The 234,803-nt window shown below is 33.2% G+C and overlaps 4 protein-coding genes, 3 non-coding genes and 1 pseudogene across 8 annotated transcripts; 4 read left to right on the top strand and 4 right to left on the bottom strand.

Annotated features, from left to right (window-relative positions):
- The first annotated feature begins 16,340 nt into the window (after positions 1–16,340).
- On the top strand, positions 16,341–20,277 carry LOC8270571 (serine carboxypeptidase-like 45). The gene is made up of 10 exons (XM_048377674.1): positions 16,341–16,593; positions 16,663–16,767; positions 16,895–16,990; positions 17,193–17,285; positions 17,360–17,430; positions 17,539–17,889; positions 17,981–18,108; positions 18,991–19,083; positions 19,187–19,304; positions 20,093–20,277. Exons 1-10 carry the CDS (start codon positions 16,341–16,343, stop codon positions 20,231–20,233), a joined length of 1,449 nt encoding a protein of 482 aa, XP_048233631.1. The 3' UTR covers positions 20,234–20,277.
- Positions 20,278–22,964: 2,687 nt separating this feature from the next.
- Positions 22,965–27,101, bottom strand: LOC8270572 (receptor-like kinase TMK4). The gene is made up of 2 exons (XM_002520583.4): positions 24,473–27,101; positions 22,965–23,922 (listed from the first exon to the last, which is right to left on the bottom strand). The coding sequence occupies exons 1-2, from the start codon at positions 26,721–26,723 to the stop codon at positions 23,426–23,428; spliced, it is 2,748 nt and encodes a 915-aa protein (XP_002520629.2). The 5' UTR covers positions 26,724–27,101; the 3' UTR covers positions 22,965–23,425.
- A 15,300-nt stretch (positions 27,102–42,401) lies between these two features.
- LOC125369812 lies at positions 42,402–168,207 on the top strand (annotated as a pseudogene).
- On the top strand, positions 63,269–63,375 carry LOC125369096. Its single transcript, XR_007214589.1, has one exon. It is a non-coding gene; the product is annotated as a small nucleolar RNA R71 (small nucleolar RNA).
- On the bottom strand, positions 121,798–121,904 carry LOC112535123. The gene has a single exon (XR_003079316.1). It is a non-coding gene; the product is annotated as a small nucleolar RNA R71 (small nucleolar RNA).
- A 38,460-nt stretch (positions 168,208–206,667) lies between the features above and the next one.
- LOC8270577 lies at positions 206,668–214,729 on the bottom strand. Of its 2 annotated transcripts, XM_015720116.3 has the most exons (5): positions 214,085–214,727; positions 213,619–213,819; positions 213,235–213,471; positions 207,801–209,876; positions 206,668–207,541 (listed from the first exon to the last, which is right to left on the bottom strand). In XM_015720116.3, the coding sequence occupies exons 1-5, from the start codon at positions 214,119–214,121 to the stop codon at positions 206,865–206,867; spliced, it is 3,228 nt and encodes a 1,075-aa protein (XP_015575602.2). In that variant the 5' UTR covers positions 214,122–214,727; the 3' UTR covers positions 206,668–206,864. The 2 variants fall into 2 exon arrangements, with proteins under 2 accessions (XP_015575602.2, XP_015575603.2); XM_015720117.2 differs by having other exon boundaries at positions 213,235–213,463; positions 213,619–214,729.
- Positions 214,730–219,832: 5,103 nt separating this feature from the next.
- LOC112535508 lies at positions 219,833–219,940 on the bottom strand. The gene has a single exon (XR_003079624.2). It is a non-coding gene; the product is annotated as a small nucleolar RNA R71 (small nucleolar RNA).
- Positions 219,941–219,998: 58 nt separating this feature from the next.
- Positions 219,999–226,229, top strand: LOC125369811. Its single transcript, XM_048373045.1, has 3 exons — positions 219,999–220,174; positions 220,287–221,777; positions 226,208–226,229. The coding sequence occupies exons 1-3, from the start codon at positions 219,999–220,001 to the stop codon at positions 226,227–226,229; spliced, it is 1,689 nt and encodes a 562-aa protein (XP_048229002.1).
- The last annotated feature ends 8,574 nt before the right edge of the window (positions 226,230–234,803 follow it).

The raw sequence follows: 234,803 nt of genomic DNA, 5'->3' as shown, positions 1-234,803 counted from the left end.
CACGAGCTTGAACATCTCCTTCACGGGCGTGAACAACTTGTTCACGATTGGAAAGACTTGTTCACGGTTGGAAATCCATGTTCATGGCTTGGGAACCTTCCCCGTGAATTCTTCTGTGGATTTTTCAAGTTTTAGAGAGGAGACCATTTTTCACAGGCGTGAATTATTTTTCACGGTTGGAAAGATCTCCTTCACTAGTTGGGAACTCTCCTTGTGAACCTTTCTTTGATGTCTTTAGTTCTTTAGAAAGAAATCTTATTTCACGAGCGTGAATATTTCTTTACGGCCATGAATTCTTATTTTCATGGCTGGGAAGCATGTCATGAACACTACTATCCTTTTTACTGTTTGGGGCGAGAATTCTTCATGCCTGGAAAACTGATATTTCACAGCCGCGAGAGAAGTTCACGGGTGTGAATTTGCCCTGTCTTAGAAGAATCAATTTTCTTTCCTTGCACATAAACACTCAAACATAGAATTAGTCATTCTTAATTGTTTATAACCATCAAAATAGGATTAATAACCCTCAAGGTTCAACACGTTAGATTACTAGCAACTAACTTGGTATCAATATCATAAAAAATAATCCCCGGCAACGGCACTAAAAACTTATTGTGAAACTCCCGCAAGTATACAGACCGCACAAAAGAAATAAAGTGAGAGTAGAGTATTGCCCCATGGAGATTGAATCTATAAATACTGAAATTAATTAGCCAACTAATATTTAATAATCAATATTGGATTAAAAGAAATAAGCCTTGATTTTATCACTACTTTAGACTTTTAAACTAAACTCTATCTAATTAAGATAAATGGAGAACTTCAAAATTAAGGATTGCTAGGGCTTTATAGTCTCATTTGAGTTAATGAAATACTCTTAATATATTATGCTTTACCCACTTAAGGTCAATAAGTCAACACTCATCTCTAAGTGTGGAACTCCTACCTTCGATTCCTAAAAGAATTCACTCATTTTCTTGAAGAAAACTCTCACCTATTCACCAAAGAAATACCCACAATCTCAAGGACTTTGAAAGATCAACAAATACATATAGGCTTAAAGGCGATACTAGGGTTAAAAAGCATCTCTACTTAGCAAACCCATAAGGCAAGCATTTCATCAAGCACTTTGTGAGAAAACCTCTCAATTCACAACACAAGCAAGAATACATTCTTATTTGTTGCCTAAACAAAATAGAATACCAAAGATATTAAAAAACTTGAGGATAAACATAAAAAGATTTCAATTTAATTAAACTCAAAGTATAACCAAATATTCACAAAGTTAACCCATAGCCCTAGCAATAATTTAGTTGTTCCTCATCAAAACTGTAATCTCTAAGGGAGAAAACAAAGAATCTAAAGTTATTACAAGCTTATAAGATCACAAATCAAAAAGATTTAACCAAAATAAAGATGTTTATTGAACCATGAGAATTATTAATTCTATTTTGATGATTACAAACAATTAAGAATGACTATTTTTATGTTTGAGTGTTTACGCGCAATGAAGGAAAATTCGTTCTTTTAAAATAGTGCAGATTCACGCCCGTGAACTTTTGTTCATGGCCGTGAAACTTCAGTTTCCAAGTTGTGAGGAAAAGTTTCCAGCCATGAAGAATTCTCAACTCAAACAGCAAAAAGGGCAGTAGCATTCACAACATCCTTCATAGGCGTAAATACGAGGATTCATAGTAGTGAAGAAATGTTCACGCCCGTGTAGAATGTCTTCCTCCCAAAACTTGAAGAAACCATAGAAGAAGCCATGGCCAGCATTCCCAGCCATGAAGATGGAGATTCACGACTGTGAACAAATCTTCCTATATGTGAACAAAAATTTCACACTCATGAAAGATGACAACTCTCCAAAACTTTAAGAAATCACAATAGAGTTTAGAGCTAAAGTTCCCAGCCATGAAGAATTGTTCAGCCTATGACATGTTTCAGTTTTTTAAATCTAAGCGTTGATGCTTCACGGCTGTGAAGAATTCTTCCCACCCATGAAGCTGCATTCATGAAGGTTGTTGAAACAACTATTTTTACATTTAATGAGGGTGCAACGTCTATATTTCACCTAGAAGTATTTAAACTTCATTTCTAATTATTCTATGTCAAGAAAGAGCATTTATTTTGAGCCTCAATTGTGTATTTACTATCAACAACCTTAAATCTTCATCTTTTTCATCTTGTAATAAAGATTCAAGTATGAGTTTGACTATTTAGGTAGTTGAGTATTTAATTCATGTATTCAAAGCTCAAAAGGGGAGATTAAGTATTTAGGTAGGAATTAAAAGCTCTTGTAATTAAGATTGAAAATCTTAGAGGGTTAGAGTGTGAGCCTAGAAAAACACTTAGGTTAGAGTGCGAGCCTTAGCAAAAACACTTAGATTTGTTCTTAACCTTGTAAAAGAACACAAATAGAGTTAGGTTTATAATTCTATTTGATAGTAGAAATCTCAAGAGAATTCTTGAGGAGTGGATATAGGCAATAGTTGGCCGAACCACTATAAATTCTTGATATTGTGAGTTGTACTTGATTTTTCATTTTTGGTTTATCTTATGTTTAGTTTTTAATTTCAACCAATTCATCCCCACTCTTAGTTGCTACTAGAATTTACATTTGATATCAAAGCGTTGGTGTTTTTCATCAAATAACTTAATCATCTTGAAGTAGAGGTCCATGGCAACCACATCAAACCATGATGGAATGGTCAAGCTTTCAATAGGCCTCCCTTCTTTGATAGAACTAACTACCCATATTGGAAGAATCGCATGGAAATAGTCCTTGAGAATGATGGAATTGATCTTTAGGATACTGTAGAAGAAGGTGTGACTCTTCCAACAAAGAAGGAAAATGGTATTAAAATTCTCAAGACTAAGAAAGAATAATCTTTAGAAGAAAGAAAGCTTTACTCAAGGGATAGAAAGGCTATGAACATTCTCTATTATGCTCTATTTAGAGAAGAGTATGGTGGAGTTAAACATTGCCTTTCTGCCAAGGAGATTTGAAACTCATTGGCCAATAAGCATGAAGGAACTACTCAAATTAAGACCAAAAAGACTCAAATTTTGATACATGAGTATGAGATGTTCCAAATAATGCCTAATAAGAAAGTCTTTGAAATGTGTAGCTGACTTATGAGCATCATCAATGCCTTGAAGAAGCTTGGCAAGATATATTAACTTGAGGAGATAAACAATAAAATTTTGAGAGATCTTCTTAGAAAGGAGTGGGAGTCAAAAGTTAACTCAATTGAAGAAGCCAACAATCTTTCCATCCTTTCTATTGACCTCCTTATGGGCAAACTCCTCACTCATGAGATGATCATGACAAATGATCAAAAAGAATTCCCAAGAAAGTCAAGGAAGAGAAGAAGAAGTCAATTGCACTCAAAGCCAAGGAAGTCATCTCAAGTTAAAGTGAAAGTGATTATAGTGAAGACGATGATGAGGATCTTGCTCTCATTTTTAAGAAGCTCAGAAATGTTCTCATGAAGAAAAAGAAATTTGGCAAACCATTCAAGAAGTATGATGACAACAAGAAAGAATCGATCATATGCTTTGGTTGCAACAAATCGAGTCATATCAAAGCGGATTGCCCCAAGCTCAAAAATTATCCCAAGAAGCAAAAGTTTGAGGATGATGATGGCTCTAGTGAGAATGAGGTAGCAAATCTTTGCTTCATAGCAATAAAGGAACCTATAAATAATGAGGTAATTGACTCTAACTCTCCTATTTAGAATGAACTTGTTGAGATATGTGATCTTACCATTCATAAGTATGATCAAATAGTTTTAAAGAAAATATTTTTCAAAGAAAAGTAAATGAGCTTAAAAAGTTAATTGATGATTTGAAAATTGAAATTAGTTCACTTTCTAAATCAAATGAAGATTTAACTACTTCCCTAGAAGAATGCTTGTCTAAAGGGAAGGTGAATCTTGTGGAATATAAGAAGGTAACTAAGCTTAATGAGAATTTGAAAAGGAGCTTTCAAAGATAAACTCTCAAATTGCTAAGTTTTCACAGGATAAAGAGAAATTTGATGATTTAAATGCTTAACTTTAATAAAGTATGGTTTGGGATTTGGACATAGTTCTTCTAGTAAGAACAAAACAATATTTATGAAACCATCTAATGTCTTTACATCATCCTCTAATTCTAGCAAAGGAGCTTCTAGCTCTAGACTTAAAGGAACTCAAGCTCCACCTCTTAAGACCCAATCCAAAAGGGCAAGTGGTCAAGGAAGGCAAAGGCAAAGATTCAAAACTCTAAGACCTCACATCAAAAGAGGAAACATGATCATAAGCATTCAAATGTTAGACTTTTGAGAAATGGGCATGTGCATCAAAATCACGATCATCATCTTATAAATGTCACTTGTTTTTATTATTATATGAATGGACATACAAACTATAAGTGTCCTATAAGAATGAGCCATTTGGGGTATCTATTTAGTAATACATCTAAAACTAACAACAAAAGATCCAAATACATTTGGGTACCTAGAAAGAAGTGAATCTTTATTTTGTAGATGTGCTTGAAGAGTACCACAAGTGAGAATAAATGGTAACTTTTGATAGTGGATGCTCTAGACACATGACAGGAAATTCACATCTCTTCTTACACCTTGAGATGAAAAATGAGGGTAAGGTAATGATGCAAACTTAAAGCCTAAGGAGTCCAGTGGCCAACCAAGTCAATGGGATCGATTTAGAATCCCAAATGATCCAATGTTCATCAAGGGAGGCCCAATTACAAGAGCTAGAGCCAAAAGAATGAAGGAGGCCTTAAATAGGCTTATTCAAGATATTTGGACCAAGGCTAGAATCCACAGGAAAAATTGAGGTTAATCAAGCCCAATGATGTTATTAATTTAATTCAATATGTTGGGACATGATTACTTTAGTTTGGGTCAAAATCTTACTCAAGGGAACAAAATTATGTTTAATGGTGAAAGGATTAATATGTATACATGGTTGACCTTGCTAAATTAACTAGTCAAAAGGTTGAGTGCCTTGTAGCTTTAAATGATGACTTTTGGATATGGCATAGAAGGCTCAAGCATGCTAGCATGGAGCTCATTGGAGACTTGTGCAAAGATTAGCATGTCCTTGGCCTTCCAAAAGTTAAATACAATAAAGACAAGGTGTGTGGAGCATGTCAAATGGGAAAGAAACATAAGAGTTCTTTCAAAGCCAAAAATAACATCCTCTAGACCTCTTCAACTCTTGCATATGGATTTATTTGGATCTTGTAGAGTTGCTAGTTTAAGTGGCATGCATTTGTGATTATAGATTATTATTCTAGATACACTCAGGTAGTCTTTCTTATTCATAAGGATGAAAATTATGAAGTGTTTTTAAGAGTTTCAAAAAGAATTCAAAATAAAAAAGTTTTTAAAATTGCTTCTATTAGAAGTGACCATGGAAAAGAATTTGAAAATGAAAGTTTTAAAATCTTTGTGAACAAACGGGTATTTCTCATAACTTTTTTCCCCTAGGATACCTCAATAAAATGGGATGTTGAAAGAAAGAATAGAATATTGGTAGAGATGGCTCGAACCATGCTGAGTAAGTATAATCTTTCTAAGTACTTTTGGGCTGAAGCCGTTAATACCACTTATTATATTGCAAATCGTGTTTATATTAGACCTATTTTGAGTAAAACTCCTTATGAGCTTTGAAATGATAGAAAACCTAAGATTTCATATCTAAGGGTATTTAGTTGCAAATGCTATATATTAAATACCAAGGATAATTTTAGAAAATTTGATTCAAAAACTGATAAAGGAATATATTTGAGGTATGCCATAATAAGTAAATCCTATAGAGTCTATAGTAAAAGAACTTAAGTTGTTGAAGAGTCTGTGCATGTTATATATGATGAGTCTAATTCACTTGATGTTGATGATGATGGTGTAGGTATGTTAGAGTCAATAATAAATTATCATATCCAATAAGGATCAAAGAGGAGAAATAAGCATGGAGTAGGGCAAGGCTTAGTGTCAATCATCTTTGTCTTTCTGAACAGTTCCTCAATGTACCTAGTTTGTGTCAGATACATTCTTGTGACATCTCTTCTAACTTCGATGCCAAGGAAGTGATGAAGCTCCCCCATATACTTGAGAGCAAATAGTTTGTGCAGTCTCTTAATGAACAATTGTAAGGACTTTGAATTACTCCCTGTAACCAGTATGTCATCTACGTAGATCAACACCATCATGACCTGTTCTTTGTTTCTGTAAAAGAATAATGATGTGTCACATTTGGAGTTTTTAAAATCCCAGGTTGTCAATGTGTTTTTCGGCTCTTCATACCATGCCCTCGAGGCTTACTCCAAGCCACACAAGGCTTTCTTAAGCTTACAAACATAGCTTGGCTTTACCTCATCAATGAATCCACTTGGTTGATGCATATAAACACTCTCTTAAAGATTTCCATTAAAGAACGCATTTTTTATGTCAAGTTGTCTCATAATCCAGCCCTTAGCTACTGCTACTGTAAGAACTATTCGAACATTAGAGGCCTTAACTATAGGGCTGAAAGTCTTAGAGAAATTAATTCCATGTGTTTATGTGAAGCCTTTCGCAACCAACCTGGCTTTACACCTTTGAAAGGTACCATCTTCATTATATTTGATCTTGAAGACCCACTTGTTTCCAACAATGTTATACGTAAGTAAGAAAGGCACTAATTCCCATGTTTTATTTCTCTATAGAGCACTAATCTTTTCCTTCATAGCATCATACCAACACTTTGATTTCATAGCTTTTGCAATAGTGGCTGGTTCAATTGGGACAAAGGTAGTTACAGTTAAAAAGAGGTGGTAATATGATAACTGCTACTTAGGTTTGTACACTCCAACCTTAGATCTTGTTACTATATGATGTTGTTGGTATTGTGGTTAAACAACCTCTTCAGCAATATCACCAATTTCATCATGCTCTATTGTTACATCTTGTTCACCACCTAATCCTCCCTTTTTACTAAATATGACTTTCATGAGAGTTTAAAGGTTGAGTGAAGAAACTTGAGGAGCATACTTGAGAAGAGCTCAAAGAGTGCCTTATAGTACTTGACTAAATAGGAGTCGATGTGGCAGTATGTGGAGTGGAAGGACTCGATGGTGAATGTTTTGGTGGTGAGGTTGTGTTGACTAGCTGAGGGAACCAATTTGGAACTTCAAGCATAGTACTTATTTCACTCATTCTAATGTTGAAAAAGCTATTGTGACAAAGGAACTCATATTCATTGAAGTTAACATGGCGACTAATATAAACTTTGCCAGTAGAACTGACACATTTGTACCCTTTGTGATCAGCACTGAGCCCTAGAAAAACACGTTTAGTGGTGTGGAACTGAAATTTATTATGTTGGTATGGTCGAAGACATGGAAAGTAGGCACAACCAAATGTCTTTAGAGACTTGTAATCTGGTGATTTATGAAACAAAATTTATAAAGGTGTTTTTCCTTTAAGTGTAGGAGTAGGCAGACGGTTTATAAGGTATACAAAGGTTTGAAAGGCTTCATGCCAATATTTTAGAGGGACTTTGGACTTAGCAAGTAGAGTTAATCTTGTCTCTACAATATGCCTATGTTTCCTTTCTGCTCGACCATTCTGAGCATGAGTAAAAGGACATGAGTGTCTAATTGCTATCCCTTCTTGTTTAAGGTAGTTTGTAAAACTCTACTATTCCCCTCCCATGTCTGACTGAATGCACTTAATTTTCTTTTCAAGTTAGTTTTAAATTAGAGTTCTAAACTGAATGAATGCAGATAATCCATCATATTTGTTTTCAGTGAAAAGATCCAAGTGTAACGACTAAAATCATCTATAAAACTGATATAATATCGATAGCCAGACAAAGACAAGAGAGGTGCAGGACCCCATAGGTCTATATGAATCAATTCAAGTGGCTTTAAGGCATGTGAACTAGATAAATTAAATGGCAACATGTGAGATTTTCCATACTAACATGCATCATAGAAGCTTTGTTTTTCATTAACTTGGAATTTTTTATTACAACTTTGCAAGATCTGATTGAGAACTCTAGATGAAGGATGACCTAACCTTCTATGCCAGATTTCCTTTAGGAAAATGAAAGACTACTTACTAATTGAACTACCTGACTGAGTAGCATTACAACTAACTTGATAAGAAAATTTTTGTTGAGGAGGTGGTCCATGGTTGACTTGAGAAATAAGGTTTGATGTGTTTGTGGAGATGTTAAGTTGATACAGGCCATCCTTAAGTCTCCTCTTGAGCACAGGTACTCTTGTTTGCTCGTCCTTCACAGCATAGCCATAAGAATCAAACTCAACATAAATATCATTGTATGTAGTGAGTTGAGAAATGCTAATCAAGTTTTTCTTAATCTTAGGGACATGCAAAACATGTTTCAACAGTAAAGCTTTATTCTGTGTAATGGGCAAAGTTGTATTACCAACATAAGCAATAGATAATTCATTTCCATTTCCAATAGTATGAAGTTGTTTACTAGTATATTCCATTTTCTCACTAATATGAGAGGGATTGCCAGTCACATGAGCACTAGCACCACCGTTTGCATACCATGCTGAATCATTTATAATCTCAGGTCCTGCTACATATGCTAAGTTGGTGTTTCCTACATTGGGCTTATTCTATTCTGGCACATTACCCTGGTATGATTCATCATACCTATAGTAGCATTTAGCAATAGAAACTTGCCACAGACTTGACAAGTTGGCTTGGAGTTGTTTCCTCTACTTCCTCTTCCTCTAAAGCCTCTACCACCTCTATTGCCACTGTATCCTGATGACTAATTATTGTTTTGAGGATAAACCTGTCCTTGGTTCTTGTTTTGATTCCCTTAAAAATTGCTGTGATTCTTGCTTGGTCCACCACAGCTTCCTGAGTTCTTAGCAATGGCAACATTAGCTAAAACTTAGCCTAAGTTGATTGAAAATGCTCCTGCATTGATCAGTTCTAGCCTTTTCTCATAGCTCAATAGCTTAACTTGAAGTTCAACCCAACTGATCTCATCTTTTTCATAGATTTGACAAACCAATGGGTTGTATTCAAGAGAATCTAGCCTCGTTAGAACTTGAGAGACTAAATCCTCCAAAGGCACTGGTTTACTTGTAGGAGCAAGGTTGTCGGCAAGCTTCTTTGCAGTCTTCAAGTATTCAAACATACTCTACCCCCTTTGGAGAACTTTTAAAACTCCCTTTTATAGTAAACCACATTTGATCGTGTCTGCATCCTAAACAACTCTTTAATAAAGTCCTACGGGTCTTTTGCAGTTTCACAACCCATGAGCTCACAGACACATCTGATTCAATCAAGTTATATATCCATCCCAGTAAGATCAGGTCATGAACTACCCAGTCTTCATATTCTGGGTTTCTTTCAAGAATCTCTTCATCCTTTCCTCTATTTGGAGTGATTATAAACTCAGGTGGACACTTTCTAGTCCCTGTAATTTGTCCTTTCATTCTATTACCTTTGATAATAGGGAGAACAAGATTTTTCCATAGCAGATAGTTGTCATGGTTGAGTTTGACAGAGCAATAGGACCCAAAAAGGTTACCTGACGAGGTAACTACCTTCTGGCTCAGGAAAGAACTTGCAGTCACGTCATTGGCGTCTTGAGTGTTGATTGAGCTAGAGCTCTTTTCTTTGCCTGAGCTGTTCCCTAACATTGAAGTTTGTTGATCGACAGCACTGGCCATTATAGCTCTGATACCAAGTGAAAAACTTAAGTAAAACAGAGTTTTCGGAAAGCACACAGCAGCTACTGAGGAAGAAACTTGTTAGGATTTGAAGATCACAAAGAGTGCCTAAGAAGAATCCTAGATATATGGAATAAGTGGATCTGCCAACGTGGACTTTTCTATTGCCTAGTATATTTACTTTTGTTATTTCCTTTTATTAGAGCAGGTAGTATTTCTTAAAAATCCTCTAGTGGACGTTGTAGGATATGGCTGTTAAAGTCATGATCTCTTGTGTCCTAGAAAGTAGGCTAAGTTGTTAATTCCTTTTGTATTTAAACTTGTTGAAGTTAATGGAAAAGGCATGATCAAACAACCAAATAAACTTTGTGGTGCATTCTTACCCTAAAAGAATATTGAATTTTATTGAGCTACCGATTAGGACCTATCATTGGTATCAAAGCTCAGACTACTATGTCAACAAACAAAGAAAGAATCGAGAGAGCAGAAGAAAGAATTGAGCTTTTACAACAAGGGTTTGATTCCATGGAAAGCAGTCTTGGAGAGAGGATGCAAAGACTGGAGTCGACAATCACTAAGCTGTCCAATGTTATATTGGCAGATAAGGGAGCTGAATCGGAGGATCCAATGGGCTCTCCAACGCGAATCAAAAGAGAAGGAGTGAACGACGAGCACAAACCAATGTTTGAGTCTAGACCTGCTAAACTGGAATTTCCCATATTCCAGGGAGATGATCCAACAGTTTGGAACACTAGAGTTGAACAATACTTCGACTTCCAAATGACAACTGAATCCAAGAAATACCTTTGGCGTCTTATCATTTCGAAGGTGAAGCCAATGAATGGTGGCAATGGCTTAAGAGAGCATACAAGAATGAAGGCAAGGTAGTAACATGGGACACACTCGTGGAGGAGTTATGGGCGAGGTTTGGCCGAGCAAAAGGAGAAAATTTTGATGAAGCTTTATCAAAAATAAGGCAGACAGGTTCATTGCGTGATTATCAGAGGCAGTTTGAGCAGTTGGGGAACAGGGTTCACGGATGGACACAAAAGGCTTTGGTAGGGACGTTCATAGGAGGTCTCAAACCTGAGATAGCAGATGCAATCAGATTCTTTAAGCCAAAAACTCTCAAAGATGCCATTGATTATGCAAGGATGAAGGATCAGTAGCTGTAAAAACAACAATGATTCTATAAACCATACAACCAAGTGTCCTACGAGACTCCACCACCTAAGAAAGAGGCAACCACACCAACCAAGCGCCTCACATTTGAAGAAATGCATAAAAGGAGGGCACGAGGCTTATGCTTCAATTGCGATGACAGATTCAATCCAGGCCATCGTTGTCTAACTCCCAGGATCTTGTTATTAGAAGCAGAAGAAACTGAAGTTATGAATAATGAAGATTTGGATCTCCAGAAGAGAATTCCAGAAATTTCATTACATGCGTTATCAGGGTGTTCGGGATACAGAACCATGAGAGTTAAGGTAAGAATTGGATCACACATGTTGAATGTACTCATTGACAGTGGGTCAACACACAATTTCATCAATGATAAAATAGCTCAACTCCTGCACTTACCTATCCAAGCTACACATCCCTTTGGGGTAAAAATTGCCAACGGAAGCAATCTGGAGTGTCGAGGCAGATTTGACAATGTGGAGATCACTATACAAGGTATCCCATTTGCTGTTACTCTTTATGCTTTACCTCTAATGGGTTTGGACATGGTTTTAGGAGTACACTGGTTAGAGCTATTGGGGAAAGTGACATGTGATTGGAAGAAGATGACCATGGATTTTACACGGGATGGTAAACAATTTCAGCTTCGAGGATTGGGCAACCCTCCACTCGATGTGTCTACTACCAAGTCAGTGCTAAAACATTCAAAAAATGGGTGTTCTGTCTATGCCATTAGCATACAAACAACATGTGTGAATGAGGGGTTTGAGGGTGAGCCAATGGCCACTGATATGCATAAATTATTGGAAGCATATGGGGATATTTTTTTAGAACCAAGCAAGCTGCCACCTCAAAGGGAAATTGAGCACAAAATTACTCTTAAGGAAGGCGTCAAGCCCGTCAATATGCGTCCATACAAGTATGCCTATTTTCAAAAATCAGAAATTAAAAAATAAGTTCATGATATGCTACAATTAGGGCTAATTCGTCCTAGTACTAGTCCTTTTTCATCTCCCGTCTTACTAGTTAAAAAAAAGGATGGTTCTTGGCATTTTTGCACCGACTATAAAGCTTTAAATGTTGTTACGGTTAAAGATCGTTTTCCAATTCCCACAATTGATGACATGTTAGATGAGCTCCATGGAGCGTCATATTTTACCAAACTTGATTTATGGGCAGGTTTTCACCAGGTACGGGTACATCCTTTTGATATTGCTAAAACTGCATTTAGAACCCATAATGGCCATTATGAATATCTAGTCATGCCATTTGGCTTATGTAATGCACCTTCAACTTTCCAAGCTCTCATGAATTCAATTTTTTTCCTTATCTAAGAAAATTCATACTTGTCTTCTTTGACGACATTCTTATTTATAGCCCTAATTGGTCTCAGCATATTGAACATGTTCAAAAGGTTTTTGAAATTTTAAGGCATAATGAACTGTATGTGAAACTAAAGAAGTGTACTTTCGGGCAACAAAAAGTTGAGTATCTTGGCCATATTGTCACTTCCCATGGGGTTATGGTGGATGAAACAAAAATCCAATCCATGGTGAAGTGGCCTTGTCTTACTAATGTTTCAGAATTGCGTGGATATTTAGGCCTCATAGGTTACTACAGAAAGTTCGTGCGGAACTATGGCATTATTGCTCGACCGTTGACCAATTTGCTGAAGAAAGGGAAGTTTACATGGAGCCAAGAAGCTAATCAAGCTTTTCTGGAATTAAAAAAGGCAATGACCAGCACCCCCACACATTAGCAATGCCCAATTTTGAACAGCCTTTTACTGTTGAGACGGACGCATCACACGGAGGCATTAGGGCAGTCCTTATGCAGCAATCACAGCCAATCGCTTACATGAGTCGAGCCCTAGGGATTACCAAACAATCTTGGTCTATCTATGCCAAAGAGATGTTGACAATCCTGGAAGCTGTTCGCACATGGCGCCCTTACTTGCTTGGAAGGAAGTTCATTATCCATACAGATCAGCGAGCATTAAAAGTTTTGTTGGAGCAGCGAATGGCAACACCGGAACAGCAAAAGTGGGTGGCAAAATTATTAGGATATGACTATAAAATAAGATACAAGCCTGGGACAGAAAATAAAGCCGCTGATGCACTATCAGGAGTGACCGGAAGTGCGTGCTTGCACAATTTGTCTATACCAATGGCATCTCTATGGGACAGGTTGAAGAAAGAAGTGGAGACAAACCCGTATATGGTAGCTATTACGAAGCGGGAGCATGACAAACCTGGAGAACCATATGTGTGGCGGAATGGCCTAGTTTATTACAAAAATCATGTTGTCATCCCACCTAAGTCTGCAATTGTAGACCTTTTGCTAAAGGAATTCCATGACTCACCTTTGGGGGGGCATTTAGGCACATTGCGAACGTACAAGCGAATGGCATGTTAATTCTATTGGCCATCCATGCATCAAAGCATAAAAAAATACATTGCCTCTTGTGAAACTTGCCAAAGAAATAAAGTTCTTACCCAGCACCCTACCGGCCTATTACAATCTTTACCTATTCCTTGTCAAGTGTGGGAAGAAATTGCCATGGATTTCATTGAAGGCCTACCCCCTTCCCATGGTTACAATACAATTCTAGTGGTCATTGATCGCCTTACCAAATACAGCCACTTCATCCCCATATCCCACCCTTATACAACTAAGGTCATTGCTACGAAGTTCGTTGAGAATGTGGTCAAATCACATGGTCTACCACGTTCAATTGTCAGTGATCGTGATCCCACTTTTACAAGTAAATTATGGCGGGAATTCTTCAATTTGTCCGGCACCAGCCTAAATATGAGCTCTTCTTACCATCCGCAAACCGACGGCCAAACTGAGGTAACAAATTGATGTCTGGAATAGTACCTTAGATGTTTCACTGCTCAATAACCTCGCAAGTGGGCCACCTTCCTTCTATGGGCAGAATATTGGTACAATACTTCTTTTCGTGCTTCCACTAAGATCACGCCATTTCAAGCCTTATACGGACGCTTACCTCCAGGTATACCATCTTATGAACTTGGCTCTTCAAATGTGGATGAGGTTGATCACATGTTAGCCAATCAGGATGCGATTCTTTAGCAACTGAAAGTGAACTTACATAATGCTCAAAATCAGATGAAACAGCAGGCTGATTTAAAGCGCAGAGACATTAAATTCCAACCTGGCGAGTACGTGTTTTTGAAGTTACAGCCCTTTCGCCAAACTTCAGTCTATAAACAAGCTTGTCACAAATTAGCAAGTATTTATTATGGACCGTTCCAGATTGAAGAAAAAATTGGAACTGTCGCATACCGACTCAAGCTGCCTGCAGGATCCCGCATCCACAATGTTTTCCATGTGTCATTGCTCAGGAAATTTATCAGTGATCATATGCCAACTAGTCCAATTACTCCGAAGATGATAGTGGAAGGAGAAATAATGCCCGAGCCTGAAGCAATCATTAAAACGCATTGGAAGGGGAGCGGAACAGCTGCTGTAAAGGAAAGCCTTGTATAATGGAGAGGGTTACCTTTAGAAGAGGCCACTTGGGAAAATACCCGGGAATTACTTGACAGATTTGCTGCTACCAACCTTGAGGACAAGGTTTCTCTTCATGGGGAGGGTAATGTTAGGATTCGAAGATCACAAAGAGTGCCTAAGAATAGATATATGGAATAAGTGGATCTGCCAACGTGGACTTTTCTATTGCCTAGTATATTTTCTTTTGTTATTTCCTTTTATTAGAGCAGGTAGTATTCCCTAAAAATCCTCCAGTAGACGTTGTAGGATATGGCTGTTAAAGTCATGATCTCTTGTGTCCTAGAAAGTAGGCTAAGTTGTTAATTCCTTCTGTATTTAAACTTGTTGAAGTTAATGGAAAAGGCATGATCAAACAACTAAATAAACTTTGTGGCGCATTCTTACCCTAAAAGAATATTGAATTTTATTGAGCTACTGACTGGGACCTATCAAAACTTTAGTATTAATGTTGTGTACAAGAGTGTTGCCCTACAAGCAAACTAATTACAGTGTGATAGCTGTCCAATAATATTACAAAAGAATCGGTATTTGGATCAAGAGCTAAAATGATTAGCAATTACAGCAAGACTATTCATGTCTAGTATATAGGCCCATATACAGTAACAATTGATCAGGCCTTAGCTCAGCCATATGTCTTAACTCAGAGCTTATCTGGTTTGATGCTTTCCCTGCCTATGTGACATCCATTTTAGTCCAGGTTTCATTTCAATGCACCACCTTTATTATAAAAAAAAAAAAAATGAAATTAAAGTTTGATGGAATGGTCATTTAGTAGATGAGATCAAATATTATGGGGCATTAAATTAATTTGTTAAGAGCATTCTTAGGTTGGATGTATATTCTATTTGTAACCGACCGATAAATAATAAATATATATTTATTAATTTTAAATAATTGAGTACATGTCAATATTTTAATATAAAAATATATATATATATATATATATATATATATATATATATATATGTGTGTGTGTGTGTGATTTTACTATTCATTAATGTATATCCGCTATAAATAGAAATCACCAAATTAAATCACCTTTATTTTTATTAAGAGATTAATTGTAAAAAGAGTATAGTCAATCATTGCATTTTATTAATCCCATGCTCCTTAACTTAAAGATGATTGAAGTAAAATACATAAACATCATTATTTAAGTTTATTATTAATTGTCTTAAAAATATTTAAGTTATTTAATAAATAAATTTTGAATTTTAGTATTTAACTGACGGTATATTAGTTAATACTTTTTATTTCATAGATATTACAAAATTAAAAAATTAGTTACACATATATGAAATTATTACCTAGATTCAATACATATATTATAATAAATAGGTTATAAGTGTTTTACATTTTAATATTGAATGATTAACATATATTTTATTATTTAAAACTAATGAATATATATTAATTATCTATCGATTTATCGATAGATGGAAAGATATCCGGGTCTATTACTTTATAGAAAGTAACACTACCAACCGAGGTAATAAAGCTAACAATGAGTCTGCAAGTATATTTGTTGTGGATGCTTTTAGGTGATTTCGTAATGGAGCAAGCTTACGAAAGGAAACACAACTAATTTAGCCGGCAATGATATTATCTTACATCAATTTTGTGCTTGTCCTTTGCCTTCATTCAAGTCTCTTCTGCATCTTTAATTGGTCAATCTTATATGGAAGGGCTTTACAATGTGGCCTTGTTCTCATATTACTATGTTTGACATTCTATATTGTTGCAAATGTTGCATAGTTTGATTTAAATGAATATAATATACTGTGCATCTTTTGTCTTATGATTCAGGTTGATAGCTATAAAATGTCCCATTTGTATGACCCAAAACTAAGCCACTAAAATTTGACACCCTTCATATTCTGTAGCTCTCTCTTGTACTACTGTACACCATGCAAACTCAGTCATGGATTGTAATGGTTGTGATTTGCATAACTTTGATAATAAAATGCAATGCTGCAGTAGGATCATCTTCCAAAGAAGACGATAAAATAGTGAGTTTGCCAAGGCAACCACAAGTAAGTTTCCAGCAATATGCAGGATACATTACCATTGATGAAAAGCAACAGAGAGCACTATTCTATTACTTTGTTGAAGCAGAAACTGATCCTGCGTCAAAGCCTTTAGTTCTCTGGTTAAATGGAGGTATAACCATTTTACTCGAGTCATTGCCATGCCTGTAACAGATATTAATTGAGTGGGATTTTCTTGCAGGACCTGGTTGTTCCTCTCTTGGAGCAGGAGCTTTTTCTGAGCATGGCCCCTTCAGGCCAAGTAGTGGAGAGAGTTTAGTCATAAATGAATATAGTTGGAACAAAGGTGCATACTAGTTAACCAAGAATGCATTTTTTTTTTTTTGTTTGCTTTTTATTTTCATTTTGTTTGTTTTTGGTATAGGATAGAAATAATTAATAGCTAAAAGTTTCACATTTGCTGTGTATTGCAGAAGCAAACATGCTATACTTGGAAACACCCGCAGGAGTTGGTTTCTCTTATTCTGTCAATACATCTTTCTATGATAATGTGAATGACACTATCACAGGTTATGATTCTTCCCATACCAGAGTTAAATGCTTAAACGTTTTCAGATTAACCTACCAGCCTCCCATTTTACATACCAAAAGCCATTATATATACCTTAGGCTCCCCAAGTCAGGCCAGGCACCAGGGCCTAAGCTAAGCCAATTGTTGGATTCTTTCACCGATACTGATACTGGTAAATTTTCTTTTTTTTTTTCCTTTAGCACAAGACAATCTTGTATTTCTGCAGCAGTGGTTCCTCAAATTCCCCGAGTACATGAGCAGAGATTTCTTCATCACTGGTGAAAGCTACGCAGGTATATTTGGATTTCGTAACAAGTACAAAGCTGCACTTTTGCTCAGAGAACTCAATCTCTAAACTCCATTGCAGGTCACTATGTCCCACAACTTGCAAACCTTATACTTCAGTCAGGATTAAAATTTAATTTGAAGGGCATAGCTGTAAGTGCAAATCAGAAACAAGAATTAAATTCTGATGACACCCTTTTTTAATCCTTGCTAGACTAACATTTTCAAATAATATATGAGATTGTTATTTGATTTTTTCAGATAGGAAATCCGCTCTTGGAGTTCAACACAGACTTTAACTCAGAGGGTGACTTTTACTGGTCTCATGGGTTGATATCAGATTACACCTACGTACTTGTCAATACGGCTTGTAACATTTCACAGCTAATGAGAGAGTACATGAGTGGCTCTCTTTCGTCAGGTTGTGAACTTGTAGCTGATCAATTATCAATAGAAATTCCTGACGCAATTGATGACTATGATGTCACTTCTGATGTCTGCCCATCATATTTGCAAGCTGTCACACTACTTAAATCATTTAATCATCCATTGATATCAAAGTTTCAGCTTTCACCATTAGGTGAATCACTTCAAGCAACTTCTGATCAATCTGTAAGATTTCTAGTAATGGACCAATAATTCTCCAAACTCTACTAATAAGTTAGCACCAAACTGACATTGCATTTTGCATGTCTCTTTACAGGAGGAAGCAGCAGAGAATATAGATCTTTGTGTACAAGAAAAGTCTTTTGAATATTTGAACAATAAAGATGTGCAAGATGCTCTTCATGCCAAGCTCGTAGGGATCTCCAATTGGACTTTCTGCAGCCGGTAAATACTAATTCTCTTCTCTCATATATAACTTGATTAATTGTGGGCGGAAAGAAACAGTTTATGCACAGAGAAAATACTTACCAAGCCAATAGAAAAGTGACAATATATTTAGAAATTTTTTTGTCTAGACTTGGTGTATGTCCTCATCTATACATCAAGGCGATAGATGGGCGATAGATGATTAACATATATTCATTAGTATTAAATAATGGAATATGTGTTAATCATTCAATATTAAAATGTAAATCACTCATACATACGTACTGATTTCTTATTTATTGTAGTGTATATATCAAACCTAAATAAGAATTTTTCATTTATTTATTATTATTAAACGACCGAGTATTATGAGTATGTTAAAGGCGGAAAATTCTTATTTAGGCTTGATATGTACACCATAACAAATAGAAGAGTAACACGTGTATGAATACTTTATACTTTGATATTGGATAATTGATACATTTTTCATTATTTAAAACTAATAAATATATGTCAATCATCTATCAGTTTGGTATATAAACAGTGACATACACTAAATCTAAACAAGAATTTTCCATCAAAAGGTATTGCTTATTAATATTAAATCATTTTAAACACTTAAAATACATTATCATTCCCCTACTCATTATAGGGTATATGTTTATAAGAAGTCAAATGCTTATTTAGATTCATCTTTTGGAAATATTTTTCTATTCTAAAATAAATATCTGCTCTAAAAATATATATCAAGTGAATTAAAGAGTGACTTATATTTATTAATATTATCTATTAATATTGAATTACTAAATATTTAAATATAAAATATTCAGAATACTTATACATTACCATAAATTGCTTTATATTTTCATATTCTAGAATAACATATCTGCATCTTTGCAGAGTAATGTATTATGATCGTCGAAACTTTGAGATACCTACCATAGATGTAGTAGGCTCACTGGTTAGTTCTGGCATCAGGGTTCTAGTATACAGGTAAGATCACTATGCTTTATCATCTCTTACTGAAAAAAGAAAAAAAGAAAAATGGCAGCTATAGCATGTAAGACAAGTTTTAACAATGACCTTTGCTTTACAGTGGAGATCAAGATTCAGTCATTCCATTTATTGGGTCAAGAACTTTGGTAAATGGTTTGGCAACGAAGCTGAAACTGAATGCAACCACCACTTACAGTGGTTGGTTAGTAGATAAACAGGTAATTTTGCTATTATCGAATACATTTCAGACACTGAAACTTTATAGAGATTTTTTAAATATGTTTTGAAAATTTAAAAGACATTTTCAATTATTTTTTTATATTTTTATTTATTTATTAAGAAATTTTTTTTAAAAAAAAATATTTTCCATGAAATTGAATATCTTACTTTGAGACACTCTTTTTTAACTTTTTCGGACATGTTTTGCTTTCTATTTATAGATAAATCTTAACTTTTTTTCTATTATATAATTCTTTATTATATTAATATTTTTAATTCCTTAAAATCTAAAAATTTCTATATATTTTTTTCATACATTATTTTTCTCTTGATATATAGTAAATAGCTATTGTAAAAAAAATTAATAAATATTAGCTAGTAATTTAATAGACAAATTGCACAATATAATATTTATTATATGCCAACATGACCAATAATATTAATTGTATTAATTATATCTAATTTGTATCTCTTATAATAATAAAGATAATAATATATTTAAAAATTTAAAATAGTCATTTATTATTTTTATGTTTTAACTTTTTATAAATAATTATTACTCATTCAAATTTTATTTAAAAATATTAACATAACTTCTAAATATTTGATAAATATTATATATATTAATATTTTCCTAACATTTTAATTTTTTATTTTTTATTTCATATTCTCATATTGTGTCATAACAGAGATGTCACACATTAGATAACCCAAATGGTGACTTGATTCTTAAATTCATGACTTTATTTATGTTCATTTGTTTGAGTTACTTTGTTTTCTTTTTGAGGTTGGTGGGTGGACACAAGTTTATGGAGACATCTTGACATATGCTACTATTAGAGGAGGATCTCACATGGCACCTTGGTCATCACCCAAGAGATCACTAGCTTTATTTAAAGCATTTCTATCTGGGAGCCCACTTATCTGATTAAGAACATTGATTTAGTTTCAAGAAATGAATTCCACCCTTCACTCTTGCCCAACAATAATGAATGCCATTTCCTTTCTCTCTTTATGGAATAATGAAGTAGCAAAGTGAGATTTAGAAAGCGATGTTGTTTGGACTCAATTTAGTTTTTAAAAAAAAAAAATTGAATCTTTTATTCAAGATTTTGTAAATATGACTTATTTAAGTTTTTTTTTTAAAAAAATAAGTTGAATACTTTTTGGAAAAAGAATAGATATAAGAAAATAAAAATATATTTTATTTTAAATTCAATTCAGTTATTCAAATTAAAAATAAATATTAACATTTTAGTTCAAAAAAGAATTTAAAATAATATTACCATTATTATGTATTCTTACTGTCTTTTTCTAGTAATAATAGTGAGAGAGGTGACAGTAGTGATAGTAGTGAGTGATGGGATGGTAGAAGTAAGTATAGCTGTGATGAGAGTGACGATGATAAAACTCATTTATTGTTTTAATTAAATTCAAATTATAAAATATTGTTAAAAGTTATTCTTTTAGTTTTCAAGAAAAAGTGTCTTACTCATTTATTTTTTTATTTATTTTTTTATAATAAAATTTATTTGAGTTAAATATATAAAGATTTGAATTAAGATGTTGATAATTTTATAACACAGACCAAGGGATAAAGTTAGTGGCCATTAAACTTTATTTTAATAATGAATTTAAATGTCTAATGCAATTCCTAGACTATTATTCAATTTCTGTTTAAGCAATTCATATGATAACCTTATAGCTAAATGCTTGGATCGGTGAGATTTGAATTATAGAATCCAATTTTAAAGTTACTTGGTAATATTATATTTGGTTGGAATTTATTAATAAATTTATTTTATTTGATAAGAAAAAGATAAAATATAAAATAAAAATAATAAAATTAAAAAATATATTTTGGTGTTATAAAATATTTTAGCTTACTAATATAAAATTTATTTAAAAATTCTATCTATTTTATTTTAGTTATAACTAATTTTATAAAAATTTAATATAAAATTTTAAATTAACTTTCATTTCCTTCAATCAAAATCAAAGTACATAAATTTTAAATTTATAAATATATTTTATAAATTTTAATCAGACACAGTGCAAATTAGAATATCTATTAGAGACTGTCTACAAGTTTAGTTTCTAATAAGTTACATTAATAATTTATATACACACAAGTATGAATATATTATACTAATTGAACAATTATGCAAATCTAAATATGAACAACATTTTTTGTTGATAATAATGGGAACAACATGAGTGATTGGTTGATGAATTATTAAATATATTATACTAATTAAATAAAGAACTATTTGTGTAAATATTTTTATGCCTAGCAAAATATGTTTCATGTTACTTCTTTCTTTTTTAATTTATGGTAGGGAAAAGTGTAATTAGGTGGCATTTGTTGATGCCTAGAAAATTATTGTTAATAATTTTTGTATAGAAAAATTATGTTTTTTCTTTTTTTCTTTTTGGGTTGGGAAAAATATTGAATATAGAAAAAGGAAAACTTTAATATTTAGAGCTAAAAGATTTTGCTTTTTCTTTTGGATTCAGGAATTTATTCTTTTACTTCATGTGAAAAATAATAATTAAAAATAAGAAACATTAATCCTCATGTGCAAAGCACAAACAGTTAATGTAGGTCTCTTTAGTAATCCTTTTTAAAATTATTTTGATAGTTAATTGCATACAAAATAATTTTATAATCGAGAGTTAATATTTTATTATAAAATAATAATATTTATTAAACAGTAAAGCATTAAAATGTAAGAGAAATTAAAATAGAAGGTAATTTTTTTATTATAAAAAGGTATAATTTTAAAAATGTAAAAGCGTTTAATCATAAAATATGTTTTATTATTTTCTGTACTTTTAACGGTTTCCTTGGCAAATCACAAAGTGCTACATGGAAGTTCATTAGTGGGTGGCTTGCTCACAGGCCAGTGGCTCTATTGTGGATGATTGGATTTTTTATTTTTTATTCTTTTTTTTGTAATTGGACTTAACGCACCATATGTTATTGAGTTTGTGTTTCTTTTGTTGGACTTATTGAACTTTGTCCTTGAATGGTTAGAGGATATAATTAGACCAGCTCAAATCATTTGTTATTTCTGGATGCAAGCTAATTATACACCAATAAATTTCTCAATAATTTTCAACTACCATTATACTTGTGGTAGTTATGACAGCTTTAAGATCTCAATCTATGGGTTCTTTGTGCATTCCTCCATAAACAATTCTTTTCAATTAGAAGAAGGAAAAAAAAAAAAAAAGGAAGAAGAAGAAGAATTTAAGAAGAGGGTTTTGACAAAGATCCCTTCAACATGTGCAGCAGTTTGATTTGAGATGGCTTTCAGTTGAAGTCTACCAAACTCGCAATCTATATACCTAATTTAAGTGTGGCTCACCAGTCAAAACACAACAAGCCCTCTCTCTCTCTCTCTCTCTCTCTCTCTCTCTCTCTCTCTTCCAGCTCACATCCATTCCATTTACAACTAATGCCATAATTATCAGAAATGCTTTGCCTTTTCTTGTCCCCAAAGGAACATCTAAAGTCATAGCTGTGTTCTAGTAGCAGTTTGTTTTGGAACATGCTTTTGCAGATTGCATACTTTACTCTGCTTCTCCAGAAGTCAAGTTCTCCAAAAGCAGCTATAGAAAAGAAAAAGATACAAAAGAGTAAAAATGAAAACAGATGAGAATAAACAATGCCAAACTTACCATTCAGAGAATATCAATGCTACTGAGTAATTGAGTAGTATAAAGCAACCAGAGACACAGAGAGCAAAACCTTACTAAAAATCATAATAATGTAATCCAGGAATTATATTACAACACTGTTGCTCTCTTGCCTCTTCCCCCACAGGAAAAAGAATGAAAAAAAAAGTGAAAAATAAAAAAGAAAGAAATTGCCCTTCTGATCCACCATTGCCAAATCAATAGGTTAAGAACAAAGAACCCAATAGAAACAACTTATAGCTCTACTGCTCAGATTCAATCAAATTAAGAATTTAATATCACGCAAGAAATGACAAAATCAATAAATACAGTGAAACCCGTGATATAGTTCTGGAGATTACTGGTGGGTTGGCTGCGCCCCCAATTCTTTACTTTCCCCTTTCCATCTTTCCCAAAGCTTCTTGATCTTCACTTTTTGTCATCGAAGATGAGTTGAATTAAATGATTCCGCAAAGGGCTTCGAGGGAATACTTGATTGCGTTTGAGAGTATGATATATCATAAGAGGAAGTACTTTCATCAGCTTGCCATCTTTGCAAAGCTTGCGGAAGGCTCATATGGAGATCTATGCCACCTTCATCTTCTTGGCTAGTAGGTCTCCATTGCTCCACAAGAGGCCCCAAGACATTTACTGCATGACCCATATCAGGTCTCTGATATGGCTCGGAAGCAGTGCAATGTCCTGCTAACTCAGCCACTCTGTAGATGCTGGCTAACGTCTCTTCATCTGGGTTGAGAGTCTGATCAATTGCCTTTGGGATGTTCTCCTTGTTGATTAGGACCCTGCGGAACCATGTAACTAGATGAGCCCTCTCATCTGGCATGTTGTCTTCCAGAGCTTTTCTTCCGGTTATAATCTCCATTAGAACAACTCCAAAGGCATAAACATCTACCTTGGTGGTCACCCTGCCAGTAGCTGGCAATAAACAAAATAAATCAGAATAAAGAAACCAGCTTCACATCCAAAATTTGAAGTTAACAAAATCCATGTTCCAACTTATCATAAACACTACGAATATGTCAAAATAAATTCATTGAGAATTAATTAAACATTGCAGAGACTGTAATCCACAAGAACATGTGGAGATGCATCAACTGTAATGCTGCTCATAAGAAGTTACGCATACGCATAACCCCAAACCACGATCAAAGAGTATAATGATTCATGCAAGAGACATAATGCCCATGAAGAATAAGAAAACGGGAGAAATAAAGGAAATGAGATGAAAATGGTACCAATAAACCTATAACCATTTTGTAGTGTTACTAGAAGCCTATATGACATTACTATTGTTACCACAAAGTTAATTATGTATTCCAGCATAGAATCCTAGAATTTCCAGGCTTTCCTCGCATTCCGAACTGCTGAAATCTTGCCACAAACAGCAATGGTACATCTCTATATTTCTGTTGCATAACAAGCTTAGGATATGTTTCAGAGAACAAAAAAAACGCAAAACACTTACCAGCATACTCAGGTGCAAGATAGCCAAATGTTCCTGCTAGTCGCGTTTCCACAGAGTACTTCCCATCAGGTGCATTTCTAACCAAACCAAAATCTGCAACTTTGGCTCTCATGTCGTCCCCAAGAAGAATATTTGAAGGTTTTAAATCTCTATGAATAAAACTCTGTTGAGCTAAGCTATGCAGGTACTCAACTCCTCTTGCCACATCCAGGGCAATGGTAACTCTTTGCTTCCATGCAAGGGGAGAATAGCCATGCTCTTGCCACTCAAACAAATGCTGTCCCAGGGTTCCCCGTGGCATGTACTCATAGACCAAGAGTCTTTCATTACCATTGACACAGTAACCTAAAAGAGCAACCAAATGTCTATGCCTAACCTTTGAAAGCACTGCAATCTCTGCCTGAAATTCTTTCATACCTTTAGTTCCCATCACTGAGGATTCCATTCTCTTCACAGCAATCTTAGTCCCATCATGCAACTCCCCTTTATACACCACTCCAAAACCACCTCTTCCTATAATATTGTTCTCACTAAAATTATCCGTAACTTGTCTAAGAACTTCCATTGACACTACAACATTTCCACCCTCAAACATCTTGCGATCACTCTCACCACTGCTCTGGCTATGTAATTCAGTAGGCAATCCATTATACCCATTAGCCCCACTCGGTCCTCCATTCTTCCCCAATGCCTTCTCACTGCCGTCTTTCTCCACATCCCCATACCTTCTGTTCCTTTTCTTATATTTATACAACACAAATGACAAAACAGCAACAAAAACAATAACAGCTATAATGATGCCAGCAATCATACCTCCTGATATCCCACTACGATTTCCTGAACCTGACGAGGATGCGCCCCCACTCGGTACACTGCCATTTGTGTCAGGTGATCCTGGACTGCCAGCAGGGCTTATTGTCGTCCCAAGCAGAAGGTTCCCAGGCGTAGTGATAAATTTTACTGAGCTCGGAAACTTTGGAACTTTCCCAGAGAGGTTATTATTGGAAACATCAAGAACCTGAAGCTGTGTAAGTTTGGTCAAGCTATCAGGAATAGAGCCGGTCAAATTATTATCATTCAGATACAAATTCCTCAAAGAAGTGAGATTAGCAAATGCAGGAGAAATGCTCCCTGAAAAACCTTGCCTGGCTAAATTCACAGTAGTAACTCTTTTCTGTGGATCACAAGTGACAAAATCCCAACCAGAACAAGCGTCATTCCCAGTCCAGTCATCAGAAAGTCTCACTGGATACCCAAAAGCACCAGCAATCTCAAGCATAATAGCCACCTGTGGATCACAAGGTGTCCCAGAACCAGTACAGTAATTATTCTTTCCATCATTAACAACAGTAGTAACGGATGATGGAAAAACAGGTGAAGGACCCTGCAATTTATTATTTGACAAAGAAACATTAACCAAATTCGGAAGGGAAACCAAAGAAGCAGGAACGACTCCAGTAAACTGATTATCTCTAAGCTGCAAATCGAAAATACTATCACATTTCGACAAATCTGGAATCGGACCCGTAAACTGATTCTTCTGTAACCAAACCTGAGACAACTGGGTCATCGAAGAAAGCACATCAATAGTACCAGTTAAACCCATTTGCTGATTATTAACCCACAAATTCTGGATCCCAGAATTGGCCAAAGAAGGTGGCAAAGAACCTGTCAAATTGTTATAACTCAATCTAAGATTCTGCAAACTGGGTAAAGATGCAAAAATATCAGGAATAGAACCAACAATATTAGCTTGGCTAGCTTGTAAAGAATTCAAAGTGGTAGATTCAGCAAGATCAACAGGAAGCTCCCAACGGGCAAGATTGATATTATTACCAATGCTTAAAGATTGCAAACTAGTAAGACCCTTAAAAAACCCAGATGGAATAGATGTGAAATTATTGGTATCAAGAAACAAAGATTGCAAATTCGATAAATTTGCAAGATTTGGAAGATCCCCAGAAAGCTTATTGCCCTGAAGAGAAAGGGTTTTGAGTTGGGTAAGGGTAGAAAGGTCTTCCGGTAAGCTACCAGAAAGATCTTTATTCGAAAGATTAATAACTGTGACTCTATTAGAATTATCACATGTTATACCTTTCCAATCACAGAAACCTGTAGAGGATTTTGTCGACCATGAAGTGGGTAATGGGGTTAAGGAGGTGGCTAAATTGAGTATGACGGCTCCGTCGTCTGCAACGGCGGAGGAGAGGAGGAGGTGGAGAAAAAGGAAGAGAAAAGGATGATGACCCATCAAAATGCTGGTCTTTCTTTCTCTTTTTCCTTTTTTCTTTTTTTGGGTTTTCCTTTTGAATGTGACTTTTTGAATTTGGGGTTTTCTTTTGTGGAAGAGGAATGAATGACAATTGAATAGGGAAACACACAGCTAAGCTAAAGATGATGATGATGATGGTTATGAATGGACAGCTATAGAAGGATTAGGGGTTAGGGAATATTGTGTGTGTTGTGATTTGTTTACAAATTATATTTTGTTTTTTTCTTGTTTTGCTTTTTCAGTTTAATGGAATACAAAAACAATAATTTTCTCTTTTAGTTTATTTTTTGAGAGTTTGGTGGCCAAGATTTACAGTAAATGTAATAACTTTTATCAACATTTCTTTCTTTCTTTCTGTTGTTTCTTTTTGGTATTTGGTATTCTAGCAAACTGTATTTTGTTTTGTTTCTACCATTGCATTTTAAAAAAATTTGTAATGCTGATGGAAACATTTAAAGAAAATTGACAGAGAATCTCAAACATAAAAAAAAAAAAAAAAAAGAAGTTGTTATTTAGTTCATGAAATTAGATTATAATTGTGTATCATATAATTGTTATTATTATAAATTTTATATATAAATTTTTAATATTTTGTAATTATTTATAAAAAATTTAAAATAATAGTAATTTAGAATATTTTTAAGTATTTTCTTAAAAAAGTTGATATTGTAAAATTTTGTTAATTTAATAATATAAAGATTATTTTAAGGTATTTATTAGTTTATTTTTTAATTATATATAAGCTAGTGCTAGAAATGTAATAAATACTACTATTTTTAGAATTAAAAATTATTATATAATAAAATATTAAATTCTTAATTAATATAATAATAATATATTTTTTAAAATTAAAATTATTATTTAATTAGAAAACTATATTAATAATAAAATATAAAAATATAATTAAAATTTTATTTTTGAAACTAAATTATTATTTAATTAAAAATTAAATTACTAATTAATAAATAAATATAAAAATAGCATATAGTTTGAGCATTATTTATCATTTTGGCCATCATTTTTAAAACTAATAAACTATAGTTGGATTAAAAAAACTTATAAGATATAATTATAATAGATTATATAAATATATATTTTAGGAAGGATAAATCTACTCAAGACTATAAGAGTTCAATTTTAATTATTTTGATAAATAGACTTATAACTTCCAATTAAAAGCTAAATGGATCTAAATTTTAACTAAACTTTATGAAATTAATGGCAGCGATGCTCATATAATCTAGGCAAAGTCGATGATGGTAGTGAAATATAGGCAGCAATATTTAATTTTGATTTTTTAATAAAACAGAAAAAGATTTTAATATATAAAAAATAAAATTTTTAACTTTTAATATTAAAATTAATATTATTTAGATTTTATTTTACTTTATTAACTTAAATAATGAATATAATTGATACATTCATAATTTTTTTAAAATTTAAATCTATTTAACTCTTAAATATAAATTTTGAACCCATTTATTAAAATAGTTGAAATTAGTCTTATTTAGTTCTAAACTATAAGTTAAGAGGGTTAAATCCATTTTAGAAATGATGATCAAACTTAAAGATAAATAATAATTTATGGGATAATTACTATATATACTCTGTATTTATTTATATTAAATTATTTATTCTTTGACATTTAAAAATATTTTATTTTTTTATTTTATACTAAAAACTTTTTCATCAAATTTTTTGTTAAACAACCATTAACTACATTTGGTTTTAATTTTTTATAATGCAACAGTGTATCAAAATATATAAAAACTACTGAAGAGTTTACAAGCTTATAAAAGATCATAAACATCAAAGAAATTAATATTTAAATTGATGACGCATTTAAAATATGAATGACACATTTAGTTATTTGGGTTAAAGTATAATAGGACATATTGACATAATATAAATAAGTTACTTATCAATTAACTCTATCAACTATATATTTAAAATTTAAATATTGAATGTGGTAAATTTTGATTATAATATGTCATGAAAATTTCACAGATGATATATTACATTTGTAAAATATAATTATAAATTAATAATAATAATAATAATAATAAATAAATATAGCATAGTTATAATTACAATAAATATGAGATCATAGAAATCTCACGTTATTTAAAAGAAAGATAAAGGAAGACTTCCATCAATCTTTTGTTTAAAAAGTAAATATCTAAATATGGATTATTTTCAAAAAATTAAAAGTTACTTTTAAAATCTTTTTTTAAATTTAATTTATTCAACGAATATACTATCATATCATGTAATTTATATAATAAATATGTTTATATTTGGATTTAAAGTTTCAATATGATAAATTAAACAAATATTCAAATTCACTATCTTTATATTATATATGTCTTCACACAATAATATTAAATATCACGATGCAAATTGCCAACCTAAACAAAATAAAAAGTGCATGATTTTAGTCGTTTGGATTCAAAAAATCATCTTATTTAATATATATATATATATATATATATATATGAAAACTGAAACAAAAGAATAACGTAATAATAGTTTACTATTAGACCTGTTTACGGATTTGGATATTTGCCATCCGTCTAAATTCCTCTGAAATTTTTTTAGTTTGAACACGAATTTTGATTTTAGATATGCCCGCACTGAACCTAAAAAAGCCATATTATTTTTTGATGAATTTAAAAATATTATTTTTTTAAGATCCACCCCACAAATTTAGTCCGATTCAAACATTATAATATAAAATATTTTACATTTTTATTGCGGGTAGGACTTAGTCAAAATTTTAAACTCGCAGAACTAAACTCGTAACTATAGTTAAAAAAAAAAATTTTAATTCGGCCCGAACTCAGTCCGCCTGAAATTTCGACAAGTCTTTTTCCATACATATTTTATAAGTTTACTAGAAAGTGACATTTCTCATTTTCATGTTATTTCTAATTATAAAATATTAATTTTTTGCTAAACATAGAATTTAAGTTTACTAAATAGGTGATTACACATAATTTTTAATTATAATATTAATTGTTTGCCACATATTATTTATAAACAATTAACTATGACATCAAATTTTTATTATTATCTTTAAATAACAAAATTTTATCTGTAGTTTTGCTAAAACTAAATTTAATTTAAACTCATATTTTATTCTAGTTATTTTTCTATTTAAAATATTTTAATTTTGTTTAATATAAATTATCGTTTTCATCAAGTATGTATAATTGGCTTTAGAGTTAAAAGTTATAATGACTTTGAAGTTAAAAGTTATATCATATTAATTTTAATAATATTTCATTTTGTTATTCACAAAAAAAATATTTTCAGTTTAATTTTTTTTTAAAATGTAATTAATTGAGAAAATAAAAAAAAATCATGTTCGTTTTTGAGTTTGACTTTTTTTTTATATAAAGACTTTTAATAGATATATAAAAACTTCATTTAATATAAATTTATTTGATATTAATTGTATTTGTTAAAGTAAATTTTATTCTGCACAAAGCGCGTGCAGTATTGTTTATAATTTATAAGGAGTTGATGTTGCTCAATAATCTTGTGATAGAATAGGAGTCCAGCCTAATAATTGCATGCATGATATGTTACATTCAACATTATAATATAATTAAGATATTAAACAATATTTTATGATTAAACAATAATTAAATATAGCATACTAATTTTTTTATTAGTATATAAATACAATTAGTATAATATATTTATTTCTACTGAAAATATTTTGTAATATCAAAAATTTATTAGAAATTCTTTTCAAAATACTAAATTTTCTTTTAGTATTATTGATTGTATTGTTTGTTAAATTATTATTTGATATATTTTCAGTTATATTTATCTATATTTAAATAATATTTTTCTGAATTACAAAATATCTATAGATTGTTAACTTATTGTTAATTAATTTTACACATAAATTTTAAAATTAATAAAATTAAAATATTGAAATAATAGTAATAATCACACATATATATATACCATAGTAATAATAAAATGTGAGATACTAAATTATTAAATAGTTTTTAAATTTGAACACACTGTTTTATATTAAATAAATTTTTATTTTTATAATGAGTATTTGAGAATGGTTATTTTTAGAATTAATTGTCTAAAAAAATCGAAACACTTATGGTAGTTTACTATTTTAGTCAATTTTTTTAAAATTATCGATTTAACTATAATTTGGTCAATTAAATACAATTTTAGTAAAGTTAAATTAGCAACATAGTAACATCAATGCAATTTAAAAAATAAAAATTTTAAAATTAAGTAACATATATAAATAATATAGTATTATAATTCATCAATTCAGATTTCTTATTTTTTAATTGATGTTTATATTACTATTCGCATTGATTAATTTTAATAAATAATTCAATTAAATTAAAATTATAGTCACTTTATTAAATCATGGCTAAATTAATAATTTTTAAAAATTATTAAAATTATTAAATTTTATTTTTATTATATAATTTACTCATAGTTTACCGTCCAATAAATAAATTAAAAAGAAAAACAAACAAACAAACGATGAGATTGGCTTTGCGATGGGCGGTATCGTGCGCAGCACACTGCAACGTGACATAGAAGAACTGTGTCCTCCGGCACTAAAATTCTCAGGGGCCCACAGTTAACGCGTGGAGCCCACAACGTGAGGATCCGCCGCGTGAATAATAATCGGCCACTCACTAAAAATATATAATTCCAATTAATATAAAAAAAGGGATCGCTTTTATAATAATGATCATCGGTTGTTAATTACTCAATCTGCTCCTAGTTTCACGCCAGGTCATTGGAAGCAAGAATTCAATATTATTATTAAATTATTATTATATTCTTAAACGGAAAAAAAAAAATGGAATTATTAAGAGGATAATAATAGACAAATTAGTTTGGTCAACACAATATATTTTTATTTGAAACAATATGATTAACTCTTCTCTGTGTTGCATTTAAACCAGCATTTCGGCTGACAATGACAATTCTATTACTTAAGCTTTCGTCCTTGGCTATAATAATAATAATAATTATTATTATTATAATCATAAACCACCGCTGGTGGTAGTTCAAGAGCTTAGCTTGTATTTTGCCATATGTTGACACTAGGTGTTTGTTAAATATTTTTAAGCTCAGGCTGGTATTATATAAAATGATTAATATGGGTATAATTTATATTTATATTATATTTTAATTTATAGTATATAAATAAAGAGAATAAAAATTAATAAATCTATTAGTGATGATATTAATAAAAATATTATAAAATATAACTAATTGTTATAAAAAATGTATCAAGTTATTAATTAGAATTTATTTAGCTATTTAATCAATTGCATGCATAATTTGTACTACAAACTATTTTTATATTTATTAAACTACAGGTAATTTTATCTTTTAGAACATTTATTTAAATTCTTTCGATTTTCTTTTATTTGTATAATGTTATTAGAACTATCGAATGGATCAAAAGACTTTGATCAAAACGCTGAAATAATGAATATGCTAATGCTTTTTTCCGAATATAATTATATAGTGCCATTGATGCATCTACAATATCTCATTGCATATAAAATGGATATGAAGGCATTATTTGTGAAATTTTTCATCTTGCCTTTCAAACTTCAAAAGTTCGTTCAATGCAATTTCTAAGAGACGACTGCCACCGATTGAAAATCTCTTTCAACCTCTTTGATTGACTACTATATTAAAATTCGGATAGATGATATCTCACTCTCTTATAAGGTATAATATTTCCTTCTATTTATTGACATCCATCATCTAATGAGCAATTTTTTCCTAAAAAGAAACATGTGAACATCATAAAATAATGTAACTTATATATATATATATATATGATAAAATATAATACAAGTACCTAGTGATGGGGCTTAGGAAGTCTTAATATTTTTTGTGTGGGTAGCATATTAAAAAAGTCGTCCATCATGTTTTCCTGATGGATTTTGATGGAAGATTTAAGTGTCCAGAAGATGCTAACTCTAAGTTTAATAAGCTATATAATCATTTTACTTCTTTTGTGTGTATTAACTTTAATGTTTGTTTGTTATGAAAATAAAAATAGTACAAAAAGAACCGCCAATTTTGTCATAGATCAAGCTCAAACGAATCTCACATTAGGGAATACAGCTTATATGTCAAGATATTCAACAGGTCAGAACGTGTGTGCATCACGAATTAATTTGTAGCCAGTCAGGTATTAAACTATTGCCAATCTTGTAATTAGAGGTGTTTGATAGATAAATTTTGAAGTTGAAGAGGATGGGTGACTAATATGTATAAGTACAAGAGCCTTTATGCCTATATTCTTTCCTTTGTTTTTCATAAGCAAATTGGCTAAATGAATCTTCGTGTATAGATGTTCTACCTATAATATCGTTCTAGTGTTCATCAAAAACTTCTTCTACATTAGCAGCCTGCTCCATAGGAATCACATCATCAACATCCACTTCTTCAAAATTGTAAGGTAAACTTTCAGATGATGGAGCATATGCAAACTCTCATCTAGTCACAATGCCCATAAACATAATTTCATATTTTTCATTAAGTCTTTGTCCAATTTTTTTTTTTCTCCAAATCTTGCAAAACTTGGATTTTCCTAAAACATATGTAAAGAAAAGATAAAAGTAATCCATAAATCAATTTAATCTATTTAATTAGTTAAATTTAAAATAATATATACTTGAATTTTCTCATCCCACCACTCAGCAAGAGCATCAATTGTACTATTAGTAGGATTTCATTCTAATCCAGTTTCCTTTTCTTTTAATTCTTTCCACAACTTCCATTGTTCCTTCATCCAATCCCATTTGTGTTTTAATTGTTATTTAGTGAAGGAAGTATCAATAACTTTAATTTCATTTTCTACCTAAGACCATCCTTCCCAATATATAAATAAAAAAATTAAATTATTTGCTAGTCCATGCAACCCTTCCATTACTTTTATTCTTCCCACTCATATTGCAACCCATAAACGTAATTAAATATTTATATATTAATTTCATCCTAGATTAAGACTTTATTTTATCATTTTTAATAATTTATGAAAAGACAATCTAATTATGTTCAAATAGATAATATAATTTACTAAGTCCCAGTTGTTTGACTGAAAGAAAAGAGACTAATAGTGAGAAATAAATGCCACTTAGCTCAAGGTATACTACCAAATAAAGAAAAAAAAGGAAAAAACAAATGAATATATAAAACAGACTAATATTTTTCAGTTTTAACTAATGTATTTCAATCACATGAATAATAGAACTCTTATGAAAGTATAAGAACATTACAAGTCATTAGATATGTGAGTACATCTAAAGACAGAATTCTGAACCCAATAGAAGTGTGAATATATACAGGTAAAAATGTGAGTTAATATTTGTTGATAATTCTTAATTTATGAAGGAAAGCTAATCATTATTTTGTTAATCATGATAATAAGAAATAAAAATTAAACTCGTGATTGATATAAATTATATAAGCATATACTATAGATAAAAGAATCAGTTGTTTTGAATAAAAATAAAGGAAACATGAAGTATATAATTTAAATAGGATAGCACTAAAATAGGATAGTTGATCCTATCAGTTGTTGTTTGAGTTTGAATCAGCTATCAGCAACTAATACTAAAACTTTATCAAACGAGGGTTGTTCAGCCGTTGGGTATAAATCAGCTAACAACTAACCTAAACAGTTGAACTAAATACTCCCGCTAACTCATATTTTCTAAATATTTTATCTCTCAAAATTCTGTGGTTATTTAATTCGGATGATCATATATTGCAACCTAGGTTTGCAACCCAATTTCTTGGTGAAATCAAAACCTCCTGCTTGAATTAAATTCTCCAGAGTGACAAGTTCAAGATTCCAAAACTTGATCCTTCTATTAATTGTGTGTTACTAGAGAATTGCTCTTTTTTATTCTTCTTAAGAACATTGATATATATACATATATATATAACTTAGTCGCATGAAGTCACTATTAAAAAAGTAAGACTAATCTCTATTTTTCATCTTGTAATTTATTTGCAGGTGAACACCATCCCATATGATAAGAGTTCTATGAAGAGCAGACTTGTGGCATTTTTAAGGAATAAAGTTTAATTTGGCTAGTGACCTTATCGTTTAGGTTTAATTAGTATATAATTTTTAAAATTTATGGATATTTTAATTCAAACTTTTATATATTTGGTTTAAGCTTTTTTTTAGACAAAAATGAGAGAGTTAGTTACACATTCTCTAAAAAAAGAGTGGATATAATAAAGGCCTAATTACCAATTAAATTTGAACTTTGAGGTTCTTAACAATTTTAGCTAGTTAAAGTACTTTGGCATGTGTAACGTAAAGTGCTCAGTAATACATATGATGTGTTTGTGAAAATGCATAAAAGATATTGCTCTCTAATGTTAAAATTATAAAAAAATATTAGTGATTACTAAAATTGTTATATTTTAAAGGTGTATATTTCATGAGTCTGCTTTTTGTCTGTTCATCAAATCGATTGCCATATCAACAGTTATTACTAAATTTTTTAAACTTTTTCATCAGATAGTATAATCAAGAAAATCTAAAAGTATAGGTATTAACTTATAAATTCCAAAAGGGCTAGTTAAAATTGTTAAAAAGTTGAAAGTTCATAATTTAGTTAGCAATTAGGACTGCAATAAAAATATTGATTTTTAAATTAAATTAAAAAATCAAAATTGATATTTTAAATAGAAAAAATCAAATAAGATTGATTATATTAAAAAATAAAATTATTTTTTAAAATTATTATAAATTTTTTAAAGTAATCTTTTATTTATGATAGAGAAAGTGTTAAGCTCGTTTAAAATTATTAAAATAATCTTTTTTAAAATTATTCATTTCATTTCTGGAAAAATACATGAGAGAGAAAGTAAAATAAAAATAATAAAGTTGTAAGAAATATTTTGGTATTATGAAATACAGTAACAAATTAATATAGAATTCATTTGAAAATTCTAGGTAGAATTTAGTTTAGCTATAATTTATTATAAACAAATTTGAATATGTAGAATTCTAAATTAATTTGTACTTCATTGAAAACATATAAACTTTAGATTTGCAAATGAGTTTTAATTTTTTTTTTTATAAATTTCAACCAAAATACGGTGTTAAGCTAGTTTAAATTCATAAGATAAATAATTTTTTATATTAAACTTAGCTCAATGATAAATGAAATATGCTTTAAATAATCAAAGTTTGACTTAACTCGATTCATAGCTCGATTCTGTAGCAGCCCTAATAAACTTTGAACAGAATCTAAAAGTAACAAGAAAGGGAGAAAACTAGTGATCCTTATTCTTCCAAAAAACTCAATAAATTCGGACTCAATTTCTTCTAAAACTTGCAAAATTGTATTTGTGCATGTCCCTGTAGGTGGGCTAACTCATCCTTGGAATCATGGTAAATTTACAACAGAGAATGACCAATTCCTTGCCCAAAACTTTCATTGATATGCAATGGGCTTCAAATGTTGTATTTGGGCTCCAATTTGCTATTAATCACTTCGTATATTTTCCTTTGAGAAAATATGCATTTGTCTTTATATGTGGGACACCAATCTTCTGTTAAATAGGGATGTCAATTTGTACTCTACCCTTAATCACCTGAAACTGAATAATATTTAAGTTGATTGGATAATGAGTATTAAAGTTGATTGGATAATGAGGACGGATAACCATATCCGAAAAGAATATATTGGATATGGGTAAATATGAATACTAAACTATCTTACTTATATCTATATTCATACTCCACTAATTCTTTTTTAAAGTTAGATGCAGAATATTAAAATCTCTCCATCTCATCTTAGGCCAATGTACTACCTCGCTTAACATATTAAATAACAAATTTATTTGGCCTATATGTATATAATCTCTATTATTTATATAAATAAATGTTAGCTTTTGAATTCTATGTATATGCACACTAACTCTTGACTACATTCTTTTATTATTATTATTATTATTATTATTATTATTTATAACTCATACATAAATTATAATAAAAATATTTAAATAAATAATTAAAACATAAATTTTTTAAATTAATAAATATTTATTTATTGATAATTAATAAAATATCTATAGATAAATAAAATAATCTCTATAAAAATAATATTTTTTTAGTCACAATAATATTATCTTATAAAGATTTTATTATATTTTAATGGCTACCTATGAATTATCCATAGGTTACTCGAAACCCTATGGATATGAGCACGAGCTTAATATTTATTACCCAAATAGGTATGAGTAGAATGTGGGTAAATATATCTCCTTTTGGATATAAGTAAGGGTATAATACTATCCTATCCATTGCCATTCCTACTTTTAAAGGTGCATTGAATTGGGATTAAAATATTAGAGTTAATAGTTACATGGATGATAACCTATTAGCAAAACTATTATTAGCAAAACTATTAAGCTCTTATCCTTTTTAATTTTTATTTATGAATAAGGGTGAATGATTAATATGTTAGTGGTTATTTATAGTATATATAATTTTTTTGAAAATATAAATAAAAATATTTATTAATAAATTAAAATCATTTCGATAATTTTTAATGATAAAATTATTTTTTAATTTTTAATCTTCTTTAACCTAAGAGAGGGTTTTAATAAAAAAAAACATCATAACGAAGTTAATTGTTATATATCAAATATAGGGAAGATGGAAAAGATGGCCAATTTTTCAAAACACAACATAGGAAGAGGACATGCTAGTGTGTCCTTCCCGTATGACTAGAGAACTTTTAAGAATGATCTTTAGCTAAGGACGCCCCACAACTGTGTGGTACCCGTGTGGCCAACATGTGGATTATAAAAACACACTATTTAAAGGAACTTTTAGGGTTGTTTTAGGGAGTTTCATCATATGTTCATTTTTAGAGAGAGAAACACTTAAAAACTTCATTTTTCTTTCATTTGTAGGGTTTTGATTGGTATTATTTAAGGAATAATATCATCTCCTTCATTACTTTTCAAGATTGAAGATTGAAGAATTTCATCTTTACTCTTCCATAACTAGTTTGAGATCTTCTTTCCCTAATCTTTACTTCTTTATTGTAATATCTAGGAACTAATTTTCTTGCTATTTGAATTTTGATGAACCCTAATTTATTTTGTATGGATTGATTTAAAGTTAATGCAATTAATCTTTTTCATGAGTTGTTTTGTTCCTTTGATTGCTTAATTATATATTTCAATTAATAAGTCGACGTATTAATTGGAATCTGTTTTCATAAACTAATTAGAAATAAATTTTTATGAATTAATCATTATCTTAAGGATTGAGGATTGATTGGGATACTAGAGATATCTACAAGATCTTTTGGTTCAATAGTTCCTTAATTTTAATACATGACTTAAGTGAGTGGGTTTGAGAAGAGATTCCTCTCCCTCCTCTTAGGAATTAGGGGTTTAATAACTTGAGAAAGGTTTAAACCTAATTTTATGGAATGTTAATTCAACTCTTGATTTGAATTAATTGGTATTTGTTTCATGAAATACTTAACTTATTATGAGGATTCACTACCTAAATAGGCTTTATCCTTGATAAATTTATCAATTATTTTTAAATCTTTAATTTTAAGATTATTTTATTTTTAAATATTATGACACCCAAACAATATTTTGATTGCTAACATTAGTATATGATTGAAAGTAATACTCACAATTAGGTCTTAGTGGAACGATACTTTTATTTATCATTATATTACTTGATAAGATCGGTGCACTTTGCAGTGTGCGGATAGCATGCATCAAATTTTTAGCGTCATTGCTAGGGACTCTTTGCTACTGTGATATTATTAGTAATTTAAAAGCTAGTGATTTAGCATTTTTATTTTTATTGATTTATCTTTGTTGTGTTTGTATTTTCTCTAGGTACTTGAATTTGTGCATGACTCGAGCTAGTTCGACGGAACTATTCGCTTACGAACTAGAGTTGGAAAGAATTTTGAGGAAGCAACAAAGAGAAGAACGAGAATGAGCTTTAGTTAAAACGGTAGCAGAGTTACAGAATTAGAATTAAGAAGGAGAACCAAACCAAGAAGAGGAATAATTAAGAATGACAGTTCCACCTAGAGAGAGAACCATGCAAGAGTATGCACGTCCAACTCTTAATGGGGCTACATTGAGTATTGTGAGATTGAATGTTGCAGCGAAGAACTTCGAGATCAAGCCCAAAATTATTCAGATGGTGTAAAACAATTGCATGTTTGATGGTTTGCCCAATGAGGATCCAAACACCCATTTAGATGAGTTCTTAGAGATTTGCGATATCTTCAAGATTAATGGGATATGGGATGATGCTATTCGATTGAGGCTATTCCCATTCTCATCGAGGGATAAGCTAAAGAAGTGGTTGAAGTCATTTCTAGCTGGGACATTTACAATCTGGAATCAGTTGGCCAAGAAATTCTTGGAGAGATACTTTCCACCTTCTAAGATGACCAAGTTGAGAAATGACATAGTAGGGTTTCTTGAGTAAGAGAATGAGACCTTGTATGATTGCTAGGACCTTTCAAGGATTTACTGAGGAGCTGTCCACAATATGGTTTACTTATATGGCTACAAATTTAGATATTTTTTAATGGACTGAATTACACAAGTAGACAGTCTATCAATGCTGCAGCAGGTGGATCATTGAATAATAAGACTCTTGAGCAAGCTATGGATCTTATTGAAGATATGACAGTTATAAACTATCCATGGAAGAGAGCAAGTTTGAGTCAAAGGGAGTGGAATCCAGGCGGTAGACCCCATGGAGCTGTAAATGCAAAGTTAGAGCCATGAACAAGAAGATGAATGCTTTAACTATGTCTTTAGTTGGAAGACAGGCATAAGTTATAACTTGTGATTGGTGTGGAGGTGGTTATCAAAGTCAAGATTGCCAAAAACAACAATACCTTTGTTAAGCCAGAGCAGGTTGATTATGTGGAAAATGCTTCTAGGCAGCAGAACAATCCTTACAGCAATACTATAACCCGGGGTGGAGAAATTACCTGAATTTCTCTTAGGGAAACCAGAATTAGCAAATACTTCCACCCCCAGGTTTTCAGCAGCAAAACTAGCAGCAGGCTCCTCCTAGAAGGAGTAATCTAGAGGAGAAAATGAAGAAATTTATCTCGGCATCTGAAATAAGTTTTTAGACTACTAAGATTACTCTTAGAAAGCAGCAAGCTTCGATTAAGACTTTGAAGAATCAAATAGGATAGATCACAAAGCTTTTGAGTGAAAGGCCTCAAGAAAGTTTGCCGAGCAATATAAAAGCCAACCTTAAGGAGCAGCTTAAGGTTATCACATTGTGAAGTGGTAAAGAGCTAAAAACAAAGCTGAATGAAGTAGATGAGAAAAATTTACTACGACTGAGAAGGTTGATGATGAACAAAAGGATACAAAGGCTGAAGTATAGGATAAAGTAGAAGCAACACCCAAGCCTACCCCTTTTATAAAGGAATATCAACCCATAATACCCTTTCCAACATGTCTTCAGAAGGACAAATTGGATATACAATTTAGTAAGTTTCTTGAACTCTTTAAACAGTTGCATATTAACATACCTTTTGTAGAAGCTTTATCGCAGATGCCCAAGTATGCTAAGTTCTTAAAGGAACTCCTTTCTAACAAGAGGAAGCTCGAGGAATCATCAATGGTGCAACTTTCAGAAAAGAGCTCAGTGATCATTCAAAGGAGACTACCAAAAAAGCTAAAAGCCCCTAGGGAGTTTTACTATTCGTTGCTTTATTGGTAATTTAAATATTGATAATGCACTTGCTGATTTAGGGGCTAGCGTTAGTGTTATATCTTATAATTTGTTCAAGAAACTAGGGCTGGAAGAAACTAAACCAACACTCTTAAGCATTCAATTGGCTGATTAATCTGTTATATATCCTAGGGGTATCATTGAGGACTTGTTAGTAAAAGTTCAAGAGTTTATTTTTCCTATGGATTTTATAGTTATGGATGTGGATGAAACTGTTGATGTTTCCCTTATGTTAGGAACAGCTAGGGCCATCATTGATGTTCATGATGGTAAGCTTATTCTTAGGGTAGGGGAAGAGCAAGTGACTTTTTAGATCCTTTATGCCATGAAACATCAGCTTGTACTTGATGACATGGATGTTAGTAATGATAGAATTGAGCATGAGACTGTGAATTGTATTTCATCTATTATTGCTAAAGATCCTTTGGACTTATATTTAGTACAGGAATATGAGAAATGTGAGATGCCAAGAGCTTTGGAATAGCTAGCCTAGCTTGAGCCAGCAAGTTTAATGAGAAAGTAGTCATTCGAGCCTATCGAGATATCAAAAGAGGAAAGGATGAAGCCTTCCATTGAAGATCCGCTTTCTTTGGAACACAAGCAGCTTTTAGAGCATTTGGAGTATACCTTTTTTATGGAAGGATCCAAGCTACTAGTAATAATCAGTTCTGCATTACTGGATGACCAAAAGACTAAGCTGTTAGAATTCTTGAAAAGGAGGCGGAGGGCAATAGCTTGGAAAATTGCAGATATAAAGGGAATCAACCCTTCCTTTTGCACACATAAGATTCTTATGAAAGAGGAGTTCAAAACTATGGTGCAACCTTAAAGGCGTCTCAATCCCAATATGAAGAAAGTAGTGAAAAAGGAGGTGATTAAACTTCTTGATGCCGGGATTATCTATCCCATTTCAGACAGTTCCTAGGTAAAACCAGTGTAAGTAGTGCTGAACAAAGGAGGCATGACTCTTCTGGTGAATGAAAATAATGAGCTAATCCCAACAAGAAATATGACAGTAGTGGGTGTGCATTGACTATAGAAAGCTGAATGATGCCACAAGGAAAGATCATTTCCCATTACCATTCATTGATCAAATGCTAGAAAGATTATCAAGGCATGAGTATACTGTTTTCTAGATGGTTTGTCGGGATATTTTCAGATTCTAATAGCCTTTGAGGATCAGGAAAAGACTACGTTCACATGTCCCTATGGAACCTTTATGTATAGAAGAATAACATTCAGAATGTGTAATGCACTAGCCATTTTTCAGAGTGCATGATGCCTATCTTCGGTGACTTGGTTGAGGATATTATGAAAGTTTTCATGGATGACTTTTCTGTCCATGGAAATTTATTTAAAGAATGTCTGGAGTATTTGGAGAAGGTATTGATAAAATGTGAGGAGACCAATTTGGTGCTAAATTAGGAGAAATGTCATTTTATAGTACAAGAAGGCATTGTACCGAGACACAAAATATCTAGTAAAGGAATTCTGAGGTGGATAGAGCCAAGATTGAGACTATTGAGAAACTACCACCTCCCTCATTTGTCAAGGCTATTAGAAGTTTTCTTGGGCATGTAGGTTGTTACCGTAGGTTCATTAAAGACTTCTCTAAAATAGCTAGACCTCTTACTAAACTTTTGGAGAAGAATGTTGACTTTGTATTTAATGAGGAATGTATGGCAGCCTTCACCTCCCTAAAAGCCAAGCTTGTTAATGCCCCAATTATGGTAATGCTGTATTGGAGTCTTCCCTTTGAGCTAATGTATAATGCAAGTGACTTTGCAGTTGGTGCCATTCTTGGTTAGAAGAGAGAAAAGCACTTTCAACCCATCTATTGCACGAGTAAAATAATGACTAAAGCGCAGGTGAACTACACTACTATTGAAAAGGAACTACTTTCAGTTATTTTTGCTTTTGACAAATTTCGATCATACTTGATTTTGTCAAAAGTGATAGTATACACTGACCATTCAGTATTGAGGTATTTGTTCTCTAAAACTGATGTAAAACTAAGATTAATAAGACGGCTTTTCTTTTACAAGAATTTGATTTGGAGATATAAGACAAAAGAGGTGCAGAAAACATGGCAGTTGACCATCTATCACGCCTTGAGAACCCCCATCTAGAGAAGTCACATGAGAGGGACATTAATGATTACTTTTCGGATGAATAGTTGCATACTATAGCAAATTTAGTAGGTAGTTCAAATATTTTAATACCATGGTATATGCTAATTTTGCAAACTATTTAGCTGCAAAGGAACTTCCAAAAGAATATTATTATCAACAATTGAAATATTACTTTTGCAAAGACCATTTTCTATTTAAAATATGTACATACAGGATAATAAGGAGGTGTGTGGTATGGCAAGAAACTATGAGCATTCTTGGTCATTGGCATAGTGAACCAACTAGAAGACATTATGGGAGTAGAACAACTCAAAAAGTCATAGAATTAGGATTTTACTAGCCAACTACTAGCCAACTCTATTTAAGGATAGCCAATCATTTGTGCAAAAATGTGACCGCTGCCAACGCACAGGTAATATCTCGTCTCGTAATGAAATGCCCCAACACGGTGTACTTGAATATGAAATTTTTGATGTGTGGGCATAGATTTCATGAGACCCTTTTCTAGTCCTTTTGGCAACAAATATATATTAGTGGCTGATGGTTGCTATCTATGCAGCTACAATTTAAGGCAGTGTACCTATCGATGCAGTCTAGCACTAATGGCGAGTATCAAGGTCGTATTCCTCGGGAAAGTGAAAGCCCAGAGTTACTCCTTTATTCTCTGTTATATTAGCCTAAAATGAATGATGAATAATTCCTAAATTAACTAATAGCTACTCTAATTGTTATCTAACTACGGTTATTATGGAAGGATTAATTCAAGTTAAGGAATAACCCCTTGGGAATTCTTGTCTCTAGGGAATGGAAACTAAAGATGGAATTGATTGTTTGAATTCAATTTCCATGGGAAAATCTCTATGCAATTAACGCCTTTCTCAAGGATATTAACATCTTAACTTAGATTAATTAGGTTGAAATCTCTTCCTAACCCTAATTATCCAAATTAGCATTCTGTACCATTTAACACTATTAAGAGTTGTTAATTCTCAATCTGGTAGAATGAACACCCTATCTCTAGGCGAATTCAATTCTAGATTGCAAAGGACAATCCAAACCTAAACGTCTCTCTCAAGAACATTCAAATTCCAATAATCATTCAACAAGATATAAAGAATAAATCAATAAGCACTTCCATTACAAACTAATATTGAAAATCAATACATATAATTCAAAAGTTAAGTACAAAAATCCCTAGATAAAGAACCCCAATGGGTTAACAAGTTTAGCTAATCATGTTCATTATCAAAACCCACAAGAATTCAATTACAAAAAATGAGTAAAGGTAGAGAAACCCGAATACACCATTGGATGAGAGTAAACAGCTCCAATTCCTCTTGCCCAATCTTGAATCGATTCTTGTTCCTCTTACTCGAATTGACACCAATCAACGAACCTCGCCCAATCTTCAATCTTTGAAGGTTATCCAATTGAAACCTTGGTCCAAGTCTCCTTTTTCCTTGGTTCCAGCTCAGAAAACCTTTAGAGAGAGAGAGAGAGATGAGTTTGGAACGTCCTAACCCTTCTTTTTCACGTTTCCCTTTTTTCTTTCTTTTAATTAATTTGTCCAGCTGCCGCGAACATGGCCATGTTGATGCCTGTATTGGGAACACGGCCTGGTGTTGATGCCCGTGTTACTCTCTATGGTCGTGCTCCTTAACGCATCTTTTTCCTGTTCTCAAATGCACCTAACACGGCCGTTTTGGTTCCCGTGTTGGGAACACGGCCAGTGTTAAAACCAACACGGCTGTGTTCAGCTTCTTTATGCGCAAACTCAACTTGTTTCGACAACTTTGATGTCCAATTCTGCTCCAATTCTTTCCTTTATCACTCTTTGGCTTCTTTTGGACCTAATGCACACAAACAGACGCATAGGGTGAGTGTTGGGACCAATTCACATCCAAATGTACATAAAATCAGCCTTAAAAACCCCATTGAACGAGCTTTGAATTGTAATGATGCAAGGGTAGTAGTGAAATTCTTAAAAAAGATTTTCTGCAGGTTTGGCATTCCTAAGGCCATTATTAGTGATAGTAGTACACACTTTTGTAATGTTTAGCTAGAAAAGTGTTAAAAAGGGTTGGAGTCACACATAAATTTGCTACCCCTTATCACCCTTAAACTAGTGGTCAAGTAAAAAATACCAATAGAGAGTTGAAAAGGATCCTTGAGAAAATTGTAGAATGATCTAAAAAGGATTGGCCCATTAAACTAGATGATGCTATATGGCCTACAAGACTGCATTCAAAACAGCGCTGGGAATTGCTCCTAATAGATTAGTGTATGAAAAATCTTGTCATCTACCTGTTGAAATTAAGCACAAAGCTTTTTGGGCAATTAAATAAGTTAATCTTGATATAGCTAGTGCAGGTTTGAAGAGAAAATTGCAGATTAATGAATTGGATAAATGGAGGCTGCATGCATATGAGAATTTCCGTCTAACCAAAAAACGCACGAAGAAGTGGCATGATGTTAGGATTAAGCCAAGAAGAGAGTTTTAAGCTGGAGATAAGGTGTTTTATTCAACTCGAGACTTTGGCTTTTTCTTAATAGTTAAAGTCATGTTGGTTAGGCTAATTTGTTGTTAAGAAAATATTTCCATATGGAACAGTTGAGTTAACTCATCATGGAAAGGGTGATTTTAAAGTTAATGGCCATATATTAAAACTGTATTTTGGAGGAAAGCTTGATTTAGGAAAAGAAGTGTTACAACTTCTTGAGTCAATGTGAGTTGACATAGAGTTGTCTAGCTAACATGACATTAAAGAAGCGCTTGGTAGGAGGCAACCTACTATTTTCTTTTTAATGATTTTACTATTATTTTTATTTTTGGTTAATAATGTTTTTATTGTTATTATTTTCTTTTTCTTTTGTTTTGATTAAGGATTTAAGCCCATTCCTTACTCTTATTGGGTTTTAGTTTAGTTTTTCACAGGTTTAAGTCCGTTTTAATTCAATTAAGGCCCATAAAGTTTTAGAGTTTTAGTTAATTAAGATTAAGTTAGTTGTTGTATTAGAGTTGTCTTTCTTTTTCTTTTCTTTGAGGAATAAGAGTTTAGTTTTATCATGAGAGCTAGAATCTTGATATTATTCAAATAAGCACTATCAAACTCAATTAGGACTACAATTCTTAGGAGTTGCTTTATAAATAGGATCTCCTCTATCTTCTCTTAAATGTTTTTCATTCTTCCTCTCTTTATTAACCATGAGCACTCAAGAAAACCAGGTACATGATGTCCATTCTTCACCTTCACCATCACCACCTAAATCTAGGCATAGATCACGATCATGCACACCATGCCCAGATAAACTTATGAAGCGAGATTTTTCCTTACCTCATTCATCATCCCCTAGAAGATGAATACCATTCTATAGGAAAAGGAGGCTATGGATTCCAAGGTTAGAGGAATTTGCTGCCATATTAGCTTATCAAAGAGCATACCCCAAAATCAATGAACCAGTTTACACTTTGGAGGAAATAATGGAGGATGAGTGCCTTGAGAGAGCTTACCAAGAAAGATATCTTTATGAAGATTATACTACGGATGAGGATGTAAATTTTGATGCAAGTATACAGAGTGATCCTAGTGAACCTACTGATTGGGAAGGTAGACGGCATGGGGAGGTGACACGCCTGTGCCTCCCTCCTGTGTAATATCACAAAACCTCCCGAAGCCTTTCTCATATCACACAGGGAGGTAACACGCCCTTGTCCCTTATGTGTGACTCAAACGCTAGAATATGAGAGACGCCACACAGGGAGCCACAAACCCGTGTCTCTTCCCCTGTAGAATTAAAAAACGCACACTATATAAGCCGTTTCTCAATTTTTTCACTCACTACTCATATAACCCTAGCCGCCTATCTCTCTTCTCTCTAATACATCATCATCTTTCTCTCACCTCTTCTTACTTTGCCTCCAAACACCATTTTTCTTCTCAATGCACTCTTCACCCCTTTTCTTTCTCCGTTTCTTTCATTATTTCTTCTTCCTCCCTTCCTCTTCTTCATAATGGGACCCAAGAAATGTGCCTCTAAGAAGCGAACTCCTACCCAAATCCCAACCAAACGTCCTAGGAGTGGAAGTTACTCATCATAAGCCCCTCCTTCGGTTGCCCCATTGGTATCTTTTGACCGAAACCACCCATTCGTGTAATTTACCGACAACGTCTCCCGAGCACGGTTTGAGAATTTGGCCAACAAGATATTTTTCCTAACTCATCACTTCGATTGGGAGTTCACGTGGTCTATTGGTTTTGAAGAGCAACTCAGAGGATGGGTAAACCAATCGACATGGATGAAGTTTTTTGAGATTTCAGAACCAGCTTTTAGAGAGATCACTCTCGAATTCTTGTGTACTCTTCACTTTAAAGTTGGCTCGAGGATTGATCATACGGGTAAGACAGTTAAGTTCTGACTGGGTAGAAAATATTTTGATATATCAGTGAATGAGTTCGCTATTGCAATGGGTATCTACATGGAGAAAGAAGTAGTGCCGATGAATATAGGCATGCGCCTTTCAAGTTCTTCAAAAATCACACTCTAGAAGGGGTTTGGGCAAAGTTTTTAGTGCCGGATGCACCTAGGTATATGACCTCTAAATCTAAGGCTTCCATTTTCAATTCTTTCATACTATGTTTTATGCACTTCTCGTTAACTACCACAATCATGGGTAGAGGGGAGAGCAGAGGACGTTGCACACAATAAGACTTATTTTACTCGATGTGTCTAGAGGAGGGTATTTGGTGCAATGTAGCTTTGAGTCTGTTAGTCTATTTACTAGAGCAAGCTAAGAAATTGGACAAGGAATGTTTATGTGGTGGAATGTACATCACTAGATTAGCTAAGAATTTACAGGTTTTTAATGAATTTTCGGCAATGACACTGGATGGGTTGCCAAAATTGATGGTCTTGAAACCTTGAAGCATATGGACAAGGACAAATGCATTCTACCTAACATACCTCTACCTCTAGATGATTCTCATTTTGACTTGCCAACCGGGCCACTGACATTCACTATCGATGCCCTGGGTGCATCAGCTACTCCACAAGCAGACAGACCATCGTCCTTTCTATGCGTCTGTTTGTGTGCATTAGGTTCAAAAGAAGTCAAAGAATGATAAAGGGAAGAATTGGAGCATAATTGGACGTCAAAGCTGCCGAAACAAGCTAAGTATGCGCATGAGGAAGCTGAACATGGCCGTGTTGATTTCAACACTGTCCGTTTCCCAACACGGTCACCAACACGGCCGTGTTGGGTACATCAAACATCAAAGAAAAGGAAGTTGTTAGGGAGCACTGCCACAGAGAGTAACACGGGCATAAACACCAGCCCGTGTTGGGAACACGGCCGTGTTAGCGGGGAATTAATTAAAAGAAAGAAGAGAGGAAAGAAAGAAGTAGAGCGGGGGAGAATATCCCAAACCCTAATATTTCTCTCTCTAAGGGTTTTCTGAGTTAGAACCAAGGGAAAAGGAGACTTGGATCAAGGTTTCAATCGGATTCCCTTCAAAGATTGAAGATTGGGCAAGGTTCGTTGATTGGTTTTCAAATCAAGCAAGAGGAACAAGAATCGATTCAATTCGAGTAAGAGGAATTGAGACTTTTTACTCTCATCCAAGGGTGTAATCGGGTTTTCTCTACCTTTACTCATTGTTGTAATTGAATTCTTGTGGATTTTAATAATGAACATGATTAGCTAGATTGATTAAATCCATTGGGATTTCTTTATGTTGGCTTAGTATTATATTGTTGGATTGTTTAGGTTAGTTTTATATTCTTCTTGCTTTCAGTATTAATAAGATAATGCATTATTCATGAGACGTTGTGAATTGTGTGTTTAGATTGCTTTGTGTGATTGAGAACTCCATTTGGCAATTGGAATTTTAAATAGCAAGAACTGGTTAATAATCGCTTAGAGATAAGGATAATTAACTAGCCAGATTAAGAATTAACAAAGCTTAATAGAGGCGGATTGAAGCTTAATGCTAATTTAAGAATCAATCGTTAGGAAGAGATTCCAACTTTAGGTTATTAGGTTTAGGAATTCGGTTATCTCTCGAGAGAAACCGAATTCGGTTAAGAATTCATCCACGGGTACCATAATTAGACTCACCAATCCTTTATCTTTTGTTTGATTGCCAACTAGTTTAGGTCCCCTTTGGGTTTGCTTTCTTGTCTTGGTTATTTTAGTTATCAATTACTTTTACATCTCCCTTAGAATTTAGCTTGTAGCTATTAGTTAGTTTAGAAATTATTCATCAGTCATTTTAGGTTAATATAACAAAGAACAAAGGAGTAACTCTGGGCTTTCACTTTCTCGAGGAATACGACCTTGATACTCGCCATTAGTGCTAGATTGCATCGATAGGTACACTGCCTTAGATTGTAGCTAACACAAGTAGCACACATCAATGACGACGATGACGACGATGATGGCATGGCGAGCTAAATGCCAAAATTTTTTTTATTCATTACATATTTTGAACAATTTAATTGCTTTATTTATTTTGGTTCTTATTTTTGTTTTGATTGTGTTTTGCATTAGAACAGTTTTAATTTATGCACAATTTTATTTTCTTGTTCAAAGTCTTTTGTTTGGTTTAATTTTTAGTACTTTTGATTCCATACTTTAGTGTGTTATTATGACCGCCTATTATCTTTATGCTTGACATTGTGTTTAGCATGTGTTAAGAGAACAAGTACCTCAAAGTTTTGAGCTCAGAATTTTGAAATCTACTTTAAACAAGGGAAGCAATTCCTTTCCCGTTGCTTTTTTCAATTTTTATAAACGCATTGAGGACAATGTGTCCAATAAGTGTGAGGGAAGGATTTTTACTGTCTTTTGCCTATCTGTGATTGATTTCCTATAAATTTGTTGAGTTTAATTAATTACTTGTTATGATTTTGTCTCTCTCAAATTTATAGGTTCAAAATAATAAATTTGGTTAGTTGTTTATTGAACTACAATTTAGTTGATTTGACTTTGAATTGTGAATTGAACTTGGTATCCATCCTAGAATTTTGATTCATAGTGTCGCATTATTTTTATATCTTGAAACTTTAGTTATGTTTATGAGCATTAACTTTTTCCAAATTTCTATTAATATTGTTGAGTACACACATTCAATATCCCTTTGTACTCTCTTTTTCTTTTGAAATATAAAGAGAAACAAAATGCTAAGAGTTTTTCGCTCTATTTCGCTATTCTAAAATGGGTTCGAATTGATAGTTATTTGGATTTGTGACTCTAGTTGAGTAACCAAAAGTTGGCATCACAAATGTCTGCACTCGCGTAAAAAGGCTAGAATGACGATATATATAGATTTCTGAAAAATAGAGACATAAGCAATTGCGCTTCATGAGAATTTGTTTTATGCTGAGGGAAAAATATTTATCTATATTTTCTTCGAAATTTTAGGTTATCTGGAAGGAATGCTCGTTCCCCTAACTTTAGATCTCAAGGTTTTAATTTTCTTTGCTTCCTATTATGAGATTGCCTTAGATGTTGGTATTTTGTTTAAGGATCGATTATTGGATAATGATTCTAGGTTGCGATGATATGAATGATTATTCTTGATATTATTTGATATCTATTTGTTAAAGAGAGAGTTTGTCATTGTTTTGATTTTAATTTATTCAATTTGCTTGAGGACAAGTATTTGCTCAAGGGAAAATTCGATAAGTGCTAGAAGAACTTAGTTTTGAGTATTGTGTATCTCGATTTCACCTCAAATTGAGTTTAATTATTTGTTAGAATTTTTTTTAGCCCTTTTTAGGTACTTGGGAAGCTTGCATGACAAGAGGAAGTTTTGGCATCAAAATTCAAGAAAAATTAGCCAAGGAACACTTGTTTATCAAGGAATAGAGTATCACATGGGCACGACATGGGAAGAACATTCCCGTATGAATTGTAAAAATTAGCAAAATAAAGGAGCACAAGACAAGGGAAGCATACGCTTTCTCGTGTGAGATGGAAAAATGGCAGATTGTCCAAAACACGATACGAGAAGAGGACATGTCAGTGTGCCCTTTCCATGTGACTAGAGGATTTTCTCAAGAACGATTTTCAGCTAAGAACGTCACACAACTGTGTGGCGGCCATATGGCCAACGTGTGGATCATAAAAGCATACTATTTAAAAGAATTTTTAGGTTATTTTAGAGAGTTTCATCATATTTTCATTTTCAGAGAGAGAAATACTTAGAAACTTCATTTTCCTTTCGTTTCTAGGGTTTTGATTGGTATTTCTCAAGGAAGAACATCATTTCCTTCATTACTTTCCAAGATTGAAGATTGAAGATTTTCATCCTTACTCTTCTATGACTAGTTTGAGATCTTCTTTCCCTAATCTTTAATGTCTAAGAACTAATTTTCTTGCTATCTAATTTATTTTGTATGGATTGATTCAAAATTAATGCAATTAATCTTTTTTATTAGTTGTTTTGTTCCTTTGATTGCTTAATTATATATTTCAATTGATAAGTCGACATATCGATTTGGATCTGTTTTCATAAACTGATTAGAGAGAACTTTTTATGAATTGATCACATCTTAGGGATTAAGGATTGATTGGAACACTAGAGATAGATCTACAAGATTTTTTGGTTCAATAGTTTCTTAATCTTAATGCATGACCTCTGGTTTGAGAAGTTATTCATTTTCCTCCTCTTACGAATGACGGGTTTAATCACTTGAGAAAAGTTTAAACCTAATTTTGTGGAATGCCAACTCAACTCTTGATTTGAATTAATTGTTATTTGTTTCATGAAATACATAACTTATTAGAGGGATTTACTACCTAAATAAGTTCTATCCTTGATAAGTTTACCAATTATTTTTAAATCTTTATTTTCAAGATTGTTTTATTTTTAAATATTATTATACCCAAACAACATTTTGATTGCTAAAAATTAGTATATAATTGAAGGTAATATTCACAACTAGCTCCCTAGTGGAATGATACTCTTATTCATCATTATATTACTTGATATGATTGCTACACTTTGTTATTTGCGGATAGCTCGCATAAAAAAGGAAGAAAGAAAGGAAGGTAATTTTAATAGTGATTTTAATGGTGAAAAAAAGTTTTAATGGTTACTGTTATTAATGGAGAAGGTGGAGTGCCACTAAGCTGGAAAAGAATGATGAAATGATGGTTAGGTTGGAGAGAAATGACTGCATTTTATTTTTAAAATTTTTTAGAGTTGATATTATGGAGGTAGCAATTACTGTGGTTAACAGTGGGTTGGCTTTGATGGAGTTATCTATCTAATTACTGAAACATATATCTATTGTCAAATTAAATCTGATTTTAATTTTTTCATGATTCTGGAATTAGATTAATAATATGTTTTTGTCTTCTCTTTTTCTCCATTGTCTTAATTTTTTTTTACTGTCTGTAATGAGAAATTTTATGCTGATTATATTTATATTTTATTTTAATATCTTTTTTTATTGAAATTGTCTAATTGTATGCCATGTTATATTTAATCATTGAAATGCCTAACCACATCCACATTTTTCTATTCTTATGGAAAATATCATTGGATGAAATTTCTTACAACACATATGTAAGTAATATGTTGTTTTTAAACTATTAATGAAATCAGAAATTTCGATCATCAATGCCAAATTATTACAAAAAAATGTTATATGCTAATAGAATTTGTAAAGAAAAAATATATTTTTTTTTGAACAATCGGAAATGTTATATTCACTATTGAATAAAGATTCAGGTTCAAATTTGTTTATATACAAGTGAACAGTAACTGAAAGTAAGAAAAAGAAAATGTATAGCTAAGTATACTACTTGGCAGCTGACTTACTAATGTACTCATTAATATAAAGCTAACTGCTAACTGAACTAACAATGTTAGAGAGGAGAAAGAGATGAAAAACACTTTTTTATATCTTTTTCTTGATAATTAAAACACACAACTTACATCATATTAATACTAACACCAAGACTTAACATATAAGACAAAGCTCTTCATGAACCTAACTTTTGGCTTTCTAAATTCATAACCATTATGTAATTACTTCATGAACCTAGACATGAAACCTTTCATATAACAAATGACTCTTAACATTCTAATAGTAAATACTCTAAAGATTAAATAATTTAAGTTTAACCTCCAACACTCCTCCTTAAACTTAAATTTTAGTTATTCCAAGCCTTGCTCTTAATCTTGCAAAATCTTCAAACATTAAAGCCTTAGTGAATATATCAATAACTTGATATTGAGATTTTACATACTTCAGTTCTACTGTCTTCTTGTTAATGCTCTCTTCAATAAAATGGTATCTTGTATCTATGTGCTTGCTCCTATTATGAAAAATAAGATTCTTCCCTAATGCTATGGCTGACTTGTTATCAACAAAAATTTCAGTTGCTTCTTTTTGTGAAACAATCATATCCAACAACTTCCTAACCATGTAGCATGACAAACACACACAGCAGCTGCAACATACTCTGCTTCACCTTCACAAGTTGAAAGAGTTACATTAGATTGTTTTCTTGAACTCTATGTACAGGCAACACCTCCAATATAAAATACAAAACTTGTAGTACTTTTTCGATCATCAACATCTCCTCCCAAATCACTATCGCTATAACTAACCAAACTGAAATATTCAGAAGAAGTGTAAAGCAGTCCATAATCTAAAGTTCCTTTAACATATTTCAAAATTCTTTTGGCAGCTTTCATGTGTGAAATAGTTGGTGCCTCCACATAACAATTAATAAGTCCAACTCCATAAAAAATATCAAGCCTAGAACAAGTTAAGTACCTTAAATTGCCAACAAGCTTTCGATATAAAGTAGGATTCACCTTCTCACCATTATCAAATCTTGATAACTTGACTCCATACTGCACAGGTGTAATGACAGGTTGACAATTCTCCATGTTGAATTCTTTCAATAATTTCTTTGCATAATCATTTTTGTGAAATAAAAATGCTATCATATGATTGCTTCACTTCAATTTCAAGATAATAGGACATGAGGTTAATATCTATTATCTCAAACCCTTCAACCATCTCCTTCTTAAATTCTTCAAACATTGTTGAATTATTTTCTGTAAAGATTAGATCATCAACATACAAGCAAACAATCGGCATATTACCATTTTCATGAGGACACTTTATGAATTATTTCTTTCTAAAGTAATCATCAATACGGTTGTACCATGGCCTTGGTGCTTACTTCAAGCTGCATAAAGCCTTCTTCAACTTCAAGACTTTATTTTCTTGCCCTTAAACAACATAATGCATTGGTTGTTCTACATATACATCATCTTCCAAAGACCATTAAAAAAGGCCGATTTTACATCCATTTAAAAAATTCTCCATTTTCTTAGCAGCTAATGAAATGATCAATCGAATTGTCTCCAAATAAGCAACTGGTGTAAGAACTTCATCGTAGTTAATTCTATGTTGTTGGTTGAATCCTTTTGCAACAAGTCAAGCTTTGAATTTCTCCACCTCTCCATCTGCATCCTTTTTAATTTTATAAATTCATTTCACTCCAATTGCTTGCTTTCCTTATGGAAGGTTTGAAAATTTCCATGTGTCATTCTTCTAAATTGCTTTCATTTTTTTATTTATGGCAAATCTTCACTTTTCATCTTATATTGCTACTTCAAATTTTATAGGCTCTGATTCTATAAAAAGATAATAAAGAGTAGCATCGTTGATCTTATTAGTGTTTGCAGAAATATCATCAGGACTCCTCATCTTAGGAGGTCTCTTAGAGGAAGTTGAAGTATCATGATTATCACGAATAAGTCTTGGAGTTCTGAGAGGTGAAGGAGGATGCTCACTAACTCCTATTTGGTTGGACTCATCATCAAGCAAAGGAAAGAAATTGTAGTCTTCATCTTGATTTTCCTAATTTCAAGAATCATCTTCATCAAACTTGACATCTCGACTAATAATAGTCTTCTTGCTCTTTGGATTATATAGTTTGTAGCCTTTAGACTTTGCATCATACCCAACAAACCTGAGCTTTTCACTTTTATCATCAAATTTAATTCTTGTTTCATCTGGAACATGCACATATACTATACAACTAAAAACTCTTAAATGAAAAAGAGTTGGCTTCTTTCCATTCCATTTCTCCTGTGGTGCAGACTTTTGCAAACTTCTTGTAGGAGACCTGTTGGATAGTTAAACTAAACAAGCTACAGCTCCAACCTAAAATTCTTTAGGCATATGTTTACTCTTCAACATACTTCTTGTCATGTTGAGAATGGTTTAATTCTTTCTCTCCACCATACCATTCTGCTGAGGTGATCTTAAAATTGTTAAGAATCTTCAAATGCCATGAGACTCACAATAATCATTAAATTGCTTTGAAGTGAATTCGCCACTACAATTAGTTCTCAAAGCTTAATTGAATATCCAATTTTCTTCTCTACTATCTTCTTAAAACTTCTTGAACATATCAAGAGTTTTTTACTTCTATTTTAGAAAATACACCCAAGTTTTTTTTATTATAATCATCAATAAACAATAAGAAATATTTATTTTTACCAAAAGAATGTGGATTTATAGGGCCACAGATATCAACATATACCAATTCAAGAGGTTTTGAGGCTCTTGAAAATGACTCATTTGAAAAGTTATTTCTAAATTGTTGCGGATGATCAATGAAAGATAATGCCATAAGCTCCATCACATGATAGTAACAAAATGTCTCATTCATTATCTTCACCTTTAGCACAATAAGCCTTTTCGTTGACACTTGAATTTCTACATTCAAATGCATAATGGCCATATTTTTCACAATTATAACACTGCATATTAGCCTTACATTCTGAGGCGTAAAGTCTATATTTTTTATAATTATAAAATTGTACATCAATTTTTGAATCTCCTCTTTTGGACCAATTACCTTTGCTACATCCTCTTGATGCTTGTTTCTGATTTGAACTCTCATCATTGTTAGAGTTTCTATCAGATCTCCCTCTTCCTCTTCCTCTAAAATTACCATGTACATGACCGCGACCACGACTTCTACCTCTGCCTCTTCCTCTCCAAGAGTCTTCATTCCCATCATCTTCTCTTTTAGAGACAACTTTTAGAGAAGAACTTGAGCTCGTGGTTGCTTCTCAATCATCCTTTCTTCACAAGCTTGCGATGATCCTATCAACTCCTTAATAGTCATGGAGTCTAGATCCTTTAACTCTTCAATGGCAACAACAATATAATTAAGTTTTGAGTCTAGAGACCTCAAAATCTTTTCAACTACTCAAACATCATCTAGCTTTTCATATCTTCTCATTTGATTGACAACAACTAATACTCCGGTGAAGTAGTTTGAAATTGATTCAAAACTTTTCATCTTGAGAGATTCAAACTCCGCTCTCAAGATTTGAAGGCAAACTTTTACCACCTTATAAACTCTTTTAAAGGAATTTTCCAAAATTTCCCATACTTGCTTGGCAGTTGCTACACCCGAAACTTTCTCAAACATTCTTTCATCTCAGTACGAATGAATCAATGTTGCTGTCAACCGATCTCTCTTCTAAGATCTATACAAAGCCTCCCTCTGAGCTTGATTCAAGCCTTCTTCATTCTTTGGTTGTTCAAATCCTTTCATAACATCTTATGCATCTTGTGATACGAGCACAATTTTCATACAAATACACCAATTATCATAATTTTTTTAGGTGACTTTTGGACATTGAAAATGAACCATTCCTCCATTCATCAATATGCAAATTATGTAGAAAATGAAGCAGCCATTAAACTTCATATGTGGCAGTAGCAGCTAAAGCTCTATATTCTGCTTTTCAAGAGGAACGAGAAACAGTCATGTTGCTTGTTGGATTTTCAAGAGGAAATTAAGCTGTCACCTAAGAAAAGACATAACCCAATAACTGATCCTCGAATTTCAAGATGCCTAGTTATAATCTGAGAAGGCCTTGAGTTGCAAAGAAGAAGCGCTGGAGTAGAACAACCCTTGTCCTGTATTCCCTTTTAAATACTCGAGAACTCGATGTAACGATTAAGAAATTAGGGAAGCTGCTCAACTGCAGAGCAAATGTTTGGTCTTGTATTACACAAGTATAAAGAGCTTTCTGGTGGTAAAAAGAGAAAATAAAAGCTTGCCAACCAGTTTCCTACAAGAAGTTATGTGGGTTAAAGGATCTCCAACATTTTTTAATAGTATTTCTGTAGAAACCATAGGAGTAGAAACTGATTTGCAATTTGTAAAATCTGTTTCTTCAAGTAACTCCAATGTGTATTTTCTCTAGCTAAGATTAATGCGTTCTTTGTTTCTAGCAATTTCAAAACAAGAAAATAATAATAATTATAATAATGCTACTACTAATAATAGTAATACTACTAATATAACTATGTAATATTGTTATAAAATTATATTTATTATTGATGGCTCATATTATATGGTGTCAATTGTAAATATTAATATTATAAGTTGATTAAAGACCCTGAATAAAAGTATTAAAAAAATATAAGATAGTTATTAATGGAAATAAACTGCAAGATTACAAAAGTTTATTAAAAATTAAATCACAAACCAATTTTTATTAATAAATGAGACTATAGGATAATTTTTTATAATTATTTCAAAAAAGAAAAAAAGATAACAAGAAATAAATGAAGAAGAAGACTTGGAGCAGAATGTGGAATTACAAAAAAGACTTGAGATTAATTTATATCTTTTAAGTGATGGATTCTGACTTAAATTAATTTATTTTACACTTTTGGTGAGTGATGGATGCTGGCTAGTCCAATTGAAAATTATTTCATCTTTTGATGATACTTTGTGGTAATGGACCTCAATATTTCAATAAATAATAGCACTAAGTTCAATTCTATAATATATTTAATTAAAATTTATAAAATTTATAAAATTCATTTATAAATCTAAGATTTATATGTTTTGATTGCAGTGGAAACTAATACAAAATTTTACATAATTAAATTTTTATATAGATTTGGCCATAGATAAACTAAATTTCAACAAAATAGGTAGAATTTTTAATTAAATTTTACATTAGTAAGTCAATATATTCTATAATATCAAAATATTTTTTTTCAAATTTATTTTATTATTTTTATATTTTTTTAAATAAAATAAATTACTTAATAACTTTTAACTAAATTATAGCAGTAATTATAGTTGTGCTAGCAGGATAAAATTCATTCAGCAAGAGCTTTAGCCCATGAAGTTATTGAGAAATTGTCATGTTTCTTTAGTTTTTTATAATGCAATGTTAAGCTTTAATTAATTGTTTTGCCAAACAAATAAAAAAGAATTAGTAAGAGTTGTCCATTCAGCTTGAAATTCTTCTTTAGTAAAGGGGAATATACCAAACTAAGAATAGGAACTTGTACATTTTCAGTATTCAAATTGTTTTAGAGGAGTGGTACCATCAACAAATCCCATGAAATTTTGATAATCAGAAGAGGTAAAGACTACTAAATGATTTTTGTTGATAAGCTTAAGAGCAAATGAATGATGGAGCTGAAGAAAGAGAATTGAGAATGGTTTTTTAGTTATTAGTGGCTATTAAACCTTCATACTATATAATTTTAATTGTTTTGAAAAGTGTATAATCACTTGTAATTTATTGAAAATAGTACAAATACTATAACTAATTTAGACTAACACTGTAGCTTATTAACACTGAATCTAAATCTATAACTATAATTTTATAAAAAAAATATAAATATTGTTTTCACTGTCAAATTTTATATTAATATCTGATATTTTATTATTTATGTATATGAATAAATATTAGTATATCATTTAAATTTAAAAAGAAAAAAATTAAATATTCATATAATAACATATTAAGAATTTTAAATTAATGAAAATCCAAAAGTTTCAATAAAGTAAAAAATACTAAATAATTAGAATTGTTACTGAAACATCTAGGTCATATTATTTTATTATTCCAGCCCCTCACTATTGGTATTTGAGGATGATTTGATGTCTATTTCCCATGATACAACAGATCAACACAGTTGATAAACACCACAACACAGTACTAGCAAACTTCAAATATATTTGAGCTTTATCACACTTGAAAGCAAAGAAGAGAAGATAGGACGATTTTTCTTTCACATTGAATGAAAGAAATATGAATGATATATATATATATATATATATATGGGATGACTAATGTAGGAAAATGACATTTGACGTATCTTGAGACCTTTGATATATCATGATTAATTATAATTAGTCCATGACCTTTGGCATACCATGATTAATTCATCATTAATCTATGACATTTGGCATATCGTGATTAATTCATCATTAATTCATGATCTTTGATATATCATATGACTTTTAGTATTTCATATGACTTTTTCATATAAACATTCAATGGATAATTAATTTATCATTCACACATAATTTATTTTTAATAGACCCTCCTTAAAATGAGTCATCATATGTCTCACAAAACTTGCCAATTTTTCAACACCCTCTTTTTCTTCATCATTCTTCTTCTTTTTCTTCTTCATCTTCCCCGTCCTCATCCTCATTTTTTCAACCAATTCTACTTTATTATTCATATATGTTTTAATTTTTCCAATTTGACTTTAGTCAACAATTTGAGGCTCTCTATCATCTCTTGCTAAGAGATATCTTATATCTTCAACCTTAATAAAAGAATAATTTGAATTCTCACCCTTAATTAGTCCGAGTAGCTTTTGCCACTACCCACAACAAGAAATATGTAAATATTACCATTAGAAGGAGGAGAAGGACCCATGAAATCTATACCCCAAACATCAAATATTTCACAAATAAAAATGGAAATAAGTGGCATTTGATCTCTATGTCCTAAGTTTCCCGTCTTTTGACAATTTTCGCATGCTTTACAAAATATGTATGAATCACGAAACAAATTGGGCCAAAATAATCCACATTCTAACACCTTACGAGCCGTTCTTTTGGGGCCAAAGTGCCCACCACATGCATATGAATGACAAAATGTTAGAATGGATGCAACTTCATGTTGTGACACACATCTTCTGATGATTTGATTGGAGTAAAATTTCTATAAGTAAGGATCATCCCACATATAATATTTGGCATTACTCTTAATTCGATCATTTTGAGCCCTAGACAAATAATTTGGTAGCGTTCTAGTAACTAAGTATTTAACTATATCGGTAAACCAAGGAATAGAATTATGAATAGAAAAGAGATGCTCATCTGGAAATTCATCCTTCAAAGGTGATGGTTCTTCATTTGTGATTAGGCGACTAAGGTGATCCGCGACCAAATTCTCCGTTCCTTTCTTGTCTTTTATTGTCAAGTTAAACTCTTGTAGTAAGAGTATCCAACGAATAAGCCTTGGTTTTGCATCCTTTTTGGAGAGCAAATACTTGAGAGCTGCATGATCAGAGTAAACAATCATGTTAGTTCTAAGTGAATATGAACGAAATTTCTCTAAAGCAAGAAAAAATGGCTAAAAGTTCTTTTTCCTTTGTTGTGTAGTTGCATTGTGCATTGTCTAGTGATCTTGAGGTGTAGTAAATGACATGTGGAGCTCTTCCTACTCTTTGCCTAAGGACGGCACCCACAACATGGTTGCTAGCATCGTACATGATCTCAAATGGAAGGGTCCAATCCGGTGGTTGAATAATTGGTGTTGAAGTTAGCACATCTTTCAATTTATCGAATGCCTCCTTGCATGACTCATCAAGTACAAAGTCAACATCCTTTTATAATAAGCAACACAACGGTTGAGCTACTTTTGAAAGATCCTTTATAAAATGTCGATAGAATCCTGCATGACCAAGAAAAGAACGAACTTCCCGCACACTAGCGGGGTAAGGCAAGGATTTAATCACATCTATCTTAGATTTATCAATTGTAATTCCTCTAGAAGACACAACATGACCTAGAATAAGACCTTGATCAACCATGAAGTGACACTTTTCATAATTTAAAACTAGGTTTGTCTCTATGCACCGCTTAAGAATTTTAGTAAGGTTAGCCAAACATTCATTAAATGAATAACCATAGACCCTAAAATCATCCATAAAAACTTCTATGATATTCTCTACATAATCTGAAAGTATACTAGCCATACACCTTTGGAAGGTTGCGGGTGCATTACAAAGACCAAACGGCATCCGTCGATATGCAAAAGTCCCAAATGGACAAGTGAAGGTTGTCTTTTCTTAGTCTTCGGATGCCACCGGAACTTGGTGAAAACCTGATTGATCATCAAGACAACAAAAATGAGAACGACCGACTAAACGCTCAAGCATTTGATCAATAAATGGGAAAGGAAAATGATCTTTCCGAGTTGAAGTATTCAATTTTCTATAGTCTATACAAACTCTCCATCCATTTTAAATGCGGGTTGGAACTAACTTACCGTTTGAATTCTCTATAACTGTTATACCCATTTTCTTTAGGACAACTTGAATTGGACTTACCCATTTGCTATCAGAAATTGGATAGATCATACATGCATCGAGAAGTTTCAGAATTTCTTTCTTTATCACTTCCATCATAGGAGGGTTTAGTCGGCATTGGGCTTCTCTAGATGGCTTGCTCTCCTCTTCTAAGAGTATTCTATGCATGCACAAAGAGAGGCTCAATCCTTTGATATCAGCTATAGTCCACCCAATTGCTTCTTTGTACTCTCTAAGTACCCGAATCAACACCTCTTCTTTCAAAGTAGTGAGTTTATCAGATATGATAACCGGAAAGGATTCATTTTCTCCTAAAAATACATACTTTAGATGACTAGGTAGAGCTTTCAATTCTAACTTTGGTGCCTATATAGTAGAAGGAATAAGCTTTTTATGAGAATAAGATAAATCAATATAAGCAACATTATTTCTCACAAGCTTGAGTGCATCCAATGCGAAAATGATTTCTTGTAGAGATGAATCTATCATATAAAGTGCTTCAAGGCGTATAAGCTCTTTTGGATTGAGGTTGTTGGTGAGTGCAACTTGTAGCTTGTCTTCATGTTCCAACTCAAAAGTTTCCTGCGCTAACGTGTCAATCACATCTAAAATAAAAACTAAAGATACATTACTAGGATATCTCATGGCATCATAGATATTAAATTTTATGATCTTATTATCAAATTCCACGCTAAGTGTGCCATCATGTACATCAATTTTTATTTTTGAAGTTTTAAGAAATGTTCTTCCTAACAAAATTGATGTTGAGTTAGGAGAACTATCTTCTTCCATGTCATCAGGTACATAAAAATCTACAGGAAATACCAATTCATTCACTTGCATTAAAACATCCTCTGAGACATCCTCAGGGTACACAACCGACCTATCCGCAAGTTGTATAACAACACCCATTTCTTTTAATTTACCACATTTTAAAGATGCATAAATTGAAAGAGGCATGACATTTATTGAGGCTCCTAAATCATACATCGCCCTCTTAATTTCAATATTGCCTATCTTACAAGGGATAGTAAACGTACATGGATCCTTACACTTAGGAGGTAGCTTTCTTTGAAGAATGGCCGAAACATTCTCACCCACACTTATCTTTTCTATACCTTCTAACTTTTTCTTATTGGTGCACAACACTTTGAGAAATTTAGTATAACGAGGTACTTGCTTAATTGCATCGAGTAAAGGAATATTTACCTCAATTTTGTGAAATGTCTCAAATATCTCGTTTTCCTATTCTTATTTCTTAGATTTAGCAAATCTTTCAGGAAAAGGAGGTTTTGTCACCAATACCTTTTGTTTCTCGATGTTTCGTACTTGAAATTAGTTGGTTTCTTGCGATGAGTCGCCACTTCTTTTTCAATCTCCTCTTCTAAGGCTTGCCCATGCCTTTTTGCATCATCAAATTCTTTCAATTCTTTTCCGCTTTTCAAGGTTATTGCACTAGCATTGTGCCTTGGATTGACAATTGTTTGTGATGGAAATTTACCTTGAGATTCTAATTTGCTCACTGAAGATGCCATTGCCCTATTTTGAGCCTCTAAATTTTGAATACTTGCTCTTGTTTCCTGTTGAAAAACATTTGAATTATTAGCAACTCTTTAATAATATCTTCAAGAGACATACCTTGCTTTACGAAAGTTGATTATTAGAAATTTCTCGATCTTTGATGGAAATTTTGATAAGAGTTTTGGAAATTTTGATTTGTTAATCCATAGCTAAGGTTAGGATGATCCCTATATCCTGGATTGTACGTGTTTGAATAGGGATCATACTTCTTGTTTGGAAATCCTCCAACCATGTTAACTTGCTCATTAGAGTCCTCTTGAAGTATTGGACACATATCGGTTGGATGACTTGGATCAGTACAAATTCCGTAAATTTTGGCTTTTGGTCCATTTCCCAAGGCCAATTGTTGAACAAGAGAGGTTAGTTTAGACAATTGAGTTTCGATAGAATTGCTACTTACCTCATTCACTCTTCTTGGTGTTGAGTCTTGACCGAAGCCATATTGTTGAGCATTGGTAGCCATGATGGAGATTAATTCCCTAGCGGCTTGAGGAGTTTTGTTCACTATGGCGCCTCCATTAGCGGCATCCATCATTTTTCTCTCAATGGGTAACAATCCCTCATAAAAGTATTTGATGAGAAGTTGTTCGGTAATTCCATGTTGAGGGCAACTCGCACACAATTTTTTGAACTGTTCCCAAAATTCATGGAGAGTCTCCACATCTTTTTGCTTGATTCCACATATTTCCCTCCTTATACTTACGGCTCTTGAGGCGGGAAAGAACTTGTCAAGGAATGCTCTTGCCATATCCGTCCATGTGGTGATAGAACCAGACGGCAAATAGAATAGCTAATCCTTAGCTCTATCAGCTAATGAAAATGGAAATACACGCATTTTGATTTGTTCTTCGGATACCCCTTGTGGTCTCATGCTCGAACACACCACATGAAATTCTTTCAAGTGTTTATGAGGATCTTCATTCTCAAGACCATGAAAAGTAGGTAATAAATGTATCAAACCTGATTTTAGCTCAAAGGCTACCTCTAAATCGGGATATTGGTCTACATTTGGTGCCGCCAATTCCCTTAGAGTTCTTCCTTGATTTTTCATGGTTTCTTCTAATTCAAAATCACTTGAAGAATCAACCAAGTCAAAATCTGTTTCCAATTCTGGACGTGTAGAAGGCGAAGAAGATTCTGAATTCTTACGATGTTCTTTAGTCTCATTCCTTATTCTTTTTGCAGTTTTCTCAATCTCAGAAATTCAATTTTTCTTGTATGAGAAGAACGAGACATAAAATAAATAAATATAATTAAGTGACACCAATCCCGGCAACAGTGCCAAAATTTGATGGGTGTCGAATCCAACAAAAATAAATTCCTACTCTTTAAATAAAAACAACTTGTAAATAGTGACAAGTAGGGTCGAATCCACAGAGATTGGTAAGATTTATTTCTTTAACAAAATTCAAATAAAATTAGGAGGGATTTTAAATTTGGAATCAAAACAAATTAAACTAAAAATCAATAAAGAAGCAATAATAAAATTTGAGAAGATAAATCAATATGAGAAAACTCCAACCTAAGGTATAATCTTAGTTTTAATTCATTGAATTGATCATTGATGCAATTATAATTTCCAAATCCATTAATAAATTGGTTATAGTTATTGAGAAGCTCTAACAATCTAATTTCTCCTTAATTTTTCGTTAATCAATGGAAGCCATTTGATTAATTCTCTTATTAAATAAAGAATCCTAGAAAAGCTTCTAAGATTTAATTTACCAATAGCAATGTAATTTAGAGAAACCCAATTCTAGCCAACAAATATATAAGATGAATTCATTTAGACTAGATCATGTATCCACATAACATGTGTATGTTATTCTACCACTAATCATTAGAATAATTAAACAATTACGGATTTAATATTCTAATTTGGTGTAGACTATCTTGATAATTAAGTAATAGGCCTTTTTACATAATCAACAAAAATAGAATTCCTAATAGATATAGAAGATACATGAATATTAATAAATTTAAGAAAATAATAAAGAACAATTAAATTTCACAATTCATATGAATTCAAACCTTAATTAACCTTGAGTTGGAAAGAAAAGAGTTTAGCCACACATAATTATTGTAGAGAAAATAAAACAAAGAAGAAAGCTAAAACAATGAATGAAAAATATTCGTCTAAGAGTTCGTCCTTTCTTAACCCTAAAACTCAAAATATATATCTTCTAATTACCCAAATAGGAAAACTTACCCCATAAGAAATAGTAGAAGTTGTGTCTAAATAGGAATCATTCATTCCTAAATAAACCTTAAGTAATAAGGAGTTTTAGTCAATAAACACTCCCAAAAATGAATTAAAAGACCACATGACAAATAATATCACTTTAGGCTTCTTTCCATAAAATTCAGATTTCTAGAAAACGCCGTGGGCACGCTCTAACTGAAGAGATCTTCTGCCATCTTTTCTCCCTTTTATCCAAAACTCTCCAAAGCATCAATCTTTATGAAAACTCATCCAATATCATCCTTTTAGCTTCATGTTGCATTAAAACAATCCGTCTAACATAAAAATCAATAATCACATTTATGATCCACAATTAAGCACAAATACTCAATCATAACTAAGAAAATATGATAATTAGTATGCATAAAATGCACACTATCAATGATCCGAAATTAAAAACGATCTTATTCGAACCTGACTTAACCCACCCATTTGCCATCTTTAGAAAAGGCTAAAGCTGGATGTCAACATCCATTTTTCGGATTTAGATATGAAGAGAATTATGGAAGGAATTACAAAAAACTCGATGATGAAAGTTACTGCCTTTTTCGAATCTCAAGAGGTCGAGGACGGGTGAATCCTAACTGGGTTTGTGAGTAATTGAATCAAAATAGCTTTTTTAAAATCAATTTGGATCCAATTAATTGAAAAAGTTAAGTTTAAGGGATGAATTGATTTTTTTAAAAAGTTTAAGAATTAAATTATAAGAATTTTATAAACCTTTTAGCCCTTGAGCCAATCGGTTTTATGTAGAGCCGATTGGTTGTACAAGAGCCGGTCTGTGTAGAGCTGATTAGCTATAAAAGAGCCAATTGGTGTAGAACTGATTGGCTGTACAAGAGTCGATCTGTGTAGAGCTGATTGGTTGTACAATAGTCGATCTGTGTAGAGTCGATTGACTGTACATAGTCCCAATCGGCCTATTTCTTGAATTGTGACATTGTTTTATGTGATTAATTGATTTAAAATGCTAAAATACCTTTTAGAAGATATTATCAATAATATTTGAATTTAAATGGATTCTATTTTTTATATTTATCGAACTTAACTTTCGATAAATAAAAAAGATTTTATTTTAATTGTTGGTATTTATTTGATTTCCTAAAGTTTCCTAAATCCTACTACTATAAATATGTAATTAAGTCCTAAATCTAGGGTTAGCAGTTGTTAGCAAGTCTCAGCACCTATTAGCAAGTGTTAGCAATTTTTGAATTTGATTTCTATTAATTTTTGAATTTGATGGATTGAAATGATTAGGGTTACATGTTAAATCTAGATCTTTATGATATTGTATCTCATTATGCAATTAGATCTGTATTTTTAGGGTGACTCCAATTAAGATGATTGTTTTGCGATATTCAAGCCCATAAAATAAAATGTTGTAAAGCCTTGAAAAGCCCTTAGGTTGAAAATCAGAAATGGTTGCCCACGGTGATATTCTGTAATGGGCCAAAAGCGCGAATGAAGAAAAGAATGTATTTTCAAAAGAAAAAGAAGACAAAAGATTCTCTTATCCTGCACCATTATTAAAGAAAAATAAAAAGGAGGACTCCATTATTTCAAAACATCTGCTCCATCTCAGAAAAAGAAAGAAGCCTCCTACTCCATTACCAAAAGCATCCAAAGAACGAATTATTGAAGCTGAAGGCTCAAGACCTTTATAAATAAAGATATTTCAAAGAAGAAGGCAGACTAAAAAACTACAAATAAATCTTGTATTCTTCAATTCTCTGTAATCAGTATGAGATAAGAGTGTTGAGAGTAAGAGAGAAACCTTTCCTCTTGTATTCTACAACTCTACTCTTGTAAGTTCTATTTCTTTCCAAAGCTTTTATTTTCAAAGATTGTATATTTGTTTAATAAATAAACACTCGCTTTCTTTTCTTTACTCTTTGTGCATAAATAGATAACAAGTGTATGCTCTGTGCTTGCCTCATCTGAGGATCCTGCACATCAGAAACTTGTTCTTTATCTATTTTTCTCTATTGGTATTAGAGCCTAAAGGTCCCTCGATAAGGAAGGTTATTTACATCATAGGGGATTTAAACTCGTTTTATTCAATTGCATCATATCTTTGATAAGTAAACCTATTTATTTATGCACAGTAGTAAGACCTGTTTTTGGAGATAAGGGCAGTAAAACTGGTGGCTTGGTTCATGTTTGTTTAAGACAAAGTTATTTTGTTTTGTTTTAAAATGAATTTAGAACCACTTTTCTTTAGATCGTTTTCCTTTTTAAACTCTTCTACCTCTGGCTCCTCAAGATCTAAAAGTTTGGTAAATAGTAAAAAATCACTATTGAAGATTTTACAAAGCATCTTGATGACTGAGAAATATCCAAGATTCAAAAGAAGCAAATTTATGAGTTTTCAAAGTTTTCTATTTTCAAAATAGATTTTACCATCAAAATTGAAGAAAGGGATATCCAAATTTCAAAGCCTTTTGAGTAAATCTATCTTCTAAATCCAAAGACCCTTCAGAAATAAAAAAAAAAATTACAAATACATCTACATAGGTCTTTTATCAAGTATGAAGTTCATCCAATATTAATTTCTTTATTATATTAAAGTGAGATTATTAATTTAGTGGAGTAATAATTAATAATCATTTTTATTTACTCTAAATTTTAATACAATTTAAATCTAAAAATTTAAATATTTTAAAAATATTTATATTTAAAGCAACATTATCAGATTAGCATATAATTTAATTCGGATTTTAATAAAATATAATACATATTTATAGTTAGAAATATTATTTTTTGATAGACATTAGAATTAAACTATATTAAAAATAAATATGTTATTTTAGTTTGGTAAGAAATTAATTTTGGATGATTTTAAACTTGATAAAAAATTTAAGGATCAAATTATAATTTTATTTTTTAATTTAATCCTTAACTGCATTAATTTTGAATGCAGGGGTTAGTAGTTAATTTTTGTAAAAATATAAGGAGAATTTAGTGTAATAAAATCGACCCAAGAGATAATTCATATAAGAGAATAAAAATCATAACGTAAAAAGTAATTAATTATAATTTTAATCACATAAAAAAAAGTTAAGAAAAAAATAATACCAATAAAAGTGCGGGCAGAAAGATAGTAGACAAATTTACTTAAAAGTCCCTATTAATGATTATTTTAAGATAAAGTAATTAAATTATTTATTAATTAAGTAAAAGTATAAGAATATGTAATTAAAATATGTTATTTTCTAGATAAGAATTATTTTAATTAAAAAATAAATATTTACTGTTTGAAGATAAATTCATAATAAGCCAACAAAGTTCATTTAATAGATTTTATCTTTTGGAATAAGAAAATTATCTAATTATGAAAATAGACTATCACTATTTACAATTAAATTTAATAACAATAAATTTTTTTTATTCTAATTCTGTTTAAACTATATTTCCATTTTTGTTAATGTAATGCATATAATAATTATTTCTTATACTGGTTTTTATTATAAAATGGAAATTTAAAGATTATTAAGTTGCCAACATATAAATATATTTTTCTATAAATGGTACAACAATCTATAATATTATAAATGTAATAACTAATAAATTATTGCAAATATATTTTTCTATAAATGGTACAACAATCTGTGATAATTTATTTTACATGAGTTTATATAAAATATTGTCAATACTATAAAGTTATCTTTCTTACTTCAGTACATGAAGTTTTCTTTAACAATATCAAAAACCTAACTATAGTAATTTTTTTTTAAATCAAATTTAATGTTATTGAGTACACATTATTATCTATTTAGATAATTTTTTTTGAAAATGCGTACTAAATAATTATTGTATGATATTCTAATGTAAATATGTATTTTAATGAATTAATGTCAAATTTTATTTAAATTAGTTTACAAAAAATATTTTTAAATAAACAAAATTCTAAAAAATAAAAATTTTACTTTATTTATTTAAGTAAAAGGAACAAGAAGGCAAAAATTAAAAATAAATTTGTCCTAATTCGATAAAAGATATCATTTAAAGTGACTTTGATATTATATTAAAAATAATTAGGATATATAAGACAATTATTTTATCATAGTTTAATAAGTAACTAATTCTGAGTGAATTTGATTGTATAAAAAGTAGTATGATGAAATAGAACTTTTAATTTTCAAATTAATCCATTACTCAATTGATTTTTGACAAAAACAGACAAATGAGGAATTTGGTATAATGAATTGAAAGTAGAGATCCAATAGCAATATATCGAAAAGTAGAGGTAAAAGTATAATACATCAAAATATAAATTAGCATAATTTATGCAATCTGAATAGATAATTTGGTCTTCCTATTTTGTAATATATTTTTTATTTTTTATCATGGCTTGTCTAGAATCCACGACGGAAGCTTTCACAATTCAATTACGGGCTTGACTTCTCTGCCAAAAAATAAATTTAGGGATTTTTCCATAAATATTATAAAAAATAATATTTATTATAAATTTTTTTCCAAAAATACTATACTTTTTTGAAAAATTATTTTAAAAATACGGTGGTATATATTAGTTATTTATTTTTACGAAATGATATATATTATTGATAATTTGGTATATATTTTTATAATTTTTAAGGTATTTATTAGTATATATTTAATATATGTCTGATATATGTTTAGTTACCATTTAATAATATTAATTTAATTATAAATTTATCCATTGGAGAGCTAGTTAAATATACAACTATCATCTAAAACTATTTTTTAATATCTTTTTCATATATTTTAGTATATATTTCGTATATATTTAATAAATAACCAGTGAATTTTTTTTTGTATCTATGATAGTATATGTTTCAATACATATTAGGTATACATTTGATATATAGTTAGTATCTACAACTTATTTCTGAAATTATATTTTGGTATCTATTTAGTACAAATTTAGTATATATATAATATATTTCTAGTATGTAATACTGATATTTGACTTTCTTTTAATAATTAACTCGTATTTGTAATACCTATTTCGCATATTTTAGTACATGTTTAGTATATATATTTTTAGCAAATCAAAATAATAAAGTTACAAATAAGATTTTTTTCTTCTTAAGATTATATGGGAAATAATATATATATATATATATATATATATATATATATATATATATATATATTGGAATTTGTTCATATATGTATATTATATGTATACTATTTCGTATATAATATCAAACCTATAAGTAGCATATCTATTAGAACCATCATTAGAAGAAAAAAAAATATTCAGGATATTCATCAAATATTTTAGCCGCATGTTTAAATATAAATTGGAATTATTTATTTCTCAATATTTTTCAACACTAAAAAGGTGAATTACTATATTTCTTATCAAATTACTAAATCTCAATATTTTAAATACACAATCGATAACAAATTAAAAGGATCCAATACATTTTTAATACTATTAATTAATAAAAAAATACATTTAAAAAAGCAATATCAAATTCAAAAATTAGAATTTAGTTATTCTTTCAGAAACATTTAACATTTTAACAGAAATATTTCTTCTTTTTAATTCAAAAATATTCAAAAGAAAATAGTACACAATAAAGAAAGAAAAAAAAAATTTCCATTTAATTTATTTTAACAAGAAAAGGAAAAAAGAGTTAATTGAAAGGCCGAAAAAGTCTGAAATTGTTCTTTTACTTATTCATCAATTTATACATTAATTACACAACATATAAAAGACAGACTTTTGATGCTACTGTTTATGATAATATAAAGATTGACACTTTTTCTTGTCTCTTTCACTGTTTCTAAAGGTGTATATACTGCTCTATACGTGAGTTTTTAGAATAAATGCATAAATGAAAATAAAGAATGAAAAAAATAAGAAAAAGACATAAAATCACGTAAAAAAGAAATAAAAATGGTTAAAAAAGGTAAAAATGAAATATAAATACAATAGTCACCACCGTAAAAAAGAAGTAAAAATGGTCAAAGAAAGTAAAAATGACCCAATTGATTCAATTAGAGCATGACAAAATCCATTAAATCTCAATGGATTTTAAATTTAAGCCCACTTACCATCCTTTAAACCTAATGGCCTACTTTTTTATGTTAAGTTCTAACTTTAACCTAAAGTCTATATGTCCAATTTCAATTAGGCAATCACATTGCAAATACTTGGTATCCATCAAACAGAAAACAAAAATAAAGTGTAGAAAAGTAAATCTAACTATTATAACCCTCTTATAACTAAGAAATATATAAAAAAAAAACACCTAAAACTAAGTTACAGTATACAAAATAGGTCAAAATACACAGAAACTCAAAAGAACTGATCGGCTGAGGTTACAAAGCCAATCGGCTCAGCTTAGAGCTGATTAGCTTTAGGGTTTTTCCTTGGCTGATTCTTCAATTTTCTTGAAATTCTTATGCCTAGAGCGAATTTTACATACACAGAAGGTCAAAAATCAATTGAAAACACAAAATGATGAAATAAAAGCATGGAAAACAAATTAAATAGACTAAAACAAATAGAAAATAATATAAACATAAAAAGAAAAAAGAAAACTAGCAGAAGATAAGAACACATTGCATGGCAGATTCTAGATTTGAATATATAGCCCTAGAACTTTCATATAATCATATAATGATTCATAGCAGAAGATAAGAACACATTGCATGGTAGATTCTAGATTTGAATATATAGCCCTAGAACTTTCATATAATCATATAATGATTCATAAAAAATATATAAATCATATTGATGTTATTTAAGGATTAAAGAGCATATTGATATAAAATCTCAAAAGCATATTCATGTTACTCAAGGTCATGTCATTGATCATTTTAACCAGAGTACATGTTGGAACCAATTTAACTCCCGTGATCAGTTAGCCTTTTTGTGTTTTCTAACTAATCAAACACTATTCTCCTTTTATTTGGCTCTTACTTTTGCCTAAGATGCCTCTCGATTTTCACCTTAACAAACCACCCTAATTTCTGCTTGGACTGCCCTTTATGGGTTTTCAAACCAACGGGCTTATTCTTTATTCACATCCTCTTTTATATATATATATAATATCTCTTAAGCCTATCTATGTTGACCAGTTGGCTAAACTCATTGCCCTAAATGTTTAATATTGTTGCTTCTTTGACAAAGATCTTCTTAATAAGATATGGGCCTTCCTAACTGGGCTGAAATTTACCCATACTATCCAGATCCATGGGCTTTCCTTCCTTAAGGACTAGATCACCCACTTTCAAAGGTTGAGGCTTGACATGCTTGTCAAACACCCGAGCAATTCTCTGCTGAGAAATTTGTATATGATACATAGCTCTCATCTCGGTCTCATTAATTAAGTTGAGTTGATCATACCGATCTCTTGCCCATTCAGCCTCGGGTGTCTCAGCTTCCATCATTACCCTTAGTGACTTGATCTCCACTTCTACTGGCAGCACTGCCTCCATCCAATAAACTAAGGAATAGGGAGCTCCAATAGGACTCCTTATAGTACTTTGATATCCCCATAAAACATATGGAAACTTCTCTGCCCAATCTTTTGACCTGTCAATTATCTTAGTCAAGATCTTCTTTACACTCATAGTAGATGCCTCAACAGCTCTATTTACTTGAGGTCTATAAGGAGAAGACTTATGGTGTTCAATTTCGTACTTTTCTATCATCTTTTTAAACTATCCTTGGAATTGGACGCCATTATTAGACACTATATGATGTGGTAGCCTGTATCGATAAATTAGTTTTTTCTCGAAAAGGTTTGCCACTTGCTTATCTCTTATCTAGGTAAAAGATTCTGCCTCTAGCCACTTAGATAAGTACGACTGCTACTATAATATATCGATGTCTATTGTATTATTTGATTTTTAAAGATTTTATTTTATTTTATTTTATTAGATATTAATCTGATAAAAGAAAAGATAACGATTTATTTTTAATTTAAATAATTAAGTATTATCTACTTCTTTAGGGTTTTCTAACCTTACTATTATAACTAGAATATGATATCTTAGGTCTAGGGTTAGCTACATTTCATTAAGCACAAATTACTAGCAACCTAGGTGAACTAAGAGACGTTTAGAAAGCAGAGTGAGTTTTAGGAAACAAAAGGAAAAATCACTAAGTACCAATTGAGATTTAGAAACTTTATTTTTGAACAACAGTAGATTTCCCAAACTTAAGCAGCATTGGATTTTTAACCAATATGCAATTCAACCGCCTCATCGTCTCTAGAGACTCGCAAAGCAGCAATCTACAATGACAACCTTAAGGTTCCACCCATCCAACATCATCAATCAACCTTTCCCCTACTATTTTCTTTATGTTTATTTATGATTCTAGAAACATGATTAGGTTTATCTTTAAATGAATAACATGATTCACATGATTAGATTAGGGTTTCTCTTAATTTAACATATTGATTTTATTGGATTTTGAATCTAATAATGTGATCTATCCTAGGTTTTGAATATGATAATATGAGTATGCTGGATTTTGAATTTAATGATTATAAGGATTAGGGTTGTACGATTTATATGTTTTTTATGAATCATTATATGATTATATAGAGGTTCTAGGGTTGTATGTTCAAATCTAGAATTTGCCATGCAATGTGTTTATGATCTTCTTCTAGTCTTTTTTTTTATGTTTATTTTATTTTCTGTGTTTTAGTCCATTTAATTTGTCTTCCATACTTTTATTTTGATTTTTTGTGTGTGTTTATTAATCGATTTTTAACCTTATGTGCATGTAAAATTGGCTAATGGCATGAGAATTTCAAGTAAATTGAAGAATCAGCCAAGGAGAACCCCTTGGAGCCAGTCGGCTCTTCACTGAGCCGATCAGTTCTTCAACCTTTTTATGCCCTAATTCAAGTTTCTGTGTACTTTGACCTATTTTGTACACTGTAACTTAATTTTAGATGTTTTGTTCTTTCACTTTCTTAGTTATAGAAGGGTTGTAACAGTTTGATTTACTTTTCTGCATTTTATTTTTGTTCTCTATTTGAATGCCAAATATTTGCAATGTGATTGCCTAATTAAAACTAGATATATAGACTTTAGGTTAAAATTGGACCTTAACATAAAAAGTAGTCCATTAAGTTACAGGATGGTAAGTGGGCTTAAACTTAAAATCCATATAGAGTTAGTGGGTTTTGCCATGCTTTAATAAAATTAATTGGCCTACATAAGATTTAAGATCATATAACTAAAAAGGATGGAAGTGAATGCATAATTTGTAATTGAGCTAGGCTAAGTAAGCCTTGTACATAATTAATTAATTAAATAGGCTAACAAATCAAATATGGGTTGGTTTAATAAAAATGGGCTAGACTTAAGAGGACCTCACATGCTGTAATGGATGCTTGTAAAATATAAATTATCGCATTTATAGGGAATAGCCTGTTAAATAATAAAATAAAAGACTAAGATACATAAATAAGAAAGTTGGCTTTCAGATCTTTCTCTAAATGTGGCAAAGCTTCCTTATTAAATGTAGTATACCACTCAATTAGTAAAAGTGTCCCGGAGAATTATCCAAATGACGATTCCATCTCTGTGCTAGTCTCTGTGATTAGTTAGTGTGTTCCAATTAGGTTGAAAAGCCTTACAATGTTGTAGTTGCTAGAAACGCTTGGGTGCACACCTGAAACTGCTGCCCATAAAGTCTCCTACAATATTAACAAAATTGGCAAGATGGTGTCTCGCGTAATCAGAGTAAATAGCAAGGTGGTGCCTTCTATCCTACGGGGAAGATGGTGTCTTCCCTATAGGGGATCATTTAATAGTAGTGAACTGGTGCTTCCCGCCTCAACAAGAGTAGCGAGATGGTGTCTCCTACGACTTTAACAAAACCATCAAGATGGTGTCTCTCTAGGAATATTTAAGCAACAAATTGGTGCCTTCTGCTTTGCAGATCTAGAAAATGGAAAGGGCAAGATAATTTTGCCCATAATAAAGATGAATTCTTCAAAAGTATACATACAGGCAAGATGGTGTCTTCCTCGAATAAGTCAAACTTCAGAACCGAAAATCAAGCCAATCAAGTGATATTTAATCATTTTTGTTTTAATTCAAACTCATTCTTTTAAAATTGATTTCTCATGTAAAATCCATTTCTAAAAGAATTCATTTTTCAAATCAGGGAGCAAACTGTTATTACTTAATTTGCTCATCCATTATATAAGCCCAATTATGAGACTAGGATAAATCCGTTGGAGTGAGCTTTGAGGAAAGAAGGAAAAGGCTCTAAAAGACACCAAAGGACACTCGAAGGCCCTATAATAGATTAAAGAAAACCCTAAAACTGTAACCGTGGTATCCTAAAAACCTTGACGAAAGCCTAAAAAACCTAATCTAGACTGCAAAACCCCGAAAGCCTTAAACCGAGACGTCTAGAACCTCAAAACCCTTGAAAAGCCTCATTATGCATATGGACTAACGCCTAGACCACGTGGGTTAAGCTGAGTCCACGTGGACTAAGCCCACATGGACTAAAGGCATAGAATGCAATATCATAGGAATGTGAACCTAGGAGGCATATTTAGGGATGCGTGTCACCATCTCTTCCATTTTCACAAACATAAATATCAATCCTTTACTCTTAAAATAAAGGAGCCAATCAAAGCATAACACCCAAAAACTCTAAAAAAACCTTACTTACCCCATATAAATCCATACTTTTCTTCAAAAGAAACCCTAGAGCCACATTTCATTTTTGAATGTTTAAAAAACAATATAAAGCTACAATCCTCCAGCCTCCATATTTTAAAGAGACAAATCCTAAAATATAAGATTTCTCCTTACCCATTTCCATTAGTCCTTCATCTTAGTCACTCATTACCAAAGGTCACAAAGAACTTCAAGAAACCTTTTTAATCCTCTCATCCTCCTAATACCCATAACCTTCATTTTGGAATCCCATATTCCCTTCAACCCTAGCCTTAAGAAACCTTATCTTGCACTCACTTTTGGTGTAGAAAGTCCCCAAAACAAAAGCTCCAAGCTCTTAGGAGCTTACCCCGTCTAGAGTAACCTTAGGGCACGCGGGCTTTTGCTTAGCCCATATGGGCTAAGGCTTGCCCCACATAAGGTAAGCTCATAAAAGCTTATTGCTTCCTTTTTTATGATAGTTTTGGTTAATATTGGGTCTTAAGAGCTTTTATATATTATATTAATTACTTGATGAACATGTTTAGTTTCTATTTGGTAGTTGGCATGATAAATAAGTTAAAAATGTGATCAATGGCATGATTATGTTTAATTAAATGTTTCGCTTTCAATTTTTCTTCTTTAGGTTAGATTTGGGTATAATCAATTTTCTTTAAATGACTATATCTAAGGTAAATGTGTTTAGTTACATTGCCTTTATTATTTTAATTATTTCACGAGAATTAGACTAACTTCCAATTTTATAAGTATAGGTTTGGTTAGCCAAAATAGGCTTAACCCCCTTTAATGTGGATGGGTTCAATTTTGCTTGGTTATTATGATTATTTTAACACCTTATTGATTGTTGCTTTAAGTTCTTTCGGGATGCTAGTTATTCCCCTCTACATTTTGCTAATCCTTTTTGTACCCTATTAATCCTTCTTTCCCATTTTTTATTTATGTTTCATTTATTGCTTTGATATATCACCTCACATGCTAAAGGTAAACCGAACTTAAGTTGATTGATCACCTTCACATGCTAAAGGTAAACCAAACTTAAGTTGATTTATCATTCTGCATGCTTAGTAAAATAAATCAAATCACCAAAATGAGTTCTCTGCCTTCCGTATTTTGTTCACCTAATTGCTTAAAGATAAAATAAACTTGGCACTCACATGCTTAAATAAAAAGGGTTCTATTTGGTCATCTTGGTATGTAAGATAAAATCTAAGGTGCCAACTTACTTCCTTTAGGTTTAGCGGCACTAATGTTCCTTTCATATAGGTAGATGTATGCTAGGTTAGTAATCTCTCTTCCTCACTTTATGCATGATTAAATAAGATAATAAAATGTTATTATAATAAAATGGTAGCAACGAAGCTAGGTTAGTATGATTAGGGAAACCAAAAGCCTTAGAGTCTAGTGGATGTCGATTGTGTGTTCAGGAATGTTGGGGTGCTAACACCTTCTTAGAATGTACCTAACTTTCTGAATCCAAATCTCTTATTCAGGGAGAGGCAAAGTTAGGTTCTCCATAAGGAAGGAAAACTGCCATCCTTCACCCTTCTCTATTTTTCCTGATTATTTTACCCAACTGGCGACTGCTAGTCTTCTCCAATAATTCGCGGTCACTACGGTGGTCATGATTCCTTGAGACCTCTTCCCAAACAGCTCACTTTCGAGTCAAGCATAGTACAGATGAGACAACCTTCGAAACAGTGACATAGCTGTAGTCACTTAGGGGAGATCTGAAAAAGCCATGCTCATAGGTAATAAGGTCACTTTGGACTCTAATGGATGCTATGTTAATACCCTATTGGATGACAAAGTAGTATTCAAATGAGAAAGAAGTAGCAATACTGACTCAATTGACCTACACAAAGTTGCTAATCAATCCTTCAAGTATTGTGTCTCTATTAGTGATGAATCTTTCCTTTGGCATAGAAGAATTGGACATGCAAGTATGGAACTTCTCAAAAAATTAGCCAAAGAGGAACTAGTCAATGGACTTCTGAAAGTGAAGTTCATCAAGAATAAGTCTTGTGAACCATGTCAAACTGGAAAATAACATCCATCATCATTCAAATCTAAGAACATTGTAAATACTTTTAGACTGTTCTAACTACTACATATGGAAAGTCATATGTATTTGTTATTATTGATGACTATTCTAGATTTATTTATATTAATTTCCTAGCTCATAAGAATGAAGTCTTTCACGTTCTTAAAACTCCTACAAAAATTGTTTAAAATGAAAGAAGTTATTTGAATTTCTCAATTAGAAGTGATCGTGGAAAAGATTTTGAAAATAATCTCTTTGAATCACTTTGTGATGAATTTGGTATTTCAAATAACTTTTCATCTCCAAGGACACTATAATAAAATGGATTTTTAAAGAGGAGAAACAGAACTCTAGTGGAAATGACTATAACAATACTCAATGAGTATAATCTTCCTTCTTACTTTTGGGCGAAAGCCATTAACACTAGTTGTTATGTTACAAATAGAGTTTTTGAAAGGCCAATTTTAATTAAAACATCTTATGAGCAATGGAATGGAAGAAAGCCTAAGAGCATCTCCAATATAATCTTTATATATGTCAAACTCTTTATTTTAAAGAGTAATATCACAAAATGACACTCTAATACACTCTTTATTCTTTAAATATAAAGTAGAGAGTCAATTTGGCTTTCTACATATAGAGCCAAACTTTACTCTCTACTCTATATTTAATAAATGTATTACAAGTTTCAATGCATTTGATTTAATTGATATTTGCAATTCTTATTTTTCTATTGGTAAAAGTTAAAAAGATAAGGAAAGAGAAATTAAAACTATTAATATTTATAGAAATAAAAGCAAGATATATAATAAAATATAAAAATTTTGTTGGACTTAAATACAATGTTTTACTCTTTATATGTGAATATTTTTTAAGATGCTCTTTAACATAAAGAGCACCATTGAGGATGCTCTAAGGTCTCATATTTTAGAATATTTGGATGGAAATACTATATTCTAAAAATCAAGAAAAATCTTTGTAAATTCGACTTCAAAATCTGCAAGGAATCTTCCTAGGATATTTCACATCAAGCAAAGCTTATAGAATCTTTAACAAATATGCACTAGTAGTTGAAAAGTCTATGAATGATGTATTTGATGAGTCAAGCAAGCTTGATCTTAGGAAAGGTATTTGTGCGAATGATCATGTAGGTGCATTTGAAGAGCTTAAAATGATCCTTCAAAAGAGATTAAAGAACTCATTAAGGACAACCAAGAAAGCCAACCAAGTCATGATTCAACTCAAGAAAATTAATCCATTAAGGAATCACAAAGTCTTTCTAAGAAATGGAATTTCAAGACGGATCCTCCACCCACACAAGTCATTGGAGATCTTTCAAAAGGTGTAAGTACTCATTCTAAACTTGTGGCAATGAATAATCTAGCATTTATTTCTCAATTTGAGCTAAGGATCATTGATGAGGCTCTAAATGATAAAAGTTGGGTGATTGCTATGCAAGACGAACTCAACCAATTTAAGAGAAATAAAGTGTGAGAACTTCTTTCTAGATGTAAAGGAACCAAATTATCGAGTGCAAATGGGTATTTGTATTTAGAAACAAGTTTAATAAGTAAGGATCCATCAGAAGGAACAAAGCTAGATTGTTCATAAAAGGTTACAACAAAGAGGAAGGCATTGATTATGATGAAACCTTTGCTCCAGTTGTTAGATTAGAAGCCATTAGAGTTTTTTTATCTTATGCATGTCACATGTACTTTAGATTATTTCAAATGGATGTAAAAAGTGCCATTTTAAATAGTTTCATTGAGGAGGAAGTGTATGTTTAACATCCTTCCGGATTTCAAAGTCATAAATTTTCAAATCATGTGTTTAAACTAACTAAGGCCTTATATGGTTTAAAATTAGCTCTTAGAGCTTGGTATGAAAGACTTAGTTCATTTTTATTGAAAATGGCTTTTCAAAGGGAAAAGTTAACACTACCTTATTTGTAAAAAGACACATGCATGATACTCTCATTGTGCAAATTTATGTTGATGACATGTTTAGTGCTATTGATGAGTTGCTCTGTGATGATTTTTCTAAGTGTATGACTATAAAATTTGAGATGAGCATAATGGGAGAGCTCAAATTCTTTCTTGGTCTCCAAATCAAGCAATATAAGGATGAAATCTTCATCAACCAGTCCAAGTACACAAAGGAACTTTTAAAGAGATTTGAGATGGATGGTTGAAAAGTAGCCAAAACACTTATAAGTATCACAACAAAATTGGACAAAGACTAGAAGGGTAAGCATATGAAATGTAAAGCTCTATAGAGGTATGATCAGTTTACTTTTATGCTTAACTGCCTCTAAATTTGCATGTATAGTGTTTATCTATGCGCCAGATTTTAATCAAATCCGAAAGAGTCATAATTGAATGTGGTCAAAATAATTTTGAAATATTTACATGGTACCTTGCATTTAGGACTTTGATATCCTAGAAATTCATCCTTTGATATTAGTGGATTTTTGAATGTTGATTATTCAGGAAGTCTCCTAGATAAGAAGAGCACTTCCGAAACTTGTCATCTTTTAGGTAAATGCTTAGTTTCATGGTTTAAGGAGAAACAAGTATCGGTTGTTCTCTCCACTACAAAAGTTGAATATGTAATGACTGAATGTTATTGCACTCAAATTCTATAGATGAAGCAGCAACTAAGAGATTATAGGAGAGAGGTTGAACACATTCCCATTAAATGTGATAACACTAGTGCTATAAACTTTTCAAAGAATCCTATTCAACACTCTAAAAGTAAGCATATAGACATAAGACATTATTTTTTACGAGATCATATGTAAAATGGTGATGTTATATTGAAATTCATTGATATAAACAACCAACTTGTCGATATCTTTACAAAACTTATAAATGAGAAAAGATTAAATTTCATTAAGAAAAAGAGCTAGGAATGATTGATGGGAGCATATTAGTTTAACTTTCTTTAAACAATCATTCCTCATGCATAGATATTGTTTTTGCTAAGAATTATTGCTTGAATCTTTATGCCTTGTATGCTTGTGTGCTCTACTTGCTAATATGGTGTAGTTCTATATGTTTCTCTATTAGAATGAATTGAGTGTTGCTATTTGTTTGGCATTTGAATACATAATCTCATTATTCACTTTCATACTCAATAAAGTCAGTGAAAAGTGCTCTTGCACCTTAGAAGCACGCTTGCGCTTTCTAGTCTCCAACAAGTTAAAAACTAACCTCAAAAGCATGCTCTTGATTCTAAAGTGTGCCCACAATTTTGTTTAAAAATAGTCATTATAACACAGTTTTGAATTGCGACCACAAGTGCACCCACATTTTTACATGATAACTGTAAAAATTCATTGCCACATTTTTCAAAACGACTTTTAAGTTAATTCTAGCCATTTTTGACGTTATTCTCCCTCTCCAAAGGCTATGTAAAATATTTTTCAAAGGTATTTATCACTTTTTCTCACATTCACTTTTCACATCTCATAAACTCTTTTTTTTCTTTGAAAAACTCAAACATCTTCTACACTTCTTTATCTACAACCTAATGGGGCCAAGACAGATAGTTGGAAGAGGTTCTTCCTCCTCTTAAACTATGCAAGAAAAGATGAAAGGCATAGATAATGAGGCTAGGATCAAATTTATGACAATAGAGAGGAAGTCCAAGCTACAAGATTTTTTAATGAAATACCCCTTCAAAACCTTGGAATTGATTAAGAGGTGAACTCTCTCCTTGAGAATGTAGGCCTAAAACCATTTCTTCTACCTCAAGCCTTAGATGTAGGTAATGAAAACCTCACCAAAGAGTTGCTCTCCTCAATGGTGATAAACAAAAAGAGAGATGGTGATGAGTATTATGGGATAGAGTTTAAGATGTTTAGGGAAATACACTCTCTTTCTAAGGCTTAAATTTTCTCCATCTTTGGATTTCAAGATAGGAGTCCAATGAGAATGATTGAGAATATTGTTGACATGAGCCTTTCTCCTTCTCAGCTTTGGAGACAAATCTCTACCAAAGACTTCCTTTCCAAAGACCTAAAATCCCTCTCTAATTGGATAATGCATAGGATGGTAGCCTCCAACACTCATGCAAGAGACAATGGTATTTAGAAAGTTCCTCAAAAGGACCCAGTGTTCTTATACACAATGATTCGTGTTAAGAGGATTGTCCCATAAAAATTATTTCTTGATCATCTCTTTCATCTTGGAAATACCCAAACAAGTGTTATTCTTATTTCTTCTTATATCACCAAGATAGCCAAACACCTCTGACTCCACACTCCTCAAAATAAGATCTACCTTGCTCCACCTATTGCTCCTTTTTGCTTAGGTCTTCCCTTCTTTGAACATGTTAGGGTCATTCATTTAAGCCTTAAATGGGAAATAGATAGAGAATTCTTCCTTTTAATTGGAGAATTTATGAGTGATAGGAAGATGGACCATGGAACTTCTAGTGAGCCTACTCCTTCCATTCATGAGGGTGAAGCTTCCTTCTCATTTGAAGAAAAAGTTCTAACAAAGAAGGAGAAATTTGGAACTATCTCCATTACTTGCATATGGATCTTGTCGAAATCCAAAAGTTTCACAAGCTTCCCTCATGTCATATTAAGGATTCGAAAGAGGAAGAGTAAGAGGTAAGAGCACCTCCTACTCATGTTGGTTCTAGTAGTGGTATAAAAGGCAAGACTCTTATGGTGGAAGAAGAAGAAGAAGAAGAAGAAGAAGAAGAAGAATACTAATTTCTCAAAATCTTTTTTTCTTCATCTTTCATTTTTTTCTATTATGCATTGATCCATGTCTTGATCATACATCATTTTATATTTTCTTCTTTCATTATGCAATAAAATTCTTTATGATCATTCTCTCTATTTTAATTGCCTTATCTTTTTAATATCTATTTATTTTGTATTTCTTTCTTTTTTGATTTTTGATTTTGCCAAAGGAGGAGAGATAGTGATAGAAATAATGATAAAGATAATAATGATAAGGAGAGTCAAGAGAAAATTAAACCAAGGAGAGTTTACAAAAATGAGATATTAAGAACTAAGAATTAGATAACAAATTAAAGGGGAGAATATCATCTAAATATACAAATCCCTTTTAAGGACATGTTCCTTAAACTTGAATCCTAGTTAGATTAAGGGGGAGTGCTTATTTTCACCTTTTAACTTGTTTATCAATCACTCAATTGCATTTATACTCGCCCAATTTTATCTTTATAATCAATTCGGTTGTCAAAATCAAAAAGCGAGATTATTAGCCTAAGGGTTAATTGATCTCTATTTTGATTTTAACACACAAATTGATGTTGCTAATTAATCCCTTGAGTGTTTATATAATAATAATTTGAAGGTTCCAAGGATTAGACATCTGTGCCTTATGCTTTTTAAGATTAGTTAATGAAGACCTATAAAGTGCAAGGGCGCCTTGAAAGCGTTAGGGTGCTTTTCAATTTTTCAAGTTGACCATCCACGTGTAAAGACTCCCTAAAAGACCTCTAATCATGTTAAGACACTTGGCAGTCAAACAGTCTTCTCTTTGAGAAGCGTGAGAGGGCCTTTGGAGCTCGAGGGCATTTGTAACTCAATAGAAAGGCAAAATATGGCAGAAGGTTCTACGACCTCAAGCACGAGCATGCTTTTTAGTATAGACAAGCCAAGCATGAGGGTGTTTTGCAAGCACGGGGGTGGCATTCACATTTAATATTGAGTTGGTGATCACTACACCGTTAGTCGATAAAGCAGCATGTTACACCTTTCCTTCTCTTCCATCTCCCTTTGGGTACTTAGTGCCTCCACCAACTAAAATGGCTGGATTCTTAATTCAATTGATAATTTGCCCGATACTGAACTAGCTACCTTCTCTGCTCGGCTTGCTTTCTATACAACAATTATTAGAAAATAATTGAGTTCGGGTTTCAATTTCTAGCATTTAAATTTCAATTTGCCCATGGGCAAAGAGATGGAGATGTGCTCTTAGAAAGGGCCGGCGTGAACGCTGAAGAGAGACCAAAAGTCCGAAGACCATAACGACGCTTTTTAGGCAGAAATGGACTTTTTGCCAAATCACCACCTTTTGTAATAATGATGAATAGGCCATGTGTAACATCTTTTTAGGGGTTGGTATGATTATAAATACCTCTCATAAAGAATAAGACATTAAGTGTGTGGATTCTATAATGCATAAACTTTTATAAATTTATTTTTTAGCTTTTTAAACCTAAATTCTTTGTATAGTGTATTAAGTGATTTTTTTTCATTCAAAAAAACTTCTAAATGGTTATTGTGTCAGCCAGGATCAAAGCACAAGGGATTAGTTGTTGAGTTTCCATTAAAACTCAAGGGTTAAAGGACTAGTGTGAGATTGAAGGGAATAGGTTTAGTGTTAGCTTATTAGAACACCAAGTTGTTGGGTGAGCTTGCTAAAATCCAAGGTCTTGTAATCAAGTTTGATTATAATGGAATACTCAAGTGTGATCTTGAGGAATGCACGTAAGGAGAATTATTCTCGAACTACTATAAATCCTTTGTGTTAATCTCTCGTACACTTTCTCTTATATCATTTCCTTGTTATTGCATTTGTGATCCTTGAGCTTTTCTAGTTTAACTTGATTTTGCGATTTGGAGTCACCAATTCAGCCTTCCTTTCTTAGTTCCAAGGGACAACACCTAGTGGTTTCATTTTCTTATTACTGATTTTGTTGGCCTGCTTGATCTTTGGACCAAGCTATTTTACCGTTTACCACTAGTAAATTATTTATTATTGGAGGCTTTTTGTGTTTTACCAATGCTCCTTCTGCTACTCTTCCTATATTTGTTGTCAAGTATTTGCCCTACTTATGGAGCTGACAATTTAGCCTTCATCAAGTGACTCATATCATTAAATTTATTGCTATAAACCTAGGGAACTTTCCTGCTCTCAACCAAAAAGCACATTTATTTGGATTGAGCTTAAGGTGATGTCTACTAAGGATTACAAAAGCTTCCTCTAAGTCTTTTGCATGTTTTTATGGTTTTTCTAATTTGATGATCATGTCATCAATATAGACTTCAATAGTTTTGCTAATTTGGTCTTCAAACATAGTATTACCATTCTCTAATGTGTTATCCTCATATTTTTCATGTAAAATGACATAACTCTATAGCAATATGTCCATGTGGCAGTGATAAATGATGTTTTTTTATTCGTCTTGCTTGAATATGGATATTTGGTGAAAGCCTTATTCAGTGTCTACTGAGCTACATACTTCATAGCCACTTGTAATATCTATTAGTTGCTTGATGCTCAATAGAGGATAACTATCCTTTGGGTAGCTTTGTTGAGGTCTATGAAGTAAACACATATCCTTCATTTCCTATTGGGCTTATTTACTAGGTCAATGTTTGCTACCCACTTTGGGTACATGACTTTTCTATTGAAGTCTGCCTTTAGTAGCTTGTTCACTTCCTCAGCAATTGCTAGTTTTCTTTTTGGTGGTTTCTCTTCTTTTGCTTCAAAGGCTTGTAGTTTGGATTTATGTTCAACTTGTGAGACATTAGGGTAAGTTCTAATATGGAATTGAGGTGAACATGTTTCTTTGCCTTAGAACAATTTCTTTTGTGTCTTTAGTAACTGATTCTGGTAAGTCTATTTCGATCATTACCTTATTCTCTAGTTCTCCACTAAGTGAAACTTGCAAGAGTTCCCCATGGGATTCTGCTTTTATACCTTTTTATTATATTGCTTGGTCATACTTTCTACTGGTAGTGACTCGCACACATCTTTCAAAGATGTAATGTAATATTCCTTTGCCATCTTCTAATTTCCTTTGACTATAACAACTCCTTGTTATGTAGGCATCCTCATCTTCAAGTAAGTTACACATGTCATTGCTTTTACCTCGTTAAGGAATGGCCACTCTAGGAGTGCGTTATAGGTGAAAAGAATATCAACCACCACGAATTGAGTTCTTATCTTCTTTGTTTGGCCTTTCAGTCTATTGCCTTTTTCTCCTGTCTCTTCCCTCATTCAAGGTTAAGCATGCTAAATCTACTAGCTGAATTGGTTGCCCTTCTAATCCCTGTAAGGGGTAAGGACAATTTTCAAGTCCAAAATTGCTCCTCCTAACTCCTTATAGACTTGAAGAGTGATCAGATTTACCGAACTGCCATGACCCATCAAAATTATTTTTATGCAGAAGTTCTCAATGTACGAAAAGATCATCAATGGGTCTAAATATGGAATTTCTACTCCTCTTGCATCTTCTTTTGTAAATATTATTGTTGGATTAGCCCTTTCAATTTCTATCATGTTTATTCTATTTCTCTGTCTTTGTTATGTATACAGTGTTTCCCTAGATCATTTTGATCTCTCATAATTCTTTTATTTTGAGCTCGCCTTTATCCCTATCTCCATCTTTTCCTCTATCTCTTCTTTGACATTCTTCTTTTCTATCAATCAATTCTTTTAAATTTCCTCTTTGTATCAGTCTTATATCTCCATTTTCAAATCTCTGCAATCTTTTGTGTCGTGTCCATGTTGAACATGGAACTTGTAATATTTATCTTTGTTCTTGCTTTCTGAGCTTTGTTCTATCGTTGGTCTTGACCATTTTATATTTTTCGTGTTCCAATGAATGAACATCAAAATATTTGATCAGGATCTGTTCAAAAGAACATAGTTTGGCTATCCATATTTGTATCTTGATCGATTATCTAATCTTTGATCATATCTACTCACGCTATTATCTTTTCTTGCTCTTCTTGATTGCTTATCTTTGCCCTTGAATTCTCTACTATCTACATCCTTTCTCTTACATGTTCGGTATCCTCACCAAGCCTTATAAAACTCCATGATCTCTCTATGAGTTTTTGATATGTATATGATGGATCAATGGTGAGAGAATCTTTGAACTTTGTCATGTTGGTATTGTCTGTCATGTTATCAGTTATTGTGCATGACTCAATCTTTCTACCTAAATACCTTCTTTATTGAATCTTTCAACATATTCTTTTAAGCTTTCTTTTCTCATTGAATGCACTCTTTTTAGATTACTAGACCTCTTCTTTGGAGGCACATTAGTGATCAACCTTAGTTGGAATGCAAAAGCTAGTTGTTTGAAAACTTGCACTGATTCCTCGGCTATCACTACAAGAAATCACACTTTTGTGATGAATTCTTTTGCCAGGCATTAAGCTTCTTCACAATTTATTAACTAAAGATTACAAAATACATAATCATCAGTGTAACATTTGATTTTGTGACATTTTGTCGCTGTTAATTTTTTATATTGTCACTATATTGTATATATTATGATGAATTAAAAACTTTTGTCACTTTCATTTTTAGAGGTGGAATTTTGCAATAAATATTTGGAGGGAAATCGTTTAATGACAAATTGATAGTAATTGATGAGGATTGTTAGTGTCACAAAATATTTATTTTGATGATGATATCATATTTTGTCAATAATTAGTTGAATAATTTAGTGATATCACTCATTTGTTACGATTGTTCACATTTGGTGACAAAGAATATTGATTCATCACAATTGTATTTGGAGGCAAAATTTAATATAAAACATTTTGGAGGAAATTCTTAAGTTATGAGAATTTTTATTGTCACAAATATAAGTTTAATATGACAGGATAATTTTTCATCATTTATTAGGTGACTAAATAAATGACGAGACTGTTTTGTCATAAATTGTTATATTAAAAGACGTCACAAGTTTATTAGGCAAAAATTAATATAGAATATTTACAAGGTAATAATCTATGAAAACTATTTTTGCTACATAAATTAACTTTACATGATCAGATAAACTTAGGTCTAGTCCTTTTTATTTAATCACATCTCAGGTTTGATTTATTAGTCTATTTTACTACTTAGTCTAAGCTAATTATAAATTATTCTTTGATTCCAGCATTTAAGCCTAAATGGACTACTTTTTATGTAGAGGCTCAATTATATGATTTTAAGTCTAACATGGCCCAATTAATTCATTTAAAATATGACAGAGCCTACTAGGTCTATATTGATTTTTAAAAAACTAGCCCAATTACCATCTGATTAACCTAATGAACTATAATTTTTATGGTGGGTCTAATTTTTAGTCTATGGTCTATGTGTCTAATTTTAATTAAGCAATCACATTACGGCTATTTGGCATATATCAGGCATAAAATAAAAAATAAAAGTGCAGAAAATGAAATCTAGCTATTACAACCCTTCCTACAACTAAAAGAAAAAAAACAAAATACCAAGTACAGTATATAAACATTGCTGAAATACATTCAAACTCAAAAATCAGGGTCAAAATGTGCACAGTAGATTGGTCTAAAGCATAGAGCTTATCAACTTTGGGGCTTCTATGGGTCAATTCTGCGATCTTCCTTCAATTTCTCATGCCCAAGATCGATTTTACATGCACAGAGGGTAGAAAACAATTAAAACATATAAAATAAAAAAAATAATGTAAAAAATATGAAATCTAACGAAGAAAACCTAAAAGCAAGCAAACCCTAGAAATCAACACTGACATTAGGCAAATGTGATATTTTAAGGCAGATTCCAAATTTCAATCTCGCAACCCTAGAAATCTAATTCAATTAGATAGAAATACAAATTAATTATGTTTACCTACTCATTTAACTAATCAGATTGAAAATCCGATAAAATCACATTATCAGATTTAAAACTCTACATGTTTCTATATTATTTTCAAAACACAATAAATCAACAACATGTTATATTAAGAGAAATCTTAATCTAATCATGCAAATCATGTTATTCATTCAAAGATAAACCTAATCATTTTTCTAGAATCATAAATCAACATAAAGAAACCAGTTGGGGAAAAGTTGATTGATGATGTTGGATGTGGGGATACCCTCAAGTTGTCATTGTAAATTATTGAGTCTTAGGAAACAATGAAGCCGTTGAATCGAGGATTTGATGAGAATCTAATTCTGATTGAGATCTAAGAACTTCTGTCATTCTAAATAAGTTATGTAATCCAAGGTTGTTTCTTAGTGACCTCTAAAAGAAACTCTCTTGTATAGCTAATTAATAAATGTCGATCAGTAATTTTAGAGTGTAGCTTAAAGAGTGTAGCTCCCCCTAAACCTAAGGTAACATATTCTATATATAGTAGTAGGGTTAGGAAACCCTAGAGAAATAGATAAGTATTTAATTATTTAAAAATGAAAACTATCGATTATCCTTCTTTTTTATTAGATTAATATCCAATAAAATAAAATAAAATCTTTTACATTCAGATAATTATCACTAAAGATATTTAAAATTCCAATAATTATAAAAAATTACTTCTAGAAACTTATTTTCATCAACTTCAGCGTTTTAAGTCAAAAATATGCATAAAACGGCATCGAATTTCGGAAAATAACCAACCAGCATTATGTAGAGCCGATCGACTCTACACAAAGCCGATTTAGCTCTATGCTAAGCTGACCATCTTTGTATAGAGCCGATTCAACTATACGCGGAGTTGATTGGCTTTATGGCTGAAAAGTTTAGAAAATCTTGCCAATTTGGTCCTTGAACTCGCAAAAACTGCCATTTTACCCGTTAAAGTTAATTTTTTCTGATAATTAAATACAAATTAATCCTAGAGAAGTTATTTGATTCAATTATTCTCAATCTTAACTTGGATCTTTTTATCCTCAATCTCTCGAAACTCGAGAAAGGTAGTAACTTGCATCATAGGATTTTCTGTAATTCCCTCAATATCTGGATCTGGAAAATGGGCGCTGATAGTTGCCCCTGGTTTGTCAAAATTTAGAAGTATTCATGTGATTAAATAAATTGAGACAACTCATAATATCAAGGACATATCAAAATGATATCTTGATAAGCTGTAAAAGCCACGCCTAGTAAACTCGAATTGATATAGGAATTTTGATTTGATGTGGGGACCACGCCCGCTTGAATTTTGAGGACTTTGCTTGCTTTAAAATTTTGAGAACTTCGCCTACTTGAATTTTTAGAAATCCACCTACTTTATTGAAGGACTACGCTTATGATTTAGGAACCACGTCCGTCGATCTTATATTTGTAGAGACCTCTCTCTGGCTACTTTCCACTTCGAGATGCAATTATGTATGCAATTATGTTCCTTCAGGTTGATTTGGTAAACTTTCCCACTTTCGAGTGCAAATTGACTCAATAGATTTTTTTGGAGGCTATATTTATAATTGCTCCATCCAAGGACTAAAGTGTAATTTTGATAGATCTTGGATCAAAATGTCATTTTTTGAAAAATTCCCACCTTGGGATGCAAATTGACTTGTCAGATGTCTTCTAGAGACTTGTATTGGTGACTAGCCCATTTAGGGATTGAAGCGTAATTTCAATAGGTTAAGGACCAAAATTGTATTTTTGCCTTCTTAGGACATATATATATTATATATCCGTTTATAATTCACTTTATCTATTTCTTCTTTACTTTTCTCTCAAACCCCTTTTCGCTCTTTTTTTTTTCTTTCCCATTTCTTGACCAAATTCCATAAAATCAGTCTTGAAATAGCTACCTCTTCTTCTAGATTCTCAGGATGCACCCCAATTGCACTAAGTTGGAAGTCTTCACCGCTGATTTCTTGCCAGAACAACCTTAGGCTTGTCAAATGGGAGGAAATTCCTCTTTTGGCAAAATTAAACAATCACCGGGCATTTTCGGCCATCGAAAAGGTATTTTTCTTGCATAAAATCTTTTTTTTTCTATGAAAAACACATGAATTTTATTTTAGAATATTTATGAAAAAATTTGTGCCCTAACCCATAAAACCAAATGGCTTTGTGTAGTATCGATTCAAATCTATGCTGAGCCGATTGGCTCTCTAAAGTCTAAACCGATCGTGCACAGGCCGAAAACTGATTTTTTAGTTTTTTCTAACAAAAAATAGCGATAAATAAACAATGTACTTACTTGTTTTGGGTCCTTATACATGTGCATTATATTTACTGCATTGTATTTACATACTGGTGCTTGTGCTTTTTCAAAATGATATCGTATCAATTTGGTTCATTGAAATTTTTTACGATGCTCGGAAGTGGTTTGATGAGTTACTGAGCTCTATAAAGGCTAGGATCGACGACACTGGATTCCATCGATTCATGGATACACTTATGTCGCGGGAGGATGAATCATAGTTCAATTTACGCCCTACTTGAAAGGTGGATGGACACCACCCACACCTTCCACACTCCGATTGGTAAGCTGAATTTATCCCCACTTTCCTTTACTACTATTACGAGGATTGACTTCACAACTACGTCCGTACCTTTTGATGATGCGATCCATGATAAGCGCTCCGATGTCTGAGAGCATTATATCATAGATTTACTTAGGTTCTTGTCGGCATGTAAGAACACTCGGTGCTTAGCTTATCAGAGCATTCCACTTTATTACAGGGGCTTTGTGCCTCGAAATGCTTGGGAGGTGGATTAGATGGCTCGAGCCTTTTTGGTGTACTTCTTTAGAACTACTTTGTTTAGTGACTCGGGGAACTTATTAAACTTCCATTACTTGGCCCCTTTGCAGGATTTGGACTAGGACTCCTCTTTCATATAGGGATCTGCGGCTCTTGCCTACCTGTATTATCAGATGGAACATTACGGTCTTTGGGAGCAAAAGGGTTTGCAGTTTCTAGCACACGGTTCACGTGAGTTTTATCCACTCTAACTTTTCTTTTTTATGCTTGCTTGTATTTGTGTAGTAATTATTGACTCTTGATTTATAGGTTTGGGCCTTAAAGCTTGGCCTTTTGGTGGGCTCACAACCTATCAGCATTTATCGAGCCTTCCCACGCTTGAGTTATTGGGGCTTGAGTAGGAGTGTCCCTTTAGAGTGGGCACAGGTCCATATGTATTGCATGTGGATCAATTTCCTAACCTGGGATAAGGTAAAAGACAAAATTTATTAGTTATATCTGTGGTCTACAAGTCTTAGTTACTTACCTTTGCAACTTGCAAATTTGTAGCGACTGGCTGGGAAAGGGTCGTCATTGGGACCTCTACATGCTCTCCGCCATGGACTTCGATCATAGGAGAGTTCTCTTGATTGGCCCCGCTTGTCGAGCCTGGTTTCAGGTTGAGAGGATCCATGGCTGGGAGAGGGGGCCTAGCAAGCGTCGAGTTCCCTTGTCTCCCCATCTTTCTATATTTTGGACTGCTGACCTTGTCGGTGAGGAGCTAGCTAGGAGTTTGGAGGGATTCGACGACTTCGAGGACCTCACCACCTGGTCCCATAGGATAGACTACACCTCTTTCATCCCTTAGCTACTAGGACCCATGCCTCTCAGCAACGACATCATGGCTCAGGTCTGTTCTTGACCTTGCTTAAGTTTTCATTTTCTTCACTTTGCTTAGTTACTAATTTAGTTGTCTTGCCATAGTTCATCCATCATATGCCCCCGGCTCTTAAGCTGACAAAGGGATGGTCTACTCGCCACTTTAAATCTTCACATGTCTCAGGCTCGTCCGTAGGTGCTGCATCTAAGGCACTATGGGCGGTGGTTTCGAGCATGCACCTAAGTGTATTTAGCAACTACAACACTGTAAGGCTTTTCAACCAATTGGGAACATGCTAACTAATTACTAAGATTAGCATGGAGATAGGAGTCGCCAGTTGGGTAATCACCGGGACACTTTTACTAATTAGTGCTGGTTCTCAGATTCCACAAGAAAGCTTACACCATAAAGTTTAGAGATGGATCTAGAAGCTAACGTCCTTATTTGTGTATATTAGTCTTTAAATTTATTGTTTAACAAAATATTCCCTATAAATGCAAGCATTTTATACATAGGTATGCTAAAACAACAGACAATACACCTACACTTGGCCATTTTATTCAAGTCCAACCCATATTTAAGTTATTAATCTAACTTACTAATCAATTATGTATAAGGCCCATCTATTCTAGCCTAATTATGTATTCTCTTTGGGTTCAACCTTTATGCCTAATGGAATACTTGTTATGAGAAGGCCTATACATTGTGATCTCAATCCTAACTAAGTTCAAACATTAACTAAACTTGTCAAAGCCTGCTAGTCTAATTGGATTTTAGGGTTTATGCCCCGTTAAGGTAGATTAGCCTATTAGACTATAAAATTCATATTGCATTAGTTTTTAGCCCTAAGTTTATGTGACCCAATTTTGTTAATCAATCACTTAATCATGTATTGGGTAACATATAATAAATAAAAATAAAGAAAACAGAGTAAAAAGAAAAACTCTAACTATTACAGCCCGCCTATAACTACGATTGCAAAACTAGAAAGACCTAAAACTATACAGAGGCTGAGAATACATCGAGATATGCCAAAAATATAAAATATAGAATCTCCAGCTTGATTAGCCAACCAATTATGCATGAAGAGCTGATAAGCTCAACAAAGAGCCAATTAGCTCTAGAGTCTCAAGGCAAGTTTCCGTTGGTTTTCCTTCGTTCACCAGTACAATCTCACACTCTAGAGCCAACTTTACATGCACATGTGTTAAAAAATTAAATATAATGAGATAAAATGGATAAAAATAATAAAATAAAAGTTATAGAAGCCAAAAAAACCTAAATCACTAAAACTCTAAAATCTTATAAACTAACAAAAGATTATCAAAACAAAAAGAATCAAGTTTTACTCAGGCTTAATTACTTAATTATATTAACAAATAGATCTAAATATTAACCCTATATCATGTTTTTAATCAAATCTAAAACCTTAATTGGCAAAATATCAGATCTAAAAAAATCTAGTTCTTAATACCGTATTGAAAACCCTATATGCATACTAATAAAAACCTAATCTATCATATTTATCAAAAATCAAAACCTTAATCATGCTTCTAAGAACAAATAATATAGTTAATAAGGAATGAGAGAACTGATTTTTATGAATGATGCAGATGTATGGTAGAAGGAATCCTCAGGTTATCACTGTGGATGTTAGATTTGCAAGTCTCGAGCAATAAAGAGGCAGTTGAATCAAAGATTGGGTAGGAATCCAGAGCCAAATCAAAGGGTTTCCATAGATGCTCTTTCTTAAGTGCCTTGTTTCCTAAAAGGACTCTTTCTTAAATGGCTTGGGTCTTCGAGTGTTATCTACGATGGTCAGTGCAATTCCTTTCATTTTCTTTTGATTTTCTCTCTTTTCTTTCTATCCCAGTGTTCTTTTTTCTTGATTTCACTTACGGTTACATCTTAATTCTTAAATAAATAAACTCCTATTTATTTATTTAAGATTTAAATAATTATTGATAAAACAATGATTATTTTCAAGGAAACCTTCTAGAATTCGTATCTAGATGTAAAATCGTCCGAAAAAATGACGTAGAAGAGTCAAAATCCAATCAATTCTTTGAAGAGCCAATTGGCTCTATCATAGAGCCCATCAAGAAGTTTAGAAATTTACAGTTTAGTCCTTGATTTTATAAAAATTATTATTTAGACCCTCAAACTTAATTTTTTCTAGCAATTAGGTCCAAATTGATTTCAAAAAGATAATTTCAATTGGATTAACCTCAATCCTAGCATTGGATTCGTCTATCCTTTACCTCTCGAGACCCGAGAAGGCAGTGACTTTCATCACAGGGCTTTCCGTCTATCCCTTGATATTTGGATCCAGAAAAAGGGTGTTGATAGGCGCCTCCTACAATGATATTAAATGTGGTGCTTAGAACCATTACATTTCTCTCGAACCTAATGGTTTCATACTAGAGTCTTGCTGGTGCTATAGAGCATCGGCTAGCTATGGAGCACTGCCTCTCTTTGGAGTTCACTTCAAGTACTTACGCATATGTAAGTTGCATTCCCTTCTGATACTTTGCATTTTTTCTTTTCCTCAAATGTTAGTAATATATAAATAATCACACAGGTTCTGAGGGATCGGTTCAAGCATGTACATCGGCTGGTTAAAGCTGTGAGGATGCAGTTCTTCATCCTTAGTAAGAATTGGCAAGTAAGAATCAAAATAAATTATAAAATGGAAGATGTATGCATGTATGAGATATAATAACTAATCTCCGTTTGTATTTTCTTTAGGTGGACCATGAGAGTATGCGAAGGTAGGTAAATGATCGACAATCCAGATCGAGGCTAGCAACATAGGATCGACACACTAACGCTTCAGCTATCCATTTTTTAGACCCAGGGGACACTGATTTTGATGAGGAGATGAGAGATTTAGGATAGAGCCTTGACTTCTGATTTTAGTACCATTGCTTGTATTTTTTCTATAGAATTCTGACTTTTCTGAGATATTAAATTCACACTTTTGATGTTTAGATCCATCTCTAATAATATTTTCTTCTTAATATTGTATATTTTGGGTTTGCATATGACCAAGGGTCGAGAAAACGCCAAAAAACACTCAAAATGTTGCAAAATTGCCTAATGATATCACACAACTAATTTAGCTGTGCGCACAGTCGATCAGCTGTATGGTCAGCTAGTTTGGCTCTGTAGTTACAGAGTTAAAAACTAATTTTTAGGCCTTCAAATACGCGTGCACCATCACACTTCACCGTACACGAAAAAGTTAAAAATTCCATGACTCAGGAAAGCGCCAAAGCCCTTAAAACTCTTCTCAAAATCCTCACTAGTGATGAATGGACCAAACTTGGAAAATTTCACCTCCTTCAAAGCTATGCAACACACCAAACTTGATTATGGGTTTCTTCACTCTACTATCAACTTTTGGTACCCAAGAGACCATATTTTCCGATTCAATTGGTAGGATCTATGTCCCATGATTGAAGAGTTCTCTAACATTCTTAGAGGCTCCATGGATTCTACTAATCTGATTGCTTTGCCAAGGCTTGATGATCCTTTTCCTAGAAAATTGGATGAAGGCATTCTGGACACATTTATCCATTGTACTTGCCCCTGGTGGAACATCAAGCATGTCACATTTATGGTGTATGGCGATTGCGTACCCTTAGATTGCGGGCATCCACCTTTTACATACCTGCAAGACTTTGCCATTAATACAGGCAAAAGCAACAGGTTATGGACTTCCCTCGTGAATTCAAAGGCTTCCTATTGAAATAGGATTTCTTGAATAAGATGGAAAGACTCTAGCCCTGTCAAGATATAGAGCGCAATCTTGATTTTGAAGGCGACTTGACCACTGATGACAACTTCAAAGCTTGGGTCGAGCTTCAGATTACTATTTCTTTTGAATTCATGAGGTTCAAGAGGACTTAAGAGCTAGCTATTGAATCTAGAAATGCATATGCAAATGGAAAAAGAAGGAGAAGATAAAAATGCTCTTTTTTTTAGATCTCATTTTTTTTTAGAACTTTAGCTTAGTTTATTCTTTTAATTAGTGTATAGAATAATAAACAGATATATGTATACTCGATAAAGATTCTAAATAATTTATTCATTTAGTAAAGGCCCAAATAGGCACATTCCTGGATTTCTCATGATATAACTTCTGTCACTAACCAGTCTTTTTAGAATTTCTAGCTGATTATTTTCTCTTATTTTTCTAATTTTTACTTGACCAGTCTTTTTAAGGTTTCCCAATCAGCAAGCTTCTTTTTCCTATTATTATTATTATTATTATTATGCATAGTATTTTTTAAGACGATCCATGTTAATTGGCTTAAAGAACTTGTTCCCTTTGAAGTTTGAGATCTTAGCGGCACCATTGGAAAGAATTTTCTTTACTAAGTATAGGCCTTCCCAATTAGGCCTAAACTTCCCTCTTAGGTTGAATGTAGTAGGTCTTGTGTGTTTCAACACCAAGTCACCGATTCTGATTTTTCCTAGTTTTACTTTCTTATTAAACGCCCTAGATATTCGCTTTTGGTACAACTGCAAAGGATAAAGGGCTTTTATTCTCTTTTCATCGATTATAGGCAACTGTTGTCTCTCTACTCAACCCACAGTACTCTAGTATTTCAGCCTCTAACACAACTCTCAAAGATTTCAACTCTAACTCAAATGGCAAGACTGTTTCAGTCCCATAAACTAAAGAGTATGGAGTGTCTTATCAACGTCTGCTTAGTTGTTCAATATCCCTAAAGTGCAAAGGGTAATCGAAATGAATAATCCTTATGTTTTCATACCATCTTTAAGAGTATTTTCTTTAAGTTCTTATTGGCTACTTCCACCATTCCATTCGCTTGAAGTCTATACGGAGAAGACCTGTGACGTTCAGTCTTGTACTCTGCTAAAACGTTTATTGTTTCACCCATGAATTGCACACTGTTATCTATCACAACATGATATGGGACCCCATACCTGTAAATCAGGTTTCTTTCTATAAACCTAGCTATCTGTTTTGCCCATACAGTAGTGAATGACTCAGTCTCAACTCATTTGGAGAAGTAGTCGATTGCCATGACTATATACCTATGACCATTCGGAGGAGGCTTTGTCTCTCCAATGATATTGATTCTCCAAGCTACAAAAGGCCACAGGGATGTCAAATTGTGAAGCTCAATCAGAGGTATGTGACTCAAGTCACTGTATAGTTGAAACTCGCGACATTTCTTTATCAAAGCTATACAATCCTTTTTCCATTGCCAACTAGTAATAACCTTGACGTGTAATGTGAGGCCCGTATACCTCTTTATGCATCTTTTCCATTACAATCTACACTTCCACTTTTGTAACACATCGAAGCTGGACACTTGAAGTTATCCTTCTGCACAATATTCTTTCATGGCTGAGGTAGTTTTTAGCCTGGATCCAAAGTGCATACCTTTTCTTCACAGTTGCTTCCTCAGGATATTCCCTATCTTCTACAATCTTTTTAGATTGCAAAATCAAAGCTTCTCTTCCAGTCCCATTTGGACTTATATTATTCTGTCTCCCTAATAACAAGGCACTCTTGACTTCACAATCACCAATGGCTTCATTGGAAGCTGCGAGGGCTTTTCTCACATTGATGATAGGTTAGCTAATGCATCTGCCATCTGGTCTTCATCCCACGACAAGTGTATGAATGAACACTTAGAGAAGTTGTAGACCAATGCCTTGAGATAGTTGATATATGATTTCAATCTTTCTTCTTTCATATCCTATTCCTTGATGGCTTGTTGAATCGCCAACATGGAGTCCCTATAGACTATCAGATGCTTCGCTCCAGCTTCCACGACTACTTCTAATCCAAATAAACATGCTTCGTACTCTGCCATATTATTTGTCACTTTAAAGTCTAATATTTTGGCCATTGGTAACATTTTTCCTTCTGACATTATCATAACTACTCCTAACCCTGCACCTTTCCATCAAAGTACATCTTCTATTCCTAGATCTTGATTGCCCTTAAAGGATTGTCTCCCTCGATTACATTCTGAGTTAAGAATTCTGCTACAGCCTTACCCTTGACTACCTTCTTAGTATGTAATTGATATTGAACTCTATTAGCAGCACTAACCATCTAGCCAACTTCCTAGTAAGAGACGAAGCTTCGAGTAGATACTTCAGTGGGTCTATTTTTGAAATTGCTTGCACCCTATAAGACTAAAAACAGTGCCTTAATTTCCTCATAGCCCATATCATGGCCAAACACCTCTTTTCCATGAGGTTATACTTTGACTAATAAGGCAACAACTTCTTACTGAGATAATAGACCACATGCTCTACGTGCTTAGACCCACATTATACACCATTGCCCTCATGGCTTCCTCTTCCAAGGCCAAGTACAAAATCAACGGCTTACCATCTTTCGATGGCTTTAATACCGATAGCTTCATTAGATACTTTTTAATATTGTCAAAGGCTTTCTGATAGTGCTCATCCCACATAATGGGTTGGTGTTTCCTCAAAAGCTTGAATATGGGATTACAAACCATTGTGAGCTTGGAAATGAACCTACTGATCTATTACAAACGTCTTAGAAATCCTCTAACCTCTTTCTTTCTCCTTGGTGATGGTATCTCCTAAATAGCCTTTACCTAGTCCAGATCGATCTTTATTCCTTGCTAACTTACTATGTGCCCTATCAGCTTCCCTGATGTTACTCTGAATAAGCTCTTCTTTGGATTGAGCCTCAAGTTATACCTTTCTACTCATCTAAGAACTTATCAAGAGCCTAAAAGTGTCATTTCCTTATTTCAAAATTTACCATCATATCATCCATATACACCTCCACTTCCTTGTGTATCATGTTATGAAACAAGGTATTGGATGCTCTCTAATAAGTTGCCCTATTTTTTAGTCCAAAAAGGCATAACTTTATAGTAGTACACACTCCAATTGGTGATGAATACTGTTTTTAGCTTCTCCACTACTACCATCATGATCTGGTTGTACTTAGAAGAACCATCCTTGAAGGAGTACATCGCACTTGAAGCGGCACTGTCGACTATCACATCTATGTGAGGAAGCGGAAAACCGTCCTTAGGGCATGGCTTATTCAGGTCCTGATAATCTATGCATATCCTTACTTTCCCATCTTTCTTCGGGAGTGGGACGATATTCGCCAATCACTTAGGATAGTTGACTACATCAACAAAATTAGCATTCACCTACTTAGCGACCTCCTCTTGAATTTTCTCTGCTCATTTCGGCCTTAATCTTCTCATCTTCTACTTGACCGGCTTGATGTGTGGATAGGTTGGAATGTGATGCTCTACTATTTTCTTGTCTAACCCTAGCATGTCATCGTAGGACAAAGAAAGTACGTCTTTTCTTTTTTCTATTATTTTTTCCAATTTTATCCTCTCCTCAAGAGTTATATCATAAGTTATCGAGATGTTCCTTAGATTTGCATCTGTGCCTAAATTAAATGAATCAATTTGGATGGATTGAATGTCAAACATACATATGTCATAATTATTAAAACGCACATTACCATCAGGAAAAACATCACAAGTAAGCAAAATTAGAGTTTATATCATTAATCTTAGAAATAAAAGAAACATCATCCTTATAAAGATCGGACATGATTACATCATCATAAAATACATCAATGACATGCTCCTCTATCAGAGCAACTAGCTCCTCCTGATTCAGGTTTTTCGGCAGAGAGATGAACTCTTCCGCCTTCAGCTCCTTTACCTTGGTGGTAACCTTCTCATTGACCTCCTTGATGCTTAATTTGACCATCCTATTGATGATCAAGTTTCTTGAATATCTCAAATCCTGGCACCTCAGTCCTAAATATTATAATAGGTTTGGGCTCCCTAGAGTAGGATTTGTACTCTTGGACAAAGACTTATTTTAGAGTATTACCCTTTATTTTGCCCTTATCTTCATCCTCATGGTAACCCAATTCACATCGAGTTTTATGACCTTTAAAGTCTGAAAACTCTACAATACCCTGCTTGTTCTTTCCCAACCCTATTGCAGGCATGAAATCTATCTTCTTGAACGTGTTTGCTACTTTAGGATCCATGTAGTCCTCGTAAAGAATAGCAACTTGGAATCTAATATAGGCTTCCAGCTCTTTAATAACTTCTTGACAACCTTACCAGCTTTGGCATTGATAGTCACTATTTTGCCATCAAGAGGAAACTTGACCTTCTGATGTACAGTGGAAGGTACTCATCTAGGGCATGAAACCATGGCACCTTCCTAATAACAAAGCAAAAGTTATTAGGATGTCATAGTACAATGAATTCCACCCATGATTCAATAGGACTCGTTTTCACAAGTGCTGAAATCATCCTTTCCACGTCTCTCCTTATTTCGTCATAGGCTCTTATAATCATATTTGTGGCTTCAAGTCTTTTGCAGGCATCTCCAACTTAAGGAGTATGCATGAAGGACATACATTGATGGTTAACACATCATCTACTATCACACATAGGGTCCTCTTCCCTTTGACCTATGCTACCATATATAGAACCTTGTTTTGGTCTCTCCCCTCGAATGGTAAGTATTCATCCGAGAAAGTTATCATCTGTAGTGGTCTTATCAGTTACCATTTTGATAATCTCCTCGGCGGTAGATGTTGTACTAATACTTATACCAGATAAGGCTTGGATTAGAGCCTTTTGTGATTTGATGAGTGCATTAGCAGATCTTAGATGTCGACCATTTTCTTATCTTTCTTTAGCTAATCTAACAACCCATTATCCCCTTTTCTCAGGCGCTTTCTCGACTTGGTTTAGCTCTTGTACCCCTGTGTCTTCACCCTTACCCACTGGTTGTTGTTTGCCTAGATATCTTTTGCCCCAATGTCTTGGACTTCTTCACGTAGATCTTATTTACTCTTTCCAAGCTCTTTTTTTTTTAATCTTGTAATGCTTTTTATTTCATTCTCTAAAAAAGAGATACCTAACTCTCTAGGGTTGCAGTTGGATCAAGAAGGCTGAAAGCTAAGCAGTAAAGCTCACGTTGTCGACCTCTTGTCCGTCAGTGAGTGATTCCTTGTATGTGTAAAGATGGGTAGACCGTCTCATCTCTTTCCTAAAAGTGGTGAATCAAACTTTGATCATATCACGAGAGTGGATTCAGTTAGTTCCATCGGTCATTCTGCGAACCTGACAGCTTGGTTAATAATGAGTCATTGTCAGCAGTAAATGGCGACATTTGGAACATGTGGGTTCACATTATAGGCCAATACTACTAAATATTTATGGTTGTAAGCATTTGGCAAAACTATCATTCAAATACGACAAAACGCCTTTATTAAAGGGTGCTCGATTGCTAACGATATTTTAATTAGCCATGAGATCATGCATCATCTCAAAGTCTAGAACTAGTGGTAAGAAAAATGAAATGGCCTTGAAGCTTCATATGGCAAAGGCCTATGATCATGTAGAATGGGGTTACCTTGAACATATGATGAGGACCCTAGGGTTTAATCTAGTTTGGATTGAATGGATCATGGAGTGTGCAACTTCTATTTCATTTTTCATTAATATTAATGGTTCAATTCAAGGTTATTTCCACCCTACTAGAGGATTACGACAAGGTGATCCTTTGTCTTCGTTCCTCTTTATTCTTTTTATAGAAGGTCTAGCTTACCAATGCAACACAACCTTGGCATCAAGTTTTTGAGATCATCTCCTCTAATCAATAATTTTCTCTTTATGGATGATCTTTCTTTTTTTATCCTACCTCTAGCTATACTGCTAATAATTTGCTTATCATTTTGGAAAAGTATGGCAATGCTAGTGGCCATGTTATAAACTTTAAAAGATTTGCTATGCTCTTCGGTTCAAGTACCCCTGATACTAAGAGAAGGAGCTTGGTAAATCTAGTGAAAGTTCTGCATGTTAGGACTCAAGAAAAGTATTTAGGTTTGCTTGCCATTATTAATAAATCAAAGCCTTTAATGAACTAAAGGTCAGAGTTGTCAACAAGGTAGCGGGTTGGAAAGAAAACCTACTTTTTATGGTAGGAAGGGAAGTTCTTATTATAGCAGTAGCATGTGATATCCCCATTTATTGCATGGGTTGTTTCAACATCCCTATATTCTTACACAAGGAGATCAATAGTATTATCTCTAATTTTTAGTAGGGTTATAAAAAAGATGAAAGGAAAGTTCATTAGTCCTTATGGAAAAATCTTTGCAGAAGCAAGCTCCCATAGGGCATGGGTTTTAAGGACTTGCACAGATTTAATATAGCCATACTTGCCAAGCAATTCTGAAAGATCCCGACTACTCCAAACTCTCTTTTTACCAAAGTACTCAAAGGTAAATACTTCCCATCTTTTGATATTTTAAATGCTCCTCTTAAAGCAAATGCAACTTGGGCATGGAGAAGTATTCTCTCTGCTAAAAGCATTATCTCAAAAGGAGTCAGATGGCAGATTAAGAATGGAAGGTCTATCTCTGTAACAAGGGACCCTGGATACCAAATAGCTTTCCTTTTAAAGCTGTTTTTAATCCGGAATTGAAAGGGGAGGAACTGTTAGTCTCAGACTTCATAAATCAAGAGCTAAACCTCTTGAGTGTTTCTAAAGTAAAGCCTGCCTTTATCAAGTATCAGGCTGACTCTATCCTTCATATTTCCTTATCCTCTACTAATATGCTAGATGAGATCATTTGGAGCTTCTCTAAGTTAAGCTCATACTCTATCAAATCAGGATATTAGGTCTAGTCCTCAGTCTCCGATGCTAGTAATGGTGTGGACTCATCCCAGATTGGCCATGCTAACCCTACCATCCCATGGAAACACCTCTAGAAGCTTAAATTACCAAATAACCTGAAAGTCTTTCTATAGAAGCTTATAACTAGAATCCTCTCGGTTCGTACCCTTCTAGCTACTAGACTTAATAATTTTGTTGGTTGTTCAAGATATGATTTGGATGAATTGCTGAAGCATGTTTTCTTTGAGTGCCAATTTGCAATTTCTGTTTAGAGACTCTCCCTTTTAGGTCTCGACCTTTATTTGCTTGTGGGTAGTAACTCAAATGAATGTTGGTCCTCCATTTTTAGAGATGTTAGTGCTTTGGATATGTCAAGTAAGATTTTTCTAGCAGCTACCTTCATTTTATGGAGACTCTGGAAAAGCAGGAATGAACTAATTTTCAATAACAAGTTATAGACCCCTACAGAAAGCTCTCTGCAAAGTTTAGGAAGTTGAGGCCTTATATGGTTACCTATTCATTATGAACAGTTACATATTCCCATGCTAAGGATTTCTAGACTCCAGGTCTCGAGATGGATGAGGTTAAGGTTAATTTTGATGCTGCCCTATGTAATATCTTGAATTTTATTTTATTCAAATATTACTTTCTAGGGGTATTTCAATGTTTTAATATTTCTGGACCACTAAATAATTTGATACATGTTTAGACGTGTTAAATTATTATTATTTATCTTTATTAATCATATTTGAATAATTATATTTTCTCAAATTATTTTATTTTTTTAATTCATTGTATCTTGAATTTATTTTTGTTCTACTTTGAATTTTATATTGATGTAAATTAACTTAATTTATAGATATATTATTTTATAATGATTTTTAAGTTAAAGATATATTTTGGTAGCCTGAGTCATGGAAGTTAATGAATTACTATTTAATCAGACACAAAATGGAATTTACTTTTTTAAACCCTATAATTCATAAATTTCATATGTATATATATTAATCAGGGGTATTATAGCTTCTTTTTATTCCGGGGGCCTAATGGTAAGTTTGACTGTTGCAAAATATGCAATGAGGCCCATGAGCAATATCTCTCTCCGACAACACGCCTCACTGCCACCGTTGCCACCATTCTCCTCTATTCTTCTCATTCCGACCATCGTTCGACGTCAAACGCCTATTATAGAGCCTCCTCAATGTTGCAAGCTCATCCCCACCATCAGTTCCACCTGAAATTGCTGGAGATCGACAATGCAAGGAGGGAAGAAGCTCGCCTCTCATTGCTGTCGCTAGAACACCCTCATGACGGCATTTTCTAGTCAAACCGAGACCATAATTAGTTTTCTCGCCCTGAAAAACCCATGTCTAGATATTTTCAACCCCCAACGACGCGTTTCGGCCAGTGATCGAAGGTGGACTTCCCTTGCCGGAGATATTCAGTTTTTGGATCGTTTGATGGCCTTATGGTGGTTGTTAGGCGGAAGTAACCATATGTTTGGACCCCCAATGTTTCGATCTACAATTTAGTACCTTCAGATTGAATTTTCTTTGCCGTCAAAATTTTCTGGCGATCAGGCCGGGTGACCTCGGGATGCGTGCCGACGGGCGAAATTCTAATTTGTGCTTCTAAGCGTACGTGTGACCGTATCAAGTTATTTTCCCAGCTCCGTATAGTGAAGCTCGAACCCAAGCTTATTATTTTTTATTTATTTATTTTTGTGTAATTAGTTAGAATTTAGAAAATTATTATCATTAAATCGTAGAAGTTTGTGACTAGTTAAAATTAGACTGATAATTGGAGATTTGATTGAGAGTAATTACAGTTAATCAAGAATTTGAATTTATCGGTCCATTTATCTAAATTAAACAATGTTGTTAGTCGAAATATCAATTTTAAGAGTAATTATTATTTAGTTGTTATTATGGTTAATTACAGTTTGATATTTAATTATCAAGTCGATATGATATTCTTTTTCTTTTTAGAGACTTTAGTTTGGACCAACTAAATAATAACTAGGATTAAAATAATTTTTAACTATTCTGGCAATGCTTATATAATTTATATTTTAATTGAAGCTAAGGTCGATGATGAATTTTACTTGTATAATGATTAATATTAGTGATTCTAGAATTTAATAGGGATTGAAGACTTATAGTTGTTGATCCTATTCTGAGATTTGGGTGAAAATCTGCTAACACCAGCTAGACAAGATTTTAGTAGGAGATAATCCGAAACTTCTCAGAGAGTTTAGATTTAGGAGGATTGTTTTATATAAAAAAAATATAATAATTGTTAACTAATATTTACAGATTCCTAGATCCTTCGTTCTATCTGGCATCTACACCAAGAGCGTGAGCAACGATAGGAGAATGTCATATTTATGAGTTAAAGTCATATAGTCGATTAGCTTTTCAACATCTCATTATGATTATTAATTTAATTATTCTCATCACATTCCCACCATTTTTATTTAATCATTATTATTATTACTAGAACTTTATCATTATCATTATTGATTATTATTATTATTATTTTATTATTATTATCATCATTATTATTGTAAACATTGCATTATTAATTTATGTTCTTTGTAACTAATGTTATTTTATTTTAGTATTTATTGTTGGATTGAATAATATTATAAATGTTTGTGCAACATGTTACTTTAATTTTATTGATGTTAAATTGAAACGTAGTATGGGATGAGACAGTAGTAGAACATGTCATCTGATGGGTTGCATCAGGACCGCGTGCGCACCGTTAAAAATCAAAGACATGTAATAAAGAAATATTCATGATGTGCCCTAGTCAAGCACAACTCTCTAGGCTTAAAGGATTTTGATTTGCCGAAAAAAGGTTCCTAGTCGAGCGTTGCTCTCTAGGCGCCGGCTGTATTGGTACTTAAGTGACCAAACTGGATTTAAGGATCCTGGTCGAGCTTTAATCTCTGAGTGTCAGTCTTATTAGAATAAGAGAGCCGAAAGGCTGATAGAATTGGGGTTTAGAGTTCTACTGAGATATCCGTCCCGTATAGATTAAAATTATATTTTGTAAAATTATAATGACATGTATTTATAATACTTCTGAATTAGATTGTACATCTAATTCTTTCTCATCACCAACACTTTCTTTTGCAAATACTTCCTATACAATTGAATCAATCACATCAATATGGCAAAGAGAATGTACATCATTAGGATATTTCATTATATTAAAAATATTAAATTTAACAATCTCTCCATCAAACTCTACGGAGAGAGTACCCTCATCTACATTAATCTTTCTCTTAGCTGTTTTCATGAATGGTCGTCATAACAAAATCGAAGCTGATTTTAATGAGGAATTACCTTCCATTTCCAAAATGTAAAAGTCGACAGGAAATATGAGCTCATTAGCCTGCATCAAAATATCTTCAATAACTTAAAGGGGATGAATAAAAGAACGATCAGCTAATTGAATCACTACACTATTCTTTTGCAAGTCATTTAGTTTCAACTCTTGATAAATAGAAAGTGGCATGACATTAATGAAAGCTCCTAAATCTAACATGGCTCGCTCAATTTTCGTTTTACCAATAACACAAGTTAATGAAAACATACCTGGATCTTTGCATTTTTCTGGCATATTTTTTTGTAAGATAGCCGACTTATTTTTACTTACCACCAATTTCTCCTTTTCCTTCATCCTTCTTTTGTTTGTGTATAATTCCTTCAAGAATTTTGCATATTTAAAAATTTGCTTGATAATATTCAATAATGAGATATTTATTTCCACCTTCCTAAATGTATCCAAGATCTCATTTTCTTACTCATTTTCTTTTGGCTTAGCCAATCTGCTAGGAAAAGGAGTTAATAGAGTGTGAGATGAAAGAGATAGAAGAGGATCGGATTTTACCCCACGTGATGCTTTAAAGGAAGCTTCTTCTTCTTTTTCCTTGCTCGATTCACTTTTCTTGCATGGAATCGACCCTGAAGGAATCTCTTTTCCACTTCTTAGAGAAATTGCACTAACATTCTCCTTTAGATTTATTTCTAGTTATGAAGGTAGTTTTCCAGAATTTTGAGCCTCCAATTTACTAACCGACATAGCCAATTAAGTAATTTGATTGCCTAAATTCTAAATGTTTGACCTTGTTTCCTGTTGAAATTGAAAAGCACTGTTAGCAAGATTTTTAATAATATCTTCTAAAGACATACCTGAATTTGAAGCTTGAGATGGTCTAATAAAATTCTATGAAGGATACTTTTGTTGTCCTCCTTAGTTTCCATAGCTCAAATTCAGGTGACCTCTCCATCTAGGATTATATTGATTGGAAAAAGAGTCATACTTCCTTTGAGGTTGACCAGTAAACCTGCCTAAAGCATTAGCCTCTTGCATCGAGTCTTGTTGCAATGTTGGGCACATATCAGTGGGATGTCCTTAAAATGAGCATATTCCACAAACTTTTACCATTTGTAATTGTCCTACACCCATTTAATGAACCAAAGCAGTTAAATCAGAAATTTAATTTTCAAGATTTTTAGTGCTTACCTCATTAACTCGCCTAGTAGCTCCATCAGCTCTTGTATCAAATTGCTGAAAATTTTCAGTCATGTTTGAAATCAATTGCTTGGCTTCTTCAAGTTTCTTGTCTACTAAAGCTCCTCCACTTGCTGCATCAATCATACTCCTATCTATTGGCAACAATCCTTCATAGAAGTATTGGATTAAAAGTTGCTTAGAAATTTGGTGATAGGGCAACTAGCACACATTTGCTTGAACATCTCTGATGGTTACTATCTATGCAGCTATAGTGTACCTATCGATGCAGTCTAGCACTAAGGACGAGTATCAAGGTCGTATTTCTCGGAAAAGTGAAAGCCTAGAGTTACTCCTTTATTCTCTGTTCTATTAGCCTAAAATGAATGATGAATAATTCTTAAATTAACTAATAGTTACTCTAATTGTTGTCTAACTATGGCTACTAGGGAAGGATTAATTCAAGTTAAGGAATAACCCCTTAGGAATTCTTGTCTTTAGGGAATGGATTAAACCAACACGGCCATGTTCAGCTTCCTTATGTGCAAACTCGACTTGTTTCGGTAACTTTGACGTCCAATTCTGCTCCAATTCTTCCCTTTATCACTCTTTGGCTTCTTTTGGACCTAATGCATACAAAATACGCATAGGGTGAGTGTTGGGACCAATTCACATCCAAATGTACATAAAATTAGCTTTAAAAACCCCATTTAGATGTGTGTATTTTACGCACATCAAATCACCCCACACTTAGCTCATTGCTTGTCCTCAAGCAATTAACAACTCTCCTCATAAAACTGCAGTTAGCAATTCCTTACAGTTTATGCCCCCCAGTCCACAACAGATAGTATTCAACACATCTCAAAGGATACTCAATCATAAATCAAATTGCAAATCATTAACAGAGAATGAAAATAATATTAATGCATGAATAACTTAAATGACAACTCAACATAAACATCACGAATCAATGCCTCACAGGGATCACTCAAATCGCTCAAAGTGTATATTAGGTGAATAACAAATCCCTCAAAGTAAATGCGCAAGACCTACTCACCATAAGCTTGCTCATAAATCATATCTTCGCTATTGTAAATAAGTAAATACCAAAATCAAAGGGTCTTTACCAAGGTTGTAATGGGGCTAAGGTAAAGATACGGAAATTTGGGAAAGAAGTGTGAAAATGCTGGAATTCAAGCGATAGACAACAATATATACTCAAAGGATTAAATGCCTAATATATGAAAAGAATTTTTTCACTAAAATCCCTACTTCGTACAGTAATGCTCGCAAATGCTCTAAATCCGATAAAGAGATAAATAATTAAAGAATTTTGTTTCTTTTCTTCTTCTCTTTCTTTTTTTAATCATTTTTTTTAATAATAAACTAGCAGCTTATAAGAACTGATGCATACGTACATAATAAAAATATAGTTTGGATCGGAGGAAGCATCTAAAATATCAAAAAGACTTAGTGAATTTATCAACATAGCAACTGGCGTTTTAATCCCACATAAGGATGAGCGAATCACAAAAAGAAATTTCGGCATAAGGGTAAAGGAAAGATAAATATAAAGAATAGTGTAATTGAAGTGTATAGGTGTAGATTATGGAGAAAAGGTTGAGGCTCAAAACTGGCTAACTAATGGAAACATAAAAGGGTAGACTTTTGGCTAAATGTGGTGAGTCCTAAATCGCCCAAATCATCTCATGGTATTCACAATATTCATGTAACTTCAACAAGCATTACAAAGCAAGTTCTAGAAGCAAAGTCAAGTACAATGCACACTCAAACAAGAAATATAAAGAGTATAAGTATAATAAATACTCAACTGGCTCAAACTCTCACTTTGAGGTGTGGTGTTAGGTGCAATTGGTTCGCAACATCATTAATTGAATCATTACTTAAGAAACACATGCATATGACATTATCAACATTCTAAGTTAAAATTTGACAATTCAAAAAATAATTAAATAACACCGGTTTAACCCGGCAGGGTTGATGTGTAAAACACCATCAATTGTTTTCCAAGGACAATGAACAAAATCGAAAAGTAACTACAATTCTATAAATCAAGTCATCAATCAGCTCAAAAATAGCATACTCAAGTGCATAAAGACACAGTGTCCTAACATCCTAACAATAGACAACATCTAGTGATAGCAATTTCAGATATATAAAAAAAAAACATATGAGAGAGTAGGATTATAAGGTTTACCCACAACCACCCCACACTTGAAGAACACACTGTCCTCAGTGTAAAATGTTATGGATACCCCGCATGGAATGCTCAACTAAGAGAACAAAGGTAATACAATCCAAGTGCATGACATGTATGAAAAATAAAGTAAATAAATGCAGAAAAATAAAAAGATCTAGGGGACTGCCCTGATCATCCATCGAGGCTGATGTTGTGGAAATTCAATGCCTCCTCGGTAGAATCTGAAAATAATAAAATAGAGAAATAATCGAACTGAAAATAATAATAATTAAATAAAATATGAAAACTTAAAACCAATAAAATATTTCAAAATGAAAGGGTAGAATATTAAAAATGAAAAATAGAATTTGGGATGCCTCCCAAAAGCGCTTCTTTTTTATGTGATGAGTCTTCTTAGCTGGACTCATGGTGAAAAGCAAACGGTGGGGGTTGATGACCATCCATCCTTCTTCTAAACAAATGGCTTTAAGTATCTGCTTAGAGGACTAATCGTCCAATTCCTCTTTCCGACGGTCAAGCAAGCTGCCAGTATGATGGGCAAAACTCGCTCCTCATATATTTGCACGTAGTCATGATGCTCTAGGGGCTCTTCCAATTTGAAAGCTGGAGTTTCACCAATTGGAAGGATCGACGGTTGGGCAATTTCTTCAGGAATGTCAATGGTTTTCTCCAGTTCTTGGCTTGGTTCACTTGCTAGAAGAAATTCGAGCTCCTCCAAGACTTCTTCATTGGATAACTTGTGCTCATCTTCCATCATCAAAGGGACTTGTGGAAAATCCACTAAAAATTCCTCTTACTGCAACTCAGCATCATCAACTGTACGTTCTTGTTGGTAGTCTTTCGAAGGAATCATGTTTGCCTCTTCCTTTTGTGGTTCTATCTCCATGTTCAATGAGTGGTCCTTCACATAAGCATTATCGTCAAACATAATAGATAAACCAGAAAAATTCTCACCTGAACACAAAGTGACGACGCTCAAATGTTCCTCGGATTCAGTAGCGTTTGATGGAGTTCCCAATTGCTCTTTAGCTAGTAACTTGAAGATCAAGCCTACTTGATGCTCTATGTTCTCAATCGAGGCTTGTTGACCTTCACCCTCTCTGTTTGTTGGAATCTATCCTCAAGACTTGTAAAGAACCTCATCATCAGCTCCTCTAATACTAACTCTTCATCTTGAGTTGAAGGTGTAAGATTAGGCTGCTGATATGGTTGCTGAGATCTTGGTGGTTCTTGGCCATCTAAGCTCCATCCAAAGGGTGAATGAGTGCTCCACTCTTGATTGTAGGTGCTTCCATACGAGTCATTTGGCCAAATAAGAACAATGAATAAAATCACTGCACAATGGATAATCATTACTCAAATGTAAACCACAACAAAATTCACAAAAAATTTGAGATGAAAGGATAGGAGTGAAGAGTTGATCGATAGCCCTGCAAAACAATTCCACTCGAGCTTCTAAAGATGCACGGGTATCCCAATTTGTAACACTCTCTTGGTTCCTGATCCCATTTTCTGACATGTCATACAAAGAGTTTAGCATTGAACCCCCTTATCATCCACTACATGAATCATAACCTCAACTAAATAAATATGTACAAACAAAATAGATATAAATAAAAAAATGGCTAAATTAACAAATAGAAAATTTCACTCTAGTTTTCAAACATTCCCCGGCAATGACGCCAAAAACTTGATGGTTGCTATCTATGCAGCTACAATCTAAGGCAGTGTACCTATCCATGCAGTCTAGCACTAATGGCGAGTATCAAGATCGTATTCCTCGGGAAAGTGAAAGCCCAGAGTTACTCCTTTATTCTTTATTATATTAGCCTAAAATGAATGATGAATAATTCATAAATTAACTAATAGCTACTCTAATTGTTGTCTAACTATGGCTACTAGGGAAGGATTAATTCAAGTTAGGGAATAACCCCTTAGGAATTCTTGTCTCTAGGGAATGGAAACTAAAGATGGAATTGATTGCTTGAATTCAATTTCCATGGGAAAATCTCTACGCAATTAACGCCTTTCTCAAGGACACTAACATCTTAACTTAGATTAATTAGGTTGGAATCTCTTCCTAACCCTAATTATCCAAATTAGCATTATGTACCATTTAACACTATTGAGAGTTGTTAATTCTCAATCCGGTAGAATGAACACCCTATCTCTAGGCGAATTCAATTCTAGATTGCAAAGGACAATCCAAACCTAAACGTCTTTCTCAAGAACATTCAAATTCCAATAATCATTCAACAAGATATGAAGAACAAATCAATAAGCACTTCCATTACAAATCAATATTGAAAATCAATACATATAATTCAAAAGTTAAGTATAAAAATCTGTAGATAAAGAATCCCAATGGGTTAACAAGTTTAGCTAATAATGTTCATTATCAAAACCCACAAGAGTTCAATTATAAAAAATGAGTAAAGGTAGAGAAGCCCGAATACACCATTGGATGAGAGTAAACAACTTCAATTCCTCTTGCCCAATCTTGAATCGATTCTTGTTCCTCTTGCTCGAATTGACACCAATCAATAAACCTCGCCCAATCTTCAATCTTTGGAGGGAATCCAATTGAAACCTTGGTCCAAGTCTCCTTTCTCCTTGGTTCCAGCTCAGAAAACCCTTAGAGAGAGAGATAAATGAGTTTGGGACATCCTAACCCTAGTTTTTTCGTTTCCCTCTTTTGTTTCTTTTAATTAATTCGTCCAACTACCGCGAACATGGCCATGTTGATGCCTGTGTTGGGAACACGGCCAGGTGTTGATGCCCGTGTTGGGAACACGGCCTAGTGTTGATGCCCGTGTTGCTCTCTGTGGTCATGCTCCTTAATGCATGTTTTTTTCTGTTGTCAAATGCACCTAACACGGCCATTTTGGTTCCCGTGTTGAGAACACGGTTAGTATTAAAACCAACACGGCCGTGTTCAGCTTCCTTATGCACAAACTTGACTTATTTCGGCAACTTTGACGTTCAATTCTGCTCCAATTCTTTCCTTTATCACTCTTTGGCTTCTTTTGGACCTAATGCATACAAACAGATGCATAGGGTGAGTGTTGGGACCAATTGATATCCAAATGTACATAAAATCAGCCTTAAAAACCCCATTTAGATGTGTGTATTTTACGCACATCAAATCCTAATACTCATACAATGTTTCTCTAGTGCACTGTGTTATGTCACAAATTTCTTTTCTGACGTTGGCAACTCTTGTTGCAGGGAAACACTTACCTAAGAACAATCTTTTCATCTCATTCCATGTTGTTATTGAATCAAAGGGTAGAAAATAGAGCCAATCTTTTGCTTTATCCTTCAAAGAAAAGGGAAAAGCTCTAAGATTTATTTGCTCTTCGGTCGCACCATGTGGCTTCATTTCGGAGCGTACAATATGGAATTCTTTCAAGTGTTTATGAGGATCTTCACCTGCACATCCATGAAAAGAAGGGAGTAAGTGAATTAAGCCAGATTTTAGTTCAAAATCAACTATAATATTAGAAAATGTAATGCATAAAGGTTGTTGGTTCAAATCCCGCACGGCTAGCTCTTTGAGAGTTATGTTCGCCATATTTTCTGCAACTTCTTGAAAAATAGATGTGTCACCAATAGCCAAATCTATCTCTAATTCCTTTATGAGACAAATTTTTCTTTACCTACTCTCCTTTCTTAATCGACTCGTTGTCTTCTCAATTTCAGGGTTATACTGCAAATCAATAGCCTGAGTAGAACGAGTCATAAATAAATAAATTAAACAATGAGAAACTAAAATAAGCTCCCCGACAACGGCGCCAAATTTTGTACGGGTTGTCGAAGCCCTTCAAAGTAACTTACTAATTTTTCTAAACTAACTTGTAGAAATAGTGAAACCAGGTCGAATTCCAAGGGAACCAATGCGAATAGCTTCTTAAAGTTAAATAATAAAAATAGGGGAGTTTTGAATGTTTGAACCAAAATTATAAATAAACAGAAAATAATGAAGGCTGAATATTAAAGTAAATAAAAATCAATTTTACCAAACTTCCAATTCAATAGTGTAAATTCTATCCAATTGTAATTCTGATCGTAGGCTTAAATATCAATTTTTCTATTCAAGTGCTTAGCCTACTTGGATCAAGTTCTTTAATTAGGCGAAGGGGTGCTCAAGGTTTGATTCATAGGTATCGTGCTAGTCGTGGTGGACCTTCTATTACTTATCTTTATTTCGGCTAAATTTGCACGAATGTCAAGTTAGTCCAAGACATTCTTCATCTATACGAATCGGCATCAGGTTAGTGTATTAATTTCCAAAAGTCTAATATGTTTTTTAGTGCTAATGTGGATGATCAGTTGAGCAACGGTATTTGCAATTGGTGAGGGTTAACCAAACACTTCACTAGGGGAAATATCTTGGTTTGTTGAGCCTTATTGGTCAAGATAAAAGAGAGTTCTTAGTATTTATAAAGGAGAAAGTCTGGCACCATTTTCAGAGTTGCATAGCAAAATTCTGAGTAGGGCGAGAAAGAAATTATGTTACAAACTGTTTTTCAAGCAATGCCTAATCTTACTAAGAATATTTTTCTCTTTCCTAAATCTCTTTATGTAGATCTTGAGCAAACGAAGAATGACTTTTGGTGGAAGGGGAATGGCGCTGGTGGTAAGGGTATTAGGTGGACAAGCTAGGACAACCTCAATGTTTTAAAGAAGAATGGTAGGCTGGGTTTTTAAAAAAATAGGGACTTTAATCTTGCCATGTTAAGTAAGAAAGCTTAGTGTTTCATTCGGTTTCCAAACTTGTTGGTCTCTTGCTTTTTCAAAGAAAAAAACCTTTCTCACGTTAATTTCTTCTATTCTAATCTTGGCAGTAACCTAAGCTTCGTATGGCAAAGTATTTGGTCTACAAAGGATTTCATGGCTGATGGTTGTAGGTATTGGGTTTCTGATGGTGTGAATATTTCAGTATGAAATGATGCGTGGTTGCCATGATTCAAATCCTAGAGTTACTATGGCTGTTCCAAAAGGTTTGGAGGGTATTATAGTCTATGCTCTCATAAAAAAACAGTAGATAATGGGATGAGGATATCTTCTCTAACATTTTTAATGAAAGGGACAGTGATATCATACTATAGCTCCTTCTTAGTAGTAGGCCAGTTCAAGATCAAGTGATTTGGGCTAAGGATCGTAAAGGGTTTTATTTATGAAGAATAGTTAATGGCAAGTACCAGCAGCCCTCTATGTTTAATTGGGACAAAGTTTGGAGCCTAAAGGTACATAGCAAGGTCAATAATTTTTTGTACCAATTTATTATTACAGCATAGAAGAATTCCAATAAGTCGGGAGTGTCCTATTTGTTTCACTGCTAAAGAAACTAATGTCCATTGTCTGACAGAATGTATTGTTGCCCAGCGTTGTTGAAAAAAGCTGCTTTAATTCCTCTATTGGGAGGTATGAGTTGTTTTCTAGATTGATTCTCATGTTTCTATTTCTATGTCGTTTGAAAATTGTGTCATTGTTACAATGATTGCTTGGCAGTTATGGCGGAATAGGAACAATATTGTTTGGAGCCAAAAAGCAAAGTCAGTTGGAGCTATCTTGACGGTGGTTTACTAGTGCAGCGGCAGCGAACTCAACTAAACAATAATAGTCTTAATGTTGTTACCTCTCCTATTATAGATGGAGATTTCAAATGGTCAAAGCTTTGGAGTGGTTGGTTAAACGCAAACATAGATGCAACTACATTCTCTATTGCAGGCAAGTTTAGCATTGATTTTTTTTAGAGATCATGAAGGCTCTTTTATTGCATCATTCCAACAACTTTTCTTGAGTTCTTTGTCTCCCCGAGAAGCTGAGGCCATTGGGGTTAAGGAAGCACTGAGTTGGCTGAAAAACAAGGGTGTGGACCGTGTCATTATGGAATCAGATGCTAAGTAAGTTGTTGACAACATTCGAAATTCTGCTGGTTCATCGGCTTTTCATGTGGTTATTGATGATTGTAAGCTTTTAGTTACTCAATTTAATAATATTAAGCTTTGTTTTGTCTATAGATCTACAAACTCTATTGCCTACAAGTTAGCTAAAGGCTCAAATTCTTTGTCTGGCCTGGTGGAGTGGCTTTAACTAGTCGCCTCCTGTGATTAGTGATGCTTTGTGTTATGATATTTCTTAATCAACTTCTTTCCTTTTCTAGAAAAAAGTGATAAAATGGAAATTTAAAGATGACTAAGTTGCCAATGTATTTGTATTACTCTATTAGAAAAGTAGAGAATAGTTTTATTCTTATAATAAATTAGTGGTTTACCGGCGTTGCACGACCATTTTAATGAATTGATTATAAATAATAATGTAAATTGATTTTGTAGAAAAAATTTAGTAGAATTTTTAATATTTAATAATTATTTATAATGTCTTTAAAAATAAAATTAATTTAAATATTTTTAATTGTCTTTTTAAAATTTTCTTTTAATATTTTAAGATTTTATTGATTTCGGAAAAAATTAGTTAGTTTAATAATATAAAAATTATTTAAAAATATTTATTAATATTACTATTTTAGGATTAAAAATTATTGTATAGTTAAAAAATTAAATTATTAGATAATAAAAATATTTTACATGTTACTTTTTAGAATTAGAATTGTTGTCTAACTATAAAACTAATTTGTTAGCTAATATAGTATTAAAATATAATTAAAAAGCTAGTTTTAGGATTAGATTTATTATATAATTAAGAATATAACATATTAATTAATAAATTAATTAGAAAATAATAAAATTACATATAAATTTGAATTATGTGTGTTCAAAAATCTTACATATCAAAATATAATAATACATATTAAAAAATTTATGATTTAGAATTATATATATGGATCCTCATACGAGGCAAGCACAGAGCATACACTTGTTAAAGACTATAAATAACAATGTAGAATGAAAATAATAAATTCTTATTGATAAACAAATTTACAAACTCTGAAATGAAAGCTTTAAACAAAAAAATATAACTTACAAGAGTAATATAATATAAGAAGAAGGTGGTTTCTCTCTCTTTTTCTCACTATCACTCTCTTCTCACTACTTATGGTAGGACTTGAAGAATACAAGAGTTTCTTATGATTTTTCAGTCTGCCTTCTTCTTTGGTAGCTCCTCTATTTATAGAGGTCTTCAGCCTTGAGCTTCAATAATTCTTGCTTTGGATGCTTTTGATAATGGAGTTAGGGGCTCCACGTCTTTACTGAAAAGAAGCAGGAATTGTCTGCCATGCTTCATTATTGAGGAATCTTCATCATTTTCTTTAAAAAAGTAACGGTGCAGAGTCTTTTGTCTTTTTTTTCTTTTTGAAAAGACTTTTTTTTATATTATTATTATTATTGGGTATTTGGCCCATTGCAGAATTATCCTGAGCTGCTATTTCTAGTTTTCAACCCAAGGGCTTTACAAGGATATCATTTGATGGGCTTAAATATCCCAAAACAGTCATCTTCATTCGAGTCACCATCTAAATCAATTGCTGCTGAGCTGGTGTTGGAAGAGGAAGATGAAACTTTAGATTTTCTTTTTGAAGAGGCGGTCTCTGACAATTGTTTGATCAATTGTAAGAAATCTTCTTTTGTTTGAGTCGCTGCTAACTTTGGAATAATGAAAGACTTATGTGCCAGGAAGGCAGTTTGTTCTTTGGGAGCTGGCAATAAGCTATTTTTTGTAAGAAAACTTTGTACCATCTTTGGAGATAGTTTTCTTGGTGGTTGAATTTATCCCACCATTTAACTTTGAACCTTCGGGCAAGGATGATTTCTCCATCTGCTGCTTGGTTGAAATGGAAATACCACACACATACCCATGGGAGGAAGAAGTTTGAACAAAATAAAAGTAAGGGAGGAAAACGTCTTTCTATTTTGTTGGGTTTGTAGTGAGCTTTGAATAGATTAAACAAAGGGAGAACTTCTAGTATTATGGTTTCTGGAATGTTGCCATAATAATTCCACCATTGTTTAAACCAATATGGGATTTTGGAAGTTGGATTGTGCTTGTGTCGAAGTAAAAAAGCCAAGAATGGCTCTGTCCTTCATTTTGTAAAAGAAAAGTATTAAACCAAGCTTGTTGGTAATCCCAATAATTAAAAAGTTATATTTAGGCTTTAAGGGTAGGTGTTTTGGAGGGAGGTTGGAAAAAATTTTGACGAGTATAAATCCATTCCCCAATCAGAAAGGTGAAGGATTCTTTGGATGGTGCATGTGGAATATGCTGGGTCTTTATGGTCTTTATGGTTTTTGAAGTGTTTAAATTTTGCAGAACCAGTTACCTCTAGGATAGACTGGTAATAAGAATGGGGTTTTGTTTTATTATAGTGTTTAAAGTACCATCCTGGTGGAAAAAATTTTGAAACTAATTTTGAGGGGCTTTCTGTATAGAATCCTTCATCAATAGTTAAAATGCCTTGAAAGTTTTGCTTTTCTATGTATTCATTGGTTTTGAAAAGTTTTGTTTGAGACAAAATTATTTCTTGTGAGTTAGGCTTTGAAATACTATGAGAGTTTTGAGATAGGTTTTGAGGAAAAATTACTATCTCAGGTTTTGAAACAGGGATAGAGAGTATACCTTTACCTTTGTTTGAAGAGGAGAATGACTTTAGAGAAATTTATGGCTGGACTTCAGCCACAGGTACTTTCTTTGAATATTCTTCGATTATCTTTAAAAACTCGGGAGTTTGCTGTGCAAGCCGCTCCTGAATTTGGAATTGCTTTTGGGCCGGGTCTTCTTTGCTTTTGTCTATTTCTTCTTGGATGATCTCAGTCCAGGTTTTGATAGGCTTTGAAGAGGAGGATAAAATCTCCTTTTTTGGGCTTTGAAGAGCTTTTGTATTTGCTGTTGGCTTTTCTTCTTTATCTTTTGCTCTCATTTTTTCGGCATTGTCACTCCTGTTTTTAAAGGAAGTCTCTAGTTAGAAAGTCTGGTATTGAATTCGAATCTCCTCTTATGCATTCGATTTCAAAATCAAAAATGGAAAAAATAGCTTGCCATCTGGCAAAAATCTGTTTTGAAGCTATATTTTGAACATCTTTTTGCAATACTTCTTTTGTGGATTTACAATCAATCCTTAAAAGAAATTTTTGATTTAAAAGGTCACTTTGAAGTTTTGAAATGCATAATACTATTGAAAGAATTTCTTTTTTGATAGTTGAATAATTCTTTTGAGTATCATTCCAGTGTGCAGAAGTAAACTGGACAATGCATTCTTTTTTATTGTGAATTTATTTGAGAATTGCACCATAACCTAAATTTGATGCATCAGTTTCAACAATTTTGAATGCAGATGGATCAGCCAGATGTAAACATGAAATCTCAGAAACTTGTTTTTTAATGCTTTGGACAATATTTGTATGCTCATCAGTTCATGCAGGGGGATTTTTCTTTAATCTATCATGAAAGGGTTTAGCTAAACAGTTTAAATTTGGATAAAAATCCATGACATAATTTAAACTGCCAAAGAACCTTTGCAATTGAGTTTTTTCCAAAATTTTATATGGAAATTTTAAAGTAAAAGCTAGAGATCTTTCAATTGGGATGATAGTTCCCCGGGAGATGTAGTGTCCAAGAAATCTAATTTTCATTTGGAATAAAGATACCTTGGACTTTGAAACAACTAAACTATTTTTCTTAACAACATAGAAAAATGTCTCTAAATGTTTGAAATGTTACTCTAGAGAATTTGAAAAGATTAATACATCATCGATGTATACAATACAAAACTTTGAATAAGGATTAAAAATGTCATTCATAATTTTTTGGAATTCAGAAGGAGCATTTTTTAATCCAAAAGGCATCACATTCCATTCGTACTGGCCAAATGGAATTGTAAATGCAGTTTTGTACCGATCTTTAGAATGAATCTGGATTTGCCAAAATCCTGATTTCATATCAAACTTTGAAAAAATAAAAGCAGAATAAAGCTTTTGAAGAAGATATTTTTTGTTTGGAATAGGGTATCTAATCCACTTTAGAGCTTTATTCAAAGGTTTGTAGTTAATTACCAATCTAGGTGTTCCCCTTTCTATTTCATTATTTTTGTTGACATAGAAGGCTGCACATAACCAGGGGGATCTGAATTTGGTAATTAAACCCTTTTGTTCTAAATCTTTTATTTCTATTCTACAATGTCTTTCAAGAGTTTCATTCATTTGGATAGGCCTAGCTTTGATAGGAATTTATTTTTCACTAAAATGTTTTTCATATGGTAAATCCACCATATATATATATACATACATATATATACATATGTATATACATACATATATATATACATACATACATATATATGTATGTATGTATATGTAATAACTAATAAATTAATGTAAATATATTTGATGTGCATCGTTTTATACATGTTTATATGCCCAATTACTTCCATTTTTGTGCGTAGTTATCTTGTTTTATGCCAGAATCACCTGTGTTTTGGTTCTTTTATATTTCAGGTGATTATCGATGGACATTATCAATAGTCGAGGGAAATACGTGCAAAAACGGACCAAAATCCATTAAAATTGAGCAAGGGCTACCATTTCAAAGTTGAGCACGGCTTGGACTCTGGCCGTGCTTAACCATCAATATTTGACCCTCAAAAGTGCCATTTTGGCATAGTTTCCGAGGCCACCATGGCCTCCATTACGGCCCGTGGTGGCTCAGCACCGGCGAAGGCACGACCAAGAAGAAGCCCTAATTTGCAGGATTCGGAGGTCCAGTATGGCTTGGACTCTGCCCATGCTGATCAGCATGGGCTTGATCACGGCCGTGTTGAGACATTTATATAGACACATACATGCACGAGCCATCCTTTTCCAGACTTAAATATTCGACTTTAGGAGACTATTTCGCCTATTGAAGGAAGGATTATAATGGTTTAAACATCACATTGAAGATCAAGAGTGGATTTGGAGGCATTCAAGAGGAAATTTAGGATTCATCATTCAAATTTGGGAATTTAGGGCTTTTCATTCGACTTGAAGAAGAAGGGTGTACATGCTTTCAAATTGCTTTTCTATATTTGTTCCTTACTTTGTGTTGCTTATTAGCATGAGTAGCTAGAATTGTTGAACCCATTGGGGTTCCTATGTTGTTGGATTGCTTTTAATGTTTATGAGACTTAGATTATCAATGCTTGTTTCTTCTTTCTTTCATTATTAATGAGAAATCCATTATTCATGAGACGTTGTGAGTTGTGGTGTTTAGATTACTTTATGTAATGGAGAAGTTCGTTTAGCAATTGAAAATTTGAATAGCAAGAACTGGTTAATGATCACTTAGAGATAAGGGTAATTGACTAGCCGGATTAAGAATTAACAACTTTTAATATCGGTGGATTTAATCTTAAGGCTAATCTAAAATCAACCGTTAGGAAGAGATTCCATCGTTTAGGTTCTTAGGTTTAAGAATTCGATTTTCTCAAGAGGGAAATCAAATTCAATTTAGAATCCGCTCATGGGTAATCACAATTAGTAATCAACATAATCTTTACCTTCACTAAAATCCAACTAGCTTAGGTTCCCTTGGGTTTGCTTTTTCCTTTGATTGTTTAACGAAATCCTTTCAAACTGTTTGACATTTAATTAATCACTTTGCTTGCATCTAGTAATAGAATAGCAACTTCATCGATTTGTTAAGGTTAGATAACAAAAAGACGCTACAGTAGTTCTAGGATCACCCTTTCCCGAGAATACGACCTTAATACTCGCCATTAGTGCTAGTCTGCCTTAGATTGTAGCTACAGAAATAGCCTATCAAGTTTTTGGCGCCGTTGGTTGGGAAACTTTTGTGTGAGCTAGAGTGAATTTGCGTTTGTGTTAATCTAGCCATTTGTATTTTCTGTCTTTTCATTCTTTTTTATTCTTTATTATTTTATTCATTCTTGTGTTCTTTGGTTGCTGCCTTTTTATTTCAGGTAGTTTATGACCAGGAGCTCTAATCTAACTCCTGTAGACCCTCTTGCGGAACTAGAGCGATCCCTCCATCTTTTGAGGAAGCGTATGCAAGAAGAGGAGGAGGCGCTGATAGAGATTGAAGCCCATGTGAATAGACCAGCAGGGATGGGAGACAACAACTAGGTTGTGGATGAAACCAGGACAATATACGAGTTTGCTAGACATTCTCTTGAGGGGATACATACGAGTATATTGCGACTACCAGTGGCGGCCAATAATTTCAAAATAAAGCCGAACATGATACAAATGATTCAAAATAGTGTATAATTTGGGGGACTACCGAGCGAGGACCCAAACGCTCACATTGTCAACTTCTTGGAGATCTGCGACACCTTCAAGATAAATGGAACAACTGAAGATGCCATTCGGTTGAGACTGTTTCCTTTTTCTTTAAGGGACCGAGCGAAAAGATGGATGCAGTCACTCCCAACCAACACTATTATGACATGGAGATCATTGGCTGAGAAGTTTTTATATAAGTACTTTCCTCTTACTAAAACTGCTAGATTGAGAAATGATATATCTTCTTTTGTGCAGTTCGATGACGAGAGCATGTATGATGCTTGGGAGAGGTACAAAGACTTACTCCGATGTTGCCCGCACTATGGACTACTAGTATGGATGCAGGTTCAGACCTTCTATAGCGGTTTGAACCTTGCTACTAGATAGATGGTAGACGCTACAGCAGATGGGGCCTTGAACAGTAAAACGCCGGAGAAGGCGCAAAATCTGATAGAGGAGATGGCTATGAACAACTATTAATGGCAATCCTTTAGGAGTCGGCCAATCAAGTAGGGAGTGGTCAACCAGTTAGACTCCACAACAGCCTTGGCAGCTCAAGTGGAGCTTCTGACCAAGAAATTAGACCAGCTTCAGATGCTGGTTCATGCAGCCCAGATAAGCTGCGAGTTTTATAGTGACCCGCACTACGGTGCAAACTGTAATGCGGGAGGTATATTTGCTTCACCTTCTAATTCTTCATCTTCTATTTTTTGTGCTGACCTTGAACAGGTAGACTATATGGGTAATGCACTTAGACAGCAGAACAACCCGTACAACAATACATATAACTCCGGTTGGCGAAATCATCTCAACTTCAGTTGAAGGAATAATAGCAGCCAGGGACCACCCAATTTTCAGAGGTTGCATCAGCAATAGCCACAACTGCAAGCTGGTCCACACCAACTACCTCCACCTCAGGAGAAGAAGCCTAATCTCGAGGAGTTGGTGATGAAATTTGTGTCCTCTACCGATAACAGATTTCAGTAGAAGGATAACGCACTTAGGAATCAACAGGCCTCCATTTAGAATTTGAAGAACTAGATAGGCCGGATTTCTAAGATTTTGATTGAGAGGCAACCAGGGACACTCCCCAGCACTACAGAGTCTAACCTGAGGGAGCACTACAAGGCTATCACCTTGCGGTCAGGTAAGCAGTTATCTAGTTCCTTACTTGTTGCTAATGATGATGATGATGATGTTGTGCAGGATGAGCCTGCTAGGAAGGAACCAGAACTTGAGGAGATAGAGCCTGTGAGAGCTGAGGACAAGAAGAAGAATCCAATGAAGGAGTAACAATCACCTATCCCGTACCCTGCTCGACCGAGGCAAGAAAAGGTTGACCAGCAGTTCGATAGTTTCTAGACCTGTTTAAACAATTGTGCATTAACCTTCCTTTTGTTGAGGCTATTTTGCAGATGCCAAAGGACGCGAAATTTCTAAAGGAGATATTGAGCAACAAGAGGAGACTGGAGGATTTAGGATTGGAGACCCTGAACGAGGAGTGCTCCGCCATTTTGCAAAATAAGCTGCTTGTTAAAAGGCATGATCTAGGGAGTTTCATTGTACCCTGTGTCATTGGTGAATTACCTATTAGTGGTGCATTAGCTGACTTAGGAGCTAGTATTAATTTGATGCCCGCTAGCTTGTTTGATAAACTTGGTTTGAATGAGCCTAAATCCACTAGGATGAGCATTCAGTGAGCCGATAAGACTATTAAGATTCCTAGGGGTATAGTTGATAATGTACTTATTAAGGTAGACAAGTTTATATTTCCTATAGATTTTATTGTAATGGATATGGAGGGTGAGAGTGTTGTGCCACTGATCTTAGGTAGACCTATCCTTGCTACATCTAGGCCGTTATAGATGTTTATAATGGGAAGCTCCAACTTAAGGTAGATGACGAGACTATCACCTTTGACTTAGCAACTTCCATGAGACATTCCCTAGACTATGATGATTTTGTTTTTTTTTTTATGTCTTAGATGATGTTGTTGAGTCTCATATGCAGGAAATTTTGCTTGATGACCCTTTGCAGGTTGCATTGCAGGGAGATAAGAGGGAGTTGTCCAACGTGTCCAACGAGCAAGTGTTAAAACAACTCGCTTGTTTGCTGGCTAGTGAGCCTAGCAGTTCTACTGACCCATTTGTGTCTCTTAACAGGTCGGATGTGCAGAAGGTAAAACCTTTAATTGAGGACTCTCCAGTCCTAGAGTTGAAGGAGCTACCCAAGCACTTGAGTTATGCCTACTTGGATGAGCCAAAGAGGCTGCTAGTCATTATTGCAGTAGACTTGACTCCTGAGGAGAGGAAGATGACGCTATCGTCTCTCAGAAAGTACCCTACAACCTTCGCATACAAGATTGCGGACATTCCTGGAATCAACCCCAGTTTTTACTTGCACAAGATCTTAATGGAGGATAGTTTCAGGCCAGTGGTGCAACCACAAAGACGACTTAATCCGAACATGAAGGAGGTGGTCAGAAAGGAGGTAATTAAATTTCTTGATTCAGGTTTAATTTATCCCATACTTGATAGCTCTTGGGTGAGTCCTGTGTAGGTTATACCAAAGAAAGGAGGGATGACAGTGATAAAGAATGAGAATGACGAATTGATACCAACAAGGATGGTAACCGGTTTTTGGGTTTGCATCGATTACAGGAGGCTAAATAATGCAACATGGAAGGACCACTTTCCCCTTCCATTTATTGATCAGATGCTTGAGTGTCTATCGAGCCATATGTTTTATTGTTTTCTTGATAAGTTTTTAGGTTATTTTCAAATACCAATCGCACTTGAGGACCAGGAGAAGACAACATTTACTTGCCCCTATGGGACGTTCGCGTACCGGAGGATGCCATTTGGGTTATGCAATGCACCTGCCACTTTTCAGAGATGTATGATGGTAATCTTCCACGATATGATTGAGGAGTCTATGGAGGTTTTCATGGACGCCTTCTCTATGTTCGATAACTCTTTCTCACACTGCTTGTCTAATTTAAAGCGCATGCTTGCACGATGTGTTGAGGCAAATCTAGTTTTAAATTGGGAAAAATGTCATTTTATGGTGAGAGAGGGTATTGTGTTGGGGCACAAGATTTCACATGCGGTGATGGAGGTAGATAGAGCTAAGGTAGAGACTATATCGAAATTGCCACCCCCTAGTTCTATTAAGGCTGTTAGGAGCTTTCTCGGGCATGTTGGCTTTTATAGGAGATTCATTAAGGATTTTTCTAAAATAGCTAGGCCTCTTACTCAATTGCTTGTTAAGGACGTACCTTTTGTGTTTGATTGAGATTGCTTGCAGGCTTTTGAGTTATTAAAAATGTTACTAACCACAGCTCCTATCATGGTTTCACCTGATTGAGGGCTGCCCTTTGAACTCATGTGCGATGCTAGTGACTATGTAGTTAGAGCTGTTCTTGGACAGCGGGTCGAAAAGAAGTTCCAGCCTATCTATTATGCTAGCAAGATATTGACAGACACCGAAGAGCATTGTACCACCACTGAGAAGGAGCTGTTAGCTGTGGTTTATGCCTTCGACAAGTTCCCTTCATACCTTGTGCTATCAAAGACCATCATCTATATGGACCATTCGGCATTGAGGTACTTGTTCAGGAAGAATGATGCTAAATCAAGACTGATTAGATGGATTCTACTTGCAGGAGTTTGACATAGATATCAAGGACAAAAGGCCGTTGAGAACTTGGTAGCGAATCACTTATCGAGGTTGGAGAACCCGAGCTTGGCGACACTTGATGAGAGGGCCATTGATAATAGCTTCCCTGATAAGAATTTGTTTTCATTGTAGGTATATACCGATTCCCCTTGATTTTCGAATTATGCAAATTATTTGGTTGGGGGGTTCCTACCAAAGGGTATGACATATCAGTAAAAGAAAAAATTCTTTGCTGACTTGAAATACTATATTTGGAAGACACCTTTTTGTTTTGTGTTTGTGCAGATCAAGTGATCCGGCGATGTGTATATAGGGAGCAAACTCTCAAATTCCTTAAACATTGCCATGAGGGACCAACTGGAGGCCATTAAGCGACCAATCATACGGCTAGGAAGGTATTGGATGCGGGATTCTACTGGCCTACAATATTTCAGGATGTGAAAACCTTTGTCCAGGTTTGCGATGCATGCCAGTGGTCAGGTAATATCTCTTCCCATGATGAGATCCTTAGACTAGTATACAAGTTGTTGAGATTTTTGATGTTTGGGGCATCAACTTCATGGGACTCTTTCCCTCTTCTTATGGAAATAAGTATATACTTGTGGCTGTTGAGTATTTTTCTAAGTGGCCAGAGGCGCAAGCCTTCCCACTAATAGTGCAAAGATAGTTGCTAGGTTCCTAAAGAAATTATTTGTTAGGTTTGGTACACCTAAAGCATTGATTAGTGACAGGGGGACCCATTTCTGTAACACCCAACTTGAGAAAGTACTTAAACGCTATGGGGTCACACACCGGTTCTCTACACCCTATCACCCATAAACCAATGGGCAAATGGAGGTAACTAATAGGGGTCTAAAACGTATTCTAGAAAGGACTGTGGGGACTAGTAGGAAGGATTTGGCTGATATGTTAGATGATGCACTATAGTATTTTAGAACAGCTTATAGGACTTATATTGGCTTTACACTGTATAGGCTAGTTTATGGTAGGACATGTCATCTACCTGTTGAATTGGAACATAGGGCCCTTTGGGCTCTGAAATCATGCAATTTTAGTGTTGATTCTACAGGTAAAGAAAGACAACGGTAGCTGGATGAGTTAGAGGAGTGGCGTCAGCAAGCTTATGACAACTCCATAATTTACAAAGCTGGGATGAAGAAGTGGCATGATCAGCGACTGAAAGGCTCGAAAGAGTTCAAAGCTTGAGACAAGGTTCTCTTTCATAACTCGCCTCTTTGATTATTTCTAGGTAAAATGAAGAGCCGATGGTCAGAACTATTCCTAGTCAAGCAAGTCTTTCCATATGGCACGGTGGAGCTGCATCATCTGGAGAAGTAAGAGTTCAAGGTTAATGGACATAGGCTACAGCATTATCATAAGAACTCGCTAGAAGCTGGGGAGTGAATGAACATGGTGCTTTTCCCGCGAGAGTAGTCCGATGTCGAGTCTAGCTAAATGACTCGAGAACCAAAAAGAAGTGCCTTCGGGAGGCATTCCCATATTAGCTTTATGTTTTTATTTTTATTTTTATTTTATCAGTCGTTTGCATGTTTGATGGTAGTTAGAGCACTTACTTAGTGACTAAACCTAATTGTATGAATATAGGGTTTTAATAACTTAAGTCGAATTTTTGGTGATTGGTGAAAACGAACTTCCCTATTTGATACATTTTACTTGAACTATAGCCTAAATGTGTACGTATGTGTGTTGAATGCAGGTAGGGAGTTTTGGTGGTTCGAGATGTCAAAGAAAAGCTTGGACTTTAGTGGCTCAGCACAGTCTTCGTGGGCATCACGGGTTAGATCCCCAGGGCGTACTGATCAGCACGACCGGAGTCCTACCCGTGATGAACATGCACATGAAGAGTTTGTAAAATCAACCGTCCACCATGGCTTCTAAGGCCATCACAGGCTGCAATACCAGGCCGTGCGGGTCAGCACGGCCGTGCCTTAGCCCGTGATGGACATGTACGTAGCTCACACTCAAAATTGACCATCCACTACGGCTTCCGAAGGCACCACGTGCGGCAACACCAGGACGTGCTGACCAGCACGACCATGCCCTCGCCCGTGGTGAACTAGCATATGGAGGAAGCTTTAGGGTTCAGCACGGCCGAATCCAGGCCGTCCTGACCAGCACCGCCTTGCCCTCGCCCGTGCAGACCCTGTGATTATATAAGCAAGCCATTTCAAACCTCTTCCAACTTTTTCCTCTCTAAAGTCTAAGGTGCTTTTTCTCATTCTTCTCGATTTTTCTCCCTTGTCACGACAATTTTAAGTAAGTTTATTTGCCTTTTGCTTTTATTTGGTTAAATTTAATTTTTCTTTTATGTATTTTTTATTATTTAAGACATTTTGATATGCTCTAGTAGTTGTCAATATTTATTGCTTTGGTTGGTTTATTATTTTGGTTAATTTTATTTTTATTTACACTACTTAAGTTTGATTTGGATTAGATTTAGTTCAGATTAGTTGCTATATTTATGTGATTTTGAATAATGAAATGCTAAGTATGGGGTTCGGTAGCAGTAAAGTTAATTTATGGCATTATATTTTGAAAAATTAATAGCATAAATTCTCTTTATTTGGTGCGTAATAATATGGGCTGGAATGCCATTGTGAATTGGTTTTCTACAGGAAATTGAGGCTTTAGTCTTAGTTTTAAGTTTAAAGTTTTATGTTAATCAAATTATAGCCGTTATGCTGCTAAATTTCTGGTGTAATTTATATTAACTTGATTTCTTGTTCGAATACTAATGATTGACTATATTAGGCAATATAAGAGACTGAGATCAATCCCGTCGAAAGCAATCGCAACAAGCCGCTACTAGCAAGCACTCGCATGGCGATGGAACTTCTTCTTCCACTTCACCTTCATCAGTACCAGCACTAGCACCAGCACCCCCACCACAACAGCAACTAGTCCGAGCACGAAGAACACCAGCTGCAAATCCACCCACACCTGGTCGACATCCTTTATGGACATTTTAGAATGCTGATAACAAGAGCCGCTTCCAAGTCATGAGATGGAAGTAAGTAATGGTTGGACGATGCATTGATTTTGTATCCTTAAAGAGAGTGGGATTGGCTCAGGATGTTCGTGCACTGTTCAACACACTGCCTTACGCATGATTCTTCGACATCATTGAGCCTACCTACCGTGAGCTCACCATTGAATTCCTCAGCACCTTCTTCCTACAGCAACAAATCACAAACTGGCATCAGCCTAATGCAGTTTACTTTAGACTTGGAGGAAGGGAGTTCTCAATATTTGGGTTTATGGACTGAGCAGGAGACCTCAGGCAAGGAGTATCAGGGATGCATCTACATCAACCCAATCTCAAACGACACCATGTGGGAATCATTAATACTTAAGCCAGAATCATACTATCCTAGCAGGTCTAAGGCGTCTAGCCTTTTGGATCATCTCTACTATCTCCATACACTGTTAGCTTACACGATTACAGACTGAGGATATAGTTTTGAAGCGGTCACACAGATTGATGTATTCATTCTCTAGGCTATGCAACATCGTAAGAAGCTTGACATGGGATATTTGTTGGCTCGTCAAGTCCGTTCCTTTATAGTCGATGCCCAGAAGAAGTTGCACTACTGTTTTGGCCCGTATGTGACTAGGTTGGCTAAGAGACTGGATGTACTGGATGACTGTCTGTCCGAGCTTTCTCAGATTGGTGACATGACACCATTAGGGATCAGAAAGATGATCAACATGCAGATTATCACGGCCACTCGTCAGCCACATGACATTGAGTACAGGCTCTTCAGTGTAATAGTCAGGGAGGCTAAAGAAGCAGCAACGCCCAAGACCCTACGGCTGAGATTCTAGATGTTAGGATTCCTAATCCAGCCAGAGTGTTTATGCCTACATCTAGAGCTTCCTCTTCTTATTCTGCAGGGACATTGAGTGCTCAGATTATTGCTTTGCCTGACCGACTAGATCAAGTTTGTTATTTACAACAACAATACTATACTGAGTTTGTACAGCATAGAAAGGAGTTTGGGCAGTTTCAAGATGAGACTAGGGCACAGTTTCAAGGGTTAAATGATATGCTCCAATAGCTTATGCATGAACTAAATAGGCAGGCCACCCAGACAGACCTAATGGCGAAGCAGATACAAAAGATGGCGGAGTCCAGAGCACAAAATCTGCGATTCATTGATGATATGGAGTTTGATCTAGCAGGTTGCTTCACGAATCTTGTGCCACTACCACCGCCCCCTCCTTCAGTGCCTTCCCCTACTCCTCACCCTCAAGTCAATCCAACCAGTGAGGATGCGCCTTCGACAGACTACCAGCAGTGATAAAAAATTTGTGCTCTATTTCTTTTCCTTTTCCTTTTTATTTTCTTTCTTTATTTTTATTTTTATTTTGATTTTTGTTTTATTCTTGTTTCTTTTTGCATTTTCATTTTATTTTATTTTCTTTCATTTTTCTTTTATCTTATGTTATTTTAGTGGAACACTTTGCTTTGCCTTTATGCTATGTACATTTAATATGATCTTCACTTTTCTGATATGCTAGCTATGTTATATACCCGATTTTATTTTTCTAACACTAAGGGCAATGTTATACTCAAGTGTGTGGTGGGTATCTGTGGTTTTATTATCCCTTGATTGTTTAGGCAATGATAATGGACTTAGGATGTTAGGACCTAGGTTCTTCATAACATTTAAGCTTAATTTATTCTTTCGTAATTAATGACTTAATTCACACACTAGTAATTGATTGTCCCTCTCGATTTTTGTTCTTGGAAAGCAATTTCACTATATTTAATATGTCAATTTGGCCGGGTTAAACCAGTGTTGCTTGAGTTCCTTGCAAATTTACAACCTTCGTCTTTGAACTTTGATTATGCCAATCTCTTATACAATTTATGTGATGATTCAATTGATAAGTCTGGGAACCAATTGCAAATTTTAGCCATTTTAAACGTGAGTTTTGAACTAAAATTTGAGCATCTATTGCAAATTGTGCTCATGATTTTTCTTGTTTGAGTGTGCGCTGTACTTAATGTTATTTCTAGAACTTGCTCTGTACTACTTGTTGGGGTTACATGAACTTTTGAATACCATTAGATGATTTGGGCAACTTAGAAATTCACCACATCTAGCCAAAAGTCTACCCTTTGTTTCCATTAGTCAGCCAGTTTTGAGCCTTAACCTTTTCTTCATGATTTGCACCTATACACTACACACACACCATTTTATACATTTATCTTTTTTTTTACCCTATATACTGAATAATTATATGTTATGCTTCTTCTTTTAGGGAATCATAGTGCCTAATTTTGTTATAAATTCACTTAGTCTTTTTAATCATTCTTTGATGCTCCCTTCAATCCAAATTGGATAACTGTTCTCGTTGTTTATGTCACTAATAATGCAACCCCTGTGTAAGCTACTGCAGCATATATATATGCTAAAAGAAAAAATTCCTGACTTATTTCTTAGCTCTTAGCTCTTTTGGATTTAATTCTTGTGAGCATCCTTTACTTCAAATAAGGCTTAGTGAGTATTTTTGTTGTTTTGGCATTCAACTCCTGAAGCATTCATTCTAAATAATTGCATGATTTTTCAGTATAGTTTACACTTCTGTCCAAATATTGTTACCTTTACCTTTGCCACATTTCAACCCCTGTAAAGACCCTTTGATTTTGGTATTCATTTATTGACAGTAGCGAAGATGAGATTTATGAGCAAGCTTATGGTAAACATGTTTTGTGCAGCTGTATTAAGGGAATTTTCTTGTTTACCTGTGAACATTGTGAGTGATTTGAGAGATTCTTGTGAGGCAATGGTTCCTGGTCTTTAATGCTGAATTGTTATAAAAGTTGTATTTCGAGATGGTATTACTATAGTTCTTCTTTGAAGGTGTATGATATGTTTAGCTACTCGAGTTGCATTCTTTATATTTTGAATAAGGTTAAGTTGTGAACTTTAGAATGGATTTTGATGGGTGATTGTTGCTTGTATATATATTGAGTTATTGATTGCTTGAGGACAAGCAAAAGTTTAAGTGTGGGGTGATTTGATATGCATCATTTTTTATACATGTTTATATGCACAATTACTTCCATTTTTGTACATAGTTATCTTGTTTTATGCCAAAATCACCTGTGTTTCGGTTCCTTTCATGTTTCAGGTGATTATCGATGGACATTATCAGTAGTCGAGGGAAATACGTGCAAATACGGACCAGAATCCAACAAAATTGAGCAAGGGCTATTCAAGATTGAGCACGGCCTGGACTCTGGCTATGCTGAACCATCAAAACTTGACCCCAAGAGTGCCATTTTGGCACGGTTTTTGAGGCCACCACGGCCCGTGAGGGCTGAGCACCAGCGAGGGCACGGCCAAGAAGAAGCCCTAATTTGCGAGACTCGGAGGCCCAGCACGGCCTGGAGACATTTATATAGGCAAATGCAAATTATTTTGCTAGGGTCCGACTTTCTTACTTGATTTCACACATACATGCACAAGCCGTCCTTTTCCAGACTTCAATATTCGACTTTAGAAGACTATTTCGCCTATTGAAGGAAGGATTACATTAGTTTAAACATCATATTGAAGATCAAGAGTGGATTAGGAGGCATTCAAGAGGCAATTTAGGGCTTTTCATCTGACTTGAAGAAGAAGGGTGTACATGCTTTCAAATTACTTTTCTATATTTGTTCCTTACTTTGTGTTGCTTATTAGCATGAGTAGCTAGAATTATTGAACCCATTGGGGTTCCTATGTTGTTGGATTTCTTTTAATATTTATGAGACTTAGATTATCAATGCTTGTTTCTTCTTGCTTTCATTATTAATGAGAAATCACATTATTCATGAGACGTTGTGAGTTGTGGTGTTTAGATTGCTTTATGTAATTGAGAAGTTCATTTAGCAATTGGAAATTTCAACAGCAAGAATTGGTTAATGATCACTTAGAGATAAGGGTAATTGACTAGCCGGATTAAGAATTAACAACTCTTAATAGCTGTGGATTTAATCTTAAGGCTAATATAAAATCAATTGTTAGGAAGAGATTCCATCGTTTAGGTTCTTAGGTTTAGGAATTCGATTTTCTCGAGAGGGAAATCAAATTCAATTTAGAATCCGCTCACGAGTAATCGCAATTAGTAATCAACATAATCTCTACCTTCACTAAAATCTAACTAGCTTAGGTTCCCTTGGGTTTGCTTTTTCCTTTGATTGTTTCACGAAATCCTTTCAAACTGTTTGACATATAATTAATCACTTTGCTTGCATCTGGTAATAGAATAGCAACTTCATCAATTTATTAAGGTTAGATAATAAAAAGACGCTACAGTAGTTCTAGGATCACCCTTTCACGAGAATACAACCTTGATACTCGCCCATTAATGCTAGTCTGCATCGATAAGTTCATTGCCTTAGATTGTAGCTACAGAAATAGCTTATCAATATTCCTCTCTAAATGGTGGAACAATATATGACAATTTATTTAATATGAGTTTATATTAAATATTGTCAATAATATAAAATTATCTTTCTTACTTCAGTACATAAACCTTTTACATAATATCGAATACATGATTATTTTATTTCTTCTTTGAGCAATTGAATATATAATTATTGAGTAATTAATTTTTATATTATATTTTTTAATTTATTTTTTTAGAAAATGTGTATTAAATAATTATTATATGATGTCCTAATGTAAATATGTATTTAATGAAATAATGTTGAATTCTGTATAAATCTTATAAAAAATATTTTTATATAAAAAGAATTCTAAAATAAATTTTTTTATTTTTTATTTAAATAAAAGGAAGAAATTGAGCCAAAAAATTAAAAACAAATCTATCCTAATTCAATAAAAAAATCATTTAGGGTGACTTTCATATTATATTAAAAATTTTAGGATGTATAAGATAATTATTTTATCATAGTTTAATAAAAATTTAATTCTAAGTGAATTTGATTGTATAAAAAGTAGTATAATGAAACATAACTTTCACTTTTTCAAATTAATCCATTATCTAATTTGTTTTTTACAGTCATAGGCAAATGAGGAGTTTGGTATAATGAATTGAAAATGGATAGGTGTTTGTTGAGTAAATTGCTCCATTGATACCAATATTTTGCTACTTGCTTTTAGGGCTACTTGCTTTTAGGGCTGTAAAACAATCTGAACGTTTGAGCTTGACTTCGATTCAGCTCATTTTTCAACTCGTTCAAGTTCATTCAAAAAGTATAATGATTCGAACTTGATTTTATTCTTAAGCTCGTTAAGAATTTGAGCCGAGTTTGAGAAGACAAAAGCTCGGCTGGGTACAGTCATGAGTTTTTTGCTCATTATAGAAAATATAAATTATCGATAATAATTTAATATAATATAATATATATATATATATATATATATATATAATATATATATATATATATTTAAAATTAATCTTCTATATGATTATAAAAATAAAATTAAACAAATTCTTGATAAATCAAAATGGAGATTTTGTTCTTAACTATGACATATCTTTTGTACAATTACATTCATATATAAATTTGTAATTTTCTTTTATGAGTTAAAGCTTGAAAAGAATAGATGACATGCAATAATTTTTTTATGAGCTAAATTCTTTTATTTTATTTTCAATAAAACAAAGCACACTTGTTTAGTTTTTAAATGATTTTTTTGTTCCTTTGGGCTTATTATTCTTTATCATTTTTTTCCTATTAGTTTCATTATTAATAAAATTTTTATTTTTTATTTTTCTTATTTATATAATAAAAACAAGCAAAATGGTAAAAATATATTACTATTCTGAATTGTTCAAGTTTGATTCGGGCTCAGATCGTCTTTTAACTCATTTAAGTTCATTCAAAATATTTCAAACTCAAGCCGATCTTGATCACTAATATAATTTCATCGAGTAGAGCTTAGATAATGACGTGTTCATATCGGCACGGCTCGTTTTCACCCCTACTTGCTTTTAATTGGTACCAAACCTTTAATTTATTTTTTTGATACCACACCCATTATTTACGTCTCATCCGATGATATCAAAGAGGAAACTGACCAAACTTTATTGATTTGGCAGCCGGTTATCTAAGTAAGCATGTTATAAGTATTATGCCTTACCTAGTGACTAGATTCATTAATCTTAGTCACTAAATTGGCTCCTGCAACTGTAAATGACCCTTGTTTCTAGTATTATTTTCAATTTCTAAATCTAATCCCTTTACAGCTTTTCCTCCCTCTTCTCTCTACCAATTCCTCGATCCAAAATCCCCTTTCTTTCTTTCTCTTTTTGTTTTTTTCTTGCTTTGTTTAAAATTTAAAATCCTTCTCTCTCTCTCTCTCTATATATATATATATATAACTATCTTTCTTTCTTTCTCTATTTATTTTGTTTGTTTATTATTGAAAAAAAAGAATATGAATAAAAAATACCAAGTTGTAGAGAAAATCTTGTTTTTCTTTTGTTTTATATGCCTCTCTTTTTTTTAATCATGCTTTATTCAATAGAGCATAAAGGCCACCCATAGCTAAGAAAGTAGCTTCCATTGGTCTTAGTTTGAGGATTTACCCAGCCTCGAGCTTACAGTATGAGAATTATAGAAATAAAGAGCTCTCAGTCCCATTTGGTATCAGAGTCTTAGGTGAAAGAGAAGAGAACTAACCAATATGGCTGCAACTTCTGAGATCACTACCTAAACCTCTACTCTTCAACTCTCTCCATCTTATAGAAAAGTCTTAGCCAATAAAATAGACCACTTTGTAGAAATATCCCATATCACTGAGACTGCCCAAATTGGCAAAATTCTTGTTCCCATAATTAACCCATACAACATATTTAAAAAATAAACCTTTGTAAAAAGAATATTTACCCAATTATTGTACAAACCTCCTCTCACAGTCAAAGAATACATCCAATCTTCAGCATTATTTCAATGTCTTTTAAATACTACTACCCAATAACAATATGTCACGTTAGAAATCCCCGAGTCTTTCATTCAACAATGGAAAAGACAAGGATACACTCATCTCCACCTTGGAGCCATCAGATTAGTGTTATCCTATCATGGCATAATGAGTTTACCTGTTACTGCCCGTATAACTTCTAGACACCAGATATCTCAAATATGAGCATGCCGTTATTGGAACAATTATCACAACCCTCAATACAGGAAATGTCGTACTCAATTTATTCTCTAATTTTAATATGTCACTCAATGACCCGTATCTTTCTACTGCATTGAAAGTACAAGTCCAGATTACTGGTATTGACCAGGTGGTTGATTCTCTCGCAGTAACACTATATCACTTACTGGTGTACAGACTGTAAGATTATGCGATAAACCTATAACTACCAGGTTTTCAATCTTCATCAGATGCTATGTTTATCATGGCTGATGCAGGACAAGTTTCCACAATTGTCGAAGCACCACGACAATTAGAAAGAGGAGATCTAGAAAAGCTCATCCCTCTTGAATGGGCAACAAACTATGAGAAACTTCACCAGTCTCAGGTTAAGCAAGTTCAAGCTACAGATCCTCTTTTTATTAAGGAGAAAGATGGTACTATAAAAACCATATTCATGAAAACTAAAGAATCCTCATTCTCCTTTCCATCCATTTTCCAAGCATCGATGATACAACTGGTCCCATATCTAAAATTTAATAAAAGCCTCTCGGTACATGCTTTTTTACCTTCAAGACGTCATGTCTATCCAGCTAAGATCAATGGCCATTTCATTTGGGATGTAGATCCTTCAAAGTGTAACCCAGGATGCAACTGTACAGAAGAACTAGGAGAACCATGTCTCTAGAGACCCACACCTGAAAAGCCTAGATTAATTTCAAAGGCATTCTATAGTTCTCCATGTTCATACAAAAAGTCCAACTGTGTTGATCAAGATCTAGATGGTCCATGGATTGACACATCAAAAGAAAAGCAATTAGTAAGGACTCTGTTGCCTATCTATGAAGAAGCTCTAAAGATCCTACAAGAGGAAAGATTTCTTCCCAGTAAAGCCTCTCTTTCATTTTGTCGGTAGGAAGTATAACCTCCTGTACCCACAGTCTTACCTGTCCAAAGTTTCATGTTTCAGAATCATGATTTTCCTTCTTTAGGAAAATCAGAGAATATGATATCAGAAGTCACTCCTTCAAAAGTGGCTCCTTTTGGGCAAACAGAAAAGCTGACTCAAGAAGAAGAAGTTCTAAACTAGCAAACTTCTAATGCTCTAGCTCAAAACATATACCTAAGAAAGATTGATGGTAAGCTAGACCAAGCCTTACATCTCACACAGAGTCTAGATCAGAAGTTTAATACTTTCTCTCAAGAATTACTTTAATTGTATTTCTCCTTAACCTGCAAATGTTAAGCCCTGGATAAAGAACTTCAAAGACGCTAACCAATTACACCAGCCTTTATCGAAAAGGAGAAGGAAATTACGAGGCTCACAAAGCCGATAGATCAAATAGAATATGACCTTAGAAAAACCAGTCTTCTACTACAGCTCCTTTATATTACTCAGCGTTTCCTTTCCTTCCATAGCCAGAACTAGAAGAACCTACTTATTCACTTTTTGGTACCTTCTCGCACCTCTACCTAAAAAATCCACATCCCAACAAAAGAAATCATTGCACTTTACATTCTCAAAAGAAAGCAAATTCCAAGATCAATCTTTAATCAGCTTCTATGATTCTTATTCTTCTTATGATATCTCAAAAATGGTTGATATCATATAAATACTCATGAATACCTCTACTACTGAGCCTCCTCCAGAAGTAGTAGAACCTAAGGGTGATGCGAATGATGCACAATCATATTTCATTCCTACGAGATCTCCAAACCCAAAGCCAAAATCTACTGTTGGAACAGGACCTTAGTTCACTTTTGACGATCTTCCTCCATAAAAATGGAGAGATAAACTCTCTGGATTCCTAGCATGGATTGATCTCCAGATGACCTTTGAAGCGCTACACTCAAAAGAGTTCTTGCTGAATTTGTAACAAGATTCACAGGTAGTTTAAGAGACTGGTTTCACTCTCTGCCTTAATACACCAGGCTCCGATTCATAACTTTGCCAATACCATCAGCAGCAGTCACAGTTCTCCATAATCAGTTCCTTAGAAGCTTTGATCTCATTATACGACAATAGAAATAAGAGTATTTTGATCAGAAACATGTTCATTAAAGCTCAAAGATTTTGAATGACATTACTCTACAATGTCCAAGTTGTACTATGTCATTGGCGGACATGATGGTGATAATACCCTGAAGTATATTTTCATCACCTCCCTTCTAGACAAAATTCAGCCAAAAGTCAATAATATGATCACCAAAACAAAAAGGCCAGTCACCTCGATTACTCTTGGAGAAATCTGGCAATTTACACTCTCATTTATCAAGAGACTTTGTGACAACAAGAATCGTTTAGAAAACTGTCTCAAAGGGACTTGATTGTTCAAAAGGCCTGCAACAAAAGTCACTTAAAGATTAAATGCAAGTCCTCCAACTGTGGTTGCTCATGACACAAGAAGTAATTGAGGCATTATTTCCAAAAATATTCTCATGATGGTAACAAGAAAATCAGGAAAAAAAGGTCAAATTCTAAGAAGTTTAGATACTTCCGAAGAAAGAAAAATCAGGGAAACAAATCAAATATATGCTACATCTGTCAGAAAAAGGGGCATTATGCAAAAAACTGTCCCCAAAATCCTACAAAGGTAGTAAAAATGATCCAGCAAGTTAGTATATCCATGTCTCTACCAGAATCATTTGAAGAAGACATAGAATCCCTATTGTCAAAATAGGATAATCTCACTATAGAAAGTCTCTTTGGAGTATAAGCAGAGGAGCATTCAGACTCTACCGATTCCTCAGAAGAATCCTCTCCAGACTTTGATTTTGATACAGTTCTGGTCTTAATGATTGATCTTCCTATGGAAAGTGAACAAGACATACTCTTTCCGTCATTGATTCCCCAATTGTCTTATCTTGCTATCGAAAAGATACCTCCAATGAACTATGTTCCTGTACAAGTGTTATCTTTAAAGGACTCAAAACCTATTTCAGTCATAGCTTTCTTTGATACCGGAGCTCAAGGAAGCATGATGAATCCTGATGTTCTTCCACCTGAATACTGGAAATCTCACACCCAACTTTTCAGAGCAGCGAATGGTCAGACCTTCATAAATACCCTAATTACGAAACAAAAAATCAGGATACAATTCTTTCCTAATTGTGTGGTATGGACACACATTATTGGTTCAGACCTCCAAAATAAAGACCTTTTAGTAGGATTTGATGTCTATCACCAAGCTCAAAGGCTTCAAATTCTTCCTATAGGAATCAAGTTCAAGAGACAATTCCATTCATACGTACATACCCCAAATCTGTTTGATATATCAAACACAGAACCACCATTCCTGCCATATAAAGAGAAATTCCGCTCTTTCTATCTTGAGTCCCATTCGCATTTCCAACATCCTCTACTATTGTGGAAAAATTCTCAGTTCTACATCAAGCTTCCTTTCAAGCTTAACAAGGATATCAATCCTACTAAGGCTATTTATCCAGGCATGTCTTCTACAGACCCGGCTCTTGCCAGAACAGAGTGCCTGGTCCTTCTACAATCAGTCTTAATTGAGCCCACGACTGCATAATGGGCTTATCAAGCCTTTTATGTAAAGAAAAGGTCTAAAAAACTCAGAGGAAAAAAGAGACTTGTTATTAATTACAAGCCTTTAAACCACTTCTTGCAAGATAATAAGTTCTCTCTTTCTCGTATCTCAAGCCTAAAAGTCCACATCCAGAAGGCCCAATACTATTCAAAGTTTGATTTTAAAGTTGGATCTTGGCAATTGGGTATCCACCCTTCAGAAAGATACAAGACGACCTTTTGTATTCCAAATGCCCAATACTAGTGGACTGTCATGCCTTTTGGACTGAAAACGGCCCCTCCCTTATTCCAAAAAACAATGATACAGATCTTTGAACCCATCTTCTTTCGTGATCTACATTAATGATATTCTCTTGTTCTCAGAAACAGTTGAAGATCACCATCAGCTTCTAAAACAATTCCTTAGTATCATCCAAAAGTACGGTATTGGTCAGCAAGAAATAGAATTTCTTAGAATGCAGTTTAAGAATGGTCAATATATATATGGTCCACACTTGACAAAAGAGCTTGATAATTTTCCAAATGAGAATCTCTCTGTGAAACAAATTCAACAATTTCTTGGAATGCTCAACTATGTCATGGATGCTTTACCATATTTATCCTATTACATGTGTCACCTCTCCAAGATGCTAAAAAAGAACCCCCCCCTCTCTGGCTAGCAGAACAGACAATAGCTCTCAGAAAATTAAAAGAGTTGGCCCAAAATCCTCCACCACTCACTATTCCATCTACAGGACAACTCATCCTACAGACAGATGCATCAAATCACGCATAGGGAGCTATTCTCCTTGAAAATCTTGATGGCAAAGAAAAACTGTGCGGGCATGCATCAAGACAATTTTCTTTAGCAAAAAAGCATTACCATTTAATGTACAAAGAAATCCTAGCAGTGAGATATGGAATAAAGAAGTTTGAATTTTTTCTGATCAGTCAGCATTTCTTAGTACGAATGGATAACTCTTCATTTCAAAAAATTCTTGAGTTCAACCAAAAAGCTTTACCAGAGCAACAATTATTAAGGTTAAAGTCATGGTTCAACAAATATGATTTTGAAGTCCAACATATAAAAGGAACCAAAAACCTCATTCCAGATTTCCTATCCAAACTCTCAAAACTGCAACCAGACCACCAGCCTAATGTTCTTCTTACCTCAATAACCAACCTTCCAATAATCTTTATGGCCTCTTCATCCTCACAAAAAAATCCTCTACAACTTCCCTCTCTTCCAGACTTTCCTTTGAACTTCACAATAAAGCAAGTTAACAGTTTTGTAAAAAATATGATATTTCATTATCTGATAGTCATCCAGTAGACTTTTTCTCCCTATCCAACCTAATTTCTTTTATCCAGAGTACCCTTGGTGCTTGATCTACCATCTTTCTCCTACCCATCCAAGAATTGAAAGTGAACTATAGTTTCTATGGTGCCTTTCCATAATATGTTATCATGCTATAGAAGTTCCAGTCATGAACCTCCTATACTTTTTCAATATTGATACGAATGCCAGGACTTATCCATAGAAATATCTCACTTGGTTCAAAACTCCATATTAGTGGAAAAATGATCTCCTCGAGATCATTCATGAAAATAAACTGTTCATAGACAATAACTCTAAGGCTTCAGGACATCATGCCATTTATGTTCTTCACAGGCCTTACTTCAAATTCTCAGCGGGCACATATGCCACCTAGAATATCTGTCAATACTGGAGGACAATTAAAATACTTTTACATCTTGCTCCTCTACACATAACAGAAGAAATAAAGTGTGCTTTACAATTAAGAAATGATCAAGGAAAGATCAACATCTCTACACCACTTGTCTGCACCTACAATGGACCTAATAACCAATCACTTCTAAACAGTCCACTTTGCCTTTGCTACAGTCACCTCTGGATGATCCAAGTTTGACCACAGAATAGCAAAACGTCATTATGCATGATTCCCAGCCATTAGAGTATGACACTGGCCCATGGTATCCAACCTTTTATGGTGATGTCAATTCAAGTAATAAAGAAAGGCCAATACACAATCTCTCTCCTTCATATTTCATGTCATAATTACAGGTCTGTAAAAAATTAAAGTGTTATAATAATTAAAAGTGTGTAGTAGGATAAGATTCCTTACCTTATCCTTATTGTCTTTATATGTAATAATTAAAAGTGTGTAATAAGGATAAGATTTGTCTTTATGTGTGTAAAGGATAAGACTCTATCTTATCCCTATTATCTTTATGTAAGGCTCCTTCTCTATAAAAGGAGAGCCCTTTGTAGTTTGGAATAATGCTTAGTCATAAATAAAGGCTTTCTTCTCTATGGCTATCTAAATTTCTACCTCTCTACTCTTGATCCTTTGGCTGTGAGTTCTTAACTTGCACGATCTGTTCTTCTTATAGTTCAAAAGGACTAGCTCGGCTTTATGAATCTAATAGAGCATAAAAGCCACTCATAGCTAAGAAAGTGGTTTCCCTTGATCTTAGTTTGAGGATTTACCCAAACTCATTTTCCGAAACATAAATAGACCATAAGAATAGAGAGAAAATAAAGATTTTTTATTTAAAAATTCTTTTGCATGCTTTTATTGGGTGCAAGAAAGTAGATAACACCAAACTCTATACTTCTTACTCTATAGCAACAAGAAGTGGTGCTTATAGCATCACCTATATTACTTTTTAAAATCTTTCTTACTATTGATTACTTTTTGAAGTCTTTGTTACTATAAAGAGTAGGAGATGGAAGAACCCATGAAGAATCAAATGGGTATTATCTCCTTGGCTAACCATTATAGTTAAACCCATATGAATCAGCTTATTCAAATTTTTGTTAATAAAAGAGGTTCTAATTCAAACTGGTAAGAATAAATAAGTTTATAATAACTCCAGTATATGGTTATGTATGAGATAGTTACAGAAAGAGGGATAAAATAATTATAACTTGCAAGCTTTGGAGAGAGTGAAGGCCTTGTAAAAAATTGAGGTAGGGCTATAAACCGAGGGTAAAAATTATAAATTGTGGAACTCACGTTGCTAACTGAGATTAAAAATTCCAGTTAGCATGTGATGTGGATTTTATATGAAAGACTTATATTGTCTCTCAGCTCCCATATGTGCAAATTATGACTGGATTTCCAATTGATATTATCGGTTGAAAAAAAAAATATAGTAACAAAGAAAAACAAATTAAAAAATTGATATAAAACAAATATACCTAATATAGTTTTGATACCAACCGTACTATTTCCCCGTGTTTGTCATTTACTGAAGAAACTAATAAACCTACAAACCACCACCAAAACAAATCCTAGGTCTGCTTCTCCTTTCTCATTCTCTCTAGCTTCTAGCTGCTGTTTGCTTTTCAAAGAAAGAAAGAAAAGAAGAAAAAAAATTACAAAAGGCAATTGCTAATTAAAATGGAACAAAAATCTTAATTCCCTAAATTGGTTGCATAAAAGCATAAAAATATAGAATATTTTACACAAGTTTCTTCCTTAATATTGGAGTATCGTATTAGATGGGATATCATTACAACTCTTTACTGCTTTTCAGTCTAACCAATCAAATGCCTAATTAATTAGCATGATTTATGCAATCTGAGTAGATAATTTGGTCTTTCTATTTATTTTTTGTTTTCTTTGTTAAAATAAGTTGCAACTTGTTCAATGTACTCGATTTATCAATAAGTGAAATATTTATTTATTAGGAGTCTTTTTCATATTGCATCTGATTTTTAGATAAATCTAGAGCTTTATAAATAGTTTGACGTTAGATAAATTGAATTAACTTAGGTAAATTGGCAGCCTGCTCAACTGTATTCTGTAATACAGGTTTCTTTTAACAGTTAGCCGAAAAATTTAAACTAGCCAAAGCTAATTCTACTTTTATGAAATTCAGAATATTTAATTGGCAAAAAGTAAAGAAAGCCTTCCAACTATTCAGGAAAAGACAATTAAACATTTATCCTTTTTTTTTTTTTTTTTTTCTTGTCTCAACTAAACTCCAATTTTTTTTGAAAACGTCCAATTGAATCCTAATTAGTAACACCATTAACTCTCTATTAGTATGTCCCCACTTAAAATTTGTACCCAATCATATCATGACACTTGCCCCTTGATATATAACTTTTACTTCTTTATTCTTTTAAAGAAGAAAAGAAACCATTAATGACATTTTATTTATCAATTACTTTTTCCTTGCATCCTGGTATTCCTCACATAACTAATGTCATTAATCAAAATTAAATAACAAAATTTTAAAAAGGACAAAATAAACAATTAATTGCATAATTTTCCTTGCCACCACCAACCACCACAACCACCATTTTTGTCCAACCACCCCAACAAATAACGTCTACTTAATTAAAATTAGGGGTGAGCATTCGGTTAGTTCGGTTTAAAAGCGAACTGAATCAGGTCTATCGAATAAACAAAATTAGTTTTAGAGATGAACCAAACTGAATTTGTTTTTTTTTTAAATAAATCAAAATAATCGAATTGTATATAAATATAAACTGAATCGAATCGAATAGGATGTAGACCATAATAGCCGTGTCGAACAAACCGAACTAAACCTAAAATAATTTAAAGATTAAATTTCATATTAAAAATAAAACTTAATAAATGATGAAATGATTTTTTATTTCAATAAGTTATGTTTTTAGCATAAAACCGAATTGAATCAATATTATTTTAATTTTTAAAAAAACTAAATTAAATATATTGAACTTCAAAAAAAAATAACCGAACCGAATCAAAACCATCACCACCACCACTAAATTCTCCACCTGCCACCAATGACAATCTTGGCTTTAATGCTGATAAGCCCCCATAAATATTAGTTTTTATTCAGGTGCAATGCATGCGACTATTAATAATTATACTAATAATTATTTATATAATAGAAAATAAAATAACTATTAAATTTAAAATAAAGATAAATATTTTTAGTGTAATAAATTAATATATTATTTAAAAATAGGATATTTATTTGAATTTTAGTTTATATTTTTATAAAATAGATTGACGTGAGTTTGAATCCAATTATAATTTATCCAACTATAATTATAATCTACCCAATAAATACTTATATTATATTAAAATAATAGGTAAAAGGCCCCGTTGGTACATATATCAATTTGATATCAAGACTTTAGTTTAATTTTTTTTCTTTTTAGTACCCAGACTTCAATTTTTTGTTGCACCCTGAGGTACCCATTGGGATTTAATCAAATTATTTTTTACTTGTCATATTTTTTACTCCACGTAAGCGGACAACTTGGCTGCCTTGTCACATTAAAAATACACAATCACATGTTGAGTCATCATTGTGTATCTCACCTTATGGTAAAATCCCTAATTCTAACTATAAAATCCCTAATTTTCTAACCTTAAGTTTCTTTTGTTACAATCGATTTCTCCCTTTCTATCTCTCATACACTCGCTCGTTCCCTTCTTGCTACCCCCCTCATTATCGCTCATTTGCTCCCGCACTTTTCCTTATTTCCTCTGTCACTTTCCCTTATTCCATTGTCAAAGTCTAAAATCCACACTGTTGTAATGTCATTAGACTAGCGATGCAGGGATAAGGAAGAAGCCTTGCCATAATACTGTAAGTTTGCAATGTTAAGTTTAAGGGACTACTTTTATTTATATTATGAACAAATAAAGATGACTAGTATTTCACGGTACTATAAGTTGCAATGTGATTCCATAAAATTTTATTATTTATATAGTGCCAAATTTTGAGTATTTCACCATTGAATGACATACCTTAAGGGTAGATGCTAGGGCTAGGCCAAAAGTAGCATAAGTTGGGTGGATAGATTTTTGCAGTTCAGATAAAATGTCTTTATTGAAAATACATGCAATAGCTAGAGAACTTGGCATGATTATTGAATAAAAAGAAATTTTCTGAAAACATCCAAAAAGAATCGCATGGATGGGTTGATTTATTTGTTAAGTGATAGTGATAGTATAGAGATGTGTACATTTGTGGATGATAGCATGTTGATACATATATATGCTAGAGAATAACAATGATTTTAAAGAATAACTAAGTCATGATGTTGTCCCTGCCCTACAGCAAGAGAATGAGAATGATAATGAACTAGAGGGCAGAATAAGTTTGTAACAAATAATGATGATGAAAAGAATGAGGATGAGGATGAATTTGAGAAAGAACTTAATGAAGAAGATGATGAGTTTGTAGATTCTAACTATAACTTGAAAGATGATGACATTGATGATGATGATATGTTATTTGAGAAGTTTATTGACATAGAGTTACAAAGAAATAGACCAAGGACAAACTCTCAACAAATGCCAAATGAAGAGGGATCTGACCCAGACCAAACAGTCTATGCACCATCATATGAGTTACTAACAGTGTCTACTGAGGATTCAAATGCTAACTCTACAAGGTGTAAATGGCCAATTTTTAATGAGGAAACTGATACTACCAAAAATTTACATGTTATTTAGTTCTTTCAAGCAGTTTAAGGAGGCTGTGAAGAGGGCTTCAATTAGGTTTAGGAATGAGGTGATTTTTGGCCCATATCTAAAAGTGAAGTCTAAGGCTAAATGTAAGAAGAGCTACAGTTCTTTATATGAGCATATTCGAACAATGGAGATAAAACTAGTGTGCAGATTAAGTCTGCCGACTTTGAACGCAATTGTACCAAGGAACTTTATAACAGGCATGTTAATGCTAAGCTTATAGCAATGCATTATCTTGAGAGGTTTATGGCTGATCCAACTTGGGATCTTGAAGTGGATGTTTCAATACTAAAGGCATGGAGGGCTAGGAACATAGCTTTGAAGTTCATAGATGGTGATGAGAAAGAAGGACTATCAGTTCTGCACAATTACAAGTTAGTACTTTTAAGAAGTAATCCTGGATCAACTGTTGTATTGGATTTAGTTGAGCAAGTGTTTCAAATCATATATGTGTGTCTTGTAGCATTAAAAGAAGGGTTTAAAGCTTGCAGACGTGTGATATCTCTAGATGGATATTGGTTGAAGGGTGTGTATAGTGGACAACTTTTAGCAGCATCGGCTATTGATGCCAATGATTGTATTGCATGGGCTATTGTACTTAAGGAGAATAAGCAGTATTGGAAGTGGTTTCTAAAGTTGCTTGTTGCAGATTTAGAGATCAACAATGAATATCACTTATTTTCCCTTATGAACCAAGAAGAAATTATAGTGGTTCAAGTGTTGACAAACCTTACATCTACTCCCCAATTCATAATTGGGAATTCACTATGCTATCAATCTTTACAAAATAAAGTTTTTCAGGCTCACTCCTAACTTGTTATTTTATGGCTCACACTAAACCTTACATATTATGTTTTAGTGGCTAACACATAATCCTTACAAGAGTTTTTTCTAGGCTACCCCAAGTGTTTAGAATAACACTCAAACCTCACAAGAGCATTCAAGCTCTTACAACAACCAAGAATTAAGAAATTAAGTGCAACAATAGTATGGACATTTTAGAGGTTCTTAATCAACCATAAATGGCCATTTGATGTGGTTTTTATAGCTTAAAAATCTAAAAAAGACGTTACATATATGTCCTAAAAAATCACCATACTTTTTAAGATAGTGTATTAAATGCACTTGTCAGAATGCAAAATCGCGGTCGTGATTCTTGCTTCGCATTCGCAAATCTTGAACTACACCAATGGCTATCTGATGTGGCGGTATGGTATTAGCAACTTTCAAATATTACTATTGGTGGTTCCTAACGATACTTTAAATTTCAAGTTTTGCAGTGGCACCTACTTGAGGTGCTGTTGCGAATCTGAGCTTTCTAAGCCATTTTCTTCTGCCTTGAAACTTCTACTTTTCATAGTCGCGCCCAACCTAATGTGATCATAATTTTTAGATTTTGTAGACTTGAAATTTCTACCATGAGAATGTTGCTTTTTGCAGTTACAATTTTTAAGGCAACCTTTCTTGAACTAAGCTACAGCATCAACACTTGAAGAATTATTAGATCAACATTTCAATTTGTTTGTTAAGGTCAAAATAAGGGATGACAAAACACTTAGGCTAACAATTGGGCAATCATGAGTGACAAGTAGAAAGTAAGTGAATCTAATTCTTATTTATGTTACAATATAATATATTTGGTTGAATATAAGGCCTACTATTGAAGAACTATTTCTAACATTGATTATAGGTTTTGTCTAAGACATATTCACTCTAACTTCAAAAAATATTTTAATAGATTAGGGCTTAAGGAACTAGTTTTGGGGGCTACCAAGTCTAGTTATGTTCAAGTATTTCAAAAAGTGATGGACACATTAGGTAATGAGTGTAGCCAAGCACATAATTACTTAAACTCTATTGCACCACATCATTAGTTCAGGTCTCACTTTAGGATAGGTCTTAACTGTGACATGTTGCTTAATAATCTTTATGAATCCTTTAACAACTTCATAATAGATTCAAGGGCTAAAGGTGTGATGACTATGAATGAGATAATTAGAACTAAACTCATGAAAAGAATTCATAAAAAGAGAGATTATATAAAGAGAATTGTAGGTAATTATTGTCCTAAGATAATCAAGAAATTAGAGAAGTCAAAGGAGTTTTGCTGGATGTTCAAAATAGAGTGGTCTAGGGTGATAGATTTCAAGTTGTAGGACCTGGGGGACAGTTTATGGTGGAAAGAAAAAGAGAGAACTTTTACATGTAGAAGATGGGACCTAACAGGTATCTCTTGTTACCATGTTGTCTGTGCTATATGGTATCAAAATCAAAACCCATAAAACTATCTAGATGGGTGTTTCACAGTTGCCACTTACCTAGAAATCTATAAGCATTTGATAAATCCAACCACTTTTAAGGAGATTTCGGCCTAAAACAATAGCCCCCCCCCCCCCCCACGCCCCCCCATTCACGTAAGACCTAAAAAAGTTAGGCCAGTATAAAAAGGAGATTAGAGGATAAAGAACTTGAAGGTCTTATAAAGAATGGAAAAGTAAGAAAGAAAGGATCTGTGATGACTTACACCATTTATGGTACCAAAGAACATAACAAAAGATTCCATGGTATTGGTAAAACTCCATATGCACAAAGAAGGCAGAATGTAAGTAATTTTATATTTATGAAAATGGTTAGATGTAGTATGTGTTTAGTCTCAAAGCAGCTAATTATTTATATGTTGGGTTAAGAAGAGACAAAATATTGGATCTACCAGTAGAGTGCCAATAGTTGATAATGAACCAATCCAAGACAATGCCAATGCTAGTGCAAATGATGTTGGAAATAATCAAAGTTTAGCACAAGAGACTGCAGGTCAAAATGCTACTCAAAGGACTTCTTTAAATTTTGGAGGATTGTCTCTATTTGTACCTATTTCACAAGTATGTCTTCTATCATATGTGTATCCCTTACAATGTTAGTGCAAAAGTTTTGACATTTTATTTATAGAGATGTTCAATCTCACTCCAATACAAACCAATCAAGTGGAGATCCAATTACCAAACCATCTTATAGATATGGGAGACTTTCGACAGAGATGGAGATCTAGTTTAGAATAAATTCCACCTTTATCCAATAGTGGAAGAGCAACCAAGAATATGAGGAGCATGAGTGAACTAATAAGAGATCTACTAGTATACCCTAGTCAAATATATTCAGAGTCACAACAAGGATCCAGTAAAAAAAAAAGAAGCAAACTGGAAAAAAGGTCTTCAAGCCAATTGAAGGATTAACTTACAGAAGAAATCTACAACAACTGTTGTGCAGGAAAGAAAGAAAGCTTTCAAGCCACTAAGAAATGCAAACTGATGTGTGCTACTTCTGTTAGCTACAATCTAAGACAGTGTACCCATCGATGCAGTCTAGCACTAATGGCGAGTATCAAGGTCGTATTCCTCGGGAAAGTGAAAGCCTAGAGTTACTCCTTTGTTCTTTGTTATATTAACCTAAAATGAGTGATGAATAATTTCTAAACTAACTAATAGCTACAAGCTAAGTTCTAAGGGAGATGCAAGAGTAATTGATAAATAAAAAAACCAAGACAGGAAAGCAAACCCAAAGGGAACCTAAACTAGTTGGCAATCAAACAAAAGATAAAGGGTTGGTGAGTCTAATTATGGTACCCGTGGACGTATTCTTAACCGAATTCGGTTTCTCTCTCGAGATAACTGAATTCCTAAACCTAATAACCTAAAGTTGGAATCTCTTCCTAACGCTTGATTCTTAAATTAGCATTAAGCTTTAATCTGCCTCTATTAAGCTTTGCTAATTCTTAATCCGGCTAGTTAATTATCCTTATTTCTAAGCGATTATTAACCAGTTCTTGCTATTCAAAATTCCAATCGCCAAATGGATTTCTCAATCACACAAAGCAATCTAAACACACAATTCACAACGTCTCATGAATAATGCATTATCTTATTAATACTGAAAGCAAGAAGAATACAAAACTAACCTAAACAATCCAACAATATAATACTAAGCTAACATATTAAAGAAATCCCAATGGATTTAATCAATCTAGCTAATCATGTTCATTATCAAAATCCACAAGAATACAATTACAATAAAGAGTAAAGGTAGAGAAAACCCGATTACACCCTTGGATGAGAGTAAACAGCCCCATTTCCTCTTGCTCGAATTGAATTGATTCTTGTTCCTCTTGCTCGATTTGAAAACCAATCAATGAACCTCGCCCAATCTTCAATCTTTGAAGGGAATCCGATTGAAACCTTGATCCAAGTCTCCTTTTCCTTTGGTTCCAGCTCAAAAAACCCTTAGAGAGAGAAATATTAGGGTTCCAGCTCAAAAAACCAATCAATGAACCTCCCTCGCTCTCTTCTTCTTTTCCTATCTTCTTTCTTTTAATTAATTCCCCCCTGTCGCCGCCAACACGGCCGTGTTGATGCATGTGTTCCCAACACAAGCTAGTGTTTATGCCCGTGTTACTCTCTGTGGCCGTGCTCCCTAAAAACTTCTTTTCTTTGATGTTTGATGCACCCAACACGGCCGTGTTGGGAACACGGCCAGTGTTGAAATCAACACGGCCTTGTTCAGCTTCCTCATGCGCATACTTAGCTTGTTTCAGCAGCTTTGACGTCCAATTATGCTCCAATTCTTCCCTTTATCATTCTTTGACTTCTTTTGGACCTAATGCACACAAACAGACGTATAGGGTGAGTGTTGGGACCAATTCACATCCAAATGTCCATAAAATCAATCTTAAAAACCCCATTTAGATGTGTGTATTTTACGCACATCAAATAACCCCACACTTAGCTTATTGCTTGTCCTCAAGCAATCAAAAGTAAAATAAGAAAAATAAACCGCTAAGGAATAACACTTAAACTGACAGACAAGCTAGAGAGCTCCTGCACATATCCTTAACAAGCGTAAGTCAAACAAAAAGAAACGAAGCAATCAATTCAAGTATCACAACCAAGATGCCAATAATTCACGAATCGCCTCAACAAAATTATTCAGAACCAACTCCTCACCAGATTCACTCTAAATCACTCAAAGTGTTTAAAGGGTAGTGTTTAATCGCTCAATGTATCAACTACTGCCTTACTTACTATATGCTTGCTGTTAAATCCTACTCCTACCACTTATAGAGAATCAACGACCATGTCAAGAGGTCTTTATAAGGGTTGTAATGGGGATTAGGTAAGGGTAGGTAAATTTGGTCAGAGTTGAACCTATGGTGTTCTGTAATGAAATACATGACCTGCACACAAGCCACAATGATCACTAGGGGTAAACAATGGACAGTAGTCCAAGGTGGGAAATAGGAATCAAGTCAAAATATAAACTCCAAGAAGCAATTAAACAATTAGCTTACTTACTTTCTTTCTTTTCATCACCCTTCCCTCTTATTCTTCTTATTATATTTTTTTTTTCTTCTTTTTTCATAAGGGAAGAACATTCACATAATAGAGTGAATTTTTTTGGGATTGAAGTAAGCTGCTACAAGATTCCAACGCTATTCCTAAGACAAAAATTCTCAATAAAAATAACTCATGTGCAAAATCATAACCCAAAGTAGAATAAAACTAAGTGGAAATGAAATATGATAACAAAATGGTAAAAGAAGGGGTTATCTACAGAATCAATAAACGAATGAAGGCTATTTGGCTAGAATGAAAACCTAAGTGCCTCTATCATACCAAAGTGTTAAACTCTCCTTGTGGCCCTCATAAGCATTACCGAGCAAGTTCTAAAAGTAAAGACAGTAATTGGCACACTCAACAAGAAATAAATACAAGCATATAAAGTGTATGCTTACAATTTAGGCTCAATTTCTCACAAGTGTGCTTTTGAGTAGGTTCCAAACAAAAATCATCAAAACAGAATTAAATAAACCAAAGTAACTTAGTGCAAAACTCAAACTAATTATCTTACATTCTTCTGCAAAACTCAACACTATCGATTTTACCAGATCACATGGACATAAATAGGATTTCAAAAGCAAGTCAATAGTAAGAGCATCGAAACAAAGTGAAAAAAGTTCAAAATTTTACAAAAAATTGCATAAAAAATAAACAAATTACTGAGATGGGATAAATGAAATGTGATATATACACTAGAAAAGGATCTGAATTTCATATACAAAACAATAAAAAATACGAAAACAAGTGTATATAAATATCACCACCCTACACTTAAAGGACACACTGTCCTCAGTGTATGAAATATAAGAAATGAAAAGGAAAAAGAAACTAATACTGCCCTAACTATAGCTCCGGAGTGAAAAGAGGTGCATTAGTAGATATATCAGGGCGCTGGCTAGTTTGTGGTGGAGGAGTGGCTGCTCTCTTAAGATCGAAAGTAGTGTCACATGCAGGAGCTGGTGGATCAGCAGGAGCAGCTTCAATAGGAGGCTCGTCAGGCTGCTGTGTTGAAGGGTGCTCAGTCAGAGAGGGAGGGCCAGTTGGATCATCCGCTAGAGGGATGTCAAAATGGCTCTGCTCTGGAACCCAGCTCTGTGGACAGGCAGGTGCAAAGTCTATAGTAAAAATATCATCAAACATGTCATTGGCCATAGAGGCCTCTAACCTACCTCCCTGCTCAATCAGGGCCTGAAGCATAGCCCTCTGCCTCTCAAACTGAGCCATCATCTGGCTCAAACTCACCGACCGTAAAAGGTCCTGCTGAAAAGCCTCTTATCGAATGAAATGCTGTTGCTGCTCCTCTGCCAACCTCTGCACTGTAAGCTGCAGCTCTCTAAACTCAATTGGAGAGACTCCTAAAACAGTTGATGAAGAACCAGAAGGAGCTGAAGTAGATGGTTTGGAGGAAGACTCCGGAATATCAGAAGAAGGTGGGACATCCTGTGTACCATGGGCTCGTAGGGCAGGTCGCTCCTCTCTGAGTGCTACCAAGAGAGCATTCCTCAATCTATACTCTGGTCTTAGCGGACCCTGCCTACGAGTCACCATCCTCATACTAATCAACTGGGGAAGTCCCAAAGTCTCCATCACGCCCAGCTCTGTCAAATGTGGTATCGCCTCCTCCAAAACTCCTAAGCTCCTAGCCAGTCGAGTAATGTAAGTCCCAAAACAGAAAAATACCTTTTTTGAGTTGTTGCAGAAGGCACTGATATGTCTGGCCAACAAATATCCCATGTCGACGGACTGGTGCTGATGCATGCTGTAAAGTATAAACAAGTCCGGTTGGGTAACTACACCACCGCTATCTCCCCTGCTAGTGATGGTCCTAACTAGCAATGCATGCAAGTACCGTAGTCCCTCAGGCAAGTTAGACGCCTTGGACTGGCTTGCACTGTACCCCTCAGTGTCATCAGAAATCTCGGCCCACATCTGCGAATATGACACACTAGGCGTATGTATACAGCGACTATAAACCTCCCCAGCTGCATCCTTGTCAGACCACAAGCCCAAGTGTAACCCAAACTACTACACACTCATCGTGGAAGTCTGCTATGCTAGTCTGAAATTGATCGCATCCAGTTATTGGAAGTCCCGCAACTGGCTCTGCAGAAAGAAAGTGCTGGCAAATTCCACAGACAACTCCCTATATGTTGGTTCAACTATCTCAAAGAAATGCTGAAATGGGGGCGTCTCAAGATATCATGACAGGTCCGTGGTCTCGGGCCGTCTATCCTACGCCCCTTTCCCAAATCTTTGTGCCTCATTGATTGATATCTCTGCTTAAAGGTGGGCTGGCCTTGGAAAAGTAGGAATCGATGGCACTGCGGTGGTCTAATTTGGCCTGAACTAGTTGGCACAGTGCCTGACGATCAAGAGGAAGAGGAACCATCGGTCCACCTCCTCTTGTAAACTCCCGATCCTCGTCTGGTGGACATGGTTACTTGAAAAAGAAATTTTTAGTACTAAGGATCAACAAAATTCTAGCAGCATAACGGTATAAAATGGACAAACCGAACGATTTAACTTGATAAAATTAAACCGCTCAATGTCCTGCAAAGAAAATTCAATCCACAACATTGCCAACCAATGCTAACCAATTAAATTTTCAATTCATCCACATGGAGTTTAACTTCGCCATAAACCATCACAAGGCAAACCAACAAGCTAATATAAAACAGATACAACAGAGTCGACTATATATGACAGAGCCTATTGTTTACTTGCCAACAATAATAATAAAGAGGAAAATAAAGAATTAATCACAACCATGAATAATGGTAAAAAAGAAAAACAGAAAATATGAGCAAGTTAGATGTATAAACTAAATTAAAGAAAATAAAAGAAAATTAAGCACAAACATGAATGTAAATGCATGCACCAAATAATAAAATAAGGAGATAAACTAAAAAAAAATTGAAACATAAATTCGAACACAAAGAAAACATAAATTCGAACTAATATCAAAATAAAGAAAAATAGAAAATGAAGTTGGAGGGTACTTACTTGACAAACGCAAAATCCAAAGCCTTCAAGATGAGAAATAAGAAGTGAGAGAGTAAGAGAGGAGAGAATTGCTAAACTAAAGGGAGAGCAAAATCTTTGGCCATTTCGAAATGAAGTGGTATATATAGGCAGTGTACGGAACACGCCCGTGTTCACCAACAGGGACCGTGTTTAGGAACACGGTCTGGATATCGGGCCGTGTTAAGCGAATTTAAATGTTCTGACTTACCAACTTCTGAGAACACGCTCGTGTTTCTGGAACATGGAGACGTGTTTGGGACACAATCGGGCATAAATGCCCGTGTGGCCGACTGTGAATGTGTTCATCTTAATTTGATTTTCTTCAATTAGAATACGGTCCGTGTTAATGAACACGGTCTTGAACACGCCCGTGTTAATCTCCAGAAAATGCAAAACTTGTGATTCTCAGCACTTTCTCACTCTTTCTCACCTGCACAACCAATAAGTCCTCAACTCATACACTCAACATAAATAAAACTTACCAAAAACAAACTGTAAAATCTAATCAAACTAAGTTCACAATAAAGGTAAATTATTAAAAATTGAAAAATAGAATTTGGGGTGCCTCCCAAAAGTGCTTCTTTTTTATATGATGAGTCTTCTTAGCTGGACTCATGGTGAAAAGCAAACGGTGGGGATTGATGACCATCCATCCTTCTTCCAAGCAAATGTCTTCAAGTATCCGCTTAGAGGGATAATCATCAAATTCCTCTCCCGACTATCAAGCAAGCTGCCAGTTGATCGGTAGCCCTGCAAAATGATTCCACTCGAGCTTCCAAAGATGCACGGGTATCCCAATTTTTAGCACTCTCTTGGTTCCTGATCCCATTCTCCAACGTGTCATACAAAGAGTTCAGCATTGAACCTCATTATCATCCACTATCTGAATCATAAACTTAACTAAATAAATATGTACAAACAAAATAGAAATAAATATAAATAAAAATTAAAAAAAAGGCTAAATTAACAAATAGCAAATTTCACTCTAGTTTTCAAACATTCCCTGGCAACGGTGCCAAAAACTTGATGTGTGCTACTTGTGTTAGCTACAATCTAAGGCAGTGTACTTATCGATGCAGTCTAGCACTAATGGCGAGTATCAAGGTCGTATTCCTCGGGAAAGTGAAAGCCTAGAGTTACTCATTTGTTCTTTGTTATATTAACCTAAAATGAGTGATGAATAATTTCTAAACTAACTAATAGCTACAAGCTAAGTTCTAAGGGAGATGCAGGAGTAATTGATAAATAAAATAACCAAGACAGGAAAGCAAACCCAAAGGGAACCTAAACTAGTTGGCAATCAAACAAAAGATAAAGGGTTGGTGAGTCTAATTATGGTACCCGTGGATAAATTCTTAACCGAATTCGGTTTCTCTCTCTCGATAACCGAATTCCTAAACCTAATAACCTAAAGTTGGAATCTCTTCCTAACGATTGATTCTTAAATTAGCATTAAGCTTTAATCCGCCTCTATTAAGCTTTGTTAATTCTTAATCCGGCTAGTTAATTATCCTTATCTCTAAGTGATTATTAACCAGTTCTTGCTATTCAAAATTCCAATTGCCAAATGGACTTCTCAATCACACAAAGCAATCTAAACACACAATTCACAATGTCTCATGAATAATGCATTATCTTATTAATATTGAAAGCAAGAAGAATACAAAACTAACCCAAACAATCCAACAATATAATACTAAGTCAACATAGTAAAGAAATCCCAATGGATTTAATCAATCTAGCTAATCATGTTCATTATCAAAATCAACAAGAATACAATTACAACAAAGAGTAAAGGTAGAGAAAACCCGATTACACCCTTGGATGAGAGTAAACAGCCCCAATTCCTCTCCTTTTCCCTTAGTTCCAGCTCAAAAAACACTTAGAGAGAGAAATATTAGGGTTTGGGACGTTCTCCCCCGCTCTCTTCTTCCTTTCCTCTCTTCTTTCTTTTAATTAATTCCCCCTGTCGCCGCCAACACGGCCGTGTTGATACCTGTGTTCCCAACATGGGCTAGTGTTTATGCCCGTGTTACTCTCTATGGTCGTGCTCCCTAAAAACTTCTTTTCTTTGATGTTTGATGCACCCAACACGGCCGTGTTAGGAACACAGCCAGTGTTGAAATCAACACGGCCATGTTCAGCTTCCTCATGCGCATACTTAGCTTGTTTCGGCAGCTTTGACGTCCAATTATGCTCCAATTCTTCCCTTTATCATTCTTTGATTTCTTTTAGGCCTAATGCACACAAACAGACGCATAGGGTGAGTGTTGGGACCAATTCACATCCAAATATCCATAAGATCAATCTTAAAAACCTCATTTAGATGTGTGTATTTTACGCACATCACAAACGTAATTAGATTATATTCGGTTAGGCAAGCTATTAATGCGAGAGATAAAGGGAAAGTGAAAGTTAATGATTATCTTCAAAATCAAAAACGAAAGCATGGCTGCCTCTAGGTGCAAGACCAAGGAAGACCTAGTATAGCACCAAATATCTATTTTTAATTTATGTATTTGATAATACTCACTCCTAAATTTTTTATTGTTTGTTGGTATGACTTTAATACCATGTGTGGTCCTTTATCTATGTTTGGACAAAAACAAGGCAAGTGGTTCTATTAAAGTTATCACTTTATTGGAATGGGTGGATGGATTAATGTCTTTTGTGGTGTTAGAATATATTTTGTACAGGAATCTAGCGGTTTTCTATGATCTTTTGTACAAACACCATATTGTTATAATTAATGGATGCTCCTTCTTTATTTTAATACAAATTTCTTTAGATTTTTTTATTTGCATAATTAGAATTGATATATAAAATAATAACTCCATGCACATAACATATCCAGATTCATTATTAATGCAAAATTTTATTATAAATAACCACTAGAAAGTTGATATATTGGTGCAAAATACAGTCTTCTTACCAAATTGATATATAAGGCATAGTATTTATATCAATGGGCCACTAACCCAAAACTTATATCTAACCTAATCTAACCATAATACATCTTCGTCACTAACAGTCCAACAACACTAAAGAAGGTAAATTTATAAAAATCCTTACTGCTTTTCATGCATGCAAGTGCTTGCTTTGATTTCTGCACCTTCGACTTTAGTTTTGAAATTTGTTTCTTTAGCATGCAGTTTTCATCTTGAATTAAACAAGTGTTTTGAGTCTCAAACTTCTCCAAGTTCAAGTTCAAGTTCAACTGTTTGATCTCGTTCATCACCAATAGGTCCTCTCATTAACCCACTTATCATGCCACATAAAAAACTAATAATGTGAGCCCTACCAAAACAAAAAAAAATCTCAAGTTATGCTTTTGCAATCCAAAAAACTTTTGTAACATCGACTAAAGGGCATAACTCAAAAGTAGTTGATATGCACAACGCCAAAACTTATGGCCATGATTTCTATGTGTTCCTAAAACCCATAATTTCGCAGGTATTCCACACCCACAGTTAGCTATTTCACCTCCAAAGGTGTTCTCTTTAGGTTTAAGCATTACACTTACTCCAACAATTTTTTCTTCTTCTATTTCTTTCGTTTCTTCCTTATAGAGCTGTTTGAAAGAGTAAATAGAGTGAGAGAATGACAATGGGGGGTATGTCATACAATTAGGTTACCAAATTAGGAAAAGTTAGAAGTAGAGATTTTACCATAAGGTAGGACACACAACAATGACTCGGCATGTGATTGTGTATTTTTAATATGACGAGGCAGTTGTGTTGTCCACTTATGTGGAGCTCCGATTGCCAAGCAACAAAGAATTAGCCTGAATTACAATGGCTACCTCACGGTGCAATAGAAATTGAAGTATGGGTACCAAATTGATACATGTATCAAAAACTTGGTACTTACGGAGTCTTTTACCCTTAAAATAACAATTAATGCTTGCTAATATCTTTTTCTTTCTTAATTTTTATTTATAATCTTAAGTAGTTAATATAAATACAGAAACTGAAGTAATAATTAACTTTTATAAGGATAATTTTAAATTAAAATATATATATATTTCCGATCTAAATAAAGCAGGTTTTACATTAAGAAGATTTAGCTCAGCATATTCTATTCGATACGAGTAGGAGAAGACCCCGACTCGATATTCTTAAAAAAATAGAGAAATCAGAACCAAGTCAAGATGATATGGATCAACCCCTTATATATATATATATATATATATATATAATACAAACATATTTACATTTTTGTATATTTTTTGAACCATTAGAATCAGACTTAATTATACTTAGTGATTGATTATCCCAGTTGAGTTGAACTTTTATAATTATACTTAATAGGCCCAATTACCAAAAAATCCCTCAACTTTGAGCGTTTTAACATTTTTATCTAAAGCTTCCAGTTTTTTCTATAAAATATCTAAGTTGGAAAACCTTTTTCTAAATTATCCTTCGACGAAAAGAACCAGTGGAGTGCACTTACATGGACACCGAACTTCATTTGAGCAAAAAAGAGAAAATAACTTAGTCAGCAAAAAGTTGCTTACTCAACAAAATGAACCATTTTGCTCCCTTTCATTAAAAATAAAACCAACTTCATCTTCTACATATGTTTGTTAAGGTTTCTAAAATTTGAAGAAGGAAAGAAAATCCAAATTGAAAGCCTCAATCAGAGATCGAGAGGAAGCAAATGTCGAGAGAAAGTAATAACATGAGCTAGTGTTCTATTAATTCATAGCCCAAAGCTACTTGCAGAAATGGTACAACTCTTTTGCTCACCTCCTGAAATTTAGAAAATTCAGATAGATGGTTCTTCCAATGTCCTCTAAGATAATAAATTTTATTATTTTTAACCCTAATTACTTGTTTTTATTGATTTTGAAATAAATCTTAAGAATAACTTTTGAATTTGTCAGTTGGTTATAGGCTAGAAACTATGGATATTTTGAGTGGATTAAAGAGCCAATTACTAGGAGGGTTAGGGAAGCATTAGTTGAGGTGTTAAGTAAGAAACTGGATTTAGAGGAGAAATTGAGGCTAGAAAATGTGAACAATGTTGTTCTACATGAAAAGCTGAAGAATTATGACTCTAAATGACTTGAATTATTAAGCAAAGTTTATAATGCCAATGAAACAAAGGCTGTCATAGAGATTGAGAGGAACAAAGGTGCTATGGAAATCAAGAATTTGAGGCATGAGTTAATTGAAGTGAGTAAGAAATTATTAGTGGCCAAGATTCTCATTGTTGGTTTAATTGTTCTACTATTTAGTTGTTTAGTTAAGAGGGAACAAAAAAACCTCCATAATCTAATGCTTCTTTCTTAGTACGATATAATGAAATATGAAAAATTATTTAATGGTCATTTTAATTTGAAAAATATATTTTGTTGTTATGAAGCAACATATATGGTATTTGTATTGGTTAACACAAAAAGGATAAAAATAAACTATGATATATATAGTCATTCAAATGATAGTTCATACAAAAGAAACATTCCAAAATAGTGCTAAAATATGCATATAAGCTGCCACCAGCTCTTAAAAATCTAGTACCTAAATAAGGCATACAAAATGCCATAAGAAATTTGAATACATAGTAGCTAAATAAGGCACATAAAATGCCACAAAATCACATAAACAATATATCTTTGACAGATGTTGATTTTTGACAAAAATTAACTGGCCAAAATACTAAGTCCTACAAAATCACATAGAAGTACCAACATTGTCTAATAATTGTTTAAATCTTTAATTATTCACGATTACTTGCTTAATTCATTGGATTTATAACATTTGATCTTTGACTACTAAAAAATTCACTCTTGTATTAGGATGAGTTGATGCTTGCTCATTGATAGTGCTAGTAAACAACTATCTTGCAAATGATCTTGGAAGTTGTTGAGCTGGTGCATGCCACCTGATGTCCTAGTTGCTGCTATAATAGTTGATGCACTAGTAATATGATATTCCTACTTTCACCAAGCATCTACAAACCAATATAAAGAACTTCAAAAATTAACATTGGAATCATACACGTATACTAAATATTAAAAACTAGTTGTATTTCTTACCCTTGCATAAACATTTCCAAACTTAGAAAAACTCCTAACAACAAAGCTCTATCTAGTTTGTAAAAGTAAAGGATAATACATTAGCAGTTTGAGGGCCACAATTCATGAACTTGTCTGCCAGGCTTTCTCAATCTAGGCTGAGCATTCCTTAGAGTATGACTTGTTGATTTGGACTGAGGCCTGATAATACCCTCCTTTTCTAGCCTACTTGTCTTTCCCTATTTGATAATACATTAACTATGAAAATTATGCAAATGTCTATATAACATGTCATATTGATTGGAGAAGCCATTATATATGAAAGACTTACCTTGGGCTTAGGAATACTACTTAGTCTAGCTTCCGCACCTTGTGCATCTTTCAATTTACAATTTCTCTTATTATGTCCATATTGAAAGCATACTTAACACTTTATTTTAAAATATGTCCTTAGTAGCTTGTTGGGATTTATCTTTTCTTCTTCAGGGCCCTTCTTTATATTTTTTCTAAGCCTACCTAGTTGTTTCACAAAAATAGGAGGCAGTATAGGGGCCTCATTGATTTTTAGCCATTCTTTAGGCCCATGGATTGGCACCAAAGCATGTTAGTATGCAGCAAGACATGGATGTTTATAAAAGAATCCATCAATGTAATTAGCTAGATCTTCTCTCTTATAGTTAATGCATAGCTCTCGTCATTCAAATCAACTACATAGCTCTCGTCAAAGAATTCACTTCATATATCTGACCTACTATAGGTTTAAGGGCATACAACTTAACCAACTTCTTGATTTTCTTTAGTTTCTTCCCAATACATGGGTTGATGACATCTTTGTTAGCATGTATCTCCTTAACAGTTTTATATATCCTAGTCATTAAATGAACCCGTTTGTCTTCTAATATATAAATGGTATACTTGTATCTAGACTTTATAATGTGCCCGTTAAAAGTCTCACAAACGTGTGTTGTTTACTATGCCGCTTTTCAAAAGCTTGTAATTAGAGATTTACAAAAGACATGAGAGTTCTTTGCTACAAAAACTTTATAAGCATCAACTGGCTCTTCCTTCATCTCCTTAAGCCTTGAATGAAAATATGATTCATAGATACTTTTAGTAGCATTCCAAAATAATTTTTTAAATTTTGGCCCATTATAGACCTTCTTTCAGTTTGCATATATATGCTTGGTATAGTTGCGATGTTTAGCATTTAAAGCTACCTTAGCCAGAGCATTAATGAGTCCCTATGAGAATAGAAAACACATTGAAAACCATTTAGGATTTAAGAAAATAAAAAAAATAACAAATTAAAAAAATAGTTTTTACTCAATTTTTGTTGGTCACTAATGAATGACCATCCAAGTCCATCTAAAACCCCAACTTGTCAAACAAAATTTTTAAAAACCAAGTCCATGTATTCTTATTCTCTCACTCTACTACTACCTAAGCAACAAGATACATTTTATTATTTGCATCCTTCGCAGCACATGACAACAAAGCTCCACCTAAAACTATTTTAAGAAAACGTGCATCAAAGCTTAGCAACCCTCTATACCCAGTAAAAAAACCATTCCTCAATACACTGAAGCCAATGTAGAATCTTTGGAAAACAGGTTTCCCTTTCTCATCCACTTTTCATTTCAACTCAATGCGCCCATTTTTGTCCATTTTCATTAGCTGAACTACATATGACATAAATCTTGCATAATCTCTTTAAATGTGCCTCTCAGTTTATTTAGAGCTTTCCATTTCATTCTATAACATGGCATTAATGTAATAATTACATCATAAGTCAACTGCACATCCTCCTTTATTATACTAGTAGAATAATTAGGATTTCTTTTAAAAACACCTAGATATTCCCTTGTAAACCATTCATATATTGCATGTTTATTGTGTGGCTCTCTAGGACAATTATGCTCAAGATAATAGGTTTTGATGACAAATGTATCCTCATCTTATAACTTATTAGCATAAAGTCTCCAATCACAACCAGTGACACATCTTATATCAAGCCCCCTCCACTTTTCATCTAGTGAATGTTATGCCCATTCACAATAGCCCATGTTTGAACAACTTGCTTGCATTCATTAATCCTTAAACCTCAAGCCATGTTAGAACTCTAAAGTCTTTTGGTCATAGTTAGGAGCATACACTAGTCCCATTATTTTTTTTCTTATGTGGTCTTAAGTTCCCTTCATCACTAGAAACTGATGTCGAAATATATTCATCTGATGACTAATAATCAGTGTCATAGCCACTCTCCTCCTTCTCATCTCAACTGTCAGGAATGAATCCTTTGCAACACCTTTCTTTACCTCAATTGTAGGTTTCTCATTCGTTTTCTCTACTGTAGATTTTGTCTTACTGCCTTTTCTTCTTAATAGAACTTGTCCATGCACTAATGGCCTTTTTATCATCATTATATGACTCCATTTCATGTAATTTGGCCCACCTTGAGTTTTTCCTAACTTCAAGGTGCTTTTCATCTTCTGAGCTAAAGTCAGCATCATCCAAGCCATCGTCTATATCGCTGACATCTATAGGTAAAGAGTCAGGGTCTTCACTGTCACTATTATTATCTTAATGAATAATACCTACCTCAAATTCATTCACTTCTATTCCACCACCAATCATTGATGTTGTCACCATTCCTTTTCCAAATCCAGATATCGAAGAAAAAATAGAAAACCTTATTGATGAGAGTTATTGCTTTCTCGGGTCTCGATAAGTGAAGGACAGACGAATCTAAGGCTAGGATCGAGGTTAATCTAGCTAGAATTATCTTTTTGACATCAATTTGGATCTAAATGTTAGAAAAATTTAAGTTTGGGGTCAAAATGGCAGTTTTTATAAATTCAGAGACCTAATTGCAAGTCTTTTATAAACTTTTTCTGTCTAGAGCCAATCAGCTATGTATAAAGCCGATTCAGCTGTACGTAGAGCCAACCAGCTGTACATAGAGCCAATCCACTCTACATAGTGTCAATTGAGTTTTTGCACTATGACATCGTTTTTTGAGACGATCTCAAGTCCAAAAATACATATTCTAGAAGTTTTTTTTATGATAATCATCCTTTTAATCGATAATTATTTAAATTTTTAAAATAAAATCTAATATTTATTGATATTCCTAAAATTCTATTGCTTTCTTTAGGGATTCTCTTGAAATCATACTTCTATAAATAGAAAGAGATGTTTAGGATTTTAATGGAGGAAGGAAGAATTGAAATTCCATAGTTTGTGAAAATACGAGAAAAGAAACACTGAAAAAGAAAAAAAAAAGAGAAATTAAAAAAATAAAAGGAATTTCACTGACGACCATAGTTAATATTCAAAGACCTAAGCCACTAAACAAAGAGTCATTTTAGGAAACAAGGCACTTAAGAAAGAGCATTTTTTGAAACCCTTTTTTGAATTGATAGAAGATTTCACAAAGCTAGCTCCAGCACTAGATACCTACTCAGTTTTCAATTCAACTGCATCTTCATTGCCTGAGACTCGCAGATCCAATGTTCAAGGTGACAAGCTGAAGATTCTTTCCACCATACATCTTGGTCCTTTCATTCATTTTTACTTTTCTTTCTTCTTTTATATTATTTGTTCTTAGAACAATAATTGGAGTTTTGATTATGACAAGTATGTAAATTAGGGTTTTTGATGAATATGTATGATTATTGGGTTTGATTCTGATAATAAGAACTTAGGGTTTTGAAATATGATATTTTCCAATTACAGTTTTAGATTTAATTAGAAACATTTTATAGGATTAATATTTAAATTTATTTTACAATTATGATTAGGTAATTAAACCTGTTAAATATAGTTTTCTGATTGATTTACTATATGTCAGTTTACTACACTTAGGGTCTTTTATCAGTTTAGGATTTTGATCATTCAATTGACTTCTGTCACCCTTATTTTAATATTTTTATCCTATCTCCTTTTATTCTAATCTATTTTAATGTCTGCGTATGTCAAATTCGGCTCTAGGGATGCGAAAAAGTATTGAAGGATCGTTGAAAGCTAGCTTGGAATCCTAGAGCGATCAGTTGTTCATGCCAAGCCAATAATTTTTTTGCTTGTTGGATGATTTTCAATGTATTTTGGCTTCTGTATAGTTTTTAGGTCTTTTCCTTTTGCAATCGTAGTTGTAGGTCAGGTTGTAATAATTAGGTTCTTACTTTCTATTTCATTTTATTTATCATATGGTTAATTAAATATATTATTATATGATTGATCAATTAAATGGGCCACATAGACTAGACCGAACATGAATCTGGTAGTCTAATAGGCTAATAAACATTAACTGGATCTAAAATTCTAAAGTCTAAGTAGACTTAGCAGGCTTTGGCATGCTTAGGGCTTGGACTTAATTAGAATTAGGATCACACTAAATGAGCCTCATCATAATAAGTAGTCCATTAGGTCTAAAGGCCGAAATTCAAGAGCTTAATTAGTCTAGCCCATTTTATTCAAGCCCAGCCATATTAGAGTGGTTAGCCTAGTTTACTAGGCAATTATGCATGTAGCCCACCTAGTCTAGCCCAATTACATCTTATGCTTTTGATTTCAAGCCTTTAGACCTAATGGACAACTTATTATGATAAGGCCCATTTATTGTGATCCTATTTTGAATAAAGCTTAAGTCCTAACTAAAACATGTCAAGGCCCACTAAGTCTACTTAGATTTTAGGGTTTTATCATTTTAATTAATCAATCACAGAACACATATTTAATTAACCACATAATAAGCAAGAATAAAGGAAATCAAGGTAGAAAGTAAACCTAATATTACAATCCAGCTACAACTACGATTGCGAAAAGAAAAAGATATAGAAACTATTACAAAACGCCGAAGGACATAAAAAATCGTCAAAAAAAATAAAAAGGTGGAGATTGGCCTTGCAAAACTGATCGGATTTAGGCCTTGAGCCGATCGGGTCTAGGGTTCCAAGCTGGTGTTTCATTGATTCTTTAGTGTATTTGCATCCCAGAGCCAAATTTCACATGCATAAATAGAGAAACTAATTAGAGTAAAAGAAAATAGAATGAATACATTAAAAGAAAACCAATAGGAGTCGATTGAACCATCAAAACCCTAAACTGATAAAAACCTTAAGTATAATAAACTAACAGATGACAAATCATTCATGATCATGTTAAACATGTTTAATTACCTAATCATGATGGAAACATAGATCTAAAAATTAATCCTATGGCATGTTTGTAATTAGATCCAAATCTCTAATTAGAAAAAATATCAGATTTCAAAACCCTAGAGTTCTTATTAACATACATCTTCTTCTACTTTTCCATCTATTTTTTATGTGTATGGAATGCCCCAAGGCAGCAGAACAACCCTTACAGTAACACATACAACCCTGGGTGGCGCAATCATCCCAACTTCAGTTTGAGGAACAATAATGCCTAGGGTCCACCAGGTTTTCAGAGACTTCATCAGCAGCCACAGCAACAGCCAGCTGGGCCTGCACAAGCTCCTCCTCGACCTGAAAAGAAGTCAAAGTTAGAGGAGCTTATGATGAAGTTTGTGACATCTACCGAGATAAGATTCCAGCAGACTGATAGTGCACTTAGGAATCAGCAGGCCTCGATTCAGAACTTGGAGACTCAGATTGGCCAGATTTCTAAGATGCTTTCAGAAAGACCCTCAGGATCGCTCCCCAGCACTACAGAGTCAAACTCGAGGGAGCATTGCAAGGCTATCACCTTGCAATCAGGTAAGCAATTGTCTAGTTCTTTGCCTTTAGCTGATAAGGATGATATGATTGTGCAGGACGAGCCAACTAAGGAAGGACTAGAGCCTGAGGTGGTGGAGATCGAGAGGAAGAAAGAAGACAAGCAAAAGAGCCCTATGCGGGAGTATTAGCCCCCGGTTCCATATCCTGCGAGGTTGAGGCAGGATAAGGTGGACAAGCAATACAGTAAGTTTCTTGACTTGTTTAAGCAGCTGAAAATTAACTTACCTTTTGTTGAGGCAATTTCGCAGATGTCGAAGTATGCCAAGTTCTTAAAGGAGATTTTGAGCAACAAGAGAAAGTTGGAGGATCTTGGTCAAGTAGTACTTAATGAGGAGTGTTCAGCTATTCTCCAGAACAAGCTGCCACACAAGCGACGAGATCCAGGGAGTTTTACTATCCCTTGTGTGATTGGTGATTTGCCGATTAGTGGTGCATTGGCCAAGTTAGGAGCTAGTATTAATTTGATGCCCACTAGTTTATTTGCTAAGTTAGGATTGCATGAATCCAAGCCTACTAGGATGAGCATTCAGTTAACTGATAGGACTGTTAAGATTCCTAGAGGTATTGTTGAGGATGTACTTGTGAAGGTGGATAAATTTATCTTTCATATGGACTTTGTGGTGATGGATATGGAAGGTGAGAGCACTGTGCCTCTTATCCTGGATAGGCCTTTCCTAACTATATCAAGAGCTGTTATCGATGTAAGCGATGGGAAGATAAAGCTTAGAGTTGTTGATGAGACCATTACCTTTGACCTAACCACTTCTATAAGACAGTCACTAGACCATGATAATGTTATGTATTATGTTGATGTGATTGATGATATGGTTGAGTCCCATTTGCAGGAAATGTTATGTTCTGACCCTTTGCAGGTAGCATTAGCTGAGGATGAGGAAGAGTTGTCCAACAAGCAAGTGTTGGAGCAACTCGTTATTTTATTGGCTTCTGAGCCGAGCTTGTCAACTAATTCTTATCTTTTTCTTGATAGGTCTAGAGTGCAAAAGGTAAAGACTTCATTCGAGGACCTACCAGTCTTAGAATTGAAGGAGTTACCGAGCCACTTGATTTATGCCTTTTTGGATGAAGAGAAGCGCTTACTAGTGATCATAACAGTTGATCTAACTCCCAAAGAACAAGCCATGCTTTTAGAAGTTCTAAGGAAGTACAAAAAGGCCTTCGCCTTCAAAATAGCTAACATCCAGAGCATAAATCCAAGTTTTTGCTCTCATAAGATCTTGTTGGAGGACAGTTTCAGGCCAGTTGTTTAGCCTCAGAGACGGCTCAACCTGAACATGAAAGAAGTGGTGAAGAAGGAGGTAATTAAACTTCTTGATGCAAGTTTGATCTATCCCATTTCTGACAGTTCTTGGGTGAGTCCTGTGCAGGTTGTGCCCAAGAAAGGAGGCATGACGGTGGTAAGGAATGAGAAGGATGAATTGATCCCGACTCAAATGGTAATAGGCTTCCGAGTTTGCATTGCTTACAGGAGGCTTAATGATGCAACTCGGAAGGATTATTTCCCTCTTCCTTTCCTTGATCAGATGATTGAGCATTTGGCAGGTCACATATTTTATTGTTTTCTTGATGGTTTTTCAGGTTATTTCCAAATTCATATTGCACTTGAGGACCAAGAGAAGACTACTTTCACCTGCCCCTATGGGATGGTCGCTTACAGACGGATGCCATTCGAACTGTGCAATGCACCGGCTACATTTCAGCGGTGCATGATGGCTATCTTCGAGGACATGATTGAGGAGTCAATGGAGGTATTTATGGATGACTTCTCTGTTTTTGGTGATTCTTTCTCTCTTTGTTTGGCAAATCTTGAGCGTATGTTATCTAGGTGTATTGAGGCTAACTTGGTATTTAACTAGGAAAAATATCATTTCATGGTGAGAGAGGGGATTGTGTTAGGGCATAAGATCTCTCAGACTGGGATGGAGGTGTACAGAGCTAAGATAGAGGTTATATCTAAGCTACCTCCTCCTAATTTTGTTAAGGCAGTTAGGAGTTTTCTAGGCCTTGCCGAGTTTTATAGGAGATTTATTAGAGATTTCTCTAAGATTTCTAGGCCTCTTACTGAGTTGTTAGTTAAGGATGTACCTTTTGTTTTTAATGATGCATGCTTGGCTGCTTTTGAGTTACTTAAGAAACTTCTAACTACAACCCCGTTCATGGTTTCGCCTGATTGGGGGCTGCCTTTTGAGTTGATATACGATGCTAGTGATTATGCAGTTGGAGTTGTGCTTGGACAGAGGATTGAAAAGAAGTTCCAACCCATTTATTATGCTAGCAAGACTTTGACAGGAGCCCAGGAGCACTACACCACCACAGAGAAGGAGTTGTTGGCTAGTGTTTATGCCTTCGACAAGTTTAGATCGTACCTCGTTCTCTCCAAGTCCATTGTCTTCACGGACCACTCAGCATTAATGTACTTATTCCTAAAAAATGATGCAAAACCGAGATTGATTCGGTGGATTCTTTTATTGCAGGAATTTGATGTCGAGATCAAGGATAAGAAGGGCGCGGAGAATCTGTCAGCGGACCATTATCAAGATTGGAGAATCCTCACTTGGATGCACTTGATGAAACGACCATAAACGATTGATTTCCAGAGGAGCATTTATATGTCACTTAGGTATACATGGATACTCCCTGGTTTTCAGATTATGCTAAGTATTTGGTTGCTAGGCTTCTACCAAAGGATATGACTTATCAGCAAAAGAAGAAATTCTTTGCTGATTTGAAATACTACATTAGGGAAGATCCCTTTTTGTTTAGAGTGTGTGCAGATCAGGTGATTCACCGTTGTGTGTATGGCGAAGAGACTCCCCAAATATTAAGGCACTGCCATGAAGGACCCACTAGAGGTCATCAAGTGGCAAACCATAAGCGAGGAAGGTGCTAGAGGCAGGATTCTATTGGCCAACGCTCTTCCAAGACGCACGACAATTCGTTCAGGTTTGTGATGCTTGTTAACGTGCAGAAGATATCTCTTCTTGTGATAAGATTCCCCAAACTAGTGTGCAAGTTGTTGAGATTTTTGATGTTAAGGGCATCGACTTCATGAGACTCTTTCCCTTTTCATATGGTAATAAGTATATTCTGGTTACTGTTGAGTACTTTTCTAAGTGGCCTGAAGCTCAAGTTGTGGCCACTGATGATGCCAGGGTTGTTTGCAGGTTCCATAAGCGATTGTTTGCTAGGTTTGGCACACCTAGGGTGCTTATTAGTGATAGAGGAACACATTTCTGCAATGCCCAATTAGAGAAGGTACTTAAGCGGTATGGGGTTACTTAGCGATTCTCTACTCCCTATCACCCCCAGACTAGTGGGCAGGTTGAGGTAACTAATAGGGGTATTAAGCATATTTTAGAGAGAACCGTTAGTACTAGTAGGAAGGATTGGGCTCTTAAATTGGATGATGCATTGTGGGCATTTAGAACTACTTTTACGACATCTATAGGGTTTACGCCCTATCGTCTTGTTTATTAAAAGTCATGTCATTTGCCTGTTAAGTTAGAGCATAGGGCACTCTGGGCCCTTAGGACTTGTAACTTTGATATTGATTCTGCAAGTAAGGAGTGACAGTGGCAGCTGAGTGAGCTAGATGAGTGGTGCCAGCAGGCGTATGAAAACTCATTAACTTACAAAGCAAGGACAAAAAATGGCATGACCAAAGGATTCGTGGACTTAAGGAGTTTCAAGTCGGGGATCGAGTGTTGCTTTACAAATCTCACCTTCATCTGTTTCCTGGAAAGCTGCGGAGTCATTGGTCTAGACCATTTTAGGTCAGACAGGTCTTTCCCTATGGAGTGGTAGAGTTACATCATCCCGAGAAGGGAGATTTCAAAGTGAATGGCCATCGGTTGAAGCTTTACCATGGTAACTCATTGGATGGTGAGCAATGAGTTGACCTAGCTTTGTATGCACAAGAGGGTTGATCCGGATGAGTCAAGCTTATAACTCAGCAAAATAAGCACTTTTATACATTCGACTTTGGTTATGATTTCATGTTTTCGTTAGTTTTTGTTATTTCGTTATTTTCTTTTGACTTCATTCATTTTAGTTTGCTTGATAATAGTTAGAACACTTACTTAGCAATTTAACATAGTTGTATAAATTTAGGTTTTTTTTAACTTAATTCAGACTTTTGCAATCAGTGAGGACGAACTTTTTCGTTTGACCATATTTACTTGATTTATGGCCTAAACATGTGCGTATATGTGTCAATTGCAGGTAGGGAGTTCAACGACTCGAGATGGCGAAGAAAAGCCCGGAGTCCTCCCCTTTCACCATGGTTTCCTTAGCCATCATGGGCTACAACACCAGGTCGTGCTCATCAGCACAGCTTGAGTCAAGCCCGTGATGAAAGACACATGAAGAATGGGGGATTTCAGCCGTTCATCACGGCTTTCGAAGGGACCACGGGCAGCAACACAGGCCGTGTTGTGCCCCCACCCGTGCTAATTGGTGCACTATTGAGTCATAAAGGCTCAGCACGGGCCGAGTCCTGGCCGTCCTGATCAGCACAGCCTTGCCCTCGCCCGTGCTGACCTCCGTGCCTATAAAAAGGAAGGCTTTCAAAAAATTTTGCTACCCCCTTTTCTAAGCTCCAAGGTGTTGTTTTCTTCCATTTCTCTCATCCTTCTTACCTTTCTCAGCAATTCCAAGTAAGTCTCTTCACTTTTTGCTTTTACTTGTTTTTAATTTAGTGTTTCTTTTATGCATGTACTTTATTTAGGATGTGTTAGTATGTTTTGGTAGTTTTACGTTGTTACACTGCTTTAATATGACCTCAATTAGATTTAATTTACATTAGTTGTTATGTTTGTTGTGAAGTCGATTATGAAAATGATAAGGGTGGGATTTGGCGAAAATAAAGTTTGTCTATGGCATTCTATTATGAATAATTGTTAGAATAAAGTTGCATTAGTTGGTGCACGATAAAGTAGGTTGGAATGTATTTGTCAATTAGTTTATGTAGGAGATTGAGGCTTTAGTCTTTTGTTAAGTCTAAAGTTTTTTATTAGTCGAATTATAGTTATTATGTTGTTTAATTTTCAGTAGGATTTATGATTAACTTGATTTCTTGTACGTATAACTGATGATTCATTGCATCAAGTAATATGACGGACCGCGATCAATCCCATAGAAAGCAACCAAAACGCATCACTACCAGCAAGCGATCTCGTGGCGAAGGAACATCTTCCTCCACAGCACCAAAATCGGCACCAGCACCAGCCCTAGCACTGCAACAGCAACTAGTCCAAGCTCAAAGAGCACCAGCTATGAACCCACCTGCACCTGGTCGTCATCCATTGTGGACATTCCCTAATGCAGATAATGAGAGTCGATTCCAAGTCATGAGACGGAAGCAAGTGATGGCGGGTTGTTGCATCGACTTCATATCCCTGGAAAGAGTGGGATTGGTTCAGGATGTGCGCACTCTGTTCGAGACTCTGCCGTATACGCGATTCTTTGACATCATTGAGCCAACCTACCGTGAGCTTACAATTGAGTTCCTCAGCACCTTCTTCCTGCAGCAACAGATCATAAACTGGCATCAGCCTGATGCAGTTTATTACAGACTTGGGGGAAGGGAGTTCTCAATGTCAGTCCCACAATTCGGCATGCACTTGGGATTATGGACTGAACAGGAGATCTCGGGGGAGAAGTATCAGGGATGCCTCTGCATCAACCCAACATCCTATGACACCATATGGATACCCTTATAGCTTTTATCAAATCTTGTTGGAAGAAGGCAATGAACGAATCTCTTAATTTCAATCGAGCCAGGTAAAACTGGTGTTTTTCCTTAATTTTTCCATTTTACTTTATCTTGGATATAGAACTATTGCTGCTTATTATTATGATTGATTGTTTAAACTTTGGTTTGAGAATTCATGCAATTTTAACCCACTCAAATAGTGAGGTTTTGAGCCAATTTGGGCATCATTATTTTTTTTATGCTCCTTTTATTTTTAATTAATGAGCATTGTACAAAATTTTTGTTTTTAGAACTTGCTTTGTGATGCCTTTTGAGATTACATGAATTTTTGATAGTCATGAGATGATTTAGGCACTTAGGATTTACACAATTTGGCCAAAAGCCTAACCCTTTTCTTTTCTTCCCTTAGTGAACCAATTTTGAGCCTTAGCTTTTTTTTTCATTGTAATTCACCTTTGACACTCATTTTATCACACTTCCATTCATTTTACCATTCTTTCTACCATTGTTGCTTGAAATTATGTAAGTTTATGTCGCATTTCATTTTGGATCAATTTGCATTCTTTTTATATATATTCACTAAGTTGCTAGATTTTTCGTAGATGCTCTCTTCAATCCAAAATGAGTTATTCATTTTTATTGTTTAGGTCAATAACCACAGCAGACCCTACATAAGCTGCTGTAATATATATACATAGTATATATCAAAAAAAAGAGAAGAGTATTCTTTTAGTTCATTTCGAGCATCATCTTATTATTGGAGCAACTTAGTGTTCATTTTTGGTACAGCATTTGATCCTTGGCTATTTTCTTGCATTACCTGTATAATTTTCCAACAACTTTTAGCCTACTTTCCATATTTCTCCATACCCTACCTTAACCCCATTACAACCTGGCTCAAGACCCTTTGATCATGATTATTGATTATTTCACAGTAGTGGAGATTGGATCTATAAGCAAGCTTATGGTAAGCACTTTCTCTGTATTTTTGCGTTGAGAGCTTGTCGATCTTCTCTCACCTATATACACTTGAGATTAGTAATAAAATGAAATTAAGTTACCAAATTGTATCCTTCTTGCTTATCAGTAATAAAAGTTAATTTCATTTCACTTGAGACGTTGAGTAAAATATTGTTTAGATTGTTTAATTGGTATTGAGAAATTCGTTAAATAGTTAGAACTTGATTAAGCAAGAACTAGTTAATAACACTTAGAGATAAGGTTAATTGGCTAGCCGGATTAAGGATTAACAACTCTTAATAGACTTGAATCTAAGCTTCATGCTGTGCTGAGATTAATTGTTAGGAAGAGATTCCGGCATTTAGTTCCCAGAGTTAGGAATTCAGTGAGCTCGAGAGAGGATCTGAGTTCATTTTAGGATTCAGGCATGGGTAACCAATTTGGTAATCAAGATAATCAACTTTAGTAATTCCATCGCAATTAGGTCCCCTTTAGGTTTGCTTTCTTCTTGTGTTGCTCCATTATCCTTTCGGATTAATTGACATTTAATTAATTTGTTCATATTCAATCATAGCATAACACTTCATTGAGTTGTTCAGACTAGATAACATAGCAAACAGTAGTAACTCTAGGTTCACCCGATCTCCAGGGATACAACCTTGATACTCACTAGTGCTAGGCCACATCAATAGGTTCACTGCCTTAGCCGTAGGTTGCATTAGTAGCCCATCATTGAGAAACGCCACCCATTAGTAAAAGTGTCCCGGTGATTACTCGAGTGGCAAATCCCATCTCTATGCTAGTCTCAGTGACTAGTTAGCATATTCTCGATTAGGTTGAGAAGCCTTACAATGTTGTAGTCGCTAAAGACACTTGGGTGCACACTCGAAACTGTCACCCACAGTGGCGACTCTATTAGGGATAAAAGAAACTGATTCCAATGTATGTTTGTCTTTATTTTTATTATTTAACAGATTATTCTTGCATCACTACTTTGAGAGCTTATGGCATGCACGTCAGACTTACTATTCCCCTATTGGTAGAAAGCCTAAACCCAAAATCCTAGGAAAGAAAGACTCGCCATGAACCATGTGCATGAGAAATAGGTCGGAAGAATGATTTGTATAATGACTTTGTGTATGTTAAACCTTTCTCTTTGTCTTTTTACATAGTACGTGCATCATACATCCCATGCATTTTGTATTGCATCATACATCCCATGCATTTTGTATGCATCATACTAACTCTTTTTTGAAGCCATTTTAGATTATCATTCTTAGTTTAGATAAGACAAGAATGGATATTAAAAGGGCCCATTTTACTAACAATTAAGAAAAGAGCCCAAGAAGTAGTACTTCAGAAGTTGTAACGAAGATAGCCCACAAGAAAGACATTGATGCTATCAAAGCTGCAATCATGGTTGACCTAAGGATTATGATTCGAGAGGACCTCCCGCAAGCTTTGGCTGAGACTTTTAGAAAACAGACTATCCAAAAGACTAGTACTGTCCCTACAACTACTGTTGCTGCTATTCATGATATGGAAGCACACAGTGAGCACCTCTAGAACTTAGATGATTACATGCTAGAACAAGCTAAGAAAGAGTCTGCTCTTACTGCAAAAGCCATTATGGAATTCGAGGTTTTGCACAGTCTGACTAAAAGGTCTGACAAGGTGCAAGATATGCTAAAAGATCAATTTTAGATTCAACCTTTGATTTTGATAATTGATGTTGATTAGAGAGGGCAAGTTACCTCCTAAATTTCATATGCCTAAAATCTAGAAATTCAATGGAACTAGAGATCCAAAGGTGCACCTGAAGCAATATTCTACTATCATGAGTACTATTCATTTAGCTAAGACCCAAAGCATCAAGCTGTTTGTTCTTTCATTATAAGGGCTAGCTATGAACTGATACCATGGGTTGGAAAGGCCCATCAAGTCTAATTGGATAAAGCTTTTTTGATGCTTTTGTGTGACAATATGACTACAATGGTCACATAAAAGTCTCTATAAGTGATTCGGAATTGACAAAGCAAAAGCCCGACGAGTCCTTTTCTGACTTTTTGACTAGGTGGAGGAATAAATCAATTTTAATGAAGAATAAGTCTTCTGAAAAGGATCAAGTTCAGATGATAGTCTGAAATATCCTCCCATCTTGGGTGAAAAAGCTACAAATGATGAATCCCAAGACCTTCACAGGCTTGTATGATGAGGCTTACAAGTAGAAGAAATGGAAAATGTTAAAGCTAGTTGGAGCATGAAAAACTCTAAAGTTTCAGAGATCAAAGACCAACTATCTGAAGATTATGAAGCTTCACGAGATTCAGCTCTTGATTTGTTTTAACACAAAAACATGATTATGCTTTTAGGATCAGTGTTATAACTTTGATTTTTGCTTATCTGATGTTTATCTTAATGGTATTTTGCATTATAATGATTATTACATGAGTATGTTTGACATTAATTCTATTTGAATTCATTTATTTGATCTAGGCTCAAATTATAATTCTAAGTATATTTCTACTACACATAATATCACTCTTGAAGAGAGAAAAGTGAGAAAAAACAAAAAAAAAGGAAGAGAGAAAAAAAAAAGAGAGAGATAGTATTTGGTATGCATGATTGAATTCAAGGTCTCAAAATTATTCAAAACACTAGGGGCAAAGCAAGAAGGCCGAGTTCATCCGCCATTATATTAATTACAACCTTGAAGTATGGACCTTTGAAGATTAGAAGATATTAAAAGATTAGTGTTCTAATCTTGACAAGTGCAAGACCTATTGCATTTTACTCCGAAAAGAAATCTAAATTGAGTTAGAAACTTCTATATCAAAAAAGAAATGAGACAAGAAAAAGATTAAGCTCGAAGATGCTAGAAGGAGTTCAGACCTCGGGGGCAATAAGTTCATAGGTCAATCTGTACTGTTTCAGATACTATCTTTTGAAAAAAAAAAGCAAAGAAAAAATAGAAAAAATGGATCCTGACTAGAGGACCTGTATAGGCTAGTTAGGAAAAATTTTAAAAAAAAAGTGAGAAAAAAATAGTTGATTAGAAAATCTGAATGGACTCGTTAATAACAAGAGTAGTACTATATGAAATAGACAATATACGTGTTTGTGCCTGGATTGAATGAAAAAAATTTGATTAGAATTTTTATCAAACTTGCACATCAATTTTCATTGCTTGTGCACTGCCAGAAGGATAAAACAGAATAAAAAGCGAAATTTATAAGATGTGAATGAAAGTAAGATCAATTTCTTTAACTCTCCTATAGGAAAAATTCCAAGAATTGGCAGCACTTGAGTCTCCAATCTTGACATCATGCACAATGAATCGGCAGAGTCAAAGCCTTTCAACATAATTTAAAGAAGTCTTATCTTACAGAAAGTCCTGAAAATCAATAGAATCATCTACAAGCTTGACAAAAGAGACTGTAAGTACTCGAGTAACTAAATCTGTAAAAATATTAAAAAAAAAAAGAAAATAGAGAAAAGTATAAAAAACCGCTAAGTTGAAAACCTAAAAGGATGGCTTAAGCAAAAATAAAGTCTGCTAAGTTGAAAACCCGAAAGGGTAGCTTAGGCAAAAGTTAAGACATTAGCCTGCTAAGTTAAAAACTTGAAAAGGCAAGTTAGACAAAAGTTAGGGCGTAAAAGTAACAAAAGAAAAGAGATTCGGTTGTTATTTGCATGAGATTGTCGTGAAGCCAACTATCATTGCACAAGTATCAGTACAGTCTTCAGGAAAAACTATTCAGTTCTTCCATGCTTGAGTTATCTTTAGAACCATGCTTCCTGCGGTCATCATTACTTTTAGGTTTTTGATATGCATCATTGTCTAGATCTCTTTCTATCGACCATTAGGCTCCATGCCATGTGCCGAAGAGAAAGCAATTGAACTCTCAAAGTGTTGATGTTGATAGGAGCCAGAATGCCTCCATCAAAACTAAAGGATGATTTTTAAAGATGCATTACATGTTATACATAATTTGCATATCATGCACCCTCATTACTAATATAATATATGTATACTTGTATATGTACCACTAACCTGTAACAGGAAAATGAATAAAAGTTCGATGAATAAGAATCTCGCTACAACAAGTGTTGATCTACACTCAGTTTACTTTCCAAAGTAGAAGCTCATAAGTTTATATCCCGAAGTGGAAAATGATTAGCTCATTCACCAAAGTGGAGAATCAGCTTACTTCCCGAAGCAGAATATTATTAGACATCCCGTAGTAGAAGATCAGAAGCATATTCCTAGAACTGGAGAACCAATTCAAGTTCTAAAGAATAAGTGTACTTCTCACAGTAGAAGATTTCGAAGTGGATGACTAATTTACTCCTCGAAGTAGAAGATCCTAAAGTGGGAAAATCACTATTTTTTATCCTGAAGCGGAAATTATCCAAGAAAATAAGGAAGTTATCAGTTTGACACCAGGAAGTGGGAAATTTTACCAAATCACAACCCAAAGCAAAAATTATAACATAATTGCATCCCAAAGCGGAAAGTAATCAAGAAGCTAGAAGGAGGTCTCTGCAAGTACAAATTAGATGGATGTGGTTCCCAAATCATAAGGTGTGGCTCCTAAATCAAATGGGTGTTGTTCCCAAATAAGACGGGCGTGATTCCCAAATCAACAGGTATAGGTCTCAAATCATCAGGTGTGGCTCCCAAATCAGACGGGTGTGGTTCCCAAAAAATCAAACATGGCTCCCAAATCATATGAGCGTGGTTCTCAAATTATCAAGTGTGGCTCCTAAATCAAATGGGTGTGGTTCCCAAATCAGATAGGCATGGTTCCTAAACTATTAGGCATGCCTCCCAAATCGGACGGGTATAGTTTCTAAATCATCGAGCGTGGCTCCCAAATCAGACGTGCATGGTTCCCAAGATTAGTGGATGTGGCCCCTTAATCAGATGGGTGCAGATCCCAATTCCAACAGATGTAATTCCTAAAAAGCAAGCAAAGTCCTCAATCCAAGCAAGCAAAGTCCTCAATCTAAACATGCAACGTCCTCAATCTAAGCAGGCGAAGCCCTCAATCCAAGTAGGTGAAGTCCTCAAATTCAAGCAGGCCAAGTCCTCAAACCCCTAGTGGTGTGAAATTGAAAATTCCCCAGTGGAGCGAAGTCCTAAGCACACGAAGTCCTCAACCCAGGCCACTTAAGAAAGAGGATTTTTTGAAACCCTTTTCTCGTGAAGAAACGATCCAGCATTGTAGACCTACCCGGTTCTAAATTCAACTGCATCCCCGTCGCCTGAGACTCACAAATCCAACATTCATGGTGACAACCTGAGGGTTCTTTCGATCATACATCTGCACTAATCATAAAATTGGTTATTTCATTCCTTTTTTCTTTTCTTTCTTCTTTTATATTATTCGTTCTTAAGAATATGATTAGAGTTTTGATATATGATAAGAATGATTAAATTAATATTTTTGATAAATATGCATGATTATTAGGTTTGATTCTAATAATAAGAACTTAGGATTTTGAAATCTGATATTTTTTTCAATTAGGGCTTTATATTTAATTAGCAATATATTATAAAATTAATAGTTAGATTTATTTTCCCATTATGATTAGTAATTAAACCTATTAAATATGATTTTCTTAATTGATTTACCATTTGTTAGTTTATTGCACTTAGGGTTTTTTATCAGTTTAGGATTTTGATCATTCAATTGACTTTTTGTCACCTTTATTTTGATGTTTTTATCCTATTTTCTTTTATTCTAGTCTATTTTAATGTTTGTGCATGTGAAATTCGGCTCTAGGGATGCAAAAAAGTACTCAAGAATCATTAAAAGCCAGCTCGGAACCTTAGAGCCGATCGGCTTAATGCAATGCCAATTGGCTCTATGTTGAGCTGATCGGCCGTACACATAGAACCGATCGGTTGTTCATGCCAATAAACTTTTCTTTTGCTTTTTGCACGATTCTTCGATATATATTCGGCTTCCGTATAATTTTTAGGTCTTTTCCTTTCACAATCGTAGTTATAGGCCGAATTGTAATAATTAACTTTACTCTCTATTTCATTTTGCTTATTTTGTTTATTGTATGTTAATTAAATATGTGATTATGTGATTGATCAATTAAAATGGGCCATATTGACTTAGGCTTAAAACTGGACCCAACATGAATCTAGTAGTTGATGTGCGTAAAATACACACATCTAAATGGGGTTTTTAAGATTGATTTTATGGACATTTAGATGTGAATTGGTCCCAACACTCACCCTATGCGTCTATTTGTGTGCATTAGGTCCAAAAGAAGTCAAAAGATGATAAAGGGAAGAATTGGAGCATAATTGGACGCCGAAGCTGCTGAAACAAGCTAAGTACGAGCAAGAGGAAGCTGAACATGGCCGTGTTGGTTTCAACACTTGCCGTGTTCCCAACACCTTTGTGTTGGTGCATCAAACATCAAAGAAACAGAAGTTTTAGGGAGCACGGCCACAGAGAGTAACACGGGCATCAACACCAGCCCGTGTTGGGAACACGACCACCAACACGGCTGTGCTGGCAGCGAGAGGGGGAATTAGTTAAAAGAAAAAAGAGAGGAAAGAAAAAGGAGAGTGGGGGAGAACGTCTCAAAAACCCTAACTTTTCTCTCCCTAAGGGTTTTCTGAGCTGAAACCAAGGGAAAAGGAGACTTGGATCAAGGTTTCAATCGGATTCCCTTCAAAGATTGAAGATTGGGCGAGGTTCGTTGATTGGTTTTCAAATCGAGCAAGAGGAACAAGGATCGATTCAAGATTGAGCAAGAGGAATTGGGGCTATTTACTCTCATCCAAGGGTGTAATCAGGTTTTCTCTACCTTTACTCTTTGTTGTAATTGTATTCTTATGGATTTTGATAATGAACATGATTAGCTAGATTGATTAAATCCATTGGGATTTCTTTACTATGTTGGCTTGATATTATATTGTGGATTGTTTGGGTTAGTTTTGTATTCTTCTTGCTTTCAGTATTAATAAGATAATGCATTATTCATGAGACGTTGTGAATTGTGTGCTTAGATTGCTTTGTGTGATTGAGAAGTCCATTTAGCAATTGGAATTTTGAATAGCAAGAACTGGTTAATAATCGCTTAGAGATAAGGATAATTAACTAGCCGGATTAAGAATTAACAAAGCTTAATATAGGCGGATTAAAGCTTAATGCTAATTTAAGAATCAATCGTTAGGAAGAGATTCCAACTTTAGGTTATTAGGTTTAGGAATTCAGTTATCTCGAGAAAGAAACCGAATTCGGTTAAGAATTCGTCCACGGGTAGCATAATTAGACTCACCAATCCTTTATCTTGTGTTTGATTACCAACTAGTTTAGGTTCCCTTTGGGTTTACTTTCTTGTCTTGGTTATTTTAGTTATCAATTACTCTTGCATCTCCCTTAGAACTTAGCTTGTAGCTATTAGTTAGTTTAGAAATTATTCATCATTCATCTTAGGTTAATATAATAAAGAACAAAGAAGTAACTCTGGGCTTTCACTTTCCTGAGGAATACGACCTTGGTACTCGCCATTAGTGCTAGACTGCATCGATAGGTACACTGCCTTAGATTGTAGCTAACACAAGTAGCACACATCAAGTTTTTGGCGCCGTTGCCGGGGAATGTTTGAAAACTAGAGTGAAATTTGCTATTTGTTAATTTAGCCTTTTTTTATTATTTTTATTTATATTTATTTCTGTTTTGATTGTACATATTTATTTAGTTAAGTTTATGATTCAGATAGTGGATGATAAGGAGGTTCAATGCTAAACTCTTTGTATCACACGTTGGAAAATGGGATTAGGAACCAAGAGAGTGCTAAAAATTGGGATACCCGTGCATCTTTAGAAGCTCGAGTGGAATCATTTTGCAGGGCTACCGATCAACTCTCCACTCCTATCCTTTCATCTCAAGTTTTTTATGAATTTTGTTGTGGTTTACATTTGAGTAATGATTGTCCATTGTATAGTGATGTTGCTCATTATTCTTATAACTATGAACAGGTGAATTATACGGGAAGTTGGCCAAATGACTCATATGGAAGCACCTACAATCAAGAGTTGAGCACTCATTCACCCTTTGGATGGAGCTTAGATGGCCAAGAACTACCAGAATTTCAGCAGCCTAATCTTGCACCATCAACTCAAGGTGAAAAGTTAGTGTCAGAGGAGCTGATGATGAGGTTTATTGCAAGTCTTGAGGATAGATTCCAACAAACAGAGAGGATACTTGAAGATCAACAAGCCTTGATTAAGAACATAGAGCATCAAGTAGGCTTAATCTTCAATTTACTAGCTGAAGAGCAATTGGGAACTCCATCAAACGCTACTGAATCCGAGGAACACTTGAGCGCCGTCACTTTGCGTTCAGGTGAGAATTTTTTTGGGTTATCTATTATGTTTGACGATGATGCTTTTGTGCAGGATGACTCTTTGAACATGGAGATAGAACCAGAAAACGAAGAGGCGAACATGATTCCTCTGAAAGACTAGCAACAAGAACGTACAGTTGATGATGCTGAGTTGCAGTTAGAGGAATTTTTGGTGGATTTTCCAGAAGTCCCTTCGATGATGGAAGATAAGCAGGAGTTATCCAATGAAGAAGTCTTAGAGGAGCTCGAGTTTCTTCTAGCAAGTGAACCAAGCCAAGGACTGAAGAAAACCATCGACACTCCTGAAGAAATTGCCAACCATCGATCCTTCCAATTGTTGAAACTCCAACTTTCAAATTGGAAGAGCCCCTACAGCATCATGACTACGTTCAATTATACGAGGAGCGAATTTTGCCCATCATACTAGCAGCTTGCTTGACATTCTGGAAGAGGAAGTCGACGATTATCCCTTTAAGCAGATACTTGAAGCCATTTTCTTGGAAGAAGAATGGATGGTCGTCAATCCCCACCGTTTGCTTTTCACCATGAGTCCAGCTAAGAAGACTCATCACATCAAAAAGAAGTGCTTTTGGGAGGCACCCCAAATTCTATTTTTCAATTTTAATAATTTACCCTTTATTGTGAACTTAGTTTGATTAGATTTTACAGTTTGTTTTTGGTAAGTTTTATTTATGTTGAGTGTATGAGTTGAGGACTTATTGGTTGTGCAGGTGAGAAAGAGTGAGAAAGTGCTGAGGATCGCAAGTTTTGCATTTCCTGGAGAGCAACACGGGAGTGTCCAAGACCGTGTTCATTAATATGGACCGTGTTCTAATTGAAGAAAATCAAATTAAGATGAACACGTTCATAGTAGGCCACACGGGCATTTATGCCCGACCATGTCCCTAACACGTCCCCGTGTTCCATAAACACGGGCGTGTTCTCAGAAGTTGGTAAGTCAGCACGTTTTAATTCGCTTAACACGGCCCGATATCCAGACCGTGTTAGTGAACACGGCCCCTGTTGGTGAACATGGGCGTGTTCCGTACACTGCCTATATATACCACTTCATTTCGAAATGGCTAAAAATTTTGCTCTCCTTTTAGTTTTAGCAATTCTCTCCTCTCTTACTTTCTCACTTTTTATTTCTCATCTCGAAGGCTTTGGATATTGCGTTTGTCAAGTAAGTACCCTCCAACTTCATTTTCCGTTATTTTATTTTGATATTAGTTCGAATTTATGTTTTTCTTTGTGTTCGAATTTGTGTTTCAATTTTTTTTTAGTTTATTTCCTTATTTTATTATTTGGTGCATGCATTTACATTCATGTTTGTGCTTAATTTTCTTTTGTTTTCTTTAATTTAGTTTATATACTTAACTTGCTCATATTTTCCATTTTTCTTTTCTACCATTATTCATGATTGTGATTAATTCTTTATTTTTCTCTTTATTATTATTGTTGACCGCTAAATAATAGGCTCTGTCATTTATAGTGGACTCTGTTGTATCTGTTTTATATTAGCATGTTGGTTTGCCTTGTGATGGCGAAGTTAAACTCCATGTGGATAAATTGAAAATTTAATTAGTTAGAATTGGTTGGTAGTATTGTGGATTGAATTTTCTTTGCAGGACATTGAGCGGTTTAATTTTATCAAGTTAAATCGTTTGGTTTGTCCATTTTATGTCATTATGCTACCAAAATTTCGTTGATCCTTAGTACTAAAAATTTCTTTTTCAGGTACCATGTCCACCAGACAAGGATCAGGAGTTTACAAGAGGAGGTGGACCGATGGTTCCTCTTCCTCTCGATCGTCATGCGCTGCACTGACTAGTTCAGGCCAAATTAGACCACCGCAGCGCCATCGATTCCTACTTTTCCAAGGGCAGCCCACCTTTGAGCAGAGATATCAATCAATGAGGCACAAAGATTTGGGAAAAGGGCGTGGGATAGGCCCGGCCGACTGGAAACCGTCGGACTTGTTGCGGTCATGAGTATCTTGAGACACCCCCATTTCAACATTTCTTTAAGATAGTTGAACCAACATATAGGGAGTTGACTGTGGAGTTTGCCAGCACTTTCTTTCTGCAGAGCCAGTTGTGGGATTTTCAACAACCGAATGCGATCAGTTTCAAACTAGCAGAGCAGTCTTTCATGATGAGTGTGCAGCAGTTTGGGGTACACTTAGGTTTGTGGACTGACGAGGATGCAGCTGGGGAGGTTTACAGTCATTGTATACACACGCCTGGTGTGTCATATCCGCAGATGTGGGCCGAGATTTCTGATGACACTGAGGGGTACAGTGCCAGCCAGTCCAAGGCGTCTAACTTGCCTGAGGGACTGCAGTACTTGCATGCATTACTGGCTAGGACCATCACTGGCAGGGGAGATAGCGGTGGTGTAGTTACCCAGCCGGACCTATTTATACTTTACAGCATGCACCAGCACCAGTCCGTCGACATGGGATACTTATTGGCCAGACAGATTAGTGCCTTCTGCAACAACTCAAATAAGGTATTTTTCTGTTTTGGGACTTACATTACTCGACTGGCTAGGAGCTTCGGAGTTTTGGAGGAGGCGATACCACATCCCGGCGAGTCGGGGGTGATGGAGACGTTGGGACTTCCCAGTTGATTAGTATGGGGATGGTGACTCGTAGGCGGTCCGCTAGGACCGAGTATAGATTGAGGAATGCTCTCTTGGCGACTCGGAGAGGAGCGACCGCCCCACGAGCCCATGGTACACAAGATGTCCCACCTTCTTCCCGATATTCCGGAGTCTTCCTCCGGACCATCTACTTGACTCATACGGTTCTTCATCAAATTTGTTTTAGGAGTCTCTCCAATTGAGTTTAAAGAGCTGCGTACTGATGCAGAGGTTGGCGGAGGAGTAGCGGCGATTTCATTCGACAAGAGGCTTTTCAGCAGGGACCTTTTACAACACAGTCGGTGAGTTTGAGTCGGGATGATGGCTCGGTTTGAGAGGCAGAGGGCTATGCTTGAGGCCCCGATTAAGCGGGGAGGTAGGATAGAGGCCTCTATGGCCAATGACATGTTTGATGATATTTTGCTATGATTTTGCACTGTCCATGAGGCCGGGTTATAGAGCAGAGCCATTTTGACATCCCTCTAGCGGATGATCCAGCTGGCCCTCCCTCTCCGACTGAGCACCCTTCAACACAGCAGCCTGACGAGCCTCCTATTGACGCTACTCCTGCTGATCTACCAGCTCCTGCATGTGACACTACTTCCAATCCTCAGAGAGCAGCCACTCCTCCACCACAGACCAGCCAGCGCCCTGACATATCTGATGATGCACCTCTTTTCACCCTGAAGCTATAGTCAGGGCAGTATTATTTCTTTTTCCTTTTGCATTTCTTATATTTTGTACACTGAGGACAGTATGTCCTTCAAGGGTGGGGTGGTGATATTTATATACACTTGTTTCGTGTTTTTATTGTTTCGTATATGAAATTCAGATCCTTTTCTAGTGTATATATCGCATTTCATTTATCCCATCTCAGTTACTTGTTTATTCTTTGTGCAATATTTTTTAAAATTTTGAAAATTTTTCACTTTGTTTCAATGCTCTTACTGTTGACTTGCTTTTGAAATCCTGTTTATGTCCATATGATCGGGTAAAACCGATAGTGTTGAGTCTTGCAAAAGAATGTAAGATAATTAGTTTGAGTTTTGTACTAAGTTGCTTTGGTTATCTAATTCTGTTTTGATGATTTTTGTTTGGAACCTACTCAAAAGCACACTTGTGAGAAATTGAGCCTAAATTGTAAGCATACACTTTATATGCTTGTATTTATTTCTTGTTGAAAGTGCCAATTACTGTCTTTACTTTTAGAACTTGCTCAGTAATGCATATGAGGGCCACAAGGAGAGTTTAACACTTTGGTATGATAGAGGCACTTAGGTTTTTCATTCTAGTCAAATAGCCTTCATTCATTTATTGATTCTGTAGATAACCCCCTTTTTCACCATTTTCTATCATATTCTATTACCACTTAGTTTTATTCTGCTTTGGGTTATGATTTTGCACATGAGTTGTTTTTATTGGGAATTTTTATCTTGGGAATAGCTTTGGAATCTTGTAGCAGCTTACTTCAATCCAAAAAAAAAATTCACTCTATTATATGAATGTTCTTCCCTTATGAAAAAAAAAAGAAAAAAAAGAAAGAAGAAAAATATATAAAAAGAAGAATAAGAGGGAAATGTGATGAAAAGAAAGAAAGTAAGTGAGCTAAACATTTTGACTTGATTCCTGTTTCCCACTTTAGACTACTATCCATTGTTTACCTCTTGTGATTATTGTGACTTGTGTGCATGTCATGTATTTCATTGCAGAACACCATAGATTCAACATCTTATCAAATTTACCTACCCTTACCTAATCCCAATTACAACCCTTATAAAGACCTCTTGACATGGTTGTTGACTCTCCATAAGTGGTAGAAGTATGATTTAAGAGCAAGCATATAGTAAGTAAGGCAATAGTTGATGCATTGAGCGATTAAACACTACCCTTTAAACACTTTGAGTGACTTAGAGTGAATCTGGTGAGGAGTTGGTTATGAATAACTTTGTTGAGATAGTATTTTACGAATTATTGGCATCTTGGTTGTAATACTTGAATTGATTACTTCATTTCTTTTTGTTTGACTTACGCTTGTTAAGGATATGTGCAGGAGCTCTCTAGCTTGTCTGTCAGTTTAAGTATTGTTCCTTAGTGGTTTATTTTCCTTATTTTACTTTTGATTTCTTGAGGACAAGCAATGAGCTAAGTGTGGGGTTATTTGATGTGCGTAAAATACACACATCTAAATGGGGTTTTTAAGATTGATTTTATGGACATTTGGATGTGAATTGGTCCCAACACTCACCCTATGCATCTGTTTGTGTGCATTAGGTCCAAAAGAAGTCAAAGGATGATAAAGGGAAGAATTAGAGCATAATTGGATGCCGAAGCTGCCGAAACAAGCTAAGTACGAGCAAGAGGAAGCTGAACATGGCCGTGTTGGTTTCAACACTGGCCGTGTTCCTAACAAGTTCACCAACACGGCCGTGTTGGTGCATTAAACATCAAAGAAACAGAAGTTTTAGGGAGCACGGCCACAGATAGTAACACGAGCATCAACACCAGCCCGTATTGGGAACACGGCCATGTTGGCTGGCGACAGGGGGAATTAGTTAAAAGAAAGAAGAGATGAAAGAAAAAGGAGAGCGGGGGAGAACGTCTCAAAAACCCTATCTTTTCTCTCTCTAAGGGTTTTCTGAGCTGAAACCAAGGGAAAAGGAGACTTGGATCAAGGTTTCAATCGGATTCCCTTCAAAGATTGAAGATTGGGTGAGGTTCGTTGATTGGTTTCCAAATCAAGCAAGAGGAACAAGGATCGATTCAAGATTGAGCAAAAGGAATTGGGGCTGTTTACTCTCATCCAAGGGTGTAATCGGGTTTTCTCTACCTTTACTCTTTGTTGTAATTGTGTTCTTGTGGATTTTGATAATGAACATGATTAGCTAGATTGATTAAATTCATTGGGATTTCTTTACTATGTTGGCTTGATATTATATTGTTGGATTGTTTGGGTTAGTTTTGTATTCTTCTTGCTTTCAGTATTAATAAGATAATGCATTATTCATGAGACGTTGTGAATTGTGTGCTTAGATTGCTTTGTGTGATTGAGAAGTCCATTTAGCAATTGGAATTTTGAATAGCAAGAACTGGTTAATAATCGCTTAGAGATAAGAATAATTAACTAGCGGATTAAGAATTAACAAAACTTAATATAGGCGGATTAAAGCTTAATGCTAATTTAAGAATCAATCGTTAGGAAGAGATTCCAACTTTAGGTTATTAGGTTTAGAAATTCAGTTATCTCGAGAGAGAAACCGAATTCGGTTAAGAATTCGTCCACGGGTAGCATAATTAGACTCACCAATCCTTTATCTTGTGTTTGATTGCCAACTAATTTAGGTTCCTTTTAGGTTTACTTTCTTGTCTTGGTTATTTTAGTTATCAATTACTCTTGCATCTCCCTTAGAACTTAGCTTGTAGCTATTAGTTAGTTTAGAAATTATTCATCATTCATCTTAGGTTAATATAACAAAGAACAAAGAAGTAACTCTGAGCTTTCACTTTCCCGAGGAATACGACCTTGATACTCGCCATTAGTGCTAGACTGCATCAATAGGTACACTGCCTTAGATTGTAGCTAACACAAGTAGCACACATCAGTAGTCTAATAGGCTAATCAACATTAACTAGACCTAAAACCCTAAAATTTAAATAGACTTAGCGGGCTTTGGATCGCACTGAATGGGGCTCATCATAATAAGTAGTCCATTAGGTCTAAAGGCTCGAATTCAAGAGTATAATTGGTAATTAGGGCTAGACTATGTTGACCTTGTAGATAATTGGCTAGTAAGCTAGATAATAACCTAACATGGGCTAGGTTAATTAAAATGGGCTAGACTTAGGTATATTATGTGATATTTTGGCATGCCTATGTATGCATTACTTGCATTTATAGGAAATAATTTGTTAAATAATAAAATTAAAGAATAAGATACACAAATAAGGAAGTTGGCTTCCAGATCCATCTCTGGACTTTGTGCTGTAAGCTTCCTTATGTAATTTTAGAAATGCCACTTATTAATAAAAGTATCTGGTGATTACCCGCGTGGCGACTCTCATCTTCATGCTAGTCTTAGTGACTAGTTAGCGTGTTCTTGATCGTGCAACTTTGAGATATCGTTTAACTAAGCCTAATGCTAAACCACGACTTATTAGGTGGGTGCTCTTATTACAAGAATTTAATATAGAAATAAAAGATAAAAAGGGTAGTGAAAATGTGGTTACTGTTCACCTTTTTAGGTTGATTTTCGATTTTGATAACCTCAATCTTAAAAAGTAATTAATGAGACCTTTCCTGATGAACAATTGGTTTTAGTGAATCATGAGCCATGGTATGCTGATATTGTAAATTATTTAGCTTGTGGTATTATGAGACCTGATTTAACACGGCAAGAAAAGAAAAATTATTATCTGTAAGTGTGCATATTATTGGAATGACCCGTATTTGTTTAAATATTGTTTGAATCAAATGATTAGAAGATGTGTTCCTGAGGATGAGCAATAAAGCATTCTTGCTTTTTGCCATGAGATGCATTATGAAGGTCATTTTGGTGGTAAGAAAACAGCCTACAAGGTTCTTCAATCATATTTCTTTTGGCCTTTGTTATTTAAGGATGCTCATGATTTTTGTGCTAAATGTGATAGATGCTAAAAAGTGGAAATATTAGTAAGAGAATGAAATGCCTCATGCTTTTAATCTTGTGGTTGAATTATTTGATGTATGGGGCATTGATTTTATGAGACATTTTCCACCTTGTCATGGTTATAGATATATACTTGTTGCTATTGACTATGTGTCTAAATGGGTAAAAGCAATTGCTACCCAAACTAATGATGCCAATATTGTATGCAAATTTGTAAAGGATAATACTTTCAGCAGGTTTGGAACATCTAGAGCAATCATTAGTGATGGGGGAACCTATTTTTGTAATAAGATATGTAGCGCCTTACTTAAGAAATATGGAGTAACTCATAGAGTTGCAACTCCTTATCACCCACAAACATCAGGACAGATGGAGGTAAGTAATAGGCAGATTAAGTCAGTAATTGAGAAATCAGTGTGCCCAACTAGAAAAGATTAGGTTGTACACCTAAATAATGCCCTTTGGGCGTATCGCATTGCTTATAAAACACCAATTGAAATGAGTCCTTATAGACTAGTTTATGGCAAGACTTGTTATTTACCGATTGAATTAGAATATAAAGCTTACTAGGCTATTATTAAGGAGCTTAATATGGACTTAACCAAGATAGAAGAAGAGCGCCTATTGCACTTGAACAAGCTAGAAGAAATGCGTAGTGAGGCATATGAGAATGCCAAACTATATAAGGAAAGGACCAAGAGGCAACACAATAAGAATTTACTTCGTAAGTCTTCCGTTCCTGGAATGAAAGTTCTATTATTTAACTCACATTTTAGATTTTTTCCAGGAAAGCTTAGATCAAGATGGAATGGCTCCTTCGAAGTAGTGACGGTATTCTCCCATGATGCGGTGAAATTACGCAACAATAAAATACATGAATAATTCAAGGTAAATGGTCGTCGCTTAAAGCCATATTTTGAAGGAATGGCTTATGGACATGAAGTGGAGGCATTAATGCACCACCAATTTGAGCTAAATTCGATAATATCTAGCTATAAACAATAAGTTTAGCACTTGTGTATTACACTTTTATATTTTTATTCTATATTTTAAGTATTTCTCTTATTATTTTTAGGAACCTGCCAGAGACTCAAACACCCTAGCTCCTACATGACCATCAAGAACAAAAGAGGAATTTCATATGGTAACACTAAATTTATTATTCAATATTATGCTTCAAATATTCATGAATCTTCATGTATTACATGTGTTATTTAATTTCATAATTGATTAATTATATAGCATATAAATAAAGATAATTATTTAAGACTAGATTTATATTTCTTTATAAGACTAGGACAGGATCTTAATTCCTAGAGACTAGAGATAACTAAATCCTACACAAACTAGGATTAAGAAAAATACTATATATAGACCCTCCCCTCTTCATTAAAAGCTAATTTGAACAATTTCTTTTCTTATTATAGCTCTTAATAATCATGAACTTTAGGCAAGGAAGCGTCAAGGATGCGGTAAATTCTCCACCACCTTCACCATCACTAAATCACTCTACACCTAAGTCCAAGCCACTAAGCTCAAGACTAGCCTCTAGGAAATCTGAAAAAAATAGAAGGAGGGCACCTACACCATTATATTCACCATCAATCCCATCTAGTTCAAGACTAACTTCAAGGCATGAGCAAAGAGCTAAAAGGCCCACACCTATACCATTCCCTCCACCTTGATTTTCTAAAAATTGGCACCTAAGGAAAATGCTTAAGACGGAGTATGACCTTAGGCTTGAAGAGATCGCCACCTTTTATGCCTATCGTAGAGTTACCCAAGGTCAACGAAAAGGCCATTCACTTTTGAGAAAATAATGAAAATTGAAAATTCTGAAAGAAAATATCAAGAGAAACTTAAGTGAAGAAATCTCTTTAGGAGGAGAAAATTTAGAGGAGCATAGTGAGAGTGAGTATGAAAGTGCGTGTGACATAAGTACCTACTCAAAAAAGGATCGTAGGTGTCCAAAGAAGTATGAGTATGTCATACCCGAACCAATCACCTCCAAAAGAGCTCGATGACGCGCAAGGATAATACACCACCCATAACAAAAAAGGGAGAGAGGACGCTTGAGGAAATATAACTAGTTAGAATTTAGTGATTTCCCATTAATTTGCTTATCTTTAGTTTGAAATTTTTTTTTAGTCATCCTAGTTAGGATTTAGATTGTAAAATTTTATTTTTTTTATTGTTTTTGTTTACTTTATTAATAAAGTTTAATTTTTAGTACAATTTGCTTATTTCCTTTAATAAAGGATATTTCATTTATATTTTTAAATTTATAGCACTTAATTATATAATTAACGTTAATTTAAGACCCTTGACAATATATAAGTTAGTTAAAAATCGTTTGAGAATTACTTAGAAAAACTTTCTTTGGAACAAGCCATGTTGCGGTAGTGAAAATTTCGCACACGAGCACGGAAAGATCGCCATCCGCGAGCCGCGAGAGCTCTCGCGAGCATGGCAGACGCAACAGGCAAGGGAGGCCAGCGTCCTCTGCAAGGTCGTAGAGCAGCTGCAAGGCGTGGGCCACTCGACACAAGCAACACGAGGCATAGCAGCTTTCGCAAAGACAATAGCTGCAAGCCGACAATGAGATGCAGGACGCCAACCGTGAGGTCACGGACCACACGCAGATGCAAAGGCAGCGAGGTGCGGACAAGGCTGCGAGGGGCGCAACAGCTGCACCATCACAACACGCCGCGAGCTCGCGAAGGAGCCGCCAAGTGAGAAAAGCGTTGCTACTTCCAAAATTTGACATTTTCTTTTATTATTTTTTTAATTATTTGTGGAAAAAAGTGGAAGAAATTAATAAGAATTATATTAGTAATCATTTTTAAAAAGTGGACAAAATTAATAAGAATAATATTAGTAATCATTTTTTTAACTTTTTACATAAAATAAATAACAAATTAAAAGTTATTAATTATAATTTAAATACACTACTAAAAAATCCTAACCCTCACATATAAACACATTATTTTCTCTCTTTCACATCACCTTCATCCATTAATATCACCTTCTATTCTATTTTCTCTCTCCTCATTTTTCTTTCTCTCTACAAAAATCTCAAATCTTCTTCCCAAAATTAAAAGCTTCTACTTTAAAATCTCTACTACACCTAATCCAAAAATCAACAATGGCCCCAGAAATAAGAATAAAAAAAGATAAGGGAAAGAAAATAGTTCGAAGCTCTCATGAAGAGGAACCAAGCTTAATGGCAACTTATAAAGAACCTTTTGATATCTACACCCGTGAGGAGGGTAATCAATTCCTTAGCCTTCCATCAAGAGAGTGAGTTTCATATAAGTTTTTGGATGCCCCTTCTCTAGTTAAGTTAAATATTTTTAAGAGAATGAGGATCTTTTTGGATAGATTAGGATAAAAGGATTTTGCTTTCAAAGCACTACATTATATAGTGAATTAACCCTAGAGTTTTTCTCAACTCTACAATATGATTCTTCCAATGATAAGAAGATCAAGGTACGATATTTGGCCATAATTATACTATTACTTGTGATATTATTATACAAGCTTTTGGGTTAAAGAAAGAAAGTATTTGTGAGCAACATCATAAGTTTGATATTAGGAGATTTAAAAAAAAACTCATAGATCAAGACAAATATGATGTTAATAACATACCAAACAATGCCATTAATGATCATTGCTACTTGCTTATCTCAAAGTTTACGTGTGAAGGCATATTTGATAGGAAAGAGACATAAGATGACGAAGCAAGAACTCAAAATTTTTATGGTGTTTAGATACCCATAAATCTATTTCTTCGACATACTTTATTATGCAAATTTTACTAAAGACACCGGCTAGACCTAAGAACTATATTGGATTAGGGCAATATTGTTACGGGTTTGGCTATGTAATCTTTGTAGTTTTGATTCGAAGTCTTCTCCATATGAGGCATTACTATCCATCGACAATTTCAATATTAATGCTCTGATTAGAGTTAATTTAATTAATTGTCGTGGTGGTCCAATTACTTTTAAGCAAGGATCCAGTAGAGGGATAGTAGTGTGGCTAGAGATGAGCCACAACGAGATGTAAGGGAGGAGGATTCAGATAATGAAGGCAGTAAAGGGCAAGAATGGGATAGTCAAGGTTGGCACCAAGTATTAAATCAATTACACACTATAAAGACCAACCTTAACTAAAGGCTCAACACGTTCGATTATCGCTTGGCTAATGTGGAGAGGAGCCAACACCAACAAGCATACAAGCTTGATTGCTACTTTGAATCGGTTGACTTTGATGCCCTATCACCACCATCATCCCCACCTCATCATTGATTTTATTTTTTCTATTAGGGATTTTTCTTTTTCTTTTTTTAGGACTTAGTTATCTAGCTACCGTAGGATTTCTATGCTTTCTAGCCAATTAGAATTTTTTCTATGACTTTGTTTTGTAATCATAACTTAATGATTATATTTTAATTTCAGTATTTTTATTTTCACTAATATGTTGGTTATCAATGATGGTTCTTTAAGATTATTTAAGATGTCTATGGGATGATATTACTTATGAACAATGGCAACCAAGTGGCACTCCAATTTTCCAAGGAAATATTCTATCTTTTTCTCCATTATTTGTTTATTCTATGCTTAAGACATTGAGGGCAATGTCTAAAATAAGTGTGGGGGGAAGAGAATTAGAGTAATTCTTTTATTTTTATATACCATGTGTTTAGTAATTTTTTATTAATTTTTGTAAAATTTTAAATTTTTCTACTCAGCTTTTTATTATTACTCTATAATAGATAATCAATGAAAAAATACTATTATGTTAAGCCTTGAGTTCTTGAATTGATTTTTAAACATATATAGATGTAAACTCATGAGTCATTTGCACTTTAATGATTAAGTGTTCATCTTTTGCATATGGACATGAGGAGCAGTTTGGCAAGTTTGAAATGGGTATAATTAGAAGTGTATGATTTAAGTTATTATTTCCTTGTTATTATTATGGCTTGCCTAAGTTTGTGAGAAATGAAATGGGCAAGTTAATAATTCTACTCCACTTATTTTAGTTGCTGAGTAACTGGGGATCTTCATGACCAATGTTGATTTTCTTGTAAAAAGACAATTAAAATTATGAATATGTAAAGTATCTTGATGTATGTTTTGTTGAGTAACCAGGTGTATCCATTACCCATATTTGTGCTTGCGTAAAAAGGCATTACATCTTAAGAAATAAAATAATCCCCAAGTATGAATATAAGAATCCAAAAGGTGTAAATAAAGAAAAAAAATGTATAAGAGCTTGAAAAGCAAAGTGCAAAATATTAATGCTTATTGATCGAAGGTTTTGTCTCTTGAATAAGGTTATTATAATTTGAATTATGCATCATAATTGTATTCATTGAGAATGAGTTAGGCTATTTGTTATGAAACATGTGTAGATACTGAATACTTGAATCTTTTAACTAACTATAATTGGGTTTACATCTTTTTAAGAAATTTTTTTTATGATTCAAGTTTTCTTAGGTTGGTATAATTTATGCATTAGTGAGATTCTTTTGAGTAATATATTTGGGCTGAGTATGAATTGCTTCATTCTTTTTGCAAAAATTAATTCTTAAGTTACTATTTACTTGAGAGCAAGTAAAGATTTAAGTGTGGGGTATTTGATGGGTTCATATTATGTATGTATATTTAAGGCATTTTAGTAAAATTTATTGGTATATTTTATATACATAATATGTGGAAATATGTGCTTATTACCTCACTTTAGCCTTATTGTCTAATTACAGGTATTAATAACCAAAAAGAAAAAATACAAGCTAAATATTCATTAATGGGTTTAAATTAGACCGATGCTGCGAAGGCTCGAAATAAAGATACGTAGACTACCAATGTTATAGACCTAGCTAAATATATGAAGGTCCACAAGGAAAAATTAATTAGTTTTTATATAATTAAGGATAATTACTTTAAGTTGTTTATTTTGTTTAGGATAGTTACGAAGATAACTAAAGCAATATTGTGCTTATAGAAGGACTCTGCAAAAAGAATCTCTACAAGTAGTAGAGATCAGTTAAACAAGTGGGGGGACCTGTCTATCATTCTTCTCTTTGCAAATTCTCTACAATTCATCTTCTACAAACAGTTAGTTTTGCATAATTCTTTAAAAGATCAAAGAAGTTTTTCAGGACGTGGAGAGTGAGAACCAATCATTTTCATCCCTTGAAGAACTTCTGGACTTTGAGGTAGCTTTAATCTTCTATTTTATCTTTTATGTCTTTCTATTTAATTTCAATAATTGTTGGATTAAGTATGTCAAACTAATTTACATGAGTGTTTAGTTTAACTTTTTACTTATGTATGAACCTTATTTATTTTTAATTTAATGAATGATTTTTTTATCTTCATAACTTTACTAGTTTCATTTATTATTGTTAATTGATCATCATATCAGTTTAATAATAATATCTGTTATAAAAATATGTAAGTTAACAGTATCAGAAACATCATCTTTACTTTAATCTATGTTGATAAAAGAAACCTAGGTTGCATCATTAGCTTAAGTGACTTAGAAAAAATGCACATCACCATCTCATTCATTAGATTTAGGGTTAAGAAAAAATAGGGGGATTGCTAAGTATAAACTAGACTAAGTGCTATTTTATCATATAATTTACATTAATCATTTTATTTGCATATTTATTTTTTAGTTTACCTAATTTTTTCTATAAACCTTGAACTATTCTCAAAACATTACCTTTGGGTGTTTAGATTTATTTTTAGTATTTTTGTGTGACAGTCGATCTTTATAGTATATACTCTACAGTTTCTTATGAGATCGACCTCGTGGTAAACTTGCCCGTACTAACATTCAGTTCGTACACTTTGAGTATTAAGTTTAAAACATCAGTAGCTATCTCTTTCCACTCAAAAAAAAAAATGCAAAATTTCACCTAGTACAGAGACTGGGCTTGAATTCAAGACCTCCACCCCTCAAACTAGATCTCAAATAATTAAATTTATCTATTTATATATAACCGTAATATTATTTTGTATAAAAAAAAATGATATATTTTATATTGAAAAAGGTTAATTGATGATGAGTTAACATTGTCACAATCACTAACAATAAAATTTCTTAAAATCATTATGAAGAAGTTCCCTAATTCATTTGAGTGGGTCAGGGAATCATCGAGTAGTTAGAAATATAATGATGAAAGAGGTATTAGTATAACGAATTGCAGCTCTATTTTATTTCTTCTAGAGGGGAGCACCTCTTGAGAAATCTCCAGAACTCTAATTGTGTTGATTAACGCCAAAACTTAAAAGGAGGAACGTCACAATTAAGGGACACAAAATTTAAGAGATATCATAATAATTAACCCTATTATAATATAACTTAATATAAATGATAAAACAAAATGAAATGTAAGTCAGATGTGCAAACAAGTACATGCTACCCTATAAAACTAGATAAGAATTTATACTATTTGAATTAGATAAAATAATGAAAAAAACTATAAAAATATAGAATAACAAATGCTATATCTATTATGCTTTGAAATAATATGTACAACATTCATCTCAACAGCATTCATTTGAATAAGTAAAATAAAATACTTTCAGCACAGTGATAATGATAAAAATAAACGTTCTTAAAATGGATTATAACTATAAACATTATTGTATTGGTTAAATATTTGTCTTGAAAATGTTTGCTATTTGAAATGAATAAACAATGAATTAATGTATAGAATATTTAATATAATTTATATATTAGTTTTTTAAATAAATTACTATGTCAATTTTTATCTTAAATTGTTCTATTTTTTTATTATATAAATAATAACGAATCCAACTATTAAAATTTACGTGCAATGCACATTAGTCAAAAACTATTATATATAAATGCACGATGAATGAAGAATTTTTGAACTAACTAAATAATCAATAAGTAATTATTGACCTTATTATATCCTAATTTTATATGTAATTAGTTTATTTTTAATTCTAATAGAATTAACTGGTGATTAATCTCCTAAGTCTAATAGAACTAATTGTGATTAATCTATTTCAGTTCTAATAGTATTATAATTTCATTTACATTCTGAATCCTATAAGAAATTGATAATATTAGGGATGTAAATAAAATTATGATACTATTACAACTGAAATAGATTAATCACAATTAGTTCTATAAGTATGAAGGAAAAGGGGGCGGGAGGAAAGTAAATTCTTAAATTGACTAAAATATCCTTATAATTAATTAGTAATTACTAACATTATCTTATCCTAATTATATATGTAATTAATTTGATTTTCTAATTCTAATAGAATTAATTAGTGATAAATCTAATCCACTCCTAATTCTGTTATAATTTCATATACATTCCTAATCTTATAAAAAATTGATGATTATATCACACTATATATATACCTATGATGAAATTCAAATAACTCACTATAAATTTTTGTAAAAATTGAAGACAATAAGTAAAAAAAAAAAAAGATATGATATTTTTAATTTTATTTTATTAATTTATTTATTCATATATTTATTTTTTTAATCATATAATATTTCCATATATATTCTTAATCCTATAACAAATTAATGAATTACTTTATATCACACTATATATACCTGATATGTCTAAGTTAGTATTCGCAAGTGCACGAACCGTTCCTATAGTAAGGGTAAGTTCACCACAAGTTCGATCTCTCAACAAACTATGAGGCCACTTATTATAAAGACTAATTATCAACACAAAACAATAAAAGTAAATCTAAACACTCTAAATCATCATTTTTAAAAGAATAATATTCATAAAGTAAAGTAACAAAATAATAAATAAATATGCAATGCAAATACAAATGCTTATAATTTAAAACTATATGCTAAATACGGTATTTAGTTTAACCATTTACTTAGTAATCTCCTTGTTTTACTTTAAGCCTAGATCTAATGAATGAAATGGATGATGCGTCTTTTTCTTAAGTCACTCAAACTAATTATGTAACTAAAGTTTCTTATACCTACACAGATTGAAGCAAAGTTGATATCTCTAATACATTCAGCCTATATATGTTCATAACAATTACTATTGCTAAATTAATATGATGGTTAACTAATAATAATAATTGAAACTAATAAAGATATGAAGGTAAAGAAATCATTCATTAAATAAATAAATAACAAGATTCATATATAAGCAAAAAGGCTAAACTAAAAACTTATGAAAACTAGCCTAACATATTTAACCCAATAATTATGATATTAAATAGAAAGATATAAAACAATAAAGTAAAAGCTCCCTCTAGATCCAGAATTTCTTCAAGTAGGAAAATGATTGGTCATCACTCTCCACTTCTTAAAAAGCTCCTTAAATCTTAAAAAGAGTAATGAAAACTAAACTAAAATATTTATGAAAGAACTGTAGAGAAAATAATGGTGGATAAATATAGAGAGCAGATATGAGAAAACTCTCCTCCTCCATTAGAATTAGGTTTGCAGAGATATATATAGAGAAGAGTTCTCCTCTAAATAAGTCCCTCTAGAGATGTATACCTAATATAAGTTTATCTAGTAGATAGGACTTTAAGTATCTTTATCTCCACCAAATACTATCACATAAATAACTCTTAATATAAATCCTAATAATTGTACAAAATGACTAAAATATCCTTTGGGCATTGAAATCGTTGGTCAGGCCTTGCAAATGGCGACCTATGCATCTTAATCTTGGGCCTTGACACGAACATGTCCAATTAAGCTTCTTTTTTAGTATTTAGCTCCATATTTTTCTCTTTTGGCTAATATTACCTGAAAATAGACAATTAAGCTTAAATTAGGTAAAAATACATATTTTCACCATATTATATATATATATAAATATATCATTAGAGCTCTAAAATACCCTTAAATATCTATATATCATTTGGATTTATCAATACCTATGATAGAATTTAAATAAATCAATATAAATTTTTATAAAAATTGAATCAAGAAGTCATGGGAAAAATATATGATAGTTTTAATTTTTTATTTTATTGATATATTAATTTATGTATTCATTATAATAATAATAATAATTATAATAATACTTTATTAGTAGGATTATTTATTATTTAATATTATATTATATTATATACTAATTTATTAAATAAGATTATGTTATAACTTTTATAATAATAATCATACACGTAACGCCGTTACAAGCAATATTAGTCATAATCATAATATATATAAATGTACAAGCAGATTTACTAAAAACACCTTATTAATAGTTAATTAATTGGATTAATAAGGTCATTTATTAATTGATTATATCAATAAAAAGTCTTATTAATTTATTCTAACTCTACTCTATTAAAATTGCAACATTAGTTGTGAGAAGAATTTTTAAACTATCAAAAGTATAACAAAAGTTTGATAATTTTTTTATAAAAATAACATTAAGAATTAGCGGTTGCTAAAATAAGAAATGACGATATATGCAAGAAAAGAGTATCTATTGTAAAGTGAACAAAATTGCAAAACTAAAATATTTTATTAATTTCATTTAATAACATATAATATTTATAACTAATAATTCGTCTACTATAAATCTAATTCTAGAAGTATAACTCTATTAGAATTTTAAATCAACATGACTCTAATTTTAGGTAATATTATTTTAATTATATTTTAATATTATATTAAATGTTAATTTAGTTTTCTAATTATAAAATAATTTTGAATCCTAAATATAATATATCAATTTTATTTTTTATTATTAATTATATATCTAATCTAATATTAGTTTATCAAATACATTATCATATTAATTACTATTTTGAATTTATCTTATTTTTATTATATATAATAACGAGCCAAATTATTATAATTTACGTGTAGCATATAAGTAAAAGAAATTAGTTATTATTAAATAAGTCTCATTAAGAGTATGTTTACTTCGGCTGATCAATGCAGTTGATGACCGATGGCTGATAAACAATAATATCAAGAAAATTTGTTATTAAAAAAATTAATGTCATAATTTCAAACTTTTTTATGAAATACTTTTAAAATTAAATACTCTAATTTATTAATACCAAATTAAATAATTAACTAATAAAAGTTTGTTTTATTTTAATTGCTTAGTATTAAATTTAATTTATGTTCATTCTTATTTATACATATAAACTATAATATCTCATTGATCTAGAACTTTATGTTTTTCACCATTGAATAGAAAGAAGAAAATATATCTTGATTTATGTTTAATAGAGTGTGATTTCTCTCTCTTTTCCCCTTATTTTATTGATGGATACTCTAATCTTTTAGTTTTCGTATTTGCTATATTGATGATATGGGTAGAGAGAAGACCAACTCTTATTTATAGACTAATGGTGACTTTCCATCAAAGCATCAATGGTTACAACCCTTCATGTCATAACATTTACCAATAGTCATAACTATTCAATTCACAATCTTTATTAACCAATAGAATTTAATCACTAATATCTTATTATAATTATATGAGTTATTAATTTCTTACATTCTTTCGTTTGGCTCATATAATTTTAGAAGAACATAAAGTGCACAAAAATTAATGTTAAATTATTATTTTTTTTACATTGGCTATAACATAATATCATTTTTAAGTAGAAATATTAATGCAGGTCATAGCGGTCATATGTCATTTTATCGACATAGTCCCTTCCATGTATCACAATATTAATTCTCAACTTAACATGATCTTTAATAAAGATAACATTAATGATCCAATATTAGTGTCTTTATTTCAAGACTATTCCTATCAATATTACTCTAAAGCAATTATGTGTATCAAATAGAAAACAGAAAAATTATAAACACATAATTGAGCTCAAAGTGTCAAATGTATTAACTTAAAATAAACTTGATACAATACTAGTAATGACGTCTAACAATGCTCATTCTTACAACATTGTTCATTAAATATTTTGGACAGTAATCCTTTTATAAAAGGATCTACAATCATAAGATTTATGCTAATATGTTCAATTGACACTCTTTGTTTTTGAACTTTTTCTTTAACGACAAAGTATTTTATCTCCATATGCTTAGCACCCTTTGAATACTTGTCGTTTTTAGATAAGAAAATTGCTGCAGAATCATCATAATAAATTTTCAGCGGCCTAGCTATACTATCGACAATTTCAAGTCCTGAAACAAAATTTCGAAGTCATAATCTATGAACGATAGCCTTAAAGCAAGCTACAAACTCAGCCTCCATAGTGGATGCAGCAATGACAGACTGCTTCGCATTCTTCCATGAAATTGCTCATTCGACTAATAGGAATAAGTAGCCAAATGAGCCATTAAAGCCATAATTATTTGAAGAGAATCTTTTTTACACATTAGTGAAAAAGTCTTTTTGTAATCAATGCCCATTTTCTGAGTAAAAAGTCTCATAATCATTATGGCTTTAGTGCTCATTATGGTCTAGAGCTATATCAAATGGATGTCAAAACCGCTTTTCTTTATGGAGATTCGAAGAATAAGTTTATATAGATCAACTTGAAGGTTTTTCAATTAAGAAACAGGATCATATGGTGTGTAAACTAAAGAAATCAACATAAGGACTTAAACAAGCGTCCCGTCAATAGTATATTAAGTTTAATGATACCATTACTTCTTTTGGATTTCAAAAAATATCGTTGATTGGTATTATATATATATATATATATATATATATATATATATATATATGAAAATCAATGGGAGTAATTTTATTTTTCTTGTTCTATATGTTGATGATATTCTACTTGCTGCTAATGATCTTGGTTTGCTATATGAAACTAAGAAATATCTCTCTAATAATTTTGAAATGAAGGATATAGGAGAAGCCACATATATGATAAGAATAGAAATGTTTTGTGATAGATCACAAGGATTATTGGAGTTATCTTAAAAGGCTTATATTAATAAAATTTTAGAGAGATTAAAATGGACAAATGCTTAGCAATGATAGTTTCAATTCAGAAAGGGGATAAATTTAATCTTATGCAATGTCCAAAAAATGAATTTGAATGAGAACAAATGAAGAACATTCCTTATGCATCTGTTGTTGAGAGTTAAATGTATGCTCAAACTTGCACTAGACCGAATATTATTTTTGCTGTTGGAATACTGGGCAAATATCAAATAATCCATTATTAGATCACTAGAAAGCTATAAAGAAAATTCTTAGATACTTGCAAGGAACAAAGGATCGTATGATCACTTATAGAAGATCTAAGCACCTTGAGGTGATTGGATATTCAGATTCAGATTTTGCTGGATATGTTGATACAAGAAAATCAACATTGGCTACTTATTCCTATTAGCTGAATGAGCAATTTCATGGAAGAATGTGAACAGTCTGTCATTGTTGCATTCACTATGAAGATTGAGTTCGTAGCTTACTTTGAGGCTACCATTCATGGATTATGGCTGTGAAATTTTATTTCAGGACTTGGAATTGTCGACAGTATAGCCAGGCCGCTGAAAATTTATTGTGATAATTCTACAGCAGTTTTCTTATCTAAAAATGATAAGTATTCTAAGAGTGCTAAGCATATGGAGATAAAATACTGACGTTAAAGAAGAAGTTCAAAAACAAAGAGTATCAATTGAACATATTAGTACAAATCTTATGATTGCAAATCCTTTAACAAAAGGACTACTGCCTAAAGCATTTAATGAACATGTTGTAAGAATGGGCATTGTTAGACGTCATTACTAGTATTGTATCAAGTTTATTTTAAGTTTATACATTTGACACTTTGAGCTCAATCATGTGTTTCTGTTTTCCTTTTTTCTATTTGTTATACATAATTGTTTTAGAGTAATATTGGCAGAAACAGTCTTGAAGTAGAGACACTAATGTTGGACTATTAATGTTATTTTTATTAAAGATCATGTTAAGTTGAGAATTAGTGTTGTGGTACATGGAAGGGACTATGTCGATAAAATGATATACGACCGCTATGACTCGCATTAATATTTCTACTTAATAATGATATTATGTCATAGCCAATGTAAGAAAAAAGAATTTAACATTAATTTTTGTACACTTTATGTTCTTATTAAATCGTATGAGCCAAGTAGGATAATGTAAGAAATTAATGACTCATATAATTATAATAAGATATTAGTGATTAAATTTTATTGGTTAATGAAAGGTTGTGAATTGAATAGTTATGAATATTGGTAAAGATTATAACATGAAGGGTTGTGACTATTGGTACTTTGATAGAAAGTCGCCATTAGTCTGTAAATAATAGTCGGTCCTCTCTCTACTGATATCATCAAAATTATAACAAATATAAAAATTAAAAGATTAAAGTATCCATCAATAAGAAAAGGGAAAAAAGGAGAGAAATCACACTATTAAACATGAATCAATGTATGTTTTCTTTCTTCTATTTAATGGTGAAAAACATAAAATTCTATATCAATGGGATATTATAGTTTACATGAGGTGAAAAATATGAAGTTCTAGATCAATGAGATATTATAGTTTACATGTGGTATTAGAGCATAGTTTGAGAAATCATGTTTTTCCGTAATTTTGTTTGATTTATTATTGTTGTGGATGCATGTAAGAATTAATTCTTGTTTTAGCAAATAAAATTTATTTAATTAATTTTACATGGTTTGTATTAAATATTGAGGTTTTAATTGAGATTTTGAGATTGTTTTAAAAAGAAATTTTTAATTTCTGCCAAATATTGAGGTTTTTTATTATGCATGATTTAGAATTAAGATTAAATGAAAGTCTGGATTAAATTAAGATTTATATATCTTATTTTTTCTTTTTTGGATTTTCTTACACCGTTTGATTTTTGGGAAGAAACTTGCGCGCATGAAATAGTAAGAGTGCGCATGTACTGTTAGTTCTGGTTTTAAGGGAAAAGGGTCAGTTTGGTCCCTACAGTTTCATTTTCTTACCAGATTGTCTATAAAGTTTATATTCTTCCTATTAAGTCCGAAATAATTTACAGTTTTGTCCTAATAAAAAAACTCTTAATCCATATTCATCCTTAATTCTTAGTACATATATATATCAGTAGTTAATGCTTAATTGAAATTAAGTTAAATATTTAATGAAAGTAGATATATTATTTAAATATATTATTGTAAACTTTTAAAATTTATATTAAGAACCATTTGCTTGTCACCAAAGTGACCAAATTTTTAAAGTAAATAAATTTCAAATTATAGATTATAATTTTCAATTACTCATAAATTTCATGTTTAAAATGACACTTACGGTTTTTTGTATATTTATGGGTAAATTGAAATTTATCATCATAAGATATTTAGGGATCAACCCAAAGGTTGATTAATTATTTTATAATTAATAAACATAATCGTAGTGATTAGTAATTTTATTTTTACATATTCAAAGATAGAAAAATAAATTTAGTTATGCATATATAATTACCTGTAATTGTTTACCCAAAGGAGAATTTTGATATATTATGTTTATATTTGAATTTATGGAATAAATATTATGAATCAAAGCATTAATATATGAGTATTTTATGTTATTTTATTTGCAGTATCTATTCCCATTTCTCTTCATTCACCTGCTTCATCTGTTCCATTATTTAACGGTTTGAACTTCTCCGACTGGTGAGAACAAGTTCTGTTTCACTTAGATGTTCTGAATCTTAATTTAGCACTTCAAATTGAGAAACCTGCTACTATTACTGACGAAAGTAGCAATGAAGAAAAAGCTTTATATAAAGCTTGGGAAAGATCTAATAGATTAAGCTTAATGTTTATGCGAATAACTGTTACAAACAACTTAAAATGTACAATTCCTAAAACTGACAGTGCTAAGGAATTTTAAAAGCTTATTGAGGAACATTCTCAAACAGCTGATAAGTCATTTGCTGATACATTGATAAGTAATTTGACCAATATGAAATATAACGGTTCACGTGCCATGCATGAGCATGTTCTTGAAATGACTAACTTAGCGGTAAAATTAAAGACCTTAGGAATGAATATGGATGAGTATTTTCTAGTACAGTTTATACTGAACTCCTTGCCTTATGAACAATATGGTCCATTCCAAATGAACTATAACACATTAAAGGATAAATGGAATGTAAATGAATTGACCAGTATGCTTGTTCAAGAGGAGACAAGATTAAAGAATCAAAGAGCTCATTCATTTTATTTTTTAAGTCATCAAGAAGCTGGAAAGAGTTACAAAAAGAAAGGTGGAAAGAGCAAGAAGAAAGGTTTACATAACCTAAATGGATCTTCTAAGCTGCTCACAAGAAGAAAACACACATTGATTCATATTTAATAGAGTGTGATTTCTCTCCCTTTTCCCCTTATCTTACTGATGGATATTCTAATTTTTTAGTTTTTGTATTTGCTATAATTTTGATGATATGGATAGAGAGGACCAACTCTTATTTATAGACTAATGGCGGCTTTCCATCAGAGCACCAACGGTTACAACCCTTCATGTCATAACCTTTACCAATAGCCATAACTATTCAATTCACAACCTTTCATTAACCAATAGAATTTAATCACTAATATCTTATTATAATTATATGAGTCATTAATTTTTTACAATACTATTTTTTTATTTTAGTTGGAGAAATAATTGGTTTGATGTTTTAAATATTTTGATTAAAATATTTAACTAAAACAAAAATTGTAAGAAATATATGGTTTATTGACATCCAAAAATATTTCTAAACGAGTATACAACAAGATAAATTTATAAAATTTCGATTGTGAATTTGCTTGATTTTATTTTTACTTAAACTATATTTTTATTTCTAATAGATGATTGACTAGATTAATATTTATGAAGTTTTAGAAAAATATTTAATTAAAATTAAAAATGATATTCTACCATAAAATAAGACATATTCATACCTCAATCCTTTTATAAAAAAAATAATAAAATAAATTTTTTGAACAAATTATTTTTAGATTTGACTATAAATAAGTTATAACTATTAGAATATAAAAACTATTTTATAATGTAAAAATTAATAATAATTGAAAATTTGATAAAAAAACAAATACCCTTCTAAAACAAATTATATAAGAATGTTTGATAATTATATATTTTCTTTTGCTATATCCAAAGATGGTAATGAAATAATTATTTCATTATATTACATTCCATTACATCATAACAAACATAGTTTTATAGTTTATAATTTCTTTTTCTTTCCGTTGGATTTTGTTTTAATTCTTTTTATTTTTTGTTATGTCATATTATACTCAACGAATTCTATTAATATTATGGATATATGATCTGCTCATGCAATCAAATAGAATTCAATAAAATTAATAACCAAACTCATAAAAGAAAACCCATAAAAGAAAAAAGAAAGAAAAAAAGAATTTACTGACTCCTATGAAAAATATTGTGATTAATTTATAATTTTATTTTTACATCTTTAATTTTAGAAGTGATATATATATATATATATATATATATATGGGCGAGCGGTAGAGTCACGCTCTTTAAACGCCTTAAGAAATAGACGTAAGTCATCGATTTAAAGGTTTTTCTATTTTTCATGAAACTCCGGTCTTAGTCTTTATTTTTCATAAGAGGATATAAGGATAACTGTCTGGCCTTGTCGAACCAGCGTTATATAATTATTTTGGAATGTTCATTATATATATATATATATATAAAATTTTATTTTTGTAGTATGTAGATTGAATTTTCCTTGTGGCTTTCAAGTTCTCAAATATGTGATCTTTATGTGAAGAAAATAATGTTATTATGGTAGCCATTATATGTGAAGAAAAAGAAAATAATATTTGGGATCACTTGCTTGTGGGGTATATTGTGATTATTGATTTTTCTTTGGCCGGAGTCCTATGTATCCTTGTGTGTTCTAAGAATTTTATCTAATAATTGTAAACAATTATATTTTTATTTATAAAATTAGAAATTTATATTTAAATAAGATATATAATTCCATAAAAAAAATTTTGAGGTATTATAAAAATCAAAATCTAATCTATTTATTAATTTACTAAAGAAACTAAAATGAAATATTAATTTTTTATTAAGTAAATAATATCGAGCTAAATTATTATAAATTCACGTGTGCCGCACGTGAATAAAAACTAGTATATACGAAGTACGAAGGGAAAAGATTTTGAACTGACTAAAATATCATTGTTAATTTTATCATAATTCTATATGTAATTAATTTAACTTTCTAATCCTAATAGAATTGGTTAGTAATTAATCTTCCAAACCTAATAGAATCAATTAGATTAATCTTCTAATTCTAATAAAATTAATCTAATTCAATCTTAATCCTATAATAATTTTATATACATTTCTAATTTTATAAAAAAATTGATAATTACTATATATATATATATATATATATATATGATAGAGTTCAAATAATTCAATATAAATTTTTATAAAAATTAAAAAAAAAATCATATAAAAAAATATGATACTTTCAATTTTATTTTATTGACATTAATCTATATTCTTATTATTATAATACTTCATCCGTATGATTATTTATTATTTACTATTATATTATATATAAATTTATTAAATGACTTGTATAATAACTTTTATGATAATAATTTTCACATGTAAGGCGGGTGATGAGCAATACTATATGTATTATATATATATATATAAATAAAGGCACTGCCAAGAACCTGAAAACACCATCATCACCACCAAAAGCTGAGACAATTGCTAGTCATAAGCATTTCATGTATTTTAAGTCTACTAAAGTTCAAAAACTATACCTAATATACTAGTAAATCAAATTTTGCAACATTGACCTAAATTCAGTGGCACAATCTTCACTATAAGCAGGGCAGTGGCATACAATCCTCAAATTTATCAATTTCTCTACATCATGTTACAGCTTTCAATGTCCTAGTTTACAGATGAGCAGCATACGAACTGTGCCCAGTATGGCCTTCCCTTGACTTTCCTTTTCTCTCTCTTGATATCTGCAGGATACCTAGCAGGAGAATTCCATTCTTTACCTGCATCTTTCTTGATTGACTCGGCTACATTCATTTGAGTACCCAGAATTAGGTTCGGTGTTGGTGAAGAACCATGATCTTTTGTACTTGCTTCATCATTTTGAACCACCGGCGGTAGGTTTTCTTTGGTATTTGGCAACTTGGATTTGGTTTCAGCGTTGGCCTCACCTAAAAGGCTCTTCAAGGGAGTGTGTTGCTTTCCAGTGCTCCAGTTCGTGACCTTGGCGATTCTTTCTTCGTTCTTCTTTCTTCCTTGCGACTCGTTCACAACGTGAGTAAGAGAAGGAAACCAACCAGCTTGCAGAGAAGCAGCATTTGGTTGTTGCATATTCTGTACAGTTTGGATTTCAGAAGCAGCAGCTTTGTCTCCATCTCTAGGTTCAACCAATGTCATGAATGATGGAGGCTCAAAAATATCTGATTTATCAGATTGTTGTTGCCCCTCCAGGAAAGGCTTTGTCTTCTTCAAGTCAGTTCTCTCTGCTTCTGCTGATGCTTTTGAACCATTTGATGCCATTGGTTCAGTGTCAACAACAGTTGGCATATCTGATTGGGTAGAAAGAACTGTTGCATGGTTCGAGAACAACCGACTGAATTAATGGAAACATGATAATTCTCTTCGTGCAAGAGATAATAGAGCATAAAGAAAACAATCACATTACTAATAGCATTTAACTAGTATTTGCATCTAACAACCTGAGATTTATATGCCAGTTATCAACATGTGATGCAAACTTTTTCAGTCTTGGACCAATCCTTCTAAGAGCCCTCCCTACTTAATAATAAAGCCATAATCATAGAAAGAATACTATAGTAAAGTTACCTGATACAGAGCCCCAGTGGCCTTCCAAGCTATCAGTTTGGCTACCCGAATCAACAGAAAGGTCAGTTACAGATGCACCAAGCTGTTGTGTACTAAATTTATTTTCACCATCATCAGGAAAAGGCTCAGATTGATTCTCAGATGCAGCCCCTACAAAGTCTCTGGCAGGATTATCTCCAACAGTCTCATAGTTTTGAATGGAAGATGAAATACCTAAAGGAGAAAGTTGAGTCTCTTGTGTCACGTGTTCTTCTGAGGACTTGTGTAATATGTGAACATCCTCAATTTTATCCGGAGGCTTTTGTAATACATCAATTTTGTCAATGTTATCTGAAGGCTTCTGCAACAACTCAACATCCCCAAAACTATCTGAAGACTTTGGTAATTTATAATTGTTCCCAACATTATCTGATTGAGCACCTGCATTAGCATTGGCAGCATCCTCCACCAGTACCCTTTCATTGCCATTGCTTTCAAGTTCCTTTACATCTTCCTGATTATTTGACGTGCTGCTCAAGTGTATGCTTTCAGCTTCTGATAAGTTCCTCCCCGAAGCATTAGTTACATTCTCTGAGGTAATATATTTTTCCAGAAGACCATCAGCAGACTTGGGCATCGTTGTCTTCAGTAAATGATTTCCATCCATTGATCCTAATATTGGATCATCTTCCCCAGTTTTAGTTTCAGATGCACAATAGCTTTCAACTTCACCCTCCTCAGAATTTGCTATTAGATTTTCCATACAACACTCTTCTTTAATTCTTCTACACCTCTCATTTTCAGCTATATCACATTTTTCGACTCTACTCTTCTCATCATCACCTGCATCATCCACATCAAATGTGTCAATTATCTGCCCGACTTCAGCATCCATTGGAGCAGTCACAGGATTTATATCAGTTAAGACCTTTGAAGCATGTTCTGAAGAACTTGTTTGTGATGAACTTTTACCGACAGGTAGCTGTTCTTCAGGACATCGAACCGTATAGCTTTTCCCGACCTCAGATTCAGGAGCATATGCATGGTCATCAAATTCTTCTCTTCTTTGGCTTGCATTAACTGTGACCTTGACCGGAGGCATAACATCTTCAGTTTCATCAGGAAATTTGTCAACAACTAGCTCATTGTCCTCACCTGTCTGTTCAAGCTTGTCTTCCAAAACATGCATATCAGAAACAGACACCTCTGTGCCTTTAGAAACAGAAGCATTATCCTTGAGAACCGGCTCCTTAACTTCATTGCTTATTTCAAGCGAGTCAACATTTACTAATTGGGATAATCTCCCTCCATTAAGATCCTTAAAGCCTTGAATCATGGCCTCAGCATTTTCCACTTCAGGTATATCGCCAGAAACCGAGAACATATGGAATTCTTCACTTCCTCTTTCCTCTCCATGGCTAGTCTCAATGAAACTGCCAGAACAGCCAGAGGCCACTTCTGGAACAGCATCCTCCTTAATTTGAGAAGTATGAATAGAAGAATTCATGAGTTCAACAGATTCAACTTCAGGAGAGAGCCTATTTAAAGATATATCAGAATCTAATTTATCTTCAACTTGTTCCTTCAATTGAATAGCTCCAGCATCTGGATCTGAAGTTTTATCCTCTGGTTTCCCTAACTTAGAGACCTCAGATACTTCACCTGCATTATTGATGGGTGAGACCTCAACATCCAGAAGCTGTCTATCCAAATTTATTTTTTCATTCTCTTTTATGTCATTCTCTATAAAGTCATCATTGGAATTGTTCTTTCTATTCTGTGTTTCTTCGTTCCCTTTTGCATCAGTCTCTGGCACAACCTCACCAGCAATTTTCTCATGATTCTTCTGTAACAAATCTGTTTCAGTTTCAAGTTGGATGGGGTTTGAGTCAAATGTAGAACCTCCTTTATCATCACTGGATTCGTACATAGATTCTTCAGTTCTATAACCGCTTAAGGATCTTTCTGTGAAGTCAATGCTTACACTGACAACATGATGTCGAGAGTCTTGTGCGCTTCCAGACGAACTACTCCCTTGAATTTCAGTATTTTGCATATGGCTGCTGTCAGCTGAACTGCTTGGAGGTGAAATGGTAGCTGCAGAATTGCACAATGTTATCATGAAAATTGGGAAATTGGAATCAGAAATTTATATTTGATGGATACAATGGAAAGAGAAGAAGATGCCAAAAGTACACAATTTATGCAATTGATAAATATTCCATACAAAATGCAGCATCAGATGAAGGTTGCACTCTGTATTCTTAATATTTGCAAAAATTAAAAATTCTCATAATAGAAGATCACTCTGCTTCTGAAGTTCCAAACTATGAAGTTTGATAGTAAGCGATATCAAATATTTTGGCAGTGGCAAAGGGACCCTATTGTTAATGATTGAATAAAGTCAACCATCCTCTCGAAGGGTAAAACTCCAAACCTACCAAATATACATGAGAAGGCTGCTGTCTTATTCAACTGTTCCAGTCATTTTTCTTTGTACACCAAACATCATCACTGTTCCATGTAACTTAATATTAGACGAAAAATCTATTTATCATCTTTCACTCAAAAGCCTTTATTTTTTTTATCTCCTCATAACAAGCCAGGAAAATTGAGAAGGGAAGCAATACGAGAACTGTCTTCCTTCTTGAGCGGAAAAATAAACCTCACAAGCCTTCTCACCAAATCCAACCATTAGTAAGAATTATCATCATTTTCTACACCTTACTGCAATCACAAAGCAAAAGCAAATGTTTTGAAGTAACATTCATCTCCTTTTGAAGGTTATAAAAGGCAAAGTCCTCTCCCAATATGCTTCCTGAGTGGACTGAAGATAATAGGAAGAGCGGCAACAATTTTAGAAGACACAAGCATTACTCAGAAATGGGAAATTGCAACTCCATCCCTTTTTATTATCTTAAAACAATTTCACAAGCCTTTCACGTCAAACCCCACCCTCAGAGGACTGTACCTGACCAGTCATCCCACAATTACACCACCAAATCACCAGGCTGGCTGTCTCTGTATAATTATCAATTTACCCAATTGTTTAATGAACATGAATGAAATTGACACTTTTTAATTTTGTGTGACATTAGCACAATCACACAAAAAAAGCATAAAAGAAACAAATTAATGAAGGAAATCTATTCAGAAGGAGAAAATAAAAACCAAAACAAAATCATACAAGTTAAAAACACTAGATAAACCAAAAAAAGAAATATCTTTTACGTTTTCAAATGAAATAAGGAAATAACATAACTAATCCTTGCTTTTAAGAAATCAAAACAATATGGATACTGAACCTTTTGTTTGCTTGGCACATTATCATGCTCTAGAAAGTGGAAACTCAATCTTGTGTTTCAATATACATGCTGCCAAAATCTTGAATGACTTCATTTGCAACTCAGCAGTTAAAATAAACTCCTTCAATAATGAAAAATCATATTATAATTCACCTAAACTCCTTTCAGCAGCATCCTTAACCTCAAAGATTTTCATACTTCATCTTCTCCTGGAGACACAATAAGTCCCAAGATTTTACTATCATCAAAAGCCTGTTGGTTTTTAGTGCTGTTTCAAATGGCTTTACTCTTTCATAAAAGTATGCCAATGAAACGCTCTTAGAGAGGTGAAATTGTTCAATCTGAACTTATACCTGGCATTGCGGATGAACTTCCACATTCAACAACGAAGTGATATCCATCTTTATCTGAATGGAGAAACGAACCTACCAGTTCATCAACCTTTCTATCTTCACCTCTTTAAAATCTCAAATAATCCTTGTGATGGGCTAAAGCGCCTTCTCTCTCTCTGGTGTAAGGAGAAGTTCCGATTGAAGGAGTGTTGAGTTTCTGCCTCCTGCTCTTTTACTGCCTTTTTTTCATTGTTATTCCTCATTCACTGCTGGTTTCAACCTTTTTACTTCCATGGGTACTAAATCTTTTTCATCATAATATATTATCATATTTTCTCAGTCAATCATCCTTCAAATTATTGCTTCAGGAATATTTGATTTTCATAGAAACGTATGAAAACTACATAACCAAATTATAACATTCATCAAAGGTTCATAGTGAGAGATTTGAGACTAATAATGTCAAGTCTTCAGCCAATTCTGTAGGCATGCTTCAATTTTTCTAATTCGTGTCTGCATTTTAATGAACGACTTCATTCATCCAACTGCTAGTTTCGCCCGCGTCCTTTACAGTCCTCTTCTCCTTAAAGAGAGGTTATATAATCAAAGGACTTTTCTGCCTCTTTTTTCCTCTTCAAAATCCATATCAGAAGACTTATCCTTACTGCATCACTAAAATTATTTAGTTCATCTAAGAAAAGAATCATATCAACTTTCTCTAACTCAAAAGTAAGTCCAGCAAATCTTAGGTTAGTACCTGAACAAGAACTGGATTTTAGTTAAACTAGAACAGCCGAAATCTCCTACTTTCTTATATTACCTCTATGTGATTGTGATATTAAGCTATCACAAGAACATACTGGAAGTTATAGCCAAACAGAGCCAATGACAGAAAAGAAAACATCAACCCAGGTAAGGATCACAAGTCATGATCCACTCTTCCTGAATTATATATAATTACAGAAGTAAATAGAACCAAGAAATGATAATTCCATTGAATAATTATCCCTTAAAGAAGACTAAAAGCTAATCGATGTATCTAGAACTCAAGAAAATAAGGCAATTTTGGAAAACATATTGGATTCCAGTTTCATACTATTCATTTTACATATACAGTAGTAAAATCTTATCTACGGAAACTACTAAAGTCCCATCTGTCAACTCCTATCCCAAGAAAACACTACATAACACAAGTAACCTGATATAGAAAAAAAGAATGATAGGAGAAACATATTCTGGAAAATAGTATAATATTCAATTCAAACATTTAAAGTATACAATTAACTTTTCCATCACTAATCATCATAAGTACTCTGAAAATCATAGTTCTGAAAAGGTAAAAATGACATACAATAGCGTCGGTAAATAAATATGCATTTGGGCAAACAAGAACCCCCTGAGGACCAATGGCAGTGTCTAAACTAATCAGTTCCTATACTGATTCATTGAAATTGAACATTTTCTTAAAGCCTCTGTCTATCAATCAAAAATAATGGTTTATGCAATTTGCCACTATAGTAAATTACAACTATGACTTGCAAGCTCAACAAACCATTCAGGACTGTTCCACCCATCACTACAGTGAAAAGGCAAATGCATTGATGACATCAGTTATGGTAATACTAAATCCAGTCATAATATTAATATGCTAAATCACCCTTCAGTTGCCTCACATCTAATAATTAACAAGCAAAGCTACCTCATCAAACCAAAGCATTTGGGTAACTTATATACCCAACAATAGATGGTAAAATACACACTAATATACAGATAAAAGAGCTGTCCTGTCAATTAACTATTTAATCATTGAATACTCACCAGTAATTGCATCATCCTCATATGATAAAGTGGTTCTTGTATCATTATTTGCAACGGATGCCAAGAATGTTGCCAGCTTCTTAACATCCTCTGGAGACTCTTCAATCACCTTCCGAGATCCACTGTCTGGAAACTCCGCAACAGCATCTGCAAAGACTTCGTCTTCTGATCTACCTGATCTATCTCCTATTGCACCACTGCCCTTCTCATTACTACTTCTTTCCAAAATCCGTGGACCTTAAACACCAAATTTATCGGCATTAATCCAGGAATACAATTCTTCACCTATTCTACAACACATGTACCAAAACGTCTCCACACATTTTCTCAGCAACCAAAAGAACAGTGCAAAAGATAAAAGTATTTGTGAAGGAGATTTCTCACTAGGGGTTTTGTGATCTTCATCAGATTGATGCTCATCCTCAGACATAGTAGAATGGGTAGAACCCTCTGATTGAACTAACTTATACCCTTCAATAGTACCACAGATCTTCTTGTGTGCACGCCTGTGTTTTGCACTTGGATGCGGATTTGGGAATGGCCAACCACATTTATGACATACATGAACTCCATGGTTATCATGTCCTACATAATTCAACAACAACGACGACAAACAAAAACAAATGTCTTCCCGTAATCACATCACAAAACGACAAAGTACAAGAAAATAAAAGAAAACCCAATGATGCGAATAAACAAAACAACCCAGAAAATCTTTCTCCATAAAGAAACAAGAAAACAAAGGACCCAACAATAAACAAGAAAAGGACTTGATTTATTACTAAAACAAAGAAACAAGAACTCGACGAACCCATGATAAGAAAATGGAAAACTAAAAGAAAAAACAAACCTGATGAGTGATTTCTTCTATGATCTTGGTTATCCATTACTCGCAGCCAAACAAGAAAAACTGCAGAGTATAAGGCGAGGATTTTGCGTACACTGTCTAAAACCAACGACAATGAGAGACTTTTTTAGAGTGAGAGAGCGTATGTGTGAGAGTAGGGGAAAGGAAGAGGACACAAGCAGAAGTCTTTCTTTCTCTTGATTTTTCTTTTTTCTTTTTTTTATTCTTTTGGCTCTAGCTGTGGGAGGGGTCTACGGAGAAGTACGGTACACTGACAGACAGCGAAGATAACGCCCTAACCTGTCCCACAAGCGCGCACGTTAACCCTAACCAATCTTCTACCTACAGTTTCACCAGAAAAGCAAAGCCTTATGCTGTAACAAACGCTTCAAGTGGTTGTACTTGAACCCTTTGCAGTTTATACATTTTTAAGTGTAAATAAACATCATTGTGGTTCTGGTAATGGAATCATTAGCTGAAGTTGTAAACCCAGATTTTGCATTTTGGATTCTTTTCAAACGAAATTCTGAGGAAAGAATTTATAAGATAAAATCTCAATATTAGAAAACATATAATTAATATAAGTGCTGAAATATATCATTACTTTTAAAAATCACAATCAATTGCAGTTTAGAAGAGTTATTCAAAGCATTCATCCTCTATTAAAATATAAACTTTAATCAAAGAAAAACTTAAACCCTGAACCCCTATTTAAATAAATACTAACTCGACACTTTATTTGAGAAAAGAAGAAGATTAAAAGAAAATAAAAGGGAAATATAAGAGCTACTAGAAATAAATTTGTGGGCCATATTTTCTCGCACTTTCCTCTCTCTCTTTTCTAATTTTCTCCCTTACCAAACATATAGACTGAAAATATTTTTAAATATAAACGTCACATTTCTAATGGGCTAAGATTTTTAGGTGCGCCAATAGAAAAATTTCAGAAATATTTTTAAATTAGTAAAATTATTATTTTTGTTATGTAAATTTTTTTAAAATATACTGTTTTTAAAATTACTTTTCAAAAATATAATATACCTATTTTTCAATTTTTTATTATTTTTCAGTTGTTATAATAATTAGAAAAATAAAAAAATCGAAATTGTATGTTTATAAAAATTCAAAAACTGTATTTTTAATATTCTAATACTGCAAAAATAAAGACATTTTTAATATTCTAATACTGCAAAAATAAAGACATTAACACTGTATTTTTATAAAAAAAAATAAAAAATATAAACGTTATTTTTCTAAAATTCTTTATAAGTAAACAGTCCTAAAAGTCTTTCTCTGTCTGATTTTCCTTATGCCTGTTCATGGGCCTGGATACCCGCCCAGGCCCGCACACTTCGGGCTGGGTTTGGATAATAATTTTTGTGTATAAGCTCGGCCCGGCCCGAACTCATAAAAGCCTAAATTTTTCGGACCGGACTTGGGATTTCCATAAAAATCCAAATCTGGCCCGGCCCGGCCCGATGTTTAGTTTAATTAGAAAAAAAAAATATCATACCTAGCATTTGAACTTGTGACCTTCAACTTATAATTAAATATTACATACCACTTAACTACCTATTATTTTTGTCTATAATTTTATTGTTATTAATAAAATATTTAAATAAAACTAAACTCAAGCCCGACCCGAACCCGCCCAGACCCGATCCGTATTTACAGGTTTAACAATTGGTCAGGCCGGGCCGAAATTTTTTAAAAAAATTCAGGCTCGGGCTTGGGCTGAGAGATATTAAAAAATTCTCGGACTTGGGCAGGCTCGGGCTTGTTCAAAATAAAGTGAAGCCCGGTTAAGCCCGGCCCGAGCCCGCCCAGGCCCGGCCCGTGAGCAGGTCTAATTTTCCTTAACTGGAAAAAGTAGTTCATCACGTGGCTGTGATATTATTATGACCACCACCAATTAAATCAAGAGCCCCACTCTATAAAGTGAATAATAATAGTATCGACTTTATCCAATCATAATGCCACGCAACAAACAAACAAATACTTATCTAATCATAATGCCTTTGGATTTACGTCGTTTTTATAGAAAACGATTTTATGTTGACTAACCTTAACCATGTTGTTCAAAACAAAATCCTTATTCATCGCATGGTGGTTTTTGTGCCCCCTAATCAATCCATATATATATATATATGTATATATAAAAGTTCCAATAATATTATATAAATATTTAATTAAAATATAATTATTATTAATTAATAATTATTAATTTTATTCATATTATTTATAAAATTAAAATAATCAGTCGTTTATTTATGTGTTGCAGAATTATTATTATTATTATTTTAATTATAAAATTAAATTAATAAAATATAATTTAATAAAATTTTTAAAGTTTAATATTATTATAATATTTTAAAAAATAATAGCAAACTAACTATTTTTAAATATTTTAAATTTCTTAAATTTTAAAATTTTATTTATACAATAATATAAAAATTACTTTTAAATATTTATTAATTAATTTTAGTATTATATTACTTAATATCATAATTGATACTACTATTTTTAGAATTGAAATTTTATTATATAATTAAATAATTAATTTATTATTAAATATAATATTAAAAATATAATTTAAGATGTTATTTTTAAAATTATAATTATTATCTAATTAAAAAAATTAATTTATTAGTTAATATAATATTAAATATAATTAATATGTTATTTTTAAGATAAAATTAGTATTATTATCCGATTAGGAAACTATTTATTAAAATAGTTAATATAATTTTAAAATATAATTAGGAAACTATTTATTAAAATAGTTAATATAATTTTAAAATATAATTGATATGCTATTTTTTAGGATAGAATTAGTATCATTATCTAATTAGAAAATTATTTATTAGTTAATATAACATTAAAATATAATAAATATATTATTTCTTAGAATTAGAGTCAGTGTTAATTAGGAATATAACTTATTAACCAATAAATTAATAGAAAAACTATAAGTATCAAAAATAACACATATGTCAAAATAAAAATTCTACGTGTCAAAAATGTGTCAAAAAATTTAAGTCTCAAAAATTAATACACACACAGATATATATATATATATATATACACATATTTTTCTTAATTCTAATATATTAATTAGTAATTAATCTTCTAATTCTAATAGAATTAATTAATGATTAATCTAATTCAATCCTAATTTTATCATAATTTATTATATATTCCTAATTCTATAAAAAAAATTGATGAATATATCACACTATATATATATATATATATATATATATATATATATATATATATATATATATATATGATAGAGTTGAACTAACTCATTAAATTTTTATAAATATTAAAGACAAAAATAAAAAATATGATACTTTTAATTTTATTTTATTAATTTATTTATTCACGTACTTATTTTTTAATCATATAATATTTTTATATATATTCTTAAGTCTATAAGAAATTAATAGATTACTTTATACCATGCTATATATATACCTACTATAGAGTTCAAATAATTCAATTCAAATTCCGATGAAAATTGAAGAAAAAATCATAGAAAAAGGTTTGATACTTTCAATTTTTATTTTATTAATATATTAATTTAATTTTTCATTAATATTATAATATACTTTTTAATACAATTATTTATTGTTTAATATTATATTATATTATATTATAATATAATTTATTAAATAAGATTATATTATAATAATAATTTACATGTATAACGTATGTAATGAGCAATACTAGTATATATAGAAGCACGAAAGGAGAGGAAATTTTTAAACTGACTAAAATACCATTACTAGTTGATCGGTCCAAATTATGTATAGATATTTAAAGGTATTTTAAACCTTTAATGATATATTTCTATATATAAAATGGTGAAAATATGTGATTTTGCCTCACTTAAGCTTAATTGTCTATTTTCAAGAATATTAGCAAAAGGAGGAAAATATGGAGCTAAAAGAAGCTTAATGGGACATATTCGTGTCAAGGCCCAAGATTAAGATGCATGGGCTGCTAATTATAAGGCCCAAGGGATATTTTAGTCATTTTGTATAATTATTAGGATTTATATTAAGAGTTATTTATGGAATAGTATTTGGTGGAGATTAAGATACTTTAAGTCTTATCTCTTATATAGACTTATATTAGTATATTCATCTCTAGAGAGATTTATTTAGAGGATGACTCTCCTCTATATAAATCTCTGCAAGGAAGAAGAAAAGAAAAAGGAGGGGAGTTTTCTCCTACCTGCTCTCTACACCTGCCACCATTATTCTCTCCATAATTCTCTACAGTTTTTAATAAACACTTTAGTTTTAGTTTTCATTGTTCTTTGAGGATCTAAAGAGCTTTTCAAGAAGTGGAGACTGAGGACCAATCTTCTTCCTACTTGAAGAAATTCTGGATCTTGAGGGAGCTTTTTACTTTCTTATTTTTTGTCTTTCTATTTAATACCATGATCATTGGGTTAAATATGTTAGGCTAGTTTTCATAAGTGTTTAGTTTAGTCTTTTTACTTTGTGTGAACTCTGTTATTTATTTATTTAATGAATGATTTCTTTACCTTCATATCTTTATTAATTTCAGTTATTATTGTTAGTTAACCATCATATTAATTTAGCAATAGTAATTGTTATGAAAATATTTAGGTTTAAAAGCATTAGAAACATCATCTTTACTTTAATCTATGTTGGTATAAGAAACCTAAATTGCATCATTAGCTTGAGTGATTTAAGGAAAAGGCACATCACCATCTCATTCATTAGATCAGGCTTAAAGTAAAACAAGAAGATTACTAAGTAAATGGCTAGATTAAATACTATTTTTAGCATATAGTTTTAGATTATAAGCATTTGCATTTGCATTGCATATTTATTTATTGTTTAGTTACTTTACTTTATGACCATTATCCTCTCAAACATACGATTTAGAGTGTTTAGATTTACTTTTATTGTTTTGTGTTGATAAGTAGTCTTTATAATAAGTGGCCTCATAGTTTCTTGAGAGATCGACCTCGTGGTGAACTTACCCTTACTATAGGAACGGTTCGTGCACTTGCGAGTACTAAAAAAGACATATCAAGTTTTGGCGCCGTTGCCGGGGAATTGTGTCCAAATTTATTATATTAATTGATTATCAAAAGTATCTTGTGCTTGTTAATTTGTTTTGTGTTTTGTGATTTATTTTGTTTATGTGTCTTTATTTTGTTTGTTTATTTTGTGTTTTCTGATTTGTTTTGTTTATGTGTTTTTGTTTTGTTTGTAAATTTTATTTTTAAGTTTTTTCTTTTAATCTGAAATGTTCTTTTGTTTTGTATGCTTAGTAGGAAACAACTAGAAGAAGAATCAAAAGAAGAAGTTGATATCATGGCAAACCCACCAAGAGAAATAGGACTTGAAGACGAATGGCTATGAAAGATTATGCAATACCTACAATTGGCAACACTACTTCATGCATAGTTCTAAGTGATACATCTAGGAATTATAAACTTAAGAGCATTCATTTTAATATGCTTCCTTCATTTTATGGCATGCCTAATGAGGATGCATTAACATTCATTAGAGAATTTTATGCCATAGTTCATACTTTCTCATTATCTGGACTTAATGAGGATCAACTAAGAATGAGGTGTTTCCCTTATTCATTGAAAGAAAGAGCAAAGGCTTAGTTAATGACCTTGCCTCCTAATTCTTTGAGAAATTGGAATGAAATTTATCAAAAGTTTATGAGTAAATTTTACTTACAGCAAAAGACCAAAGAATTAAGAGGTGAGATTTCTAATTTTTATCAAGAAAATGCTGAATATTTTCATGAAGCATGGGATCGCTTCAAATCACTTTTATTACAATGCCCACACCATGGATTCCCACTCCCAATAATCAACCAATTATTTTATGATGGGTTAACACAACAATATCAATGTATGGTTGATAATGCAGCTGGGGGTGCTATGTTAGAAAGGACACCTGATGAGGTTTATGACATCTTTGAGATGTTAGGAGCCAATTCTCAACAAAAGAGTGTGAGGACAAAAAGAGTAGAAGTAAATGAAGTAGTAGCTAATAGTGAGATGGCCATGCAATTGGCTGAATTGACTAAGCAAGTTACGATGCTTGCTTCAACAAAAAAACTCACCAAATAATAAGGTATGTGGTATTTGTGGTATTTATGGTCATAGTGCTAATGTTTGTTCATCTTTTGATAATTACAGAAGAAATATGTATGACCAAACAAATTTGATGGATTCTTACCAACTCATGCATCATGTGAATGACCCTTATTCCAACACATATAATACAGGTTGGAGAAACCATCCAAATTTTTCTTGGAAATATAATGACCAAAACCCACCACAATTATCGAGAAGTCAAAATCAACCTCATTACCAAGACCAATATTCTCAATTCCAAAGGGACTCCAATCCTTTCTTTCAAGATCAAGAACAAACTCTTCAATCTAATGAACAAATGAAGCCAAGTTTGGAAGAAACACTTCAATCATTTATGATGGCTTCTCATGATAGGATGGAGAGGAATGAGAAAAAGACAGGTTCCATTGAGGCTTCACTAAAATGTTTAGAAGCTCAAATGGAGCAAATTGTTGAAGAGCTCAATAAAGAGGAACTATCAAATCAACCTGAACAAGCCAATTCCATTACTACTATTAGAATAGGTGAGATTGTCGATAATATTGTTATGGAAACTGAAAGGAATTTTTCTTCTTATACAGGTACATCTAAAAATGATGGATTGGTGCAAAGCAATGAGGAAAGCATACAAAAGAAAGAAAAAGTAGAGCCTAATCTTAGGCTGAAAAAGAAAGAAAAGGAAGCATTTTCTAGACCTGAATTTCATAAGGCAGCTCAGCCTTATGGACCCCTTATTCCTTTTCTAAACCAACCCAAAGAGAGCAAAAATGATGAATTTTTTTTTGAAAGTATTGAGATGCTCTCTAAAGTTAATACTAACTTACCTTTGTTGGATGTTATCAGGAATAAACCAGCTTACGCAAAATTCTTTGAAGAGTTGAACACCAACAAAAGGCGATATGCGAACAACAAAAAAGTACAAGTAGCAAGTGTAATGCTTCAACATCAATTGCCCCTTAAGATGAAGGATCTTGGTAGCTTCACCATTAATATTACAATAGGTGACAAAAAGGATACAAAAATCATGTTAGATTTGGGAGCAAGCATCAACTTGATGCCGTATTCGATGTATGCACTACTTGGCTTGGGAGAGTTGAAGCCTACCACTATGTCTCTTCAATTTGCAGACAGATCGATAAAATATCCTAGAGGTATAGTGGAAGACTTGCTAGTACAAGTAGGTAAGTTAATAATTCCAGTTGATTTTGTAGTACTTGACATGGAAAACACACCAGCAAGGGATAGAGAGCAAACCATACTCCTTGGTAGACTTTTCATGGCAACTACTAGAACTGTGATTGATATGCATGATGGAAAACTTACCATGACAGTTTTAGGAGAAATTGTGAAATTTAAAGTGTTCGATTTTCTAACTTTATCTCCTAAATCTACTATTGATAAGTGTTCATATAATTATTTAGATTCTCTTGTTTATGAAAACTTATATGATGATATTCCATTTTTAATTGACAAGAGTTTTCGTGACACTTTAGATGTTCGCATTAAAAGTATAAAGTCATACTTAAAAGGAATGGCTTATGACGAAGAGGTGGAGTGCGCGGATTGTAACACCCGGAATTTTTTTTTTATATATTTAATAGTGAGTTTTTATTTAAGTTAATTTTAGCTTTATTTTTATTCAAGTAAATTATTTGAGAAATGATTATATTTTGGTTATTTAAAATTTTCCCAAATGCATATTTATATAAGTAAAATTATATATTGGAAAATTATGGTAGAATTGTAAAGGATGTTTATAAAAGAATTTTGGGAAAATTGGTATTATAATTGATTAGTAGTATTAAATTTTAAGTTGAAAATTGATTATTTAATTTAATTGTGTGTTAGGACTAAATTGAAAATTTATTTTGGAATAAGGATTGAAAGTATAATGTTATTTTTATGGGGTTTTAATGGAAATTTGTGAGCTTGGTATTTTTGTAAATAAATATGTCGGTCAGGGGTATTTTTGTAATTGTGTATTTTCAATAATTCGGATTTGGCCCAAATTAAATAGTTAGGGGCTTAATTGAAAGGCTAAAAAGAAGTTTGGGGGTCAAATTGGAATTCTGCAGGATGAAATTGTAAGTAATTAAGAAAGTTGAGGGACCAAGTTGTAATAAGGAAAAGTTTGGGGGCCTAATGTCGATATTGAAAGGAAAGAAATCGGGGAAGAAGAAAGGAGGAGAGAGAGAGAGGGAAGAGAGTGAGAGCTGCGGGCGTCGGTGGCGGCCGTCGGGCGTGGGCCGGGCCAGGCTTGTTGGCGGCAGCGATGGCAGCTCGGCGTGGTAGCGGCCGGCGGCTTCCGTTCCGCCTTCCTACCGATCTTGGTGGCGATCGGCTCCCCTTGGAGAAACTTCCTTTTGGCGGTAGCGTCGGTTTTGGTGGCCGGGAGGAGAGAGTTCCGGCCGAAGTGGAGTGGCGGTAGCTTTTTGGGCTTTTCCGGCCGGAGGATGGATGATCGGAGGACATATCCCGACTCTCGCCTCAAGCTTCGCGATGGCACCGGTTTAGTGGCGATCGGATTTCGTTTGCAAATCGACGGTCGAGATCGTCCGCAAATCTCTCCCGGACGATCGGGTGTTAGATCGAAAAATCGGGCGAGGGATCGTCATCGGTAGCGTCGTTGTGAGTCCGATGGTGTGTTCGGATCGTCGATCGGACTCCCGTGGTGGTAGTCGGCCAAGCGATCGGCGTCTCGGTAATTATCTTTAGCCCTGTTAATTTTAGAAATTCTTGGTTTAATTGTGTCTATTGGATTATTTTGAGTATTTGATGATTTTTGTGAGTCAAAATAATTGTCTGTCGGTTACTGCCTTGTATTTTGTCTTTGTGTGGCGGAGTCGGAAATAGTGAAGTTTGGGGACCCGACTCCCGTTGTTTAAATTGTTGGATATTTGGAGTGTTTTTCTGGCAGGTCCTGGACCCGTTTTTACGGGGGATAATGTTCGTGTTGTAGGGGAGGTTCTGCCGGATTTTCGGTAGAATTCTCCGAGTCGAGATTCTTAGACAGTCGGAGTCTAGACCTAGGATTAATGATCGATTGTTTCAGCGTTTTGATAAATTGTTTTGTTGACTAGATTGTCGATTCGTTCGGCTCGCTCCTACCGAGGCACCGGAGCGAGCTAGGAGGTCGCCAATCCCTGTGAGTTAAAGTCATTTAATCTTTCGCTATTGCTAGTCTGATTTTAATATGCTATTTAGAATTTGTGCTTAATATGATTATTAGTATCGCAAAATAAATGATTTCACTTGATTATTAATATTTGAAATAATATAAATATTATTATTAGTATGTTATAATAATTCCAAATATTATCAGTTTTCCACAGGTTGCACGATGTTTTACTCTTAATTGTTAATCATTAATTTGATATGGTTGAATGACTTCATTATACAATGATATTTATTATATGTGATGATTGCGAATTGGGAAATGTGGCTTGTAGAACATGCCACTTTGATGGGTTACATCGGGACTAATGATCATGGACATGTAATAAGATTTTCATGGGTTTGCCACGGTCGAGCATGGCTCTGGGCTGATTTGTGTAAATTCGTCGGAGGTAAGGTCCCTGGTCGAGCATTGCTCTCAGGGCGCCGGCTTATTTGGATACTTAAGTGACCAGTCTTATTGGATTAAGAGAGCCGAATGGCTACTAGATTTTGGGGTTTAGGGTTCTACCGAGCCACTCGTCCCGTAAAAGTAAAAATATATTTTTATTTATTCATTTATTTATTTATTATGGTATGATTATAATATGGATTGTATTTACGTGCATGGTTGATATTTTGATTCAAATGATTAATATTTTATGTGAAGGAAATAGTAGGGTATGATTATAGTATGGTTTGATATCTTGATTTGAATAATCTATGTTTTCCGAGAAGAATGCAATAGTCCCCAGGATTATTTGATTTTAACTCACTCTCGAGGCCTCTCATTTTACTATTTTCGATTCGTGATCGTTAGTTCTCCTGCGACTCTTATTCAAGAATCCGACTCCTTCATCATCGGGTGATGTATTTGATTTGGTATGTAAATTGGTAAATCTTAGATTCTCCGCAGTAGTAAATAGTAGATGTATCAGTTGTAAATTTTCTGAGCTTCGGGTCTCGCCTAGTTTTTCTGGTAGACCGAAGTAATTTTGTAAAGTGTAACTATTAAGATAATTTGTAGTTTTAATAATATTAATTTGAGATGAGATTTGTTTAAATTAGTGAGTGTCAGGCTTACTACGGGTTTCGGTGGCCTTAAGCCTACCCATTCCCTAGTGCCGGTCACGGGCCCACGGGTGGGGTCGTGACACGGATGAACGCCCACAATGAGCATAATCAGGAATGTCTAGCTATAGACAATAAACTTAACAATTGTATTTTTATTTTTATGCATTTAAGTTATATTTTTTTATTTCTATTTTTATTTTTTATTTTTATTATTTATTTATTTATTTATTATTTTTCTATTTTTTATTTATTTTATATTTATCTTGTAGGCTTATATTTGATTCCCAAAAAGGCAATATGTATCCATGAGAAGCAATAAAAACTCCAAAAAAAAAAAAAATTTGAGCAAGCCACGTTGACGAAATTTCACACGGGCCCATAGCGGCCGTGCGTGTGGCGAGACAACACAGTCTGCGAGGAAGCCGGCCGCGGCATCCCCAATGCGTCGGAAGGGCCATGGCCGCGGTAGTCTGCCGCGAGGAGGCCGCAAAGCCGCCACCGCGGGGTAGCCGCGGCCACATGCGCTGCAGCCAGCCCAGCAGGCAGGCAGACCAGCGCGGTGTGAGGGCCGGCGCAACAACGCAACCTGGCCGTAAAAAAACTTTTGAGCAAAAATTAAAATAATTAAATCCAAGAAATTTGGATTAGTTATGAATTATTTTTAGTTAAAATACTCTCTTTTAAAATTAAATATATATCTATCTCCTCCACATAAATAGTCATATCATTGATCTAGGAATTTATTTTAAATTTTATTCTAGAATTTATATTTATTTATTAGGATCTAACTTTTAATTATCTTAGGATTTAATCTTTCTAGTATAGTTTATTATTTTTAATTCTTCATTATTTTTAAATTTTTATTTCTTTATTTCTTTTATAATTATCAATAATGTGTGTTCAAGTGTGCTTCTAAGGTTTGGATGGTGGAGATTGGAATTCAAGTTCATGGCTTACTATGCATTGCAAAATTCCAGGGGAGTATTCTATCTTTTTCCTCTCTTTTTGTTCTTCATTTTTCTATATGCAATGACATTGAGGGCAATGTCAAATTTAAGTGTGGGGGAGGGAAATAGAATATTTCTTCGATTAAACTTTATACGTCATATGCCATGAGAATTAGCAACTTTGATTAATCTTTGCAAAATTTTAAATTTTTCCACTCAGCCTTTTCTTATTGTTCTATATAAGAGTCGATGAAAGAATGCTATTATATTAAGATTCTTGAACTCTTGAGTTAGTTTTAACATGTATAAATATGAACTCATGAGTTATTTGCACTTAAATGATCAAGTGTTCATCTTTTGTATATGGATATGATGAATAGTTTAGCAACATTTGACATGGGTATGATTAGAAGTGTATGATTTAGATTATGATTTTCTTGTTATTAAATTGGCTTGCCTAAGTTTGTGAGATATGATATGGGCAAGTTTAAAGCTCTAAGTTTAATAACTCTACTCCGCTAATTTTAGTTACTTAGTAACCGGGGATCTTCATGACCAATGTCAATTTTCGTATAAAAAGGCAATTGAGTAACATCTTAAGAAAGAAAGAAATACCCCAAGCATCAAAAATTAAAATCCAAGGGGTATAAAGAAAAAAAAGTATAAGAGCTTCAAAAGCAAGTAATAATGCCTATTGATCTCTTGGTTTTGAATGAAGGTTTTGCCTTTTTGAAAAGGGTTATAATAATTTAGATTATGCATCATAGTTGTATCCTTTGAAGATGAGTTAGACTATTTGTTGTGAAACAGGTGTGAAAGATTGGATGCTTGAGTCTTTAGATTAACAATGATTGAGTTTATATTTTTAAAGAAAATTATTATGACTCAAATGTTCTCGGGTTGACATGATTTTTGCATTAATGAGATTCTCTTGAATAATATCTTTAAGCTGAGTAGGGATGTTTTTCATGATTTTTGCAAAAGTTAATTCTCAGTTGCTATTTACTTGAGGACAAGTAAAAGTTTAAGTGTGGAGGTATTTGATCGGTCCAAATTATGTATAGATATTTAAAGGTATTTTAAAACTTTAATGATATCTTTTTATATATAAAATGGTAAAAATATGTGCTTTTGCCTCACTTAAGCTTAATTGTCTATTTTCAAGAATATTAGCAAAAGGAGGAAAATATGGAGCTAAAAGAAGCTTAATGGGACATATTCGTGCCAAGGCCCAAGATTAAGATGCATGGACTGCTAATTATAAGGCCCAAGGGATATTTTAGTCATTTTGTATAATTATTAGGATTTATATTAAGAGTTATTTATGGAATAGTATTTGGTGGAGATTAAGATACTTTAAGTCTTATCTCTTATATAGACTTATATTAGTATATTCATCTCTAGAGAGATTTATTTAGAGGAGGACTCTCCTCTATATAAATCTCTGCAAGGAGAAGAAGGAGGGGAGTTTTCTCCTACCCGCTCTCTACACCTGCCACCATTATTCTCTACAGTTTTTCATAAACACTTTAGTTTTAGTTTTCATTGTTCTTTGAGGATCTAAGGAGCTTTTCAAGAAGTGGAGACTGAGGACCAATCTTCTTCCTACTTGAAGAAATTCTGGATCTTGAGGGAGCTTTTTACTTTTTTATTTTTTGTCTTTCTATTTAATACCATGATCATTGGATTAAATATGTTAGGCTAGTTTTCATAAGTGTTTAGTTTAGTCTTTTTACTTTGTGTCCCTGTTATTTATTTATTTAATGAATGATTTCTTTACCTTCATATCTTTATTAATTTCAGTTATTATTGTTAGTTAACCATCATATTAATTTAGGTTTAAAAGTATTAGAAACATCATCTTTACTTTAAGAAACCTAAATTGCATCATTAGCTTGAGTGATTTAGGGAAAAGGCACATCACCATCTCATTCATTAGATCAGGCTTAAAGTAAAACAAGAAGATTACTAAGTAAATGGCTAGATTAAATACTATTTTTAGCATATAGTTTTAGATTATAAGCATTTGCATTTGCATTGCATATTTATTTATTGTTTAGTTACTTTACTTTATGACCATTATCCTCTCAAACATACGATTTAGAGTGTTTAGATTTACTTTTATTGTTTTGTGTTGATAAGTAGTCTTTATAATAAGTGGCCTCATAGTTTCTTAAGAGATCGATCTCGTGGTGAACTTACCCTTACTATAAGAACGGTTCGTGCACTTACGAGTACTAAAAAAGACATATCACTAGTCTTATCCTAATTCTATATGTAATTAATTTAACTTCTTAATCCTAAAAGAATTTATTAGTGATTAACCTCATAATCTTAATAGAATTAATTTAATTCAATCCTAATTCTATAAGAAAATGATGAACATGAGTGGAGAATTTTTAAGCTGACTAAAATACCCCTATAATTCATCAGTATTTATTAATCTTATTCTATCATTATATATGTAATTAATTTAATTTTTTAATCTTATAATATTACCATATACATCCTTAATCCTATATTATTTCCATATATATTCTTAATTCTATAAAAAAATTGATGAATTACTTTATATCATATTATTTATATACCTATGAGGAGTTCAAATAATTGATACCTTCAATTTTTATTTTATTAATATATTAATTTATATGTTCATTATTATTATAATAATATTTTATTAGTAGGATTATTTACTATTTACTATTATATTATATATTAGCACAAAGGGGGGAGGAAATTTTTGAACTGACTAAAATATCCTTGCTAATATTATCATAATTTTGTATGTAATTAATTTAACTTTCTATCCTAATAGAACTAATTAGTGATTAATCTTCTAATCCTAATAGAATTAATATGATTTAATCCTAATCTTATAATAATTTCATATACATTCTTAATCCTATAAAAGAAATTGATGAATTATTATGTATCACACTCTATATACCTATGATAGAGTTAAAATAACTTAATATAATTTTTAATAATTTTTGAAAATAAAAAGTTATAAAAAATATGATACTCTTAATTTTATTTTATTGACATTATTAATTCATATATTCTTATTATTATAATACTTTATCAATAATAATTATTTACTATTTAATAATATATTATATACTAATTTATTAAATAACTTAAGTTATAACTTTTATAATAATAATTTATGTTGTAACGCCCGTGAAGAGTACGGACGGCGGTTTCAGGCGTGCACCCAAATGTCTTTAGCGACTATGACACTGTAAGGTTTTTCAATCTAATCGGGAGTACGTTAACTAGTCACTGAGACTAGCGCGGAGGTGGGAGTCACCACCCGGGTAATCACCAAGATACTTTTACTAATGAGTGGCGTTTCTTAGATGCCATAAGAAAGCTTACGTCACAGAGTCCAGAGATGGATCCGGAAGCCAACTTCCTTATTTGTGTATATTAATCTTTAATTTTATTGTTTAACAAATTATTTCATATAAATGTAAGCAATTTATACATAGACATACCAAATAATACTCATAATACATATTAAGTCTAATCCATTCTTATTCAAGTCCAATCCATATTAGAATAGTTAGCCTAATTTACTAGTCAATTATGTATATAGCTCACCTAGTCTAGCCCAAATACATTGTTATGCTATGATTTCTAGCCTTTATACCTAATAGACTACTTATTATGATGAAGCTCATTCAATGTGATTCTAATTCTAATTAAGTCCAAGTCCTAACTAAACATGCCAAATCCCGCTAAGTCTACTTAGATTTTAGAGTTTTAGACCCAGTTTTTATTGATTAGCCAATTAGACTTTCAAGTTTATGTTGGATCCAGTTTTAAGCCTAAATCTATGTGACCCATTTTAATTAATCAATCATATAATTACACATTTAATTAATCATAAAATAAATAAAATACGCAAAATAAAGCAGAAAGTAAAACCTAATTATTACAACTCGGCCTACAACTATGATTGCAAAAGAAGAAAACCTAAAAACTATAAAAAAGCCAAAATACATCAAAAATCGTCCAAAAAGCAAAAAAAAAATTGGTTGGGCATGAACAACCGATCAACTTTAGGGCTTCATGCTTATTTTTGTCGTTCGTCAATACAATTTTGTATCCCAAAAATCGAATTTCACATGCACATACATTAAAATAGATTAAAATAAAATAAGATAAAAAATATTAAAATAAAAATAAAAATATTAAAATAAGAACAATAGTAATCTACTAATCGATCAAAGTCCTAAAGTGGTGAAAAACTCTTATATATATATATCTATATATATATATATATATATATATATATATATATATATATAAATTAGTTTAGTATAAAAATAATTCACTTGAAATAATTCTATTAATGAAATATTATAATAGTAATAAACACATGAATTAATATATCAATAAAATTAAATTAAAAGTATCTTACCTTTTTTAATTGGATTAAATACATATGAATTAGTCGTATTCGGGTAGCAGGTATTTAAAGGTTCAAATCTGACTCGATAAAAATTTGTTTAATATATATAATTATTAAATATATTTTATAAATATTTAAATAGGTAGCAGGTACCCTACCCGTTAAATACCTATTGACATAAATATTTGGATCATTAAATGGGTACCTGTTTACAAACTCATTTATAATAATTAAATTCTAAAATATATTAACAAAAATTAATAAAAATAAAAAGATATAAATTCTAAACCATGTAGTTTTAAATAAAAAATTATAATTATAATTCTTTGATGGTTTCAGTTCATACACATCTATATTTCTAGTAATATATATGTATATTATTTAAACGGGTATCGGATACTGGATTCGAATACTATATATCCATATCCATTTAAATAATAGGATTTGGGTAGCAGATACCGGGAGGTTTAAATCCGAACCCAACACAGGTATTAAATTTTATTTTCAAATTCATCTCAAATTTGTTTATAACTATTCGTATCAGTCCTATTAGAGTTCAGTCGAGTTGTGTACCAAAAATATCCACCCGATTGCGATCTCTAACTTTAACCATGAATATTCTTAATATATATAAAATTTAATTGGTCATTAGCATATTTGTATATTTTATCAATAGATTAGTGGCTTGGCTAATTTTTATAAATATTCTTAGTCAAAATAATAAGTTAAACTATATTATAATAAATATTTTGTATTTACTGTTAATTAAAACTTAAGTTATAAATTTCAAGAGTTAATATTATCAAAAATAAAAAAATCAAGGACTAAATGTTTAAAAAAAAATACAAAGGGTAAATGATAAAACAAACTTTTAAAAGAAAAGCTCAAAAGTTTTTATGTCGGCTATAAACATATGTACAGTTCATTATTTAATAGATTCAAATTTTAGTATTAATAAATTTTAATAATTATTTGAATTATCTTAATAAATAAAATATAAAATTATTTCTTTATTATAAATAAAAAAACATTCATCAAAATGCATGCAAGTGATAAATGAGTTCGATACTATGCAATACAAGTATATCACCAGGGGAGACCCAACAAGGGAACGGTGGCCCACTGAGATTTTGAAAGAGAGTTTTTAATTTTTTTCTGCATACTTTTACTATATACTCATTTTAAATATATTTTAGTTTTAAGTTTCAAGTTATGTGATCATTTTTTAATTTAAGGTATTTGAGTAATAGGTGAATTAAATTTAAGAAAATTAAATAGAGAAAATACAATGTTATTTAATGTACATTTTCATGAAAATGTACAATATCTCTATTAACTTAATGTTATTTTATGTATATTTTCTTTCTTACCATAATAAAAGAGCAGAATCAAATAGAAATTTAAAATCTAATTTAGTTTCAATTTATTATTTTTAAAAGTTAATTTTAATTTTTGTAATTTAGTTTGATTCAAAAATTGAACCATTAATTTTATTCTCCACTCACTTTTGATGCTTTAATATATTACTCACGCGATACTGTAGATTTTATTTATATAATACTAACTCTACTTTAATATACTAATATAAGGGTGTAACTGAAAATAAAAAAATGGTATTCAATAATAAAAGAATTTGAAAATATTATGAACATTTACAGTTTATGAGTTTGTATAGAATATTATTGTCTATATTATTTTATAGTAAAAATTATAGAACCAAAATAGTATTAAAATAACATCACCACAAAGGTCTCTAATAACAAATAAATTAGTTGATTCTCTCCTATTAATAAATTAAACATAAAATACAATACAATTTCTCTATACTCATATACTTAGACCAAATAAAATTTAGCCTACGAAGAGATTATAACTTAATGGATATTTAAGTATTAAATTTTTTTTTTTCAAACTTAATATTTAATCTTGTTAATGAAATGATAGAAACCAAAGATAAAATATGTAAATATTATATTATATAAATAAAATTGATAAAACAAAATAATCCTAGAGTAAGATAAAATATAGTATAGCATATATTTTTTAAAATTATATATATAAATATTACTATATAGAGAAATATTTTCTTAAGGCAAAATTTAAAAAATTTATAACTGTTTATTTTTATTTGTAACTGACTCAAATTGGAATTGTGATTTTTTATCACTATATAGAGATTATTCCTATACAGAGTATCACAATAGAGAGATTTTATTGTAGCTATTAAAAACGATAAAAATTTCTGAATTAGAGATCTTACTCTACAAAAATAAATAAAAAGAGTAAATCAAAAAATTAGTTGACTTATTCAAAAATAATGTAAATATTAAATAGGAAATATATTTAATTATTTAAAATATAAAAGAATTAAGAATTTAAAATACAGAATGAACATTAACAGGCACTAAACACTACAAATATGAAAGATTAAAATAAAACTAAACATTGAAGAACAACCTGAAAAAAATAATTAAAAGAGAAACCTAAATTATAAAAACACCAAATATCCATCAATTAGTACTTTTAATAGTCAAATATCAGCCCGTAGGAAGAATTGTAAAAAAATCAAAATTCATGCAATTAAAATTTAAATAAAAGCAAGAGAGGATCAAGCGATACTGAATCAATACATCCTAAGTATATATGCCAAAATCAATACAATGAGTCTAATAACTTTCTTTTATGAAAAGTGAATTTCGAATATGAAAATTCTTATACAAAGTTGGATTCACGTAAATAATATTTAATATAATTGAATAATAAACATAAGAGCAACACATATAATTATTTTTATATTAAAGAGAAAGATAAAAAAATCTGTCATATATATATATATATATATCCATCCAATAAAAGTAAGTAAAAAATATGAATTTAATTAATTAATAAGTTCGTAATCAACAAAAAAAAAAAAGAAACCTTTATTATGATCTTTTAGAAATAAACACAAAGTTAAATGTAAAACTAAATAAAATATCTTAAATGTGAATTGATCATTGTAAAAGTAGAAAATAAATGTGAAATTGTTGTTTTGTCTATTGTTCATGGAAGTATATATATATACAATTGGAGAAGTTTTTATTCTAGAATATTCTAATCTATAGAATTATCTCTAATTAATTATACTATATTTTCTATTAATTACTCCATATTCTATAATATTCTAGATTATTCTACAACACTCCCCCTCAAGCTGGAGCATAGATATCAATCATACCCAGCTTATTACAAAAGTAGTCAACTCTAACTCCATTCAAAGCTTTCGTAAATATATCCCCTATCTATTCTCCTGTCTTCACATAACTAGTAGTGATTAGACCCTGTTGTAGTTTTTCACGAACAAAGTGACAATCAATCTCGATGTGTTTTGTTCGTTCATGAAACACTGGATTAGCAGCAATGTGAAGTGCAGCTTTATTATCACACCAAAGTCTTGCCGGCAAAAATATTTTTATACCAATTTCCATCAGAAGTTGGTATATCCATATAATTTCACATGTTGCTTTTGCCATAGCTCTGTATTCTGACTCCGCGCTTGATCGGGATACAACATTTTGCTTCTTACTTTTCCATGAGACTAGATTCCCTCCAAGAAAAACACAATAGCCTGTATTGGATCTTCTGTCCATTTTAGAACTTGCTCAATCTGCATTCGAGAAGCATTCGATTTGAGTGTGCCCATAATTTTGATAGAGAATTTCTCCTCCTGGAGCTCCTTTTAGATAACACAATATTTGTTCTAAGGCTGCCCAATGATGAACTGTTGGAGCTGCTATAAATTGACTAACAACACTAACTGAATAGGCAATATCAAGTCGAGTTATTGTAAGGTAATTCAACTTCCCAACTAGCCGTCTATATCTCTCAGGATGCTCAAATAATTCACCATCTTCTGTGAATTTTATATTAGGATGCATTGGTGCATTGCACGGTTTTGCCCCCAGTTTTTCCATTTCTTGCAGTAAATCAAGGACATATTTTCGCTGGGATAGAAAAATACCTTTCTTGCTTCTCATTACATCAACACCCAAAAAATATTTCAGATTTCCCATATCCTTTGTATGAAACTAGGAATGAAGGAAGGACTTAAGTGATGAAATACCTGTAGAATCACTCCCAGTGATTACAATATCATCCACATATACCACTAACAGAATGATGCTAGATTCTAAGTGTTTATAGAAAACTGAGTGATCATATTTGCATTTTCTCATCCCAAATGTCTCAACAGCTTCACTGAATTTTCCAAACCAAGCTCGCGGGCTTTGTTTCAACCCATACAATGATTTGTGAAGATGACATATTTTCCCAGACTCTCCCTGAGCAACAAATCCAGGTGGTTGCTCCATGTAAACTTTTTCCTTAAGATCACTATAAAGAAAGGCATTTTTGATGTCCAGTTGATGTAATGGCCAGTCATGTGTAACGGCCAGAGAGATGAAAATCCGAACAGATGCCATTTTAGCAACAGGAGAGAAAGTATCAGAATAATCCACTCCATAAGTCTGAGCATAGCCTTTTACTACTAAGTGGGCTTTGAGGCGAGCCACTGACCCATCTGGAATAACTTTGATGGTAAATACCCATTTACATTCGATCGCCTTTTTGCCTGTAGGTAAATCAACCAATTGCCAAGTACCATTTGCATATAATGCATTCATATCTTCTATCATGGCGTGGCGCCAACCAGAGTGAGATAAAGCTTCATGCACTATTTTGGGAATAGTGATGGAATCAATAGAGGTAATAAAAGAATAGGAAGAAGGTGACAAATGATCATAAGATATAAAGGAAGAAATGGGGTAAGTGCACTGACGCTTGCCTTTCCGAATGGCAATAGGAAGGTCCAAGTCGGGAGAAGGATCTGATGATGAAGAAGCATAGGACAAGACATGAATCGCTGGAAACCGACCTTCTGAAATAGACATGGCGAATAGGTGGTTGATGAATTTGTGGTGGATTGGAGTCCGCAGCTACTATGCTGGT

Source organism: Ricinus communis, chromosome 1 (genome assembly GCF_019578655.1).
Source record: "Ricinus communis isolate WT05 ecotype wild-type chromosome 1, ASM1957865v1, whole genome shotgun sequence".
NCBI lineage: Eukaryota > Viridiplantae > Streptophyta > Magnoliopsida > Malpighiales > Euphorbiaceae > Ricinus > Ricinus communis.
The sequence above is the reverse complement of the archived record's forward strand: the minus strand, read 5'-3'. Positions and strand labels throughout refer to the sequence as shown.

What these genes read in the sequence shown, in the direction of transcription:
- LOC8270577 (XM_015720116.3), bottom strand. Translation starts at nt 214,121, where the DNA reads ATGGATAACCAAGATCATAGAAGAAATCACTCATCAG. An exon ending in TGAGGATGATGCAATTACTG is followed by an intron (nt 209,877 to 213,234) that starts GTGAGTATTCAA and finishes GCAATTCTGCAG; the next exon opens with CTACCATTTCACCTCCAAGC. An exon ending in CCACTGGGGCTCTGTATCAG is followed by an intron (nt 207,542 to 207,800) that starts GTAACTTTACTA and finishes ACCATGCAACAG; the next exon opens with TTCTTTCTACCCAATCAGAT.
- LOC8270571 (XM_048377674.1), top strand. Translation starts at nt 16,341, where the DNA reads ATGCAAACTCAGTCATGGATTGTAATGGTTGTGATTTGCATAACTTTG. An exon ending in AGTTCTCTGGTTAAATGGAG is followed by an intron (nt 16,594 to 16,662) that starts GTATAACCATTT and finishes ATTTTCTTGCAG; the next exon opens with GACCTGGTTGTTCCTCTCTT. An exon ending in TGAATATAGTTGGAACAAAG is followed by an intron (nt 16,768 to 16,894) that starts GTGCATACTAGT and finishes TGTGTATTGCAG; the next exon opens with AAGCAAACATGCTATACTTG.
- LOC125369811 (XM_048373045.1), top strand. Translation starts at nt 219,999, where the DNA reads ATGGTTGATAATGCAGCTGGGGGTGCTATGTTAGAAAGGACACCTGAT. An exon ending in CAATTGGCTGAATTGACTAA is followed by an intron (nt 220,175 to 220,286) that starts GCAAGTTACGAT and finishes TGATAATTACAG; the next exon opens with AAGAAATATGTATGACCAAA. An exon ending in GCTTATGACGAAGAGGTGGA is followed by an intron (nt 221,778 to 226,207) that starts GTGCGCGGATTG and finishes GTTGTGAAACAG; the next exon opens with GTGTGAAAGATTGGATGCTT.
- LOC8270572 (XM_002520583.4), bottom strand. Translation starts at nt 26,723, where the DNA reads ATGGGTCATCATCCTTTTCTCTTCCTTTTTCTCCACCTCCTCCTCTCC. An exon ending in TCTTGCACCTGAGTATGCTG is followed by an intron (nt 23,923 to 24,472) that starts GTAAGTGTTTTG and finishes GTTTATTGCCAG; the next exon opens with CTACTGGCAGGGTGACCACC.